This window comes from Cryptomeria japonica, chromosome 5 (genome assembly GCF_030272615.1).
Source record: "Cryptomeria japonica chromosome 5, Sugi_1.0, whole genome shotgun sequence".
Taxonomy (NCBI): Eukaryota; Viridiplantae; Streptophyta; class Pinopsida; order Cupressales; family Cupressaceae; genus Cryptomeria; species Cryptomeria japonica.
In genome coordinates this window covers 222,922,127-223,210,484 of record NC_081409.1, presented here as the reverse complement: position 1 = coordinate 223,210,484, position 288,358 = coordinate 222,922,127, and the positions used below count along the sequence as shown (strand labels likewise).

General features: G+C 35.6%; 2 protein-coding genes across 7 annotated transcripts; both read right to left on the bottom strand.

Moving 5' to 3' along the window:
• Window positions 1-16,270: 16,270 nt before the first annotated feature.
• Window positions 16,271-24,931, bottom strand: LOC131031062 (heparanase-like protein 3). Its single transcript, XM_057962077.2, has 10 exons — window positions 24,619-24,931; window positions 24,271-24,517; window positions 20,041-20,077; window positions 19,505-19,688; window positions 19,257-19,405; window positions 18,863-19,096; window positions 18,551-18,740; window positions 17,682-17,807; window positions 17,420-17,519; window positions 16,271-16,827 (listed from the first exon to the last, which is right to left on the bottom strand). Exons 2-10 carry the CDS (start codon window positions 24,499-24,501, stop codon window positions 16,456-16,458), a joined length of 1,623 nt encoding a protein of 540 aa, XP_057818060.2. The 5' UTR covers window positions 24,502-24,517; window positions 24,619-24,931; the 3' UTR covers window positions 16,271-16,455.
• Window positions 24,932-115,511: 90,580 nt separating this feature from the next.
• On the bottom strand, window positions 115,512-255,847 carry LOC131031066 (protein NUCLEAR FUSION DEFECTIVE 4). 6 transcript variants are annotated; one of them, XM_057962086.2, is made up of 15 exons: window positions 255,485-255,847; window positions 253,881-254,077; window positions 222,847-223,060; window positions 222,543-222,587; window positions 222,221-222,254; window positions 221,992-222,076; window positions 221,283-221,447; window positions 221,113-221,163; window positions 208,854-208,937; window positions 208,361-208,647; window positions 208,117-208,183; window positions 173,495-173,580; window positions 164,009-164,112; window positions 116,305-116,434; window positions 115,512-116,183 (listed from the first exon to the last, which is right to left on the bottom strand). In XM_057962086.2, exons 2-15 carry the CDS (start codon window positions 253,989-253,991, stop codon window positions 115,871-115,873), a joined length of 1,776 nt encoding a protein of 591 aa, XP_057818069.2. In that variant the 5' UTR covers window positions 253,992-254,077; window positions 255,485-255,847; the 3' UTR covers window positions 115,512-115,870. The 6 variants fall into 6 exon arrangements, with proteins under 6 accessions (XP_057818069.2, XP_057818065.2, XP_057818066.2 ...); XM_057962082.2 differs by having other exon boundaries at window positions 222,221-222,288; window positions 222,851-223,060; window positions 255,485-255,844; XM_057962083.2 differs by having other exon boundaries at window positions 222,221-222,288; window positions 222,851-223,060; window positions 255,406-255,488.
• Window positions 255,848-288,358: the final 32,511 nt, after the last annotated feature.

The following is a 288,358-nucleotide window of genomic DNA, read 5'->3' as shown; positions in this document are numbered from 1 at the left end:
AAAAAACTAGAAGGGTACCCATTGATAATCACCAAAAATTTAAGCGAGGAAATGAATTTCCAGATGATCTCAAGTACCTCAGAATCAAACCCAAAGGAGGAAGTGCTAGCTAACATGATCATAAAATTTCAAAAGGCTCAGTTTAACAAAGAAACTCTCTTTCATATTACAACCATGGGTGTAGATATTCTCATGAACTATAGAAATTGAATCAATAATTTGTTGATTGAGAACAAAACCATTTTTCTAAGGAGAGATAATTTGAGGCAAAAAAAGAATTTTGAGAGCCATGACCTTAGAAAAGGATTATACATAGAGTTGAATAAGCTAATCGATTTGAACTTATCAAAAGAGTTAGCTCCAGTCACTTTAGGAACAAACACTATAAAAATTGGATTGATTCTAGGGTTGTTGTTGTTGAAGTTGTTGAAATTGGTGATTTTTTGGAGTTTTGGAGCAATACAATATACTTGAAGTTTCCTGAAATTCTGTGTGTTTGATATTCATTTCTAACCTGTACGGATTGGTGGACATCTGAAACCATTTGGATGGGTTAGGGAAGTCTCTTAACTTTCATTTGAATCAATTTTGAGGTCTTTAAACAATCGAGTTGTAGAGATCCATCAAAACCTACCTAGACTAGTCACAAACCCTACCAGCACCTAGGGTTTCACTGAAAAGATGCCCTTAATGTGATATTTTCACTAGAGGACCAAACAACCTGTGGGAAAATGTTAGAGGGTCCATTTTACCATAATATTTTAGTGTTGGTTTGCAGGGAGGCTCCAAGCTCAAAGAAATTGAATTGACCCTAGGCGAGCATCTTTATGTGACCGTCTGAACTGTAGAAGTGAAAATCACTTGCAATAGACAAAGGAGATGGGATCAAGTCCTAAAACCTTGGATTTTGTGGGTTGACACCTTATGCCAGCTTGCAGAAGTGTTGGTTTAGTTTGGGGACTAATACAAGGGGTACTTACTTGGTAAATTAGGCCTAATTGGCTTAATTAGGTCTGGAAGGACAGTAAGGGTATAGACCTATAAAATTGGGGTTAGAGTCTAAACCTTTGGGGAATTGTGTAACTTGATAAAGGGTATCTGAATATTCCCTTATTTTTCTGGTCTTTTGAAAGTTAATTAAGTTGTGTGTGGAGAACTCAACCGATAGGGCTACTAGACAAATAGGTCAGTTGTGAGACAAGTACCCCCTAACACATTTGATAGTCAGATCTTGTGGATGTTTTGCGTTGGTTGGACCACCAATAGACAAAATCCAATAGGTTTCTATCCCACCGATATTGGATGATTTTCTACCATTCATAGAAGGGTTGAGTTTCCATCCCACTAGTACCGAAAGATACTAATCCTTTATGGACCTAGTCACAGAAATTGTTGTGTGAGTTGAGAAACTGGTAGGTGTGTTGTTTGACACCTTGAGAAAACAAAACAACTTGATTTGGACATAGTAGTTGTGGGTGAGAGAAGGTTATCACCTAGTTTGTTTCCTGGCTCTCCATCAAATCATCAGCCACCAATTTGCGAATATATCTGCTCAAAGCTTCAACCATAATAATAAAGAAGAGAGGAGATGTTGGATCCCCTTGCCTGATACCCCAAGAGCTCTTAAAAAAAATAGAAGAGTACCCATTGATAATCACCAAAAATTTAAGCAAGGAAATGAATTGCCAGATGATCTCAAGGACCTCAGAATCAAACCCAAAATATTTCAACACCCAAAGGAGGAAGTGCTAGCAAACATGATCATAAAAATTCAAAAGGCTCAGTTTAACAGAGAAACTCTCTTTCTTATTACAGCCATGGGTGTGGATATTCTCATGAACTATAGCAATAGAATATGTACTTTGTCGATCGAGAACAAAACCATTTTGCTAAGGAGAGATAATTTGAGGCAAAAAATAAATAAAATTTTTGAGAGCCAGGACCTTAGAAAAAATTTATGCACAGAGTTGAACAAGCTAATTGATTTGAACTTATCAAAATAGTTAGCTCCAGTCACTTTAGGCACAAACACTATAAAACTAGAATTGAACTCCTTAAGAAAATATCTACAACCAAAGAATTCCTTCAACATCAGAGATATCTTTCAGCATAATCTCCCAAAGAGTTTAGAAAAAGAACAATTGGAAACCATTCAAGATAGGAGATTTATTAACCTCAAAAGAGAAAAAATCATCTTTTTAATTTTCTCATGAAAAGGGATCACACAACATTTTATTACAATCTTCCCCAATAATTAGGGATGAATTTAAGGAAAATATCTTCACATCTAGCATTAAAATTACCTTCATTAGAGAGAATATTGGAGAACAAATACGCAGTCACACACCTAATCTCTAATGATATGATGAAAGAAATAAGTATCTGGTAGAATACTGAGTAGGGGGGGTGAATCAGTATACTCAAAACTGATACAAACTCCCAAACTAAAACTTATCAATCAAAATAGTTTTGTCAAGACAATATCTCAAAGATTAACAACATTAACCAATATCAATATCAACATCTACCTATTTGACTGTTATACCAAATTAACAGTAAAACAACTTCAAACTTGTAAACATCAACAATGCTTAATCAAATAAGATCGTAACCACAAAATGCATTCTCCACTTGACACAAATATTTATACGTGGAAAACCCAAATAGGTAAAAACCATGGTGAAATGAGACTCACAAAGATAGCTATCAGAACTCTTCTGAAGTTCGCCCTATTAGGAGCCAAACCTGTAAAAGCTTTACAATAAGTTCTGTTAGGAACTAATTCCATTAGGAATCACCCAGTTAAAGGATTTTACAAATATGCCTTGATTAAAAGTACAATACCCTGTTGGGAGTAACCTCGCTGGAGGATTTGAGAATCCAAACTAATGGATCACCTTGTGAAAGGGTTTAGAAAGTAACCATGCTTGTTAGAGCTTACCCAGTTAGGGGATTTCAATTTTGGTTGTGATTGTTAGAAAACAATAGGTTTTTTGATCTGTCTGAATAACACTACATCTGCTTGATCAGATCCTTCTTAAGCTTCAATATCTGCCTTCACTCAAATTGCAGATCCATCCTCCTGGTTAGGAAACCTTACACTCAGCTAATTTCTGTCAACTTTGTCAACTTTGCCATCTTTGCCAACTTTGTCAACACTTAAATCAAACAACATCATCGACCTTAAATACAAATCAAAAAGGTCGGTAACACAACAAAAACATAATTCTCATCATCGAGATTACAAACAAGTTGATACAATCTTGACCATTAGAAATCATAACAATCTCTTCACATTTAACAAGAAAATTCCAACCGCTCCAAATAACCGCTTCATTGGACTTGTAACTCATCACATGCTGTGCATTTGATGCAATCTACTTTGCTCTTTTCCAAGACAATCAAACATGCCAAAATAATGTGAACTCGTCTTCAAACAATTACCACACGTGTCACCATCATTACTGCTCAATCACCAGATCTTGAATCAACAAACTTGAATGGTAGGGTTTTAACAAAAATAATTGGTAGGGTTTACCAGTTACAAAACATAGAAAGGTTTAACCTTATATACCAGTTCAACATACAAACTACCATATACCGGTTTACAACATCTTCAAAGTTTATCACACCAGTTGCAATACAAAAAGCAATTACAACAATAACATCAGCAAAATCATGAATACCATTCACCGGTTCAATTGACATCAATGACAACATATCACTAATGCAATCTATATGCAAAATGCCAACAATCTAAAAATACCAACAATCTCCCCCTTTGGCATTGATGGCAATACATATATCAACACCTCTGATTTGATGTTGTTGTGATTAGTGAATAGGAATCCTGGTTTACATAACAAGTATTCACCATGCTCTGTCTGTCATCATCCTGTCACTAGTTCATCTAATCAAACACAAAATTCTTCTCACTAATTTCATAATTCTTCTCCCCCTTTGACAACAATGCCAAATTGAAAGTAAAAATATATAATATCAAAATCTCACTGTGCATCAACAAACTGAAACTTGATGCTCCCCATGTGGAATACATCCACTCCAAAAATATCAATCTGTGTAAGATTCTGCAAGTAATTCAGGGACTGATGCAATCAACATCATATTCAACTAACCTCATGAAGGGGTACAACCCCTAGTTGTCTTCTAAGACACTCAAATGTAGTCTTAGGCAGAGGTTTGGTAAAAATATTTGCAAGATGCTCCTTGGTAGAAACATGCTCCAAGATAACATCTTTACTTTAAACTTTCTCCCTCAAGAAATGATACTTTAGTTCAATGTGCTTAGTCCTTGCGTGCAAAACAAGATTCTTAGAAATATTAATTTCCCTAGTGTTATTACACAAAATATTTATAAGTTATGAGATTTTCATCTTAAAATCTTCCAAAATGTGCCTCATCCAAATAGCTTGTGTGCAATTCATATAAGTTGCTACAAACTCAGCTTCAATAGTAGATTGTGAAGTACAACTTTGCTTTTTACTACTCCATGAAACTAACCTTCCTCCTAGAAAGAATGCTCCACCGATAGTACTCTTCCGGTCATCAACATTCCCTGCCCAATCAACATCTGTGTACACCTTCATATCAAAATTTTCTCCATATGGATACCATAACCCATAATCAAGTGTACCTTTTAGATATCTAAAAATTCTCTTGGTTGCTATCAGATGTGCTTCCTTTGGATTTTTCTGGAATCTAACAACTATACCAACTACGTGGGCAATGTCCGGTCGACTGTGAACAACATAGTGTAGCTTGCCAATCATTGACCTATATTCTTTCTCATCTACAGACTTAGATGCATCTTCCTTGGACAATTTACCTGTAACCATTGGAGTTCCAATTGGTTTACAGTCACTCATGCCAAAAGTCTTCAAAACTTCTTTCACATACTTAGACTGAGTAATGAAAATACAATCCTTCATCTGTTGTATCTACAAGCCTGTGAAATTTTTTATTTCCCCTACTAATGACATCTCAAAATCATTCTTCATTTCATCTGCAAAGTTGTTGATCATGACATCATTACCACCAAATATAATGCCATCAACAAATACTTCACTAACCAGTTTTATCTCCTTCAAACTTGAGATAAATGTTGTTGTCATCACTGGTTCTTGCAAAGCCTATCTTCATCAGATGTGTATGAAGCCTTTCATACCATGCTTTGGGTGCCTGCTTTAATCCATACAAAGTTTTATGCAATCTACATACCATGTCTTCTTTATCTGTCAGTGCATAACCATCAGGTTGCTCTATATAAACCTCTTCTTCCAATATCCCATTCAAAAATGCAAACTTAACATCCATCTGGTATACCTTGAACTTCTTGAGAGTTGCAAATGCAAGTAATGTTCCGACTCCTTCCAGTCTTGCTACTGGTGCAAAAGTTTCTCCATAATCCTCTCCTTCTTCTTGCACATAACCTTTGCAAACTAATATTTCCTTATTGCGAACTACAACATCGTCTTCATTTAGCTTGTTTCTGAACACCCATTTAGTACTTATGACATTCTTGTTTACCGGTCGGGGTACCAGGGTCCAAGTGTTGTTTTTCTCAATCTAATCCAATTCTTCTTCCATTACCTTAACCCAATGATCATCACCAAAAGCTTCCTTAGCACTTCTTGGTTCAATGGTGAAGATCATGCAAGAGTTCTCTCTAACTCTTCCTCTAGTAAGTACTCTGACATCCTTATCCCTAATAATCTGCTCAGGACTGTGATTCGGTCTCACATGTCTAGGAATAACATGATCATTCTCCTCAGGTTCAGCTTCTTCATCATCTTCTTCTTGTGAAATCATTTGTTCTGGTTGAATAAGTACATCAGGATTTGCCTTACCAGTTTCAGACTGACTCAGGTTCCAAAAACAAAATGCAAGGATCTTCATCCTTTTTCTCAGAACTAGTTCCTTCTGAAATTTCAGGAGATTCATCTAGATGAACATCAACACTCTCAACAATTCTCTGAATCCGATTGTTGAAACATTTATAGGCCTTACTCTTGGTGGAATAGCCAAGAAATATGCCTTCATCACTCTTCACTTCAAACTTGCTTATGTAATCTCCTCTTTTAATAAAGCATTTACTACCAAAGATCTTAAAATAACTAACATCAGGAGATCTTCCATACCAATACTCATAAGGTGTCTTGTCCTTATCTCTTTTCACCAGAACTTGGTTCATTGTGTAGACCGTTGTACTTACAGCTTCTCTCCAAAATGTCTTCACCACACCTCCTTGTATCAACATAGTCCTAGTTGCTTCAACTACTGACCGGTTGTTTCTTTTAGTTGTATCATTCTATTGTGGTGTCCTGGGTGCAGAAAGTTGCTGCTTGACATCATTTTCATCACAATACTTAGTGAACTCCTTAGAAGTGAATTCACCACCTTGATCTGTTCTCAAACATTTAATCTTTTTGCCACTCTCTTCTCAGCTAAGGCTCAGAATGCCTTGAATTTCCCAAAAGCTGCATTCTTATCTTTCAAGAATGTGACCCACATCATCCTTGAATAGTCATCAGTGAAGATCATAAAATATCTATCACCTGAAATGATTCTGGTTCTTATTGGTCCACATAGATCAGTATGAACCAAATCTAACAAATGCTCCGCTGAGAAGGAATTTCTATTGAAGGTAGAAGAAGTCATCTTCCCTAACCGACATTCTTTACAAAGAGCATTAATCGGTTTGTCTATCTGAGGTAGACCTCTTACAATCTTAGACTTACTCACTTTAACAATATTGTCAAAATTGATATGACAAAATCTTCTATGCCAAATCCATCTATCATCTATCTTTGTAATCAAATAGTTGCTAGCTTTAGGATTCAGATGAAATAGATTACCTCAGGTTTGTTTACCGATTGCAATCAATTCGCCTTTGCTATAAAAAAATTTGCACATACCATTTCTAAATTCCAGTGGGTATCCTTTGTCATTCAATTGTGCCACACTCAGAAGATTATGCTTAAGACCTTCAACCCAATAAAAATTGTCAACACTGCTTTTCCCATTAAGAGAAATAACTCCCTTACCTTTGACCATACAGGGTGAATCATTGCCAAATCTGACAACACCGCCATCAAACTCTTTCAAGGAAAGAAATTTGCTTTGATCACCAGTCATGTGATGTGAACAACCACTATCAATGATCCAATCATCAGAGTTATCCATCCTAGACACTAAAGCCTTCTGATCTATTGTCTCTTCCTTAATAGCCACAAACACATTATCTTCACCAGCATCATCATCAATAATACCACTATCAATAGCTACAAGACAATCTCTCTTGCCTTTACCCTTATACTTCTTAAATTTGTCTCTCTTGTGTTCATTATCACTGTTAGGTAAATTAGCTACTATATGACCAATCTTATTGCAAGCAAAACATTTCAACGGTAGCTTACCTTTGTATTTACTAATGCCTCTAGGAAGTCATTTTGCAAACAATGCCTCAAGCTCCACTAGACTGTCTTCATCATCAGCATCTCTGTTGGATCTGGATTCATAGCTATGGTCAGTATCTCTACTTCTTCTCATAGATGGGTTAGAGACAGAAGCTCTAAATGTAGATTTTGATTTATGTACACTACCACCATAGCCATTTAACTCAAAAGCAGAAAGTTTGCCAATGATAGAGTCAAGATTTACCTTTGTCTTGTCAATGGATTTCAGCTTCTGAATAGTTGTAACAAGAATAGCATAGACTAGTAACAGGGTTCTCAGTACCTTACTGATCATTATGACATCTTCCACTTTCCCTCCTGCACTCTTTATTTTACCAACTATTTCTTTAATCCTTTGACTGTACTGCTAGATATTCTTGCCTTCAGACATTATCATGTCATCAAACTTTCCTCTTAAACTCTCCTCTTTAGCAATCTTAACATGTTCATCACCGCTATAAATCTCTTCAAGTTTTTTCCACACTTCATATGCAGTTTCAAGACCATGAACATCTACATATTCAACATCAGATGGGGGAACTTATGATAGCCTCTAATGCTTGATGATTCTCTTAATGTTCATTCTGTTGATCATCAGTCAGAGTACCAGTAGGTGCAACATATAAAGTTTCTACATGCTCCCAATATTGACTACCAAGACTTTTGATATATATCTTCATTCTGTCACTCCAGATTCTATAGTTCTCTTTGTTGAACTTAGGACCTTCTTTCTTCATCATGATCTACAGGTTCTTTTCCTCAAGCTGTTAAACTTAGAGATCAAAGAGGACATGAGATGCTTTGATACCAATTGATGATATGATGAAATAAATAAGTATCTGGTAGAATACTGAGAGGGGGGGGTGAATCAGTATACTCAAAAACTGATACAAACTCCCAAACTCAAACTTATCAATCAAAATAGTTATGTCAAGATAATATCTCAAAGATTATCAACATTGACCAATATCAATATCAAAATCTACCGGTTTGACTTTTATACCAACTTAACAATAAAACAACTTCAAACTTGTAAACATCAACAATGCTTAATCAAATAAGATCATAACCACATAATGCATTCTCCACTTCACACAACTATTTATACGTGGAAAACCCAAATAGGTAAAAACCACAATGAGATGAGACTCACAAAGATAACTATCAGAACTCTTTTGAAGTTCGCCCTATTAGGAGCCAAGCCTGTTAAAGCTTTACAATAAGTTCTGTTAGGAACTAATTCTGTTAGCAATCACCCAATTAAATGATTTTACAAATATGCCTTGATTAAAAGCACAATACCATGTTAGGAGTAACCTCGCTGGAGAATTTGAGAATCCAAACTAATGGATCACCTTGTGAGAGGGTTTAGAAAGTAACCAAGCTTATTAGAGCTTACCCAGTTAGGGGATTTCAATTTCTGTTGTGATTGTTAGAAAACAATAGGTTTTTCGATATGTCTGAATAGCACTACATCTTCTTGATCAAATCCTTCTTAAGCGTCAATATATGCCTTCACTCAAATTGCAGATCCATCCTCCTGGTTAGGCAACCTTACACTCAGCTAATTTCTGCCAACTTTGTCAACTTTGCCAACACTTAAATCAAACAACATCATCGACCTTAAATACAAATTAAAAAGGTCGGTAACACAACAAAAACCTAATTCTCATCATCGATATTACAAACAATTCGATACAATCTTGACTGTTAGAAATCATAACAATCTCTTCACATTTAACAAGAAAATTCCAACCGCTCCATAATAACCGCTTCATTGGACTTGTAACTCATCACACGCTATGCATTTGATGCAATCCACTTTGCACTTTTCTAAGACAATCAAATGCGCCAAAATAACATGAACTCATCTTCAAACAATTACCACACGTGTCACCATCATTACCGCTCGATCATCAAATCTTGAATCAACAAACTTGATCGGTAGGGTTTTAACAAAAATAACTGGAAGGGTTTACCGGTTACAAAACATAGAAAGGTTTAACCTTATATACCAGTTCAACATACAAACTACCATATACCGGTTTACAACATCTTCAAAGTTTATCACATTGGTTGTAATACAAAAAGCAATTACAACAATAACATCAACAAAATCATGAATACCATTCACCAGTTCAATTGACATCAATGACAACATATCATTAATGCAATCTATATACAAAATGCCAACAATCTAAAAATACCAACAATCTCATCATTTGAATCTACAGTACACCCATCTTTTATAATTTGAGAGATCCAGTTAGAGGCCCTATGCTTTAGAGTATATAAATGGAACATTGTATTTTTGTCCCCACATTGCAACCAAAATCACTCTAGACCTTTGCTTCCAAAATTCCTCCTCTTTAGAAATGAGGTTATGGAGCCGAGCAAGAAGAAAAATCCCCTAAGCTTGATTATAATCATTGTAACTAGTAGTTTGAATATTACTTTGGGTCAACTTTAATTCCCTTTGTATAGCTTCTTTCTCAATGAAAATTGACAAATTTGAGCTTTATAGCAATTCTATACATAGCAGTTTCATAAATATTAATATTCCACCAGTCTTTAATCCTCTCATAGATGTCAAAATGCTTTAGCCACATCTTCTCAAATTGTAAAGGAAAACATTTTTTCCTTCCCAAAAGATTCGTTGAAAGGGCTATAGGGAAATGACCAGAACCAATCCTATACAACACATAGAGAGAAAATGAATACAAGAACAACTAATCTAAGGATACCCAAGCATGATCCAATTTCACTTGGATCAAATTAGTCCCCACCCTTCTATTAGACCAAGTGAAAGAAGCACATTGGAAGTCTAAGTTGTTGTAGTTCTAAGATGGATTATTAAATAATCTATGTTTTCCATTTTAATGTAAATCTAGTTCTACTTATGCATGGCAAACTATATTTATTCCCTCTGTGTTGTTCATGACATTGTTGCCCAATATATGAATTAATCCACTTTGTTGAATGGCTAATAAATCTTCCATTTAAAGTGTCTCCATCCTATTAGTTTTAAGAGTAGATTAAGAGTAATTTGGGTATTAGATGCTTTTTATAATTCAAATATACAAACCAATGAACTATATTATGAAAGCCTTAAATTTAATGAAATTGTTAGAGATTTCGAACATACGATTTTACACCTTGCCTTTTTGTATGTAATAATAGCTAGAAATATTGTAAGGAAACATAGTGTACTATTACCTATAAGAGCATGTGGAAGGTGTTATTAGCTATATAGAGGCCTTTTGAAATCAATTAGACTTGATCTAGTGACCAAAATTGGGGTTGCATTGTAGTTTGATATGGTTGATGTTTGTTATATTCATTATTAGATTTTAATTTATGTGGAATGCCTGCTAAGGCATACCTCTAGGAACACCCTCCAAAGTTTAATTTTATCACTAATTGTAGGAGATACTTACTGCTCTTGTCATAAGCCTTCAATTATCCTCAATCTATTGAACTCCCATGTTATGTTCTTAAAGACAACCCTTTCCCCTAAAGGTAAAGAATTTTTTCAAAAAAAATTTTACATATGGTTTTGGAACTATTATCATTTGAAATTACACCCTTTGTTGAACTCAGTTCAACACTTCAGTGACACAATGAGAATGATCTCAAGGTGTGGGAACCTTGTAGTTGAGATCAAACCTCAAGAAAAGTTTGGCTCCTTTCTAAACCTAGATGCATGTGTTTATCCAACCAAACACAAATTAAACTTGAAAAATCATACTATTCTACTGATCTACCAAGGAAAATGGATAGAAGGAATGCATAAAAAGAAAAGAATGTGGTTCACCACGATTTAAATAAGTTTCGTCCTTACCCACAACAACATAGAGGACCAAAAACAAAATCTAAACTCACACAAAACTCCATTTAGCAACTTCTATAGACACATATAGAGGCAATGGATTCAACATTCACTAAGAGGGAAAAGGATATCCAAAATAGTTTCTACAAATCATTTTTACACAACATATTTTTGAAAAAATAGTAAATCTATTCAAATATGAAGTTAAGAAGAGATTACACAACATTCATAATGTGAGAAGAGATGAAAACAAGGTAAACTTTATTGATTCAAAGATGTGGAGCCTATTTCCAATAGCAGAGTTGTAGACCATGCAAATCTATGGTAAAGAAACTAAAGGAAGAACCCCCTTTAGAAATGAAAATGTATCTATATATATTATTATGTGAGTCAGTTGAAAGAATAAATGTGTAGAATTGTACGAGGAACATTGGGCACCATGATCTTCTACTACAAGTAGGGTGATCATGTCTTCTTGTCAGAGTTGTATTATATTTTAGTACTCAAATATATCCTAAACCATGAGTTTTATGTTCCCAAGGAGTATGGAAGCCCACTTCCATATACAATCATCACCTCATGTATTAATTCTACTCAGAAAAGAGAGGCACATTGGTGGGTGAGTAGATGTAGGAACATTGATGGCATTGCAAAGTGGTGGGTGGAATAAAATACATCTTTTAGAGCAACCCTATTGGTATCAATGGAGGATTGAGGCATCACATACCCGCTTGACCATCAAACTTGGGAAAGAGACATAAAATCCTTTAGTGCCCCAACAAGAACCTCTATCACTCACCTTATTGGATCATTGGACTATCAAAACTCCTTTGAATGCATACCTATCGAAGAAAGGATGTAAGCATGTCCATCTCCAATGTTCAATGGATTGGTGCTTCATCTGAATATTGAATATGGATGTGCCTACATACTTAGTCCAATAGGTATGCATTTAAAAGGAGGTCCAATGGCACAATGGTTTGACAGGTGAGAAAGAGATATTTTATTAGGGCACTAGAGGATTTCATGTCCCTTTCCTAGGTTCGATAGTCAAAAAGGCAAGAAATGTCTTGATCCATTGACAATAGCATCAAGGTCACTCCAGAAGATGCATTTTCTTCTACCTACCACTCTATAATGCCATTAATGTTCTTACATGTACTCACCCACCAACATGCCTCTCCTTTCTAAGAAAAATTAATACCTTAAACAAAGCTTGCATATGGAAGTGGCTTCCCATATTTCTTGGGAATGTAAAACACGTGATTCAAGATGGAATTGAGCATTGAAATCTCATAAAACCTTGATAAGAAGACATGGCCACCTCCACATTAGTAAAAGATTATAGTTCCCCATGGTTCTCGTGCAAGTCTAAACAATTTCTCTTATGAGCAACCTACAAAATGATATTATATATATATGAATTCATTTTCATTTGTAAAGGGGGTTCTTACTTTAGTTTCTCTACCAAAGATTTGCATGCTCAAAAACTCTACTATTCTAAACAAGTGTCATGCCTCTAAATTAATAAAGTTTACCTTGTTTTCACCTCCTCTTACTTTATGTATGTTTTGTAATCTCTTCTCATCTTCATATGTGAAATGTATTTATTATTTTTTCAAATATATGTTGTGTAAAAATAACTTGCAGTATCTATCTATGGATTTCATCTTCCCTCTTAATGATGATTGAATATCTTACCCCTATATTTGCATTAGGAGTTTCTAAAAGGAGATTTGGGTAAGTTTAGGTGATTTTGTTAGTCATTTGTGTTGTTGTGGGCAAGGAAAAACCCATTTAAATTTTGGTACATCACATGTTTATCCCTTTTATTATTTTTCCTTTGAAAATCAATAAAATCAAATTAGTTTTTAGGTTTAATCTATATTGGATTAGATCAACACATGCATCTAGGTTTTAAAATTATGCAACCTAATATGAAGTTGAGATTCAACTGGAAAGGTCCCACACCTTGAGATCATTCACAATGACACTGAAGTGTTGATTGTGAATTCAACAAAGGGTGCAACTTCAAGTGATAAATGAACTTAATAAGGTTCATGGTATGATATGGGATACATTGACATTCCTTTTCAAAATAAATTGTACTTACGAGCTTGTGTTAGTGACCCAAGAGAAGTAAAAGTTTTAAATTAAGGCAAAAATAGGTTTTGAAGGGGCCTTGAAACCCTTTAAAAAATGATTCTAAGAGGATTAGAATCAGAAAGCAACATCCAAACAAAATGGGCTGCAAGGATAGGCATAAAAAGTAGCAGCCAAAGAGACAACAAAAACCCAACCGGGCACAAAAAGACATCAGAAATACCAAACCTAGACACAGAAAGAACCAACAAGAGAAAACAACCCAATTACATTAGGCTTCTGAGGGTCTCAACGACCTCAGCCTCTAGGGCATTCATGGTATCAGCAGCAGCCTACATAGCGTTATGATCCAAGTTCTGAAAGGCTACCTTTTTCTTCATGTTCCCTCGAGTCCTTTTGAAGGGTCCTTCACCACTTTGAGCCGCCTCAGCTTCCTCACCAATAACAACAACAGCCTTGTCCAGTTGGTCCAGATTTTTCACCATGGTATTCATAACCATTGCAGAGTGTTTAACAATTTTATGACTGCTAACCATAATGGTCTTGAGGGTGTCCTAGATTTTTTTGTAGCCATCCTCAACCCGAGTGATGCGTTCCTCCAGTTTTTTCTTTAGTTGGTCAACCCCTTCCCCTGTTTTCTTGATACGGTTCATAGCCAAATTCTTCTCAACCTAAGTCCAATTCCCTTCATTGTGCGGACCAAGAGAAGAACCAATAGGAGAGAATCCATTTTACTTCCCAGAGCTCTTTGGTTAATCCAGATCTCTTTAAGTTCATGAAATAGCCACTTGAACAAACTGAAGGTGTCGATTGCATGATCACGAGCCATACCCAACACATTTTCATAATCCTCCCTCTTATCATTTATCTCGTCACTTTTAGGATGAAGGTCTGCAATACCATCCACACCCACATTATCAGTCTCCTTAGAGGAAAGAGGAGAGGCCGAGACATTAGGGTTATCAGGGTTCTTAACATCATCTGCCTTCTCATTAGAAGAGGGGGAGCTAATCTCAGCCGAAGTAGAGGAGGAGGACATAACAATGTTCTTATGACCTGTGGAAGCCTTCCTCATTTTGGGTTTAGAGCTCGAAGGAATTTCCACTTTAGCTTTTTTCAGGGGAGGGGAAGTCTCATCAAACCCATACCCAGAGGCATCATTCTCAGACTCTCCCGCACTAGTCTCATCATTCTCAGAAGAAATATGGATAAAATCCTCAGGGGGAGGAAGAGCATGAAAATGGGGATCAATAAGAACCAACGAGCCTTCATGCACAATGGGAAACTTAGCAGGGTTCTTACGATGGTCATTGAAATTAGCCCTAAGAGCAAACATGAGGTAGAAAGGGAAATACCAAGAGAAGGAAAAGTTAATTGTAGTAAGGTAAGTTAATTCACATTGTATACATGCATTGGGTGCTTAAGCTAGTTAACTATATGTTTTGTGTATTCATACACTAAACAAACATAGAACCAACACTTGTTTGGAATATGTTTGATATAATTCAATGTTATTAGATTAAATAAAAAACAAAAACTTACTAAATAGTTATTATTTAACAACAAAATCAAAGATCTCATACAAAGTAAATGATGGATTATTTATATTTTAAATGTGCAAACTACAAAGCTTGTGAATCCAAAAGAAATGTGTAAGAAGGGTCATGAATGAACTGATGGATTATCTATATTTTAAATGTGCAAACTACAAAGCATGTGAATTCAAAAGAAATGTGTAAGAAGGGTCATTAAATGAACTCTCAAGGCTTAAGATGTTGGTCTAAGAATGGCCTTAACATTGAGAACTTGTCGCCTTCTAGTCTACTATATAAGTGGTGGTGTAGAGACATTGCAACAACTATGTTTAGAGAAGCTAAGAAGTCACACACTTCTAAATTAGTCCTAATAAAATCTAATTCACTTTAATAAAGTGATTTTATTCGATTCTTTCAATAATCAAATTCTCATTCTCCTAAAATTTAGAATCAATGATTAAATGAAGATAACCAAGCTATAAAACCATTATTCTACAAATTGCTATCTTTTTAGTAATTTAAAGGGCGTTGAAAAAAAAGCTTAAGACTTATTAGCCCTCCTCACAAAACAATTGCCTTCTCTAAGCATTGTTGTACATTCTTGGAGGAAGGGCAAAATAACATTCAAGAATGAACACCCATTTATGTTCCTTTTCTTCAATTAATTGTGTTGTCTTTATTTTATGGTTTGGAAACATGTCAAAATTTGAATAAGATACAATAGTTAAACCAAAATAGCATGTCTATTTTGTTGTCTTTTTTAAACTTTAGTGTAACAATTGAAAAAGAGTCTTTTATCAAAGAAAATATGACATTGTTCACTCATTGTTCTAGTGAATCTTTCTTATATACATTTTGTTTCAAAAAGTCACAAAAAAACAACTATATTGCATGCGATGTGAGCCAACTGTGGTTATATTGTCATTCGTTATAACTAGCATACCTACCCTTAGATGAATATAAGGAAACTATGTCGAAGAGATCATATTTGTTCATTATTCCACTTAAAACTTAAAAAAATATTATATTATTATATTTCTATTAAACTATTGACCAAAGTAAAAAATCTATTAAGATTACATCATCATCATTATCATTATTATTAAATGAATTGATTGAGATTATTAGCGAGTGGAAGTTGAGAGGTGGAAAATAAAATAATTTAAAATTAAAAAATAATATTAAGTGTCGCATATTAAATGCTTCTAGATTTTATTGAGGCACATTTTTGCATCCATATATGAATATAATACGCCTTTGACATAAAGAGATAGTCTCCTGACTAAATTGTCAGTTCGAAAAAAATAAAAAATAAACACATTATCATGGGCAATAAAGAAACTGATCTCAACATTAAAGTCTATTTCTATAAAATACAATATATCATCTACATGCCAGCTTCTTTTCCATGACCTTTCATGGATAAAGATGGCATGCAATTCCCTAATATTTATTGAAAAAAATATTCAAATAATTGAACTCTAATAGTAATGAATAGTAATGAATGAATCAGCTAGTGCTGAAGCTTCCAATAATCAACTCCCCCACTGCTACAAGCAGGGAGTTGAACAAATGGAAGAGTCACAAATGCAATAGAGAGAGGGGCTAGAGAAATAGGTTTCCGGGCATTAATTTCTACTGGTTCTAAAGAGGGTATCTTTCCATCAGAAGTTAGTTCCAGAGCTTTTCCATTGAGAAGCATAGTCTGGCTGTGCAGATTATGATCTTTTGCTGTTAAGTGATACTCCATCCTAGATCTTCTGCCTTCCTTTTCCAAATCATCATCCCCAATGAGATTCAAACCAATATTCTTGTTTGTTCTGGATAACGGCACAAAGATGCGAGTGGATTTGCTTAGGTTGATTAAGAGTAAAGTGACTCCCCTCTGCCAAAATCACCACACTTCAGAAATTAGAACCAAAAACTGGATATCTTTATGTTCAGAGTCCAGACTATCATTACTAAATGCACAGCATACAATGCAGGCAATACAGAAAGAGTCAAATCTTTTTTCAATTTGTTTATAGTTATACAGTAGAATAAATGTAATGAAGTTCAGTTCCCAACCAAACACAGATCAATAATGTTAGTGACTATGGCCTTTAGCAAACAAGAGTGAATGTCTGGGAATGTGATACCTCTGCAAATCATCTAGGGTTCCATCTTCCATATTATTAAGCAATTTATATTTGCAATATTTTATTATATTTTCCTAAAACCATTGTGGGCTAAAGGTTGATAGATAAAAGAATAAATACTAATTTCCTGAGGATGTGAATCAAAAGACCAATTATTACAAATTTCTAATCGGGCATTGTTTCCTTTCTGTAAAGTGAAATCTAATAACAAAGAGATAAGGGTGTGTTATATGACTGCATGTATCATGCAAAACCTATAATCAAATAGATTAAGGATATCAGTTATGTTCAAATGCTTACAGCATGTAAAACTCTGAATTGAAATGTTTAATTACTTACAGCTTTCTTTGTACAATGTGCATAAGCACGGAGATATTGTGATCCCTTGGAACTTATTGAAAGAACACGTCTTCCCATTAATTTTTGCCAAAGAAGTGCACTGAATCAAAAGTTCACGAAATGTCAGAAATATGCTCAATTCTACCAGTTTAGCAGCACATTTAGTTTTATTTATCACCGTAGTCATGGATCCAAATCCTACTAAGTTCTCTAATTCGTTAATTACACAAAATATAACGAACAATCTGTCTTAGAGTTGTACCTGTAATAATCAGGATTTGGCACATAAGTTTTAGTGTTTAACAGGCCATAGTTACCCCCAATCAAACTTTGCCTGCAGTATGACTTGGTATTGAATTTGGATGCCATTCCTAGCTGATCTAAATACCTGTTCAAGATGAGATAAAGATGTCCTAAATATTTAGGAATTGATGCTTATAACAACATTGTGTCTAAAAAAAAGTGCTAGAAAGTAAGGCATGTCAAGAAAAGAATATTACCATAAGATGACAGAGATAACATTGATAATGCATTAACAAAGACATCTCAAAAATTTGGAGTTTACCTTTCATGCAATAGTGTGAACTAATTAAATCCTCAGCTTTTTACTATTTATGAAGCTCTTCAATGAAATAATCCCCTTTCCTTGCTGAATATTATAGCTATTTAATGATAAATATACCTTTTTCCCATCAGAATGTGTACATCAATGGTTGATTATTTACCAGGGTCCCAAATTCATATGAAAGACCCCATTGCAATTCACAACACATCAGCTAATAGTTATTAGAAACAACTACAGTGCAAAAGGTAAAAAGCAGAAAAAGAAACTGAGAATAATTGAAACTAAATCTTGTTTGACATAAACAAATGAAAAACTAGAAAACTTTTTAATATAGATTCTTGAAAGAGCCTAACATAGAAATGACAAAATATTAGTTTTCACTCCAGTCTCTTAATACATATGTCTTATGTTTTCACTTCACTCGAATCTCTCATAATGTCTATCTTATGTTATTCCTTCTTTAAGATGGGCATATCTCGAAAGATAAACATAAATCTTAATATTCTGAAAGTGTCAGAATTTCTAAAAGAAAATGAAGACTGAAGATCAAGAAAAGATGAGCTTACCAAAAACTATAGACAAAAGCATTGCTGACAAGATTGTGTCCGCTGTTATAAGCTCCACCTGCTTCACCAACCCAAGCACTTGACCAAGGTCCATAATTTTCCACAATGGTTTTGAGACTTTTAAAGGTAGACTCGAATCTGCTAAGATAAGATGGATCTAGAATCTTCTCCACAAGATTTGGATCCACACCTGATAAGGAAAAGGAAAGTTAATATCATCTAAAAACTTAGCATGAAGAAAGAACTTCAATGAAAATAGTTTCATGTACAAAGCATGTAGAACAAAATTCAATGCAAAACAATCTCCTATACCTGGCCCAAGATTGTAGATGTGGTGTGTAACAACATTCACAATATTAGGTCCAGATACTTGAAGAAATTCCTTGAACCAGTCAGCATCAAAAAAACCACCAGGTGCAACGAGGAGGGGTTTCTCTTTATGACCCTTATAAATCTCTTTCAGAACCCTTTTTAGCACAATTACATCAGCAGCATATTGCGTTGCATTGACACTTGTCCCAACACCACTTCCACAGAGCTCGTTTCCTAATCCCAAAATATTACATTTCTTTTAAATTCTTGGCAAAAGGTTGGTCATTCTTCTTCAATCACTCACAACAACATACAGATAAAGACTAATGACACCTCTCAAGAATTTCTTGCTAAGCATAGCAAAACATAAAATGTAAATTTTACAATAGCTCACCTAATTCCCATACACTTATCTTGTAGCCACGATCAACTGTATACTGAATAAAATCATGAGCATTCCTTGAATCCCATGGTCCTTCCGTAACAGATTGTGATGTGTTGTGTCTTCCAATTAAGGCATTCAATCCAAATGCTACTACAGCCCTATAGTCACCATTCATATCAGATAACATCTAACATGCTAAGTAAAAAGAAGGCTAAGCTTGCATGAACAAATGATTTGGAGACCATTAAAGAACTTGCCTTGTTTTCTTGAAAAATGAATTCAAGGCATCCCATCTTGACATGTTCAGGCATCCACCCATGAATCCAAACATAGAAGAATTATTCTTCACAAAAGGATGGCAAGGTTGCTTCAAGTCTCCAACATCATATATGACTTGGTCTTGCAATGATCCACCCAATCTTAATTTCAGTGGATCAAAAGCTGCATGTTGATATGCAAAACATTATTAGACAAATATAACTAACAAATTTTGTAATCTAAAATCTATTATTATGGAGTGTAAAATAGCTAACAGTGACTCCACATATATTTCAATTTGAACACAACCACCTACAACAATATTTAGACTAAATTGTGAAATAGCTTTATTGTTTTTCATTAGTTAACACTGAATAGGGCACCATATGCTTGCTCCCCCAATGCTAAAAAAGCCCATTTTCCTCAATTACAGGTACATGCATGATGCAACTATAGTTTGAGGATGTATCAAATGTGCAAGAGATAGTACCACACTCAAATACTACTTGAAATTTGAAAATGAAAATATATATACCCTTTATAGCATTTGCCAGCAGCGGGCTTTCAAGATCCTGCCAATAGACAAGAATCAAGTTAAAAAATGTCCATACTAAATACATTTATAATTCTGCAATGAGTTGAAAATATTGCCTTCTACAAGAGATTGTAACTAACAGTTTCCTCGCTCTTTATTGTTTGCAAAGTGCAATCCTACTTATGGCTACACACACACAACACAGACACATATATATAGATACACATAAATAGTATATATCTCCAAGCATATAATTTAGGTTCTATCTTCTTTTGCTTCTGCAGTATTTCAATTTATTTGCTTATTGCATGTTTGAACGGTACAAAGTTGTGAAATTTTTCTTATACTGTTAAGATGCAAGGATCAGTTTTTTCTGTATTTTTTGTGGCTGTAGAAGAAAATCTTGGTGTTTGAACTTCAAAGTTGTTTTTCTCTAGTTGATCAACATTCGTTACTTAAAATACAATTAAATTGATGACAGTTCAGCCGAGAAATTAAGCAATTTCTTTGTTTTTTATGATTTGGAGAGCTTCAACAATTCCCTTTCTAATCATAAAAGATAATAGAATAGTGCATTCATGTAGCAAGGATCCATAAGAACAAAATTAGTGATTCCATGCATTAAAGTCCAACACCCTCACAACTTAACTGAAAGCTATTTCACAGTAACAATCTAAAATTATGCATAACAAGAAATGTTTAAGGCAGAATTTTATTGCGGACCAAGAATGACTTTTTCGAACCTTGCTAGATAAACCTTTTGGCATATATTTCAACATTTTTAAGTCAGCAAGTACAGAAAGTAGTTCAAGCATCTAACTTTGATTCTTAAGCTCACTTATTTTGCCTTTCTACCTTTATTTATCCTCAGACTTTGGTACTCATTCTATCATTTTCCTGGAACCCACTAAAGTCATGTCTGTCTGCTTGGGGTCTTGTCAAACAAATGTAGACTATCAATAAAAACAAAAGGATGCCACTCTTCTCAGTTCATCAGAGCATTCTAGATAACATAAAAAGCCCCTCATGTGAGGAGTTAGTATTGCTGAAAATACCTGTTTGCTATTACAATATTTTTCTTGACAAGATGATCACAACCATCTAGGTCCACTTAAAACCATGTTGTATTTAGGTCTTTACCAAACCCTTAAAAGAGACCTATCTTATTCAGATTATTTTATCCAGCTCATCACAAAAGTACATATCTTTGATAAATATTTGACTTTGGAGCTATGGTTAAGATAACACAGCCAAAGAAAGAAATAGACAGACACCTGTGAAAGTCAAAAGTACTCCAAAAAGGAAACAGACAGTGGAAACGATCAACAACAGAAAAGAAATGAAGAGAGAACGTCACACAATGGATGATATGCACAACATCATCTAAGATGCCATCAGGTATAACCTGAGCAAATCCTAGAGGAGTTTCTAGTGCCAAGGATCTAGAAATGGTTTACAAAATCCATAAAATTCAACATATCTGACTTAAATGCATGCTAATACATTAAATAATGCTTGTCTCTTTAGGGATGAGCGATAGCAAACCATTCAATTGATTCATCAAGCATAGGCCTTTAGGTGTTCTCCCAACATGAACAACCCTTTGGTTGGCTCTAGGTAGGTGGACGCCTTCCCATCAATGTGAACCTCTAGATCTTTTAATCTTACTTCTCACCATCACGTTGTCTGTTTAGATGTGCTACAAAATGGCAAATTGTTCCAAGCGCCAATGCATTCTTCTCCTGTATTGCTGCCAGGAGTGTTACTCAAAATAGAACCAGTTAACTATTAGATTCTGGTTTTGTAATTTTTTGTCAACTTCTTTCTCTCCAAGAAGCATGGCTAACTGCACAATTGGTTCCAAATTTCCAAGTATTCAATAAATATCAAGTTCAAAATTTCAGAGCAATAATCAGTGTTTCTTAATGCAGACCAATATAATTACTAACTTCTATAATTAAATTCCTCCAAGTAATTCATGATATTTTCTGTGGGATTTCTATTAGAGATCAAATCAAAGTGCAACTGTAAATTTTGTAAGAATCTGATTAGCTGTAGGCAGAGGCCAGGATACAAATTGAGAATGCCAGGAGCTTCAGGACCGTCACAAAGAAACAAAATGACCTTACTGATATGAGATGATTTGTACTAACCATTGAAATATCCTAAAATTGGAATAGCAAAACAGTAGAACAGACAGGCCCCTTGCAGAAAATAAGTGATTCTAGTCAAATTTAACAACTGTTCTCTACAGAATTTTTGATAGAATTATCTATCCCATAGTTTACAAACTCAGAAGAATTCGCAAATTTCTCTGCTAGATGAGTAATTCGCCAGACTCTCAGAACAAGTCAGTGCAGGAAACTCACTAAGTTTATAGCACAGACTCAGCAAGTTTTTGCAGAGACTTGTCTGATGAAAGAAAATGTGACCAATTTTTCATTTTTTTTGGGGGTTTTTTTTGTCCTCAGCGTTTACACTCCCAGGAGTGTGAATTGATTATTTAGTGATTGAATCCTTGTGTTTTCATTCATTTAAATTTATTAAGTATTCTTTTAATTTTTTTCTTTGCCTAGTTTTTATCTGGTCCAGTTCAAGTCAAAATTTTAGGCTGACAAGTTTTTGCAAAGAGTTCAAGTTTTCTAACTATGCTTCACACAGATTGAATTGATAGGCTAACAACGTAGCGATAATAATTGAGAGATCACTCTTTGAAGATTATTAAGTTCTTCAGGTCTGATCAGCAAAATAAGGCTGTGTAAGGATGGCACCTTTTACTGCTGCATTATTTATGGGAGAGAAGAATCAAACAGTATGTTTCTGAAAATGATTAACTGTTTTATCCCACAGACAATCCAGCCAGAAATGTGGTTTATAAATTTATATAATGAAGATGAAAGTCTTCAGATCAGGGGTGGCTCATATTAGCCTTTCTTTCTTTCATAGAATAACGTTTTTACATTTTGAATAGCAAATGTAACTCTTGCACTTTTTTAAAAGCAATACAAGGCTATATTTGAGTCTAAACCTAAACAATAGCCAAATGGAATGAATGAATTTAAGCGGCAAAACCATTCCCATCTCTAATCTGAGGAAACTGACGCAATAGCCATCTTCTATCTGACATCTAAGCTCACGGTTACTCCATAGGCTCTCTTTACTGTAACAGAGATGAAACTGACCTCTAATCAAATTTCTGCATCCGATATTTCTAATATGAGAAAAAGATATCATTTCTACTTGAACATGACTAGAAAGGAGATAAGTGCATTGTGCGCATCCACACAATGATGTGGTTTATTATTTGTCTTGGACTAGACTTTCATACAGAGGGGGGTATTATAGCCACCGCCTTTGGAGAGGTGAGAATGAAGAAAACTGGGCAACTTCTGATCAAAATTAAGCCCCAATTTTCCACCTTTCAACAGTCTTTCACTTCTTTGATGCATCGTAATCTTCTAATAAATAGTTTTGATCTCGTGCACATTATTAAAATCTCTGTCTTCCATGACGAGTTATGAAGTTCACGTCGTAAATGTATCCTCAGCCTCAAACCTCAGGAAACATAAAATTGTTGAAATTGGATAAACTGACCAAATCTATATCTCTGTTGCAGCATCTAAGCTGAGGTTAAGCCATGGGAAGAAGTTACTACACAATAAAACAGAGTACAATACATACGTAAATTTCCCTGTAGAAAATAGTTAAAAGGGACTGAGTATAAATGCTGAAGCATCTCTAAAGACATACTAAAGTGCTGAAATTGGGCAAACAGGCCGAAGATATATATCTCAGTCATAGCATCTAAGCAGAAAACATAACCCATGGGCAGATTGTACTACACTAAAAAGCACAGTAAAATGTAGCCTTACACTAGAAATTCAACATCAAGAAAAGTGTATCGTTTTTATTTCCACAAATCATAAAGGGGGATAACAACATTTAATGGCCAGGCCTCTAATAGTTCTGGACTTCAAACTTAGATGACAAGCAAGCAGGGACCATACAAAACACCATCAAGTTAATCAAAACACTTCTGCAATAAAATATAACCCACACATAAGCTATTCCAAAGATCAGAATAGAAATGGATGAAAAAAACAAAGCATACAACTGGAAGCTGCAGACGAAGAGATTCTATTCACACTGATACCCATATGGGTGCAGGCCAAGTACAAGTCTTTGTTGATAAAAACAAAAAACAATATTAAAATGGTTTGAGCGCCATACCAAATTAAGCATAGAAGCCTCGCCCCAGCTGCAAGTCCCATAGTCACATTTCTCCGGAGGCCACCAGTCTAGTGTTGCACATATGAAATCATTGTCTGTCTCTGCTATAGCAGAATCGCCATGGATTACAACTTTGGCAATAACACTCTTGTCAAACGGCCTTTGGCATTGAACTCTGTTGTAGAAGGCAACCAATATGAAGACCCAAATCCACATGCAACGGGAAGCCATGGATACAGAGTAGCAACTGTTATGAGATAAAAAGTGGTGATCATAGTAGTAAAAGTCCCATGCTTAAATAGAGATGAAAAAAGGGCATTATGGATAAGAATTAATTAGGGAATTTACTTGCAGTCAGCATTTCAATTGAGTAAACAGTTGGTTCTTGAATAAGAACTCAATAAACAGACGAGGTTAGTGGAGACACAGTGGGAGTAAGTGAGCCATGATTAGATTGAACAAGTGGCCATTATTATTAGCTCAAAAAAATCCGGGAAGTTACAGCACTGCTACTCTTCATTTCATCGATTTATCAATCCAACATAACGTTTTTTACTTTCCATTTTCTAAATAGCTGCTCACCAGATCTAACCATTTTATTCCTTTCCTATGCAGATTAATTTGACTCTACTCCAAAATAGATGACACTGAAATTCAACGTTAGTTAGGAATAACAAAAACCATATGCCGACAAGCACAAGTGTAGGCTTTGCAGGCCCATCAAAAATGAAACTATTTTTGTTTGGTGCTTCTTTTTTTTTTTGTCTATTTATGATTTGATATGAAAGCTCCATCAATGAACATACTCAAATATATAGTTGTATTAAAATATGCTCACAATAAATTTTTGTTACCATCTCTATTTTTTTTTGTGTCTTTCTTTTATAATTATTTGTACCATGTCTATTGTTCTGTCTATTTCCTTTATAATTTTTATTGTTTTAGGGGAAGAGCATCAGTAGTTGAGCACCCTAACTTCGCACCTAACTTCCCACTTCTCAAAATCTTATGTGGAAATTTCAAATCACTCCCATTTTTTTACAGTACCTTACTTGGCAAGTCCCCTGCTTATAACTAAGCTTTCAACACCACATCATCAAGTATGGTGCCACATCAACATGCTTTTTGCCAAGGCATCCAAAACAACCCCCAAAAAAAGTGAGACCAATAGGCGTGCAAAAGAGGCCCTAATAGTTGTGCAACTAATATGACATCACCTGATTGGTTACTTTTTACAATATTAGTACATTTCCTAACAACTATTGGTACATTTCCTAACAAAAAATAATATTTTATGTTTATGTTTCAAACAATAGGTTTTATTTGTTCAATTTTTGGAACAAAAGGTATCAACAACCCTCAACAATTGGTACATGATTAACTACTGATGCTCTTCCCCTATCTATCTTTTTAATATCAATTTTTTGTCTTGTTTTGGCATTGTCCCTTGGACTAGGCACCTCCCATCATTTACATTAGGATTCCATGCCCCTTACTTCTCTTATGAAAAGATTAATGATGCTCATTTAGTTCAACAACTCTTCTACCATCACCCCGCCATTCTTTAATTCTTTGTACTATCTCTATTGTTTTATCTATCTTTTTGGCATCAAATTTTTGTCTCGATTTGGTATTGTCCCTTGGACCAAGCACCTCCCATCAAGATTCCATGCCCCTTACTTCCCTTCACAAAAAAATTAATAATGCTCATTTAGGTCAAGAACTCTTTTACTATCACTTAACCATTCATTATCACATGCTTTCCTTCATTTGATGTACATGAATCCTTCGTTTCTTGAACACTTGTAAACTTTCTCACTCACACCCTATGTTTGTCAACTTTCTTAGCACTCACCATCATATCTTAGACACCCTCATGTCTTTTACTTCCACTTTTCCTAAGACTATTTTTCCTATGACTCCATTCACTTCTATACTTTTGATCTCATTGATTTATTCAACCTCATAGGTTCACTATAACATCTTATAGGAGAATTTTTATATAATTTAATTCTTTTCATATTCATCCTTTTTTAAAATTTGCGCCCTTTTTAAAAAAAAAATAAAATGATTGTAGAATAATTATATTTTAAATTTATTTTAATTTATATAATAAATAAATTTCAACTTAAAATCTAAATTAAAAGTTTAGATCAAGAGAGAAAGAGATAAAATAAGTTTTGATTACTAGTTTCATGTGAATAATTCAAGTGTAGCACGTGTCCTGGATTTATGCTTAGGGTAGCATGTGTTGTTGTGTATTTATGCTTAGGGTAGCACAACATTTGATTAGGATATGATAATTACCTTTAAGACCTCTTCAATGTACCCATTTCACACTTAAGGAGGATATTAGATAGAGATGGAGAGAAAAGAGAGAAGAGGAGCTCAAAGGAAGAGAGGTAGAGATAGAGAAAAAAATACAAAGAAATGATGAGAAAGGAAGAGAAGGGGAGAAAATGAGACAAAGGATGAGAAAGAGAATCACATTGAAAAAGAGATGGAAATAGTTACAAAGAGAGAAATAAAGATAGAGAGAGAGAGGGGGGGGAAGAAAAATATATAGAGAAATAAGGGAGAGAGAAGAAGCGAGAGATTGAAAGATAATGAGAAACACGAATATCAAGATGAAGAGAAAGATATAAAGAGCTCTCTCTCTCTCTCTCTCTCTCTCTCTCTCTCTCTCTCTCTCTCTCTCTCTCTCTCTCACACACACACACACACACACACACACACACACACACACACTCACTCACTCACTCTCTCTCACTCATATATATCCTTACCCTCTCCTTGTATCTCTCTCTTCCCCCTTTATCCTTCATGGGCCACTATATATGTCTCTCTATCTCTCCCTCTTTGTATACCTCTCTCTCTCCCCTCCCTCCCTCTCTCCCTCCCTCTCCCTCTTTTTATCTCTCTACTTCTCCTCTACCCTCTCTCTATTTCTCTCCCACTCCACATATATATATATATATATTTCTTCCTCTCTATATCTATCTCCATATCTCTCTCCATATCTCTCTCTCACACATGCATTTTTGTTTCTCCCTTCCTATCTCTATCTCTATATCTCTGACACACACAAAAACTCCCTATTTGTCCCTCCATATCTCTATCTTTATCTCTATATCTCTCTCTTATGCACTCTTCTCCCTTCAGATCTCCTACTCTATCTACATATCCCTTGCTACCTCTCTCTATATATATCACTTCCTAGTCTTTATCTTTTTATCTCTCATTGTCTCCCTCTTTCTATCTCTATTTCTCCCTCTCCCTCTTTATCTCTCCTTCCATCCCTCCCTCTCTCCCTCTCTCCCCCCTTTATATTTTGTAATTTTTATCTATCTCTCCTTTCTATCCCTATCTCTACCTCTTTTTATATCTCTCTACTTTTCCTGTCTCCCTCTTTACTCATATAGACCATTCCCTATATCTCCCTCCATATCTTTATCTCTCTCTATCTTCCCCTCTTTATCCATCTCCCTCTCTCTAAACCTTTCTCTTTGTTACTTGTCTCCATCACCTTCTCTCTCTCTCTCTCTCTCTCTCTCTCTCTCTCTCTCTCTCTCTCTCTCTCTCTCTCTCTCTCTCTCTCTCTCTCTCTCTCTCTCTCTCTCTCTCTCTCTCTCTCTCTCTCTCTCTCTCTCTCTATATATATATATATATATATATATATATCTTTCCATCTATATCCCTCCCTCTACCCCTCTCTATCTCTTCGTCATTTTTTCCCCTTACTTTCTCGTTCTTTCTTCATCTCTCTCTCTCTCTCTAGACCTCTATATCTATCTCTCCATATTTGTTCTTTTGTTTATCCCTCCCCCCCCCCCCCCCCCCCCCCTTCTCTCTATCTTCCTATTGCAAACGTAACATGAGTGTGTTGGTAATGGAACTTGATTATATTCTTAATTCAGAGATTTTGTTTTAGTTTCATATACTACACAAACTTATGCAAAAAATAGACCAATTTTTTCCCTAATTGACCTTCCACGTGTCTTTGACATGTCCATTGCACACCTAGGTGTAATTGCTAGTTTTATTATATCACAATATTATTTATATTTGATAAAGTAAAGTTGGATATGTACATATTTTTTATGAAGTATGCAAACTTTATTTTATAGAAAACGATTTTGTTTTATTATGATATTTATTTTCTTTTTGTTATGTTTTGACTTATTTAATTGATCTCATAAATTTTAATTTTACTTTAAAAAAAACCATCATTCACTTATTTTTCATAATTGAATATACCTTAAAAACATCTATATAAAAATATGAATTTGAAGTTATTTATTTAAAAAGTTAATTTATTTTTAAAAGGATTTCATTTATTATATATGAATTTATGAAAAAGTTATATATTAACTCTTATATATTATTAGTAATTGTTAGCAATAGAGAAGTCCAATTAATCAATTGTTTTGCACCAATGTTTTTTTTTTTCAAAATAAACTTGATTTTATAAAGTTGAGATATTTAATATATTATAAAATACACTTTAAAATTTTGGTTTTATAAGAGCGAAATTCTAGGAATGATAGATTTTTTAGGTTTTTTTGGATTATTTTATATTTAAAAAATAAATATCTATATAACAGACATTAAGTTTCCACAATCCATGAGATATTAATCAACTATTTCCAGATTGGATTATGTGTGCATCAATGTTTAGGATCACACTTCCTAAAGGATGAAAATAGAGAGCACGCAAAAGTGAAATGTCCAAGAAGCAGACCATGGAAGCTAAAAAGAGGGAGGGTAGTGTGAAGGCACAAAGATCAAGGAAGGGTGACAAGCTAAAGAATATAACAAAATAGAAACTAAAATAAATAAAAAACTGAAAGCAAATAAATAAATGTATATGAATGTGTGTGTGTGTGTGTGTAACATCAACTAAATGAAAAACCAAGAGAAAATATAACAAAAACAAACAACAAGGCCTAGGATGCCCAAATCGCAAGCCTTAACAAATTTCATCTGCACAGCTCAACGCTCACCCTCTCTCTGTCGAGGGAACGAACTGCAGACACGGAGGAGGAGAAGTAGGATGATAAGGGCTTGTATAAGTTCCTGCTTAATGATTGGAACAGTGTCATTGATGCCACTAGGGTGTGAAAGACACCCCTGCAGTTTGTTTTTGTGCTTTTTGTTGGTTGCTTTTGATTTTCTAAGACTTGATCTCTTTTTGTTGTTAGTTTTGTTACTGTTAATTTGGTTGTAGTGTTGTTTTTACACTGTGGTCTCGTTAATAGTTATGCTATGTAAAGGGTCAGTGCCCTCGTTCTCACTGCTTTTTTAATAAAAAACAAAAATAAACAACAACAACAACAAGAAATAAACACACACACACACATATATATATATATATTCATTTTATTTTTATTTTTATTTTTTATTTTGTTATACTCTTTAGCTTCTCCTCTTTTATTTTGCCTTCCTTGGTCTTTGTGCATCCACCCTCCCTCTTTTTAGCTTCCATGGTTTGCTTCTTGGACATTTTTCACTTCTACATGCTCTCTATTTTCATCCTCATGATGGATCATGGAGTGTGATCAAAAACATTGATGCAAAAAAATCAAACACAATCTAATCCCTAAACGAAATAGTTGATTAATAGAAATATGTATTTTTAAATTTTTTTTTTTCATTTATAATATTTTACATAAAATAATTTTTGTATATAAATATATAAATTTTAATAGTTTTATCTGTCAATAAATTAAATTAAAAAAATCTAAATAAAAAATTAATCTATTTTATTACAACCATTACACAACAAGTATTTCTACTAAAAATTTAAAAACTTTTCATTTAGTCAATATTTTCATTGTTAATGTTGATATTATATAATTTTATAATTATTGTTATTTTGTTAACATCAATTATAATTATATAATTTTTTATATTTAATTAGAATTAAATTTATAATTATACTTTCACTGTAATATTTATTATATTATACTATAATTACTATTATTTTGTTTTTTATAATAAAGTAGCCAAAACTAGGGGGCTGACCCGGAATATACATCAAGTCTCAGAGAGAGAACAACCAACGCATACACAGCTACCCAATGACACACAACCAATCCCTATCTTAATCATCAAAAACATAAACCACTTGCAGCTACAGGATAACCCGAGATTGAAAACAATCTCGTCCATATAGCAACTTAAACATCAGGTAACCAAAAAGAAAATAACAATAAACCATTTGTCCTTAGAAGTAAGCATATTGTTCAAGCTGTAAAAACTAAAGAAAGTAAAAAGAGTCTGAACAAGCCTCATAGGGTTGATAATGAAATTAAACATAACAGGGATCCAACCGATCTTGCACCGATAATAAGAACAAAAAAGGAAAGCAACTTTCATTAATCATCTTTTCCAGCTCCCATGTGTTGGGAGAGCAGCAACCCGATCCAGTCTTCAACAAGGAATTCAAACAGTTCCTTTGTGGTGTCACCTTCCAACCCGCCTTGGTTCACTTTTTCCTAGTGCAAAAGGCACATGGTAGTGGTCGAGGAGTGCATAACTTTAAGGGCAAATTTCACAATTTCGCTGACATGGGAATCCAGATAGTCCAGTTTCTTTTTAACACCATTCAGGTCCTCATAGATAGCTTTACACCTCACGCATTGCACCACCTCCTCCTTCTCACCACCTTCAACAATAGTCTGGCCACCCTCAGACTTCCTCCCATCCTCCTCAGAGATGTGATTATGTGTGGGGGAACTGGCAGATGAAGGGGAGGTGTTCTTATTGTCTTCCTTCATGGTCTCAGAGTCAAGGGCATTGGTATCAAGCTTCGAAGACTTCGAGCCCTTTGTGGCCTCCAAGTCATCCTTTGCCTTATCACTTTCCTCCTCCTTGGAATCTTCCTCACCGTCTTTGACATATCTCTTCCCCACAACAATTTGTTTCATATGGGGTTTTCCAGCAAATCTATTGAACCTCCTAGGGGTCACACCATCTTCCGCGTCAAACTCCACTAACAGGACCTTGGGTTCCTTCCTGGGGTTTTTGGAGGAAGCTTTGGCAACAAAATGATTGCATTTATTTTTCTCCCCAATTTTAGGAGGGGAAGTGAGAGGGGCGTGGCCAGGGGATTGACAAGGCATATTAGGCTTTTTTGAGGTCTTTTTACTTCCTTTTTTAGTACCAACAGGGGGGCTCGGGTAGGAGGGGACATGCTGGACAGGGATGGGTTTAGGTGGACACAAGGCCCAGTGGAAATTATAGAGCCGAAACATCAAGCCCTGGTGAAGGATGGTGAAATTGCTATCCTGACTCATGCATTGACAAACCTCTTTAACAATAGATTCCAAAGCATGGAGTAAAAAGAACAGAAAAGAAATAGTATCATGGTTGCGAAAATGATTAAGCAACGGGAAATGGTAGTAATATAAAACCCCATATCTTCCCTCAAGGGTAAAATATTTCATGATAATTTTACACACCTGGTCCCACAGATAAGGTAGGCATTCTATGTTGAAGCCCCCATGCAAATTAATTGGCTCCTCGCCCTTTTTGTAGAATCTATTCATATTGGTCTCGTTTGTAACCTTGTTGGTCAACTCTCTTGTCTTTCCAGTTGTTGACAAACTACATGGAGAAGTTTTCATCGAACCCAGTCATGGCTTTCATAAACAAAACAATGCCCCCTTCCTTGACATACATCCATATGCAAGGGTCATTGCGGAAGCAGTCATCAACAATGTTCGGCTCAACCTAGACTAAATCCCCCCCCCCCCCCATAACAGCTTCCTCCAGAGTGATGTTGGTAAGCAGCGCGTAGCTGGTAATGGACTTGCAGAGGGAGAAACCTAAGTGATAGGAAAGAATGCTCAACAGAGTTTTAGCCGAAGTGTGGTAAAAAATGCAATTATTATCATTTATGGTGCTTCTCAAGGCATGCATCCGCCAGCGCCGATAAACATTACTATTATTTTATTGAAGTGAGAGTCATAGTTAATAATATAATTTTAAGATAGCAATAATTCAAAATTCTATTAGTTAAGCATTATAATTAAACAAAACTTTATCCATTAAAATTTTTTTTTTACATTAATTCATCCAATCATGAAAAAGAATTAATTTTTTAAACAAGAATCTTAATGTTTGTGTTTAATTTTTATTTTAAATAATATAAAAAAATTATTTTCCTATATTGCTATTGGTTAGAATAGGTAGAAAATTCCAATTTTCTAAAAAGAAAATTACAACTTTACGTGAAATGACAACTGGCGTGCAATGTACTCACTTGTACTACATCCCTAATGGCCTTCATCCATTCGGAGGGAGCTTTAGGCTTCTTGAAAAAAAATAAAAAAGCATTTCTCACTTTAAAAGAAAAATAATTATTTAACATTAATTAAAATAAATAAATCTTATATCTAAAATAAATGTAATTTACGAATTTCAAAGCAAGCCCCCAAAAAGGTTGCGATTCCTTCAAATGTTAATTTTAGCACCAAAGGAAATTATATATTGGATGAATCTTTCAAATGAATACCCACGTGGCCTAAGTTTGATGGCCTAACTTAAAAAAAAAAACTATTCAAAAATATTTAAAATATTGAGAAGGTTGTATAACGTAAATAGGGAGATCTAAAATAAATTCACAGATAATATAGATAGTATATATCTAATTTATATACATTTCTTAAATAAGTTAAATCTTAAATGTTGATTTTTTAATGAATAATAATCATTAAAAAAATATTTGACAAGTAAGATAAACTTTTATAAGTAAATTGATTTTTTTTATTTTTCTAGAATTAATTAATAAATAAAATGATATCTTTTATATATTTCAATATGTAATAAGGCACACACAAAATGCATTATTAGAAATTAATGTTATATTATGTATATTGTTTTTTAAAAAAATTGTGAATAAAGAAATAAAAATTACATTAAAAGTTGTGATAATTCTTGTTTTTTTTATCGGTAAAATATATATTTTTATTTAATTAAACTTAAAGTATTACAACTTCAAAGATAATGAACTATCAAAATTCTCCCAAAACAAGACATCCATGACTACCATCACCACCCTCCCAAAAATTGGAATTCAAACCCAGTAACCAACACCATACATCCCCTCCCCAAACTTAAGAGTACAAAAAAACTTATTGCATCCTGGCTGTCAAAAAAATAGGCGTTTCAAACTGAAAATCAAGTTCAACTGTGAAATTAACTGATAAAAAAAGCAGAGATAATTGGCACCTATGGGTATCGTGCTTGTAGTGAACTATTCATGGTTCCTCCTTGACACCTCTTATAGTCAAGGCACTCGATTCACTAGTCACCCAATTATAGCGAGAGTCTCCACTTTCAACATGTTGTCGCCTCCTTCTTCCTCCTGCCTTCTTGCTCGTTGCACCTCGTCGGCTTGGAGAAACCACCCCGCCATCCCTTCCATCATCTGCATAATCTACCACCTGTTTAGCTAGTTTTGCGGATAGTCTCCTTCTTATCCTCCTCTTAGGGCTCACGATCTCCACTGCTCTCCCGCCACCCTCTTGCCTGATCACATATTCTATGTCCATGATCTAGACGAAGATTAAAAGCCCTTCCCACCCTCTATGCGCATCATCCTTAAACCGCAATTTAACTTCCTCATGCCGTCGAAGAAACTGAATGCACGAGTGATGTGCCTTCATTTCCTCATTTGCCTCTAGGATACCTTCTACAAGATCAAATCCCCATCCTGGCACCGCCCACTCCAGCAAAGACTCCAGGTTTAAAATATATTCCCCTGGGATTAGTCTCTGCAACACCTTTCGCACCTCATCCACCGTGTGTCCCAGCTCTAGACCCCAACCCAAGAGAAACGAATAGATGTTCACTCTGCATCTGTAGTGATGACTAATGATAGCCACCTCTTCTCCTAAAACCAACCGAACTTCTTTTAAAAGCAACGTGTCTTTAGCGAGAAACATCCTCTCAAGTTTCTTTGGCGGAACAGGACCACGAAATGCCGACATCAGTTTGGAAGACTCTAGGGTGAAATTAGCTTCCATATCTGAGCTTTCTGAAAAATTGTAGAGGTTTATGATAAAACCAGATTCAAAACTGGTTTCACCAACTCACCAGGTCTATTCATAATCCATGCGGGCATTACGAAATTGGCATTGAATGCATATCTCTCCACCATCGCCGCCATTTCAGAGCATGTCGCAATAACTACTCATTAACTCACACTTGCACAGGAAAAAACTAGCTTCTAACAAGGGAATTGAATTTATTATCGTACCAACTTGGCAATGCGTCTTAACTCCATTCAACAGTTTCATTTCTGTCGTTCCGTGACCTCACCTCCCTTGGCTCGAGGTCACACGCTTCATTTGATAGCTCATCTGCAAGAGTGTTTCCCTCTCTTTTCACGTGTGAGATACAATAATTCTTAAACAACTTGAGTTTTTCACTCATTATCTTTATATACTTGTCTAATTTCCAGCACAGGTATGTCCTTTAACCAGAGCTTGGACAACAATTTGAGAATCACCTTGTAAATGTAATTTCAACACCTTCAGATTAGCTATTAAATCAACTGCAAGTAAAGCCGCCTAGATTTCCACCTCATTATTAGTGTCGTCTTGAAGTCTTCCAGTCCCTTTACACAAGACCTTTCCTTCTTCATCACAAGCCACACATCCCGCTCCTGAGATCCCTGGATTACCTTTTGAAGCTCCGTCAAAATTTATTTTCACCCACCCCTTCTCTGGTTTTGGCCATTTAATCATCTCTCTATCTAGACGGTTGTTAGCAGGATCAACCCTTGGGAACCCATGAACGGGTCGATAATTCTTGTTATTTAAAAGTTGAACAACAAACAATAATAAACAACAATAACTCACAAGACTTTCTAATGGTTCTCTACAAAATAATAACAGTTACAATTTCAAAACCACTAGATCGCAATGTATATTACTTAGTGTACAATCATTTATAGAACATAATTGAATTTAGAATGTTTTCTTATTATAACAATTAACTTGAGTGTTGCATACAATATAAATAATCAATATGTAAAGTTTGACCTAATATTCAAATATCAATGCAAATATATTTTAAAACAATATAAATAAATATTGCCTAGTAATCTCACATTATCTCACATAAGTTTGTACAAATATATATATATATATATATATATATATATATATATATATATATATATATATATATATATATATATATATATATATATATATATATATATATATATATATATATATATATATATATATAATATATTAAAATGGTTTATATATAATATATTTTATTAAGAACATTTTAAATGTGATAATTAGTTTTCAAGTGACACGTTCTCATATTAAGCTTATAACATCCCATATCCTAATCATGTTATTATTGATCTTTAGAATAATACATTTTCCATCACCTCATATTACATCTATATGTATAGGCTTTACCTAGTTCACTATTGTTAGAGTTATCTTGTATTAGCTAATAATTATTTATTTAATTATTAGTCTATTATACTCTACGCTTAAGTTGAACTTAGGCATTTAATAATATTGTAGGTATTTAATAATTATTCTAATTATTATATACTCTTTATCCCTTTAGGGTTTCTATTCTCCTGTCATAAGGATTGTATTGTAACTTTTCTTATTCATTCCCTCTTTGAATGATAATCTTTTCTCTTTAGAGCCTTTTTTGTGTTTTGTCTCCAATCTTCTCTTGTGACAAGTAATTTTCTTGTAGATGCTCTTGGGATCTCAAAAGTTGTAATTTCTCAACTTCTTCATGGTATCAAAGCTTACATCTACTACTGCTTGTTCCTGATTTCTTTTCAGAAGATTTTCTCTGGAGGCAAGGGTTTTAGTTTTTTTTTTAAGAGGTTTTAGTTTGGATCTGGGGTATCTTTTTTGTTTCTGGGCATTTTGAGCTCAAACAGACCTCACCATTGAGCTCAAAACACCCCAAAACTCCCATTTTCATATAAAATTTGTCCAGTTTGGACAACTTTAGCTCTGAGTTTTTTTTTTTGAGTTTGGCCTTACAGGCACGTTTTTCGAAGCAAAAATAAAAAAATTAATTTAAAAAAAACTCTATTTTTTTTTTTAAAAACATTTTTTCGGGCCTTTTAACGGAGTGCCCATGTCGCGACTGTTACTGCCAGCCATTGGCAATTTATTAAACCGCTACGACTAGCATAGCGATCGACGGTTATCGCCCCTCTGCCCCAGCCTACCTCAGCCTCGTCCTGCCTCTGCTCGACGGCCACTCTGCTACGTTGCCACTCCGCTAGCTGCACTGCACCCAACCGCCACTCCACCAGCTACACCACGCTCGACCGCCGCTCCACCAGCTGCACCGCGCCCGACCGCCACTCCACCAACTGCATCATGCCCGGCCGCCGCTCCGCCAGCTGCACCATGCCCGGTTGCTGCTCCGCCCGCTACACTGCGCCCGGCCACCGCTGCCTCGCACCCAACCGTCAGTGCCCTCTATTGTCGCCCACCCAAAGAGCCACCTCTCCTCCTCTTGCTTGCTCTTGCAAGCCCTTTTTGACAGGGGGGAGGTTTTTTTGTCCTAACTTGGGCAGACGGAATTGGATTTTCAATAACGAATAGGTGCCGAAAATCTCTTTTCGAGCCCTACTCAGATCTGGAGGGGACATTTGCTGATTTTTTCATTTAGTACCTCTTTTTTGCCATCAAATTCAAAGCTCTTTTCTGCACTCCGGGAGCCATAACTTGGGCAAATGGACTCCATTTTCGAAAAACGAATAGGCGTTGGAAAGGTCTTGGAGAGATCTTCTCAAATTTGGAGCTATTGTTTCCAGAAAAATCAGCAGGTACACAAGATAGTGTCTGACGCATTTTATTTACTCTTGTCCTCTTTTCTGGCTCTCAAAGTATACTAGTTTTTTGGTTTTACATATTGTAAGGGGTGTTATTTTTTTACTATTTTTTGTATTTTACATCAGAAAATCAGAACACCTAAACTTAAAAAAAAAAAAACCCCTTCTACATCTTCTGTCTAGTCTGAAAGATCACTTAATTAAAAAAATCAAGAGCAGGTCCAGGTTCAGATAGGTACACATGGCAAATCCTTCAGTTGAGCTTCTTACATCCCAAAACTGTCACCTCTAGAAAGCTCGTATGACGAGGCTTCTCAAATCAAGGGGGTTGTGGTCCTATTTGGATGTGGATCAACCGTTGTTGCAACGTCCTTTTGAGATTCTTCAACACTGGAATAAGATGGATGAGGCTATGGGTGTCATCTCCTTACATGTTTCAGACATCTTGCTTTTTCACCTTGATGGTTTGCTCACTCCTTAGGCTATGTGGTCCAAATTTGAAACTCTCTTTGGTACTGTCAATGAGTTCAGAGCATTACAGATTGAGGTCGAGCCCTCTTCCTTGTAACCTGAGTCTTTCCCTCACATTGAGGACTTTCTGAACAAGTTTAAAACCATCAGATCTATCCTACATAGTTGTGGTAAGAATTAGACAAACCCAGAGTGTATCTACTTGATTCTCTCTAAGCTTCGAAGTCCCTATCAGATATTTGCTTCCATGTTTTATTCTACTATGGATGCGTTAGGTACACGCTTCACCATGCCTACTTTTGATGTATTATGTGATCGCTTGAATCGTGAGTAGGCTCACCTATCTCAGTTGGACACTCTCACAGGATTAAAGTCGAAAGCATTGGTTGCTTAGACATCTAAAGAGAACAAGAAGCGGAAACCGAAGCCTAAGAAGGATTCATCTTGCAATGTGTGTTCCTCCAAGCTACCACCTAAGTCTGATTACAAACTAAAGTCCTATCCCAAACAAGAGCACCCTTCTAAGTTTGGTGAGTCTTCCTCCAAGACTAAGAAGAAGTCAGATGAACTTTGCAATTTCTGTGGCAAAGAAGGTCATCCAGTTTCTCGCTGTTGGAAACGATTAGAGACTTTGGAGGCAGTCATGCCGCAACATCATATTTCTACTCCTCAGCCTCCATCTTCCTCTTCTACTGGGAAAGGACATGCTCTTTCTGCACGGGCTATTCCTTCTGCATCCACTTGTATTATTGAGTATGGGGCTTCTCACCACATGACACACTCACCGTAGCTTGTTATCTCACTTGCTCATAGTAATACTTTACAAATTGCAGTTGGTGACTCAACACAACTTTCAATTTCAGGTTCAGGTTTTGTTCCATTGACAAGTGGTTGTTTTCAGGATGTTCTTTTGGTTCTTGACATTTTGACGAACCTCCTCTTTGTTTATCAGATTTGTCATTATGGCTCTAGTAAAATAGTTGAGTTCTCCCCACATGATGTGGTTATTAAAGAGCTCCATGATCCTGATTCGGTTGTGGCTACTAGCAATGTTAATCCTGATTCTCGGTTATATCAGTTTGATGGCTTTGAGAGTCCAAATTGATTAGGTGTTTCTCTTGTCACGCATGCAGATTCAGTGAGCAGACTTTGGCATAAGCGTTTTGCCCATGTCAAGTACGGATACTTAAACAGCATATGAGCACACAAGCACTTGTTATCGGGCTCCCATAGATCTCATCTACTGAAGGTGTATGTCGAGGTTGTGCACTTGGCAAGCATCACCGCGATCCTTTTCATACAGGCAGAGCCACCCGTGCTAAGGAACCCTTGGAGTTGATCCACAATGATCCTATGTCATTTCTGACTCCATCCTTTTCAGGGTCCAAGTATGTGCTCACTTTCATTGATGACTTCTCCAGACGTACATGGGTGTACTTTCTTAAGTACAAGTCTAATGTCTTTGATTCATTTCGAGTCTTGAAGACTTTTGTAGAGAAGTAGTCTGGTCTTTCTATAAATAGGATCCACACAGATAATGGGAGAGAATATGTGAATCAAGCTTTTACAAATTTCTGCATCGAGCATGGTTTGCAGCATCAATTATCAGTTCCTCACACCCCTCAGCAGAATGGTGTTGCTGAGAGAAAGAACAAAACACTAAGGGAGATGGAAAATTGTATGCTTTAGTCACATTCTATGCAACCTGCTTTTGGGCTAAGGCAGTTAATTGTGCCACTTATATTTAGAATCAAATGCCTCATAAGGCCTTGCGTCAGTTGACTCCTGAGGAGGCTTGGTCCCATGTCAAGCCTGATGTTTCTTCATTCTGAGTTTTTGGTAGTGAGGATTGGGCATTTATTCGAGATGCTCAGAGAAAAGCCATGGAGAGGAAGAGTCAACCACTCATTTTTGCTAGCTACTGTGAGGATGTTAAGGCGTATAGGTTATTTGATCCTGATTCCTGAGAGGTCCTGTTTAGGTGGGATGTCTAGTTTGATGAGCGCCTTCCTTAGATGGATTCTCCATCAACAACTTCTCCCTCATTGCCTCCTCCTCCCTCTTCATATTTTAAGGATTTCTTCTTCCTTGAGGATGATGCACTTGATGGTCCACCATCACCACCACCACCCGCCACTCAACCTTTTCCCAAGTAGGCCCGGTTTATAGTTGATGTTGTTGGTTCTATGGCAGGTGATCCTTCAGACACTTGTCGTACTCGTGCACAAACATCTGGTTCTAGTCTTCTGAGTCATGCCATTTCAGATGATCCTCATAAATTTTCAGACGCGACAGGTCACCTAGAGTGGTATAGGGCCATGGATGAGGAGTATTCTTCTTTGATGAAGAATAATACTTGGGATCTTTGTTCTCTTCCAAAGGGCAGGAAGTTGGTTTGGTGCAAGTGGGTGTATCGTACCAAGTATGTTGCAGATGGTTCTATTAATAAGTATAAGGCTCATCTTGTTGCAAAGGGGCTTTCTTAGGTGGAGGGTATTGATTACTTCGAGACCTTTGCTCCTGTTGCCAACATGAATTCTATTCGCTTTGTACTTTCTCTAGCAGCTTCACAGGGATGAACAGTTTTTTAGATGGATGTGAAGAGTGATTTCCTGCATGGAGACCTTCGTTAGGAGATCTATATGGAGCAGCCTCAGGGATTTGTTCAATATTCCTCTTTGGTTTGCAGACTTTGACATTCATTGTATGGTCTCAACAGGCTCCTCGGGCTTGGTATGAGAAGATGGACTCTTTCTTTCTTTCCACCCTCTTTACTCATTGTCATTTCGATCCTATAGTTTACATTCAACGTTAGGGGGTTGATATAGTTATTCTTGTGCTTTATGTTGATGATCTTATCATTACCGGTAGCTCGTCCTCCTTGATTCAGGATATTCAACGCGCCTTGATGGAGCAATTTGAGATGACAATTCTTGGTCTTCTGCACTATTTTTTGGGTCTCTAGTTTATTTAGTCTTCCGATGTGATTTCCATAATTCAGCAAAAGTATGCTCTTGATATGATTCACACATTTGACATGCTTACTTGCAAGCCTACACCCACACCATTTCACTCAGGTGTTGTTTTGTCTCCCATTTGTTCTACACCTTTCATGGATTCTACCTTCTATCAATAGTTGGTTGGCAATTTGTTGTACCTGACACATATGCGCCCAAATCTTTCTTTTGTGGTTGGTCTTGTTTCTCGGTTCTCTCATGATCCTCATGAGAGACATTGGCAATCAGCCAAACGTATTTTGAGGTACATTCGAGGCACTACACAGTTTGGCATTCACTATACTTCAGGATCCCCTCACATTTTTTGCTTCACTGACTTAGATTGGGCTGGTGATGCTCAAGATCAGAAGTCTACTTCTGTCTTTGTCTTCTACCTTGGTTATGGTCCTATCACATGGTCTTGCAAGAAGCAGTCCACTATTGCATTATCATCTACAAAGGCTGAGTACCGAGTAGTGGTGTTAGCCAGTCAAGAGGTTTTATGGCTTCAATAGTTGATGATAGAGTTGGGTTCCCTCCTGATAGTCCCACTATTCTTTGGTGTGACAATCAGAGTGACATTCACCTTTCCCGCAACCTAGTGGAGCAGGAAAGGTCTAAACACATTAAGCTTCACATGCACTTCATCAGACAGTTGATTCAGGATGGCTTTCTCATCTTGGAGTACATTCCTACATAGGAGCAGGTTGTTGACATCTTCACTAAACCTTTTGCATCTCCGCACTATCTTTAGTTGCGCTCTGTGCTTGGGATGAAGGAAGTTGTCCTTGGGGGGTCTCATCGAGGCCTTCCTTCATGTTCTTTTTTGCATGCTTTTCCCATCTCTTTTTGGATTAGAGTTTTTTCCCATGTGGTTTTATCTATTTTGTTTCATAGAGATTTGGTTGTGATTGGGTACCTCATCAGGCCTTGTTGTTGGGACCCAAATTTGCCTTCTTCTTGTAGTTGTTGTATACACATAAAATGGCTACGAGCAATTAAATAAATATTTTATATTTATTTAATATTTATTCTTCTATTAAATAGTTAATTTGAAAAGATTAATTTATTGAATTCATTTTTCGTGTCTTTCTATTAATTAATATTTATTAATTAATTCATCTATCCTATTCCTCTGATTAATTAAATATCTAATATTTAATTATTCCTCTAACCAAGTTAATTAAATATCTAATATTTAATTATCTCCTCCAAGCAATTAAATATCTAATATTTAATGGTTATTCTTCTATCCTATAGTCTCAAATATTAAATAATTTCTTAAATTATTTAATCTTTCTTTTCCAACTTATCCTTCCATCTCCACTTTATCTTCCCTTTGCCAACTCATCAAACATGTGGCTAAGGAAATTAATATTTCTTAAATATTAATTCATAATTTATCTTCAACGACCAAATTTAATGAATATTGTGTACGTAAACATATTTCATAAATATTTACTATATTCTCTCCAACACCCCCTACATCTTAGGAAGGACTTGAGTCCACTTGTCCTATCATACCTAAATCTTCTCCAACCATCCCTAGATTCCCTCAGTCAGCAACCCAGTCAAGGTGAGATGAGTGATGCTTGTCTTCTCCTTCCCCCTTTCTGTCAACCTTCACCTTTGCTCACAGCCATCCAAATCTGTAGATCTGATCATGACCGTTGATCTTAGCCACATCATCTCATCCTCTCAAGGTCTATAAAATCAAGAGCTTCAGTTGAGAGAGAGTTAGACTTCAAAAGACTTCAAGAGACTTCAAGTGAATTTCCAAGCTAATCATTTGTATCCGCGAGTTTTAATCTTGAAGCAAATAGCAATTATCATATAACATAATCATTTTAGTATAGTCATGTAGTATTTCATATCATAGCATCAGTTTTCTACCAGTTATCAGTCCATTCTTCATATGCCATCTTGGAAGCCATCAGTACATTGTCTGAGAGCACACCATCTGCAACCAGGAATAGTGGATTTAGGACACAATGAGACATAAACCATGAAGGTAATAATAGTATTTTTATTTCATATGTATTTCATGTAGTTTTATTGGTTGAGTTTGGATTTCTTGTAGCATTTCCATTGGTATTTTGTGAAACTAACTTGTTGCAGGTAGCATTCTGAGGATGAAATTCAAGTCGACACAGTTGTTTTTTTGCTTTCCTACATTTAGTTTTTTAGCTACTCCTTAAGTTCATCTTAAGGGGGGGTGTTAGAGTTATCTTGTATTAGCTAATAATTATTTATTTAATTATTAATCTATTATACTCTATGCTTAAGCTAAACTTAGGCCTTTAATAATATTGTAGGTATTTAATTATTAAATACTCTTTATCCCTTTAGGGTTTCTTTAGGGTTGCACATCTTTAGGGTTTCTATTCTCCTGTCATAAGGATTGTATTGTAACTTTTCTTATTCATTCCCTCTCTGAATGATAACCTTTTCTCTTCAAAGCCTTTTTGTGCAATGGGTCAATTAGAAAAAAATTAGAAAAAACTAACCCCCTCTCAAATAATCTTGGGTATTTTTTTAATTCGTTTATGTAATATAAGAGGTTAGTTGGTAACCAAGATTCAAGAACAACTAAAATAAAACTTCTAAATTAAGAAGATAATCAAGTTCCATTACCATCATGTTTGTATTGGGGAGAGAGAAGGGCGGGGGTGGCGGGGGCATTTGGGGGGAATATAAAGAGGGAGAGATATAGGGGGCAAGAGTGAAAGAGAGAGGGGTAAGGAGATAGAGATAGAGAGGAAGATAGGGACAAATATGTAGATGGAGATGGAAGATATATTTATATATAAATAGGGAGAGACAGGGAGAGAATGATAGAGGGATAGATAGAAAGATAAAGTTAGAGATAGGAAGTGATATTTAGAGAGAGGGTGTGATGTAGAGAGAGATGGAGAGATAATGAGATACAGATAGAGGGAGATATGGAGAGTCAAAGAGATATGATGTGGAGGCATACAGTGAGGGGAAGGGGGAGGGAGAGGGAGAGATATTGATGGATAAAGAAAGGGAGGCATGTTTAGAGATATAGATGGAGAGAGGAAAATATAGGTAGAGATGAAGAGAGAGAGAGATGTTAGAATCAATGATAGTCCCAAAGATACTAAGAGGGAGGAGGTGAATCAGTGTCTAACCGGTTAACAAAATATTTAAACTTATTAAGAACTTTATATCCCAAAACAGTATACCGGTAAATAAGAATTAATGCAACAAATAAGAATAACAGAAAGAGCATAGAGAACACACCATAACACAAGATATTTAACGAGGAAACCTGGTGTGGGAAAAACCTCGGTGGGATTTGTGACCCACAATATTCACTCACTTGCCAATGAATAAATATTACTTACAATGAGGGGCCTGCACATGCAGGAAGGCTAGTAGCCTAGAGCTCACTGCTCAATCACAAAATTGAAGTCTCACTGACTTACAAAATGGATTATCAAAATCCAATACAATGTACTACTTCAGATCAGCATCAACTATGCCAGGTTCAGTACCGGTTTAAGCTCAGTCTATTACCAAAAACCTTCACTATCAACTATATCATAATATCATCCACTCTCTCTTTCTTACCTTCATACTCAAAATGACCTATAAGATCTCATACATATATATGAGTCTTTTACAATATGCCATGTTGGATTTTACAAAAGATAATTACAATATAAAACAATAAACAAAGTTTATTCCATGTCAGCCTAAGTGTCGATATGCATTATTGCCGTTATCGGTGAGGTGTTTGCCAGTGTATGTAGAAGTCTATTGCCAGTGTATGTAGAAGTCTATTACCGATGTGGGTAACTATCGGTGGGTTGATAGATGTTTGCCAGTTGGTTGCCAGTTGGTTTCCATCAATGACAACATCAACTATTCTCATAAGAGTGTAGAATGCCAACAAGAGAGAGAGAAGGGTAGAGGGAATGAGGAAAATATGAGGGGAGAGAGATAGAGAGGGAGCTAGAGATGGAGGGGTTAAGAGTGAGGGAGAAAAGGTGATAGAGACAAGTAATAGAGAGAGGTATTATAAGAGAGGGAGAGAATTAGAGAAGGGTAATGATAGAGTGATATAGATAGAGATAAAGATAGGGAGGGAGAAACAAGGAATGTGAGAGAGAGAGAGAGGGAGAAGGATATGTATAAATAGATAGGCAAAGGGAGGAGAGAGAAATAGCGAGAGAAGAGAAGTATAGAGATAAAAAGAGGAAGTGAGAAAGAGAGATAGAGGGGTGCGAGAGATAAATATAAAGATATAGGAAGTGATATAATGAGGGAGAAAGAGTGAGAGATAAATGAGGTGATAGAGACAAGTAATAGAGAAAGAGGAAGAGAGAGATGTGATGACATAGATAGGGATATATATATATATATATATATATATATATATATATATATATATATATATATATATATATATATATATATATATATATATATATATATATATATATATATAGAGAGAGAGAGAGAGAGAGAGAGAGAGAGAGAGAGAGAGAGAGATCAAACATCATTTGATAAATGACATATTGATTGACCTAATGTACTAGACAAATTTATGTAAAAAATTGATTAGGATTTTCTCTAATTAATATATTATAGTTATTAATGTATGTAATATACTCATATAATATAATTATTGACAATATATAATTATGATATATAAATTCTATACATTATTTATAAAAAAATTATAATCACTAATGTATTAATTTCACAGTAAGTATATTACAAATAATATTAATTTAAAATATAACTGTTAACAATATAAAACTATAATTATATTTTTTTATCGGTAACTGTAATTCTATTATTGATTTAATATATATATTATACTTATAATAAATCATATTTATTACTCTATAATAAGATACTAGCATACCTATATTTAAAAAAAATCTAAATAAGATATGCCGAGAGATGTCATGACCCGTTTTTAGACAAATAAGTTTAAGATATTTAGTTAGGCACTATTTGATGATATGATGTTTTTTATTAAGGAAAAAGTAGGTTTTGAAGGGGCCCCAAAACCCTTTACAAGCAGAACTTAAACAACAAAGCTATGAGAAATAGAAAAGAACAAAAACCACAAAAAACCAGCGGAAAACTGAAGAAAGCCCAAAAAAGCCCCAAAAAGCCAGCAGGCCTTCCAACATTCAGATTTTTTCCAGGGCTTTAGCCAGGGTGTTGCTGATATCATACAACTCTTTGATGTTGTCTTTGAATTTAGGGGGATCCTTTGCTGAAGCAGCCACATCTTTCTTAATACTAGCCCTAGTTCTCTTCGCAGTACCGCCCACCAGATTAGCATCACCGCTTCCAGTCTGGATGGTCTCTTCCTCCAGGTCAAGATCTACGACCGGTTTAGGAGTGCAGGTATGATCAATGACCTTGGCGATGTCCTCTAGGTTTTTAATGACAACAAAGAGGATACTTGGGATAACTCCCATTGGATTTTTCATCACTTCTTTTCCCTCTTCCAGTGATTTTACCTTATTCTCCATTTCCTGCTTCCAATTAATCTACTCTCTATTTTCATCCTCCCTCTTTTCATCCGTTTTAATCCCTTTCTTATCTAGGTTTTTCAGGGTCTCGTAGGTCCATCTATCGAAATCCATTCTAGCCTTAGAGAGCTTCTTGAGGTTATCCAGGATAAGCCCTTTACTAGCACTTTCCTTGTCCTCGCTATCCCTATCCTCAGTCAGGTCCTTCTCAGAGTCTTTGTTCATTTTCTTCTTAGAATTCACTCTGGTTTCCTCATTATCCTTGGGTTCTACTTCTTCCTTTAGATGGCTGTTGTCCTTACCAGGGTATTCGCTGAGGGTAGGGATTTCTTGACCAGACTCATTATTGCCACTTTCTTCCTCGTTACCCAGCTCCTCATCTTTCCCGTTGTCTTCACTGTTGGAGTCGTCCATCTCCATTCTGCTGCTTTCCTTAACAATGTCCTCTGTTTCCAACCCAGGGTCACTTTTCCTTTTTTTGTTGGAGAACGCCTTCTCCTTGCTAGTTTCTCCTTCTTCCATCTTTCTCTTGCCCAGAGAGGTGGAAATCCTCTTATTTTCCAGCAGGGCGAGGGTTTTGCAATGCTCATAAATGAGCAGCAGCAGCCCGCAGTGGAGAATCGGGCTGGAAGGGTTAGTCCTGAGTTTGTTGAGGGACCTAGAGAGGGACCGAAAGAGGTAGTAGGGTAGGGACACCTTTTTGTCATGTCTAAAATGGTTTAAGAGCACAAAGTGGTAGGTGTGGGCCCTAGAAAAATGGCCTTCAACTGTGTTGTACTCCATAATTGCATTCAGAACCCAGCCCCACAACTTCTTGATGTTTGCAGCTTCGTAGTAGCCCCCAGTAGCCTTGCCAATTTTAGCTCTCTCTTTCTCTTTTCGTGGGAACAGGTTAACTGTGTTGTTGGAGACCTTAAGGTCTCGAAAGAAATTAAGCTTAGAGTGGGGCATTCCAGTCACAGTGGAAATGAGCCCAGCCTCCAGCTTAAACTTAACTCCATAAAATTTAAAAGAGCCATTAGACCAGTTTTTGGAAATCTTGGAAATGGCTAAGTTAACCCTACCTTTGTCATAGTCCTCAAGTTTCTCCATGAAGCTGGTAAGAGAGCCCTTCTCCAATTTCGCCCAGACTTTTGGCATCGCTTTCCAGGTTGACTTATTGTCTGGTTCTTCCCGCCTTAGGTCTCCTCCCATCTTCGGATACGGGTTGTCTGCTCTGTTTCTCTGCAAGTTATCACCTTCTTTTCTGATGTTGCTCAAGTTTTTGAACTGGGTAACCCACAAAGCGTGCGACACTTTATTAGAGATAATAGAAGATCTATCGTGGCGCCAAGTAATGACGGCCTTTCCAACAAGGCATAAATGATGCTTTTTACTTGTCATGATCAAATTGTCCTTCTCTCCATGTATAACAGTCCTTTCTAATGAACTCTTTGATATTTAAATTGAGATCCTCCTCATGCCAAATAATTTGGGAGTCAGAGTTAACTCCAGTATTCACTAAGCAATCTGCCATGTTGTTTTTCTCTCTGAAGGCATGTTGAATAATGATTTCTTTGAAATTGGCAATGATCTCCCTAGCTTTCATGATGATATTTTCAATAGACCAGGAAGACTCTGATTTCCCCTTTAAGCACTTTATAATATTGAGTGAATCTCCCTCAAGCCATATTTTATCATAACTTAGATTTTTGGCTATATTTAAGGTATTCAAGGCTGCAAAGGCTTCAACAAAATGGCTAGTTTGATTCCCCAGAGGACCAGCCACCGCCTTAAGACAACTTCCAATAAAATTCATGACAATGCCCCCATTTCCAGCTTTACCCAGATTCCCTTTAGAGGCCCCATCAAAGTTAGCCTTAATCCATCGCTTCGGGGGAAAACACCAGACTAGACCTTCTCTTCCAGTCTCCTTGCTAGTAGTAGTGGTGGAAAGGTTCCACCTGTCTTTAAATTCATCTTTAGCAGCAGGTCCCTGATCAATGCAGTAGAGGCTTTCAAAGATACTCCTAAAGATTTTATCTGCAACCACTTCAGGAAAAGCCCTTTTATCCCTAAAAATCCTATTGTTGCACTCTTTCCAGATATTCCAGATAACAATCAGCAGAGTAAGTTTCCAGGTATCCACAATTTTAGGATTAGAATTAGGGCAATGCCATTGAAGCCAGGTGTCACCAAGAGAGTTTGAGAAGACCCAACTCAGGTTCCACCTAGAAAGGATGATTTTCCAGATATCCTGGCTAAAAGTACATTGATTGAGAATATGGCAAGCTGTCTCTTCTTCCCTGCAGCAAAGAGAACACCTGTTAGGAAAAATAATACCTCTTTTGTGAAGATTGTCGAGGGTTAATACCTTATTTTGGATGAAAATCCAGAAGAAGATATTGACCTTAGGGACTAACTTCTTATTCTAGACTTTAGCTCAGATGGGAATTTCTTCCATCAGGACATTGTGAATAGCCACAACAGAGGAAATAGAGTATTTCCCATCCAAAGTTTCCCTCCATATCAATCTGTCATCTTTGTTGTCTCTAGGGATTTTTGCAGAGAGAGCTATTTGAAGGAACTTGAGTCCCGGACACTGCTGGCTAAAGTCAATCCATTTCCCATTTCTCCAGTAATCTCTTACCATTTCTCCATACCTTCTTTTGAATCGGTCTTTCCAATCTTTAAGGATTGGGATTTCCTCCAGAGGTTTATCCAGGATCCATCTATCTTCCCAAAATCTTATTCTCCTCCCATCTCCAAGGTTCCACGTTCTGCTAGCAGCAGCCCAGCTTTTAGCTGATTGCACAACATTCCATATGGTGGATCCTTCAACATTAAAAGAGTTGTCAAAGAATTCTTCCTCAAAAGGTTGCATATAGAGATATTTTTTTTTCCAGATAGAGTTCCATTCTCTTTCCTCCCCTTTGAATCTCCATATTTGTTTGGCTAATAAAGCTTTATTCATAGAACCAATGTTCCGTAAGCCCAGCCCACCAGAGGCCTTAGGGGAGCAAATTTTATTCCAGGCAATAAGGAGAATTTTGTTTTTAGCTTCCACTCTCGACCAAAGGAACTTTTTTTGGATTTTTTCAATGGCTTCTGCAAACTTTGAGGGGATTTTGAACAAGCTAAGAGCATACATAGAAAGATTTTGGAGAGTGGCTTTGAGCAGAGTGATTTTTCCTGCTTGACTTAGGACAGCCCCTTTCCAGCCAGCAAGTTTCAAGTTAATTCTGTCAATTAGCTTGTTCCAGAAGGAATCCTCAGGCTTGAGACACAGAGGAAGCCCCAAACAGGTAGAGGGAAACTCAAAGATGTTGCAGCCAAGAATCCTGCCAATCCTTATTTGCCTTTGAACTAGGGTGTTGATGAAAAACAGAGAGCTTTTATCCCAGTTGATTGATGATATGATGTTTGATGACACTATTTTTGACATTATAATGTTCGATGACATTAGTTATATTTGATGCTTGAAGACATGATATTATTGATGGCAATTTTTAATTTAATGTTAATTATGTGATGATGTTGGTATTTTTTTAATGTGGTGATCTGACTTTTTCGCTGAGTGTGAGTTGGACGCAGGAACGACCGTCGAAGGCAAACATATGACCGAGGAGGGGTCTCCTAGCTCATCAGCAGTAACCTAGGGAATGTGGCCTGTGCATTCACACACACACATGTAATAATTAAATAAATTAATTAAATAATAAAATCGATATAAGAAGTCAATAATAAATAAAATTATAATATAACTGAAACATAAGATTTTAAATTAAAACTAAAATGTTAAATATAATTATAAATAGACAAATTGAAATATTAATGCCTTATTTAAATTCATTCATATTTAACACTTGAGTTTCAAATTTTGATGGAGAGTTAAAACTCTTAGTAACTTTTTGTCAACTCTAAATCTGCTCTTCTTGGATGGCTAATCAATCCAGTCCAACACTTAATCAACTTTCTTAACTGACAAATCTATTTGAGTTTTCTCCACATCCACTTCCAATCAATCCTGAATTCTCCAGTCCAGATCCACAATCTGTGGATCAATTCTCTCATCAAAAAGGGTTTAAAGAGCTAGAGAGATCGAATTGTGATCATCTCTCTTCCTGCATCCATATCGACTTGCAAAAGTCGATTCATCTGGTATCGCCTCCACTAATTTTTCTTTCCTTCAAAATTTGTTGATCTGCAACGAGGTTCTGCAAGCAAGTTTGGGTGGGTAGACAACTGGTCATAAGGCGTTGAAGGTGTTTGGAGGGTCAAAATCCAGCCAGACCACACCTTCCATCACACTTCCTCTCCACGATGTTTTTGGCAGGTAAAGTTCAGGTTTGACTCCACATAGTCCTCCTCTATCAGAGTGTTTTACTGATTGGTTAAATCTGCAATAACATTTATATTTTGTTTTAAAGTTTTTGACTGGTGGCATAGTCGAATTCTCTTTACTAGTAAAAGTTTGGATCGGTTCCAACCTAGGTTGTAAGGGCTACTTGGGGATTGGTCTCTGTCAGCTGAAAATAACTCTCTCTCCTTCCTAAGAAAATTGAGATCCCTATGGCATGGTTGATATGCCAAATTGTTGTTTGCCATACGTACCTCCTTGTACATCATGCCCCCCCAATCTTATTTCTTCCTCTACGATTTCCTTCTTGGATCGATCTGATTTACATATGTTTTAGGAATCGGTTTGTTGCTGACATAGTTTTTGACATATGGTCAAGTGGTTGACTGGCATCGAACAGATTTGAAGAAAATCTTCCTTGCAAATCTCAGAAATTTACCATGATTAGCAGTTTTGAATTATTAGCATAGGTCGACTCATGCTTGAAGGGCGTTGATGATCTTATTATAGACTTTTACTTTTCCAAGAGAATGACCATCGATTTGATTCACGAGTTAGCCAATTCAAATATTCTTCTAACAGTTCATTCCTTTGGGTCGAATCATTTTTGGTGATAGAGTAACGTATTACAAACATTTTTCTCTCCATTGGTGTATTGATTATGATTAGTTGCCTTTTATATTGAAGATTGTTCCTATTTTACTTACTCGATTAGTAATGCATATATATTAAATGGTGTCCATTTAATTATTTATATAAATTCTAGAAGTTAGATGGAAAAAAAAGTATATAAATATAACAAATTACCTTAATTGAAACTATCCAGGAGGGGTAATTTCATCTTTGCTTATGATGGTTGCATTGGAAAGGTGCTTGATTATGGGATAAACCCAAGAAGGGTGTTTTCACCTACCCTAAAAGGGTTATATTGGCCAATAAATTTAATTAATATTCTCCCTGCCATATCACATGTAGCTAAGCTCAACAGTAGGGTTGTTAGATACTACATGCACGCACAGGTTCCATTCCCAAAAGTTGATGTCGATTTGCTAGGATACTTTGTCGTGAGAGACAGGAGCTTGTCATGAGCACCAGGAAGCATAAGCTTTGTTTGGTTGGGCAGATAAAATGTCTGGGTCATATGTCCATCTCCAGATTGCAGATGGAAGCGAGTCCGATGACAAGAAAGAAACTACATCCGAAGACAACGATTCATGTATTTAATTGTAAAATCTTGTGTATTAAAAGTATGTTGTACTATTTAATCATTGTAATAAGACCAAATGTGGTCTCATGATCAAGCTATGTAAGCTATGTAAAGGGCCTGTGATGCCTACTATCAAATATGTGACAGGAAGTTGCCAAGAGCATGTAACTAACCGAAAAGTAAGGAAAACTACTAACCACTAACCTAATAACATGTGTCCTTCTTGTGCATGATTTGTGGATTGTGTGCTTTCATGCTTAGTTTCCTTCATTTCATGAATGCTTGGTTAAATTGATGCTTACATTAACCATACGCATGAACCATTACATATGCGTTCTCTTTTGCTTGATGCTTAGGATGAATGGTTATATTGGTGCTAATTTAAGTTATTCTTAGTTTGTAAAAGTCATTAAATTGACATAAGTATTCATAGTTCTTCACACACACTAACTTATGGTTATATTTAATTAATCTCATTCATATATTTGCTAACTAATTGGTTAGAACATTTATCCATTTTGTCATTTCTTTTTCATAACTTATGGACCTTACTTATATCTTACTTTATATTGAATGTAGTATTTTGCACTCATATTAATGGAGATTTGTTTAAATGCATTATAGTTAACTTAAGACTTGCATTTATATAAATAGAAATCTACTTAGATTTAATCAGGAATCAATTATGTTAGTTTTTCTAAGGTTAGGACTAGCGGGTCCTTACAAGAGATCAAATTATGAAAATATTTAATATTCATAGTGAGTTTGAAGTAAAATGGTCAAATAGATCATTTAGAGTATTTGAAAGAAATTGTAGAATGTAATGCACAACATAGATGAACAAAAACAATATATCAAAGGTTGTACATATATATATATATATATGGGCCATCTCCGACTCGGCCCCGACCATCGGCTCGAACTCCAATTCGAGGAGGGCGGGGAGCATGCAACTTCTCGTAACTACATTCCATTCTAGTGGGTTCTAGTTCCATTGAGAGCGTTCCTCATTCTTTCTCACCCAGGCATTTGGGCAGTTCGGAAGATATATATATATATATATATATATATATATATATATATATTTAAAGCATGCATAGATAAATTATAAGGCGTTATGGAGAAAACTAATATTATACTTGTTATGTGTATGTGTTAAACAATTTAGACATTACAAAAATATAAAATTTTCAAACAAAATTTGAATTATGTATTAATAAATAGATACATAAAACTATAAATACTATTCAATTGCATTTTGTTTTTTCCACTCATGGTGTGATTTGTCAGTTCCGAGGCTTTTGGCCTTCCCTCCCTCAGTTGCACTCCTGGATGTCTGAATATTGGGAGCCTCTTATTTCTTATAAAGTCTACATTTACCCCATGGCTAAAGGGTAATTTATTGCTAAATTTGAGATTGCTCAGGACAGAAACAAGATTTTATGTGAGCATTTTTTTAGTTGGCAGGACAAATATTTGTTGATGATCAATCATTGGCATTCTGATTTTAATCCAGCCTCTAAGATGTTTAAGAATATCCCAATCTGAGTTCGGTTGCCTAATCTCCATGTAATGCCCCGCCAGGAAACCCTGAAGGGATAAAGCTAAAACACAAGGATAGAGTGCAAATATTTTTTTTTTAAAAGTTAAAACAACATAATGATACAATGAGTTAACATTAAGTTTATATTACACAATAGAAGACTTAACTAACACCTAAAGGGTTTCCCAACATGATTACTTGGTTCAACACTAACTCAACTCATGCTAATTAATCCAATTAAGTTGATTAACTTAATGACATGATTATACTTAAACAAAGGATAAATTTATTTGATTGGTTAAAAATATAGATAACATGATTAAGTTCATCCATAATAATTTAACCATACATTACATCCAATCTTACATTAAAACATATGTCATGCATCTAATTACCATACATACTTTAATTGCATTAAAATCTAATGAATACTTTGCACTTCACAAAACCTACAAAATTTATGATCCATAATACTGCATTTAATAACTTCATGCATGCATTTAAGATTAATATCATCTAATCTACATTATATATTTTAACCATAATGCCATCCATACATGCAAAATAAAAAAGGAAACAAATGAACACAAACACCACATAACACCATATTGATATTGGAGTTCACCCCTAGTGGGATACATCTCCGGGTCTTCTCAACTGCAAGACCCCTCTAATAAATAATAGGGTGAAGAATACATAAGGTTCACATCCATTACAACCTGCCAATAAGGCATACATAAACAAATAATACATACGACCACTCCGGTCAAAAGATACATGAATGATCCCAGAAGAAGGAAAAGGATCCATCTGAAACATGATAAGAAGCAAATACAAAAGAACAACTGGAGCACCCATGAAACTAATTCCTCACAACCCATCATAAGCAAACCATGGTCTAACATGAATATCAGGTACTCACAAGGACAAAAATGACCAGATGTGACTCCACAATAGTACTCCTAGCAAGGATAACACAAACTGCACACTAGTGAACATAAGGGACAAGTGTCATCACATAACTTGGTATGGTTACCCTGGTAGGCCTCCATAGGTCTCGACCCCATCTACTGGGTTACCCTAGCAACCTTTCCCGAACCTCCGACCCATCCAAGTATCATGTGGACCCAACACATCCTTTCGTGAAGACAAGGTTGTTGGTTTGCCATTTGAGGCCTTCTCACTACATTTCAAGTCTGTACTAGCACTCATCCCATGCGTGAGGCACAATTATCTTACTTAGTGTTTTTCATTTACTAAACTCTCTAATATGCTATTAGGTTATCACTTATTTAGACACAATTTTGATGGGTTACCCTGCAACCACTTTGGGCGTGACCCCCACTCGAAAACCACTCTCCCATATGACACTAGACCATAATCAAATGAAACTCCTAAAACCAAGGAATACGCCAAGACAAGCATACAAAGTTTAATATGGTAGGAATACCCACTTGGCCAAACGAGTCCTCATACAAGGTGCACTGATTGACAGTTCCCTGACTAGAGACATGACCAACTACAGTCAACCACATAACAACACCCAACACTCGCATATAAGGATATGACCAAATACAAAACCATCACATGGAAATAGTCAATACTTGAGATCAAGGACATAAGCGGATACCAAAATAACCATATGACAATATCCAACAATCATAATCAAGGACTTGCCATTTCTTAATCAAATGCGAATACAGAAAACTAAACACGCATTAACATAAATATGAAATGACAATCTTTTTCCATATTGTTTAAAAATACAGATCAATCAAGTTTTCTAATTGATCTAAATTTTCAAATACAATTTTAGACAAAATCACCATTACATAACAATTTCAATACCAAAATAGCAATCATATGATCATGCCTATAACCCAATACATAAAAACAAAAACAAAACATTATTAAATGTATTTTCTCATCTAATATCCATATTTCATTAGGATAAAATGTCATCAATTTTCTAACTCTATCTATCCATCTTCGAATTTCCAAATGACATATTATTTAATCTCAGAAATTTCCAACTAATATATTGTTTTAATTCCAAGAATTAGCAAATAATATAATATTTATTTAATTTCACTATCAAGAATTACCAAAAACATATCTTATTCGACTTCTAAAATTTATCCATAACATATATTAATTTACTTAACAAACTTATTTTTAAAGAAATACAAATTTAATATAAATTTGAATATATTTAAAATTAAAATTAAATATATTAAAAAAAAACTTTTCTTTATTTGTTTTAAGCCACAACTTATGGCCCCCACATTCGTGGTTACCACGGGTTGTGGTTACCACAGTCGTGGTTTCCATGGGTTGTGGCCTCCACAGTCGTGGAGCCACAGACTGTGGTATCCACAATTTGTGGTTTCCACAGGTGTGGAGCCACAAACTGTGGTATCCATGGTGGGTCGTGGGTAGAGCCATGGCTCCACACACCCAGAAAAATACACGCAATCTCTCCATTTTTAAAAAAAAATTAAAAATTAAAAATTAAAACACTCCCAATAGAGCATAGTCTTAGACTGAGACAAAATAGAGATAGATTACCAGAATAACCATGGTTTCCAATTATTGTTATTATTTCTTTTTGAATAACCAGTCCCAGAAAGCTAAAACTGGGAAAATTTCTCCAACAAAATTCCATATTTGGGCAAATGGGATCAATTTACACACTTTCATCCAACTAATTTTCCAAATACAAACTAATTCCACAATTTATGAACCAAAATAAGAGATTCAAAATGAAATTTCTTAGCCTACACACCCATTTTCAGTATAAAATCAATTTGAACAAACAAGAATTGATCTGGAGGTTGAAAATGAAAGCAGGGAGGATTCAAATTCAAGATTTAACTACAACTCTTCCTTATTCCACAAATTTATGAGATTTTCAAACAAGCACAACCAGATTTCTTCTAAATTAAATCAATCTCTTTTAAACAAAAACCAAGGAGATAAACAAGAATCCAACCTCTATCAGCAATCCTGGAAAATGATTTGATGAAGAGCCCAACCTACAAGCTCAAGAAATTTCTTCTCCCACAAATGCCCAAAATTTTCCATTCCAAAAATAACTCTCCCCAATATTTTTCAAAACCTAGGTTAAAAAGGAAATTTTGACCAAAAGTTCATTTTTGTGGTTGAAAATATTTTTCCCCCAAAAAAAATCATTTCCAAACAATTCAATATGCAAAATTTGCTTTTCTGCCAAAATTGATTTCCTCAATTGAATTAAAACTAATCATTTCTATTTCAGAATGCCAAAGAGGGTAAGATATTTCTATTTTCAAATACTCTTTAACCTTTCCTTTCAAAATGCATATACTTAATTAATTCATCATTTAAAAATAACCATTTAATCAAACTTGCTACAAACATGAATTTAGCAATCTGATTATTTATTACTCACACAAAGGGGTCCTATTTAATTTAGTCCCTTAATTTACGAATGCGTAAAAATACAATTAATCTAATTAAATACTTGGGATTTAATAATCAATTTTTACCACATGCACAACACGCAACCCAAGAAAACCAAACCAACACACAACCAACATACCCAATCAAAAGGAGAAACTGATGGACGACTGACCATGCTCACTTGAGCACGACTAGGGTACAACATAGGGTCTTAAGAATACCTAATCCAATTACTTTGGACCAATGAGGTACACTCAAACCTGCGAAGCCAGGTGGAGACGAACCTTGTACCTATGTGGTACTGTACCTGCAATCTCCTACAACAATGAACCACACATGCATACATATATTGAATGAAAGCATTAGACCGAGATTAATAACACGAATTATAAGAACAATTAATCTTACATAAGGATCGATTCAAAAACAACATTTATAGGTACACACAATAAGCATAATACTTGACTATAACATTACAACATGGTAAATCAACCGTCCAAGAAATCCACTTAAAAGTCAACAAGGTCAAACCAGTTTTAAAAATCTAATTAGGGCAGGGGTACTGCACTCCATCTTCATCTTTGGGCTGATCCTTTTTTAGAGGAAGTGGGAGATGCTCTTGGGGATTTTTTGATGGTGGATGAGGAATCATCTGACATTTTTCATTCCACCTATACTTGTATATTAGTTTATATAAATGTTTCAAAAGGGCTGCCTGCTGATATTTTGCTCAAATCTTCATTGGGCAGTTGGGTTCAAACTTTGGACTATGAAGGGATTTCCTTTAGATGTAGAAAATGCTTTAAAATGGGTCATATTTCAGCTCAATGTGGGTTAGATAAAAAGACAATGACGACCTCGTGGTGAAATGGTGCATCTAAACAACACTATACAGTTGTGAAGAAATCTGACTCTCAGATTGAAGGTTTTGTGGTGTCCTCTCCAGATGTTGAGGCTTCAAATGACGGGTTGGCTTCTTCCTTGGTTGCTTTGGCTCCAAATGGTGGGACCACTGGTGCTAGTTTTCCTGCTATGCCCAGTGTGTGAATTGTTCCTCAGGCGGCTTCTCCCTGTGATAATGTCTTGTTGGCCAACCCTGATGAAACTAGTGTCATTGCTTCACTTGATTTTGGGATTGGTGTTGATGATGTTGTTTTGGTGGATGGTCACTCTACTGGCTTCCATTCTCAGGCTAGTTGTAATCCTACGGTTTGGTAGCGTAAGGCTGTGTAGGTGGAAGAGGGATGGATTATGGTTAAGGGTAAGAAAGAAAAACATTTGAAGCCCTCTTTTGATATAAATCCATGTTCTCATAAGAGTAATGCAAAGTGTACATCTTGATGCTTTTTGATTCTAAGAGTTTTGGCTGGAGTTTTCTCTAGTTTCTTTTTGGTTTCAAGCCGTTGTTTGGGTTTTGGAAGCCCTTTATTTTATAAAACCCAATGTCTCAGGTTGTTTGATGTTTCCATGCTTCTATCTTTCAACAACTATTTTGGTGAAGTGCTTCTTGATTCTAAATCTTTTATAATTCTCTTGTAAAGGGTTCCGGGGTCCCTTCAAAACCTATTTTTGTCTTAATCCAAAAAAATAAAAGTAAAAATTAGGGAAAATAGAAGATATTAGATTTAAATTTCAATTATTTTTTATATTAATAAGCAACAAAACAAGGTTGTTGTTCCTATAAACAACAACCCAAAGGATGTAAAGTTAACAACAAAAATAGTAGCAGTGGAAAGATATATTACATCAATTATCTTCTAAAACTTTAATCTGTTTTCTTCAGCCTTTCGCTTTGCAAGTTGTCTACTGATTTTCATTTTTTCATAACTCTCATATGTGAATGTTGGCATTATTTTGAGGCTTTCTAGAGATTTTACTCGAGACACTGCCACAAATGTCAATCATTTTCATTCTGTTGGTCCTATATCAATTGTGGCTTTTGATAGACTCAACCCCTAAGATTTGGGTATAGTAAATGCCCATGCCAATCTCAATGGTAATTGAAATGTCCCACCCCTTTGTATTAGTGTTATTGGAATTATATTTGGATGGTGATCTTCAAATGGTATTCATGTATAATTGCCAAATTTAACCATGACATATGATGGTGGTTTAGGTGGAGAACTTTCCAGTTTATAGATAATATTTCGAACATATCTAGAGCTCAATTTACAAGTCCTGCTTGTATCCAAAGATTTGAAGTCAACATCACCCTTGAATTTTTGTTGATAAATATCTCTAAATCAAGTTCATCATTTGAAAAATCCTCTTCTTGATGTACACTTCCTACTTTTGTCGCCAGACTACGTGCAACAGGATGTTTCAATGGATATAACATTTTTTTGTTATGATTATGAGCATTTTCATTTGGGGAGAACAAATGGACAATATTGTCAAACTCAACATTAGTTGTAGCATCTATGTTAATAGGGTTTCTTGTCATAAGTAATCTCCAATCATCAATTTGTGGGTTTGCATCTCTTAGATTTGTCAAAAGTTGATGAAACCTTTGTTGTTGGTTGTTTTGTCTTTCTTATTTGAATATTTTATCTAATGTAAACACAGTGCTAAATTCTTGCCACAAAAATTTTGCTTGTCTATTGTTGTCATATGCTGGTCTATCATTGAATGGAGGCAATTGGCTCAAATCTCCAAACAAAATCATAGATATACTTGAAAGGAGACTGAGAAAAATTATTTTAAAATTATGTAATAAAATTATAAAAATTTCATAGATATGAATTATAATAAATATAATATAAAATAGTTGTCTTGAGTAGTCATAATGAAAGATCTACTTGCAAAGCTTATGTGTGCATTTTGTGGGAATGCTTGTCGGAGTCGAGAATCTATGTTTTCCAACATGTTTTGACCAATGAAGCTCATTTCATCAATCAAAATGTATTTGATATGTGTCATATCTTCTTGAAAGCTTGTAAGGCTTGTTCCTTCTAGTTGAGAAAAGTCTCATATTGGGATTTTCAATTTTGAATGAATTGTAGAGGCTCCTATATTGAATGTTGCAACTCCTATTAGTGTGAGTAGTAGAAGGGGAGAACGAAATGACATTGCCTCGTTTTCAAGGGATTGATTAATGACACCAATAAGATAAAAATTTCTTGTTCCCATTGTTCCCTATATTATCATGAAGAATGACTCTCCATTTTGATTTCTATGGTAATGGGCCATAATTATGTTGATTTTCTTTCTTTGTTTATTGTTGAGGGTTGTGTAGTTGATATGTTACAATATATCATCATGTATGAGACAATCATGATCTTTCCTACTACTTATGAAATTGATTGCTTAAGCCGTGTACTCTTCACCTTAATATTCATGAGACCAATCTGTATGTCTATCAATGTCTCTTCTTCCCAACATATCTATTTTCATAAACTTGTATATTTTGACCTTGATGCAATATAGATAAAAAATTGCATTCATGCTCTATGGTATTTCTTTGAACAAATTCATTGTCTTCAATTTCGAAATCATTGGTATTTTCAACATTTTCTTCAACCATTGTTTGTTCCACGTGTCAAGCATTATAGTTGAATGACTCCCACTTTGCTATTATGGAGTCATGATCATGATCAATATCTCTTTCTATGTCACAAAATGGTTTTTACAAAATAACTCTGAAAAACTAAAGTCAATCCATTTATTTGAGTCACGTAGGGGAATGGATATAAACCTAGGGATAACTCTAATGGTAGATGCACTTTGCCTTGGCTCCCATTTGTTGTCTCTTTTTCGTTTAGGAGTATAAAACCATGATCTTGCTACATCAATCAATGATACATGTTCCATAGAAGGAGGCCTTATTTTATATCCATTAATGAGATATATTGTTTATTCTTCATCATTCTCTTCAATATGTACAACTATAGATTTAAACACCTCACGTGAAACATTTATATTAATAAATCTTCTAGTGCTTTCTAATAATGGAAGTTCTAACAACATGTGACATGTTTCTTGAGCTCCAATGTCTCTTTCTATTACTGTCTCGGTTAGAAGCCTTCTATATGCTTGTGCAGCTAAATCATTAGGGTTTTCCATGTTTGAAAGATGCATCAAAATTTGGCTATATGTTTCTGATATTTTTTCTACTTTTGCTGCATATTTTGCAATATATTTGATTACAATATGCTTGGAAAGAACAAGTTGCCAATCTATATTTTCTCTCCATAATTGCAATATGTGATGATAAGGTGAATTCACTCTCTCATCATTTCTTGTTGGTTCAATTTTTTTTTGTCTCTTGTCTCTATGTCTTCATATAATTTGGATCCTTCTAGATTCAATGACCAAGGGGCTTTATTCCTATAATGAATATGAACTTGTATATTTCATTAATTGGCATAATTTTTATATATTTAAACATGTGAATTTTTTTTGACTAATTAAATAGTTACTTGCAAACCATCTTGCCTCATTTTTTTCCTTAGGCATGCACCCTCCTTACAGACCGTGCGTCATTCTACAGAGTTTAGTATCTCTTCATAGTCACACTCAATATCTATCTTTGCAAGTTGTGTTGTATTTTTTAAACATGGATGTTGATGATAATTTTGGAATGCCTACAATTGAAAATATAAACGAATGTATTAGTCATATCATCAAGTATAAGTAGTTTATGTGATATATTAAATGTATATGAAAATATTTATGTACACGCCTACATATTTTTCTGATATGGATCTTGTCTAGGATTCCATGCACATGCGGTGACCCCCTATGTTGCCATTCATATCTAGTCCAATAATATTTAACATTCATTCCTTTTTCTAAAATTTATTTTTTGAATATTGAATGTCTTAAGTGCATGTAGTGTGCAACAATATGAGGACAATATATATCATTTTTTCTTCACCAAATTTGAGCTTCTTGTGGAGTACTTGGCAGTGTTCCTGGCATTAATGCATGCAAATCAGGACAATGCATGTCTGCATCACTCAATGTAAAGAATATTGTAGGAGAGCCAATTTGATGAAGCATGTATGTCAATTTTGCATGACATTGAGCCCAATATGACCTTGTACCCCTAATTTTGTTTCCAAATTGCATTGGCCTATCAGTTAGATGAGAGTGTTGCATATTTTCCATATGCTAACACAACTCATTAATGGTGATTGGCGTGTCTAGAAAACTTATTTTCACAAATTATGCAGATGAATTCTATGCACAATGTCTCATTATTATATTCATCATAAACTATCTAAATCTTGTATGTTGACCAAAACAATTATCCTTATACCTCAATAGATGCTTCACAAATTCATGCAAATGCACTCGCCTCATTTGGGGTTCTAACCAGTCACATCATCCATTAGGAAACAATATTGGGAATGTCGTATCAAGTAATCCTGATGTGACATACTCATTGATTGGATATGCATTGATACATGGTCAATCAATCAATGGTATTGGATTTGCATCAGAATTATTAACCCATGCATGGATCAATTCCATCTCTTTGCGAATAGTAAGAGGTTTCAAAAGCCATTGATGTTGTGTGCTCAATTATATTACCTTCATATGTCTCCATCATTGGACCTACAAATATGATTTCATTTGCATTAGAAACAAATTCCATGTGCACTGTCTTCAATTTGTTGAAAATATTTTCATCATAATTTCTTGATAGATTGTTGAGAGCATTTTCATCAATTTTAACATTAGAGTAAAACTTGTCATGCTCTACTATGTACTTAAGTGTTTTATACACACGATCCTTATTGACTGTAAAGTTATAATTGGTGCCACGTTGATCCCTTCATTGAACAATAATGATTGGCAAATGATCTGTTGTATGTGGCAAAATTTGTGAAACATGTCCAACATTTTGTAGGAAACTTATTGTGTGTCCTTTGTATCTATATTGACCACCAATTGCATGTGTAGCTTGTAGTATTGGGTTGACATGTGCAATCAACATTTCTTCTACTTGAGTTAGATTTGCAAGCTCCTCTGGCTGCGGCCCAAGGTCTAGATATTATTTGGAGCTAGAAATCTATGAATACCTCTCTCTTGTCGACATCTAGTGCATAGAAGACCTTGAGTAGTGCAAGATACTTTGATTCTTATATAACATTCTTGACAAATATAACAAATGTCTGACAATGTAAATCTATCTAATTGATGTCAAAATTGTAATTGAAATCGTTTGAAATTAGCTTCAAGCATTCCATTTTGGTTTTGTATGTTTTTTACATTTCTTTGTATAGTTGAATTGATCCCAATTGGAGTTGCATTAGATGACAGATTGTATGTCCCACTTGATTGTAGATCAAGTTGATGGCTAATTTAATTTTACTTTAGTTATTTAATTTAATTTAATTTAAGCTGTTTAATTTTTTTTTATCTTTTTTTAAAGTTAAGTCATTTTATTTGATTATTTAACTCTTATACAATTCTTAAATTTTACTATGATTAAGTTATTTAATTTAATTAAAATTTAAACTAATTTAATTTATTTTTATTTTTTTAAGTTAAGTTGTTTTTTTAAAGTTAAGTTGTTTTTTTTAGGTTAAGTTGTTTTTAATTAGAAAAGCAACGTTAACTAGGACGCTGACCCTTTACATAGTCAAAGACTATCAAACAAAACCTGATTGATAGAGGCCACAAACCAACAAGCAGCCCCAAGGCCAACAAGACCAAAACCAACAAGAAGCAAAGGAATTCTAGCGAAGATCAGTAAGAAGACAACCCATGGAGTGGGGCAACCTTACAAGGGGGAAGGGAGGCTCCTCGAGTCAACTGGAAAAACCCAGAGGCCACCCTCAACAAGTAGGCAAACCTCCATCTGTAAAACCCTCTTCATCTCAATAGAAAATGTTCCCACCTCAATAGGAGTAGATAGGGAGAAAGCCAACAGGTAAGAGAACCAACTAGGGCAAGTGCAAGGTAATGAGTCACAAATTCGCGGAAGTCCATGCGTTGGAAAACGCGCTCTTATAAACGGGGGCCCGTTTTCAAAAAACGGGGGCCCATTTGTGCTTCGGGCTCCCGAGCCGAAAGGTAACGGGGGTTTGAAGCAAAACAAAACGGGCCCCCGTTTTGTTCTAAAATGGGGGCCCGCTTTTAAACAAAACGGGGGCCCGTTTCTAAAAACGGGCCCCCATTTTGTTTAAAAGTGGGCCCCCGTTTCTAAATGGCATTTTTCCTTTTTTTTTCCACAAGCCGCCCTTGTTTGAAAACGGGGGCCCGTTTTGTGGAAGTTGATTCCACAACCCGCCTCTCGGCTCGGGATTAGGCCCGAGATAGCCCTGGGATGGCCACACCTGAGACATGGACCTGCAAATTCAAATCTCCATGAATGAAAGCACAAATATGAACTTCAGAAATAGTTTACGCGCCTCTAATCAAAGAATTTTTATACGAAATTAAAACCCATTTCAGATTATACAGTCTAGATTCTAAATATGTAAATTTATTTAAAAATTGATTATTTTAACTGTTTTTCATTTAATTTATACTAAATCAGGTCCATAAATTTGAAATATTAACTAATTTTGTTAATTTAATAACTTTTTTATTTTAAAGAATTTTGGGAAAAAAATTATGTCATCAATCTACACAAAATCCTTTTGTATTTAAAAAACAAATAAATAAAAAAATGTTAAGTTTACATCAAATTATGTGGGTCGTACACGTCAAATTTTTAAAAAGATAATTACGGCCATTAAAAAATTAATTAAAAAAAAAATATTAGAAAAAAAAATACAGAAAAATATGCTCATCAATCTTTAGTGTGTTACAAACCATTTCCCAAATTGGTTTGAGAAAATAATTTTAATTGTGTCAAAAAGTGTGGGTCGTACACATGCATGGTATGGTCCTGAAACAGGCATTTTTAAAACATAGTTTTCAGAACTCCATTTAAAAAGTTATTTTTTATTATGTGGGTATTAAAATAAATTATATATTTGGAAAGTAAACTCAGAGGGCTATCTTTTATATTACTGACTTTTTCCAAGATTCAATCTCTAAGTGTTTCAAAATTTAAGCTCAAATGAGACAAAATCTGAAAATCAGGGAAAACACTTCCACTTTTTGGCCAAAAAGTGGACTCATCTTCTTGCACTAACCCACTATGAATCCATATAAAATTGCATCTATCATAGCGAAGAGAAGACCACCAAGAACAACCATCCACCTCTTTCACGCAGCAAGCCACCACCTCAATAGGGGATGCATCCACCTCTATAGGATTTGTGAAAGAAGAAAAAGGGAACCGACGAAGCCAAACTCCCAACATGGCAAAAGGAACACTCCCCACCTTGATAGGGGCAAAAATAAGCTCCAAATCAGCCTCAAGGGTGTGCATGACCCCGAAACAACTGCCAATCCATAACCAAAAAATAACACATGCAAGGGGAAGCCCTTGAAAACTAATAGAGAACCCCTAGCCATCTAAGGACACAGGACTGTTGTCCATACCCACCAAAATAGACAGTCTCAACGAGAACACAAAAAATAACCCAATGGTGCTGAGAATAACCACCACTATCCAATTCCAAAAAGAACCATTCCACCCACCTGAAACCAGAATAGGAACCATCCTCAGTAACACAACAAAACACCAAGAGCCACCCACCAGGCCCAACAAGATTCATGCACGAAATCCCCACCATTGTAGCTCATCATACCATAAAGGGAAATCACAACAAGGTAGTCCCAAAAGAGATAGAGAAGGTCTTGCCCCAAAAACCCCTCCCTGCTAAATCCAATAGGGGTCCAAACAAACCACCACAACTCCATCAAGCACCACAAAAAGCTATGCAGAGCCATGGAAATAAAACCCTTACACAGGATCAACAAACACAGACCCGTAAGGCAACAACCACAACCTCGAAGAAAGAGAAGAGGCCCCCCACAAACCTCAGACAACCCCAGCACCAATGTACTCCACCTCCAAAAGATTCTCTTTCCAGGAGACCATTGAAAGTGGATAATACACCAACTAAGGCATCTCAAGCCCATAAAATAGACCAAATCTCTCAACACTAGAGGAGGGACAAACACCTCACAACCATGCTTCCACCACATTGGTACCTTCATGCACTGGAGACCAAAATAGGGGAATCTGCAATGAAAGAGAGACCCAACATCCCACATCCCCATAGGAGGAACAAGGGCATAGGATAACATAGACACCAGTGAGGTAAACCCACAAAGACCAAACATAGCCTTCAAAGGGTTGCCCCCAACATTGGTGGCCACTACCTTAGAAAGCACAATAGGTAACTGAAAAAACATCTCTGGGAGGGCCAAACCCCCATACCCATAGATAGAAACATCCTTCACCCACCAAAGAACTGGGTGAACATCAGCAAGCAAAAGGCCCTACAAAACCCATCTCATAGAGGCCACACCACATACGCAACCACCACAATTACAAAAAAACAACCATAGCCAATCAAAGAGATCCCAGGCAAGCAAAGAGTCATAGAAAGAAGCCCCTCACACACTCCAACCAGGCAAGAAACACCAAAGCCAATTGCCAGGAATCCCAAGCCAAGAAGGAAAACATGGGACCCAAAAATCCCTTGACAACAATAACGTTGTTTGGGCAAAACATGCTCCAAACATAAACGACAATGCACCTCACACCAGGCTCCTCACCGAACGGAGACCAGCTAAAATGGAAGGCCCACTAGTAGCAGTTGGACCAAACCTTTCCCAAGGACATGCGAGTCATGAAATAGTGAGACCCACAACAGATTGGAGAAGGAAAGTGAGCCCAGGAAGGAAGAGTCTTCCCAGAGCCATTCACTCGCTCCTCCACAACATTGGTACCAAGCCACCTAAGTTTCTCTAGAACTTGAACAAGGTAGTAAAAAAACATAGAAGGGCTCTGCCAAAGGAAGCAATAACAAGGAGCTTTCGGGCCATCATCATCAGTATCGCCATCGTTGCCCATGACATCGCCTCCATCTGCAACCCCAACACCACAATGACCACTTCCAATCCCGCTCTCCTTCATTTCAAGTTATGAACAAATTATTATTCAAACTTTCATGTTTTGGGTACTTTTAAAGTTAAGTTGTTTTATTTGATTTTTTAATTCTTATATAATTTTTTAAATTTTAATTAGCTTAATTTTAACTATGTTTAAATTACGTAATTCCAATTAATTTCAATTATTTAATTTAATTTATTAATTTAAGTGATGTGTGTAAAGAAACTTAACTTTAGTTTCTTCTTTTTCTAAACAAAAAAACTATTTAATTTAATTTCATTATAGTTATTTAATTTAATTTAATTTATTTAAATTATTTAAATATATTGTAAAAATTATTTATTATTAATAAAATATATCAAGTGGAATTGCCACCTTGCAAAAAAATTAAAAAAATTTATTTAAATTATTTAATTTAATTTAATTTAATTTATTTAATTTAAGTTGTTTTATTTGATTTTTTATTTTTCTACAATTCTTAAATTCTAATTTACTATGTGTAAATTATTTAATTTAATTTAAGTTACTTTATTTTTATTAATTTAAGTTAATTAATTTGATTTAAGCCATTCTATTTAATTTTTTGTTTTTAAATAATTTTTAAATTTTATTATGTTATATTTTTTATTTTAATTTTTTAATTATTTAATTTAATTGTTTGCATTAATTTTAATTTATTTAATTTAATTTTAATTATTTAAATTACATGACATTCATATGCACGTCAAGTTAAATGATTTTAGTTTTTATTAACACATATTTGTGCATCCATTATGTGAGTGTAATACGCCTTCAACGTTATAATAAAATTTATATATTAATACTGTACAAAAGTTATATTATCATGTTACATATATAATAATGTTTTATAATATTATCAATTTTCATTATTGATTTAGATGTCTCATATTTATTATTAATTTTTCATTTGATATTTCCTATTATTATGTTGAAAACGTTTACTAATGTTAAAACTTATCTTGATTTATCTAAAAAAACCATTATAATGTATAATTGATTAACAAATAAAAGAATTAATAATATACTTTCGGTAACTTTAATACCAATAAATAATAAATGTGAGTGGCTATATTTAATTTTCTCACCAAATTAGATAGATAACATATGAGTATAGGCAATCAAATAGATAAAGAGAGAACTGATTTACCCACAATTTGAGTGGATAAAACTATATTTCTTTGGGAATAAAAAAGAATTAATAATATACTTTCGGTAACTTTAATACCAATAAATAATAAATGTGAGTGGCTATATTTAATTTTCTCACCAAATTAGATAGATAACATATGAGTATAGGCAATCAAATAGATAAAGAGAGAACTGATTTACCCACGATCTGAGTGGATAAAACTATATTTCTTTGGGAATCAAAGTTGTGGGAATTTGCGGGGAAGCAAAAATTAAAAAATAAACCATCTAGGATGTTAATAAATATCTTCAGTTAATGATCATGGGTACTCCTTCCAAAACAAATTGACTCTCTTGTCTGTAATTTTGAGCCATAAACGACGAACAAAAAGTAATAATAAATAACAACATCCCGTGATTTGAAAAAAGTCAAGTCACATTCATGGGGAGTAAATGTGTGACAATAAATTGAAGGAATAAACGACAATGACAATGCCAATAGAATCGAACAGTGGACAAGCTTTCAATCGTCTTGCATATCTGTTAGTCATTGTCAATCATTGATTGCTAGAAATAGCTTGGTTCATTTCAAATAAGGAAAGCCTTTGGCTTAATTATTTCTAGTTTTCTAATTTCAAGGCTTGTTGTCAAATAATAGATTGGTCAAATTACTTTATAAATTTAACCTGGATAAAATTATTTTACAAATTTAACTTTGATATTGTTATGGAGACTTAAAATCATTTTCTCTATCATTTATAATGGATTATAAAAGTAGTAAATTCTAAGAGAATTAAATGAGGCTTAATTTTGAGCATGCAAATATGTAGACATACTATTGGGTATCGAGGTTTGATAAAGTTATTATAAACACTAAAATAATTCTTCTCATATTATTTAATAATCACATTATTACATCAAGAGACATCTATCAATGACAAAATGGATATTGAAAGGTCATGTACATAAAAACAAGGTGTGATTTAAAATGATGTCTTTTAATTGTGCACTCTTGTTCTCATCAACAATTGGAAAAAGTTAAATTCTCCTAAGGTAAGGCAGGAGAAGATTGTAAATTATTGTTCTTTGGAGCTCACCCTAGACATCTCTGTGGCTTCAACCTCTTCATCTTCCTCTTTCAAAGACCCATTTGTATCTTCTATAGGCGTTACTCCTCTGTCACATGTGGAAATGGAAGATATCAGAAGAAAATACATGACCATTCTTGAGAAGTGGCACTTCTAGAAAACTTATCACAACTTGGAAAAACATGAATGCTTCTGACTGCAATATTTTGTTTTTTTTAGACTACAAGAATCAGGTAGCCCCCTATAAACTGCAGTGCACCTAGTAAACTTTTTAACGTGACTAGTGACACTAGCATAACACATCCTCTAGTACCATGTGGGTTAGGGGAGAGTAGACATCATGACCTCATGCTTTACCACAAGAATCTATCACCAATCAAGCCAAACTCCCAACCCCTTCAAATTCCAATATAAATATAAAACCAATAAAGGAAATGTAATGATTTTTTTTAGAAGTCCATGTTAAGTGTAACACAACTATTTGTATAATACAAAGAAATAGAGGAGGTTAGCATTTTGGCTTCTCTATGAATAGTATCACATCTATATTGTAGGAGAATGCAAGGACAAAGTTGGTGATTTTTTTATACAATAAGAGTGTGATAAACTCTTCTCCAAATATATCACAATTCTAGTAGAGTCATCCTTATTCTTTCTACAGTAGTGTTTTTTCAAATCTTAGAACAAAAGAAAAATATAGTACATGTAAAAGAAAAAATAGAAATATATGGAATTTCCAAAAAAAAAACCAAATTTAATTCTAATTTGAATTAAATCTACAATAACTCTTTTTTATATATTTTAAAATTAAACAAACAAGATCTAATAATGTGAAAATTTGCAATATAAAGACAGGATTTATGACCACATATATAATCCTCCCTATTAGACTCTAATTTTACTTACTAGCAATTGCACCTTGGTCTGCAATAGGTATGTTGAAGAGGTGTGGAAGATCAATTAGAAAAAAAATTAGTCTATTTTTGCATAATTTTGTGTAGTACATGAGGTCAATTGGTAGGCCATTAAGAAAATGATGTTTGTGCAACAAAGGTATCAATGGAGAAGTGATAGCTTCAAATAAACTATGCATCCACTTACAAGGATCCAATCATAAATGAAATAAAAGATTTGAATCAAAAAGATAATTAAGTTTCATTACCAATAGGCTCATGTTATGTTTGCAATAGGGAGAGAGAGAGAGAGAGAGAGAGAGAGAGAGAGAGAGAGAGAGAGAGAGAGAGAGAGAGAGAGAGAGAGAGAGAGAGAGAGAGAGAGAGAGAGAGAGAGAGAGAGAGAGAGAGAGAGAGAGAGAGAGAGAGAGATAAATGGGGGAAGAGAAAGAAAAAGGTGTAAATAGATAGAAATGGAGATGGAGATGGAGAAAGAGGAGGGGAAGATGGAGAGGAGCAAGATATGAATAGATAAAGAGAGAGAGGAGAGAGGAGAGAGGAATAGATGGATATGGAAGAGAAAAAAAATAGAGGTGGAGATAGAAAAATAAAGATAGGAAATGATATATGGAGAGAGGGAGAGATATCATGCTCTAGAGAGATAGAGAGATAACTAGATAGAGATAGAGGGATAGATGACATAAGAAATTTGGAGAGATAGATGGAGAGGAAAATAGATATAAATATAGAAGTCTAGAAAGAGAGAGAGGGAGAGAGACAACAATAGAGATATATGGATAGAGGGAGACATGTCTAGAGATAGAGGGGGAAAGAGGAAGATAGAGGTAGAGATGATGATGTAGGAGCAACTGGGTGCACGGGCAATCCTGCAAAACAAAACAAAAAATGATGTTTTCTTTAATTGTTCAAACTCCTTGCACATTAAAATGTGAAATGAAAGTTTGAGAAATTGAAGAGAATGTTTTAAATTTGAGATGTTGAAGTAACATTATTTAAAGTTATATTTTCAAAATCATTTACACCATATTGGGCTGGAAAAATCCAACACTTAGGCATGGAGTGGGGCATTTAATGCCTCTTGAAATCCATTTGAAATTAAAAAAAATGCTATCTTGATCCTTTGATAGCCCTAGGCACTTGGGAGTCAAGAAAGTGTAGTTGATTAAAAACTGGCAATTTCAAGATTGTGATCAGATGAATCTTTCCTATCACATTGAAGAATTTTTACCTGGGTAAGTCTAACACCTAGAATGGAGATGAGAGGAAATTAAGTTTGCTAGTCTAGAGGAAAAAATGCAATATCCAGGAAGAGGAGAAAGGAGGGAGAGTTGAAGGTGGGAATTTGAAGAGAAAATCAAACATGTAGAGAAAAAGTTGCAAATGCCCAGATGCAGTGAGGAGTTCATTTATATTTGTTTGTTCAAATATGAAATAATTTTTATGTAGTTATGGTTGCATAGTTGACAAAAATTTATTTGGAGGAGATAGTTTTAATTTCTTTTTACCTGAAGCTTAATGGGCAAAAGATGAAAATTTGGAAAAGTTGTTGGAAAGGGGTCAAAGCACCCAATTTTCAAATCTGAATTTTTGGGATTTTTGGTTTGATTTTTTGTATGCTATTACTAGTAGATAAATTATGATATACCTATATTTCTATAAATGAAGGTGGGAACTCCTAATATACAAATTTTTAGACCAATTGGAAGATATTTGCATATTTGAAAATAATTCTAAAAAGTGGGTTGTCAATAGTTTTTTGTGTGTTTCTATGTATGTTCAATGATTTGAATTTAAAAACTTTTTGGACTTATTTATTTTCCTATGAGTATTCTTTTTTTAGTAGGATAGATGAGATATTAGTGCGGTGGTTGCAAAGATCAACACTTCAATCGGGGTCTTGGTCCTTGCTTTGCATCAATTGGTATTCGAGATGAAGTTTTTAAATGTGTGGATAGAGAGCCATACAAAGGTGGACCACATTAGGCCTTATAGAGAAGATGATTGAGAAAGTAAGAATAGATCCATCCGCCATTGAATCATGGTGAAAGTATTGCAGATATAATAGATGAGGGTTTTAGAGCCATTCAATGGCAATTATGTGCACTCCAAGAGTAGGTGCAAAAATAATTTAGTTTCAAAAGAATAAAGGAAAGTGAAGATGAACCTGGTCAAAATAAAAATGAAGAGGATAACAATTAGCAAAGAGAAAGAATAACTCTTGGACTATGATTTGGGAGAGGAGGTTTTATGGGAATTTGTTTTCGATGTGGATAAAGAAGACTTTGAGCATATAAGTGTCCACATCACCAAAGAAGGATGAACAAAAAACCTTATCATTGGGAAAGCTTTGGTTATTGAGAAGAGGAGCTAGTTTAGAGAAAAAAAATTATTCCACACAAGGAGTAAAGTTGAAGGTAAATGTTGTAATGTTATTATTGATAGTGGTAGTACTGGTAACATTGTTGTAGAGGAAATGGTTACCAAATTACAAATTGAGAGGAGGATACATCTAAATCCATACCAAATTGTATGGTTGTAGAAGGATCATAAAACCTTTGTTGGTGAATAAAGTTTAGTCAAATTCAATCTTGGAAATAATTATGATGAAGTGTTATGTGACATCATACCCATGGATGCATGTTACATGTTACTAGGGAGATTGTGGAAATATGATAGGTGTACTATCCATGATGGGCATGACAACATCTATTCCTTTAAAAAATATGGAGTTTGATACCGATTAATCTCTTGAAGGAGGTAGAAGAGAGAATGTGTGACAATGACTAGATTTGTTTGGTGAGAAGCAAGATAGAAGAGGAGGAAAAAATGGGTAAATTTGAGAATTATCTTTCACCTAACATTGATTTTCTTGTAGATCATAGAAAAGAACAAGAAGAAAGTGAGAAGGAAGTCCTCATAGAGTAGGACAAAGAGAAAGATGAAGTAGTTGAGATGGTGGATATTGATGGTCTTATGTTAGAAGGGATAGTTGAGGATCTCTTATTGAGAAAGGAGATGAGCATTTCATAAGAGCCTAATAAAATGATGAAGGAGGTGTCAATGGACCTTTCTATTGCTACTCCATTTGTAGGAAAAGTGAAAGAGAAGGGAAGTATTCCAGAAGCTATATAAGAACAAGGAGAAGATCATGAAATGGAATCATAAGGCCTAAAGTGATTGGTGAAAGGTAGTGAAAGTGAACAAAAGGTAAAACGAAAGTTAAATGACTTTAATATTGTTTATAATGCTGATTTGGGTACATGTATGAAAGTGAATGAAGAATATTAGAGTGTGGAAGAAAAAGTGAATGTGAATTCCAATCCTATGGTAAAGATATTAAGTTGTATGCAAATTTTCTAAGGAATAAAATAGATGTATTTTAGTGGAGGTGGAGAAGTTTAGTATGAGATGAAAAAGAAAAATCAAATCCATAAGAAAGATAGGTGTGTCATAACCCTCCTTTACCATTTTGATTTTCTACTACTCATGTTATTTCTATTATATCATTTTGAGGTTATGAATTTATTGAATATGGTTGGAAAATTTATTATAATAATGAACACACACATACACACATAAAATAATAATATAAAAAGAAATTATTTAATTGCTAAATTTCATATAAGCACATGTCGTAGGAGAAATTGGAAGCTTCTAGAGGGAATCTTCATTCTCAATTTTCTTGCATGTAACTCCTCCATTTAGTGATCAATCAATTTTGCATGAAGATAATTTAGGAAAAAGAATCATTCCTTTCAATTAATTCTCTTGATAGTGGAATTGAGGGATCTTTTCTATATAATGTATGCAAGTTTTTGAAAAGAGAGAGTGGATTTATTTTTGGAAGAAAATTTTCTCAAGTTTCCTGTTGAAAGTAGTAGGATTTCTTTTGTAGTCACATTTCATTTGTAGAATTGTTAAGTAGTTGTTTTGAAGAATTTTCACCAAGTTGCAAGGAAGGATCAAGGAAGACTAGCTTGAAGATTTGGAGAGGTTTCAACATCAAACTTCGTCGATCCATGTTGTCTTCTATCGTTTTCCTTAATTTTTCATGTGAATAAAAAAAATTATTATGAAGAATATAACTTCTATCCTTCTTTTGGATCTTCATTTATATAAAAGTTTTTAAAATTTGTTTTAAAACAAAGTTAAACTCTTTTTTTATTAATTTGGAATAAATGTTGTAATACATATCTTTATTATATATTTAAATTTCATAGAAAAGAAAATAGATAAAAATCGAATTCTTGTTGTCTTTTTTCTTTCAAAAAAAAGAATTTATTTATTTATTAAGAGTGCAAATTCTTAAATTAATTATTTATTTGACATTTAAAATTTATTTGGAATAAATAAATTTATGAGTGGAAGCTTATCATTTAATTATAATAAAAAGTTATTAAATTAACATTAAAAGCGATTGACCCCTTCGTATATAGTAATTAAGTTTTAAATGAAGTGGTAATTAACCCTTTAGGGAAAATTATAAAGAACCTAGCTCATGTTAAGGGACCCTCATTGGAATTTTAAATAAGGGATTAAGTCGTAAATTCTTCAATCAATATCTTTATTTATTTATTCATTTGTTTTGAAATTATTATCTTCCTAACGTTGGGTAAAAGAGCCCTTTGGGTTTCAAAAGAGTAAATTTTGCAAGAGGCAGATGGTCCACTAATGCAGCCTTTTACTCTAATATAGTAGTAAAACTTCTATTGAATAAAATATTTTGAATTATGAAAACAAAAGCATTTGTGATGCACCTTGGGAAACTTTGCCCTAGTTAATGGAATTGATTTCTCTTCATTAAGAATCACTAGCTAACCTCGGATAAATTTTGGTAAATAGATTCCTTCAAGATAATCAATACATTTCAATTTAAGTCTCTTACTCATGAGTTATAAAGAAAAATGGCTTGTATATTTTAAATTGGTGGAAACATCAAAGGTTAAAGATTTACCTACCATGTAAATGTGTGTGGACTCATAATTACCCTTTTATTTGCGTAGTCTGAAAATAGGAAATAATGTTTAGTTAGTAGTTCTCCCTCAATTCGTGTAGTTGAATATTTGACTATCCTTTATTAGATTTTAAAATATAGTATACAAGGCTAAAACAAGACCTTCTAGCTACAAAGAACCTTAAGACTAGAAAAAGAGAGAAGGCACATTTATATTACAAGTAATTATAGATGAATTTAATTAAAGTTTAGAAATTAGATGTGAATTTATTCATACAACCTAGGAGGGGTAAAATCTATTTTAGATGAACTTTGTATTAATTAGGATATTAAAAAATAAAATAAAATAAAATTTAGCATTGAAAATAGAAAAATAAAAATAAAATTGTATATCTTTTCACAAGATGCTATCTTGAGTAATCTTAATCTTAGTACTCATCCTTTGTGAATGTTTAATGAAACTTAGCCTTGATGATGAAGTAAGTTATAAGTGGATTCCCACCTTAATATGAGTTTCAAGAAATCTATCCTATGACCACTTAGAGAATTAAATTGAAGTAACGAAATTGAAAATTATAAGGTTATTATCTAAGGGTAAAACGTTACTTCAAGTGGAAGAATTAGTGCTTGGGGTCTCTATTTTATGTTATTTGATTAGCAAGTATTAGACTCTCTTCTAATCTTATTTTCGAACAATTAGTGATTAAAATATTGTGGTTATTTAAGCTTATCATTAATATTTATTTTCTCTTTCCTTCAAGCAAGTGAATATTAAATTTTATTTTTAAAGTATTATTATTATATAGTTTAATTTTCTTTAAGTAAACTAGTTCCTTTCAAGCATTAAGATTCATATTTAAAGTAAGGTTATCATTTGTGGGAAATAATTAAAGATAGAATTTATGTTGCTTCAAGTGGAAAAATTAGATGGTTATCAATAATGTGGTTACTTTCAAGCTTATTAATATTAAGTTTTTCCTTCAATCAAGTAAGTGTTAAAATTCATTTTTAGGGCCCTTCTACCTAGGCATTGGATTCTCTTAAGCAATTTAGTACCTTCTAAGAAGTTTTTCAATCTTTTCCATAAGTTATAATTTTACAAGTTTTCAAGCAAAAATTCCTTGTATATTATAGTTTCATTTTCATGATTGTATTAGTATATTGTTTTACATAAGATTCGTGAATTCAAAATTAGATTCTTAGTTAGACAACTAAACAAGAGGAGATGAAACCAAAACCTAGCAGCGTTCAGTACATACGGTGCCTCTAGGTCATGCTTACAGGTAATGTCGTTGTGTTGAACTACTGCACCTAACGCCTAATAAAGTTGCATCAACGACATCTGTGGCATCGTCCTTATAAATCATTGGGGAGTAATAAGCGACACTTGGAAGTTAAAATCCAAGGGGCAGGTAATCCCCCTTGGATCGCCCACCTAATAAGATAATCTTTAAATGAATTTACATTCGCTAGATAAACTTTAGTAAACCCCATTAGGGTTTGGTTGCGTGTGATGTTTGGAATTTATTTATCTTGATGATTTCGACGGATGATAATGGGTCAAGGGAGATGCATATGATAGGAAATAAGACTTAGATGTTTTAGGCCACAAGCAGAGGGCCACCTTGAGCCTTTTTCTATAAAGCTACCATCGTGGGTAGCAACTGTAGAGAAACTGTCTGGGACATTGACCCTAGAAAGGGTTGTGTACCCACCAAAATAGTTTACATTAAGCCATAGATTAGAAAATAGAACTACATACTTTACGCCTTGATCCTGTGCCAAAACGGGTATGTAGGCAGTCTAGGGACATAGTTGTCCCTAGTACTCAGGGGATCAGGGATGGGGTCTAGGATTTAGTAAGTAGATGGATTGCAAAGTCTCTTAATTGAAAGATAAGGGAAATAAAGGAAAAATTAATTCAACGCATACCCTGAAGGAATCCTGTATGGATTCGCTTGACTTCCCGAGGCTTTAGGCCAAATTCCGAGGTGAAATTCAAGCTTGCAATGTGTTATTTTACTTGCTCCTAAGGACGATGACCTCAGTCCACTTCTATTAGAGGAGTGTAGTTCTTAGTGAGTGACTTAGGACCCGGATGGTCCCGATGAGTCTAAGTCTCTGGCCAGAGCACCTCCTATCCCAAGTTGGATAGATGCCTACCTCATTTGGGTAGATGCCTATCCCGTATTGGATAGATGAAATCTCTTGTCCCATTTGGACAGATGCCTAACCCATATGGTTAGATGCTCATCCTGGATGGAGGAATGCCTAATCCAATTGGATAGATGCCTAGAGTATGCGATTGAATCAAACACAAATGATTAAATAAATAAATAAAGGAAAAAAAAAAATGGATGGACGGAATTTCTCGGGTTTGTCACAAGGTGGATAAAAAACACACATAATATTTTCAAACATTGTAGTTTCCCCATTCTCTTTTCTAGTGATAGTCATCAATAGTAGACCTTCTCAAGGTAATGATTATTTATCCCTTATATCCAACACAAATACTTCTTTAAGTTTAGTATAAGAACAAGATGATGAAATCTGATATACTATGATACATGATGAACTTAATCCCACCTCTCTTTGCCCCCTCCCCTCTTCAAAATGAAACTTTATCTTTAAGTACAAAATAATCATGATTACAACATCCCATAAAATATCTTTAAGCACAAAATAATCATGACACTTTATATTGACATGATTACAAGTGTTGGAATAATAAAGAGAATGAATTGCAAATTACAAATTATAATTATAATTATAATCAAGCTAATAGAAAAGATAGTACAAAATTATGTGTTTTAAGATGACAATATAAATATACTGAAAAATATAATTAGAGTTTAAAAAACTAATTTAAAAAAAAAAAAAACAGATTTAAAAACCCTAAGTATTTTCCTTGAATATTTACCCAAACATATGCACCTTAAGCTCAAAAAGGTCGTTTAGACGCTTATGTGGAGGGGTCCACGATGTACCCTCACACGGTTAAAGCAAAACCACGCGTTCCAAAGCCGTTACGAGCTCAATTGTTACAAGCTACCAATAATAATAGCGCACGCAAAATCTTTTAGTGGAAATTTAATGGTCCACCGGTCCTTTTCAGTAATGCACGGACATAGTACTCTACTCAACATATTCCTCGTGGCATTCAATTGCTAGATTGCATTCTGTTGGAACCAAGAAAATAATGTAGGGTACACCCTCCGCGGGAAACCTGTGTCTATGCAGCACCTATATTGTACTATTGATCATGTTTTTTAATTAATTAATAATTAAATTTTAATCAGTATTTATATATCAATTAATTATTAAAAATAGTTAATGGTACAATATGGGTGCTGGATATAGACATTGTCCGTTGGAAAGCTTTCCAATGTAGCGGTGAAGCGAATCAGACAGGATATTTTTTTATAATTTTTTGTTTATTATGTTTCTAATTATATTAATAAAATAATAAACTAATAAATAAATATATATTAAATTTATAAATAAATAGTTATATATTTACATTTTTTAATTTTTATTATTAATCTTTAATGTTTTAATTTATATTGTTTTAAGTTTTACTGGTTTAACTTCTTTTAAAATTTTATTTTTATTGTTTATGTTTTTATGTTTTATTTATTTTTAATTTTTAATGTTTTATTTTAATAATAAGTTATATATTTAATTTTTTATTTTTATTTATTTTAATATAATTGTATTATAATATATAATTATGTGATTTTAACATATATGTAAATTTTAATAGTATTATTTTTTAACTTTTTAAAATACATTAGGTAAATAATAGTTTAATTTGTTAATTATATATTTATTTTTTTAATAATAAATTTAATTTCAAAATAAAAGTAAAAAACGTTGTAATTAAGTAAAAATATGTGAAACTAATCATTAATTTTAACTTACATATGTTAAAATCACTTAATTAGTTATATATTATGGAAGTTAAAATTTTACATATTTTAATTTTTTTTTAAGTTATATTAATTTTTTTTTTTTAATATATATGTTAAATTTGTATATTAGTTAGACATTTTTACTTAATTACACATATTTTTACTTTTATTCTTAAAATAAAAAAATATCAAAAAATATGTGTGAGTTAATATTTTTATCTTAAATATTTTTAGCTAAGTAACTTAGTTAGTTTTATTTTTACTTTTAGTTAATTTTTTTGATATTTTTTAACTTAAATATGTGTAACTTAATTACTTTACTATAATATTTTTAACTAAGAAACTTAGTTAATTACTTTTATTTTTAGTTTTAGTAAATTTGATAATATTTTTTAACTTAAATATATATAACTTAGTTAATTAAAAATATTTCAGTTAAAAATAAGCTATTATTTACCTATTTATATGTATGTAAAAAATAAAAAAATAATATTATTAAAATATTAAAAAATAATCTTATTTGCTATTTTTGTTATGCTAACACAATAATCTTCAATTTTTAATTAGTTTTTTTTTCATTTTTGAATTCTCAAATTTTATTTATAGAGTTTGAAGCTTTGTAGCTTGAGCATCCTTTTCTCATCTTCTTTCTTTTCTTATCTTATATTTTATTTATCTTATATTTTGTGTTTAATGATTCCAATCTTAAGATTCAACATACCCACTTGTTACTATATCCCTTGTTTCCAAATTAATTATTTTCAAATGATCTCTCCATTAATCAAAATTCTCAACTTTAAACTATGAAACTAGCACTATAATGCTAGTTATCATTATAGCAAACCAAAGAAAGCAACACTTGCACTAATAAACATTTATCTAGTACTATTATTGATAAATTTTGTGTTAAATAACGGTAGTACATTAAAATCTCAAGAAATCATAAACATAAAGCAATAAATTTTCTTTGTACAATATCTAAAATAATTTCAAACCTTTTAAAATAATCTTGTCTTTTTATATCAAATCAAAATAATATTTAATTTCTAAATAATTTCTAAATCTATTTCATCATCATATTGAGCTTACAAAAATATTGATTTTTCTTCTTCATTCTATCTCAAATGAAATATTTTCTCATTCTATCATACTAATGATCTAAAATAAATTTATATCTCACATGTTCTACTCACATTCATCGTTGTTTGTTCTTGAACCATCGCAATGAAAGTTAGGATTTCTACAACCTTTCCCACTCATTTTCTTCCTTTATTTTCTATTATATGTCATTGGTTCCTAGAATCATAAACCTTGAATATTTATGACTAAAGATAGTTCCATTATCCCCTGAAGTTCAAAATTTGCCTCCATGGCATCTTCAAACACATATGTCTCATCACTACACATTATGCCCATTATTGAGGTATCTCTTAGAAATGTTTGTCACTTCATAGATTCCATAATAGAACATGTTATAGTCCTATCATGAATATGTCCATTTTTCTATGGATTTCCCTCAAAACAAAGATGCTTGACCCACAAATAAGGTACATAAAGGGTATTGGTCTAACAAAAGAATAGAAACAAGCATTCTAAAAGTTGAAATTATGGACTTGTTAATTTTCTCCTTAAGACCTCTGATAAATTTGTTGCTCTAATTTTTTACCATGAAAAAGATTTACATTTTGATCCTAAGTTGGTTGAAGAGCCTCATGAACATGTATAATGAGATAGTAAAAAATGTTATGTAGTTGTAAAGATCTTGAGATCTCTTACACACAAGTGGATGCATAATGTTTTTGCTTTAGAAGTGTAAATATTTAAACATTTAAAAAAATGAAGAGTCAATTGAGTCACTACTCACCCATGAAGAAAAGACAAAGCCAACAAGTAGTCTAGATTAAAATGTTTATATCAAAAGATAAAGATTAGTAATAAAAGGACAAAGTAGTAGTTTTCCTCAAGATATTAAGGGGGAGAATTGAGATCAAGGGTTTGATTTTAAATTTAGAGGATTAGGATAAAGTAGAGTGTGTGATTTCTCAAGAGGCGGAGGTAGATTTAGTATAGTAAGGTTATTAGTGAAGTGTTATTATTATAAAGAATTTAGTCATATAGAGAGATGTGATAGGTTCAAGAATTCAAATAAAAGAAGAGAAAAAAACTGTGAATAAGAAAAGATAAAAAATTAAAATAAAGATCCTCAGAAAGGAAAAGATGAAGATCCATCACACTACTCTCTAAATATTCTCCGTCATATAGTAAAGTTGAAAACATCAATATGAAGCATAGTTTCTAAATTTAGGTTGTTTAATCACATGACAAGCTATAGGTGATCATTTTCAAGATTGATGAAAATTTTAAAAGTGAATTAATATTGAGTGATAGCAAAGTACATAAATTTTTGAAGAAAAGGAAATTTGGATATAGACAATAGATAAGGAAAAGAAAATTTTATTGATTTATACCATTCACCACAACTAAGGCATACTTTGGTGAGTGTTGGTCAACTATTTGAGAAAGGACTCAAGTACCATTCATGATTTAAGTACAATAAGAAAATTTGGTTCCTACTACATAGAAGATAAAGAACTAAATATTCCTATTTAGAATCAAAGAAAATGAATCAAATTTTTGTTATGTGACTTTTAAGGGTTTGAATTGGTTAAATACCATCAAAGGTACAAACATCTTAATTTCATGGATTTCATATGTTGTATCGAATAAATATATACATAGGTTATTAAAGATCTAAGTGACAAGAAATGGAGTGTGGAAGGCTTTTGCACTTGAAAGACGCCACATATATAAGTTTCTTGGATGTGCATGGAAATTAAATCAAGCCATTGGATCGTATTTATTCATATTTGTGTCGTCCTATGTCCAAGGCAAGTATCGGCTAAGAATTATCGCACAATTAAACTTATTGATGACTTTATTAGATGTATATGTATTTATTTGAAAAGAAATAAAAATATGCATTTGAAGCATTTAGAAGGTTTAAATTTATAGTAGAAAACTAGTGAAATATACATAAAATCTTTAAAAATAGATAGATGAAGTAAGTCTTATTAAAAAGAATATCATGTAAGGAGAGGAATTTATACACCAAATTAAGATGGGGGGATAGATAGAAAGAATAGAATAATTGATAATCATTAAGAAGCATGCTAGAAGCAATAAGTGAGTAAAATATTGGGTGAGGTGGAAATAATTAACACTATTGATTACATCTAAATAGGAGCCTGACTATTGCAATAAGAAATTGGATGCCATATGAAGCTTTGTATAGGAAAAAGCCTATTTTGGAACAATTGAAAATATTTAGTTATTTAGTTTATGTTCACATAAATAATCAAAATAGAAAGAAATTAGATGTACAATATGAACAATCTATATTTATAGGTTATATTATAAAAATAAAAACCTACAAGTTTTATACCCCTAATGGTAGGAAGATAATCATTTCAAGATATGTTATATTTTTTGAAGGAGGAGTCTATGCAAATAATTTGAATAAATAAAAATAAATAATAAGTAAAGGAATTTAGTTTAGGATCGAGAAGAAAAAGTTGAAAGTTCAAGATCTACACCAAATTCATGCATTCTTATACAAAGTAAGAAGCTAATTCAAATTAATCCTCCAAATCAAGTGCTAGATTAGAACTTTGAAAGAAGATAACAATAATTTAATTTAGAGGAGGACATAAAGATTATGAAATGGCTAATTATGAATTTCATTCAAACATTAAGATGGAACCTAGTAAGTTTGGAGAAGCGGTTGAAAAGAGAGAATTGAATAAAGCAGTGGAAGAAGAGATTGATGCTACTAAAATAATCAAAAAAATTTGAGAACCAAAAAATAAATAAATATATTTTCAAGATAAAATACAATAGTGATGATATTGTTGAAATATACAAATATAGATTGGTTGCAAAATAAAATGCTTAAAGATATTACATAGATTATAAAAACACGCATACACCTATTGCAAGGTATGTCACTATATTGATAACATTATTATTAGCAACACAAAAAGGATGTAAACTATACCAATTAGATGTGAAGAGTACATTTTTTAATAAATATATAAAAGAAGAATTCTATATGAATTAATCACAAGGATTTTACGAAGAAGGAAAATAAGGATATGTTTATAGGTTGAATAAAGTGCTCTATGGTTTGAAATAAGAACCAAAAGTATGATATTTAATAATTGCTACATGGATTTTAGAAAATGCTATGCAATAAAAAAGAATGGTTCCATATTATATTTTAAGAAGGAAGGTAATGAAACAATTTACGTCTCTACTAACTTTGAGAATTTCTCCATCATAGATTGACAATTTCTTGCTCATAGTTATCTTAAGGGACTTTGCTAGAACTATATAGCCCAAATGGATCAATACACAGGAAAAAAATGAGGCCTCCCCTAGAATCCATCCACCAACCCGACATGTTTCTATAGTTGATTCATCTCCATAATGCGAAGAATATAAAATATGGATCTTAAAAACACTAGCTAAGAACAAATGATATATTTTACAACAATGCATTCATTTTTGTCATTGATCAAATAGTTTTAAGTTGATGGAAACTAAGAGATGTTATCGTGTGGGGGAGCCTAGTTCTAGTTGTAGGTCTAGATGGATCATTCCCAAGCCCCATGAACTATGAGAATTTCCCCATCATAGTATGGTAGTTTTTTTTTATCTTAGATTTCTTAAGAGCACCCTTTAACCTAGGCAGATCATGACACCTAGGGTAAAAAATGAAGCCTCCTCTAGAATTAACCTACCCATCTTGATATTTGGGCACATTTTATTCAACCTTATGACATGAAGAACATAAAATATGACTCTTAGCAACAATAGGTTGAATTCAAATGACACATTTTGCAAGAATGCATTCATTGCTGGCACAATAAAACGATGTTGAGGTGATAAAAAATGATAGAAGTTATTGTGGAGGGTCCACACATATAGTTGTCTAGATGAAACACTTTTAGATCCAACTAACTCCAAAAATTAATTTGTCATAGTTTTTTTCTTTTAGGTCTTTTATGAGATTGTGCAAAAATTGTGGAGCTTAGATGGATTGATAGAACTGAGTAATAGAATGGGGCCTCTTCGATCATCCATTGACCAACCCCAACATGTTAGTACAATTGGTTGGGTACTAGAATGTGTAGAATGCAAAATATGGCTCTTGACAACATAGATTTATTTCTACTGACACATTTTACAAGAATGTATTTGTTCTTGGCATGGTTAGATATTATCAAGATGACAAAAATTGACATAGATTATTATGGAGGGACCCCAAATTTATCTATAGGTTTAGATGGAACATTTATAGGTCCCATGAACTCTAAAAACTACTTGGTCATAGTTTGACAGTTTCTTACTTTTAGGTCTCTTAAAAGATTTTTGAAACTATGTAGCTTAGATGGTCTAAACATGAGGGGAAAAAAATATTAAATCCCATAGAATTAAGCCACCCACACTAGTGTATTAGCATATTCATTTTCCCCCACAAATGAAGAATACAAAATATGACTCTTGGAAATATTAGGTTGAATTGATATGACACATTTTACAAGAATGTATTCATTGTTAGCATGATCAAATAGTGTCGAGGTGATAAAAAAATAAGAGATGTTATTGTGGAGGGATCCCACATCTAGTTTTATCGGTAGATGGAACATTTCTAGGCCCCATGAACTTTAAGAATTATTTTTTTATAAATTGAAATTTTCTTGTTCTTAGGTCTCTTAAGGTCTTTATTGGAACCATGTAGCTCAAATAGATTGGGACACCCAAGGAATATAATGTGACCTCCTCTAGAATTCACTCACCCACTTTGATGTGTTGGCATAGTGAGTTCAACCCCATGGATACGCAGAATGTAAAATACGTTTCTTGAAAACATTGGGTTGAACACTACTAACCTTTTTTAAATAATGCAAATTAATTATTGAAATGTTAAAATGGCATCAAGTTGACAAAAGTAAAGAGAGGTTTTTATGGGTGGGCCCTACATATAGTTACAAATCTACATGGAACATTCTTAAGGCCCACAAAATTTCATAATTTATTTGCAACAGATTGGTAGTTTCTTTCTCTTAGGTCTCTGAAGAGACTTTGTAAGAACCATGTAGCCTAAATGGATCGAGACATCTAGGGAACAAAACAAGACATCTCCTAGCATGCAATTACCCACCCTAATATGTTGGAATAGTCTATTTGGCCTCATGATACAAAGAATATAAAATGTGGCTCTTGGAAATACAAGGCTAAACGTTATTAACACATTTTATAGGAATACACCATTCTTGGAAAGATAAAATAGTACTTAGTTAACAAAATTGAGAGATGTTATTGTGGGGGTCCACACATTCAGTTGTAGGTCAAGATGAAGCATTGTTAGTCCCTATGAACTTCGAGAATCGTTTCATCAATGTTTGATAATTTCTTTCTCTTGTCTCTTAAGAGACTTTGTAAAAATCCCATGTAGATTAGTTTGATCATGACACAAGTAGGGAATGAAATAGGGCCTCTTGGAGAATTCACCAAGACACCCCTATGTTTTAGCATAATTGTTTCATTACCATAACATGAAGAACATAAAAAAAGGTTGTTTGAAACATTACGATAAACATTAATGATATATTTACAAGAAAGCATTCATTGTTGCCATGATCAAATGGGGTTGAGTTGACAAAAATTGAGAGAATTTATTATCAGGGGACTCCAACCAATTCTAAGTCTAGATAAAACATTTACTAGAGGAATCATAAATTTGAGAATTGTTGGTATCCTGCTTAGAAATTATTTCAATTGCTTAAGTTTCAGCTATTCTAATTCCAAAAAAAAAATCTCTTTGTTTTTACTAGCCTTCTCATTTCTCCTCTAGGTTTGTGCTTTTGTGTGGTATATTAGAGTTATCACTTTAGAGTATGTGGTAAATATTATTCCATCCAAGGATTTTTTTTATCTCAAGGATTAGTCTTGAGACAAATCATACTATACATTGTTTCTCCATTAATGAGTCTTATATCTTCTTTGATATTTCCTTAAATCACTAGTCATAGTATTTTATTGGATTTCTAGACTAAATCTCCCGTCTTACTAGATCACTCTTTGTGAGAACTTCTAGAGATTCAAAATTCAAAATTTGTAAAAAAATCCTTTTTAACTTCTTTCCACTCTTTATCATCTCATGGGTAATTTTTTATACCAATTTTAAGTGTATCACTCCTTAATGTTCCTATGAAGTCAAACAAATTAGCTTGGTATCTCACTATGTCCTTTCTTTACCAAATGGATTCTAGATTAGACGTATTATGTAGGTTTGGTTTCTTCTTCTTCTTCTTCTATGGATCTAATGCTTGATTCAATTCTTCAATTGCACTTTGTGATGAAATCCTTCTTGACTTATTGACATAGGTTTTTTCTTGTTCTAGGGGTGTAGCTCTTCAAAATGGCATTTTATTTTTGGAGATACTTTTTCATTTATAAATGATATTTGGTTAGTTATGGAGGATAATTCTTTTTGTAGGTTAAATATGCTCTTTTATTTTTTTCTTATCCCTTCTTACCTTAATTTTCTTAACATTTATCCACTAGAAAATCTAGGTAATCCACATTAAATGTCAAAGATTGTAATTTCTTTAGGTTTTTTAGTAATTTCTTGAATCTTCTATCAATTGAGATTTGAATATTAGTTAAATTTGGTACTAATTCTATTAATTTAGTCAAAGATGATAGTGTTGGGGTCTAAATACTCACACAAATTTCTTCCAGTTTATTCTATCTTGATACCCCATACCTCTCTATACTTCCTGCCAATCTATTAACATATCTTCTACTTTGTTAAGATTTAATTTTATTTGCTTTGGAGTTTGGTAGAGTTATATTTCCTTATTGACAACACCTAGATTAACACACTCCCTTTTTGGTAGCACCCACATTAGTACACTCAATAACACCCTTCTTGGTGTGCTCACATTCCATATTTTCTACTTTTCTTATTCTCCCATGATACCTTTCTTATCATTGTTGTGTTTGTTTCTGACATCATTCCTCTATATGTTTATCCTCCATGTTCAACTATTTGTTTTATTTCGATCTTCTCTCTAACTTTATTTAATTTCTTGTTATCTCGTTTGACCATACAAGTTAATATTTTTTTTTTATTAGATATCAAATAGCCATTACATGTCATCAGGAATGTCTGAGTTTCATGAGTACATCAAGGCATCGTAGAAGGATGCATACACAAAAATATAGAGTTTCACGAGCACCTCCACTTATGGGAAGATGTTTACACTAATTACATCATAATTATATGAGCAAAAGGACCAAAAAATAGAGTTCTAAAGGACTATGAAAAGGAGATTTCAGAATCTGGGTCAAGGTTGTCTCCAACTAGTGGGATCCAGGGCACCCAGCCCATGTTTCCATCCTGCCATACTTCCCTGCATCCATCAAGTATATCCTTCTTGTGGGGATGTGAGGTGTGCTCATGAAGCAAGTCATCTTCCTCCTGGGAAATCTCCATGTGTAGGTGTCTACGGTCCATCTGTCTCATGAAGGCCATGAGTGCTTGCTCAAATGCCACCTTTCCTGGTTCATCTCTCTCCCATGTGAAGCTATGGGATAGCTCCCTGATGTACACGATGGTGGCACCCTCCTTTATCCATCTATCAAACTTTTCTGAGTCTAACTTTATAACCACAGTGACCTGCATTGAAACAGTATAAAAAATGAGTCTCCTAAGAGACTTAGTGAGGTGCCTAGTGTTGTCATTAAAGACATCATCATTATGGTATTTCCAAATGAGCCAAAGAATTTCTAAAGATAAACAGGACCAAAAGGTATTTGCAGTTTTCCTACAACCCTTAATGTAGCCTAAAACAACATTTATGATTTCAATACCATTAGTTTCGAGATTAAGATCGAACAATTTCCAAATTTCCTTTGCAAAGTGACATTCAAAAAAGATGTGTTTTACAGATTCTAGTACTCTACAAATTTTGCAATTTAGGAAGTTACCCTCCTTGTCTTTAATGGGGAGTTTATTTAACAACAATCTCCAGCCAAAGAATTGTTTTTTTGGTTCATTTTGAGACCCCCAGAATTTACCTAACCTATCTTTCCACTCCTTTGGTTCCCATTTTAGTTCCCAACATTTGTTCAGGTGAAGAAAAATGGCATTTGCCTTAGTGAGAGACGCATATATGCATTTGGCTTTAAGGGAGGGGAGAGGTGTGCCATCAACCCAACAGAGTGCAGAGATGGAAGAGTGGGGGAGAGAAGGGTGAGGTGGGGGAAGAGAAGTGGCTAAGGCCGATTTCAGGATGCTATATATTCTGCTCTGGGACTGTGGGATAGAGAAGGTAATCTTCAGGTCCTCCCATGTTCTCAATTGGCCATTCTCCAGAATCTGGTCAAAATACTTAATTCCCATATTGTGCCACTTTAGTGCAGAGCAGCCTTGCAGAGCTGCTAATGGTTTCCCATTATGAATTAGATTCCACCATATAGATCTGTCACTGGTAATCTACCCCTATCTATTTCCATTTACATTGATTTTCACCAAGTGTTTCACCTGCTCCCAAGCTTTTCATAGGGACTTAAAGACCTCTGACCTAGCTAGGGCTACCTCTATCTGTCCAAGAAGAAGGTCTATCATGGGGAGATCCTTCCATTTCTTGGCTTTCTTAGGAATTGAGGATGAAATATTGTTCCTTATTAGGACTTTCCATGGCTCATCTCCATCCATGGCTTGGAGGATCCAATTGGATGCGAGGGCAATACCCTGTAATTTGAGATCTTTTAGACCCATCCCACCATAGAGCTTATGCATAGTACACCAATCCCATTTCATTGTATGTTGCTTCCTGGTACCTTTTCCATCAGACCAAAGGAAATCCCTTATCTGTTTTTGGATATTATTAAATTGATAGTTTTTGAAGAGCCAGACAGAAGAGAAGTATATGTTATATGATGCCAAGATCTTTTGACAGACTTGAAATCTTCCAACTAGAGACAGATAGTTCCTATTCCATTTAGAGAGCTTCTTTTTTATCTTATTCCTTACCCAGTCCCACATTTCTTTTAGATTTGGGAGGACAGAGAATGGGATGCCTAGATATTTAACAATATGAGAAGGGCCCAGCCATTTGAGAGAGAATTTTGAGAGCCAGTTCGGGGGGCTTTCATCCCAGCCAAGAAGGTTGGATTTGTGCATAGCTATCTTGCTTCTAGAGGCTAGGCATAATAGCTCTATATTTTTCAGCAGAGCAACAAGGTTTTCTTCATCAAGTTTAATTAATATTGCAGTATCATCAACAAATTGGACATTACAGATTTCCTTTTTATTAGGTAGTGAAATGTCCCTGACAGGAGGAGTGACAGAGGAGTCTTTAAGTAGGTAGAACATTGCATCAATAGCTAGGACAAAAAGGGCTAAGGCTAGGGGGCATCCTTGCCTGATAGATCTGGTTAGTGCAAATTTGGGGGATCTCATTCCATTAACTTCTACAATGGCATTAGCATCACACAATAGGGTTTTTACCAGTTTACAAAACCTAGGGGGGAATCCTAGCGACTGGAGCATCTGTATAATATATTCCTATTCTATTCTGTCATAAGCTTTCTCGAAGTCTATGAGTAACATAGCCCCATTCTGCCCTGACTCTTTTTCCCAATGAAGTGATTCCCAACATGTGATTAAGTTCTCTAGTATATACCATCCTTTGACAAATCCTGTTTGTGTAGAGCTGATGATCTTTGGTAAGATTTTTTCTAATCTGCTTGCTGTCAATTTCACTAAGATCTTGTATGACACATTTAACAGTGTAATGGGTCTCCAATTTTTAACCAGGGTTCTGTCACCCTCTTTAGGAATGAGCTTAATAAGGCCTTGGTTTATGTTTTCTCCCAGGGACCCATCATGAATAGCCTCAGAGTATAGAACATGTAGATCATCCACAATCCACTCAAAATTATCTTTGTAAAATTCTACTGGGAATCCATCAGGACTAGGAGATTTGTCATTATTGAGGGCCACTATAGCTTCTTTAATTTCTTCTTTAGAGATAGTTCTTTCAAGCATCCTGCTATCTTCTTCCTCAAGGAGTTTGGGGACTAAAGACATAACTATTTTCCTTGCATTTCCTTGCTCTTCCTTAGCTAGTTCTGCAGAGAATAACTTCTTGTAAAACTGAGCAAAGCACTCTAGAATCTCATTGGGCTCAGAGCGGTTCTTATTCTCTTCCCATATGGTGTCTATTTTCTCTCTTGCTTGTTTCATTTTTAGCATCTGGAAGAAAAACTTAGATCCCCGATCCCCAGGCCAGTTTAGTTTAGCCCTTGTTCTCCATCCTTTGATTCTCTAGTTTTGGAGCCGTCTAAGGTCATTTTTGGCCTTGATTAATTGATTGGTGAGTGATACATTTTTTGGATCCTCTTGAAGTTTAGATTCTGCCAGTTGTAATGCACTGTGCAATTGCACCGATGCTCTTGCATCTTTAGCTTTCTTTTTGCCTACCACCTGACAAAGTGAGGTCCAGGTTGTGATATTTTGATTCCGTCTATCAATGTTTGTCAATTGACTGTTTCCATATTTCTTAAACATTCTAACCAGGTACAGTGCACATTTTAGATCACCATCTTTTAGCAGGCTAGTGTTCATTCTAAAATTTGAACTAGGGTTAGGTAGGGCCGGTTTGGAATTAGTTACCTTTAAACCAATCATAATGGGGTGATGATCAAATAGTGTAAATAGTATGACAACATATTGAAGACCGTCCTCATTTTTAATAATTTCAAAAAAAATCCTTGTTGAAGTAGAACCTATCTAGTCTGCAATAGACCCTCTTATTGTACCGTTGGTGGTTGCACTAGGTGTACCAAATTGACTTGTGCTCCTCTTTTTTACCCGCTATTGGGTCTGTCAATCTCATTTTGGTAGCCATCCTCTCTCAGTGAATTCTCTCTGCACCTCTCCATTCCACCTTGTTCCTTCCTTGTTTATCTTGAGCATTGATTACCATGTTAAAATCATCTCCCAAGAGCCAGGGGATGTCATCTAATTTAGCAATCCATTCCCACATCTCCCCCCTTTCTTGATAGTCATTAGATGCATAGATTGAGCAGAGACCAAATGTAGTACCTTCATTCTGTATGATTACCCATACTACCCTATCACAAGGGGATTGTCCCCATTTGATAACTTTATTCGTCCGTTTAGGATTTAACAATATTGCAGCTCCACCCTTTCCTTTAGGGTGATTGGTGAAGAAGGGGGTGGCATCTCTCCAGATGGATTTTAACCCAATTTCTAGAGAGAATCCTACCGTTTTTAGTTCTTGGAGCATAAGGCAGTCAATTTCCTTGTGCATATTTAGAAATCTTTTGACCACATATTTCCTCTCAGGGGCCTCTAATCCCCTGATGTTCCATGAGATGGTTTTCATCATTAAGAGGTTGCTTCAGTATTGTCCCCTAGGGATTTAAGCCCTTCAAAGCATTTGGGCCATTCCTTGGGTTTAGACAGATGGCTGGCATCAAAGGCCACCGTTGATAGTGGTCTACCTCTCTTCTTCCTGAGTTCAGAGAGCTGTTTAGGTGCCAAGGACTCCTTCCTAGCTGTATTGTCTTTACTTACCTTAGGAGATCTTTTCCTCCTATTTTTCTTTGTTTTATTACCAGCTAGCTCTTCTCCCCCATCCTTGGCTCCAACCTCAAAGGTTCTAGGGTCACGGGAAAATGAAGTCTCCTTTTCATTATTGCTAGTCATAGTTTCTTCCGACTGCAACCCAGGTTCATTACCATGCCCTTTCTCTAGGGGTTGGTCAGAAGGAGAAGTGGTAGACCCCATCTCTCCATCAATGCTACCGAAGGTCATTTCAGGGGGTCCTGTATCCCCTCCATCTTTTGACTCCAATGGTGTATTTTCAATATGAGGAGTGTTCATATCTCCAGAGGGGTCATTTATATTATCTTTAGGTTCATGAGGGGAGTGGTTGACCATCTCGGTGGCCCTAGTGGTAATATGAGTACCACCATCTTCCCCTCCAATCAACTCTTGGAGGAAGGGTATGGTACATGAATCGATCTCCTTCTTTTGGTTAATTAATGTAACTTCCAATTGTTTCCTTTGTTCTGCAGCCATTTTCAATTTGTCAAGGACAATTTGCTGAGCATTTTGCTTCCTAGGTCCACCCAAATTATTGGAGAAATTGCTATTATCTAGTTCCATTGATTCAGGTTCGCTAGTAGCTACAATAGCTTCTTTTAATGTCGACTGGTACTTGAGTATAGATTCGGCAATTGAGGGAGGATTGCTGGAGGGGCAGGGGTGGGTTTGTGGTTGGGAAATTGGGGGAGTAGGATCAGATGCGGGTATTGATTCAGTAACCCTGGGTAGGGAAGATGGGTCTAGAGGAGGGGATGCAGAGGAATTAGGTTCATTTTTTTTTTCTCCCTTGAGTCCGGGTGAAGGTGGATTCTACTGGAGGTCTTCTTGAAGGAGGTACCATTTTTCTTCACCATCAGTGGGCAATTTTTAAGGTAGTGGCCACTTCTTCTACATCTATGGCATGCATTAATCCCTCCTAAATATTCTAGGGGGCATGAGAAGAGCTAGTTTTCAATACAAATATCAATTCCAGAGGGAAAAGTTACTCCAGGGTTGAAGGCAATGAGTACCCTCGCATCCATATGCGGTAGTAGAGTAGCTGAGGAGTCAATTTTAATGACTTTTCCAAGCGGTTCCGTGATTTTAGATATACAGTTCCACAAAAATGGGAGGACCTTTTTAATAACTACCCATTTAGGGTTGGAGAGTGCCATTATTTCCTCGTTACATGCAAGAGGGGTCCAAGGAATGACCCTAAAACAGGAGTTACCTACACTCCAAAATTGTTTATCTACAACCTTCCTTTGCATTTCTTTACCATGAAAGAAAATAAGAAATAAGCCTTTTTGTAACATTCTACAGAACAAAAACTGAATTCCCAATTTAATACACCAAGTATCTTGAAACCATTTATTAAGATATTGTCTAGATGGTATTTTATCTACATCTAGGGCTGCTAGAAAAATCACAGAATCCCAAAGTCTATCAATTTCTTTAGAAATACATTCAGTCATACAGGAATTAGGTTTAATGATGACTCTTGGGGCCGAGGCAACCTCACCTTCTTTGCGATTTTGGGTTATTGCTGCATCTTGGGTTGCCTCTGGTTCGAACCTCGCCTCGTCTGGAAAGGTCGTGCAGAGTCCTTGAACGGCTTGACTGAAGCTTTTTCTGCCATTAGTGGATGCCTTGTGGGTATTAATCCCATCGACGTCTGTTTCTTTCTCCATTAATGGAGCCACGAGTAGAGTTAATGCGGGGGCCTCCCACTAGGTCTGGGAGCTCCTGGGCAAAGAGCTGACCTGTAGCCAAGGACCGTTCGTGTGTGCCCTTGGTTGCAGAGCTCCGCCAAATGTTTTTCACTCTCTTAAGTTTGTTTTATCTATATGTTTTCATCATACATGTTAATAATTTTGGTATATCATTAGTCCTTTATGAATCTCATTGTGTTATAATAGGTTCACTTTGATTGGTCACATCTTTTTAGGTATCTCTTTTGAAGAACCCCCTTAATATTCTCTATCCCCTAGATGCCTAACCCCCTCTCACGAGGTTATGACCTAGGGGATTTTGTCATAGTTCTTAATTTTTTTTGTCTTGTATTGGTTCATTCCACAAATTTATTTAGTACCCTATTACCTTGCTAGGGGACCAACAACATAACTAATATTAGCAAGAAAATTGAGATATGGATCAAATTTTTGATCCTCAATAATTCTTAGGAGATGTCTTTATACCGCGATGATAGAAATAATAGAACAATTAGAGCTTGTTCAATACAAAATATTATAATGCAACACTTAAAAGATCAAATAGATATCATATAGTTCAATTAAACATTAATTCAAATAATCATAAATGTCATTTTTTCTAATTAAAATCATATAATATGATACAATATTTCTAGATCTATCACATCTATCTATCTATCTATATATCTTACATCTTACCTCTACATCCATCTCTCACAATATCTCACTATCTATACATATACATGTTGTTTAGGACATGTCTGTTACAATATACACTAATTTCTACTAGGCCTAGTTAACCTTGTGCTTTGCACTTCATCTATGATCATTTGCAATAGGTTTTGATGGCTTTTCCCCCTTAGTTTTGCCCTCTACTATAAATTTTTCCAACATTGACCATCCATAATAATATGCAAATTGTTGAACAAGCACCAAATATGTGGTGACAATAGGTGGACAATAAATATCATTAAAAAAGGATGAATAAGTTCATAAAGGTGTCATCAAGATCTAAAAGGTGAAAGTCTAAAAGTAGATATGAGATGTGTACCAAGAGACCTCCCAATGAAGTGGATCTCATAGACATGGATAATCCTACTATAGAGAAACATTGAAATCTCTTGAAGAAACAACCCTAAACTCTAATGAGGCAAGAACTAATAAAGGAATGCCCTATTTAAGGAAAATTGGGTATTCAATGGTGTTATCTAGATTTGAGATGCAAGACTCTACAAAAAACAAAAGATGTCTAGGAGGAATGATAGAAGAAAGGTAGGTATTCAATGGTTGTCATCTAAATTTGTAAAGGACTCTACAAACAAGCAAGCAATGTCTAGTAGAAATGTCTCTTCGTGATGCAACTCTAGAAGATGGATAGACTCTCGTTTTAAGAATCACTGGAAGCTCAAATTGAAGCAACACTAAAATCTATAGAATCCAAAGGTACAAGAAATGTATTACTAACTATAAATGGATCATTGGATGGATATTATAAGGTGAGCTTGTCTTAGATATATGCATATGTAAATGAGTTGAACCAATGAAGCATCACTCTCAAATAGAGATTTAGGATATTGATAAAATTATTGAATGACAGTCCAAGTAATGAAAGGGTACTATGTGTACTTGATTTGACAAATGATATCCTTAAAATTTCTTAGACATATTAGTCCATAGCCCATGTTGTTGTAGTTTCCCCATTCAAACTTCTAATAATAGTCACTTAGTCAAGAAATGAGTCGAAGAAAACAAGATAGTGAATCTTCTCAATGTATTGATTCTTTATCCTTTATATCTGATATGAATAGTTCTCTAAGTTTAGTATGACAACAAAATGGTGGAATTTAACACTAGGACAAATGGAATTCCACCCCACCTCTCTTGCCCCCTCCCAAATGAAACTTTATCATAATTCATGATTACAACGCCCCATAAAATACCCTTAAGCACATAATGATCAAGATACTTTAAATATCAATATGATTACAAGCTTTTGAGCAATAAAGAGATTCTATTACAAATTAGAACCAATCTAAGAGAAAAGATAGTACAAATTAGGTCAAATCAAAGAGCATAAAGAAAACTTTCTATTATCTATAAAAAAAACTAACACTATAAGCAAAATATATACTTATTTATATACTTTAAAGAAACAATATAGATATGTCAAAATGTGTAATTTGAAAAAATAATTTTCTCGGAAAAAAATGTTTGATACTAAGTTTCCTTTCTTTGAACCATATAGATAGACATACATATATATACATATATATACATATACATATACATATATATGTATATATATGTGCATATACACACATGCACACACACACACATATACCTTTAAGTAAACAAAGTTTTTAAAGACTATTTTCCTTTCTTTGAACCATATAAATATACATACATATATATACACATACATATACATATACATATATATATACATCTATATATATATATATATATATATATATATATATATATATATATATATATATATATATATATATATATATATATATAAGTAAACAAAGTTTTTAAAGACTATTTTCCTTTAATATTTACCCAAACGTATGCACCCTAAGTTCAAGCTGAAAAACGCCATCAAACACTTATGTGGAACCTGGCAGTCCAAATGTATTATGCATCCTGAAATTAAAGAGCTCCATTATGACACGCTACTAATGGCGCAGACAAAATCTTTTAGCAGAAATTTAATGGTCAACAGGTCCTTTCTAATAACTTACTGACAGAGAATTGTACTAAAGATATTTCTTGTGGTTGTCAATTGCAGGTACCTGTTAGATTGTATTCTATTGGAACCCAGAAAATAACGCAGGAGGTACTAAGGCTGTGTGCTCTTAGAAGAAGTTTACACAGTATGCAGGTAGGTACAAGAAGGTACAAGAGTGAATGAATGAATGAGTTTTAATGACGAGATCAAGAGTATTTTTGTTAATAATTTTCAAATTTTTTTCATTGTGACTCTTTTGATTGAAGTTAAAAATCTAAAATCATTATATTTGTCAATTTAATGGATATCTAAAAAATGGCAAACAGTTATCCAATCATTTAAAGAGAAACTCATATAAAGGAGAGTTCTCAAAAAAAAGTTAAGAGTTTTCAACTATATTGAGATGCTTAATATAAACACCTTGAACATTCTATTTGAAGAGGAAAAGAAAACAAGAGTTGTAGATTTCTTGACCAAGTTACACGATAGAAGATCCAAAATTCAGAAGGAAAATGAGATTTTGCATGCATAGTGTTTTGGGTTTTGCATGTTTTTTTAAAAGCATTCATTCATTCTCCTTTGTATGGGTTGCAGTTTAGTTGACTGGATAGCCATTATCCAAAATATGCAACCTTGTACATAGAAAAAAGACCTTCGATGATCCAACAAACAAAATCTTGATTGAGCAAAGTGTACATGGTATAGAGGTTTTCACCAAAATGAGTGAATGAATGAGTTTTAATGATGCCCACAAGACCATTAGTTTATGGGATCAAGAGTATCACCATTAACAATTTTCAAATATTTGGACAAAATATTCAATTGTATCTAAAATTATAGTCAATTTTTTTTTGTATGTTGAGTTCATGGGACTGTTGGATTTAAGCCAAAACTTCTTGAAAATCATACCATTTGTGAAATTCCTTTAGAGGAATACATGTAATTTTTTGATAAAATTTTGTTGTAATTGCTCTAGTTTTAGTAATTAGGATTTACAGGTTTTTTTATTGACACCTTCTAGACATTATTGTGCTATCTATTTTGTCTAGAGATGCCAAAAAGCTGAAGTTGTTTGTAGAATGCAAGAACAATTTTTTTTTTAGATTTTCCAAGTTCTAATTTGAGCAAAATAAAGGTTGGAAAGTTTAACTTTACAAGTTCTAATTTAAGCAAAATAATAGTTGGAACTAACTTTTAAAGCCTTTTGGATATAATGTTGCAATTGGAAATAATGCACCGATTAACAAAAAATAACTCACATCCAAAATGCCAAAGTCTAATAATGAAATTCGATAGATTTATTTTTCTTGTCAAACCATTGTAACTCTCCAGATTATTTGAAGATACAACATAAGAACATACTAGTTTAAGAAAAAATACCTGCAAGAAATAGATCTCATAAGACCATTGTTGCAATGATACAAAATCAAAATAACATAACAACACTAGTTCATATAAGAGAAAAGGCACATACTCAAGAAGAAAAATAGCATTAGATGAGCTCAAAAACATAAGGGTCTAAACAAAACTAATCAATAGTAAAAGTAACTCCAACTGCCCAAAAAATGGTGTTCATAGTTACACTCATGAAAGATGTAATATATCCTTAGTATCATCCATCTACTACAAGCAAGCTAAACTAAATGTGTACACAATATATATTATTTAAAAAAAAATTAAAACCTAGACTAACAAGAGTCAATGGTCACTATGGCAACTTCCAACTTTCAAAAAGCTAATGATTCAAGTCATTGAGGATATTTGGGCTAAATGATTGTTGGCATTATTGTCATTGATATCAAAAGGATGTCAAGAGAGGTTGTAGAGATACAGGTAGCAGTTGCGCATAACAAGTTGTGTTATGCTGCAGTGATTTCGGCCATATTCATCATCTCCACATGTCGGCCATGTCAATTACAGTAACCAAGTTTCGAGTTGCGGTTGAGAGCTGTGATTTCCACATGGCAACAATTGTTTGGTTCATGTGTGTTGCTGGGTCCCACGGTGTGTTTGAATGAAGGAAAGAGGTCATACGGGATAAAAATTTCATAAAGGTTGAAGACCCCCCGCTATCCCGTGACAAGTTTGTTGAGCCTTGGTTGGCAATGTGGGACAATAAAAGTCAAAGGGAAATGTGTTTCCCTCGCTATCCCACACCATGCAAAGTATGTGCATGATGTCCACACGAGATAACTCCAAGCTGGGCATAGCGACTCCTGCTATCCTGCGACTTGTTTGAGTTGAGATTGAAGGTCTCATGGGGTAACAAAAAATGAAGCCAAGAGATGCTTCCAACCATCTCGCGATAGGATGGACGTGTGAAAGGTGACAATATGAGGTTAAGAGATAAAAGGCAGGAATCGGGCTTCTTGCTATCCCACATCATCAAAACATGAGGAGTGATAGTCATGCAGGGCAACTCAAGGAGGAGTGAGATGTGTATCCCGCTATGCTACAATGCTAAGGAAGACAAGACGATGGTTGCACGGGGTAACATGAAGAGAGCGGTGAATGGTTCCCACTAGCCCGCACCCTGTAGAAGGATGGAAAGTGGATCCCGCGAGGTAAGTTAAGACAAAAAGATGGTGCAAAGTGCATCCCACCAGCCCGCATGGGTAAAATGGGCATATGGACGATGATGCAGAGCAAGTCAAAAGGCAATATGGCATGTATCTCGCTATCCCCCAACGACAGAGGTTAAGGTCATCAGAGATGTTTTTTTATCGACACTGTGGCAACCTGATAGGCTCGATAGTCCACATGGCAGTTGACCATGGTTGACTAGGTGACTTGGATGTCATTTTGATGACACCTATGTATGCCGATAGGCACAAGGGTTTTACGTCGAAGCCGATCGACCTTGACCATCTGATCTGGACGAAGAATATGAAGACATGAGGCTCCTTGATGAACAAAGAACGAATCAGATACACAAAAGTCGGTGATAAAGGATTTTAGTATGGTAGTTGTTGATCTTGTTTGGGTAGGTCGATAGAGGATGGAGAATGCATTAATGGTGACTGAGTTGCAGATGGTTGATGGGCTCGAAGAAATCAACAATGGCAAAATCAAATCTATTAGACAGATTGGGGTTGCTTAATATAGCAACTTAGTATAGAGAAATTTTAGGAAAAAACAAAGAAGAGATTTAACACAGGTGGTTGATCCAAGAAATAAATCCAATCTACTCCAGACCGAATCTAAGAAAGGCAAATGAATTAATTGCAATTTTAAAGGGAAAAGCATTCCTCAATGCAGAGTTGATGGTGCAGGACTGTAAATGTGATTCGACATTGGTAGGTGTGACCATTGAGAGTGTGACAGAGGTGGAAATAGAAATATCTCGTCTAGTCGACTGTGCATGGAGTGTCGTAGAAAAGTTGTGTTGCTGTCAAGAAAAATAGAGAAAGAACAAAGCAAAACAAAGTATTCTGCAAAGTGAAGTTGTAGTAGGAAAAATACGACATCCACATAAACATAGAAAGAATAGAGCATTCTGGAGAGTAATGTTGTAGTAGAGAGAAGAAGACAATCGGGCAGAGGAAGGAGGAGAAACAAAGGAAAAATCTCAGCAGGCAAAGAAAGTCATTCTCAAAATATGAGAATTTTGTAAGTGTTACAAAACTTATTTGTAACAAGGCTTTATCATTGCATTATAAACTTGATCAATCACTGCAAATCTTTGAGAGTAGGGGTAGGTGCTCCTTTGAGTAGGTGCTCATAAAATCAGGGGTTGGTGCTCCTTGGGTTGGTGCCCTAAACTTTGTAAATTGTTATTCATTGTGAGGCTAGATTGGAGCAGTAGACTCCATCAGTTATTCTCACTGAGGTTTTTCCCACATTGGGTTTTCCTCGTAAATTCGGTGTTGTGTTGTGTTGTGTTTTTTTTTTGTTGTGTTTGTGTATTCTTGATTAATTTGCAGTCTCAACACATATAGTTAAAATTTTAAAATACAACGATTCACCCCCCCAGCCCACCCCCTCTCAGTGTCCATTTGTGTTCTTCAATTGGTATTAGAGCTTAGGTTCCCCTGTAGTAAAAGTTTTCTCTAGCTTGGGTAGATTCTGGTTAGTGAACACAATGGCTAGGAATGAATCCTAATCTTCTAAAGAACCTATGTTTGATGGCACCAACTATGCCTTTTGGAGTAGAAGAATGGAGACATATTTGTCTTCCCTTGGGTTTGATGTGTGGATGTCAGTAAAAAATGGATATATTGTTCCTCAAGTTCCTCCTACCGACCTTGATGCTGAAAGAGAATATGAGAACAATGCCAAAGCTAAAAATGCAATCTTAAGTGGTCTGTCAGATACAAAGTTTCTCAAAGTCATGCATTACACATCAACAAAAGAAACTTGGGACAAGTTGCAGAGTGTATATATGAAGGAGATACCAAAGTGAAAGAAGCCAAACTGCAAAATCTAAGAGCTCAGTTTGAAAATCTAAAAATGAAAGAAGAGAAGATAGCTGATAATCTGCAAAGAGTGGATGAGACCGTGAGTGCTATAAGAGGACTTGGAGAGGATGTTAAAGATGAAGTTACTATCAAGAAAGTTTTGAGATCATTAACCTCAAAGTATGACACAAAGGTGTCTGCTATTGAGGAAGCTAAAGACTTAAAGACATTCTCTATGGATCAATTATTTGGCTCCTTACCAGCTTATGAAATGAGAACAATAGGAGGAGAAATGTCAAAGAGAGAGGTTGCCTTCAATACCACACAGAAAGGAAAAGAACAAGCTACAAATGAGGAAGAAAATGATTCTGATGCTTTTGTAGCAAACTTTGTAAGGAAGCTCAAAAGAGGCTCAGGAAAGTACAAAGGTAAGCTGCCTTTCAAATGTTTCAATTGTGGCAAGATTGGACACTTTGCATCTAAGTGCCCTTATAGAGAGAATGATGAAAATGAAAAGAAAAACATGAAGTTTTTTGGCAAAGAAAAGATGATGAATTATTATAAGCCAAAGAGAAGAAGTTTTAAGAGTAAGAGCAATCTTTACATTTTTGAAGATGACGCCTCTAATGAAGAAAGTGTCTCTAAAGATTGCTGCAATGAAGGTGAAAAAGAAGTCAATCTCTTTATGGCACAAGGAGAACTAAATGATGAGCAAGTGGCTAGTGATGAAGAAGAAGAAGTTGAAGCTGAGGAGGATCTTGAAGGTGAGCTTGTGATTGATCTAGAAGAACTTAGAAAAGTTAGAAAAGAATACAAGAAATATAGGTATGCTGCAGCTCAGGAGCAAAATCTGCTAAATGAATCTATTGAAGAATCAAAGAAAACTATTTCTGATTTGAGAATCCAGTTGGAAGAAGCAAAGAGGATGTATGAAGTAACAAAATCAGATTTAGAAAGAAAGGATAAGGAGTATCAAAAATTGGAAGAAGATCTTGTAAATCTAAGAAAGGAATTGGGAAAGAATAAGGATGAAATTAGTATGAGAATTAAATATGGTGACAACACTGAAGCATTAGACAAAATGTTAAGTAAGCAGAAGCACGCCAAGGACATTAATGGTGTTGGTTTTGAGAAGGGACAATGTTCTAACAATAAAGATTCCCTAGGCAAGGTGATACACTTCACCTCGTCAAGTGAAAGTGAAGTTAAATAAACATTCACAGTCAACAAGCCAAATGAGAAGAAGACATATGCTGTTGCAACAAAGAATCAGTCAATGAACCAACATACTGATCTTAAAGGAAAAGCCCAAATAAATGATGGAGGTTTCACTAGAGTCAAGGATACAAAAGGGAAGAGCTCAAGAAGACCAAACTATGCTGCTCCAAGGAGACAAATGAGACACAACTTCAACAAAGAGTGGTATGTACCTCAATTCCATGACTACTGCTATAAATGTAATACTTATGGTCATAGAATTGTTGATTGTAAGATTATGCATAGGTCTCCTCCTAGTTTTGAAAGTAGAAATCAATTTGCTGCTCTTAGGGATATAAATGTTATTTGTTATCATTGTAATGGGTATGGTCATAGAAGTTATGAGTGTAGGAGAAATGTATTTGAGTTCTACAATAGATTTTCAAATTCATCATTCAATGTAAATGTAAAATGTTATCATTGTCAAAACTTGGGCCACATTGCATAACATTGTAAGCTTAGGACAACTAAGAAAAAGAAGACACTGTCAACATCTGAACCTAATGCAAAATCAGAACAAAATGGGAAAACAGAAAAGAAGAAAGAAACCAAACAAGTTTGGGCAGAAAAGGATAAAGATAAGGCTGAGTCAAGTTTGATTGTTCAAACTGCCCAACATGCTGAAAGGAAAAACTTGTGGGTAGTTGATAGTGGCTACTCCAATCACATGACTGGAGACAAGAATAAATTTATTAAATTTGAAGATTGGAATGGTGGCTCAGTGAGGTTTGGAGACAACTCATCAATCAAAATCAAGAGTAAAGGTAGACTAAACATTGATGGAAAGCTAAAAGCACATGATGTTTATCATGTGGAAGATCTGAAACACATTCTGCTGAGTGTGAGTCAAATATGTGACAAAGGATATAAGTTTACATTTGATTCCCGAGGTTGTGAATTAGAAAAGAGAGTAATGACAAACTGGTTGTAGAAGGTAAAAGGACAAATGGCAATGTATACAATTTGAAGGAATGCTTTGAGTCTCAATGTATGATGGGACAAATTGATGAGAGCTGGTAATGGCATAGAAGACTAGGTCACATCAATTTTGATAATCTTGTTAAGGTAAGCAATAAAGGGTATGTAAGACACATACCTCAAATTATTAAGCCAACAAGCACCTTCTGTGATGAGTGCCAAAGAGGGAAGCAAACTAAAGTAAGCTTCAAGACTAAAGAATACACAACTACAAGCTTCACACTGACTTATGTGGGCCTACAAGGACAAGAGCCCTTAATGGAGAAAGATACTTCATGCTGCTTATAGATGATTTCTCTAGGATGACATGGGTCACTTTCTTGCAAGACAAGTCACAAGCCTTTGAAAGGTTCAAAATATTCATAAAAATGGTTGAAAAATAAAATGGATACAAGCTAAAGTGTGTGAGATCAGACTGTGGAGGTGAGTTCACATCAAATGAGTTTGAAGATTATTGCAAGAGACATGGAATTAGAAGACAATATTCAACCCTTAGGACACCACAACAAAATGGTGTTGTGGAAAGGAAGAACATAACAATCAAAGAAATGGCAAGGACAATGTTAAATGAAGCAAATTTGTCTGATGTTTATTGGAAAGAGGCAACCCATATTGCTGTATACACATTAAATAGAGTGCAACTGAGAGTGAACGACAAAATGACACCTTATGAGTTATTGTATGATAGAAAACCATCAGTCAAGTACTTCAAGGTGTTTGGTAGTAAGTGCTTCATCAAAAGAGATGAAGATGGATTAAGAAGTTTTGATTCAAGAAGTGATGAAGGTATCTTCCTAGGCTACTCTACTCACAACAAGGCCTATAAGTGTTTCAATAAAAGACTGAAGAAGGTAATTGAGAGTGTACATGTGAGAATTGATGAATATCTACATAAAGGTAAAAAGACCACAATAAATCAGAGTGAAGAATCACACAATGAAGATGAAGATCAATCTGAGAGTGAACATGAAGAAGAAGCACATAGCAAAGCCCCAAACATATATGTGCAAAAGAACAATCCTGAAGATCAGATAATTGGCAATAAGAACGATGGTGTGCAAACAAGAAGGAAAGCAAGGAACAACGCACAAGTAAATTTCTGCCTCATGACATAGATGGAACCTAGGACATATGATGAAGCCAACAAGAGTGAGAAGTGGTTAAAAGCTATGGAGGAAGAGTTGCAACAGATCGAGAAAAATAAAATGTGGGAATTGGTTCGTAGACTTGCAAACAAAAATGTCATTGGGACAAAATGGGTTTACAGGAACAAGATGAATGAAGAAGGCAAAGTAATAAGGAGCAACGCAAGATTTGTATGCAAGGGATATGCTCAAATAAAGGGCATAGATTTTGAGGAAACTTTTGCACCTATTGCAATGTCACAACCCTCCTTTATCTCCTTTGGATTTAAATACAAACTCTATTATATTTCTTTTGGATAAACTATTGAATGAATATTATAAAGGAATAAAAATAATAAATCACACACACACATGGAAAATATACTTTTTTTCCTTAATTGTTTATTTAAATTTCCTCACCTAAATAATGGCACATGTTGTAGGAAAAATAAGAAGGTTCTAGAGGCTTCTCCACCACCTTGCATGTAACTCCTCCCACTAAGTCTAATCAATTTGCATGAAGGCCAAATTGGGAGAGAATCTCTATTTTTTTTAATTAAAAATTAGGTAGTGGAATTTGGAGATTTTTCTTATAAAAGATGTACAAGTTTTCAAAAAAGGGAGTTGGTTATTCCATAAAGAAATTCTTCAAGTAAATTTCTCTTTTGTAGTCATATTTCATTTTTGAGAATAGCTAAGATTTTGCTTTGGAGGTCTTCTTTCAAGTTTGAAGGATCAAGGGAGATTCATAGGGGATTCTACACCATTTTCAAGCATCCAGGTTCTTTCGAATTTAGTTTTTATTTTATTTTTATGCATCTTATCCTTGCTGCAAATTAGATTAGATTAATTTGTTTAAGAAATTAGATCCATTAGTTTCAAATTTTTGATAAAAATTAGATTCATTTGTTTAAGAAATTAGATCAATCTTGGTTTAATATATTGCTGAAATTAGTTGAAATCTATTTTTGTAGTGGATTAGTTCGAAGAACTAAATATTGTCTTTCAATTCCTTGCTGTAGATTGGATATTTGTTAGTTTGAAGAATTAAAATATTGTCTTTCAATTTCTTGCTGTAGATTGGATATTTGTTAGTTGAAGAATTAAAATATTGTCTTTCAATTCCTTGCTGTGAATAAAATCTTGTTTTTTTTTTTCTCTCTTACCATGAATGAATCAAATCTTCCTGTAGGAATAAATTTATCTCTGTAAATTTTAGATTGAAAATCAGTTTACATCAAACCATATAATAGAAAATAGAACTACATACTTTACGCCTTGATCCCGTGCCGAAGCGGGTATGTAGGCAGTCTTGGGACGGAGTTGTCCCTTGTACTCAGGCGTTCGTGGGTGGGGTCTAGGCTTGGTTGAGTAAGAATCCTAATTGAAAGATAAGATAATTAAATTGAAAAAGAAATTCAGCGCATACTCGGAAGGAATCTCGTATGGATTCGCTTGACTTCCCGAGGCTTTAAGCCAAATTTCGAGGCGGAATTCAAGCTTGTATTATTTTAATTACTCCTAAGGACGGCGACCTCGGTGCACTCTTGTTAGAAGAGTGTAGTACTTAGTGAGTGGCTCAGGACCCGAATGGTCCCGATGAGTCTAAGTCTCTAGCCAGAGCATCTCCTATCCCGTTTGGATAGATGCCTACCTCGTATGGGTAAATGCCTATCCCGTAATGGATAGATGGACTCTTATGTCCCGTATGGACAATTGCCTAACCCGTATGGTTAGATGCTCATCCCGGATGGATGAATGCCTAATCCTAAATGGATGGATGCCTAGAGTATGCAATTGAATAAAATATAATGATTACATTAAACCAAAAAAAAAAGAATACTCAATTTTATTGATTCATTTATGGTGGGTTATTACATGCAAGGCTAGAAGCAATTAGGATGTTCTTGGCATTCTCAGCATATAAAGGATACAAAGTATATCAGATGGATGTCAAGTTTGCATTCTTGAATGACAATCTTGAAGAAGAGGTCTATATAGAGCAACATGAAGGTTTTCAGTTGCATGAAGATGAGAACTTTGTTTGTAGATTGAAGAAAGCATTATATGGTCTAAAGCAGGCACCTAGAGCATGGTATTCTAGGTTGGATAAGTACCTCCATCAACAAGGTTTCAGAAAAGGAAATGCTGAAAACAATTTATATATCAAAGTAGATGGAGACCACATGATCATAGTAGTGGTATATGTAGATGACATCATCTTTGGAGGCAACACAAATGTTTTATGCAAATAATTTCTTGATTAGATGCAGTCAGAATTTGAGATGTCCATGCTTGGAGAGTTGTCATATTTTCTTGGTTTGCAAATATCACAATAGAATAAGGGTATATTCATTTCTCAAACCAAGTATGGTAAAGACATATTGAATAAATTTCAGATGGAAGATAGCAGACCGGTTAGTACCCCCATGGTGACAGGATGCAAATTAAGCAAAAATGATGAGTCAGCTAGTGTGGATCAGACCTTGTATAGATCCATGATTGGAAGCCTGTTGTATCTTACAACATCAAGGCCTGATATAGTTCAAGCTATGTGCATGGTTGCAAGATTTCAAGCAACTCCTTAGCAATCACATGTCAATTCTATAAGGAGGATATTCAAGTATCTGCAGGGAACATTGACTTATGGCTTATGGTATCCAAAGAAAGGAGATTTCACTTTGCAAGCTTATACTGATGCAGATTGGGCAGGATGTGTAGATGACAAGAAGAGCACCAGTGGTGGAGCTTTCTTCCTAGGAGACAGATTGGTGTCATGACATAGCAAGAAGCAAGAGTCCATTTCACTATCAATTATTGAAACATAGTATATTGCAGTTGCTACATGTTGTTCTCAAGTTTTGTGGATGAAGCAAATTCTCAAGGATATCCAGGTAGAGTTTTCAGATCCTATTACTATCATGTGTGACAACTCAAGTGCAATCAATATATCAAAGAACCCTGTCATGCACTCTAGGACAAAGCACATTGCAATCAAATATCATTTTCTTAGGGAAAAAGTTGCAAAGAAAGAGGTAAAAGTTGAATATGTGTCCACTAGTGAACAAATTGTTGATATTTTCACTAAGCCCCTGCCTAAGGACAATTTTGAATATCTGAGACATAAATTGGGTGTTCTTCCCCCCGCCTGCAACACAAGTATTTTTGGAGTAGTCTGTGGTTCAGGGGGAGCATATTGTTTCTACTGTTTCCACCTTGAACCTCGTGTACAGTCTCAAGGGGAGTTTTCCTTTTTTGTGAGCAGTATTGGCACTACTTTTTATATTGTAATAATGGTTCATCTAGCTTACAAGCAATAGAGGGAGTTCATGCACAATTGACAGTTAGTTGCAACACTCGAGAAATGGTCGACCAGAAATAGTCTGAGAATGGTCTGCAAGTGTGTTGGCATCAATGCCAAAGGGGGAGATTGTTGGCATTATTGTCATTGATGTCAAAAGGATGTCAAGAGATGTTGCAAAGATAGCAATCGCGCATAACACGCGGGTTATGCTATGTTATTGCGCATAACATGTCGTGTTATGTTGCAGGGATTTCGGTCAGATTCATCATCTCCACATGTCGGCAATAGTAACCAAGTTTCAAGTTGGGATTGAGAGCCGTGATTTCCACATGGCAACAATTGTTTGGTTCACGTGTGTCGCTGGGTCTCGCGGTGTGTTTGAATGAAGGAAACAGGTCATGTGGGATAAAAATTTCATAAAGGTCAAAGACCCCCCCGCTATCTTGCGACATGTTTGTTGAGCCTTGATTGGCAATGCGGGACAATAAAAGTTAAAGGGAAATGTGTTTCCCCCGCTATCCCGCACCACACAAAGTATGTGCATGGTGTCCATGTGGGATAACTCCAAGCTAGGCATAGCGACTCCCGTTATTCTGCGGCTTGTTTCAGTTGAGATTGAAGGTCTCGCGGGGTAACAAAAGATGATGCAAGAGATGCTTCCCGCCATCCCACAACATGATGGACGTGTGAAAGGTGACAATGCGGGGTTAAGAGATAAAAGGTAGGAATTGGGCTTCCCACTATCCCACATCATTAAAACATGAGGAGCGATAGTCATGCGGGGCAACTCAAGGAGGAGTGAGATATGTATCCCGCTATCCCACAGTGCTAAGGAAAACAAGACGATGGTTGCACGGGGTAACATGAAGAGAGCGGCGAATGGTTCTTGCTATTTCGCACCCTGTAGAAGGATGGAAAGTGGATCCCACACGATAAGTTAAGACAGAAAGATGGTGCAAAGTGCATTCCGCCAGCCTGCATGGGTAAACTGTGCATATGGATGATGATGCGGGGCAAGTCAAAAGACAATATGGCGTGTATCCCGCTATCTCGCAATGACAGAGGTTAAGGTCATCAAAGATGTTTTTTGTCGACACTATGGCAACCCAATAAGCTCGATAGTCCACGTGGTGGTTGACCAAGCGACTTGGATGTCATTTTGATGACACCTATGTATGCCGATAGGCACAAGGGTTTTACGTGGAAGTCGTCTGGCCTTGACCATCTGATCTGGATGAAGAATATGAAGACATGAGGCTCCCTGATGAATAGAGAACAAATCGGATATGCAAAAGTTGGCGATGAAAGATTTCAGTATGGTAGTTGTTGATCTTGTCTGGGTAGGTTGACAGAGGATGGAAAGTGCATTAATGGCGACTGAGTTGCAAATGGTTGATGGGGTCAAAGAAATCGAGTGGTAAAATCAAATCTATTAGACAGATTGGGGTTGCTAAAAATAGCAACTTAGTACAAAGAACTTTTAAAAAATAGAGAAAAGTCATTTAATGCAGGTGGTCGATCCAAGAAAGAAATCCAATCTATTGTAGACTAAATCCTAGAAAGGCAAATGAATTACTTGCAATATCAAAGGGAAAAACATTCCTTGATGCAGAGCTGATGGTGCAGGAATGTAAATGTGATTCGACATTGGTAGGTGTGACCATTGAGACCGTGACAAAGGTGGAAATAAAAATATCTCGTCTAGTCGACTATGTATGGAGTGTTGTTGAAAATGCTGCCAAGAAAAACAGAGAAAGAACAAAGCAAAAACAAAGTATTCTGCAAAGTGAAGCTGTAGCAGGAAAAGTAAGACATCCACAGAAATAAAGAAAGAATAGAGCATTCTGGAGAGTAATGTTGTAGTAGAGAGAAGAAGACAACCAAACAGAGGAAGGAAGAGAAACAGAGGAAAAACCTCAGCAGGCAGAGAAAGTCATTCTCAAGATATGAGAATTTTGTAAGTGTTACAAAAGTCATTTATAACAAGTCTTTATCATTGCATTGTAAATTTGATCAATCACTATAAATCTCTGAGTGGGTTCTTAGAGCAAGGGTAGGTGCTCCTTTGAGTAGGTGCTCATAAAATCAAGGGTTTGTGCTCCTTGGGTTGGTGCCCTAAAGTTCAGGGGTTGGTGCTCCTTGGGTAAACTGTTATTCACTGTGAGGCTGGATTGGAATAGTAGACTCCAACAACTATTCTCACCAAGGTTTTTCCCACATTGGGTTTTCCTCGTAAATCTGGTGTTGTGCTTTTTTTGTTTTTTTTTGTGTGTGTGTATTCTTGATTAATTTGCAGTCTCAACACATATAGTTAAAATTTTAAAATACACTGATTCACCCCCCTCTTAGTGTCCATTTGTGTTCTTCAATGATAAACCAATGGAGCATTCGACTAGAGCATGTTCCATTAGGGCATGAATAAAGTGAAAAATATTTTCAGTAGGTACCTCAACAATGGTCATAACTTGTAGCTATGAGACAAATACATTTGAAGATGCCATTGAGACAAATTTTTAACTTGAGGGGACAATGGACTACCTTTTAAAGATAGTTTTAACCATAGATATTCGAGGTTTATCCTTCTAGGAAGTGATGACAAAATAAAAATGAAGATGGGTGAAGAAATGTAAAAACCTTAACTTCCATTGAAGATGGTTTGAGAATAAACAATAATGAATGTGAGTAGAGCATATGATCTATGAAAATAATTTAGATCATTATTACGATAGATAGAGAAAATATTTCATTAGACAGTAGGATGAAGAAGAAAGTTCACTTTTTCTATAAGCTCAGTATGGTTCTAAAGTAAAATAAGAGATAAAATATCATTTTGGTGTGATATTAAATGGATAAAATTATTTTGTAAGGTTAAAAATGCTCTTAGATATTGTGGATATTTAAATTTGTTGTTTAATGATTATGATTTCTTAAGGTTTAATACTACCCTTGTTCAACACAAAATTTTCCAATAGTGGTATTAGAGTAACATGTATCAATGCAAGTGTTACTAGTGCAGTTGAGAAGTACATTAAACATTGTTTAATAGTTGAGAATCGCTCAAAAGTCTTTTTTTAATTGTTTTTTGAAAAACTATGTTGCAAAATGACAGAGTAACTATCATTTTCATGAATTTATTTGAGCTCTCCCCTATGCAACAAGGTCAAACTAGTCTATAGAGTGACTTTGCAACAATTTTTTGCCACGCCAATGTTTTTTCCATGTGGGTTCATGTGAAGGTTCCACATCAGGGTTTTTTTTGACATGTATGCACCTCTTTCTCACTATTGAATACTAGTTTACATTGTGCAAACCTAATTAAATCCTAGGCATGCTTCTCAGGCTTAAACAAGAAATCAATCAACAACAATAGCAAACATAAATTTATACATTTTTCCATAAATTAGTGATCAAAGTATTCACGTGCATCTTCAATCCTAAAATATGTGGACTTTTCCTTCTAATGTAGCTTCAAAACCAAGGGCTTCAAAATATCTATGAATGAAAAATTTCCACCAATATCATCTATTAATCAATAAAAATTAATTAGATTTTTCTATAGTTTTCTCTCTAAAATACTCTCAATCATATTGTTAAATGATTCAATCAATATCTAGAAATATCCACCTTCTAAAATTGGCTATTTTAACACATCTAAGTCCATTGTAATGTGCTTGCTAATTTTATATATAGATTTAAATTTGAGGGATTTAGTAGCATCCATAGGATATTACCTAAGAGATTGATGATAATGTAAAATGGCTCTTAGCCCGGACAGGTAGCAGAGTTGGCTTGGACCGTGGGTTTGCTCCCCATTGGTCTCGGGTTCGATTCTGAGGCTTGGATTCAATCGATGGGCTTGGCTGACGGGCTGCTTAGCTCATCTCTAGGGACTAGTCTCGCCTCAGCTCGCCCCATAATGGGAAACCAATGTCATTGGGCTGAGTCACGGGGATACCTTGGGTGACTAAAAAAAATGTAAAATGGCTCTTAGTGCCTAGACAAAAATTATATGGTAATCATTGATAGGTAATCACGATTATTCTATAAGTGTGCAAGAACAAATAGATCAAACACAATCATAAAGGAAAATGAAAATCTAGTTGCCCAAATATGGGAAATACAATGATATATCTCTACAAGTATGGTAAGACTTGTAATTTAATTTGATGATCAAAATATGATAAGCATAAGATAAAGGTATGATAAGGCTCATAGGCATTAAGATAAAAAATCATAAGTATGTGACAAGGACAATATATATAGGATGGATGATGAGGCATAAAGAGTGTAATGTAGATAAATAAGCTTTTAAGAAATGTATGACCACCCAAATGATAATGTTAAATGTCCCTTAGTATCAAAACAAATAGTGTGATAAAATTTGGTAATGGGTAATCATGTTGATAGATAAGTGTGCAAGTGCAAATATATAAGATGATATCACAGAGGAACATGAAAAGCTAGTAACCCAAAATATGATTATTATGATCTCTAAGATATCTCTAGAAGCATGATAAGAACATGTGTTAGTCAATGTCATGATCAAAATAAGATAAAAGTAAAACAAATACATGATAAAGACCATAGGCATCAAGATAAGTAGCATAATTATACATGACAAAGATCATGAACACAGGATGTAAGAATGACCAAGATCATAATATAAAATTTAAGCATCATATATGATGATAATAATGAGTAGTAGATATGATGAGCATCATAATCATAAGATGTAAATATGGGAAACGTAGGGATCATAATAAAGATAATCATAAAGAAGAAACACCATAGTCATGTAGAGTATAAGGATCACAAAGATGTTAGTGTCATCATGAAATCATATAGCATCAACGTGCACAATAATGAACATGTAAAAGCACAAGGTTATTTAAATATAGAACAAAGGAGGACATGGAAGTCAAATAATTAATGTAGGAAAGCAAGGAGAACTAAAATAAAAATAATGAAAAAAAGACACCCCTAGGTGGGAAACAAAGCATAAAACATAATATAGAAGGTGGATTAAGACTAGGAGGTGCAAGAAGATGGCATAATCAATGGATCAAAAGTTCAAGAAAATATGTAAAGAAAATGATTAGAAAAGAGGAATCATAACATGTAGATGGCACAAAGGAAAAATTAAATGATTAATGATAAAACACAAGGATAAAATAAAATGAATAACACATTACATGTGTTCAAAGTCACCTATGTCAGCATACACCAATAAAGGTGTCTTTTCATCATCCATATTCTAACTAAGAGCATGGACACATACACATAAAACGAGGAAAGTAGAAACATAAAATATAACAAGTAATGAGAAGGACAGGCATCAATACCTAATAAAAAAAATAATTCCTAACCATGTGTATAAAGTGGTTTCTCTTTTATAACAATAGGAGAAGCACCAATTGGTGTTGGGCCACATCAAAGCCATACTTTATATTCTTAATATTTGTAGCTAAAATTTAAACAACTTTTGTTTAATAACTATGTACAAATTATCTAGACTTGATTGAAACTTGATATTGATATTTAATGTGGATGTGTGCATTGTTTCTCATATGCTAGGCTAAATTTTATGTCTTCATTCAAAAGAGATAAATCATATATTTTTTCAGTTAAATAATCTTCTATAAGTATTTCATCATGCTTACATCATAAATTTATTTCAATTAAACCTTTAAATCTCTTTCAAAAATTTGTCTACATTATTTATGAACTACCAATTCTCTTTAGATCTTGAACCTTGACTTTTAATTCCATAACCAATAGGACCTCTTAAATTGATCATCATGAATGTTTTTTTAATCCAATACATAATCTTCATATTTAAGTGTGTATAATCTTCATATTTAATTGTACATAAGCTCCTCCTCTAGATATGGCATCATTCAACTTTTTCCATGTGAGTGAACTATAAAGTCCATTTCCACCAATACAAACTACTTATCCATATCCAACCGAGCTTCTATAGTATATAACCATCCACCCAAGGTATCAAACTTAAACTTGTGTACACATCTTTTTAAGCTCTTAAAAAGTAGTATATATACTCTTCTGTCAATGGACTATTCCTCAAAAGATTATTTATATTCTCTTCAAGTAACCGATCGAAGTCATAGAGATGTATATAAATATGCACATGTACACATGACATGCATGTGTCTAAATTGTAATATAAAGGTCATTAGATTATATAATATTTTTTTATAATGTATTTAGATAATTATATTATATACCACACATTTAAAACATTTGGAACTCTTTATATATATGTTGCTCAAAGCATCAAACAATCCAATCTAGATTTAATCTAGTTTGTCTAAGTGATTTCCAATTTGATGTACAATTTCCACTTTCTAGTCACGAGAATCCTCATTCTCAACCTTGATACACACGCATGCACTCACACACATACGCACGCACGCGCACAAACACACACATATGCACATAAATTGAAGGTATTCACTATTTCATAAATTGAATAGAGGTAGTGCTCTTATGTTGGATTCTAAATTGCATGTGTTTAAATGTGTAAATTGATAAATTTATTTGAACATTGTGTTCATTTAATTTGATACAATAGTAAAGTTAATATTTATTTAAATTTGATTTTCTAAATGATATTAGGAACTTGTACATATTGTTTAAGTTTACAAATTGTCTATAGGAGCCCACCATCTGTTAGGAAAATAGTATCTCAACCTTGTAATAATGAAAGGGTACTATTGATAAAAGGTTATTGTCGATACATGAGTGATAGGGGTTTGAGGGCAGTGCCCCTTACTATAGGGGGTAGCAAGGGGGTCGCCCCTCGTCGGCCTTGGTCTTGTGACCAACTAGGGGTCCAGGGGGTTGCGCACCCTAGTGGAGGTTTTTGGGGTAATGCCCCCGAAACAAAATTTCACTTATAATTTATCATTGTGAATCCTAACAGTTTATCATTAAGTCATAGATCTAACAATAGATATTTTGTGCACTTTCTTTTCCTTTAAGGCAACCTTATTTTATGAGAGTATTATATTACGACTATGTATTGTGTTGTATTCAAAGAGTTTGATAGCTGTTGAGTTGCATCCCGATCTATGTTGAAGATACTCCTGTAAGAAGCTTGTGTTGCAAGTATATTGCAATTTGCCCTTGTTGATTTTTAAATAATATATTGGTCGGCTTTTAGAGTGTGGGTCTTTTCTCCCAAAAGGGTTTTCCCCACATAAGTCACCGTGTTGTGTTATGCATGCTATTTATGTTTATTTTTATTAAATTTATGTAATTGTTGTAAAGATCTGTGAAAATTTTGAATTACCCTCCTCTCAATGTTAGTGTAGGAAGTTGTTTTATTACTTAACTTCCTTACACCACCTAGATTGGAGTTATATCATGCACTATAGTTCTTCTCATCAAATATATATGTACCTTTAAAAGAATTTGAATTTCTAGATTTACAATTCAACACTTCTTGATTAAATCTACATATGTACAATTTACATGGACTTGATTGAAACTTGATATTAAAATTCAATGTGGATGTGTGCATTGTTTCACATGTGCTAAGCTAAATTTTGTATCTAAACATTGAACTAGATATAAATTATATATTTTTCCAATTAAATCCTTTTGCATTTACAATTTCATATTTAACTCTCTCCACAAATGATATATTTTTTGAAACCATAGTCTCATCTCACATTCCTACAGAGATATTTCCCATTGCAAGAGAATCTAAAACGTTTCTTAAATTATATAATATAGTATTTTGGAGGTATAATCTCTCCTTCAATATTTTAGGAAAAAAAGGTATATTTTTGGCATTCTCAATAGATTGAGCACCTAAAGAACTTACCTATCTATTTATTTTTGCTTCCCTTCAACATTGAGTTAAACATTAGCCAAATGCCCAAATTTAGAGTATTTTTTATAGAGAATAAGGAGGCATTCTCATATATTTTAAAACAGGCTTGATTATATACCACTTTTGCATTTGAATGATGTGATGGATGAATTGGTAAGTAGTTTCTCCTATAAACAGTAGGTTCAAGTACCAAACTATTTACCACAGTTTTTTTCAAGTACTGCAAACTAGGTGCATGTTAAGCAAAGGACTCTCCTAGTGTGCATGACATTTTTCATCTTGTCATGGTCCATATCAGTTCAAAACAACCCACTTCTTCTTCTGTTTTTTTGGTTGCTTTTAAGAGTTTCTGTCCATATCAGTTCAAAACAACCCACTTCTTCTGTTTTTTTGGTTGCTTTTAAGAGTTTCTTATTCTTATGGGCTTCTGGTGGGGGGCATAAGAAATTTTCTTCGCAGGTGCTTCTGAGAGAATTTAGAAATAAATTTCTTACGAAAAACCCCGTGGAAGCTAGTATTATTTGGGCTATTTCTGATACTTGGGCCACTGCATCATATAACTACCACTAGATTTTTTTTGGAGTTACTTCAAAAAAGTAAATCTGATGCTATAAAGTTATAAAACCCTTTAAAAGTAAACAACTCCATTATTTAGGATTTCTAAAAAATGTGGTGAAAACAAATAGTTCATTTTATATCTAGGGCTTTTTTCTCATGTATTTTACCTCTATAGTTTTACTTTTATTTTACAAAAGAATGGAGTTCTCTTTTTTTTTCTTTCCTTCTATCTCCGTCAGGGAAGCATTATATCCATGGGGCTAAATATATTGACATCACTGCATACACTGCCAGAAAATATACTTTTGATATTATTAATTTCCAAGATTGCAAAATTCCTTTTGAAAATCAACCAATTTTCAAATTGTCCAGTTTCCCCCCCCCAAAAGCTAGCTGCTATATTCACAAACCATAAATATAAATTATCGATTAATACTCATGATTGGAAAGCAAACTTGTGCTCTGCTATATGGGTGATTAAAATAAGGAAAAGTTAATTTATAGTAGTTCTCTTTTGGTCGTGTCTCTAAAATTTAGACATACTAAAGCTTGGAACTCTAATTACATTGTATTATATTTGTATGCTAGATACTCATCCTCATTTTCAGGGAAAGCATCTGCAATAACATGGATGACTAATTTATTTTCTATGTTGTGTTGCTTAGAACTTTATTGAATTCCTGGTGCTTTGAGTTTGTTGAGTAACATAAAACCTGATATTTTCTATTGTACAGTCTACGTGTACGTTTTATTAACCATAAGCAGGCTAAACAACCAATGAAGCAAATTATAGAAAGGTAAAGCAAAGCAAAACCAAAGCATTGCCAACCATAGCATGTATTTTCCTCCCCATGTGCACTCATGTTTGCAGAATTGCTATGGTATAGAGCAGCTTGTTTGTCATAAAGAACTCCCAGAACTTTTGCTGAAAGTATATATGATCCAATGGTTGGAGTTATCCTGCAAAAATTGGATTGTTTCTAAATTTAGACGGTTCAATGCTATGTGTTACAAGCAAATGAAGCAATTAAATTTCATTGCGAAGACAAAGGATAAAATATGAACAATGTATGAATCTTACCCAATTATCTTGTACAGCATTGCAAATGGCTTTATGCCAAACAATTCTGAGAGAATAGCTGGAGACAGAGTCCAATATGCACCATATGCCATGCCAATAAGTGCTGAACCAATGTAAAGATAAAAGACACCTACACATACAAACAACTATCTTAGAGACAGCCAAAGAAAATCTCCTTAAAGTCCACAGATACCTGTTATATCGTACATTCTCAAGTCTTTATGTACCCAAGTTTTAATCAAACTAAGATTACTAATATTTCGTTCCTCACTCAAACTTCTGCAAATTTGAGCAAAGTGAGATGAGCTTTTTATAGAAAGAAATTTAACATATCTGGAAATGGACTACTTATTCATTGCATCCAAAGTAGATATCCAACATGTAATTATTCAGCTAAGCACGTTTACAAATAAGATATCTGATTATCAAATAATGCAAAAGTATCACTGGTAGAAAATTTGAAACATCCAAAAAATGTTTAAAGTCTATATTATGAATTATGAAATATGAAAATTAATCAAGTTCCATTATGGATCTCTTGCACGGCCCCCTACTTTTAACTCACCATGGGAAAGGCTTCAAAGGGAAACCAGGGCAGACTACCTTTTGTAGTTCGTTTCTGATTCTAACAAGCAGATGAGGGATTCAAGTCGACTGGTAAAGCTTTAAATCATTTAGCTAATTCCTTGGTAATTGAGAAAGGAACATAGAGAGCATGCAATCCATTAAATCTCTAATTGTTGTGGCAGATTTCAAACTTATTATAGATAAGCTCAACAAATATACTACCTCAAGCTCTATGTGTTAAGCATTAAATGGTTTTCTATAGGACATTAATAAGTCAGTACCAATGTTTAATAGGACAACCTAATAATGTTCCGACATGTCCATAGGTTCAACCAATAAGTTTTTAAGTGCTCAACAGATTGCCAAATCTCACTCTTTTGATCGATAAATGGACCTTACTAAAATATGTTTCCTATTAACTGGCCAAATTATCAATTGCATGCAATGACAGAAACTAATGGTGCATATCAGATTAGAGTGTTGGCATTTTTGATGATGTCGTTGTGATTGTCATTGATGGACACACACTTGCTTTGAGATCACTTTTTGTATGTATGAGTTATGCTCAACCAGTGTTTGTTCCAAACCGGTATTATGTATTATAGTCTTTAGACTATCGGTGCTTTGCAGAAAGTGTTTGCCGATCCCAAGTGGTATGAAGACCTCAAGCGGTTCAAGGATCTCAAGCGGTACGAAGGAATTGAAGTGGCAGTTATCATTTTCCCAGTCTTCATTTTTGATAACCGGTAATCGACAAAGTTGTATGAACCGGTAATACTCTGTGATGAGTTACCAACAGGTATTTTTGTGATGAGTTACCATCCACCGACACTTTGACAGTGATTCTGTTCCGTGTTACCAAATGTGTCCAGATGCACTGAACCTAGGAACTTGTAATGTAATCCTATTGGACCGACATGAAATCAGATTCCTTTATAAGGACATCATGTCTAGGGTTTTAGGTGTGGTAGCTGTTAGGGTTTTTTAGTGGTTGATGAGTTTTTGTATGTGCGATCTTAGAAGAGAAGATCGAGTCTGTGTGCTATAACAGAGTGTGGATTTACTGAAGACTGAAGTAATGCTGAAATGCATTAGCAATGAGCTATCATGGATCTAATCAAGTTGACTGTTCTATTTGCTAGATCATTCACTTGTTGATTACTCACATCTTCGATGAGTCTGTAACCCTTAACCAAGTAGGCCTGGCAAAGCCTTTGTAAATCCAATAACAAGGTGGTTCACAATTGTGGATCTAAAATCCTCTCACAAGGTAGTCTTTAATCGGACTTATCTCCTTACAGAGATTGAGATTCCTAACAGGATCTGTTCTGGTAAAGAACATTGTATGACCTTAACTGGTCTGGTTACTATTCTGCAGATAGTTACTTGTGAGTTTCATCTCACCGTGGTTTTTCCCATTTGGGTTTCCACATCAAAATCTCTTGTGTTATGGTGATTGTGCTTCTATGGGTGAATGTCTTATTTGCTATTTGGTTTGCATTTGTGTTAACCGGTTTGTTAGTTAAACTGTTATACCGGTTTACTGCTAAACTGTTTAAGTGTTTAAGTTCAGTATTTTTTGGTATATTGATTCACCCCCCCCTCTTAGTAATCATCAATTGGTATCAGAGCCAACCTTTCTATAAGTTTAACCACTTGGAAAGAGATATGGGGGAATACACTGTGAGGGAACTTACTCATCGGCTCACTCAGACTGAGAAAGCCTATGATGAACTCAAAGTCAAATATAAGGCCTCTCTGGCAAAAAGAAGAGAGCATGCTGAAAAACTGATGGAACTAACTGAAAATAGTTCCTTTGATGAAGCAGACATGGAAGCCCTAGTTGAAGAAGTTGAAAAGATGAATGAGTCTAATGCCAACCTGAGAAGGGAACTTGAAGGACTGACTATCAGGATGTGTCAAGAGCTTGAGAACTGGAGAAACGCTGAAAATCTAGTAAAAGACAAAGATCATGAGATCTCCAAGCTGAAGCAAGAAATCAGTGCACTTACCGCTCATCTCCAAGAGAGCAAAGTGGAAAAAGAGGAAATGCAAGGTGAACTAAACATGGCTATTTCTGAGAATGCAACCTTGAAGGAGTCCAATGCTGCTATTTCCAAAGAACTCACTGAGTCAAAGGAAATACTTGCCAAATTCAATAAGAGCACTGTTAAGCTAGAACAAAAGCTTGAATCAGCAAAACCGGTAAAGAATACCACTGGACTTGGTTTTTCTGGTTATGAAGAAGGTGAGACCTCTAGAACAAAAGATGTAGCATCAAAGAAGCAACCGACATCAAAGGATAAAAGTAAGAAAAAGTTCAAACCTGTTTGCTTTAATTGTCTCAAGGAAGGACATACTGCTAATGTATGTAGAAATAAGGCTTACAATAACTTTCCTTACGTTCTAAACAATAAGCCTAGATCCAATAGATTCAATGGAAATTGTTATGCATGCAACAAGTTTGGGCATAGAGCATTTGAATGTAGGTTTGTCATGCACAACACCGGAAGGTATCCTCAAAGGAGTCAAGGAGTTTTTCCTGAACCCTCTAGGAACCGGAATCCAAACCGGTTTAATACCTATAATCATCAGTCAGGTAGCAGTGGCTATCAAGCGGCAACCGGATGGAGAGCAACCCGTTTGATCTGTCATGGAAATGGTCACACAGCTGCAACATGTAGAAAGAAGAATGGAAACATGAATAATGGACCTTGGAGAGCACCTGGAATAGTTTGCTATCATTGCAACAAACCGGGTCATACAACAAGATTCTACAAAATGAGAAAGAACATATCAGATGACATACTGGTCACTCCAGAAGGAAAGATTGATGTAGAAACTGTTAAAACAGATATGAAGACAACATGGAAGAAGAAACCTGAAGAAGTGTCACAAGAAGAACCGGTTTCTGCACCTAGTGTGGAAGTCGCTGAACCTGCAAACTAAGCTACAGAAAAGATTAGGGGGAAACAAATCAGTGAAATGTTTCGAAACCCCGGTTTACATCGATAAAAGACCTTAACCGGTATGTGATACCTGTCAATTGGCAGAAGACCGGAAATGGTAAAAGGAAAATTAGGGTTTACGCCCTAATGGTGGAGCATTTATTATGGTACGTGAAGAATTCGTTTAAAAGGGATTTTCAAGTCATTTTCACTTATCAATTTGCAAGCGAAGAAGTTTTCAAGTGCAGAGCAACAAAAGGCGATTCGGAGAGATTTCAAAACTTTGAAGAAGAATCAGAAGATAATATCAATCGGTCAAGTATAGAACTCAAAGCGGTAATCCAGCAACCCAAGTAGTGTGTGGCGAAGTGGAATTTGCAAGCCCTAAATCTCGACGTGCGAAGGTATTTTTCGAGTTTCTCTGTTTATCATGGCTTCTGCATCGCACTCTAGTTCTAGTGCACCCATTGATTCAGTTGATTTCATCCAACGGAAGGCAAAATATAATGCCCTATCCCAAATACCTGTTGGCGTTATAGTTGAGGAAGGGATTTCGGATTATATTGACTGTAATATTGAAGACCTAGGATCTCTAGTGATCCATTCTCAGTTAAGCCTATTCTATGGGAAGGACAAGAAGATCAAACCGGAATACAGCATCTTGGAAAAGAAGAAGCTTCACAATGCGGTCTATTTTCTTGAAGAATTTACAGATGATCACATCCGCATCATTTTAAGCAGAGTGCATGGTGACAAAATGTATTTGGAGCGGACACATGACATCACACCGGAAGCGATTCATGCTGTCACCGGTTTCTGTAATGTTGGAGATGTGCCTGTCCTAAGGAAAGTCATTAAGACGGAAATGACCAAGCTCACCGATTCTGTGAGCGACCAATGGGGAATGACCGTCAATACCATCAAGGACGATCTGGTCAAATATGCCTACATGGTGATAGGTTACTGGACATTCCATGCTAGCAGAATTAACTCTGTCTCTGCTGCAGCGGTAAATGCCGCCTATAGGATGATCATGGAAGATGCCTCGTTTGATTTATGCACCTGTATGCAAAGCCAACTTCTAGTGAATCTGAAGTCAATCAAACAGGACAATGCCTTGAAATTTAAATTTGGACAACTATTGGTCGAATTGTTCTTCTAATTCCAAGGCTACTTCCCAGGAGTCGGTGATATTCAGTGGTCTGCTAACCAACTGGTTACCAAGCAAATTAGAGAAAGTCTTCAAGCGATTGGAACCGGTTGTCCTGAAGTCCCGAACAAATACTTTGATGATTTCAAACGCAAGATGAGCCAAAGGGTGAGAATATCTGGTGATATTGTCAAGAAGTATGAAGAGGACATCTGCTTCACCATCAGAGTAGATGAGTGTATAATGGAGGCGGTTGAGCCTAGAAAAGAAAAGGTGGAACCTATGGGATATGAGGTAATGTATGATATGATAGACGGGTATGCTTCTACCCTACTTGCCTCACCGCTTGATCCTAAGAAGAAGAGAACTGACACCTATCTGGAAAGAGTTACACCGGTTGAAGAGCCTTTAGTAAAGAAGGGAAAGGCAGTGCCATCTGTATCGGCACCGGTTACTCTAGCAAGTCCTAAAGTGACCAAGCGGTCACCGGCAAAAAAGAAACCAGAAGTTGCACCCGCCAAGGTATTTGAGAGAAAACGGAAGACAAAAGGCAACACATCAGACTCAGAGGACACAAAATCTGAAGAACAGGCTAAGAAGACTAGGAAAACAAGGAAGAAGACAAAGACAACTAGCAATGAACCGGCATCATCAGCACCGGTAAATATTGATATTTCCTCCTACAAACCTTTGACACATTGTCAAAGAACTATCAAGAATATTAGAAGAAAAGTGCTGAGTGATTTAGTAGATTATTTTGATGATTTCAATGACAATGAGAAAGAGGAAGTAGAACAGGAAGTCATTCAATATTTATGTATTAATGACTGGTCGCCATCAGAAATTAAATCTGTGACACCGGATTCCTTATACAATTCTTTAGATAACAAATGGCGCATTGCCATAGAAAAGAAATAGGAGATAAGAGAGGAAATATTTGCTCAATATTTTCCTGATGTGTCTAATTCTGAACTTTATGAAGTTATGGAAAAATATAAAGGCCTCTTCTTCATGAGAAGAAAAAGACTCTTGTTGCTAGAAGGGAAAGTCCTTGAAGTGGTAAAAGATACCCACTCTCATGCCCAAGCCGCTCTGAGATTGCACCAAGTGTCCGAAGCCAACAAAAGGCTGAACAAGAACCAGAAATTGAAAAACCAGATGAGGTGTATAATAGTGAAGGAGAACAGGTCACTGATCAAATGGACCCTATTGATGTTGATGCTTTGGATGGTGAAAATGTCACCCCAGATACAGCAAAGGACAAAACTGACAAAGAGAAAATGGACAAGGAGAAACAGGACAAAGAAAAGGCTGACAGAGAGCAAGCGGAGAATGAGAAAAAGAAACAACAGGAGGAAAAGAGAAAATAGGAAGATAAGAGGAAACAAACAGAAGAGGAGAAAAAGAGCAAAGAGAAGGAAAAGAGAAAACAAGAAGAGGAGAAGAAGAAACAAGAAGAGGAGAAGAAGAAGGAAGAAGAAAAGAAACAGGAAGAGGAGAAGAAGAAGTAGGAAGAGGAGAAGAAGAAGAAGGAAGAAGAAAAGAAACAGGAAGAGTAGAAGAAGAAGAAGGAAGAAGAAAAGAAACACAAAGAGGAGAAGAGGAAGAAGGAAGAGGAGAAGAAGAAGCAGGAAGAGAAGAAAGGAAGAAGGAAGAAGAGAAAAGAAAGAAAGAAGCAGAGGAGCAAAAGAAGGCAGAAGAAGAAAAGCAAAAAGCCAAGGACAAGGAGGAAGCGGCAAAGAGCGTACAAGCGGAGACCCCAAAGGCAACCGGTAGTAAAGCCAAACCGGCTGATATTACCAGTCCCATTGACCTCCAATCTGCCAAAGAAATGGAGCTGCTGAAAAGCATTAAGCTTGCCCAAGAGCGACTGGAAGCGCTAAGGAGGAAAAAGGAGGAAGGTGTTATTCAAACTGTGGTGGAAACTCTTACCAGTTTGATTCCCAGTACCAATCTCCCAAGTATTGATTCCTCTCTAACTCAACTGAAACTACTATGCACAGTTGTAGAGGACCAGGTGCAATGCCTGGAAGATGTTGCTGAAGCCAGTGCACAAAAGAAGCATCAAAAGGCTCTGAACACTGCCTTAGTGAAGAAGTCAAATGAGCTCCGGTCAGAACTTCAGAAGGCACAGAAGGACATAAGAGATGCTATGGATGACGGGAATCTACTGCTCAGTAAGATTAGTCAACCCGATCTATTTTGTGATGATGTGCTTGCACAGAAGGAGAAGCTGCAATCTGACCTGCAAGCATATATAAGCACCTTCAAAATGCCCTATGATTCCTTCACCACATTTGGGCAAACCGTTCACCGGTTTTAACTCCAGACTGCAAGAATAGAGTTAGAGATCAGCAACCGGACACGAGATCTGTAGGAACTTCAACTGGTTCTACTACCACGACTGCAAATACTTCAAAAGTGTTATCTCAATCTGGATGCCTTAACGGTAACTCAAGAAATGAGTACCTTGGATGCCATGGAGGAACAGGTTTTCCAGATGCAAACGGAAAGTAAGGTTGCTACCTCATTGCTTGAGTCATGGTCTTTATCCATGAAGACATTTATGCAAGACTTTAAATCAGTTTTTGACAAGTTTCACTCTTTATTGTCATAAACACTTATTATTTTAATGATAATGGAAACGGGGGTTATTCAGTTGAACTTTGTCATTGTTGGCAAAGGGGGAGTAGTATTCTGTATTTAAAATTTTGATGCATGTTATGTATACTTTCATGTTTATCTCTGTAAGAGAGTAGTATACATTGTATTTTTTTGCAAAAGGGGTAGTGTATATGCTTAGGGGGAGTAATTTTGATTATGGCATTTTTTTTTGTTGTAAAACACTTAGATGTCAAATTTTTTCCTAAGTGTTGCCATCAATGCCAAAGGGGGAGATTGTTGGCATTTTTGATGATATCGTTGTGATTTTCATTGATGGACACACACTTGCTTTGAGATCACTTTTTGTATGTATGAGTTATGCTCAACCGGTATTTGTTCCAAACCGGTATTATGTATTATAGTCTTTAGACTATCGGTGTTTTGTAGAAAGTGTTTACCGATCCCAAGCGGTATGAAGACCTCAAGCGGTTCGAGGATCTCAAGCGGTACGAAGAAACTGAAGTGGCAGTTATCATTTTCCCAGTCTTCATTTTTGATAACCGGTAATTGGTAAAGTTGTATGAACCGGTAATACTTTGTGATGAGTTACCAACTGGTATTTTTGTGATGAGTTACCATCCACCGACACTTTGACGGTGATTCTGTGCCGTGTTACCAAATGTGTCCAGATGCATTGAACCTAGGAACTTGCAATGTAATCCTATTGGATCGACATGAAATCAAATTCCTTTATAAGGACATCATGTCTAGGGTTTTAGGTGTGGTCGCTGTTAGGGTTTTTGAGTGGTTGATGAGTTTTTGTATGTGTGATCTTAGAAGAGAAGATCGAGTCTGTGTGCTGTAACAGAGTGTGGATTTATTGAAGACTAAAGTAATGCTGAAATGCATTAGCAATGAGCTATCATGGATCTAATCAAGCTGACTGTGCTATTTGCTAGATCATTCACTTGTTGATTACTCACATCTTCGACGAGTCTGTAACCCTTAACCGGGTAGGATTGGCAAAGCCTTTGTAAATCCTCTAACAAGGTGGTTCACAACTGTGGATCTGAAATCCTCTCACAAGGTAGTCTTTAATCGGACTTATCTCCTTACAGAGATTGAGATTCCTAACAGGATCTGTTCTAGTAAAGAACATTGTATGACCTTAACCAGTCTGACCTTAACCGGTCTGGTTACTATTCTGCAGATAGTTACTTGTGAGTTACATCTCACCGTGGTTTTTCCCAATTGGGTTTCCACATCAAAATCTCGTGTTATGGTGATTGTGCTTCTATGGGTGAATGCCTTATTTGCTGTTTGGTTTGCATTTGTGTTAACCGGTTTGTTAGTTAAACTATTATACCGGTTTACTGCTAAACTGTTTAAGTGTTTAAGTTTAGTATTTTTTGGTATACTAATTCACCCCCCCCTCTTAGTAGTCATCATAGAGTACCAGATATAACACAATAGAAGCTTTATAAAAATATAATTTGCTTAAATGCAGGTAGATCAAGAAAGAACATGACAAGACCAGATGCTTTCCCTAATCTATCATTATTCAATATGAAGGGAGAAAACAGCTTTGATAATAACCGACAATAGTTGGCCCTCTTATATTAAATAAAGGCAGATAGAGAAAGTGCCTAATCTTGGCTGGGTCTGCCTTAATCTACTTGGATGTAACCAAACTCTATTTGAATAAAGTTTCTATTGTGTTATATTTTGTTAGTCTATCTGGTATGCACTATTAGTTTCTATCATTGTACACAATTGATACTTCAGCCATATTAATAGTAAACATTAGCACTGTTACCTACACAAAGACGGTAACACAAAGACAGGTTGAATTCTCCAAGAAATCAGCTTCGATCAATATACTTATTTGCCAACACAGGAAAGATGGAACCATAAATGGGTAAGCCTACCAATGATGAGGATTCATAGGCCATACTATAGACCTTAGCATAGGACTTATTTTATTATTCTATTAGTTTATCATATTTTATTTCATCCTATGTAAAAGGTAAAACCGTAAAAGTTAAGAAGTTAGTTTCCTAGTTGTTAGGAGGTTAGCTTTAGTTAGTTAATCTAACGATGGGTTAATAGAGAAAGAGGAGTTCAGGGGAGTGATTGAAAGATTAGTAGCTATGGAAGAAGGAATGGTGATTGGAGAAGAAACGAAAAAATGGAATGGTATAGCAAAGAATAGAGTGAAAGAAAGTGGGTTATCTTTTACTAAATATACCCTATTCATCGATGCAATGATGAAATATGTGAATCGTTAAATTAGTGCATTAATAGTGTAGACCGGAAAATAGACTATAGACACTGGTCTGGAAACATAAGAAAGTCACTAGGTAACTAGGACTAAGGGCTAAGACTAAGGCAATAGATAGAAGATATACATGAAAAGGAGATATAAGGAATGTATATTTCATGTTAAGCTATTAATATAAAGGAATCTATCTTGCTGCTCTAATATTCTGTATGATATTTCTTTTCGATTAAGTAGTTAGATGATTCATCTAGTTGCAGCCTCAATAGGACCATCTCTAAGGTTAAAGACTACAACTAGCAAAAATCTTTTTGGAACAAAACTCCAGTATGTCTCCTTCAAATTTCCTGCTAACATTGGTTTTGTTGCTGGGACCCTGGTTAAGTTCTATTGGGGTATTGTCAGGAACAAATTTTTTAAAAACATAATCAATATTGGATCACAAGAAGAACAGGGAAGAAGATAAACTGGTAAAAACTGTGTCTTTTTGACATTTGCCCTGTGAGAGGGGGTCAACCGCCAAGAGGATGGGGAATGGAAAAGGGGAGAAAGTATCCAGAAAAGAAAGAAGAGATGTGACTATTGAGTGAACCAATCAGATAAACAACATGGGAGGCAATATAGAAGTACTGGAAGACCAGATCAAAAACACCTATTACAAAAGGAGATAACAAGAAGTTAAGAGAGATCAAGGAGCAAACAAAACCAAGAAGAATAGACATGATGGCCAGCCTCAATGGAGAAGAGAGGAGATTAAGACAAACCTTGGAAAGAGAGAAAAGAAAAAATTGATGATATAGCACGCCAATAAGGGTGTTGTTGAGTATGCTGATGTGGGTGCAACTGGAATAAAGAGAAAGAAAGAGAAGAGACAGGAACTGGAAGAAGGTACTTCAAAAGATCTGGACTTAAAATTTTATCAGATGCAAGAAATGGTAACTGATATGCAAACAACAATTGAAAGATTTGATAAAAAAAAGTCGTTGACAAGGTCTAGTAGTAGCAATATGGCTCCTACCTTGCCACACACCTCAAAGGATTTTAGTAATGTCACAGTCCAGTTAGATGACAGGTTCAAGGTACAGCAGACACTGGAGAGAAAGCCATTCTGGACTGATGAGCACTTAGAGGAACTAGTTAATTTAATTGTGAAAAGATTAAGAGAAGATAAGAAAGAGGAAGAAGGAATTAATCATAAGATTAACGAAGAGTTGTGGCCAAGAGAAATGTCTTTTACAAATCGAAGAATGAAGAGAGGTCTTGAAGAGACATTACCAAAACCCATCCCTAGCCAACTATAAGAGCATGAGAATTGAAATAGAAGAGACACCAAAAGAGAAGGTAGAAGAAAGAAGAGGAGAAGAGTAGGAGCAAGCACAAGTGAATAGTAAGCAGGAGATACCTTGAAGTGAGATCCTAGGAGAGGATTACTTTGACATAAGGTTAAAGAGAGATAAGGGTAGGGAAAATAAGCCCCAAAACAACAATCCCAGACAAGAGAAACAACCACCAAAGAAGATACCGGTAAATAATCCAGTAGTTCATTTACAGTTATCAAGCAATCCCAGAAAAAACCCTAGTAATATGAATACTACAATCAAGATCCCCATACTTGGAATAGATACCACTGATGCCGAGCAGCATTGCTTCATCTTAGAATCTATTTGGGAAAATACTGGGAAATTCCTGGATAAAGATAGATTACTAGATCTTGTCAAATCAGTAAGTGATGAAGAATTATAATGGTATGTAAAGAACTACCCAAAAAACTTAAGAAAAGTCAGAATTCCTATTGAATATTGGGACACCAAAAGTCCCCACATCACAAAGATGCGGAACTTAACACAAGGATCATCCTCTGTTAAGGAGTATGATAGGAGGTTCAAAAAAGTATGCAGAAAATTAGAAGAGCCTTTGTCAAAAAAAGAGAAGATTGAATGGTTCAATTCCGGGTTCGACCAAGCCATAAGAACCTGTTTGGATGAAAGGGACTTCCAAAAATATACAAACCTGATCCAAAAGGCCTACTGAATAGAGGCCCAGACCTAGAGGAAACCAATAAAGGATTACCACACAAAATTATTGGAAAATCTGCAAGAACAAGTAAAGAAACTAACCATACAGCAAAAAATAAGGGCAGCAAGGCCTCAACGAATTTGATGCATCACTGTAACAGAGGACACATCTGGAAGGACTATCCTAAGGACTGAGCAGAGCAGACACTTGTTGCCACTAAAATAGTCAAGCAAAACACATTGTATTGTGTCTGCTGTCAGGATTGGGACCTACACCTTACCGAGGACTATCCTAGACATCGACCTCTAACCCGGAATGGAGGGAATGGGTGCTGTTCAAATCGAGGTTGCAGTCAGGAGAATAGAGATGATGCCAGCTACCAGATCCCTGCATGGCAGGATAACCGGGATGCTTGTGCAGCACAAGGCAATCAAAGATATCAAGATGATACTTACCGGGGAGGTTGAGAAAATAGAAGGAGAAACGATGCCACATGTTTCAACTGTGGGAAAATAGGACGTTATGTCTCAAAATGTTGGGCTGAAAAGGGGCTTAAATGTACATTTTGTGGAGGAGAAGATCATACGATGTTCAACTATGAAAAATCTAAAGAATTATACAAATACATTGACAAACCTTCCCGGAGTGATAAGTTATAGAGGGGAGCTAGAATAATCCAGAGAGCACCACCTTAAGGGATCAAAAATTGCCATAGGATGGATGTATGGACCTCTGACACTTCATAAGAAGACAATTTAGGAGAAGAACTAATCAAGAGGAGGAAGAAGAAAAGCACAAATAAGAAGAAAGCACATCTTGTCACTAGGCAAAGGATAGATACCGAAAAAGGAAGGAAGAAGTCATGGATGGAAGAGGGCTCAAAAACTTACTATGGCCTAGAGAAAGAAAGAGAAGTAGAAGAAGAATCTGCCTTGTTTCAACCAAATAAAAGACAACATGATAAGGTGGTGGAGGAAGCAAAGAAAACAATCAAACAACAACTACAAGAGGAAGTATCTTGTTTCATGGAATAGGATGTCCGAACCCTAAAAAAGTTGACCACAGTAATAAGGAATAATAACTTAGTCGACAAGTTGAAGCAACTAGGAAAGTACTGGAGTAAGAAGCCTCAAGTCAACCATCTGTCACAAGATCGGAATTGGAAAAATGGTCCATTATTCTTTGATGTTCAGCTAAATGACCACAAAGTGAAATACTTGATGGTGGATTTAGGAGCAGACTTGAACATTATACAATCCACAACACGGGAGAAACTGGGCAGTCCAAAACTAGTGAAAACCCCTATGAACATAAGCCTAGTAGACGGATCTGGAATTAATACATTAGGCACATGGAAGAGCGTAGAGGTGAATGTGAAAGGTATCAAACAATGTGCCTACTTTGAGGTCGTCTAGATGAAAGAACCCTTTAATACATTCCGGGCATTACTAGGACTGAGATGGTTCCAATGGCATAATTGATTCAAGAGTTGAAAAAATTTCTTTTGCCGATACCTAACAAATACTGCACATCCCACTAATGATTGAAGATAGATCATACATAGAACCACGTCACTCTAACCAATCAGTCTATCAAGTATCTAACCCCACCCACACACTATATGGATTCAATAGGGTATGTGTGATCAAAAGTCACACTCCCACCACCTCTGACCAGATTGAGGACATCCTAAAGAAAAAGAACATCAAACAGGGCATCTCTGATATCAAGCTTCCAAGATTCTCTGGAGTAGGCAATGTTATAGAATATATTACAACTATGGAGAAGACATTCTCGTTAGAGTCATTAGGAATGGCGACACTCCAATATGCACACCTATGCAACGCTACTTGTTGGTGGAAACACATAAGCATAACATTTTGTATTGGCATGCTTTTAACATTGTTATCAAAGCCCAACATAGACAGTAGGGGAATACCTAGCATTCCCAAACATGAAGATATCATCCCCTTGGAGGATCACCTCTACAATTGTGTGGTAACCTGGCCTAAAGACAGTGAGTATGATCACTGCCTATACATACAACTCTTTTATTGGACCCTAACACCAATAGCCTAGACTTGGTACATTAATCAAGAAAGGAGACCAAAAACTAAGGATTGAGATATAGTATGCACAGATATTGATCACGTATTCTCCTTCCGGGACAATAATGAAAGAATCCAGCAAGCTGTATTTAGGATCAAGGATATCATATTTGAATCAGTTCCAAAAAATATATCTCTTGATCCCAACCCTCCACCTCGAAGTGAGGGTGTGTAGAAATTAGTTGAATAGATAGACAAACAGACACAACCAATCCATAACCGATGCAATACAATTCATGCAGATGAAGTGGATCCCAAGATAAACATTGAAGTAGGAGAAGGAGAACGAACAATAGAACTATAATAAGATTCAGGAATCCATTACCACAGCCAACCTATCAAACTTTGGGAGGAAAAAATTGCTACAACAGGGAGCCCAAAAATGGCAAAGATGGGAGACTATTAGGATGAAGCTACTGTGGGAGTTGTTACGAAACTCTTGATAGAATATGAAGAATTTTTTCCCCATACATTCACTGAGACAAAGGGCATTAAAGATGAAGTTCGAACTATGAAGATACAGCTTAAAGAAGGCGCCAAACCAATCCGGAACAGACCATATTGCCTAAACCCTAACATGTAGCAAAAAGTCAAAATTGAATTGGATAAAATATGGGTAGCAGGAATAATCAATCTAGTGGAGGATTCCAAATGGATAAGCCCACTGGTGATCCAAAATAAAAAGATAGGAGACATCCGGGTGTGCGTAGACTTTTGTGAACTCAATAAGGCTTACTTACACAATCCCTTCCCCATGCCCTTTTTTGAGGAAATCCTTGAAATAGTTGCTAGAAGAGAAATCTACTCATTCATTGATGGATTCTCTAGATATCATCAGGTTTGGATAATAGAACAAGGCCAACTTGAAACCACTTTTTCTATATAATGGGGCTCATTCATGTATACAATAGTGCCCTTTGGGCTCAAGAACGCACTAACAATATTCAATCGAATAATGGTAAATGTTATGACCATTTCACACATCACCCCATCAAAATGGGGACCCCCCTCTTTTGCTTCCAGCAGTAGCAGTCAGTTGGTCAAGTGGTTAGGTCTCGAGGTTAGACTCCAAAGTGAAGTTTCCTTTGTCTAAGGCTTTATCGACCTTAATAAGCTAAGGATGATTTTCATAGATTAAGAAATGTGTAGAAGGATTGAGATCATTAATGTCACCTCGCACTAGGTTGATTAGGGTTTGAGATTGGGGTTTGCATCAATTGTGTTGAAACATTAGGATCTAGTGTGAAGAAACCTTAAGTGGCTAATACATGGAGTATTGAATCAAGATTTGAAAATTTGCCAAATTTAGTCTCAAAATCTTGATAAAGCTTTGGGTTGGAAATGATTTGCAAAAGTCACCTAATTGGTCGACTAAAGAAGTGAATTGCAAAGCTCATTAAGTTGGTTGATCAAGTGTTGACTTGCAAAGGTCTTGCAATGATACCTCAAATTGCCGCCAAGTTTAGAGATGGCAAAGGTCATCAAAATTTCCGCCTTGATCTTGTACTCGCAATGGTCTTTCAAAATACCACCAAGGTGAGGAATTGCAATGGTGCCTTGAAATTCCGCCATCTTGATTAACTTGCACTGGGTTCCTCAAATGCTGCCTAGGTGTTGTGTTGCAGTGCCTCTTCAAAATCCGACTTGATGCTAATCCTGCAATACAACCTCAATTTTCCACCTAGGAGATGGAAAGCAAAGGTAAGTTAGAAATCCGACCAAGTATTGAAGTTGCAAAGGTGATAATGAACATCGCCAAGATCAACAATTGCAAAGGTTGTGTAAAAAGCCTATCCAAGGTTTGATTGCAATGGTATCCCCAAATGCCACCTCCATCATGTCTTTCAAAGGTGTCAAAGAAAAGTCGCCTTAAACATGAAATTGCAAAGTCAAGAGAATTCAACTTGGAGATTGAGATACAAAGCTACATCAAATCTTCCCCTTCAAGCAAAACTTGCAATGGTGCCTTGAAATGCCGCCTAGGTGTTGTGTTGCAATGCCTCTTCAAAAATCCGACTTGATCTTAAGTTGCAATGCTCCTTCAAAAAGCTGATCCAAGTATTACTTGCAAAGGGGGGTTAAAATTTCGACTTAGTGATTGACTTGCAAAGGTCATTGAAATAGCCAACTTGATCTCAACTTGCAATGACCCCTTAAATTTCCGCCCAAGGCATTAGTATGCAATGGTCATCAAAATATCCGCCTTGATCTCAACTTGCAATGACCCCCCAAAATGCCGCCTTGGTATGAAATTGCAATGATGCCTTGAGGAGTCCGATTTGATGATAAATTGCAATGATCAATTAAAAAACCACCAAAGTTTGAAGGATCAAAAAAAATTAAGAATTATGAGTAAAATGTAAGTCGGCCTTAAGAACAATGAAAAGTTCTTTTTAATACATGCAAGTTGGCCTAGGGAGATTTAAAATGAGGAGACACACCCCTAAACACCAAAGCCTATATAAGATGGTGGTGATCTTCATTCTAAGGCATCAATCAAAGCAATCAATTACAAGTAGCTCTGCAATCCAAGGAGACAGCGAACTTCACAAGGCAACATAAAGATTTATAATCAAGAAGGGCGAATTTGTCTTCATTAGCAAGGCGAATTTGATCATTGGACATTTGTAAGAAGGGCGAAATCAATTCAACATTCAGATACTCATCTCTGAATTCAGGATTTTAAAGCAGCGATTGTGATAAGGAAGGAGACATCAACTTGAAGATCAATGTTCAGATTTTTTATCCCTGAAAGGCGAATTTCTCTACATCAACAAGGCGAATTTGATCTTTTCATAACTGCAAGAAGGGCGATTTGTCTCTACAAGCAGCAATTTTAATAAAAGGTTTGATCATTTCATTGATCAAACACTCATCTACAAGAGGGTGGATTTATTTACAAGCAGCGATTTTGGATAAAAGGTTTGATCAATTCATTGATCAAACATACATTGACAAGGAGAGTGGAATTGATTTGAAGACCACTATTCTGATTTTAAGAGCATTTTCAGATCAAAATCTGTGTGTAAACAATCCTACATCTGCATATAAAAGGTGGAATAAGGTCGAATCAGACCTTAACATTTGGTAGACTGTCATTTGTAAGAACGAATTCCTATGCAAAACACCTTTACAAACCCTAGGATCTGATAAATTGCTATAAAGGATTGAAGGATTAAGCTCATTTTATTATTTTCAGGTCTGATTTTGTCCTAGAGCTGTAGCTTTCAGGTTTTAGTGAAGGTTTTGTTTGCCTTAGCAAAGGTAAGATAAGGTGTTGATCAAATTGGATATAAAAAATACTCTTATCTATCCCTTAAAACTACAAGGGTCACATCCATTTGGTAACAAACTTATATTGTTTGCAGGTCAATGACTGAAGCGAAAGCACGAGGAAACAAGAGGCAAGTCCAGATGAAGAACGAATTCAAAGATGCACTCTTTGAAACCAAGCTTAACTCCAAATGGCGGAAGGTTGGAGACACCAACTTCGGACACACTGACATGGAGGATTTTCAAGACCGAGTGTTTGGTAGAGGCAAGTGCACCACTTCAAAGATGGTGAAGAAGCTCACAAGGAATGGCATTGCTCACATTGCAAGTTTCCCACAAGTAGTGCAATGTAGTGAATTGGTCCTAGAATGCACAAGACACTATGACTCAGAGAGGAGAATTATAATAGCACCAGATGGGAGCAAGATAGCATACCTCACCAAGCTATCTATAGCCAAATTATTCAATGTGCCCACATATGACAAGCTAATTTACAAGAGCAAGGATGATGCACTAGCACTATATCAAAGCAAACCAGACATATGCGATGATATCCTCAACAAGAATTGGGTCATAGAACCATGGAGTAGTATTAAGAGAGTACCCAAGAAGATGCTCCTCAAATCGGATTTCAAGGAAGGAATAGCTGAGCTCATAATGATGCTGAACCGGGTCATGGGAACCCCACAATCGGCATCCTACGACTCTTGGATGTGGTACTACATAGAAGAAGTAACTAAAGGTGCCAACATAATCAATTGGGCTAAGATAGTTAGTGATAATCTACATGAGCAGTTGAGGAATGTTGAGCAAACTAAGACATTTTATATGAGCTCATACTTGATATACATTTTGGCAAGATATGGGAAACACAAAGGTTTGAATAATAAAGCACTTGTTGGACCAGTAGAAGGACAAATGCTCTCATATGATGCATATCCACAATTGCAATTAAGGAATAGTGTTGCTCATTTCAGAATGGTGAATGATGCATTCACCATGCACATTGTGAGGAGATTGCAAGGAGCCACTCATATGAGACCATCCAAGGGAGTCAATGAACCTGATAAAGAAGTATGGATGTTGGTATACTCAATTTCCAAAATTCACATATTTGAGGATACAAGGGTGTTCTTCACATGCTTATCGACTACCAAGATATCCTACTAACAAGATGGTGTTGTTAGAAGTGTCCAGACAATTGCTAGAATATGATGCAATCAAGAAGAAAAGGAAGAAAGCAAAGACTACTTTCCTAGTCATGGTGGGAAAATCACTTGAAACATGTCCTACCTTATTAGCAGCACAAGTAGCGGAGGAAGAAGTACAATACTATAATCTTAGGATTCACACCTCAAGGAGCAATTTTGATCCCTATCATAACATCCCTATCTTAGGTTTCCCCACATCATACATGTAGAAGATCATTGGGCTAATGCAGCTGACGATTTGGAGATAAGAGAAAGAACATACTCAAGATTCTCTCTCAAATTGATCAGACAAACAAGAGTATTGTGGGTGTTGGTGGCAATATTGTACACGGAAATAAAACGAGTTAATTAAGTTGTAATTGTGTTGGTTAGTTGGCAACTGAGGGGTGGTAGTTGCAGTGCGACGGTTGGTGCTCGCACCCCCTCGGCATCTTTATATACTTCCGAATGTAACTTGGGAGGACAATTATGAATGGAATAATATCTCATATACTTGTCTGATATCTATGGCATTATTATTCTGCATTCCGTGTTTTATCTGTGTGCTTTGAGTTATTCACTCGAGAGGGCAAACAACGGGTACCGGATCAGATTGAAGGGGATGAAGATGTAATATTACCACACTACAAAAAAGAAAAGGACAAGCCCCTTCCTTCAATAGATTGGTATGCTCCTGAGGTGACTCAATTAGAAGTCATAAATCAAATAGTGCAAGACAACACCAAGAAATGGATATTGTATCAATCAGATAAGTTGAGAGCAAAAGGCATCACTTTGACATATAGCCGAATGGATAATGAAGAATCATCATCCTATCAATATGAAGAATCAGAGGAGTCTGAAGATGAGAATATAGGAAATGAAGCAAACAAACAAGGAGAGAGCAATCAATAGGATATTCCTGAAAGTTCACAAGCTCAAGCAAATAAGAGGAAAAGGATGGATGACAATGCAGCTCAGCAAAAGAAGCAAAAATCAACAAGGACTCCATCTACCACTAGTACTCCTTCTGAAATAGAAGCGAATATCTTTGTAGATATGAATGCAGCATTGAAAGGGAAGAACATCTCGCAGGAAGATGGAGTTGTTCATAATACACAATATAGGAGGAGTGTCAATGAATCAAATGACACCAATCAGCAAGATGAACAAGAGGTTAATTCACCACTTCATGATGAAGAACATATCTATGATCAGAAAATCAATACCAATGAAGAAGTACAAGACATGGATGTTGAGGATCAGAATCAAGGACATTATAAAGACACATTCATGGCCCCCAATAGCAATCAACAACAATCTGATTTAGAAGAGTTGGATGATCAGACACTTAAATGGTTGAAAGAAAGAATGAATAAGAAACCGGTGACAATAATAGACGAGGTTAGAGATTTGGATACTTTGCTTGCAAGAGTAGAGCAGAATGAAGAAAGAAGCCTAAGAAGTATTTCCAGAATTGTGAAAGATGCATCCGGCTCACGAAAGGTGCAAGTAGCTGTTCCTAAATATGATAAGCCCAGGGATCAAATCACTGCATAAGATTATGACATAAGGGAGATAGACATTGGTCCTATCACTCACACTCAAGTTGCTGAAGAGTTTCGAGGATCAACCTGTAACATGGAAGAGCAATTGGAGATTGAGGTCAGAAAGAAGAGGCAATTGAAAGAGGAAAACAAGCAATTAATAAATTAAAACATCGTATGTCTTCCAGACAAAAGGAAGATGCACCTCCTCCACTTCAAATACTTTCAAAAGAAACAGTTGAAGGGGCAGAAGAAACAAGGATAATAGCTCAAAACACTAAGACATGGATCGAGAATGTTTTTCAGCAAGATAGTGCCTTCACTCATGAGTATCTACAAACTTATGATAGAGTCACCACATTCTTGTGCAGAATCAAGAACATTATGGAGATATGGGATGAATTTCAGTTCATCCGAGACAAGACCATTCCATGTTTACAAGCATTGAAGGAAATTCCCAAACAAATGTTGATTGATGGTGGAGTGATGGATGCAAAAGCAATTTATGACTTCAACAGATGGTATTGCATTTTGGTGACTAAGAAGGAAACTATTGATAAGACAAAGGATGATTGCATCAAGATGGAGGAATCGCTCAAAGCAATTCAAGAACAATTCATCATTTCAACTAGAGAAATGTTCCTGCAAGATATGCTGGATGAAGATGGTTTTAGTGCTGAGAAATTGCATAATCAAATAAGGTCTATCTTCTTGCCAACCACAGGATTCTCAGATGTTGTTTTGACGGGAGCATGTTCATTCATGGCCTTCATGGGAATGTTTCGAAAACAGGAAATGGAATGGCAAAAGGTCTTTGCTACTTGTGTTGATGCATTGGAGGTGATCGAGTTCAAACTCAATAATTTGCCTAATTTGTCCATGGAGGAGCTCAACGCAGTGATGTCCAGATTCTTTGCATTTGCCATCAGAGAGAACGATCAAGGAAATGAGCTTCTAGAAGAAAGTTTGTTATGAGTTGCATGTGGTGTTTATTTTCTCATTGGGGGAGATTTTCTTGAAGTTTGTGTCAAAACATGCCTTATTTTTATTGGTTGATTGTGTAATTGGTTAGTTGGCCACAACTAACCTTAATTAGGATTTTGATCTCAACCGTCCATTTCAGGGCAATCTTGGTCCTCTATTTCATTTTGGGGCTCTATATAAGCTGCCATTTCTTTTATTTGAATGTATGAGAGGAACTTGAACAATTGTTGCTATTTTGCTGCTGGATTAATAAAGACATTGAAGTGTGGTGTTCTCTACTTAATCTTTGGAGCAAATGCATGGTTATTCATCTTCTCAATCCAAGTTTTAGAATTTTGTTTAAGTATTAGAATTGAATGATAGAATGTTGCGTATGATTTATGGTGGAACTCTTAATCCATACCACTAGCTGTTTGTTGATTGCAAATATGCCTTGTGTGGTCAACTGGAATATTTAAATGAGCTTAAGTTCAATTGTTATTTAATCACTGATATGCATCTAATTGATGGCGTCTTTGCTTGATAATAATTGGAAATTCATTTGATCCCCTTAGAAGATTGCATTAGCCTTAGTGAAGTTGTTCTTGTTTGGCAAAACTAAGACTAGTTGAGTTTCACTAAAATCATCCTTCATCCTTGCATTCCTAGATATAGTTTTAGCATTTCTCAACCTTATTCTTTTGCTATTTTTTAAAAACGTCTAGTAGTAGTAGTAAGAGAGCATCATTGCATATCACTTAAAACACCATTCCTTGAGCATTCATGTCTTAAGAATACGTAAGGCCCCTTGTGATTCCAGCATAATCACATTACATTAACAAGCTTATCCACACATCGTAACCCGACATTTAAGAACCTTGGAGTTATCTTAAGTGATCCTTAGGCGAATCTTTAGCATTTGAGAGACTTTGATCAAGAGAGGATAAGATACTTTTGGGTATTTTGTTATGTGTTTGCATGTGCATAAAAAACACATCAACAGTAAACACATTCAAAGACTTCATTCATGACTTCTTGGAAGTGTACCTAGATGATTGGCCTATGTCTAAATAAGTCAAAGATCATGTGCAAGCACTCCAAACCATGCTAGAAAAGTGCAAACGAATGCAAATTTCACTAAATCAAAAGAAATGTATTTTTGCAGCATCGTTTGGAACACTACTAGGACACATCATATGCAAAGAAGGCCCGATGGTGGACTCAATGAAGATAGTCCTTATCATGAATCTCCCACCACCTATGACAACATCATAAGTCAAAACATTCTTGGGATACACCAAATAACATAGGAAATTCATCAAAGGTTATGCCACAATAACTGCCTCATGGAGGAACTACTTAAAAATAGGAAAACTAACAAGCCCATAGAATGGAACCTAGAATGCCAATAGTCCTTTGATACACTAAAATAGAAGATAGAAAAAGCTCCTATCCTAATTTTCCTAGATTGGACTGTACCATTTCAAGTACACGTAGATGCTTCTAGAATAGCAATAAGTATCGTGTTAGCTCAACTGAGGGGAAACAAAGACCACTTGATAGCCTTTGTTAGTAGAAAATTGTCTAAAGCAGAACGAAACTATACCACCATGGAGAAAGAGGCCTTAACTATGGTTTATGCATTGCATAAATTCAAACATTACCTACTATCTATTAGAAATACGGTTGCCGTTGCACCATAAGATCGACCTGTTAATGCTCGATACAACCACTAGACTTATAGAATCCACAGGAGGCGGTTAAGCCAAGCCACAAACCTGAGCACTGTGCTGCACAACAAGGAGACCAAGGGCGCCCACCTTGCAACAATCCCCCCTGCAAGCGAGGGGGTTTGAACCCGTGACCTAGGCTCTGATACCCCTTGTAAGAAGTACAGTTTTCGTTGCACCAAAAGATTGACCTGTTAATGCCCGATATGACAACTAGACTTATAGAATCCACAAGAGGTGGTTAAGCCATGTCACAAACTCGCGTGTTGCGCTGCTCAACACAAGGAGACCAAGGGCACACACCTTGCAACACTATCTACCTCGTTCACCTTTTATGTCGTTCATGAACCTCTGAAATTCCTCCCAAACAAATTGGTAATACAAGGACGAATATACAGGTGGCTCCTATTATTTCAAGAGTTCAATTTCAACATAATGGTCAAGCCCAGAAGAAACAATCAAGGACCGGACTACCTATCTAGAATAGACACCAGCGAACATCCAAATGAGATTGATTAAGAGGACCTACCCAAAACATACTTATTCCAGATCACAGTAGTCTTGGAAGACTTCCATGACATACCAGAAGTCCTGTCAACCAGGTGCTATCCCCTAGATAAGTCTACCAAAGATTAAAAAAAGTGCTACTAAGAAATTTTTACCTTTTATGCTTATTGGGGGAGCCTCATATAAACGAGGACAGGACAATATCCTATGGAGAGTGGTCTACATAGATGAATGATAACACATCCTACGGGAGGCACATGAAGAGATAACAAGAGGATGTTACAATGGGGATGCAACATCTTGGAAAATTCTACTCTTTGGAATATGGTGGCCAACCATACACAAGGACTACAAGTAGTACACCAAACAATGTGATATTTGTCAAAGAATAGGGCAACCTACAGCCCAAGATGAAATGCCTCTGTAGCCAATTCTTGCATAGACCCCCTTTGAAAAACGGTCCATTGATTTCATTGGATCAATCAACCCTCCAGCTAAAGCATCCAAAGAAAGATTTATCATTACCGGAGTAGATTACCTAACTAAATGGCCAGAGGCTAAACCTACCAAGGACTGTACAACATATACTGCAGCGAATTTGTCTACCAAAATATAATTGCGTGGTTTGAGTGCCCTCTAAGCATCACAAGTGACCAAGGGAAGCATTTTGTCAACAAGACTATCAAGGAAGTCTTAGCTAATTTCATGATCACACACAACCGGAGTAGCCCCTACCACCCACAAGCCAGTGGGGCCAGCGAAGCCTTGAACAAAATCTTAAGAACTACATTAACCAAAATGTGCAATGCCAACTAGACAGACTAGGATATCAAAATACCCGTAGTACTTTGGGCATGCCAGACCACTTGAGAAACTACACCTCCCCCCTTTGAGCTAGTCTATGGCCTTGAAGCTACACTACCCATGAACTTCATTGTCAATAACCTCTGGATTGCACTTACACTCCGACTTACAGAAGATGAGTCTATTAAGGAATGGATTGAGAAACTAAAGTTGGAAGATCGACAAATTGCAGAAAGGTGCCTTCTAATAGAGAGGAGAAGACAAAAAGCTTGGCATGACCAAAATCTCAAAACTAAACTGTTCAAGCTCAGAGACACTATAATCATAACAACAAACTTATGAAGCAAGGCAAACTGAAAGTCTGTTGGCTTGGCCCTTACTGAATTAATGACATTTTGGAATCAGGAGCAATCCGGCTAGAGACATTAGACAGAAAAATCTTACAATGCTATGTTAATGGAGCCAAACTAAAACACTATCATCAAGATATTGGATAGACTAGTTGACTTGAGGACAAGTCAAGGTTTTCTCAAGGGGCTGATGTTGACCTAAAAATAGGCTATAGACATTGGTTCAAAAACATAAGAATGCAAACTAGTAAACATAGTTCCGAAATAGACAAACTAAGAAAGGGATTAGTTAGAAAGCTCCTATCAAAGGGTTGTGACCCTAAAGGGAGATATAAGTATAAGATAGAATAGAAAGTCACTAGGTGACTAGGACCAAGGGCTAAGATTAAGGCAATAGATAGAAGATATACATGAAAAGGAGATATAAGGAATGTATATTGCACATATAGCTATTAATAAAAAGGAATCTATCTTGCTGCTCTAATACTCTGTATAATATTTCCTTTGATTAAGTAGTTAGATTGGATCCAGGATTCATCTAGTTGCCACCTCTATAGGACTGCCTTTGGGGTTAAAGACTACAACTAGGAGATATCCTTTGGGAACAGAACTCCGGTTCGTCTCCTTCAGATTAACTGCTAACAAATAGACTCTATACAAAGAAAGGCAGGTGACCCAAAAAGTAATGATGTGACGATTTTTAGTGGTAATTCAAAGATCCCATTTTCTATACATTCATTTCATTGAAGGAGAACTCTTGATCTTAGTTCACTTGTAAAAGTGTTAGTATTATTATTAGTATTACTATATTTGTTTGGTGTATTATGTTCAATTTGTTATTGTTTTTCAATTTATGTTGAGATTTGAAAGATATTCTCAAATCCTATAATTTGCACATAATCATGCTTATATATTTGTGTATGCTTTCTTATCAGATTAATCAAAGTTTTAAATTTAAGTTTGCAGCCTATTATTTTGCAAAGATTTTCTTGATTCTGTATCCATTGGTATCAGAGCATCTTCTGATTTATGGGTTTGGGTTTATTTTTTGATACATTTGATTTGGATTTTGAATCTCTCATCATAAAACTTTATTATAAGCATTGTGGCAAAAATCCAGCATCGACATTCAGTCTGAAGCTGCCAAGAAAATAAAAATCGCCTTGTTTCATTCAAATCTGACATTCTAAGACAGTATCAGAATTTGAAGTTTCAACATGTCTACGAGTTTCAGGTCTAAGTTCTATTCACGAAGTTTGAAAATGATTTAAAAAATTTATTATGGGTCACCAAATTGTACCAATGTGTCTGTGCTGCATTTGACAATGTGTGGGACACATACAAAAGGCTGACTAGAGGTCATACGGTGCTTTTTTTAATTCCCTGCAGATTTGCATAAATTTTGAAATGTGAATGGTACAAATTTATTTCATCAACCTTGGCATGGCTTCCATAGAGCTTGGCATGCATTGCTGTACACAGTCCATACATTTTTTATTTTTTAAGAATGTCAATTCTTTATAAATTGCAAAGTCCTTTAACAATTTTAAGCTATTTTTAAACAAACCTTAAATTTTTGTATTTTTTTTTTCCATTTTATACTGCAAATCCTAATTGTTTTTACTTTTTTTCAATCATAATTTAGTTAGAAACTATGAATGTTAATTTATTTTCTATTTATTTATTATTGAAGCATATCATATATGTATAAATTGATTTAATGTCGACTCCAATTAGAAAGGGCCACTGTTGGAAATATGTCATCCTTAGGTCAAAATAAGCTGAGATAACTTGTCTACATTGTAAGACAAAAATGTTTGTGGAAGACATTAACTGATTGAAATATCACATTGGACAAATATCATGCTAAAATGTGCCCAAAAGAGCCTTGTGAAGTTATACATGAGGTGCAAAGCCAATTAGATACCTTTGAACAATAGAAGAAACTAAAGAAAAGCCATTCATGGAGACTCTTTTTTTCAAATTCCTCCATTTTCTGGAACTTTAAGTAGTGGCCATGGTAGTGTTACTGTTAAGTCTAGAGTTTGTAGATCTAAAGTAGGATACATATATTATACCATGCACTAATACAAATTACCAACCATCACTTGAGAGCATGTGTTGGGATAAAAACAAACGTAATACAAGGAGTGCCATCAAATATTGTACCACTTCATTTCACATAGATAGGTTATTAATTATTATTCTATTTTAAAATTTATTACTTAAATTTCTTTGTCTATTGAAGTTTTAAATTGAGGGATTTGTAGAATTTAAACTCTAAATTTGATAATACTTATTTTGATTATTTTATTTGTTTTAGGTCTCCTTATTGGAAAAACATGGTAATTGCCATTATTGTTTTTGGGGAGTTCAATGCACCTAATGATAAGGACATCAAGGGTTTTATTTTGACTTAATAGGTAGCTTCTACAAATGTCATGAATAGTTTGAGATATGGAAGAGGAAGGGATGCACCATCATGACTGATGATTTGACAAATAGGAGAAATAGAACATTGTTGAATTACCTTGTTTCTTTCTTAGGTGATTATACTTCTTGAAACACATTGAATTAGTGATTAAGAATTTTAAATTCAAATTTACTTATTAACATTAGCATTTGTATTGTTTCTTTCTTAGGTGGCACAATTTTCCTATAATCCATTGATGCTCCTAGAAACACAAAAAGGTTGAATTCCTTTTAAGGTTTTGGAGGGAATCTTGGTCAAGGTGGGTGAGGAAAATGTTTTATTTTATATTGCTAAGTGTTTACAAATATTATGCTCATGGGAGCACCAATATGTGATCAATGCAATCACAACAGTAAGACTAATATCGACTCCTTCTGAGCAACCACACTAGAAACCACCTATAGAAGACCAAGGGTCCAAGAGTCGCAACTTAAAAATTCATTTATTTAAAAACCAGCTCCACACTAAAAGCCAAACATGGAAGACCAAGAGTAACAACTTAGAATTCCATATTAAATGTCCCTTTGGGATTTGAACTTGGGTCTCCATAATGAGAACTCAATGCTTTAAAAAATAAGCTCAACCCTTTGGATGTGTGGGGAAAACATTGTGCAAATAATTATAAAAATGCAACTAATTATGTTGTTGCAAGTAAAATTTTCATGGATATGCACCCATTCTTATCTTGGATTTCTTGTGCTACTCATTGCTTTGGTCTCATATTAGAGAATCTTGACAAAATAACATGAATCAAAGCATGTGTGGAGCATGAAAAAATATTTGTAAATACACACACACACACACACACAAACATATATATATATATGTATACGTTCTTGGGTCCTCAACCTAATGAGAAAATATACAAACAAGAAAGAGTAAGATCATCTTAGAATATCTTGCTTCGCAATAAATTTTATCGTATTGCAATATTTGCTTCAATCAAAGGCTTTTTGAGGTGCATGTTTGTTAGCAAGGAACGGTCTACATCATCATATGCTAAGACCAATGCAAGGGTTGACGTAGTTGATTGAGTATTCAATGAGCATAGCTTTTGACTTCTAACAAAGGAGATTGTAGAGCTTGGTTCATATTTGTTCATATTTCCATTTTATTTGTTTATTTTTTATTCACACCATTAATTTTGTCAATAATAATTGCAATTTATTGAGCCTTTAAATGTTCCCCTTCAAGTTGTTGATAGGGAGAAGCCCATAATAAACTATATATTTGAGGGCATGGATAGTGCCAAAGAGGCCATTGGATCCATTTATGTTGGGGTTGAAAGTAAGTATCATCCCATATGGAACATCATTAATCAACAATGGCACATTCAACTTCACAAGCCCTTACATGTAGCTACTTATTTCTTAAATCCAACATTCCAATTCAACTTGAATTTCAAGGTTGATGAAGAGGTTTAGTGGGCACTGCATGGTCACAATATGGATGGCATCTGTAAGGTAGTGAAATAGGGATTCACCAGTTTAGCTATTATAAACAAGGAATGAACCTATTTCACACAACAATCACATTAAAAGCAGATTAAATCAATAGATGCACTGCCAAGGGATGTATGCTGATTGATTTCAGGTGGTCCCTTTATTTAAGTTGAACTCGATACTATAAAGATGAAAATTGAAAGCTAGATCTAGGGATAAAGATGGAAAATTGATGTAAATTGACACAAACGGTAGTTGCAGATTTGATATGAAGCTGCAAACACAGATCTAGAGTGAGGAAGATGAATAGAACCTGTGACTAGAATGTTGGATGCGGATGAAATCAACCTTGTTGGAACCAAAATGCTGCTTAGAATCTACCCTCAAAGTTATGCCAGAAATTTGTCAAACATAAGTGTTCGGGGCGACTTTGTCCTCAACTTTTCATGCTTTTAAAAGTTGGATCTGATTGTATCTATCAACTCTGCCTAATTCTAGATTTATAGCTCCTAAGCCTATAACCTACATCTACAAAAGAGAGAAAGATGTTGGGACTAGGGGTTTGCCTAGGTCAAACCTCGAGTTTGAAATTAACCCTTGAAATGAATTGAAATATTGAAGTAAATGCTAAATATTATACCTTAGATCTGCTGTAGATGATTGTTAGTTGATGATGCAATGCTCTTTGAATGTGATCACAAGTGTTGATGTAATAACATGACATGACATGACAAGACATGAATGACCTAATCATAAACATATTGCTTGCATGAAGATTGGTGTAATTTGATGCTCCATGATGTCTAGATGGTGGGATAAAATGTTGCCTTGATGTTCAATGAATGCTCGATGATGATAGTGCTCGATAATGGATGCTTGTGATGCATTGTTTATGTAAAAATGAATAGGAGGAATGTCCTTATATAGGGTTCTCAAGGTATTTCCCAGATTAGGCTGACCTCCAATGGTCAAATTGCGACATTGTGATCCGAAACCAACTAGCAAGAAAAATGCACTAGGATATTCACATTTTAGCCCAGTTTGGGGGGACAAGGGTACCCTAGGCACCACTGTCTAGGACAAGGGCACCCCAAGCTCCACTATCCACCCAAAACAAGGTGAACAAGCTGGAGATAACGTGCACACATCACGAGACAAATGTTCAGACCATCATGTGAACAAATGACACCAATTTTAAGGGAAAAGGGCCAAAAATATGCTTGAATGAGGGCTAAAATGGGTCACACTAAAGCAGCGGCACACAAAGTGGTGTAAATTGTATAGGGTTACAATTTTCGAAGCTACATTTAGCCCCCACTTTAGCGAGAGTATGAGCCTACACACATAATCATGGTAGAGTAGAAAAGAGAAAGATATGAGAAACTCAGAGCAAGATTACAAGGAGATAAGATATCACTAAATTTGAGGGAACAAGTCCCCAAGATTAGGATCTTACTCACACAATCATATACAAGGACACACAAAACAAGAAAAAGACAAACAAAAGGCAAAAAAGAGAAACATAGACAAAAGACACACAACAGGGGTTAGTACTAAAAGTGTTGGTTGAAAATTTTGTACACTTGGGGAAATATACAAAATTGTGGTTTCAACCACAGCATGTGAGTAAAACTCTCCTAATTAAGGGAAGGCTCCCCCTGTCTAACTACAACTTTGAAAATAAAATGGGATGGGACAACAATCTTTCTTCTTCTTTCAAGAAAGACAATATCCTTTTCTCTTCACAGAAAAGGATAGCGATTTGATATAAACAACAGTAACCACTTTCAAAATGAAATGAGAGAAAGGAAATGAAGTTTCCTGAAAGCTCAAAGACTTCTGTCACTTCCTTCGGGACGGGACAGAAATATCAAGCTCAAAGACTTGATTATGTGAAGTCCTATCTACCCTTTTCTATACTAATGCTATCTAGAACAAATTATAACAGCTCAAAGATTGGAATATCTTATTCTTTTCTACTTAAAACAATGGGAAGTAGTATAAGCTCAAAGACTCACAGCTATTTCTCACAAAATCTACTCCTAAATTCTCCTAAGAACAAGTGAAAGCACAAAGACTTGCAACTTCTCTCAACAAAATATTTATCTTAATCTATATTAACCTCAACTACTTGCAGCACAAAGACTGCAAATCAGATGTGATTAAGCTCTTTAAGAAACACTTGCAAGAAAGATAATATAGAACATAAACTCAAGTATGTAGCACAACGACTCAAAGCTTGAGCAATTTTCTTCTATTCCTTTCAATTCTTGAATTTACACATGAAAGCTCAAAGACTTCTTTGCTATAAATTTGGCAGAGTTTTTGCTTGTTTTCCAAAAGATAAAAATTACAATAGACCCCTCAAATATTTATAGAAGAGGAGCCTTGAGAAAAAGGTGGGAGGATCCTATTTAACTTGAGAGATTCTCTCAACCACCAAGACTTATTCAATAACTAACTAAAACTTTAATAACTAACAAAAGACTTATTCCAACTACAGTCCTAATTGAACACAACCTGTAGTTGCCTTACATGTAATTACAGAAGTGCAAGTAATGAGTTAACTTGCATTTACAAAAATATTTTTACATGTAACTTGTCGAAAGGAAAACTACAACTAAGGATTACAAAAGTGGAAAAAATACAACTAAGTGTTGAAAAACACTGAAGTTGCAGCACGTGAAGACACGAATCCTTCAAACTTCTGGATGATCATTTGTAGTTCATCGGGATCCGGTTCATGGGTGTTCTTGGCAACAACCATGGTCTTCACAATGGTATCATGGCATCGGAGGAGCGCAGAGCTGTTTTTCTCCAGGATGGACTGGATTTCATGCAAAAAGATTTGGTGTTTCATCAACATTTGAATTGAAGCGGCTGAGAATTGTTCGCTCCTCCATTCATTATGTATCCTCATCTATAAATCAACAAGAACTTCTTCTTTTAGAATTAGCTCTCCATCCCGACTTAGTATGTTGCAAGAGGCCTTTTCACAATGAGAGACAATATCTCAGAAAACTTCACCCCGTAATCTCATTGTATCACCAATCTCCTCAATGAAGGATTTAAGAACAAGGGCCTTATTTTCCAGAAGCTCTTCAAATTCCAAGTACATGACCCTGGAAGAGATGATGGCATGCTCCTGCAGAACACTCAACTGTTGTTGGGGCATGGTACACCAGATTGTCAAACGATCTTCAACACTTTCTAGATTCTTTTTGAAAGTATCAGAGGTCTGATCCAGTTTCTCTTCAACGGTTTCCAACTTAGACATCATCTGAAAAATGTCTTTCATCACTTGTGCACATAGATCGTGAAACTGATCAACCCAGGAATCCAATGCTTGTACCTTCTGAGCAGCCCTTTCCACTCCACGAATTGATTCTTGGGAATCGGAAGAACCTATGGAGTTACTCCCTTTAGCAGCAGGTTTTGTGATTTTATGAACAGCTGCCATAAGTTGTCCATTTTCCTCTTCTAGCTTATCTTTCTTTGCTAGAAGTTCATCACATCGTTGTACCAGTGAAGCTACAGAGAACTGAGCATCATGTTTAATCACCTCATGCGTTTGCTTACCCAATTCTATCCTTGTAACTTTGTAATCAGCAGCTGACATTTCATCAAGTGGCTTATCTGCAATGGGTTCAACAATTTCAGCTACCTTCATCTTGTTACTGTCAATAGTTACTTTGGAGATAGTCTTGGCCTTTTTAGCAACCTTGGATCCGGACTGTTTTAGTTGCTGATAATCAAAGGCATCAGGTGAGATTTCTTGCTTCTTTCTCTTTGGAGTAAAAGAACTAAGCCATGGAGGTAAAGCCATCAACTCTCCTTCTGTAGCAGCTGTAGGCAAAGGAGAAGCAGATTTTGTTTGAATAACCATGGTCATCCTAGGAGGAATATTTGTTTGGATGGCGACCACGGTTTTCTTAGTAACCAATGGGCATGAAGATTGCCTCATGAATTCTTCAAAACCAGAAGTGGAGGTATCAATTTCTGACAGTTGGACACAAGCAGGAGTAACTTTAGGAACTTCCTGCACATTCTCTTGTTGATGATCAGGAGGTGGCTCGTATGCCGAAATAGGAATGGGATTTTAAGGAGATTCATCAACTAGCAAGTCAGGAGGAGAAAGGGGCATCTCAATTGAAACTGGAGGAACAATCTCATGAGGCGAGTCGGATGCTGGAGACTTGGGAGCATCATCAGATTGCTGCCCTTCTTCTGGATTATCCAGATCGATCACCTGAACATGAAATTGTCAATTTTCCTTTCCACAAACTATCGCCTCCTCAGGAGGAAGCACTACTGCCCGACTAACTCGCAATTTGATCCTTGTGCCCGAAGATGATGCGCCTTCCTTGTTGTCAACCTGAATCTCAGACTTACGTCCAAGAGGTCCTGTAGAATCATCTTCTTTTGCAATCTTGATTTTTATGAGTCTAACAACATTACTTTTCAACCAAGCGTTGGTGTTAGCCAAGATAGGCTAAAATCTCTCAAGAATGGATATGTAATCCTTGTGTGACCATTGGATTAAAGGAAGTGGAGCTTCCTCAACCCTTCGTGAAATATATTCAGGATCAAGTACGTGCCCATCATCAATCATTCCTTGTGGAATGTCCACCAAGTTCAAATCAACAACCTGCTCAACAGTGAGCCTGCAGTAATCCATATTGCGATGCATGTGCACAAAGGATTTTTTGATCTTCTCCTTCATACCCCGGTAATCAAAATCATCTCTGGACTTAAACCTTTTGAGCTTAATTTCCTGCATTTCACTCTCCATGGCCTTTGCTTTAACGGATGTGACAAGAGAATACCGACCAATTCTTAGTGGGTTTGTTGTAGAGATCCCCATTCCAACCTTGTGTCTGGCAGACTGATGAGTGTGGACAGCCATGATTTGTCTTCCCAACTCCATAAGAATGATCTTATCAGTTGGGTTTCTAGGAAGCATGTCTAGCTGCCCACTATAGCATCCGATTCTCATATAGGTGAAGGTCAGGAACTGTAGAAACAAGCATCCATACTCACTCACCCTTTTGTTCTTCAAAGTTCTGTCAAACTGACACATGAAGTAACCGAAGAATGCATCCTAGACTCTTCTGAAATACAATTTGTTGGGTTTCAAAGGCAACTGATCATAATATTCCCAAACTAGTATAAGCGAGCGATCACCCTTGGTAGAAAGACCTGGAAAATGTCTAAGTGATGCTGCCAAGTACACCAAGTATGAATTCATATAGAAAGTCATGGTGGAAGGGACTGCTGCAAGTTGTTCACACAAGGCATCGCTAATGACTTCTCCCAATGATATATGATGAGACTGCCTTATGAACATGATGAACTGGTACATCCAAGGCTCAAAAACATTAGAATGCTCAAGGCCCATCATCTTGCTGAGAAGGGTTATGGTGTCTCCTATCTCCCATTTGAAATCACAGCGGTACAACTTGGCCCACCTTGAGAAGGAGGCTCGTGGCTCTTGGATCCACCTGTTGATATGTCGTTTACAATCTTTTTCCCTTTTTACATAATACTTAGCTGCACTTTCTTTGGAGATTTCCATGTAAACATGTGCAGGAGGTATTCTGAAGACCTTCTCAATTGTGTCTGCGTCAAGTCGGATTATTTCTTCGCCATCATTATTTTTGATGATTCTTATCTCTTTGTCAAAGTGATGGGCGCAAGCAAGAACAAATTCAGGTTCTAGGGCAGCCACTGGGAAAGAAGATGCATGATGGATATGGCTGTCCAACAGCCGCTGCATATTGTTATCTTGTGGATCTTCCACCCTCTTGACAAACTCTGACATATCCACATGCCCTATTTCTGTATCTCTGATACGATCCAAAGGGGAAGAAACTTGGGAAGGTGCAACTTCGTTCTGATACTTGTCATATTTGTACTTCATCTTTTTTGGAATTGGAGATGACGACAAATCTGACATTGATTGAAAACCTGGAATACTTGTTTCAAACTGAAAAATGCCTCTCCAAAAGATGCAATCAATCTTGGAATGAAGAAGAATAGCTCTTAAATAAACACAAATCGCAATCCCAAACCCTAGCCACGATTTTGAAAAACGTCATAAACTGAAAAACGTGGCAGCCAAGGCAAATAAAATGGCCCAAGGAAGGATCGAATCTTCATCCACCTTCAACGCCTAGGCAAGAGAGGCACAAACGCCTTAGGAGTTTGCTGCTTTGTGAAGAAAAAATCGCCTAAAATGTGGATCCAAAGAACCACGTGTTTGCTGATTTAGACCAAAAAACAGTAAATGCAAACCCCAAATGGCGTGAAAAGTGTTTGCAAATGCATGAGAATAGGATGGAATCCCAAACACCTCTCCTTCCTAGAAAATCTCCATAAAATTTGCTTTGAAATCTTCAACAAAAACGTTTCTCCTTGCTAGTCGGGTTTTTTGGAACAAATAGCAAGTTCGAATTTGCATGAATTGGAGAAAATCGGGTTTTTGGGATGCAATAACAAGTTTAAAATGCACTTTTTCAACTATAAGGCAAAAATCGGGTTTTTTAAACCAAATAGCAAGTTTAAAATCTTCCAAAATGCACTTTATAGGCAAAATCGGGTTTTTTTGGACCAAATAGCAAAGTTTAAAATGCACTTTATAGGCAAAATCGGGTTTTTTGGACCAAATAGCAAGTTTAAAATGCACTTTATTGGCAAAATTGGGTTTTGGAGAGAGATGTGCAAGTTTAAAATCACTTGTAAAGGGAAAATAAAATCCCTACAACAAGTTATAATTCACTTGCACACATGTAATAGGGATTAAAATCCCTATTACATGTAAAAACCATTAAAGTAGGGGTTTTAGAAAAGAACTACAAGTTTACTTGTAACTTAAACAAAAAATCCCTATTTTAACTGAAAAAGCCAAACACCAACAAAAACAACGAAGGGGAAATAAAAAGCAAATTACAAGTTTTTATTTTCCAATAAAGTGCACATGTAATAAGCTAAAATTTTCCCTAAAAAGACCAAAACAATGGAAATCATTAAAACTTGCAGTTCAAGGAAAATTCTCCACCTGCAGTCAGAGAGAAAAAACCTGAAATTGAAGGAAAGACATAGCAAACGAATCCAGAATGCGACGAAATTCGAAACGTAGTTTGAGGATGGACTAAGGATTAAGTCAGTCCAAGGATTAGTCAAAATTTTGCCTCGGGAAGCGTGACAGAGTAAAATTTTCATTTTTTCACAAAATTTTTATGTAATGGTCCTTCATTTTTGAAAACAAAAAATGAGGACAACAAAAAGCAAAGTCTCAAAATCAACTAGTTGAACAGACCTTGATAATAAAAAAATGTCTCAACCACTATTATCATTCTTAGAATGTGTTGACGTGTCTAAAATCATTGAACTTGCGACTTCATCCTGCCAACGCAGAATAGAATGTACTCGTTTAGTATCCTATCCTCTCTTGAGATGAGGAAATCCCTAATGCTGGTTTTGTTGATCAAAGGGGATGACCTCAAGGTTTTGATTGTCAGGTCTTGACTGTGGTCGATGTGATTTGCTGGGAGCACAAGGGGACTTACGATTTGCAACAAGTTGGTCTACTGCGATTCTCGAATTACATAATAAAGAGCAAAAGGAAAGGGTTTAGGAGACCTAAAACTAACAAGATTGGCATGTGGGTAGACGGATTAAACATAACCAATCCCTGCTTGGCCAGAATAGCTCACAACCTTGCAGGAATGGTGCAATCTTCAAAGGGACTTGGAAGATTTTCAGACTGGAGACGCATGGCTAAGCACCCAATTCTGGCACAGCTCAGATAGACAACTGCAATTGAACTAAGCACAATTAAAGGCTCAAGTTAACCATACAAAAGGATACATAATCAGTATATCCTCAATGGTATGAGTCTGAGTCTATCAAATACATGCACACCCAAAACAAAAAGATCTATCTAAAATGCTGAAAGAAACCATGCAAACAGGATGAAAACAAGACAATAAACACCAAATCAATGTTTATATATTGATTTCAGCTGCCTATTACAACAATTTCTGTAGCATCTCTATGCTACTACTTAAAATCTAACCTATTCTAACTCTAAAATCCAACTACAAAATTCTCTCTAACTGTCCAACTATCTAACCATCTAACTCTTTACAAAAGAAAGGCCTCTACCTTTTATAGTTTTTACAATATTGAATCAGAGGCTAGGATTGACTACATCCAAGGGCTGCTGCCTTCCATCCAAAAGTTGGCAGCCTTAACCCATGCCCAATCAATTCTCAGTTATCCAACCAACCACAATTCCAACTACCTGCCACTATTTGGCTTTAATTCGGTCAATTTGGCAGTTGGACATAACTATCCACAAAAATATCTTGTGCGGGACCCACAGACAGTTTTATAATAAAACAGTTTCAGATTTTAAAAAACTGAACTTTTGGAGTTAAATCCAGCTGTGTACTTTTCCTGAGAATGCATGATTGTTGCATTGGGAGTGTTCTTCGGTCTTTGGTGGTGAACTTTAACTTGTTGCCTAGGTGGCACACTTCCCAATGCTTCATCGCTTTGATCTTGCACCGCATCTTTTCTCCTCCATCTTCCAGCGCTTGGCCTTGGTTGCGATCCCTCTTCGATTTGCATTTTCAGGCCTTCGCCTGGTTCTCTGCGATGGTGTCCTGCGACCTACAAACTATTAATCTCATTTTAATAAATTAATTTAACAAACATTAAATTTAACGCCTGGAGGGTCATTTGAAAATTTCCCAAGTTTTAACGCTTTTACTTTTTCTGCAAATTTAGTTGTTCCTGGCAATTTCGGGCAAGAGGGGCGTTCGAAAAGTTTTTTAAAAAGTTCATACTTAGACGTTTTCGAAATTCAGCCTAAATGGCACTTCTGCAAACTTTAAGTTAACGCCTTAATATTTTATTTTCACATTTTCGAGGGGGTTTGAGAGCAATTGCAAGGTTTTTAAAACTTTAACATTTTCGCCCCTTTATGGCGAATTTCAGGATTTTGGGCACTTTTGAAAGTTTTAAAAACTGACATTTTCACCCCTTTATGGTGAATTTCGAGATTTTGGGCACACTTGAAAGTTTTAAAAACTTTGACATTTTCACCCCTTTATGGTGAATTTCGGGATTTTGGGCACTTTTGAAAGTTTTAAAAACTGACATTTTTACCCCTTTATGGTGAATTTCGGGATTTTGGGCACTTTTGAAAGTTTTAAAAACTTTGACATTTTCACCCCTTTATGGTGAATTTCGAGATTTTGGGCACTTTTAAAAGTTTTAAAAACTTTGACATTTTTACCCCTTTATGGTGAATTTCGGGATTTTGGGCACTTTTGCAAACTTCTTTCCCTTTCGCACTTTTACCCTCGAAATGTGAATTTTGGCGTTTGGGTTGCCTTTGAAAACTTTAAACTTCCGCATTATTCCCTTATTGTGCGAACTTCGAGCATTTTCGGGGGTTTTGCCAATTTCGACACTTTAGTGCACTTTTCAAACTTCGCACTTTTACCTTATAATGCTATTTTCGGGGTTTTGACCCATTTCGGCACTTTAGTGCACTTTTCAAACTTTGCACTTTACCTTATAATGCTATTTTCGAGGTTTTGACCCATTTTGCCAATTTTTCACTTTCACGCACTTTACCTCCTTATGCGATTTTCGGGCTTTTGAAGGAGTTTGCAAACTTAAAAAACTTTCAACTTACCCCAATAATGCGAATTTCAGGTTTTCCATGCACTTTTCAAACTTTAAACTTTTCGCATTATTCCCCTATCGTGCGAATTTCGGGGTTTTGGGGTCATTTGCAAACTTCGGCACTTGGAGAGCTTTTTGCTAGTTTTCACTTGTATTTTGCCCAATACTGGCGAATTTTGGGATTTTCACCCATTTTGCCAATTTTTAGAAACTCATGTAATTTCCCCCCTTAGTGCGAATTTCAGGATTTGAAGGAGTTTTGTCAGTTTTTTGACACTTTGCATTCTTTATCTCCTTTGTGGATGCGAAAATCGGCATTTCAACGTCATTGCAGGCTTTAACTCTTTCTTCACATTTAGGTGACTTTGCGAGAATTGGGGAGTTTTAAGTTCGCAATATGGCCCTAGAGGCCGAATTTGGTTTTAGCGGCACTTGACCCTTCATATCCCCTTCCTCTTCCGCAAGGACAGAAAGGCACAAACTAGGGGGTCCCTATCCAAGACAGGGATGGGTGTGCAATTTGCACAACAGAATGCTATTGCAAAAGCACAAATGGTCACACGGAAAGAGCAAGAGCATGCATTGAATGATGAACCATGATCCAATGACTAGCAAGGTATGTTATGCTATGGGTTCATAGGGAGGAGAAAGGAAACATGGATCCACTAGCAAGTTGTGTTATCCTAGGTGATCCATTTTAGAGAGGGAAGGAACATTGATTATGTGGGCTAGCAAGCTATGTTATCCTAGGTGATCCATGGAAAGAGAAAAAAAAAGTTGAAATAGTCTGCCAAGTTGTGTTATGCTAGTTCCACTCATCCTATAGAAGGGGTGCCAAGCAAAGTTTTCTTATTGCAAGGCAATTGACCTGTGTAAATTGAAAGGAAATATTTTGCCAACTGAAACTTTCTTATAACAAGGCAAGCAACTGTAAAGGTGTTACTGGGACACCGTAACTAGGATAATGAAAGAAAACATTGTATGTAAGGAAATCTTGCAAAATAAATTGAAAAAGGATAACCAAGCAAAGCATTGTCTGCAAGGAAATCCGCCACAATTGAACAAGGATAACCAAGCAAGCATTGTATGCAAGGAAATCCACAACATGATTTGAAAAAGGATAACCAAGCAAAGCATTCTATGCAAGGAAATCTGCTACATAAATTGAAAAGGGATAACCAAGCAAATCATTGTATGCAAGGAAATCCACAACATAGACTGAAAAAGGATAACCAAGCAAAGCATTGTATGCAATAAAATCCACAAGATAGACTGAAAATAAGCAACGAGACCACATATATGCCCCCCTTAAGGTCTCGACATAGCCGTATGTTGATGTGTTACGGTACAAAGAAAAAGGTAAACACCTTCAACAAGAAGGAGATATCCTTTAAGCAATAATGTACATCACTCCAAGCTAAAGAGGCATAACTCTTTTGAAGTAGGGAGGAGATAGTTGTAAAGAAGTATCGTGCAACAAGTGTAAAGGTATCCTTTTGAGGGACGCATAGCGAAAGGAAGAAGAGATCTTTGCCTAAAGATATCTACCCCCCAAAATAGAGAAGACCTTAATAAACATGGCATCTTTGAAAGGGAAGGAAACTAAGAATACACACCTTCCCCATTGCTAGGAAAAGTTAGTGAAGGATTACATGCAATCACTAAGGAAGGATTATTCATAAAACGCATACCATTTCAAGCAAGGAATAATTCCAAACCAAGGGACACACATGTACTCACATGGAAAATAATTCTATGCAAGAAAGGACATCAAGTTATGAAAGATGCAACTCAGCAAAGGAAAAGGAAATCCCTAAAATGATAGAAGATTGAAACATTAATCTTGCCCCCCAAGCATGGAGACAAGAATAAGAGAGACTATTATGTTGCTAACCAAGTATGATTGCACATTAAATTGTACAGCCATGAATGACAAAAAGTCCCCAAAAGGTAAGCTAGCAATGTCACAGGATGAGGAGCAACATAATAGACAAATGAAGTGTTATTTATCTATTCTCAAATTTGGATTGAGAAAAAGCACGAGATCTGGTGTGATATGTATACAAGCTTTGTCACATAAATCTTGAACAAATGCTTTAAAAGTTTTACAATTACCAATAGAATGGGAATAGCTACGATAAAAGAGGCAATACATACTACCATCTTTGGTCTTATAATTATTGATATATCTTACAAAAGGAAAGGTAATGTTTTTATCATACTTAAGTCTCCAAAAGATTTTATTGGCTAGTTTACCTTGATTGTCAATATGGATAGGTCTTGTCCCTTGAGGGATAGAAGGACAAGGTTTTGGTAAAAGAATTGATATAGGAGGGGGAGGGTTTTTGTAATGATATTTATTAAAATTTGATGTTAGAAGGCCAAGGGGATGAATAGATGAAGAAGGAATATCCTTTGTTGGAAGATTCCCATTTCTATCATTACTATTTATATCCACTTTATTACATCCACTTTATTAGGAGTATTCTCATCATCTAAAGCTTCATCTTTGCTTAATGTTATGTTAGGGGATAAATCATGAATAAAATGCATAACATCATCTTGCCCCAAAATATGTTGATGATTAAGATAAGCTCTAGGGGAATAACGAGGATCTAGAGGGATAGATGTACTAAGATTAACATGTTTACCTTGTCCCTCTTGCACTAAAGTATCTTTGTGAGAAGAGGATGGTTTAATGTTGCATATCTATTGGAGTGATCATTGATAGGAGTATTGATTCTTTCCTCATGAATAAAAGATACTCCAGAAGAGGCATAGTTATGATTCATATCATCACTAAGATTAGCTAGGGTTTCATTTGAAACATCTACTAAAGATTTTATCAAATCTAGATATTACATTAATTTCTTTAAAAATATCACCAAATAGCAACATGAAATGTGTATGAAAGCTTTGAGAAATGACTTAGAATGTAAGAAAAATGTTTGAAACTCTCATGCAATACATTAAAGTTGTATGAATAAATGCAAGCAACATGAAGTGAAAGAAGCTATTATCCAATAGATGATTTTGATAAAAGTAACTAATGAGCAATGTAATCGCATCTGAAAGAGCAAACCAATCAGATTTTGTAAATTTCATTATGAAAAATCAGATTTGAAAACACCTAATTAGAAATATGCAAATGTTAAAAGCGTCAGGTTAACAAAAATGTAAGGTGGTGAAATAGGGATTCACTAGTTTAGCTATTGTAAACAAGGAATGAACTTATTTTCACACAAAAATTAAATTAAAAGGAGATGAAATCAATATATTCACTACCAAGGGATGAATGCTAATTGATTTCAGGTGGTCCCTTTATTTGAGTTGAATTTATAAAATAATGTAATGATTCTTAAATGTTCATCTTAGTTAGTTTGGGTAATTTCTAATTCTGGCTTCTATTTATGTTTGTTTCATTTAGAAACATCGTAATGTAATTGCCTATATATGTAAACTCCGTTTTTATTATTGCATATCCAATTACCATTACATGGTATTAGAGGGGGCTGATGGGATTCTTTAAGTTTTGGCAAATAGAAAAATTTAGAAATCGCGGTCTAATCCTAAGTAAGTTTTAAAAAAATCAAAGGTTGTTTATTTGCTGCAAATTGCGAACCTGTTTTTCCAATTCCAGGGTTTTGTAAACCCATGTTTTTTTTCAGTCTAGAAATTGTAGAGGAGATTGAAGAATTGTGCGAAGGGATTTTTGTGGGCATTTGAGGCATTGTTTTTCACTGTAACAACCCACGTTCTATGTTTTTCATGACTTGCAGATAGAAGGGCTAAGTGTTTTGGCACCATTTTTTGGCATGCATGTCGTTTTTCGTCTTCCAAGGCCTGCATTTGCGCCATTTTGTTCCTCCACGGACCTCTTTGTTTTCTGAATTTTTTTGAGCTTGTATTTCTCTGGCATGACCTCTATTTTTTTCGTGTTTTGTGGAGCCGTGATTTTCTTGGCATTCAAGCCCATGTTCGTGCTTAGGGTTTTGCATGATTTTTCCTCAAAAATTGTAGGTTTTTGCTCTTCTACAACAGCTAGGGTTTTTGGACCAATGGGTTTTTCTAATTTTTTGTCCTAAAAAAATTATTTGTAAGGGTTTATAATTTTTTCCTCAAAAATCATGACGGGTGTTCGGGTTTTAGTGTTTTTACTATTTTCGTTGAAAAAAAATGATTTGTAAAATCCAGTTTTCAGGGTTTGATGTTTTTTTCCACAAAAATCATGGTTTGTTGTCTGTTTTGGGTCGCACCTGGAGTTGTTGGGGTGAACACTTGCAACAATGGTTTCTTGCAGTCTGTTTTGGAGTTGCTAGGGCGAACAATGCTCAGTGCTCATCTGCAAAAGTTTTTGCGGTTTTGCTAAAATCATTTATGCTTCTCTTTGGAGGGTTTTCCGTTTTTTCCTCAAAACTGTGTTTCAGTTGAGAAGCTCAACTTGGTATCTCTGGCTATAGGGAGGGATAGTATTGTTTCCCAACATCAGGTTGGAAGGATTTTGGTCATCTTGGTCATTCCAAAAATTTTGCAACATCAGGGAGGGTCTCAACAATAGACTTATGTCGCAAAGCATTTTGAAGAGAAGGGGGAAGTCTTCTATGCATTAGTGACCAAAAGGGGGCATCCTTCTAAGCATTGGCGACCAAAAGACCTGTAGATTGTCTTATGTAGGGTTGTTAGGTCGATGACCATTAAGGGAGGGTATTAAATAATGTAATGTTTCTTTAATGGCCATCTTAGTTAGTTTAGGTAGTTTCTCATTCTGAATTTTGTTTACATTTGTTTCATTTAGAAACATCGTAATGTAATTGCCTATATAAGTAAACTTTGTTTTCATTATTGAATATCCAATTACCATTACAGAATTGGATACTATAAAGATGAAAATTGAATGCTATATCTAGGGCTAAAGATGGAAAGTTGATGTAAATTGGCATAAACAGGTAGTTGCATATTTGATATGAAGCTGTAAACATGAATCTAGAGTGAGGAAGATGAAGAGAACCTGCGATCGAAATTTGAGCCCCATAAAGTGGGAAATGTGCTTTGGGGTCCCTATCCTCTAAATGTCGGATGCAGATGAAATTAACCTTGTCTGAACTAGAATGCTGCTCAGAATCTACCCCAAAAGTTATGCCAAAAATTTGTCAAACATAGGTGTGCGGGGTCACTCTGTCCTCCATTTTTTGTGCTTGCAAAAGCTGGATTTGATTGTATCTATGTAAGGGATAGGGAGGGGTTTGCCTAGGTCAAACCCCAAGTCTGGAATTAACCTTTGAAATGAATTGAAATATTGAAGTAAAAGTGGAATATTATAATTCAGAACGGTTGTAGATGATTATAGGTTGATGATGCAGTTCTTAGTTCTCTTTGAATGTGATCACAAGTGTTGATGCAATAACGTGACATGAAATGACAAGACATGAATGACCTAATCATAAAAACATTTCTTGCATGAAGATTGGTGTAATTCGCTGCTCCATGATGTCTAGATGGTGGGATGAAATGTTGCCTTGATGTTCAATAAATGGTTGATGATGATAGTGCTTGATAGTGGATGCTTGTGATTAATTGTGTATGTGAAAATGAATAGGAAGAATGCTCTTATATAGGGTTCTTAAGGTATTTCCTTGATTAGGCCAACCTTGAACGGTCAAATTGAGACATCATGATCTAAAACCATTTGGTGGGAACAATGCATTGGGATATTCAAATTTGAGTCTGGTTTGGGGGGACAAGGGCGACTTGAGTGCCACTATCTAGGACAAGGGAACCCTAGGTTCCATTGTCTACCCAAAACAAGGTGAACAGGCTGAAGGTAGGGTGCACACAGCTCGAGACAAAGTTTCAAACCACCATATGAATAGATGACACTGGTTTTGAGGTAAAAGGCTAAAAATAGGCTTGGATGAGAGCTAAAATGGGTGACACTAAGGCAAGGGCACAAAAAGTGGTGTAAATTGTACAAGGTTACAATTTACGACACTACATACTTAATCCTTGGCTTTAAACAAAAATTATCTCTAAGATTTAGGTCTACAAACTTACAGAAGGAAACCTCTTTGCACAAGACATTACAAGGCAACTTGGAGAGCACTATAGCCAAGTAAGTCAATTAAGGGCATAATTTAAGTTTAATATTTTTTTTAAAAAAGCTCTTTTTTATGTTAAAGTTGAAACTCAGACTTGGACAATGAGATTGAGTTTTGTTTCTCATTTTAGACCCATAGTGGGAAAGGATTGGAGCTAGGTGCCAGATCGTCAAAGGATTGCAATTCGTGTCTTGAGCCGACCATGCAACATTTTAAGGTGTAAGTGCAATTAAAATATGTTTGAGCACATACTCTCCAAGAAAAGAAACGAGTGCAAAGATCGAATGATCTTTCTTTTGTTCATTATGATATCACAAAAAAATCTTGGGCATAGACTAGTCTCTCATCACTCTAGAGGAGGGTGATCCACAATAACATTGGATCAGCAAGCTTGAGGATCTCATCTTTTGCAAGGAGAACATTGCAGGAGCTGATAAAGAAAATCTAGAGGTAGAGGTAATAGCCATGGAAAAAGATGATAGAGCATGAGCGAACCCCTTGGACGTTGGTGTCACTAATACACAGACAAATATCACAGCCACATCATCATTGAGGACCTATGTAGGATTTGTCATATGAAAATGGATGTTGGGATGAGTGATGTAAGCCTCTAAGCCATAGAATTGTTTTTATATTTGTTTTGATGTCATGGATTTCATAATCCATGAATTTTTTATACATTTGACAATCTATATCTAAGTTGCCAATTCAAGTATGGGTATGGGTATGGGTATAGGAACCAAAACTCGATACGACAATAGGGCAAACAAAATTCCTTGGGTACAAGTATAGGAACATACATACATACATCCATGCATACATGCATGCATTGATACATCCATGGATACATACATTCATTGATACATGCCTATATCCATGCACGCATACATGCATACCTGCATACATACATACATGCATACATACATGCGTCCATACGTACATGCATACATACATGCATCCATACGTACATGCATACATATGCATTTATGCATCCATACATGCATGCACGAATGCATTCATACATACATGGATACATATATACATACATTACATGCATACATACATGCATAAATACATGCACACATACATACATACATGCATTCATGTGTACATACAAAGAAGTGTCTATAAAATTCACCCAAAACTAGAAGGTGTTTGTTTGATTGTAGGCCAACAAGTAGAAGGTGTTTGTCCTCGTGTATGGTAGGTGCATGATGACGATCCTTACTACCTGATTCACAATAGCAAAGAAAACACTTATAGACTACTAGCCAGGACACTTCGGATATCATAGAGAAGTCTTTAAAAATGAGAGAAAATATCATGCATGCACATGGTACAATAATAATGACCACTTTATTGCCAAGCCTAGACACAGTTACAAATAGCCTATAGGTCACATGAAATTCCATGAGATGATTTTGATAATGCTTCTTGTTTTGTTGATTCTTCCTGTAAATATACTTTTTGGGTTCGCTTGGTTATTATGACCACTTGTGATACTACTTTAATGTAGAACAATGGTCACACTAGTTAACAATTCTTAATATAAATAGTGCACTTCAGGTATAATGGTTCTATGTTTTAGTGTACAGTCCATTGTCTAAAGTCAATAGAAAGACAAAAACCTAGAAAGCATTAAGAAATGACAATTTAAATTGGATCCTAGAAGATTAATTTACAAAGATATAAAGAAAGGTTTTATGCTTGGGTATGCCCCCAAGTTTTTCCAAGGTGATGCTCGGGCAATACCCTGGGCGAACCCAGGGGCATACCAATACCAAACTAGCACCTATAAAGGACCAAAACCAGCATTGGAGGCTGAGGCAAGGATATATATAGTCTCTTTCAACTGAAATCCACTTGTATATTCATGTGATAGATATATACTTATGTATATGACCAAAATAGCCTCTCTTTGATTGGTTTAGTGTGTCTTTAAGTTTATTTTTTGAAAGGTGCATGATACAATTTTCAAATCCTTAAAAATATCTATATTTCATGTTTTTTTTTTCAAAATACCAAGTCTTGGCCAAATCTAAGTGTTGAGTCCAAATATAAGTCAAATACCAACTTGTCGAGTTTGAGCTAAGTCAAAGTCTTGTGAGTATGGTTTAAGTAAAGTGCACCTAAATAAAAATTAAAGGTTAGTGAGTGCTGTGTGTTTTATACGGAAAAGCCATCTAAAAGTTCTTCCTAGTGCATTTTTATGATGGCATAGACAGAGGAAAAGTGCACCTTGCTTCTTCCTAAACCAATCGCACCTTTTGGTTTGTTCATACTAATCACTGTTAACATAAACTCCTTGGTAATAGTTCTCCTTAATGATAATTGCTGCATTTAATAGTTTGCTTGCTTTATTTCACTTGCTGCTCCTTATACATTATGATAGCTACTTTAACAAACTTGTCTATGTTTAATGAAGTTGCTTTATCAATTTCTGTCTTGGTAAAGTCACTGCCATAAAGGAAGTCGCTAATACTGTAAGTATTCGGCTATAGAAAATTGCTGCTCGTGTAACTTGCTGTTGTATTGATTGCTCATTTTATTTATCAATAAACAGAAGTAAACTCTAATCGCTGCTTGTCTTTTTTATCATATAAATCATTGACTTTTACCATAGATTTCTGCCTTGTTAAGATCGATGTATGTTATGGATCAGGCCATGTTATATCATCATAAAGTGGTCCGCCACGCATATATGGAATAAATATACTTTATGGATTGCTGTATTATGGATTTCTGTATATTGGAGACTATACTATATCACTGCCTTCAATCACTCAATTCCTTCTTAATAGAGTTCATGTCTTAATTATGTGAGTCATTATTTTACTCTCAATAAAGTCCACTATTAACACAAATCATCTCTTTGATAACTATCTTCATCGTTGTCTTGTTCTTTTATTTAATCGCTTCCTTATGAGATATAATCCTTGTTGCTTATTCATATATTAATTTCTGCTCATAAAATATATTCAAGCATTAATCTGTTTCTTGAGATTCATTGCTGCTCATTATATTTACCAGAATATACAATCACTTCCTCATGCATGTTTATAATTCCACCACTAATGATCACATAAACATTTTGCAAGGACATGTCACTGATCTAGATTCATAATTCTTTCTTGTCATTAATTGTGACTCAAAACCAAGGTGTGGTCACTATTAGCCTTCCATCCATTCTTATGCAACTCTTCATCCTTTCTTCTTTACATACTCAACATTCCTTTTCTTGCCTTGCGATAACATCATTTTCTTGGCATCAATTATGCTTTGATATCAAAGACAACTTCAAACAATCTTGACTAAGCACTTTTAACATTGTCTTCTCACCATTGACATCAATGACAACATACAACAATCTCCTCATTCTTCCTTTGACGTCAATGACAATATTTCCAACAATGCATGCTTCTGCTTTTCCTCCAAACTCATCAGCACTCCATATCTGAATAGAAAATACTCTTGTGATTGAATACTACTATGGCATAAACTGATAGCATGCTCAAGTAGGTCACCATATAATTGAGTTTTTTTCTCCAAGGAAACGCAAAATAGAAAACAAATAAAATATTAAAAAGGAGATACATAAATACTAGCACTTAAGAATTTGACCAAGGCAATCTTCACTGAGCAAACACTTTTTACCACCTCCACACAATGAATTCTTGAAATAACAGTTTTTCCTTCATGATACTGAGTAGCTGCCTTGGATTGAAAAGAGACAAGTTCAATCAAGGTTTAAGGTACAATATAAATTTATATACAAATGGAGTATCTTAAAAGAATATTTTCAGTTCCTTCATAATCATTTTATCTAGAAAGTGCAACAAGGTAGTTAAAAGGGAAAAAGCAAATAAGGAGAAATTGATCAGAACTTCCATAAAAAAAGTAATCATTAATTGTTGTATCTAGCAGGTGCTCACAAATATGCCAATAAAGAGGAGAGATTACCGCCAAATGCCAGAAGTATACAAGATATCGTCATTGTTAGTTGAGTGATGAACAAACATAATGGTCGAGGATACCCACTTGTCATAAGCAAATCAGACAAATACCTGCAAAATGGTCACAGCAGAGACACAAGTGCATATTATGTTATTTAAACAATGAGATGATTTAATTGAATAACCCAAATCTGCCACACAAAAATTTGGTTGTTCAAACAATTTCCCTAGATTATCATCATGTTTCAATCATATTAAGTTTGATAGTTCCTTTCAATTAATGTCCATAGAAGATTATTCAATATTGTAATTATCACTCGATTGTGCATTCTTAAAGAAACAAAGTAAAAAGTTAGAAACCTAGGAATTGATAAGACGTGTCCTTAAACAAAGTCCCAATGCCCTAGTATGATTTTAATTTATGGAAATTTTGTGTCTAGAAAGTGGTCAATAGAGAAAAAGAAATAATCATTAAGTACATTAGCATACCAGAAATATCTATCAAGGGATAAAAAAATTTCAATGTATAAGAAGTCAGACATAGGATTGACCTGAAAAGAAAAAATATCTACTACATGCCCACATTTATAACATGAATTCTTTTCCAAATATGGTGCTCGATGCTGTTCATATCATGTAAAAATAAGAGCTGTTCAAGCAATTCCTTCAAATTATACGTATTTCTTGCTGACATGGGGTTTGAGTAGAGAAGTAGTAATGTATGCAAGCTGCTACACATAAAAGTGTCCATATGGTGTACAAAAAAATCATTGCTTGGGAATATCTCGGCAACTTATATTACTGTCCCACCTAACAGACCTACACTAAATGAAGAAAAAACAATGTGCATGATAAAACTCATTAAGAAATAAATTATATTAATGTTCACATATGACCAAAAGTAGGTCAATGGGACTAGATAATACAGCAGATAACAATAGAAAAGTCTAGAAAGAGAGAACCATTGAAGCAAAATAATAAAAGTAAATAAGACAAAATAAAGCACTATGCGACTAACAAATAGCAATGAAGGGTAAAGAAGAGCCCTGAAAGCATGTGCCAATGAAGACTAGATGTAAACCTGATCAAGTATCTTTAATTTTGTTTCAAGTGGAGGAGTCATCTAAGCCATCATCGTGTTGGTAAAAACTGAAGAGTGAAATTGTGAGAAAATGGTGTGCTTTCTAAGTTAAGAGCATCACATCATATTACTGAGCATTGGCTAAAAATAGAAAGTAAATAGTTTAAAATAGATGGTAGTTACAACTACTTTCAATATTGTCTAAAATAGATGGTAGTTACAACAAACTAAATACAACTACTTATTATAAATGACTATACACATACACTTTATAATAATATTAAACTTGTATTCTAATGCAACCCCTTAATGACTAAACCAAAAGATCTAGAGGTTTAGTTATTAAATTACAATATGGCCTTGAGATGTGCAAAAACAGGAAGAAATACTTGCACAAGCAATCTTATTGACATCAACATATGATATAGATATGCAAAAAGAATATGAAGAACATTCATTGCTGCAGGGTTATCAGTTGGTTTGCCTGTCCTCTAAGCTGATGCAATTAATTTGGTGAATAAGTTCAGCTTCATAATACCACTCGAGCCTCTAAGGCATAACAAGTGAATGATGCAAAGGTAAAGTCTCAACTGGAGATGAACTTTGTATGGACTAAATCTCAGCCAAAATGGGACACCTTCAGTTCTACATTGTTAATACATGAAGGTTGAGACATTGGAGCACCCCATGCACTGAAAGGTACATCTATCAATCATGCCACAATATCAACTTCTTTCTTGACCTCCTTGAAATTTACCAAAGTGTCTACAATGTAGCATGTGAAACAGAATCAACAAGTTTGTACACACCACCTGGCCTAGTGCCTTGAGCAATCACTTTATCCTAGTTTGCATCACAAACAAGACACTCTTCCCATGACATTAAAATAAAATGTTAGTATTTTATATAATCTAGATAATAGAGAGTAATTTTTTGTTCAAACCTGGAACATACCTAAAATTCCATACTAAAAGTCTAAGTTGTCGGTCCCGGTTCGGATTTGGATTTGGGTTCGCAAGTTCGTTCAAATTTTTTGGGGGGTGGGTTCGGGTTCACTTTGGGTTTGTCCATACAAAAATATATATACATGTATGTATTAGAATAATATCTTTCTCTTTGTGTTATTAATGGTCATTTAAGTTGTTTCTAATTTCGCCTCTAGTTAATGATTGTTTCTTTTAGAAACATCATCTTTGTAACTCTATTTAAAGGAGCTTTGTCTCCTTGATTAATTGAACAACATCGATTCTTTGAAATCCATATGCTTTTGCATTTGTATTATGGTATCAGAGCCTTGGTTATTTTCGAAATAATTTTTCAATTAAAAATTCGTCACGAATTTTTAACAGTTTTTTTTGAAAAATTTCTTTGTTTATTCGAAATTGCTACTTTGGCGGTTCATTTTGGCTGCAGCTGCTAGGGTTTTCAGCTATTTAATTGCTATTTTCTGCCCTCTCCTGCATTTCGCGCAACCATGCGATGCGTTTTTTCTCCTGCCTGCAATTTTTTTCTGCCATTTTTGGACGGAAATCTGCATTTTCGATTGGGGTTTTTACCCTTCAGATCAAGTCAAAAAAAATTTCCAATTGTAGATTCTTGGTGAGTTTTTTGAGATCTCAACTAGGTCGTCGTTAGAATTTTTTGGGTGCCTCAATTTTTGAGCCAGCGGATCCAGATTCGGACAGCAGATTTGTTTTGGGTTTTTCGCAAGGATTTCTGGGTTGTCTTCATATTTTTCTAAGTCAGCCGAAATTTTTTTCTTGAAATTCGTGCCCACCGTACTTCATTTTTTGAAGTATGTACCTGCATTTGCCTTTGTTCTACATTGGGATTCAAATATTTTGAATTCCGTGCCAGCGCCTCTTCTCAGTTTTTTCGTTTTTTGTGCATTGGGAAACATGCAAGATGGCGTCATTGACCAACTTGATGTTGGAAGGTAGTCAGGTTTTGTGCACTTAGCATCTTCTCAGTACCTCATTTTTTGTGCCTCGAAAAGCGTGAAGATGGCTTATGGGCATCGATGTTTGTTTCGGTTTTTAATTTTTTTTACCTAAAAAAAAAATTCAGATGGGTTTTAATATTTTTTCCCTTAAAACAATCTGTGGGTTTTAATAATTTTGTCCTAAAAAATTATCTGTGGGTTTTTAAATATTTTTTGTCCCTGTAAAAAAAAATATCATGAGGGTTTATGATTTTTTCCTCAAAAATTGTACTTTGTTGCAATCTGTTTTAGTCGCACTTGGAGTTGTTGTGCGAACATCTGCACTAGTCTCTTGTTTGCAGTCTATTTTCGGGCATCTTGCTCATTTGTAGGGTTTGCCGATTTTTTCCTCAAAATCGTGACAATTGTTCTTGGTGTGTCTCTAGTTACAGGGAGGAACAGTTCTCCAACATTAGGTTGGACGGTTGGTGGCAGACTCATCTCAAGTGGCAAAGTTAGTGGCAGGCTCTTGTCTTTTGTTGCAGCGTGTTTTGAGAAGGGGGCAACCTTCTCTGTTATTTCTCTTAGTAGTTAGAACGATGACCATTAAGGGAGGGTATTAGAATAATATCTTTCTCTTTGTGTTATTAATGGTCATTTAAGTCTTTTCTAATTTCGCCTCTAGTTAATGATTGTTTCTTTTAGAAACATCATCTTTGTAGCTCTATTTAAAGGAGCTTTGTCTACTTGATTAATTGAACAACATCGATTCTTTGAAATCCATATGCTTTTGCATCTGTATTAATATGCAGTAGCAAATAAGTTCATAATGCACCACTATCAACTATGCTAATAGTAAAGTAACATAGCAAAATACACCACCATATATTTTTCATTCACAAATGCACAAATGAGATATGTTTCACCTTTTTGGCCTTTTTAGTGGTCTATTTTAGGGTTGGAGGGTCGAGTTGACCAAAATAGACAAAAAAGAACTTTTAAAAAATAAAAAATGTGAATCAAACGATCAAATACTTCCCGGGTTTTGCCTCTGAAGCAAAATTCTTGGCAAATTCGCCTTGGGTTCTTCACAGCGAACCCACAGGCCAAACGCGAGACCCTGGGCATATTTACATAGGACCACATCCGATCCAGAATTTGTGCAAAACTAGACCACAACCCTGAGAATTTCTAGAAGAATCTGGAAACTTAGCTAAAAGTTTAATGTCACCATTGAATGCAATTAAATTTTAATTGTAAGTGATTTTCTATCCCCAAGTGAAATAGAATCTATGTGATTATCATCAGCAATAAACCTAACATACTAGTCCTTTTGAAATGTGAAGTTTCTAGATGCACCTGAATCAAAGAACCACCAATTGCTTTTAATACTATCTAAAAAAATCATCAATGCATAGTTATACTACTCCTCATGGTATTTTTCAATAGAAAATGCCACATTAAATTCATTCCAATGCTTGTGGGATAGACCAGTCACCATACTATCTTTTCCTACAATCATTTTTTACATGCCCAAATTTCTATCAATTAAAGCACTATATCTTTCTCCATGGTCGTGAAGTGGGAAAACTAAGGTGTGTAACCTTCAAGTGTGCAACAAGTGTACTTTCTAAACTCTCAGAATAAACTTCACTAATCTACTCTTGTTGACATGATTTATGCAACAAGTATGAGCTAACCTTGTCAATGGTCAAAATTTGGCTTTACCAACAAGTTTAGAGATTGCACAAAAGTCTCAAAGGAGAGTGGCAGCTTGTTAATGCTCAAAGCAACCATATTCTTGTCACCTACTAGTTTGCGGACCATGGTGAGTTGATCCCTAAGATCTTTGATTTTTAGATGCTCTATTGTGTGATCTTCTAACCCACAAAATTCAAAGTTGGAAAGAAAGTATTTTTCTTTTGTATGATTCAATGTTGTTTTTACGGTTTCAAAATGATAAAGAGTGTGTTATCATTGCTTGCCATGAGTATACTATCTTTTATGTGTTTTCTAAGCTTTTGTTGAAAAACATGAGAAACTCCAATAATATAGGTTTGGTGTGTTTTATGAACTTCCATCAAAAATAAAAAATGATAATGTTTCAATTTGAAATTAACTGGAAGGGAATTATTTTGTGGGTACATCCTAATTAGTTGGTGAATGGAAAGGCTTGTGCATAGGTGATTGCTAGATGTGTTGTAATGTCCCCTTTTTATTTGACCTTAGAGAATAATTAAATGATTAGTATTAAACTGTCAAAATTAAATAAACTAAAAGATGACTAATTTAAATTATTTAAAAAGGTCATAAAAATGCTAAATTAGTTGCTCTTATTTTCATGATATATTATAAATTTAGCTTTCTAATCAAATCTGATTATCTATACTGCCGCAAGTGTGAATGTGCAAACAAAACCCCTTTTGCATCTTCTGTCTATTTTTATAAACACAAAAAATAAAAGAGAAAACAGGGTGTATGTTACACAATATTCTATTTCATTAGCACCCAGCTCCAAGATTTTTTCCATGCCAAGAAACAACCTTTTAATGTGACCCACGACCTACCCAAAATGTCTCATGCCTAGCAAGACCTTCACACATTTACTAAGTGATCGAAAGCCAATCGCCCAAAAGAGACATAGCAAAAAAATATTAAAATACCTTCATACAACCGTAGTGTCCATTCTTCCTGCAACTTATTCCTCATCTCCTGAAATTTGTCTTTAATTAAGACTTCACAAATTTCCAAATCCAATTGTTGAGACCAAGCAATAAACCTGAATGATTTCTCCTACAACTAGCTAGGGAGAAATCTTTCACCACTGAAACACTAATCTTCTCCAAGAGGGTTTCCATCCTCAAGAAGACTTAGATGAACCAAGTTCAATCTCAAAGAACCACAAGGGTTTCACCAAAGAGAAATAAATAATCTGCATAATGCAAATGAGCTCTCCAAACCCCCCTATATACTTTTTCCCACCAAACTTTTCGGAAGAATCTTTTTAAAATCACTTTTTAATTTTAAAAACTCTTGATTTGCTCCAAAAGGCCCTGTTATTGAAATAATGATAATTTTTGTATGCAAAGTCCCTGTTTTATGCATCCATGAATTAAAACTTTTCATCCTCTTTCCAACGAGATATAACACTAAGATTCTTTTTCAAAATTATTTTGATTAAATTAAGAAGTCTTAGTTAAATAATTAAATTATATCCAATAATAGACCTGAGTTGCGAAAACACTCAAAAATCATCAAAATCAAAATCTGACTGCAATGGAGTGATACCAATGATGAATAATGAAAATCGGGCCCAACTAGGTGACTCACTATAAATAGACGTCCTCTCCAAGAATATTGGAAAACCCACCAAAAGCCAAAACTCACTTTCAAAAGTGGCATCAAAGTCCTCTAGACCATTTGAGCTCATTACCAACATCAAACATCCCCTCTAACAAGGCTGACAGTCACTGAGAAAGCCAGAGCTAACTACAAAGTTGAAGTGACTGAAAATGGGGACATTACAAAGAAGGTTTCTCCGTCCAATAATAACCTACGCTTGCTTTGAATATTCCTCATTAAACAATTATTTTTTTCTTAAAAAATTTTCCTCTTTGGATTTATTTGGTTTAATTTGTTTCTCAATTTTGCCTTGAACAGTTTAATGCTTTAATCTCACCCTACTTATAGGAATAGATTTATGCTCTACTCTCATTCTATTGCCTCAAGTAAATTTATTCCTATCTTATTTCTTCATGTGATGTCCAGCCTCTTTAATTGATTCTCCCCCAACGAAATTAGATTGATTCTCTATCTCCATCTGGTGGATATTTGTGAGGTAATTCCCAAAACACACCTACAACCAAAGCACATCTAAAAATCATATGATACTTTTGTCTTCTCAGTGGTTGTACTTCAGCCTTGACATTCAATATATTCTTAAAAATACAATAACACATATAAGCCACCATTTAATGCTACTTATTCATCTTGTTTACTCAGATCTGCTTGCTTCCACCTAACCGTAGATTTCTATTTTTTATCTTTTTTTGGTATTGGTCTTCTTCACTCACGATGTGCTTCTCAATTACAATCAATCTCTCTTGATAGCTACCAATTACATCAATTTATTCAACAACAACAATCAAAACTGCTTTGCTACCACTAAAATAATACAAATTCTAGAAGAAAACGTTTTAGAACAAAATTATTGAGATCTAGAAGAAAATCTTATTTGACTTGCCATGTTACACTGAGTTTCTGGAGCGGGGACGTCAGGGGATGGGGGGACATATTTTGGAGTCCCCAATTTGTTTGGAACATTTTTTGGGACAGCAATGGTGAATAACACATCACCTCCACAGAGCCTATTAAGATGAATTGCATACTACTAATTTGAAAAGGATATCTTGTTCCCACATGTGTATATAGATATAGAGATAATGTATGGTAATAGCCCTAAAGGACCAACATTAAGTTAGTACCTTGGTGATGCATCGATGACTGTAGTAGTTAGGTTTCCGTTTAACTATTCATAGGTGGAGAATGACCCATTAAATCAACATACATATTTCCCTTAAAAAGTGCTAACGGCTTTGTAACCCACCTATGGGTGCTGACAATGTCTTATATTGTTGTTCATTCCCTATAATAATAGAGTAAAAAGAACTTAAGGTAAAAATAGAGTATTAAGAACTTAAGTCTTATAGCTATACAGTCATAAACTATGTTATTTTAAGTCAGATATGAAATTCTAATTAAAGTTTCAATCAGGTTTCTTACATGCAAATACTTGTGAAGTACAAGGTGTAAATGAGGCACAAATAATGGGGTTAAATCTAGTGGGGTGAAAAACAATCTCTATATCTGGTCAGAACACCATTGTTCTCGATATCCTTGTTTTAAGGTTTGGAGCTTAGAAGTGCTAAAGACCTTAACCATGCACCAGTCAATCTGTCATAGAATAAATATCCAAAAATTGATCCATTCCAAGGATTAAAGGGTTGTGATATTGATTAATTGTGTTGGTTGTACGTATGGAATCTCTTAATGAAAGTTTGAAATGGTCATAACATTTTCATTACTTCTGGGGGTGTCAAAGAGGCTCGAGGCATTATTTGTTTGCCAGGTGTTGTGTATCTTGAGTAAGATTGCATGATTGCTAACTCTTTTCTTTTATAAGAAATTTTACTCAAATTTTGATTTGCAGTCCAAGTATGGAAGTCCAATGTAATACACATAGGGATTTAAGATTTTGTACATTGATTCAATCCTTATATTAGGGTTCAACACATATAAGAAATTTTTATACAGATCTTCAATCTAATCCTCTTGATGATGACTTTTATTTTATTTTTTATATTAATAATAGATAATAAAACTTACAAAATATCACAAAATCTGAAAGCACTATATCAGCATATAGCTGTCACATGCCATCAAATCTGAGTTTTAGATCATACTGACTAGAGACATATATGGCATCTTAATTGCTATCTAAAGTCTATTGCAGGTATGTCTGATTAGATACAAATAATACAAAAATAGTGGCACTTGATTGCCACGATTCACATGTCATCACTGAAAACAGATAAGAAACTAATCTTGCTGTGCACTTATATAGAACTATATCTTTATACATTATATCCATATCTGCTGACATGACTCTATAACCAGAAGCAAAGATAAGAGAAATGCTTCATGTTCTCAAGAGTTACGGCTTTCACTGTGGTCATCCATGTCTCTCCACCCAATGGATGGATTAGTAACTGATATTATCTCATTGGAATTCATTGATGATGACTTTTAATCAACTATTTTCTTTCAATACCTACTTTATCGACTCATTTTCTTAAATTTCCTCCACAAAACGAGTCCTCTGTCAATATTAATGATTTCACTCGCAACAATTCATCCTATGATAAGCTTCCATGCAACTACTTGTTTCCGATAAATTCCTTGTCTTCCATTTTTGTTCAATTTTTGCATCTGTGCAAGTTTTGATTCTAACTGATTCTATATATTGATAATTACAACACGATTTTTACTCCAATAAAATTGGATTCCCAAGTTTCACAATCATTTTCATTTCCTACATTTCTAACATAAACCCATCTTGTGTGACTCCTACTTCCTTCACATATCACTTGCTGCATGCCACAAGGACGGGCAAATTGTCATGTTCTCCATATGCAGCTAGAGAAGAGATGCAGACTATGAAAGGAATCTAGCTCATGCAAAAGGAAATGGATAAGATGTCATTTTACCATGTATAGTGAAACCAAGAAATGTAAACAAAAGCTTTAATCATGCATAAGAAGACTGATGAAAGAAGGATTTGTCCCAATTATGTTTTGGAATTACATTATTAAAGGAAAAACAAGGTTTTCATCAATGATCAACAATGCATAAAAGCAACCATCAAGCAAAAGAAAACATGTTTTCATTTCCATTTTGGACATTTTTAAAAGGTCGCCAAAGATAGTAAGTACCCAGATGTTATTCGACCAAAGCAGCTCCCCAAACTAATGATTTGCACAAAAACTCCTACCTCTTTGCTCCTTGCAGCATTTCCAATCTACAATCACCAAGCACAAACTAGCTTAAATAACAACGTTGAACTGATTGCATTAGAACTAATCATTAGGAAAGAAAATGAAACTACATAAACCTAAGGGATTTTTAGGTCACAATAAATAGAAAATATTTACCAATCTAAAATTTTCTTTCCAAATTCTTCATGAAACAGTCAGTAGCAATATAGACAAGAGATTACTAGAATTTTTGATACATTGGAAAATAATTTAGTTCTACAAACATTTTTTTTGGACAAGAAATCTAGATAAAGAATAACTACACAAAATATAAGAGATTCAACCTTTTGATTATAGGATTCATATACAGATATCTTGTCTTCCAATTAATTTTTTATGCTTCCAATGAAGACAAGCCAACTTTTGCAGATCCAAAATATATCTTCACTAGTATCAATTTTAAAATTAATTATTTAACTTTCTTTTCTTTTCTTTGATGAAATCTATCCATCCTAGTAATGGATCACTTGATAGGCCCAAAGCATTCATGATAAAACATTCTTACACAATTTCACCCTAGAAACATATTTGACTCAATGATATACTATGATCATTCCTATTGAATAAGTTATGTTACCACTATTTGTCAAGTAAAACTCTTTCATTGTGATTATAAAAGTTGGCACGATACAACAGTTTACTACTTAACCACATGATTTAAAATTTTAAAGTATTGAAGACAAAGTTGGCACATTATAAGCTAACTCTATTCTCCTAAAAATGCTGAACATCTACCCAACTTTAGGTGAACTATCTAATACAAATAACAATGAACCTGTAGCCCTACAGGATTTTCCTACTTTTACCATGCATCAATTTTTTTCACCATTATGGACAGAAAAGAACAATAGCATAAGTCAAATTCAGTAATTAGGATGATTAAATGAGTACATCATAATATGTTAAAGCTCTCTGATGCTAGAAACATAATATGTTAAAGCTCTAAGATGTAAGAAATTTTCATAATTTCTATCTCAAATATTTTCCAAGTAATAGTAGAAAAATCAATTTATAACCTTGGCGCTGAAATAACCTTACATATCATTTCATAATCTCCAAAAATACTTTTGTTAGTCCTTGTGTGTATCTACCAACCTATGGAGCCTAGTTGCTAAGGGTGCCATATGTTGAGACATGGACCAGCTAGGACTCGAACCTAGGACCCTCCATACGCTGCTGGAGTGCTCTACCAATGAGCTACTGGCCCCTCTTGGACCAGTCCATTGTCGGTCTGGGTGTGCCTTATTTCCAACACCAACACCCCCCCTTAAGCCACACCTCTCGTGTGTTTGGGGCTCCTAGCCTGGACCTGGCTCTGATACCATGTTGAGAAATGGACCAGCTAGGAATCGAACCTAGGACCTTCCATACGCTGCTGGAGTGCTCTACCACTGAGCTACTGGCCCCTCTTGGACCAGTCCATCGTCGGTCTGGGTGTGGCTTATTTCCAACACCAACACCATATTATCCCAGTCAACATATATTTTAAGGTGTAAGCAGAAAAGAGCCTACTTGGGAAGCTCTATCCCTCATTCCCCAAGCCAGCTACCCCTATCTACACTACTATATATAGGGGCAGGGAGGGTGTAACCCATGTATAAGAGTAGGGTAATCCCAACAATTAATAGCTGCTAAGGAGGTTCTCCCCTACTTTTTATGGTAGGTTCTATACTAAAGTTGACAATAAGCTAAGCTACAACTATGGGGGGAACAAATAAAATTCTATATGTAGAATGCCCCTAGTAACTTAAAGGCTATTTGAATGTTTTATTCCCTCTTTTCCATGGATAAAGATTAGGGTTGTTTTAAAGTAGCTTTGAAGGCATTATTTTATTATTATTTTTTCTTTAAGGCTATCTCTATGAGCTTATAGAAAAAGGCTTAGAACATGTAGAATGTAATGAGTGTTGATGCCTGACTTATGCTGCAGAAATTATCATTCCAGAATTGAAGTTATTGTGTTCATGTAGAGTGAAGGATAGGGAATGCAAAGCTTATGCTGTGGAAAACATCCAATTATTATTGTTAAACTTATGTTTGTGATTATGTGAGTTGAGTAACCTTGTTAAGCTATGCATTGATACTTGTTATAAATTAAAGTAATAAATTTGCATATTGCTTTAACAATTTATCTGCAAGTGAAGAACCATGTGATGTTTGTTCATTTAATCATTCATGTTGATGTAGAAAATTGGTCTCTAATTTAGATCTATTGGTGCTTAGGTTTAAATATTTCTTTACAACCAAATATTGGTCTCTACTTTTTAACCACTTGTGCTCATTTGTGCTTGAAGTGTTTATCCTCCTTAATCTCAAAATCTCGCTATAGGGATTGATTTTTGATAGCCTGGTGCTACATTTGGGTTAAAAACATAGTCAATCAAATACTTGCAATTAAATGTCAGGCCCCTAGTATACTCTTGATAGTGTGCATACCTGTAAATTCTGTTAGTAATAGATTTGATTAGATCTCAAGGAGCTTCTCTTTACAATTTCATGAACAGTTTAACCATATTTATTGTTCCATTTTGTGTTGTATGTGTTGTACACATATGAAGAAAAAATTCTATTGTGTCAGATTTCAAGTTGTTTTAAATTCTTAATTGAAAGGGTTGCGGGCTCATCTTGTTTGTTGTGTCTTGTTGTCTTTTTGTCATTTTTTGAATGTTTGCAAAATCATGGAAAGAGGGCTCTTGAAGACTTTCAGATTGATGGAAGGAAGGAGACTTTCAAATCTCCTTCCTAAAGACACACCTCAAAAAAGGTCCATTAGATGAAGTTGATGAACTCAAAAGGCTTTGAATTGTCATTCAGGCACACACCAGGAGCCAAAAAGCACACCTTAGCCAAGACATCAAGATTTCAGATTATTCCTAATCACCACGCTCAGGAGCTACCTCTGAATAAGTGCATCCAACAAATGATCAAACATGCCAATAAAGGGAGAATTCAAAGTCTAAAATAAAAAAATGAACGCCAAGATCAAAAGCACATGCCAAGGTACGAAAGGTGCACCAGAGTGAAGGAATTATATGATAACAATGTAATAGCATTAATGACAGTGACAAAAGCTTGCCTCAACAGATGTGTGCACCTCATTAAAAGGCAAGTATGTGTATGGTAACCATTTTCAAACAAAACATGGATCAAGTTTTGCACAGACACCAATGAGGAGGGTTGCATTTCAGAAGAAGGATTTAAAATGTTTTCATAGTGTTCAAGAACACACCTATCCACACAAAAAATGTTTAGTTCTCACATTGTAATGTCCCCTTTTTGTTATTTTTGTTATTTTCTGAGTTCATAAATTTTCTGAATTTTGACCACCAAACCAAACTGCAACAACAAATAAAATTAAAAACAAACTGCTGGAAACACTTAATCAAACCCTCAAGGCTGATTAAAAACTCATGTCAAATCTGAACCAATTTGTGGCAAACATAATTGTTGGTACAACCCTAGATCACTCAAAATACTCAGATCTGAATCCAATATGAATGTAGAAACCCTCAGAAGACTGAATTATTAATTTGCAACCACTGAAAATGTTTACAAGGCTAGGAACATGTTTGGAAACATACTGTAGATTTGAAAATGATACTCCTACTCACAAAATCTGCCTTGAAATGGTACGGCTGGTTGATCCAGCTGAAATAATGAGATTTGCAGACCTGTACAAATTGGTACTGCTGCAATACGAGAGTTGTACAGCTGCTACAGGATTATGTATGTACTATGACATTTCCCACTGCTGACCTGTTAAAAAATGAGTCTAAAGATGCAAATCGCCCTTCCAAATTGATGATACAGCTCCTCTATTGACTACTGCAGACATGTCCAGTGCCCTAGAATGGCATATATAGCTGCTACAGCTAGTAATTGGTGCTGCACAGTAGATCAATCTGTATGACGGCTGTTAACAGGTCAAAATGATATTTCGATGTATCCAAAAAACCTTCTTTGGCTAGGACTAACTGGAAATTCCAAAATCGCTATCAAGAAAAGATGTATGGATCCCCAAATGCTGCAATATATGGTACAAATTGGCTATATGGTCTCCACAATGGCTGTCACACCTCCAATTACATAAAAATGAAGTGATCAGCAACAATAAATGATTGATAACTCTACAAATCAGAAAAATCACCCTCCAATAATCATGAACAATAATTTCCTTGCAAATTCAAGTCAATAAGACCCTCCAGAAAACAAGAGTGAAAAGGGTTTTCCTCCTTTCGGGTTAGTCCTTGGATGCCAAAATTCCAATGCCAAAGCTCACAATGAAAAATACCAAAATGAAATCCTCATCTAAAATGAAGCCAAGTGCACCCTGTTGACGTGGCTAAAGTTGTATCGCTGCAACTCTATCCGGCCAACGCAGAATAGAATGATCTCGCCGAGTATCCTATCATCTCTTGTATAAGGAAGCCCTAATGCTGTTTGGTTTGATCAAATGGAGACAAAATTAAGGTTCCAAATGTCAGTTCTTGACTGCGGGATAGCTCAACGGTCGGTGTGTTTTGTTGGGAGCACAAGGGACTTACGTTTTGCAACAAGCTGATCTGTTGCGATTCTCGGACTGGGAAATAAAAGCAAAAGAGAAGGGTTCAGGAAACCTAAAACTAACAAGATTGGTATGCGGGTAGACGGATTCAACATAACCAATCCCTTCTTGGCCAGAATAACTCACAACCTTGCAAGAACGGTGCAATCTTCTAGGGGACTTGGAAGATTTTCAAACTGCAAATGCATGGCTAAGCACCCAATTCTGGTGCAGCTCAGATGGACATTTGCAAATGAACTAAACGCAATTAAAGGCTCAAACTAACTGTAATGTTCCCTCCTTGATCATTTTTTTATCCTAAATGAAACAATTACTATTATTAATTAATATATTTATCAATGAATGATTAATTGAAATTATTAACAATTTATTTATTTATTTTTATTTAAATAATTATAATCATATTCTTGAAATATTCAAATAAAAATAAATTAATATTATATTATAAACATAATTTGTATGTAAGTGTTGTTTGTAACTACGTAAAAATGGGTTCAGATTGCCTTAAGGCAACATCCGAACCCATATAGGATTGGGTCCTATCCTAAAGGGGTAACGTGCTCCCAAGTTGAGCCCAGCCCTATACCTCCACGCCACAATAAATAAATTGGCGCCAAAAGAGGGAGGCCGACTTGGATTTAATAAAGGCTAAGGACTCATATAAATAAAGGTTAAATTGCAAATGCAAATACAATTCAGTTATCCATGAAATCAGCGAATTAGCTCTGCAAACAAGAGGTGCGAAATCACCAAAGAAGGTTGTGCGAATTTGTCCAAGGATTGGGCGAACTTATTCAAGAGGATATAGGGCATTTTGGTGCAGTCTTGAAGCATGCAAAAATGGCAGATCTGATATATAAAGATCAAATTCAGAAAAGCAAGCTAAGTATTGTATTTGTGCAATAAGAGTGAATACATAATCTGACTTGTGGGTCTTTAATGCTGGGTTTTTCCTCCTTGGAGGTTTTCCCAGGGTATTTGTGTTTGTCTCTTGGTTCCTTGTTTCATTCTTGAATTTACTTGATTATAGTTTACTAAATTACAAATCTAATTAATAAACTAGGGCATGATTAAATGTTACAAATCTGATTACTGATCTAGGGCACGAATTTAACATGGTATCAGAGATAAGGTTATACTAACCCTCAAATTTCAGTAAGCTCTTACCTTCAGGTTGTTCGTCTTTTATTAAGATAATGACAAGGGTGAAGTTAGAGGGCATCATCGGGTCCTCATCAAGGAGTCATTCTTTAATTCATTAAAGATTGTGGAGATTCGAGTGAAGAATCAAAGAAGGAAGTAACTGATATTTCTCTTTTCAGATTTTCAGATCTCTGGAATGCAAAGTATATACTGTGGAGTTATTACCTTATTCAAACCTTCAGAATTATGTAAAGACCCACTTGTGTATTACACTTTCTATGCTTGTGTGCTCGGTGGAAGATGTAATTCTATGTTTGTGCTAGACGGAACTCTAAAGGTTCAGATTATGTATTCTCTTCTTCCCTAGTTAAGAGGGAGTGTTGTTTGTAACTAGGTAAAAATGGGTTCGGATTGCCTTAAGGCAACATCCGAACCCATATAAGACTGGGTCCTATCCTAAAGGGGTAACATGCCCCCAAGTTGAGCCCAGCCCTATACCTCCACGCCACAATAAATAAATTGGCGCCAAAAGAGGGAGGCCGACTTGGATTTAATAAAGGCTAAGGACTCATATAAATAAAGGTTAAATTGCAATTGCAAATGCAATTTAGTTATCCATGAAATCAACGAATTAGCTCTGCAAACAAGAGGTGTGAAATCACCAAAGAAGGTTGTGCGAATTTGTCCAAGGATTGGGCGAACTTATTCAAGAGGATATAGGGCATTTTGGTGGAGTCTTGAAGCATGCAAAAATGGCAGATCTGATATATAAAGATCAAATTCAGAAAAGCAAGCTAAGTATTGTATTTGTACAATAAGAGTGAATACATAATCTGACCTGTGGGTCTTTAATGCTGGGTTTTTCCTCCTTGGAGGTTTTCCCAGGGTATTTGTGTTTGTCTCTTGGTTCCTTGTTTCATTTTTGAATTTACTTGATTATAGTTTACTAAATTACAAATCTGATTAATAAACTAGGGCATGATTAAATGTTACAAATCTGATTACTGATCTAGGGCACGAATTTAACAATAAGTGCTTAACAAAATGAATAATAAAATATGACTGAACTGCACCAATTCCTAAATTGATTTAATAACCCGATTCATAACAAATTGTTACTACCATCAAAGAGGCAAGGGACACGATGGAAAAGGATGAATATTTCTCTTATTAAGAGACATCTTGCTTGGTGGGGATTAAAAGGGATGGGACCCTCCCTTGCAAGATGCACACAAAAGAAAGACAAAAAAAGAGAATACGCCAGAGAAGGATGGAGTGGGGAATAAAAAGAAATAAGAAAGAAAGGGAAAAGAAGGAAAAGAGGATACGGAAATAGTAAGAAAGAGAATAGGAAGGGGAATAGAGAATGGGATAGGAGACCACACTCATACGGGGAATAGAGAGAATACAGCAGGCAAACGCAGCAGTCATATTGACTGTTAAAACATCACGGTATGAATATAGGGACAGTCAATGAATAAGTAGGATGCTATACTATTAAGTCAACACAGTAATAATAATACAGTTAATACTAATAATAAAATCTGATCTTATTAATATTGACAATGCTAGTATAATTAAATATAGTTAATAAGATAAATAATGTTAATACAATTAGTGCCAATACAGTTAACATTATTAATACACTCAATTCTAATGACATTTAATGATACTATTATTATAATGGATCCACATAATAAAGTAATCTAATGTCAACATTGTTAATAAAAAAGGTTATGGTATTAAATATGGTATAATTTTATTAATTATAAATTTGATATTGTTAATGTAAGACAAGTTGGTAAACATTAAATTACTACCAATATGGATGACACACATTGATTAAATGATAATACAAATTAAGGTTTGGTCAGACAAATAACAATATTAGAATATAAATCAGAAAGGACTCCTAAGTTAACAAGATTAAGAAGAATATGTTTGCATATAATGTTTATTGCTATTGTCAGCATTTAAGAAAGTTGGGGGATGGAGTTGTTTCCAAAGAGGGACAGTCTAAATCCAATTAATAGGACGATTCCCAAGATAGGGTAAGAGCTTGGATCCGTAAGCTTTGAGGAGCCTATAGTATTTTGGTCTCAAGCGCTTTGGTAACATGGACATCCTCTTCTTCCTTAGAATTGAATAAGTAACAAGGTTGACACTTGCATTAAGAATTATGGACGATATAATTAATTATCTAGTATGATAGAGTTAATTATCTATTGGGGTAGATGAACAATTTACTTAGTAGTGAATTGATCGATTGAACTATGGAACATCACCGATTCGATCCACGTTAAGATAGACTGGTCTTCTAATCAACTTAGTTTAAGTCATAAGTCTATTGAAATAGCTTAATCATGGTTAAATCAAGCCTAAACCAAGTAGGGGACATTACACAAATCATACACAAGAACATACAATCAGTATATCCTCAATGGTATGAGCCTGAATCCATCAAATACCTGCACACCTAAAAGAAAGATCTATCTAAATTGCTGAAAGAAACCATGCAAACAGAAGAAAACAAAGAAAATAAACACCATATTTCAATGTTCATATATTTGCTTTAGCTGCCGTTACAACAATTTCTGCAGCACCTCTATGCTACTACTAAAATTTAACCTCTACAAAACTCTAACCTATTCTAACCGAAATCTAATAGCCTAACTGCCTAAAAAATCTAACCCTTTACAAGAGAAAGGCCTTTGCCTTTTATACATTTTACAATTCGAACTGGTGGCCAGGATCAACTGCATCCAAGGGTACTGATTTATCCCACAAAATAAGGCTGCCCATACCCACTTAATTCTTAATTATCCCTTCAACCACTATCTCAACTACCTATCACTGTTAGGCATTAATTCGGGTCTATCCGGTGGTTGAACATAACTGACCTGTGTCCCCTTGTTTTAAAATATCTTCAATGGGGCCCTGTTGACGTGTATTTTTTCCCCATCATACACAGAATAAAATACCTAAAGGCATCTTATCCTCTCTTGAATAAAGTCTCTAACTGCTGAAGATTCGCATGAAGGATCAGTTAGGATGACTCCAATGTTCTGGTTAGTAGGGTCTCTACGTGTGGATAAGCACCAACGGTATGATGTGATTTGCTGTGTCCTCAAGGGGCCTTACACTCCGAAATTCCGAAATTTTACTAAACTAAAGAAGCTTTTCAAAAAATAACAAAAGGATAGGGTTTTGCAAGAAGTCTAATCTAATCTAACCCTAAGAATGACTTCATGTGGACAAGACTTGGCAAGATTCTACCAACTTCAATTTCGCCATAAAATAACAACTCAATTGAAATTGATGCGATCTTCTAAGGTAACAAAATGATTTTCAACACATCAAAGATCAAAGACACTACCACGAAGGTACATATCCAAGATACAATAATGATTGAAGTTTAAGTGATTCAAATATCTCCAGTCGACCACGCAAGGCGTTCCTACAATCAGCAAGAAGCTAGTGGTTTGGATTACGAATCCTACCAAAGATCAAGTCTCACACTATGTCCTTCAAATTAACACACTACTTTGATTGAGCATGATTCAAATGAATTGAACAACCATGAAGATAACCAAGAAAGTTTGCAACAAAACACCATAACTTCAATATTTCATTGATTTCAAAGTCATCATGTACAACAATTGTTTGAACTCCTTTCCTCAAACTCAATCTTGCTACAAAAGTAAAATTGCTTCTAACTCTAATCAAAAACTCTCTCTAATCTCTCAACTATCTCTATTCTCTATTACATCTATTACAAATGAAATGAAAAATGAGGGTATAAATAGCATCCTCAATTACAATGAAAGGTCCAGATTGAAAGTAGATCAATGGTCAAGATCATGACACCTAAACCCTAATTAGGGCTTGTTACAAATGGCCTCCTTTTTACTGAACAATATTAAATGCATAGCCAAATATTAAATTTGGCACAAAAACCTAGGAGACATAAACCAATGACAAATAAGATGCCATGTCATCTATAACAACCTCTCATCTAGAATCTTATTCCCTTTCCAATGTTCCTTTTTAGCATATGCAATGAATCTTGATACGATTCCTTCGATCTCAGCAATTGGAATCTCGGGAAGATTCTTCATACTTTCTTCCAAGTGAATGACCTGATCGAATGCATCTAGAAGAGCTGCGTCCCATGAAGATTCAAGTTCCTTTGTTCTTTCAATCAGGAGCATGGTAGCAAACATCTGATCATATTGCTCGTCTGTGACATTAGCGTCCTTACAAAAGATGACCTTGATTCTATCCTCTAATTCCTGCATATCCACATCTGTCTTGACCTCGATCCTCCTGCCAAGAATGGTACGTAGTACCTCAAATACTCTGTCCTGGATTGGATTGATCACCTCCTCAACTCGGCTACATCTAGTACTGATGTCCTCAAAGAAAACACTCTTCATATGGAGTAAGGTTGACCACTAAAGCAAACTATGAGGTCCTCCATCCATGATCTTCTCTTGTGCTAAGACCTTCCTTGATGTGTGTCTAATTACTTTCAAGACAGGAATGATAACATCTTTGGTATGAGCAAATGCGGCTACTGTTATCATCAAATTGTGGATTATCTCAAGAACCTGGATAGCTTGATGAATAATCTTCATCATCCTTGTTACAAATTCTACGGCAACTGTATGAGATTTATCCATCCAAGTACTCGTACGCTGTACCATATTCCTGAATCTTTCTGCCTCATTAATTGATTGAAGGGGAAGTGCCTGTACTGGTGATCTAGCTGGATCCTGACGTCCCAAAGGTTCATTGAGATGACTGAAATATGTCCTCCATGCACCGACCTCTCTCTCAAGCTTTCTATTCTTCTCCATTTCTTCTCTAAGCTTGTCTTTCAATGCCTCAAACGAATCGGTGGCATCATCCAATGTCTGCTCAGCTGTGGATGGACCTAGCTCAAATGTCTGTATATCATATTCCTCTGCTAAGATCTCACCTTCATATTTGTCTACTGCCGGTGTAGCTATCTGCAGTTTTCTGGATCCAGTCTCATCTCGAATCATCTTGGACATCTTGGTAGCCTTCCTCTTCTCTGTTACTTCGTGAGAACGTCCAACAAGGCTCTCTAAATCAATTGCATTATCTTCGTCCTCTATTACGATCACCTTGGTTAATCTTTCCTTCAACCAATCTGGGATGGCCGATCTTGTCTCTTGAACCTGAATTTCCTTATGCACTACTTCTTCTTCTCTGGGAGGAGATGTTATTTCGTTGTCTTCTTTATCTTCATCTAACTCATAATCCTGGAGAGATCCATCTGGTGACCCTTGCGGTGCCTGTCCTTCTTCCTGCCTATCGTTCTGTACCATCGACTCCATGGATTCTTCCACTTGAAGTGTCCTCTTCTCAGGTCTAGAAGATGTACCGGATGAACGATCTCGATTGGCCCCTTGCTTTCTCTTAGAAGATTCCTTCTTTTCTGATCTTTCTTTCCTCTTCGAACCTCTTGGATGGATATTGCCTTCACTGGCACATCGAAGGTTACCTTCACCTGAATTTCTAGGATTAGGATTGCCTTCACTCACACTGGCTCCACCTTCGGCTGGTTTCTCTTCCAAAGTGAAAGTCATAGCAATGCCTTGCTCTCTCAACTTCTGATGCTATACGTCAACCCATCTGCGAGTACAAGACAAGACTGGAGCCACCAAAGCATCTAAATCCACGACCTCGGGCTCATTCCAATCTAACCTTACTGATTTACTCTCTCGATCATAGGATGACTGGATATGCCTGCCACTGTCCTGTGCTTGGTCGGCCACTCTATAAATCCTGCATTTCCTGATGAAATCCAAAGGCAATCTAGAATGCATTTTTCGTTTCACTTCAAGATCATCTAAGAGATTCATCATAAAATCTTCAATTTGGTACTCATGCCTAAACTTCCTACCGACTGTCTCCTCTAAATATCCATGTGGATCAAAGCTTTCTCTCAAAGCAAAAGATGAAAAAGAATACAAGGCTAACTCCTTCTCTGCGTCATCCATAGCTAAAGCATTAGGACATACCTCAATTGAATTGCCCAAAATGATAGGTACTGGAACTCCATTCCCATGTCTGTGTCTGAATGCCTTCGCATATGCTGCCAACTGTCTTGTTACTTCAAGTAACACAATTCTGTCTGTCGGATATCTCGGCAACATGTATGGAGGTAAAGGACATCCATGCACTCTAATATAAGCGAACTTCGGAAATTGAATAAACCAAGCACCGTACCTCTTTATTAATTCTTGTGCATCCTGACATAATCTGTTGTGAATCCCACCTTGCAACGTCCTTGTGATGTTCATGGTGAAGGTATCATTAACTAGCTTGTAGTTGCTCCCTGGCGGATGATGCAAGTAGGCATAGGAATCACAAGCTCTGACCTCGCCGGGTCCTCTTCCAATCACTCCTCTGTGAGGTAGTCCTGCGTACTCAAAACTCCTAATCAAGGCATAGATGACGTATGAACTCATGTGGAAGGACTTGGTAGCCTTGAGTCTCCTCAACTGTACGTCCAAGCAATGGCTAATCATTCTAGCCCAATGTATCGTACCTTTCCCTTGAACTATCACCTGGATGAAGTAGAACATCCACTTCTCAAAATAGAAGGCGTGAGGGGCTCCTGTAACTCGGTTGAGCATTGTAATCAAATCTCTGTACTCCTCCTGGAAATCAATCCTCTGCGGTGTGTTCGGGATCTTGCTCAGGCGAGGACAACTCTTGAGTAACCAGTTCTTGTTGATAATGCTTAAACAAGCATCTGGATCATCTTCGTACATTGACCTGGCTCCTTCTATGCTCTTGTATATCATGTCTCGGTGCTTTGGAAGATGGAAAGCTTCACTTATAACTTCCTCTGAAAGGTACGCCAAAGTGTTTCCTTCATTGGACACGATCGTTCTGGACTGAGGATCATAATGACGAGCACACTCGATCATCAACTCATGGCACTGTACTGCTGGAGGGAAGCCGGCCGCCTTAATGATGCCACTCTCGATTATTCTCCGGGCGACAGGTGATGGCTTGCCAATGTAAGGGACCTCTCGAAACTTCTTCGTGCTGAAGTTGCCCAAGTTAGTATCTCCAATGTTGCTCCACTTCGACACGATCTTGGTCTCCACTTCTTCGGTCTTTTGATCTTCCTTCATGAGAGCTGGACGACTGGTGGATGCTCCCGCCTTCGGGGTCGCCATACCTACACAACATTTCATAATGAGAAACTAGATTTTGCAATGAATAACATAGATTAGAGAATAAATTTTAGGAAACATCATGATAAGTCTTAGAGTTATCATTTCCTAAAAAACGATCGAGCTAGGGGAAATCAAAATTTCAAAATTCAAGACTTAAGCTATGACGATCAACATTTAAAATCAAAACAATAAAACCAATATCGCCATACCTCACTTGAGAGCTAACACTAGAATGCAAAATGAATAAAATCGCCTAGGCAAAATTGATATTAGATGGCTTCAACGTGATCTCCTCTTCAAGTTAGCAATTTCGCCACCTTTCAAGTCTTTAATGTGATCTTCCAATATCCTTGGCAAGTTCGCACAAATGAAACTTTAGGTTCGCACCTCCTTTGATAATACTTCGCGCCTTCCTTTGTCTTCCTCAAATCGCATGAATGTGGATGATAAAATGATAATGTGAAAATGAAAATCTTCACCACCCTTTATAAGCGCTCATACCACAATTACCACTAGGTCGACCTTGGTAAAATTGGGCAATTTAAAATGATTTTTAAATAAATAATAAGGGCCGACCTTCATAAACCAAGCGCTCCATTTAATTTTTTTTAATTAATTTGATAATTAATTATTAAATGCCATCGTTTTTTATTAATAAATTCGATTTTTTTACAAGGCAAAAAATAATTAATTAATATCAAGCGCAAATTTTAAATGCCATTTAATTGAATTTTCAAAACCTATCGAATTTAGCATTTAAAATAAATTCAAAAGTGTTTGTTTAGCGCCAAAATTTGAAGGTGAAAAAATACAAACCTCATCGCCCTGGTCCCTGACTGAGGGACAGGAGCGATCCATCAACTTGGTCTTGATTCTTGCACTTTTGACGTTCAAAGTCTTCATCCTTACGTTGAAATTGGCATTTTTGCTAGGATTTTCAAACTTGAGTGACTTGCTTGTGTGAACAAGTGCCTCTTATGACCATTATCGCCCTGGTCCCTTGGAGAGGGACAGGAGCGAACTTCATAGTTTCTCCTTGATCTTGCTTTTTAGATCTCAAATCTCCATCATAAGGCGAATAATAATGTTATTTCTTCATTCCACGCTTGTCTCACTTGACTTCTACAAGACGTTTAGATGTTTGGAGGATTATCGCCCTGGTCCCTTGGTGAGGGACAGGAGCGATCCCTATTCTTTTTCTTGAAATTCTCCGTTCTTGATATCAACTCCTCATTCATTACCTTTCAAGCAACGTTTTAAACCCTTTGTATCTTTGTTTTGACATGATCTTCGAAGGATAACAAGTGACTTAGCAAATATCGCCCTGGTCCCTTGGAGAGGGACAGGAGCGATCTCCATGTTCTAGTTAAAATTCGCCATCTTTCAACCTTTGTTCTTCGTTCATTACTTTCCAAATGATGTCCTTGATCTTGTGCGACCCTGCCTTGTCTTGATTTTGAGGAAAAATGAATGATCTTGTGAAAATCGCCCTGGTCCTTGTCCAAAGGACAGGAGCGATGTAGCTTCCTTGGCTCAATTGATAGTTATTTGACGTTTGAAGCCTTCGCATATCACCTTCTAAAGACACCTTAGACCTTTTATCATCTCGCATAACCTTGACTTAACGTGATTTTTGAAGGATTTGGCAACTATAGTCAATATCACTCTGGTCCCTGCCTGAGGGACAGGAGCGAACTTCAAGGTTTTGAGCTCGTGTTTGCTTTCATCAACTTGTCATATCTTTCATCGTGTAAAATGAAGTCCCTTGATCTCCTTTGGACACTTGAAATATGTTAAACTTTTGAAATCTAGGCCTTTATAGGAATTTCGCTCTGGTCCCTGCCTAAGGGACAGGAGCGAATTAGGTGTCTTGGTGTAAATCCTTTATCCTTGGCGATCTTTATAACTTCGTTCTTGATTGAGACGCTTTAAAACATCCTCGCCACCTTGTACTTCGTCTTGGAGTGCCTTGAACTTAGGTAGAAAGCAAAATAATCATCATCTCGCCCTGGTCCCTTGGAGAGGGACAGGAGCGAACTTGCTCTTGTAGGCTTCATCTCACTTTGCTAACCTCAAAAATTATCTTCAATCGTCTTGTAGTGCTCCATTTCACTCATCCACGCCTTGGAATTCATTGTAACTTGGCAAGAAATTTGTCTAAGGTAAAAATCGCTCTGGTCCCTGACTGAGGGACAAGAGCGAACTTGGGCATATGGGTCCCTTGTTGATGTTTTATAATCTTCAATTTGTCTTCAATGGGTTCAATTCACCTCCTTTCCTGCCTTCAAACTTTAAAATTGCTTAATCTTTGCCCAGAACGTACCTTATGAAGAATTTCGCTCTGGTCCCTGGGAGGGGGACGGGAGCTACAATGGATTTCGCCTTGGTCCCTGACTGAGGGACAGGAGCGATTTTTCCCTTTTGGTTCATTCTCCTTCACGACGGCACTTCAAGTTATATTCATTTGATAAAACACATCTCCTTTGATCTCTTCAAATCGTCAAGTCGTTAAAATCCTGCAAGGACAAAGCAATATCTGATTTTGAGCTCCGGTCCTTCACTGAGGGACAGGAGCGATTTTGACTCCTAGGGCATTTCCGTGTTCGTGAAATTCTTCAATTTATACTCAACAGAAAGATCACGCCTTTCTTTATTACTTCCAATTCGAAATTCATCTTGATCCTGCAGAGACAGTGAGATTTTTGAAAACAAGCTCCGGTCCTTCACTGAGGGACAGGAGCGATTTTGCTCCTACAGGCCAAAATATCAAGATTTCATAAGTTTAATCACTTCACAAGGCAAAAACAAATCATTCCCCATGCCCAGGATCAAATATCAAAATTTTCAAAAATTTGGTCAAAATTACTCAACTGGACAAAATTCACATTTTCATCACCAACCCTAAGACAAATTAAGACTCTGCACTCAAAATTCCAATTGAAAATAGACCATTTTGGCGAATTCATTTCATTCAAAATTGCATCCTACAAAAGGAAGCTCAAAAGCTCTCAAAAACCGACTGGATTCTGGCCTGAAAAGATCGAAAAAGGAACCCTAAGGCTTGACCCTAATCCAGACAACTGACAAACTAAAAAAAAACCCTAAAAAGCAAAGCGAAAAGCGAGCGAAAAACAAGCAAAAAGAGGGGGTCCCCATTTCAAATGGGGCGATGTGTGAAATGGTCACAACAGGCCCACAGGCAGCCTTGTACTAAACAATTTCAGTTTTTAAAACTGAATTTATGGAATTAAACCCAGTTGTGCATTTCTCGAGAATGCATACTTTGGTAGCATTCAGAGTGTTCTTCGGTCTTTAATCGCGCTAGTGGATTTCAACTCTGTGGTTCAGGTGGTGGCCTTTAACTTTGTCGTTCAAGTGATGATGCGCTTCCCAATGCTTGGTTCCAATCCCGCGCTCTTGCATCTTCTTCTCCAGCTTCTAGCACCTAGCCTTGATCGCGATCCTTCTTCGATTTGCGTTTCAGGCTTTCTCCTGGTTCTTTCTAATGACGTTCTCCTGCAAACAATCAATTTCACCTTTAATCAATTTGAAAAATTAATTTAATTAATTTAACAAACATATTAAATTTTACACGATGTCGGGCTTTGTCTCAGTAGAGTTTGGGCTTGAGAAGCTCTTTGTGAGATGTATCTTTTAAATGTCTCTCCTCAAATGTGAACTCCGATCCTTCGTCTTGATGATGTTTGGATGATTTGAATCCACTGAAGCTTCTTGGCTTACTAACTTGCTTTCAAGATGACCAAACTCGGTTGCTTAGGATAAAATGTAAACTTGCTTAAGGGAGGAAACTCGGCTCTTGGAGCCAAAATGCAAGACCCCCTTTGTGGAAGAAAGAGTTCGACCCTTGGGCAAAATGCAAGCCCTTTTGTTTAACCATGTCTTTAGACAAACTCGGCCATTTGGAGCACATTGCAAAACTTGGCCGTTTAGAACACTTTGCAAATTCGACATTTAAGGATATTTTGTTATTTTCAGATTTTTACCTTCTCCTTTGAAAGTTTCACGATTTTCTTATTTTTCTATTTTCGGCTTAGAGGCCGATTTTGGAGAGCTTCATCAAACTTGCATTTCAGAGTTAGAGGCCGATTTGTGAGTCTTGTCTTATAGTTCAGCTTCATAGGCCGATTATGGGCCTTTAAATGTGCATTTCGGTTTGGATGACTTATCGCGGGAATTTGTTTTAAGCGACAGATAGGGCTTCGGGTTCACAGAGTAGAATGCACGATTTTGTGTTCGAACGCCTTTCTCTTCGTATGGAAGCTCGGGCCTCTGAGAAACAAAATGAGATTTATGTTTCAAACACCCTCCATTCTTGTTTTGTGTTTGCTTTACCTTACGAACTTGGGATTCTACAAGGAATGGTCGAGCTTGCTTTGATTGCTTGACTTTAACTCAGGCTCTTAAAACGCCTAACTCTCACGGATAGGCAGCTAGACAAAGGCAATGGGGGTCCCTGTCAACGACGGGGTGAGATGTGCAATACGCACAACACACCCCTATTTAAACATTTCCAATTTGTGTCCTTGATTAAATTTCCGTCCAATTAGTACTTAAAAATAATAATTTTTATTTTATTTTGTTTTAGTATTAAAAGTAATTTTTAATTTAATATTAGTGTTTAAACACACTTTTTATTTCAATAATAATATTGTGTAAGTTGCCCCTTGAATTAAAAATTACCACGCCCAACTCAAAATAATATTGAATTTTTATTTGCTTTGCTTTGCTCTATAGCCTACAAGAAATGGGAATAGGCAAGACGTCTTCTCCATGACACTATTTCCAAAAACAAGACATGACACACATGCACATCCAAGGTGTTAGTGTTGTAGCGGCAGGGGATATTTTCTCCTAAATATATCTTGTTCAAGGCAGGTCGGCCTTTCTTTTTAATTAATATTTATATTTTTCTAGAGCCGACCTAGAAAGGAGGTCGCTTAGTTTTGTATTTAAAGAGGATAGAGTCCTCTCATTGAATAATCAATTTATTCAATTCAATTCGCATCTTCTTCAGCAGCAGCAGTTCGCCTCCTAGCAACAGATCCGATTCTAAAATAAGTGTCATCATTTGTGTTTCGCTTTAAGGAGAAGTGTCTCCATTCATTGTATTAGACTCGACCTTGTCTAGGGCCTGATTTGTATGTAGGTGTATGCAGGTTCTGCACTTATTCATCTGATATATAAGAGATCATTTTTGCTGGGTTTTTCTCCCTCAAGTAGGAGGGTTTTCCTAGGGTAATTTGCTGTGTTCATTGATCTATGTGTTGTATTTCTGCTTATTTTTCATTTCTGATCTAAAAACTAACATGGTATCAGAGCAGGCTTTAGTAAAGATCCGATCAGATTTGTTTAAGTAGTCAAGGCAACTCTTTATCTAGGGTAGTCTCTCAAAAGAAATGAAGATGGTGAACAGCGTCAAGGTAGAAGATAGACTTGATGGAGCATCAAATTTCAACTCCTGGAAATTCAAAGTTCTCATTGTCTTAGAAGAGAATGATCTTCTAGATTTTGTAATGTCCCCAATCGTTATAAGGAGAAATTAATTAAATTAATTTCTTATAAAGTCATTAAAATAAATTATTTATTAAAAAGTGACTTTATATTTAATTAATTTAATTAAAAGTGACTAAAGTATAAAAATAAAATAATAATTAATAGTCACTTAATAAAAATAAATAAAGTGTACCTACCCCCTTCTAGAAGATGTCTCATGACGGGTTATGGAAAAGGTTAAATAGAAGAGGGTAAGAGAAGGAAAGCAGACTTGAATTGTGTATTGTTGAGTTAAGTTAGTTTTGTAGAACCAAGTTGGTGTTTGCAGAGTAAGGGTCTTTGGGAACGGAAACTCCCATTGATCGCATAACTGAGACGGTGAAAGATCTCTCGAGGGGTTGCATTGAGGAGATGATACTTCAGTCATCTCATATAAGCTGATTGGAGTTTTTCGTATCAGATCTTATTGTGTTTCAGATTATCAGATTTTCAGAAGATTGCCGTGTTGAATCCATATCCTAGAGCTAGCAAGACAGCGATATCCTCTTGGCAATAAGGCGACTTAATTCTGGAAATTGGAGGCAGATCGAAGACTTTTCACCTTGCTGTGAACAGTGGTCGTGAACAGTGCCATCGCTACAGTGTTGTGAACAGTAGCAGACCCACATTATGATTCATATCTCTTCATTGATGCATCGATGTTGGCCCCCCATTGCAGATTGAAGGGGACATCTAGGCGATTCCATTAAGGCATTTATTGGGTGTTTAGGGTGCCAATATTAATTTATTGGAGAGGCCGAACCTAGACTGGTTTGCCACCTCCTTGTGCCATCGATCTCACCTTTAGACACTTGTTGTTGCCCAAAAATCATCAAAGAAGTCAAGCACTGCCATTAGCAAGGAATCCGATCAGGTTGGAAGCAATTTGGGAGTCATCTAAGTGCAGTCACAGCGACATCTCTGAGGCATTTACTTACAGCAGTCAAGGCGGCAGTTCTTGTGGCATGATTTGATTAGAAGACAGCAGTTATTGCTCCCTTCATCATTGCAGATATCTCAGGTTCCTCATTGCCCATCTTACATTGCATTTTCAGTGGTTAAAATAATAATATCAGTCTTATGTTTTCAGACAGATCTGAAAATGCAGGTGTCTCAGTAATAAATGCATAGATGTAAATCGGCTTATGTAATAAAGCCTTTTGTCTCATAAATAAACAATTAGAAGGCTGCCTCACTTGGTGTCATTGTCTGGAGATGTTTGCCAACTGTTTGTAATTATGTCAGACTGCTGTTCCAATAATTCATGAACACTTTTATCATCATATGATCATATATTTGTGAAGTAGTGTTGTTCGGTCATCCCATAGCATTCATATTATGTTTAAATAGCCCTCCTATTGTTGAAAACAAGAATCATTTGGTAATCATTGAAGTTTGAAGTGGTTTGTGGCTGCATTTTGTCTGATCAAGTTTTCTGAGGTTGAATGACATCTATTTGACAAAATGTCAGTTCATCGATATCATGTTATGAGCTTCACTTGTGATAGATTGCTGTCTATACTCTACATTTGGTCATCACACTTCATTTTCAGGTTATTAATGGATGATCTTCATTAAGTTTTGAGTGATCTATGTCCCTTCTAACAAACTGAATTGAGAACAAAAAGCTAATCACTTGTAAGACAAGTGTTTGACGAAATTCCAAAGGGGTCAAAAATTGAAATTTCATATCAGACTAGGTGAGGGACATTACAGATTTCGTGGAAAATGATGTGCCCGAGCCATCTAATGATGCAAAGAAAATTCAATAGAAGAAAAATGGCATGAAGGCTAGAAAGATCATGATAGACTCCGTGAAGGATCATCTAGTTCCGTTTATCTCCAAGATGAAGACAGCCAAAGAAATGTTCGAGGCTCTACAAGGATTGTATGAGATCAACAATACCAACAGAGCCCTTGCCTTGAGACAACAGCTCCATCATATAAAAATGGCTAAAGGAGATTCAGTCATTTCTTTCTTCATCAAGATTTCTGAATTGCGAGATCAGCTATGCACTATTGGAGACATAGTTGAAGATAGAGATCTGGTTATGTTGGCATTGAATGGTCTTCCTCAATCTTGGGAGCCTTTTATTCAAAGCATCAGTGGGAGATCTAAGTTGCCCAAGTTTGATCATCTTCGAGCTGATTGCATTCAAGAAGAATCCAGATTGGCAGCAAGAGGAAATGGGCGAAACTCTCATAATGAAGAAAGTCATGTCCTTGCTGCACATGCTTCTAGAAGAAAAGAAAGAGAAGGAAAAAGAGGCACTTTCAAGAGGAATAGATACAAAAAATCAGATTATGTTCCAAAACCAAAGAAAAAGAAGGATCTCTCTCACATCCAATGTTATAGGTGTGACAAGTATGGTCACTATGCTCGACATTGCATATCAAAATCAAAGCAGCATGATTCCATTGCAGATATTGATGATGTGTCACCACAAAAGGAATCTAGAGACAACTAAGAGGGATTTCTATTCATCTCTGCTCTTTCAAGCAATGTTCCAACTGACAGTGACACTTGGTCGATAGATAGTGGTGCTTCACATCACATCACAAGCTACAAAGAGCATCTTACAGACCTGGTAGAGAAAAAGTCAAACTTGCAAGTGATAATTGGAGATGATGCTTGTTACTCCATAAAGGGAGCCGAAGCCACTTCTTTTCAGCTAGATTCAAGTATCCCTCTTCATTTGAGTGATGTCTTGTTTGTACCAGGGATCAAAAGAAATCTTGTCTCCATTTCAGCCTTGGAGGACAAATGGTACAAGGTTGCTTTTTCTTGAAGGGAAATTTCTTGCATGGCCCAAGAACTCTAGCATAAAATCAGCTCGGGTGATTGGCATTCATCAGGAGAGCCTATACAGATTATCAATTCGACTAGTTCAGGCATTATTGCACAATTCTATTAGTTTGAGTGAGTTATGGCATAGGAGACTTGCTCACTTACGTTTCAGAGCTCTTCCATCTATGGAGAAGGTGGTTACTGGCCTCCAAAGCTTGGTCTAGAGCATGATGGCATTTGCAGAGGATGTGCACTTGGTAGGAATATCAAGAGTCCCTTCCATAGTAGTGACATTAAATCAAAGGAAATTTTAGATCTTGTTCATTCTGATTTATGTGGACCAATGTTTGTGGCTTCTTTGAGTGGTTTTTGGTATTATGTAACTTTCATTGATGATTATTCTCAGAAGACTTGGATCTACTTCCTAAACATCTAAAGAGTCCGAGGAAGTCCTTGATAGATTCAAAGAATTCAAGGTTCAAGTTGAAAATATGTCCAGAAAAAGAATTAAAGTTCTGAGATTGGATAATGGAGGGGAGTACACTTCTGGAGGATTTCGTAATTTCTATATAAGGGCAAGGATCAAGAGGGAGTTCTGTGTTCTGTACAATCCTCAGCAAAATGGAGTTGCTGAAAGAAAGAACAAATCCATAGTAGAGGCAGTCAAGGCTATGATCCATGATCAAGATTTACAGAGTTTCCTATGGGCAGAAGCTTCCAGAACTACCATATATGTTCAGAACAGAAGCCCTCATCGAATATTGGGAAACATGACTCCTAAGGAGGTCTTCACAGGTGTGAAACCTAAGGTTAGTCACTTAAGGATATTTGGTTGTCCTGTTTACGTTCATGTGCACAAGGATAAAAGATCAAAGCTAGAACCGTCAGGCAAGAAGGGTATATTCGTGGGATACAATGAGTCTTCAAAGGCCTACGAAGTTTATATTCCAGGGCAGAAACAAACTGAGATCAGCAGGGATGTCTCCTTTGAAGAGGAAGTAGCCTTCAAAAGATCTAAAGGAACTTACATGGAGATAAACAGTGAGGAGCAGGAGACTTCTCAAGATATGGACATATCTCCCGATCATACTCCTGACATTTAGAGGGAGTCTCATGAACCGACCGAGACTATTGATCAAGTTGATCCTATAGACCCAACTGATGGGCCTAGAGATATTGCCGTAGGTCGGAAAAGGCCTCTATGGGCTCGACAGACTATGCAAGAGGCAGAAAAATATGCAGCTCCTCGAGGCACTTTTAGGAAAAGCAAGAGACCTCAAAAGTTCCCAGGTTATGTGGCATTGATGAGTCACATCATTGAATCTGAGCCTTCCAGTTTTGAGGAGGCATCCAACCAGTAGGTATGGAGAGATGCAATGATAGAAGAGTATCAGTCCATCATTAAAAATGATGCATGGGATGTTCTTCCGAGACCTGAAGGGAAATTAGTAGTGTCTTCCAAATGGCTCTACAAAATCAAGCATGCAGCTGATGGTAGCATTGAGAAACACAAGGCAAGATTTGTGGCAAGAGATTTCTCTCAGGAGGGAATAGATTATGAGGAGACATTTGAACCTGTTGCTCGATACACTTCTATCAGAACAATTATTGCTATTGCATCCACTAAAGGATGGAAGTTACATCAAATGGACGTAAAGACAACATTTCTTAATGGTGTGATTGAAGAAGTGTACATCGAACAACCAAATGGTTTTGTGATTCATGGGAAGGAGTCTCATGTATGCAAATTGAAGAAGGCCTTGTATGGTCTTAAACAAGCACCTCGTGCATGGTATGAAAGGATTGATAGATATTTGATGAGCTTGGGATTCTCCAAGAATGATGCAAATTCCAACCTTTACTTCAAGATAGTTGATGGTGAGGCTTTGATATTGGTTCTTTATGTTGATGATTTATTTCTCATTGGAGTAGAGAAGCTCATTGTCAAATGCAAGAAAAAGTTAGCCTTGGAGTTTGAGATGAAGGATCTTGGTCTTATGCATTACTTCCTGGGACTGGAAGTGTGGCAAAGACCTGATGAGATTATTCTAAGTCAAGGAAAATACACTATAGACATCTTGAGGAGATTTGGGATGATGGATTACAAGTCCATGTCTACACCTATGGAGAAATATACATTATGAAAAATCTTAATGATGTTGAGTCTCCCTTTCAGCAAGGCTGACATTCTCCACTACCCCAAGCTTGTCTCGGAAATGTGCAAACTTCACTCTGGAAAGAGTCTTGGTGAGAATATCAGTCGTCGAATCATCAGTGCAAATGTACTTGAGTTGAATTGCTTTCCTCAACACCATGTCTCTGATGTAATGATACTTGATCTCCACATGCTTTGTCCTATCATGAAATACAAGATTTACCGAGAGCTTCACATAGCTTTGATCGTCACAATGAATTACAACAGGATTGACGGAGAAATATACATTATGAAAAATCTTAATGATGCTGAGTCTCCCTTTCAGCAAGGGTGACATTCTCCACTACCCCAAGCTTGTCTCGGAAATGTGCAAACTTCACTTTGGAAAGAGTCTTGGTGAGAATATCAGTCGTCGAATCATCAGTGCAAATGTACTCCTTCAAGAACCTGTACAAATTTTGACACTAAAGCTCTTCTTTATTTGCTCTATAAAAGATTTTATAGTTTGTTTGCTTCACTTTGACTCACTACTAGAAACAAACTAGGAAAAACCAATAAATTCAACCAAAATTAACTTAACCAAAACTTAATGCTTAATTCCAAATCATCAAATTGAGATTTCACCAAATGTGAATTTCAGTTAATTTCATGTGCATTTCAGTATTCGAAAACCCAAATTCAAATGAAATCAAAATGAAATTGAATTTCAAGTTAATCACCTATAGCACATGTTGAAAATCTTAACTGAGCAATCAAATTAGCTGACTAATCAATTAACTCAATTAACTAATCAATATCCCTTTTTAATTCTCAATCAACTTTTTCTCACTAATCAATCAATGCAATCTTCTAATCCATCTAATCAATCATCTCTCAATCAATTTAGTCAATTGATTAATCTATTCAGTTCACTATCCATTCAATCTAGTTGTCTCCCCAATCAAATGAGTTAACAAATCAATCAATTCTGTTAACAAATGAATCTATTGAGTTCACTGATAAATCAGAATCAGTTATCTATCAATCAACACTTGATTTCAAATCCTCACCCCTTTTGTGTTGAAAATCTATAAATTTAATCTCATTTCTCATTTTCAAGCTAGAATCACAGTCTTCGAAATAGTTGCTAATCTATGCAGGAAATCAGTGCAATATTGAGAGCCAATTCGGCAACAACTAAAGAGAAGAGCAATGGAAGCCTTGTTACATCAATTGAGGGAGTTTAAATTAGTTTCTTTCATTATTCAATTGATTTAGCATTATTTCATTGTCATTTAGGAGTAATTTAGTTAGATTAGAGTTGGTGATTCGCTTTGATAATCTAATTATGTTATTTACACTTAATTTACCCCTGAATATAGTTCCTTCTATTTCTCCTACTATTCTTATAAAAAAAGGAAGAAAATGAATCAATGTCAAGTGATCCCCAACCTAGTTCTACAAAAAAATTATAGTACAAGAGAATATCAATTAAGATGTCTAGGCTTATGAGCTTTCTTCCAAAAGTGAATCTTCTCCTAACCAGTGGAATGATGATTTGATACCACCTTGTTAGCCTTCCTTGTCATCTTCAACACCTAGAGAGAAGCCTTATCTTAATCAACCTTGTTTAAAGTTTAAGTTGTCTATTCAAAATGGTTCTTCTTCTTCTCCTCCTATAAAATTTCCTATTGTGATCAATTTAGATGATAATTCCAATGATATTCATATAATTATAAGTGTTAAAAATATTAATAATGGTCTATCTTTGATATTTTCAAAAACATTAACTCTATCTCTTAGTGACATACATAATGATCCATCATAGAGAATAGTCCATGTTTGGCACTAGAGAGAGATCTATTTATTGTACTAGTTATATGTCCTTTGGAGTTTTTTTCTTCATCCCTAATTTGTAATGAGAAAGATTGGGAGGCAGATGATTTGCTAGACTAGCTCATTCATGTAGTAGGTTCTTTATTTTTTGTGTTTTCATGTGTGTAATGTGTTCTCCTATAATGTGATACTTGGCATGTCTTTGTGTTTGTTAAGATCTCTTTGGATGACCCTTGGGACTGACTCTATTATAACACTCCTCTATTTGTATCATAATTATTCTACATGTCAAATACATGTGTTGTCTATTTGGGAATGATGCAAATCATTGTGATATTTTTTTTATCTCTTCCATGTTGACCCAAAAGACCTTTTGTTCATATTATGTGCTCTTCTTCCATTGCTCTTGTAGTTCAAGTTGTTCAACTACATTGGGATGAGGTCAATTCATAATAATCATACTTGATATGCATAGTTTATTTGAAGAGCATGTTGATCCTAGATTAAGGTCTAAGGATCCCATTCTTGTTTTGAGGGGTCAGTGTCATACATTTTGAAGTGTTTGGCAGGTTACAAGGAGGGCAATGCATCAAGTGGTATCAGAGCTAGTAACGGCTTTGGTAAGGAGATAGAGAATTGAGAGATGTCAGAAGGACAAGAAGAAGAAGTCCTTAGAGGACCAATCACCAACATGGAATTGGAAAATATTGTGAGAGAGCAGGCCATTGCTTGCAAGACAATGCAAAGGGATCTTGAGAGGCTGAGAGGCTGAGTAGATGGGGAGGATGGAGGGACTGGTAGTGGTGAAGAAGGGGATGGGGATGAGATCCCTATGGCAGAGGAAGAGGCGATTCATCCTGACCAGAGGAACTTCCTTAATGTCCTCAAACCCATGGAGAGGAGAACCATGGAGCAGAAATGCAGATTTTAGTATATTTTAAGATTCATTTATATTTATATTAAATTTTAGTATAATATATTAAAATTAAAATAATTTACAGTTCCCTTATGTGCTCTTTCATGTCTTGTGACCATTGCACATAATTTCAAAGTTTACCAGTGCTAGAAGTCACTTGTGAAATACACATCCCCTACCCTTCACCTACACTCACCTATACCTCCCTACCTCGAATATTTACCAGTGCTAGAAGTCACTTGTGAAATACAGGATTGTTCGGTCATACATTGGAGCCGATTGTAATTCATTGTGACGATCAAAGCTGTGTGAAGCTCTCGGTAAATCCTGTATTTCATGATAGGACAAAGCATGTGGAGATCAAGTATCATTACATCAGAGACATGGTGCTGAGGAAAGCAATTCAACTCAAGTACATTTGCACTGATGATTTGACGACTGATATTCTCACCAAGACTCTTTCCAGAGTGAAGTTTGCACATTTCCGAGACAAGCTTGGGGTAGTGGAGAATGTCACCCTTGCTGAAAGGGAGACTCAGCATCATTAAGATTTTTCATAATGTATATTTCTCCAAGACAGAGAAATATGAGGTGAAAGCCCTTGTACATCTCTAAGACTGAGATGTGTTTCTTTCCACACATGGGAGTAGCCATTGTGGACATCATGTTGAGAGACTCCATGACGATGTGTTTCTTTCCACAAATGGGAGTAGCCATTGTGGAAATCACGTTGAGAGACTCCGTGATGAGCCCTTGTACATCTCTGAGATTGAGATGTGTTTTCCACAAATGGGTGTAGCCATTGTGGACATCATGTTGAGAGACTCCACGATGAACTCTTGTACATCTCTGAGACTGAGATGTGGTTTTCCACAAATGGGTGTAGCCATTGTGGGCGTCATATTGAGAGACTCCATGACGAGGATATCTGGAAAAAATACCTCCCTAGCTAAGAGGGAGTGTTAGTGTTGTAGTGGTAGGAGATATTTTCTCCTAAATATATTTTGTTCAAGGCAGGTCGGCCTTTATTTTTAATTGATATTTATATTTTTCTAGAGCCGACCTAGAAAGGAGTTCGCTTAGTTTTGTATTTAAAGAGGATAGAGTCCTCTCATTTAATAATCAATTTATTCACTTCGATTCGCATCTTCTTCAGCAGAAGCAGTTCGCCTCCTAGCAGCAGACCCGATTCTAAAAGAAGTGTAATCATTTGTGTTTCACTTTAAGGAGAAGTGTCTCCATTCATTGTATTAGACTCAACCTTGTCTAGGGCCTGATTTGTATGCAGGTGTATGCAGGTTCTGCACTTATTCATCTGATATATAAGAGATCATTTTTGTCGGGTCTTTCTCCCTCAAGTAGGAGGGTTTTCCCAAGGAAATTTGCTGTGTTCATTGATCTATGTGTTGTATTTCTGCTTATTTTTCATTTCTGATCTGAAAACTAACACAGGGATATAGGTGCACCAATATGTAACAATCAAACGAGAAAGCACACCTAGGAGATCAAGCAAGCACCATTACAAAGGAGTTATTTTTTAATCTAAGTTGATTTTAGGTATGTGCCTATGAAAGAAGACATGCCTCAAATAAGAAAAATCAAGCATTCAATAACTTCCATTACAAGTGCACTCTTAAGGCTAAGACTAAGAGTGCACTTCGTAAAGAGCAAAAAGGGATTGGTTTGTAAAACCTATTGTCAAGTGTACACTTGGAGACAAGCACAAGCTTACATAAAGAGAATATAGTGTCAAAATTTGTCATCAATTGTTAGGTGCATATTTGATTTTGGGGATGCACTTCATAGAAGAGGCAATTTTATTTTGAAAATTCAATGTTCCATTGTAAGGTGCACGCTTGAGATAGGAAGCACATCTATACAAAAAAAAATAGTTATTAAGAAAAAAATAGTGTAAAGGTACGCTCTAGGATTCAAGCAGGTACCTCATCAAAAAGATTTTTCAAATTTAAAAAATTATGTTATCAAATGTGCAGCTAGAGATGAAATACACCTATATAAAATAAATCAAATGTGGAAGTTCAAAGTCCAATTCATAGTGTATTGGTACATCTAAATCAAAAGTACACACCTATGAAAGGAAAAGTTGCAGAAATATTAGTCATCCCAGAGCTGCCTATATAAAAATCTATTTTTAGCCATAACCATTTTCAAAGAGAAGAGCATATTCTTTGGTTTGCTATTTTTAGTCAAGTGTGTTTATAGATTGTTCTATTTTTAGCACATGGGACCTGTGCTATTTTTAGCATTTTCTATTCATTACTAGAGTCAACTATTTTTAAATCTCTTGTCATGCAAGAAATGTGATTATTAAGTCAGTTTGTAATAAATTCAATCTACAGCTTAACAGGAAATTGCATGATTTTAGTTCTAGTATTAGAGGATAATATTTGTAATAAAAATTGCATTTCATGCAATCAATTATTCTTAGAGTAGAAGTGGGAGTTAGCTTTTTATTTGTTTTTATACAATACCTCTTACAAACAATGTAAATGTCTTTTTCCACTTAATTTAATCAATGGTAATTATGATGCGCACATATGGTTGGATTTTCTATTTATCAAGTACTCAACATTACTGTTTTCTAGAATTCGTTGTTCACTCAATGACATTAATTATGACTATGTTGCTTATCAATCTTTATCGAGGTGTCTCACTGTATGTGCCAAGGGTTAAATTGCTTAGGCAAATTTTGCAAGTTTTGAATTGCAAATTAGCTTGAAGATGCAAATCATGGCTTTGTACTAAATTCTATTAATCAATTTACCTTAGCATTCATGTTTGTGTCTTAGCCTATTCAACTCCATATGTGCAGTTGCATTGTTCAATCTTTGCATTTAGCTAAACAATGCAAGCATGTAGCATTGAGATTTCTTTTAGTCATAAGAGCATAAATTTTTTTGCCTTGTGTTCAAAGAGCATCCTAGCCTTTTACCCTTGGGAAAACTAAAAAGACACATATTTACATTTTAATCAGCTTGAAGGTGTACCACCCAAAAAAAACATTGTAAAAAATCTATATTGCAAGTATGTATTGTCTTATTTAGATAAGTTTTTATTTTATAGGAAGCTTCCCCTTCTAAAATCATTGAGGGATCGCCAACACCACCTAGAACTGCAGAGAATCCTCATGAGACTTTTTCAAAGAAAAGAAATAACTCTCTGGCTAAGCAGAAATCATCTTCTCTTATACAAAAGTTGGCATTAGCATCAAAGTATTTTGTTAAAACTAAGATGTCCCAAATTTCCTCAAAAACTTCTAAAGGATATGTTCCAATAATAAAACCTATTGTGCTGGCTAATGGGTGTAATGTCCCCTTTTCAGTCCATTCCAACTTTCTTGGAGAGTTCCAAGAATATTGGAGAGCACCAATTTTATTAGAAAGGAATTCTCACTATGCTAGTGAGTTCAAGAGATCAAGATGAGTCCAACAATACTTTTTAGATGCAATTTCAACATTCGAGAATGTGTCCACACTTCTTGGAGAAGTTTGTTATTTTTGAAAAGCACCAATTTTCATAATGCTCAATATCCTAAGAGGTTAAAAATATCTGGTGTGGTTAGAACTCATATTTGGTTCATTTTATTATTTTTCGTAACTTTGGGGTTGGCACAGAAAATAATTAAATGATTAAGTATTTAAGTTGTCATAAAGTGTAAAATTAGAAAACAACTTACATTTAATTATTAAAAAAGGGAATTGTTACAGAAAAATAAAAGTGACTTATAGTTATTGTGTAATGTCCCCTTTTCTAGGTGACATGAGATGAGCAAGGGTTGACCTACCATTCGAGTTCCTGTAGGTCAACGACATGGTTAGGGGACTCATTCTGAGGGTCATGGAGCTTTGCAGGGGCTCTGTGAGCCGTTTCGGACCTTCGGATGAGGTATCCTATTTTTTAGGGAGAACTAGCAATTGACTGAATGACCACCTGGGGGACCAAGGTGCAGAGTAGGATACTTTTGAGCAGTTACAAGTGTTTGAAGAGAGGTTCCTACTTTTTAGGGAGATTCCCTACCTTTTAGGAGGTTGTGGCAGTTTCCATATTTGAGGTTCCACGGGACCATACTATGGTTTCAGTTTCAGGAAGATTGGGTGTGATTCCTAGTTTCTAGGAGCATCCCTAGATTTTAGGGATGGGACTGCCAGTTAGCTTAGCTTTTCCAGCATTGGTCACAGATAGGTGACAAAGTTATATTCATGATTGTTTGGTTATTTTGGGCTGCTATTGGATATCTAGAGATATTTTAATATATTTAAATATTTCCTAAGTTAGCGATTAAATAAATTAAAATAAGGCTATGTATTTAGTCATTTTGGAGTAATAAGGGGTTTTTGGCTTCATCTGGGTTGATATGCCTATGTGTTATAGCTCGTTGGAAAGGTCTTGAACTTTGCTACATGATTCTCACCTTCCGGAGTCTTTTTGGATGCCTGACGCTATTTATTTGCAATTTAGTGTTATTTTCATATAGTTGACACCATAATTAGAAAATAACACTCTTTTCATAATGCGCCAACTTTACTCCCTTTTAGGGTTTGGCTTGGAAAGGAAAGGAGATATAAGGAGATGAAGACCTAATTGTTCATTATCTTTTTACACAATCAAACTTATTTTGTGAATTTGCTCTGAGTGAGTGATTCTTCATCTGGGACGCAAACCCCAAGATCTGGACTGGCTAGGACGTAGCCCTCAGCAATTATTGGCATTGGATTCTTCACGCAGAGTGCATAGTTGACAGAGATTGAGTACACCATTCTTCATTGTGGATTCAGGTTGCAGAGTAAGGGTTTTAGCATGGCAGATTGATTCTTCAGCTTGGGCGTGATCCTTGCAGCCTTAGGGCTGCCATTTGCAGTAGGTACATCCCACGTGGAATGTAAGGAATGCATGTATTCAGCCTTAGAGGTATTCTTGATTTATGATATATTATTTTGTGAAGAACTTGGAAGTTGCAGGTCTGCAATTTACAACAGCAAGCAGGTTTGAGACGGAAACCTCAGATTTGGTCTTCAGGAGGACGGAATCCCTTCTACAGGAGGCACGTGGAACACATCAGAAGCTTGTTTCAAGCATATTGAGGGTCATTTCAACAAGCAAACTCAGTAATCATTAGCAGCAAGGTCATTACATCAGATCTGAGCAAGAATACATTCAATTTCAGTGCATTACTTTTTCTTTTGGCAGTTGTACTGTTTCCCAAGGGGGTCGTACCATTACAAATGGCTGTGGAGTGATAATAAATAAAATGGAGGGTTTTAACTCCATTTCTTGTTCTTAACTTCATTGTTAGGATCAACAAGGACTGTGTAGAAGAAATCACAGTCATTAGGCTTGAATTGAGATCAAGGTGAGCAAAACAGTGAGGATTTAAGGCTAAAATTGTATAATTTTGCCTGGTAGAATTTGGATTTTCAGCTAGTAATTGGGTTCTTGGCCCAATTTGTTATTGGTAATTCATTTGGAGGTAGTATAAGTGTATTGGTACATCTGGACTGCCCTTGTACCTTCAACTCATGCCTGTATCCATTTCTGGATAGCAAATCAGCAACAAACCCCAACACTGGATCCGTGGTATGTTTCTAATTGTTTTGGTGAATGGATCTTCACTCCTAGTTGAATGTAATCTGCTGTCATAAATAAAATCAGAAGCTGATTCTTATTTTGAGTTGAATTCTATGTTATTATTGGTTAATGGTTGCAATCCCCATCACCAAAAAAATAAACAACACTTTCTACATCTTTTGTCTAGTCTCTAAGAACACCAAAAGGCTCTGAAAGATAGTTTATTAATTAAAACTTATCCAGGGCAGCAAAGAACCCATTTAGGGATCTTTCATATTGTTGGGCCCAAAAATAAAGTTCAATTTAAAAGTCATTTTAGGCAGGAAATTAAAAGACAACTTATGTTTATTTATTTATTTTAAAGGGTGGTCAAATAAAGTGTTTTTAAAAGAGGGCCAAAAGTGATAATACTAGCCATGGGCTACAAAGTGGTGATTTAAAAGGTTGCTTTCAAAAAAAATTAAAAGTGAGTTCGAAAAGTCACTTTATTTTTATTATTGAGGGGAAAAGTGAAATAAACAAGAAATTATTTTAGTTACCGTAAAAGTGCCTACAAGAGTTTTTCTAGAAGAGCATTCATTCTTTGTATTTGTATATTCTCAAAATCCCAGTGTGGAGGTTGAGTAGGTTTGCTGAACAACCACCCTAAGATGAAAACCCTATGTTGAAAATTGGTTCCAAAAGTAAAGATCTTCCCTAGCCAATACCATGTGATTCAATTAGGATCATGGTTTGTGTTGAATGCAATAAACATATAGTGGTGGATCCATTAGGGGTTCACAGGTGAGCTAATAGAAGGAGATTGTGCAAGGCTGCAAGCATTGCTATATCTTTCCAGTTACATCTTTGTTTGCACGTTCCTGAAAGGGAGAAATCTTTAATATTTGCAACCAAATAAAGACTATCGATATTTTATTGAAGATTTGGCATTAGTGGATAAGGGTGCTCCATCTTAGGGTTTTACAAACCCTAGCCATAGCATTTTATGGTTTCAAATCCCTAGGCATCCAAGTTTAGGGCAGCTAAACCCTAGCCGTACATCATGAAGTGCAAATTTTGGTATTTTATTGCTGGCCACCCCTTTTGGAGAGTTTACAACAGCTCTAAGTTTGGTTCCAGCGATCTAAACACTGTTCCTTTATATATTTTGCAGTAGTCTATTTTGGGCTCTGGGCAGCATTATTTACCACATTTGCAGGCGCCTTGATGCTCAGTCCAAAATTGTTTGCTACAGTTGCAGATCATGGGCCAGTATAGTATGTATTATGTATGTTTGATATGGAAATAAAGATCACAGTTTTGTGCAGGATTTGTTTGTAATGTGAATGCCTAACATTGCTATTTGGAAAATATAAGGAATTAGTAACAGCAGTTTGGAGCTTCTCTAGGTATGCACAGCAGATTTGGGTGTGTTAGCAGATTTATTCCTTGTAGAAATTCATTGTATCTGAGTTCATTGGAAAGACAAGCTATTATATTCCAATAAGAAGTGAGGAATTGTGCAAACCAGAAGTTAACTAGCACAAATGACCATGTATATCAATTAAGCAATCTTCATGCATTAAACCTATATATATTGCAGCAATATACAACTCTGTTGGGTCACATTGGAGCTGTACAAGTCTGTATCCCAACCAGCCAACATTCCTTACAAACTGTACCAGCTGCAACTAGCATTTATCTAAGGTAAAGATCTGTTCTAGGTTGTAAGAGCATCAAATTTCAGTATTTATCGGCATGTAGAACAATCTTTAACATATTTGATATCAGAATTATATGTTCCATGATTGTTATATCAATATTGCCAATTGTTTGTTAAAATGCCAATATATGTTTAAGTTGCAGTTGTTCCTAATTAAGAAATTCAAAAATATTGATTGATTACCATTTGTTTGCCAAAATGTTTGTGTGCTAAAGTTGGAAAAATTGGCAGGTTAGATCAAAAATTTGGATAGGTTAATTACAGTTGCATGATTATTGATGATATTTGCATGAATTTAAGAAAATTCCAGTCAGGATATTACAATGGTCTTCAGTCACCCTCAACTAATGAAAATTCCATAGAACCATGGACAATTGTCCAAAAGAAAAGGAATAGCACAACCACAAAGGATTCAAATCCACACAATATACATCTTCGATTCCATATCAGGTTGGGTAAGAATACTTCAAAATTGGTTCAAGGAGATTCTCCATAAGAGTCCACCTTTGACTTTTTGGAATCTTTTTTTATTGTAATGCACTCCTATTTATGGGCTTGATGGATCATTTTATTTTTATTCCTCTTTTTTATTAAGGGCAAAGTCCCCATGACCAATATTTACCTACAAAAAAAAAGTTTTACAGCATGAACATATACATGCAACATATACAAAACATAAAATTGCCACTGTAAGAGTTATTATGTCAGAACATCTCAATCACTGAAAATCCACTGGATAGCTGGTATTTCAAACATTTTCCTTCCAAAATGTCCGAGTATGGAAGACTGGCTTTATATAGTACAAGTAATAAGGATTTGAAACAATATCTACAACTGAAACGCTTAGATGATTATTAGCTAGAAAGAAAGATTATGATGAAACATGAGTTCAACTACTAGATTCTCTTAAGTTTACACAGCCTCCAAAAGTTGCTGAACACTATGCATGAAATCCTAGTGAAAGCTTAATCAATCAGAGAGATCTCAAGCATTTTGTTTCATAGAATTTTTGCATAACAAAGCATTTGAGTCAACATAATCAATTATACACTTCTATGAAACTTAACCTTTTACTTACTTGTGCAAAATTATTTATAATAGCAAGCCCACTACCCCCACCGCTAACAACCACAAAAGTGACAAGCCTGCAAGAAACAATTCTAGTTATCATAGCCATCATACCTAAATAATAGAGGAAAATTGGTCTTCAAGGTGCCAAAAAATGTGCAACTTTATTACTTTTGAAAGGGAGAAGGTCCAAATAATTGTTTAGAACAACATCTTGGCATGCTATGCTTGCAAACAAAAGGCAGATAAATTACCAAAAGTCAATTGCCACAAGACTTTCCCAAACATTCAGATCAACAACCTTCTGGACCTCGATGTGTTCCTTTGTATTACCCAGGACAGATGTTTCTACTGATTCTACTTCAATAAATGCAGGAACACCTTTAAGAGGGATTCGTTCCATTTCAATGTCTCCAGCAAATGATTCAGATTTCTCATCCAAGTGTTTTTTGTGATTAACATGAACTAGAGGAATGGGAAGGAGATCAATCTCATCTACTTGAGACATCCTTGGAGTAGGTACGTATTGTTTTCTAGCTACCTGCAGTAATTGCAAAGTAATCCAAACACATTTATTTTAGTAAGATTTTTGTGACCAATAATTCAAGAGTGCCTTTTCTTTATTTATGCTAAAGTTCCCATTTTGTTAGCTGCATACTAGCTTCCATTTACAAGTACAAAATTATCAATGTATCAAAGTGATAAGTTTTCATATAGCATTTCAAATGAATGTCAATATGAGCTTACCGGAACTGCATACATTCCAGATGCAATGACAAACATGACAATTGCAAACAAATGGCTGCCAGGATTTCCAAGTTGAAATCTAACCTGAAAATAATTGTACATGTCATTGTAAGGTTTCTTTAATGTTATTAGTAAATTCACAGCCACGATTTAATCACATAAAAAATATATTCCAATAAAACTACCATGTTTCCAGCTAGCAAGTATCTTGTACAGTAGAAAGTATCATCTAATTATAACTAAGTGATTCTAGTTGTAATTTATGTTCTTGCTCTTCAAGAAACAGGAATTTTATGAGCCTAAACACGTATGAAATAAAAATGATGACAGTTGTTAATAGTTAGAAAAGTTATCTCCTCGGTTGTACACCTCTTACAGCTACTGATATTGTGATCACCAGTCAAGAAATGTCATATAAATGCAAATTAATACCACACGTGTTATTTCTTCAAACTGGACCAACAATCTCAATTGAGAATGCTGGGGTTTTTATGTATCCTTTTCACTTATGTCTACTAAAATTCTGAAAGTAATGTAAATGATATCATTCAAGCCCTAGAAAATAGTGCACCAATGAAATCCCAATGGTCTGTCAGTGTGAGGAATACTTACATCATATAAGAAACAAGAAGAGGTGCATAAAGGTGCTTCTTCCATGATTTGGCATAGCACTGAAGGTATGCTGCAAGGGTAACAACTGTTCAACTCTCAAATCTGGAGAAATAATATATGTAATTCAAAGGTCTTGGCACATGGGTGACACATGCGATCCTTATAAGTGAAACTTATTCCATCTGCTAATGCCACCTCAATCTAGAATGCCTGTACATTAGATCTATTTCAAGTATGGAAGGTTGATTCATTTCTATGATTTCCAGATTTGTATAATATAGGATATCTTCAATTTACCTTAACCTCTGCTAATGCAGGTACAAATTTATGCACTAATCCCATTACCACAAACAATATGAATAAGCGTATGTATTTTACGCATGTTACAACTGTGTCAATAATAAATACATAGTTTTTAATGTGTGGATAGCCATACAAAAAGAAAAAGAAGTTTGCAGCAACTTCTTAAGCCATTCACAGTTGTTAAAGCAATCCAACAGTAATGTGGGTTCTCGGCTCAAATAAGATGTCAGCTACTACTGACAACAAAGATGCTAATAGTATGTGAAGAATATTGCATAAAATGTTGATAGGTATCTAATTGCGATTAGAAATGTCTGGTATCCTGTGCACTTTGCTACAGCTTATTAAAATGTGGCAGATTTAGCCATTCAATGATCCAAAAAAGGATCAGCACAGTCATTAACAAGACTCAGATGTCATCCCACTCAAGTTGGGGTGAAGGATGATAAGAACAGTGGTGAATAGCCATGAACCCCTAGTATCTATGATATTATTCATTGGGAGTTCAACACACTCAAATGGCAACATGAGGACTAGAAAATCAACACACTTGTATGCCTCAGAGAACCACTACTTACAGTTTGAGGAGAAAGTAAGAAGTTTTGATGTTATTTTGATGCATGAATGGTGAGCATAAACAATGAATAGCACCAAAATCTACTAATAAGCAAGCAGTCTTGGTGTGGATGTATTTTGTAATAACAGTCTCATATGACAGAGGATTGGTGCAAGATTCAAGATATGTAAACTCACCCATAAACCAAAAACCATGTCAATCTCCATTCTTTTTACACACCAAATCCCCCAAAACAGCCTGTCTTGTATTGGCTGGGTAATTGAGTAATATGATGCCAAAAGATCTGAATTGATATGCAAAAAATAGACGTCAAGATTTAAATGACCACCAATTTTCCACCAGTAATTAAACCGTGCAATAACCCTAACAATGTCTGCCAATCACCATGTTCTGCCATGTGACCAGTGGTTTTGTTTGAGATTAGTGGCTTTGTTTGAGATTGATGGTTTTGTTTCAGCAGCCCCCAATTGTGAATCATTGCACCTCGGTATTGTTTCAAACACATAAAAGGGAGAATGGAAGTGATGTTAAGTGGAAGGGTCAATCACAAAGTCACAAAGCCAGTGGACCTTGCGAAATATATAATAAACTTGGGTATTGTTGATGGGTGTTTTATGACCACACCAACACAAAATAAAATACCAAGGTAGGTATCTTATCCTCTCTTGAGCAAAATCCCGTGTATGCTAAGATTGTGAAAGATCATACAAGTGACTCCAAGGTTCTTCTTTGTCAGGTCTTGATGTGTGGATAAGCTCAATGGTCATTGTGCTGGTAACACAAAGGGACTTACATTTAAATCGTTCTTCACTTCTTCTACAATGCTGGCTGGAACTTGATCATTAGTTATTGCAATTTCGTGATGCCTCTTTCTTCGAACAAACTGGAAATATACCGAAAGTAAAAGGGGGAAAGGGTTAGAGAGTCTATTCTACTCCTAAGGACAATGATATCAATGGATAGTGCTCTAATGGATGAATTCCAAATAAACCAAGTTCTGCTTTGCCAAGATCAACTACAACTTCACAAGAACTGTTGCAATCTTCCAAGGATGCTGAAGGATTTTCACATCGAGAAAGTGCATTTGAATACCCAAAATGGCGCAATCCAAACGACCATCCACAATCAAACTTAGCACAAATTTAGTGGCTCAGACTAACTTAACACTGCAACTTATAATCAACAAGATGCAAAAAGTATGAACCATGGAAATTCATCAAACACCATTACATTTTCCATTGAAATCAAAGTACTTTATCTAACAATTGAGAAATTGGAAGAACACCATGCAAGAAGTTGAAATAAACATGAATCCACCATATCTTCAATGAAATCAAATTTTATTTCTCCAAGTCTTACAACAATGTCTTCTCCTTCTCCTACTCTAAGGAGCAAGAGCTCTCTGCTTCTAATGAGCTAACTATCTAATGAATTACAAATGAGAAGGCAGGGCCTTTTATAGAGACCCTCCCACAAATGAACGACCAAGATTGATTTCAAATTAAGGGCCAAGATTAAAGCATGCAAACCCTAATTAGGTTTTTGACCAAAATGAACCCTTTGTGGTGCCAAGTAGCGGGTCTTAGTCATTAATGAGACAACAATGCCCACTAAGAAATTAGTAGTCCATCACTTAGAATAGCACACCCACTATCCCTCTCCTTGGCAGCAAATGCAATGAATCTAGTCATGATGGTTTGGAAACATGTGATTGGCCAAAGAAGGTGATGGGGCGCCACCTCAACATGTTGGACGCCATACTGACCCAGTAACTCATAACGAAGAATATTCCATTTTGACTGATTGTGATGGAGTATATTCCCAAATTGCATCATCTAGACCAAGGTTCTAACTTTGATCAACTCTTCTGAAATTATCCTTGATAATTTTTGTTGTCCTCATTTTTGAACTTTCAAAAATGTGACAACCCCTACAAATTTTTGCTTAAAATGTGTCATTTTTGTCTCTAAGGCACATTTTATGAGGCACAAAACTCATATTTGATAGGGTCAAATCATCAGGGGTTGTCTTTGCCATTGTTGTCCAAGTTTTGGTGAGTTTTGGCCTTCATTTTCCTAGCTTTCTATGCAATTTCAGGTTTCAGAGCAGTCACTGCAAGTAGGAACTTTTTGCTTGAAATTTGTGATTTTAAGGCTCTAAGGAACACTTTTCAAGGTAGAAAGTCTACATTTCTTGATGGTAAATCAATCATGAGTTTATCTTGCATCTTTGTGAAAGTTTTGGTTACTTTTGGACTTCATTTGTCCATTCTCTATGCAATTTCGGGTTTCAGAGCAGTCACTGCAAGTGGGGGTCTTTTAGATGTCATTGCAAGTAAAGTCAATGTAGGTAGGAAATTTTTGATGCAATTACAAGTTTTAAATTTCACTTTATGTTTCTTTTTTCACTTTAAGTGTAACAGGGGGTCTTTTTGAGGTGATTGCAAGTAATTGAAATTACAAGTTATTTTAACTTGTAACATGTCCTTTAAAACTAGAAATTGGCCTTTAAGTCATTTTTTTCAAACTTGTAAAGTGACTTTTAAGACATCCACAAGACCATCAATCTATGGGACCAAGAGCATCTTTGTTAACAATTTTCAAGTTCTTTTCATTGTCGACTCTTCTATTGTGGATCTTGATCAAGAAGGTCGTTGTTTTGTGGATTCTTTCCTCCTCAAATAACTCGTTTAGACTGCAACCCTTCAAATTGTCCTCATATTTTTTACGGATATCCTCGTAAGCAGCACTCAAAGATGAAGTGTTATTCAGTTTCCACTAGCCCTTTATTGCTTAAAAGACAAGTTCTTTCATCCCACTCTTCCTTAATTGCACAACTAGAAGTCTAGCCTTTCCCTTAATTGTCGCCCTTAGGTAATCCTTTCCATCATGTTCCCACAAGGGATTGAATTCTTTGACATAATGTGCTTTTTTTCAACCAACCTACTTTGTCCACATGGCAGTTATAAATTTTTCAGACACAAACTTCTTTATCTCATCATTATTGTTGGGACAACCTTGCAAATCAATGTCCCACTTGCTGATCCATTTGTTCTTCTACTTCATCCAAGTCTTCTTCCTTTGTTATAATTCCTCTTCAACAACCATTTTAGGCCAGTGTTGCTTATCCATGTTTTTAACATTTTTTAAGTAACTTGACAAATGAACTATTATTGAAGCTTCCATTGGAATCATTCCTTCTTCTACTAAAAGAATCTCATAGGGGACTGTTGACTTGACTTTGAGACTACTAATGATTAATTGCTTTTGAATTCTTTCGAATTGCCTCCATCTGTTGTTTGACACTACTCCCCCAAATCTCACACTCATAAAGGACAATTCGCGTAACCAACAAACCCAAGAGGGTTTTCTTGGTTTTCCAATCTCATAACTCTGCTTTCCTACATCTGTTTTGCAAGACATAAGAAGCCTTCCATTCTCCTTGATTCCTTTTTGACCTACAAGTTTCCTAGCTGAACATACGGTGGAAATCAATTCCCAAGTACTTCTATTCTTCTACTATCTTGAACAAACAACCATCAAACATGAAGTTTATTTGTTGTCTCTTTCTTTTCAAAGAGAAGAGCATGACTTTAATCTTGTCGGTATTTACTTGAATTCCATCCTCTTGACACCTTTGTTTGACCCCAATGTCACTGCCATAGAAATCAGACATTCCATCCTTTGTTCTTATTTTAGCTCTAACTTTATAATAAAGTTTATGGACTGCAGCTCTGAGTTCCTCAGGGATCCCAAGTTCCTCCATTCTACTCCAAAGTTTGTCTCTGGGAACTATGTCAAAGGCCTTCTTTAAACTAACAAAGCAACAAAAGACTTCTTTCTCTTGTGAGTCCCAAACCTTCTCAACAAAGTGTCTATGAGCGATGCAAAGGTCAATGGTGGAGTGCTTTAATCTAAACCTGCCTGTCCTTTCACTCTTTTACCTTCTCTTTTTGCCCAACTGCTGATTCTACGCCCTATCATACTCCCAAAAAGATTTGCAAGAAGTGGATTGATCATAATAGTACGCTAGCTAGAAAGATTGTTAACATCTTGAAAGATCCCTGATGGATCTCTTTTACCAATCTGCTGTAATTTTTATTTATTTAAATTGATTTTTCCTGCTTATTAATATTTTCTTTCAGAAATAGACAGAAGTTGCAGAAGGGTTGAATTCTTTTTGTATTTTGATGATTTTTCAACAAGTAAATAATGAAGTACAAGTACATGAACAAAGTACTGAAAATGAAGTTCATATACAGCCAAAACAAATTCGATTCAAGGCAGATTTCTGAATATAAAATCAAATATTTGACCAGATGAAGATTTCCAATAATTTCAGGAAGATTACAATCAGGAATAATTCCAACCTGGATGCTGAAAGAGTAACATAACTAGGAATGAAGTTGTGGCAAGATTCCAGCCCTCCAAGTGTTGCACGTGGGAAGGAAAGTGGCTGCCAGGTACAGCCGTACGGCTGCCAAGTACACCCAACTGGTTAGAAACCCCAAACCCCACGCTGAACTCTGTCAGAATTGCTGAACCTTCAGAAAGAATGCCGTACAATCTCCAAGATGCTAATAGCTGCAAACAAATCCAAACCACTGTATTGGGGGCTACGTCCCAAACAGGCAAGGCATTGGGGTTGGCGTCCCAGATGCTGAAAAGCTCTTCCAGAGCCAAATCTCAAATCCAAGATGTAAAATTTGTAAAAGATAATCATAGAATGAAGCTCCTATCCCCTTATAACCCCTCTCAATTGCAAATCGAACCCTAATTGTCTCCAAGTGGCGTGGTCTAGTGGAAATGTTATAATTTCTTATTTTAAAGTGGTCATGTTACTAGAAAATGACCTTTTTCCCCATAGACAGAAATCCGCTCACTGAATTGCCCTGAGACCAAAGAGAAAGATTTAAAGAATTTCAAGATCTTTCCAACGAGCTATCACACAATAGGATGCGCATCAAGATGAGACCAAAAATCCCCTTATTACTCCAAAATGGCTAACAACTTAGCCTTATTTAATTATTAAACGCTAACTTAGGAAATATTAAAAATATAACCCAAATAGCCACAAAATGCCCAACTGACATTACAAACCCTAAAATCATCCTGTCACCTGTCTGTGACTGAAGTCGGAAATCAAGGATTCACTGGTAGTCTCATCCCTAAAATCTAGGGATGTTCCTAAAATTTAGGAAACAAGCCCAATCTCTTTGAAACTGAAACCATCTAAAAGGTCATGAATAACCTCACGACTGGCAACTGTTACGACCTCCTAAAATTTAGGGATACCCCCTAAAATCTAGGAACTGCTCCAAACTGGCTCCAAACTGCCTGTAAAGCCAAAATCCAATCACTATATGCACTGAATGAGTCCCAATCAACCTCTGCTAGCCTACGAGACTCCAATGATAGGCCAACTCCTCCGTCTCCGATGTCCACTCTAGAAAGGGGACATGACACATCTCCACTTTTGTGCAAAGGAATCACAACAATTGTTGTCCATTCAGCCAGAAAGCTGCTTTGAGTAACTTTGATAAAAAAATTCTTGATGTGAGGAGCAAGGAGCTCTATTCCCCATTTTAAAAAATCAGCTTGCAACCTATCAATGTCCTAAGTTTTACCACTTGCCAAGTTTCTTATACCTTGTTTGAGATCTTGAACAAGAATCTTTTAAATCATTTATTGTAGGGGGGTTGTCTTTATTATGTGCCCGCTCATTAAGGAGCTTTGCGCAATCTAACCAGTGTGCATCCGTGATGTTGTTCTTTGTTTGTTTTCTTTCTTGTTGAAGCTCCCTCCAAAAACCTTTGGGGTTGTACTTACCCAAAGAGATTAACTCTTTGCTTCTAGCTATCACATAGTTTTCTTTTTTCCATTTTATCAAAACCTCATAATTTATTTTGCTTTCCATGTTTGATTTATTATCTTTGAAACATCTTCTTGCTGCCTTGCATTCTTCATCAAACCAAGGGTTAGCTGGAAAAGAGTTTACAGCCCCTTTCTTAGGTTGAGATCTTTTGCACACCTTTAGTGCCTTGTGAATTATTGGGATCAACATACTGTTGCTGATGCAGTCCTTTTCTTCATTGTTTTCCTTGCATGATATGTTTTTTTTTTCTTTTTAAAGGTGTTGTTTAAGAGCTGAGGTAAAGATCTTCTGATTTTTACAATTCACAAGGATTTTACTCACTTTTCTATGCTTGTGCAGTCTGCCCTGTCTTCTGTTTGTTTGTATGGATGAGGAACTTAACAAGGAGGGGCAAATGATCTGGTTTCATCGCAACAGGACAGTCCTCATTAGTGAACTCCAGCAACGTAGGAGTGGACCGGTGAGAGAAAATTACATAATCCACCACACTTTGCCCATTGTAAGTTTTGCAAGTAATACCTCCAAATCTTGGCCAATTTTCCATACCATTGCAGATAACCATATCATATAAGCTACATAAACCCAACAACTCCACCCCAAAATGAGAGACACCTCCATTTCCATCTTGTGAAGTCCTGAAAGAGTGGTACTCATTTTCCTCTAGCCAAAGAGGGTTGTTTTCATCCTCTTCTTTTCTACTCAACTGAATTGATTGATTATTGGTTGTCCTTGCATCAAAGTCCCCTAATAAAGTTATTTCTCCTGAAGTACTGAAATCAAAAATGTCTTTTTTCAGTGCTGCATAGGGGTCCCACGTTATCTATGTAGCACCAACTGCACTACAAGAGAACCTCAAAATGGGGACATTACATATAATCTTGCTAGAGATGGAAAAGGAACTCCAAATACCCTAACTCGTCCACCTTTATGCCTCACTTGTTGGACTTAAAGTGGGCGCTAGCCCTAGAGTGGTGATTTCTCTTAAAAATTTAGTTCTTCACCAAAGAAAACAAATAGCATGTGAAAACTCATTGCCCAACTACCACAAATCATTTAAATCTATACCAATAAGCAAAAAAGGTTCCGTCAAGAGATGTAAGGAAAAACTTGATTTCCTGTGTTGAAAGAAAGGTATGGCCAGAATGAGAAATTTCATTCAAACTTGCCAAAACACTCAAAATATAATCAGCACTCCAAATATCATCAAACATGTTGCAAACCCTGAAGGCAACTCAAGAAACTACATAAAATTTCATCTTCTCCAAAACCCACATCACCAAACTCAACCAAATCAATGCACTCTTTGATTGAAAACTAATAACCAGCCAGGGTGAATCTTTCACCACTGAAATCAGGCAAATTGTAGAGGGTTTTCATCCTCAACAATCCCAAGAAGAACTCTCAAAGTTCATTTCGACAACATTTCGATAAATGTGCAAATTCAGAATGATAGAATAACAGTCCAAACCCCAATTTATAGAACTTGGATGGAAAGATTAGGGCAAATTCAAATATTTGAATATTATATTATCTCAAAAAAGGCCCCTATATAACCGTTTAAAAACAATTTTTGTCTCCCTTAGTCTAGACATCCCACTTGGAGACACTTTTCCAAATATTAATCACTTAAGCTAAATATTGAAAAGTCACTTTTAAACGGTTAAGTGAAAATATTAAAATTATTTCCATCACCTTATGGAAACTTGCTAATGCACCAAAAACGAAACATTCAACATGCCATAACCAATTGAAGTTGATAGATGATAACTGATGCCAACACGAGCACATACTATTAATAGCAGTGTTCTTCGAGAACCAAAGAGAGAAAACCCAAAAAGACCGATGCCATGCAACCACTTACTATAAATAGAAATGTTCTCTAAGGACCAAAGAGAAAACCCCAGAAAAATTGGTGCCATGCAAGCACTTACTATAAATAGTAGTGTTCTTTGAGGACCAAAGAGAACAAACCTTAAAAAACCCAAAACGATCGATGCCATGCAAGCACTTACTATTGAAACCCACTGAAATTGAGAATTGAGCTCACCAAGAACACTAGAGCCCTCCCAACGTTTCAAGGAACCTGGAGAAAACCTTGGAAACTGGCTAATGCTTGCAAAACAGGATGGCATAAAAATGGGGGCATTGCAAAATTGCTCTTCAAATTAAAAAGTGAAGCTCCCTATAAAATAAAAACTAACCTAAAATTGGACAATATATACTTTCAATTTACAATGTTTCCAATGATATTTTGGGTGGTTCACATTCATGTTGAATAAAATGTAAATGTTAAGGTTTCTCTAGCATAAAAGGCCAATTAAAAATAGAGACTGAGCAAAGTAAATAAACATGGAGTTGAATATGGTGTCACAATAACATGAAACACATGGAGTTGAAAAGGGTAACACATAAACATGAACACCATTTGTAAATTAAATGTAAGATTTGGTACAAAGACACAAGCTACTCTTTTGAGCTCATCCGCGATACAAATCTTGCAAATTCACCAAAGCAATTTAATCCTTAGCACATATAACAAGACATCTTATTTAACATTAATAATCAAGATAGACATAATTAGTGTCATTGAGTGAATAACAATGACACTAAATACTCGATGAATAGCAACTCTAGCAATATACAAGTGTGAGAATTACCATTGATAAAACTAAGCGCAAAAAGACACATTTATATTGATTACAAACAATTGCATGAAAATAAATGAATTAAACTAACTACACTTCTAACCTAACTATGATCACTTGCATAACATGCAAGTTTTATTACAAATTATCTTGTCCACTAATTTTAATTTTACATGTGACTACCAGTTGAACTAACAATTAAAATGATTACAATTTCTCCCTTAACATTCACATTTTTCATATGATGAGATAGACGGTCTAACAATAGCTGACTTTGAGTTATAAATAGAAAACACTAAAAAAATAGCTGAAAACTATAAATAAAATTTTTTGGTTAAAAATAGCTTGTCCTAAAATATGCCTTCTCTTAAAAAATGGTGACAAGTTATTTGTAGCTTAAAAATAGACTTCTTGAAAAAGCACTTTTGACAATTGATTCAAACAATGCTTTCCCTTGTTTTGACAAAGTCTATTTAACTTGACAAATCCTCTATAACTCTAGCAATCCACCAATTATCTTAATGAATCGAATTTGAAAGACTCTCTCTAATGATTTGTCAAAGCTCAAATCTTGATAATCTATTGTATCTTGGTCTTACTTATAGCTGATTATTCTGAAAAAGTCACCTCTTTTAAATTGGAGCTATTTATAGTGGATCCGATTGCTTGAAACAACATGACTAGTCAAAGAAAAAGGCCCACTTTTGGAACTTCAAACTTGTCTCCTTGTATGATGGCACAATTTCTTTGAATCCACCGCAATTTTTGTTATTGACAAAACCTAAAATAAAATGCGCCTATGCTGAATTTGCAGATGCTGATGACTTGATCACTACCCCCTCGTACACGTGCATCCCTATTTAGGTTTGCACACACCTTTACACTAAATCAAGATTTTTTATTTTTTCATCTATTTAACCACCTACAACCCCACATCTACATCTCTTACTTGGTCCTCAAGTCTCTATGTGCAAGAGCTGCTAAATACCAAGGTAAGATTAGTGACTTTGGAATTCAAGGAGCAGGAAAGAGACCAAAAAACACGCAAAGCCATAGCAACAAATTAGTCTATGGTGGAAGACAACAAAGTTTTAAAATAGCAGGTGGGAATACTACAAGAGACTCTTTTGGCGGAGAAGCTCAAGTGACAAAAAATGAAATCAGATTGGAAAATTATGAAAGCTTCAACAGTAGCAAGCAACAGTGTGGAAAACTCTAAAACAGCTCAAGGTAAGGTGCAAGCAGCCAAACAGACATTAGAGAGGAACTTTAGAAAGAAATGATAAAGAAGGTTTGCAAAATCAGTAGGAGTCTCTCTAACATCGAAGAGGAAGCAAACACGCAGGTTGAAAAAATGCTAGCAAGAGAATTCAAAGAAAGGCAAATCAAAGAAACAAATGTAATTATTACAGGGGTAAGAGATTATAAAAATGAAATTACTTTAAATTTGGTAAGTGACTTGGTTGACCATATGGGACCAAGGATGTATTATTTTTGTTGACCTGATTAAACCTTTTTCATTCTTGGAAGCCCACTCTACCTGTCTAATTTAGTTTCATGTCTTGCTTTCAGTTGGAATTAACATTGTTTTCATGAGTTTATTATCTAATATTCTGTTGCACTGTGTTTATTTTGGGCCATAACAGTTTTCATATCAGCAAAGACTGTGGTAATCCCAGTGGCCATAACTTCAGTAATGTACTTCTCTTGTAATTTAAAGCCCGTTTTTGACATGAAACCTATGTGAACTCCTATGTTTTGTGATTGTTGTATGATGACTAGAAGTTATTGCCATGTTCACCATAATCCTTTGACAAAACTTCAAAGCATTGACCCAACTAACATAATACCCATAATCTCGCAGGATCCTGATGCCAAAATAGCATTTTCCCTGTTGAAAAAGTCACATCCAAATAACATTGAGATAGGCATCAATTATATCAAATTAAGGACCTATAACTTCCTATAAGAAATTGAACATAATTACAGAAATCATGAAGGCAAAAAAATGGAGAATGTTATCAAACTCCAAAGCCATAAAGAAAATCAAAGGAAAGGAGCATGTATAGACCAGAATGTTTCTATTATTGAACATTATGCTATACGTAACTTGCTTTGCTGAATTGTTAGTATTTTTGTTACTGATAAATTATAATCAACATTGTTAAATTCGTTTAAAAGTCCAAATTCTGATTTTTACAAATAGTTTCCTTCCATAAGAAAATTGATAACAGATTATAAGTAATACCTGAATAAGCATTGACAATGCAAGGTAAATACCCAGGAGCACAATCATGCCCTGTTGAACAGTAAATAAAACAGGTGAGAATCTCCTAACTAACGGCAGCTTGAAATTGCTCTTCAAGTGCATTGCATATTTCCATTCTTCAATCACTGGCAATAAAAATTTCAACTTACATAAATAATTTTGAAACGCAGCATGGTCTCTCCTATATCTTTGTCCCTCTCAGTTGGTGCTACAGGGCTGATGAAAAATCCCAAAAGCAGAAAAAGGATAGTTGGTACGAGAGTTAACATAAAAATGAAATTGTTCACATCTGGTCGCAAAAAAGCTTCATAAACCTGCAGAAAAGAAGGTCAAGATCTATTTCAGGTCCTGCAAGTAAATCTAAGAAACGTTCATAGAACAAAACATGAACCAAACCTCAATATGCTTTCTATAAGTAAATGTGAATGAAGCCCAACCATTTTGTGGAAGAGATAAGCAAAGCCATGTGTTCAACCAAGAATGATGAGAAATGAAGAAAAACTCTAGTTTGAATCTTTACAGATACGAAAAAGGATAAGAATCACTAAATCACAAATCAGATCAAAGTGTTGGCCAAAGTTATATTGTTGAATATATCAACAGGAAGAATGAACTGTGGACATGAGGGAAAGAATTTTTGCCTACAATCGGTGCAAAGCAGAATTGGAAATGACACAGTAAAACAGCAAAGAAAAATCAATCAAAAACCGTTTTTCATGAAGTTATACATTTGAATCTTTAAATAGCGTTAAAAATTATTTGAAGCTTTAGCATTTTTGAGAATAACGATTTCACAATACTTTGCCACTTCTCTAAAAGTCCATCGAAAAAACTTGTTCAGAGCAACATAATTCTTACAGTCACAAACATGGCACCACTCAACCCAAGTTGAGACTTTAGTATACCCATTGCTGTACCCCGGTGGTCCTCAAAGTTCTGCAAGCTGGAAAAAAAAACAATTTGATACAGGTATTTATTTAAAGCAACAACAAAGCATACATCACAATTTAAGTTTCATCAGTCTAAAATGAGCTTAATACAAACATTATCCAAGTTTGTTAAATCAAGTTGATGTTGGATGCTAAACCTGCTCATCATGCAGGCTGTATCTACCCAAGCATCTCCACCATTTCCCAAAGCCATATACAGGAAAAGCTAACACAAATTATTACAGAATACACAACATAAGCTCAAAATCAATATTAAGACCTGTTGAAACTTCATTGTTTAAGAACAAGGGATAGAATATTGATCAAGAGCTATAGCCTATTCCTTATGAAAACATGAAAGAAAGATAAGAAGACTGGGAAGATGACACTAGTGTAGAAATTCTCCTAAAATACTACAAAGGAATGAATACATCCTCACGTCATGCTCCTACATAATAGACAATAAAATTAGGTACTTACCATCCATATTGATGTTGGAGTATCCCCAGACATTGTCATCCACGTCTACATAAAACAAATGTAATCTCACAATCAATTTAACAGGACTAACAACTCAAAAACAGATCAAAACTCAAGAAACAAAATCCTACAGACAATGGTGTCACTAGAAAGTCGTTGTCGTCAATATCTGTCAGAAATATTTTTTTAATAAAAGACAAATTTCAAACAGTGAAATCTTCTACAATAAGACATGCATTAAACCATATGGCACATAAATAGAAACTCAGTTATATACCAGAATGAAAGAAAAAATTTAACTTACTAACCAGACCATAGCCAAAAAAGTGCAAAAGTGCCCCAACATACACAGTAACCCATGGTGGGTATATATTGTAAAAAAATCCAGAAACAATGCCAATAAAGGCTCCAAAGTCCTTAGCAGCTCCAATATTGTCAATCTGCTCCTGACTGTAGTGAAACTTCTCCTTGATATGCTCACTATAAACAGCATATGTGTATGTTAACCCACTGCATCCCTGGAAAATGAAAAAATAAGTCACACAATATACTTATAAAATATTGTAAATAAGCATGAACATTGGATTTCACTAGTAACAAATCAATATTGAGTCAAGGAGGATATAGTCCTCTCTTCCAAAGCCACAATGCTAAAAGATAATTTAGGTTTGCATGAAAATGAAAAAACGTGACATACCAAACAAATCTATGGTATGTTAAATCTGCATTAATGTAATGAAACAGGATTGCTCTTACTAGCATCATCATCCTGATACCTTTTATACATAGAATTTAGAAACAAATTAAAAAATAATAATTATAACATAAGACATACCCATTGCTTCAAGAACATAATCAATGCATAAAGCATATGTAGAGACATCCACATACAACTGGCTCACTTAAGACAGTATTCATCTTATTATATGACAAAGGGTGAACTCAGTGACATACTAAGATTGTCTAATACTATCATTAACACATTTTTGAAATGCCCCGATTTCTCAAAATTCGAGTTACCACAAGAAATTGTCTACAAAAAGGATGCATTGAAAGAAACCGATCTTAAATTTCCCAGTGACTACTACAGCGTTTGACTCTTTAGAAATGATTTGGATTTTAAATAGGAAAAACTAAGCAGAAAAATACAGATAGGCCTAATAAAAACCATGTAGGATATGAGATCAGATGTTAAAGTAGCTTTGGCCGAACAAGGATATAGTTTGCATGTAAAAAACATTGGCCAAAACGATAAATGAGTCAAAGAAGAGCTATCAATACTCATCAAAGATGCTCATCAGATCATCATCAGAAAATGCTTAAACATCATTTACCCTTTCACATGCTGTCTTATTTTCCTGAAAAAAATTTAAATATTGAAGGAGCAGCAATTAATCTAGAAGAGAACCCACATCGATTAGGGAAGACCACATACAGTACTAGTGACTTGCATCTATGATTCTATTGTAATAAACAACCCCAACTGCTCATTTGCAAACTCTGATTTTTGGAAAAAAGTTTTTCGTTTTCTGCTTTTTCTGATTTTTTTTTGGTTTTCTGATGTTTTGCAAAGAAGTGAATGCAATAAAGAGGTTTTTGGGATTTTTCTGATGCTTGCAGTAGAATATGAAAATTCAAGAAATTTTACAACTACGTAGAATTCAGAATTTAAGGAAAGTACTATTAAAATTAATTGACTGATTTTTTACCTTCAATCTTCTAAAACATACCCGTGCACAGCTGCTTAAATTCTGAAAATCTGATGCATTCCAAGAGTGCCAATTAGCTTGTCTTTAGGGTACAACTACCAACACGCAGTCTGATTTTTACATCAGCACTTAAATTCACTGCTTTTTGAATTGAAATGTATCCTCAAAACCCCAACTCCAGCTGAATGGCTTCAATAATAGTCATAAATGATATGGCTGGGTTGATTTGTTGTTGTAGACTGCTGTAGGCTACTGTGAGGCTTCCAAATTACTCAGATCTGCAATTAACTACCCCAAAACTGCCCTCCTATCAGTCTAATCCACTATTTCTTTCCCTCACAAATGCTGGAAATGATGAATTTCTTTGCTAAAATACCCTTGGATGATCTTACACGCCTGTAGGCATCAACTCTTCTGAGAGATTTCGTTCAAAAAAGGCCTGATCTGCTGCACAAACTCCTGTTCAGAGCTCAAAACCGAAATGCTTCTGTAAAAATGAGTTAAAGAATGGCAAATTTCCCTCCCAAAAGTCACTTTATTCTCCTCTTGGATCAAATTCCCTCCAAAAGGCATCTTTTGGCATATTCTTAGGTTGATTCTATGGCATATTCCCTCTCATGAAGGAAATCCAACCTCTTAGGAAAACCTTTGTGATTAATGATTAAGTTGTTTTTAAGAGACAAAGTTATGTCTCTAAGCATCATTACTTGCAAGGGGGTCCACTTCACTTTTATTATTAATAATATAATAAGCTTATTTAATAACTTATTTAAATAAATTGACTTATTTAAGTCCTTATTCAAATATCCAATTTATTCCTTGAAAACACATCCAATCACCTCCAAACTGAAACTGAGGGTGCCATTGGTCCCCACAATGATGACTGGGAGTAGAACTCCAACTGCCATTTTCCCCTAAAATCTAGGAATCATCCCTGAACACTGAAATTCATACCACTGGCCTCTTGTCAATCCTCCCGACATCCTGGTGGGTCCACTGGTGATTGCCAGTTTGCTCCTAAAAAATAGGAACCTCCCTAAAATTTAGGAGGCACCTCCAAAACAACTGAGGATGCTCCTAGTGACTCCTACTATGCTTCCCCACACTCCGGGTGAGCTGACAATCCTTCCCTAAAAAATAGGGGCCCTTCCTAAAAAATAGGAAATTGGTCTAAAGCTCCCAAAATGCCTCAAACGCTTTCCGAAAGGCACCTGTCTCACTGTATAAGTCCCTTGTCAACTGTATTAGCCTACGGGGACTCCTATCAATAAGCTAATCTTGCAAGAACTCAACTGTCCTAAAAAGGGGACATTACAGCCTGCCCCCCCCCCAAAAAATTGCTTGTCCTCAAGCAATATCAACTCTGCAACAATACAGATACTCCAACCAATACCCAGATCCCAAATTAGTCTCTAAAGTATGGGTTGATTCCGCTCTATCACACTAACCATGAAGCCAATCTCATGCAAGAAGTCAAACCACATTGAACAATGCATATATCGCTGCCCCATGAATGACGCACACTGCTGGCCTGTTTTCTGCTTAACCAACTTGGATTACCCAAGTTGTCATGCTCCTCGCTGAGCATAATACCCAAAGTTATATCCAACTCAAACATGCTATCACCAATAACACTGCGAATAGGAGACTCATGATCCAAATCATCTTGAAAAAAACTCCTCTTAACACTCCCTATTGCTGATCCTAGAAACTCGGCAATCCTAACCCCATGTTGTGAATCACATGTCCACTCAAAAAGAGGATTATCACTAACCAAGTCAGCCCCAATTTCAAATAAGGGGTTATCATGGAGTGCCACGAATCGTTCCTCCAACTCATGATCACGCATAGAGGGTAAATTGCTTCTATGATGTTCATTCGGTTCAAAACTTACATGCTCCATGCTCCTGAGGGAAGCTCCATACATTTTTCCATCAGCTATTCCCCTAAAAACATGTTTTCTACAATCCGCCTCAAACTTCATTTCCAGTGTCCGCAAGTTGAGGTAAAACTCAATAGACTGAAGCCATGTCATGCCAAGAACCACATCTATTCTCCCCAATCCAACTACATGGTAGTCAGCCCGAAACACATAATAATTCAACTGAAGAGTAAGATCTATTCTCCACAAAGAGGTAAATGAGTCTTTCTTGAGAAATTTTCGGCACCATGACAGCTTATTTTTGGAATTTGGAGGCAAACTCTTCTATTGACCTTTGTTGCCTTAGTTGAGTTAGTTCTTTGAAGTACCATTGTGGGTGCTTTTGATCAGATCTCTTGATGATCTTTTGTGTAAACTCGTCATAAGTGATTATGTGTTGATGGCCTTGGGTGATAAGACCATGGTGTCACCACTCATGGGTTGTTCCTGTTAAGTGTAGCACTGTAAATTTGATTGCATTCTCCTTTGTCATGGGACTTAGTGATAGATAATAACTTTTGGACCCATGAACATGCTGTAAATTTTCCAGATCTGTCAAAGCAAGGAAGGGTTATTTTGCTTATTCTATCTTTAAGATCCTTGTTAGATTGTCTTTTTCTTTTCATATTAGGGATGGCCTTCATTTTGTAATCACAATAATCTCTAAAAGACACATTCCCCTTTAATTCGGGGTCAAGTCTAGAATATGCTTCTAGGATTGCATCAACATTATCCACACGTCGGGTATTTGCTTCTTCTCTTTCTTCCCCCTGTCCTCTATAGGTAGGAAAGAGGGTCTTGTTGGCCTAGGGTTGGACCTTCTTGGGGAGATGTTATCACTATGATTCTCAGAATGGTTGGAAAGTATGTCCCTCCCATTGGCTTGGTTGGATCTAGAATGGTTATTACTTATGTTTTGCAGGGTTTGGAGGAGGGGTTGGTTGTTTTTTTTCATTTTGTTCTATGAGGGTTTGGGTGGTTTTGGCAGTTTGCTCTACAAAGGCAATGAAATCATTGCTCAGTTGTTCACTCATCTTGTTTCCCCTTCTCTGCATTAATTTATATTCCACAGGATGGCAAGAAAGTTGCTCTGATACCACTTGTAATGTCCCCAATTTAATCTCTTGAAATTTTGGGATGATTTACTTATAACTTTAAGTGCAAGAGACTTCTTTCTATTAAACCTTTGCAAATACAAAATTAATCACCTTAATTGATAAGAGTAAGAGATTATATTGATAGCAAAATATCAATCCAATAGAGACTTACTATATATATGAAAGATATCTTTGAAAAATACTGATCCTTATCTGAATTTTGAGGTTGGGTAATGCTGTTCCTCATAACACTGTATAAATATGCAAATGGTTCTCCTTTGCTCAACAGGATCGCTTATCTGATATTCTTCTTGTAAAAGGGTGATATACTACTAATTGGTCAATCACTATAGACTGATGTGTCTGTTATGGCTTTATTAATATGCAAGGATAAATTTGTCTAGTTCTGATAAGACCTCATGATCTGCAAGAATGCTTGCCTGTTCTGCCTGATTATAAAAGCAATTCTATAAGCTTCCAATCTGAATGCTTGCCTGATAAATTTGAAGGTATTAGCAATTCTATATGGCGCTATTTCTGATATATTGCGCATGTGATTATGCGTCCAGGTCAATGAGGCTGCTGCTCCTTGAGCGATCCACAAATGGATTTTAAACCAATGATCTTTTTTTATCCCCCTTTGGAATGATCATCAATGCCTCTTAATATGCATCAAGAGGATACGAGGGTGAAGGGTTGCATCTCTTTGTTATTCTTTAAAAAATCGTAGTACTTAACTCTCGATGGAATCACACCCTTTAGTGGATACTAATAAGCGATTAGTTATCAGGATGGGTTATACTTCATTTGGCGGTGATAATGATACCATTAATGTTTCCCTTTCTTTAAGCCAGAAGCGCTACTTAGTAGAATCGAGGTTCATTAATTAATTTAACGATGTCATTGAAGAAGTTGCGATCCTTATCTGAAGTTGACCATTGCTTGTTTCGGTAACCATTACAAGATCGCTGCACTAGTTTTGAAATATCCACTGTCCTAATGAAGATTGAAAACAAGGAATATGTACTTCTAAATTATCCCCTCTCCTAATGAAGATTGAAAACAAGGAATGTGTACTTCTAAATTATCCCCTCTCCTAATGAAGATTGAAAACAAGGAATATTTGCTGTTCAAGTTTATGTGTTATGCTGATAACGTTTTCAGATTGTAATGATGACCAACACACATGAATATCTCAAGAATAAACAGCTCCTAATTGATACTTTTGACTGATAATTAACAAAAGATGCATATTGTCAAACACTTGTTATACGTCCTCAGATAATCATGAAAGATGGCGTAATTAAGATGCAACTCCAAACTCTTTCCTCCTTTATTTCATTTGGCCATCTAAAGAACATTACATAGGCAGCTAAAGAACAAATAAATGGAATGTCATTAATGATCAATTTTCAGACATTCTGAGGACACTTGGACTGCTACCAAACTCATGCATTCATGCTGAAAATTACAATGAAGATTATTTGTAAATGAACCTGGCAAAGATGCCTTGAAGAAGCAAGCTATATCCGGTGAAAGAGGGTCTCCAAACAATAATTTCGACCTCCTTAGGAAATCGCCCCTGCTGCTGCAAATCAGATTTTGAGATATCAATGGTTGACAGCTAAGAGCACTCCAAACCTTCACCAAAATAATTGCCCTTGTTGCTTGAATGTAGCGCTACCCTCAATGTAGAGTTTGGACGCCAAATCAAAAGGCTAGGAGCAAAATCGATGGTCTATGGCAGACTGGTTCGATTCTGATTTCAAGCTCATATGGGATCAATACTTTCACAAAACTCCTCCAATTTATCACAAGATGAATCGCCTTAGCCTTCTAATAAAATCTCTAACCTCCAAATTGGTATTTGAAGCTTCAATGAGGAGAGGTGAGCAAAATCACGGTTAGGACCAGGCAGTTCGATTTTGCTTCAGACTTTGAATATGATCAGCAGGCTCACAATACTCCTTCAATACTTCCTCCAAGAGGATCGGCTGCCCTCACTAAACAAAATCGATATGCAAAAGACTCTAAATCTACCCATCTGAAAATTCAATGAATTCATCCACCATGGCACACAGCAATAACTCACAAGTTCCTTCTAAAATATTCTTCAATAGAATTGCCTCCTTTTCTCCAATCAAATCGATGCATTATGGGATTCAATATCAGTCGGAAAATACCATAAACCCCATCCACTATGAAAATGTAACAACTCAATATGCTCAATATGGAAGACTGAGTATCTTCCACTCTCAGCTGCAACCCCTCGGAAGGTCTTCCACTCCCTCAGTTATGCAATCTATGGGAATTTTCATTCCCAAAGACTCTAGTCTGCAGACACCTCTCGGTTCTACAAAACCCAATCAATTATCAAATCCAATTCCAATCTGCCTTGAAGCTTCATCTTGATCTCCTTTAATACTTTTTCACCCCAACATCCAGAAGCTTCTAGAAGTGACTTTATGAAATAATATTTAATTAGTCACTTTATTAAATTAATTAAATATAAAGTCATCTTTTAATTTTAATTTATTTGATAACTTTATAAATAATTAACTTAATATTATTAATTAAAATAATTAATCAAGCTATCCATAAAAATATATCAATAATTTGGACAACTTAATTGATTAAATTAATTAATTAATTCTCCTTCAAAATGGGGGCATCACAATCCACCCCTCCTAAAATTGCTTGACCCCAAGCAATCAATCCTCCACTTGGATCCCATAGGGTGTAGTGTCCTTGTGATCACCACACAACTCCTGCACTATCAACTGAATCCTCTGAATCAACACAATTTCCTCATCACATGCTACAGGAGTATAAGTCTCATGAGGAAGCAAATCAAGGGGCTGATCCTTCTTGCTCCCAATCTCTGCTGAAAGTAATCCATCGAATAAATCATCCAACATAAGTGCCTCCAAATTATGTATCTGAAATCAGCCATGCACATGAGGATCAAATGTGAAGACATATAAACTCCTCACTATGTACTTCTCTAAATTTCCCCCATGAGTCCTGTTAGGAATTCCCATGCACTAGAGAAATTCCAAACACCACTATCAATGCTCTTTTCAGGAAGAAAGTCAAGATTGTGAGCATTGTCTAATAAGGCTCTTCTAATGCTATCCATCCTTTTTTGCCTTGCTTTGTTGATGAGATTGACCCGCCTTTTGACTTCCTAAAGATGTTGTCTTGCATTGGCAACCACTAATTTAGCCCTTTTGGCTTTCTGCAACCATTCTTCATTCATTTTCTCGGACCTCTTCATTTCTTCAATGCCAAAGTATACCAAACCAGCTCTCATATGCTTGATATCCTTATGTTTATCAATAGGTGTAGGGCTTCCATCAAACAAATCGATGATGATATCATGCCATTGTAAAGTGTTATCTCCATCATGAGTAATCAAATTACTAGTGGCTGATCCACTTAGTAGAGGATCAACTTTCACATCCTCCTCAAGTTGCCCAATCAATTGATGATGACTACTCCCAAACGAGCTCTCTGACTCAAATTTAGCACAGTGAAATGAGTCTGAATCAACATCATGAGAGCCATCATATGTGCTGTCATCCATGCATACATCAACATCCAAGGGACCGCTGCTATGTATCTCAACTGATGGCTCAACTGGCAAAGTAAAAGTTGTTGGTCTGATAGTCTCTTCACCTACTTCTCCCTCTAGTGTATGTGCATGCCCGTCTAACTCGTGATCCTGGGACTCCATGCCAATAAGTAAATCTCCAAACTTATTTTCTGAGGTCTGATTTGAAAAATCAGACTCGTCGTGACATGAATCCTCATCATACCATGTGCCATTGGTACCCAATTCTTGAGTGCTATCATGTGACAACTCAAGAATAGCATCCCGCATATGTGTAGATGTTGCTAACCCATGCGGATGCAAGGTATCATAACTGCTGCCATAAAAATCAGAAGTGTGAGGGAACATATTCACCATGCAATCATCTCCCAAGGCTGTCCTAATGACTTCTTGATTCGAATCAGCATGTCTATCAAATTCATCATATAAATTTTTGCATACCCTTCTTCCATCAAAGCGGGCCAATGTAGTCTTTCCAAGAGCTTGCTGATAATTCGTTCTTGCTGGAGCATGTTGATCATACCTTCCACCATTCCTCCTACTCCGGTGATTCATGAACTGGTCAAAAGTCCATTGTTCTCTAAGATCCGAAGGAAGAGTATTATACTCTATGTAAGCTTGCCTCGCATCCTCATCAAAAGAAATAGTTGCATCAGCATGTGGTTGTTCTTCTCTTGGTCTGAAAGTGGGAAAGAGTGGTCTAGAGGCTGATCCTCTAGTTGTACTAACCTTTCCCCATCAACATTCCTATTCATTTCATTGTTTCCACTTTGCTCAACTGAGTGATGTTGTTGGTGGTTATTATTTGCTTGCTGCTCCATCTTTGCCAATAAGCGAGACATCATATCAAGCATGGTATCAAACTTCTTTTCAATCCGTGCATCCTTGTCTTATTCTGCCATAGTCTGAACTATATACTGTCTTCGCTGTTCCCTGTTATAATACTTGATTTCTCTTCATAAATCTGATCACAGGATGCCAGGATCTTGGCTTTGATACCACTGAAATATCCCTTGTCCTAATAAAGATTGAAAACAAAGAATATTTGCTTCTGAATTATCCCGTCCTAATGAAGATTGAAAACAAGGAATATTTGCTGTCCAAGTTGTGTGTTATGCAGTTCTGAAGTTTATGTGTTATGCTGATAACGTTTTCAGATTGTAATGATGACCAACACACATGAATATCTCAAGAATAAACAGCTCCTAATTGATCCTTTTGACTGATAATTAACAAAAGATGCATATACAACTGTCTCATATGAAAATAAGTCAAACTAGACCCAAAATCAAGAGATAACAGCAAACTGACATATTGTCAAACACTTGTTATATGTCCTCAGATAATCATGAAAGATAGCATAATTAAGATGCAACTCCAAACTCTTTCCTCCTTTACTTCATTTGGCCATCTAAAGAACATTACATAGGCAGCTAAAGAACAAATACATGGAATGTCATTAATGATCAATTTTCAGACATTCTGAGGACACTTGGACTGCTACCAAACTCATGCATTCATGCTGAAAATTACAATGAAGATTATTTGTAAATGAACCTGGCAAAGATGCCTTGAAGAAGCAAGCTATATCCGGTGAAAGAGGGTCTCCAAACAATAATTTCGACCTCCTTAGGAAATCGCCCCTGCTGCTACAAATCAGATTCTGAGATATCAATGGTTGACAGCTAAGAGCACTCCAAACCTTCACCAAAATAATCGCCCTTGTTGCTTGAATGTAGCGCTACCCTCAATGTAGAGTTTGGACGCCAAATCAAAAGGCTAGGCGCAAAATCGATGGTCTATGGCAGACTGGTTCGATTCTGATTTCAAGCTCATATGGGATCAATACTTTCACAAAACTCCTCCAATTTATCACAAGATGAATCGCCTTAGCCTTCTAATAAAATCCTTAACCTCCAAATTGGTATTTGAAGCTTCAATGAGGAGAGGTGAGCAAAATCACGGTTAGGACCAGGCAGTTCGATTTTGCTTCAGACTTTGAATATGATCAGCAGGCTCACAATACTCCTTCAATACTTCCTCCAAGAGGATCGGCTGCCCTCACTAAACAAAATCGATATGCAAAAGACTCTAAATCTACCCATCTGAAAATTCAATGAATTCATCCACCATGGCACACAGCAATAACTCACAAGTTCCTTCCAAAATATTCTTCAATAGAATTGCCTCCTTTTCTCCAATCAAATCGATGCATTATGGGATTCAATCTGATAAGTCTGAAAATATCATAAACCCCATCCACTATGAAAATGTAACAACTCAATATGCTCAATATGGAAGACTAAGTATCTTCCACTCTCAGCTGCAACACCTCAAAAGGTCTTCCACTCCCTCAGTTATGCAATCTATGGGAGTTTTCCTTCCCAAAGACTCTAGTCTGCAGACACCTCTCAGTTCTACAAAACCCAATCAATTATCAAATCCAATTCCAATCTGCCTTGAAGCTTCATCTTGATCTCCTTTAATACTTTTTCACCCCAACATCCAGAAGCTTCGAGAAGTGACTTTATGAAATAATATTTAATTAGTCACTTTATTAAATTAATTAAATATAAAGTCATCTTTTAATTTTAATTTATTTGATAACTTTATAAATAATTAACTTAATATTATTAATTAAAATAATTAATCAAGCTATCCATTAAAATTTATCAATAATTTGGACAACTTAATTAATTAAATTAATTAATTAATTCTCCTTCAAAATGGGGACATTACGAGTTTCTTAATCTAAACAAATTTATTTATATTGTCTTTGATATCATCTGATCGGTGTATTTTGTTGGTAACTAATAATCATTTTCTTTCAATAATTTTCTGTTCATGATGATCATGTTTATCACTTGCTCTGTCTACTATAACCATATGGGTGTTAATTAGATAAGATATTTTAAACTTTCCCTTTCACCTATTATGTAACTTATCACTTGAAAACGCTTACAAGGCTACCAGTCTTTCTCCCACAATTGTTCTTTGTTTGTTATCTTTTTGGGTCAAAGATGGGCACATGACAGTTTTTTATGAAGATCCATAACATATTTCAACTTCCGATGTTCTACTCACAAGTTGCAAAATTTGTACCTAGATATGTTTCTTCATTTAATTCAAAAAGAGAGTTATCCCAATAAACAATTCTCTCCATATCCATGTCAAAAAGTGGGTATCTACAACCAAGAGGGAAATTTGGAAAAATTTCCTATTATAAAATTGAAATCAGTTTCCTGTTTAGACTATTCATATTGGCCTAATTCTAAACAATTGTCTTTTGAGACCTTCATTTTTTATAACCAGTTAGTGTTAGCATTCCTATATTGCTTATTATTCATTATTGATCTAACAATTCCTGCATACTCAAAACTAATGATAGTAACTACCGAAACATTTTCTTTAGCTTGTGGCTCTAATTTGTTTGCTTCCTCATTTGCTGAAAAAGAGTTTGTTGAGATGTCCTCAACACCTTCCTTTTTGTGACCCGAAACTTCCAGATTTGGGCTGATTTGAAATGTCCTCAAATGCATATTCAACTTCAATGCTCTTCTGAAAATCAATCAATGACTCACCATGTGGAAGTTTGAAAGATGGTGCATGATTTAGCGCACCTACTTTCAACTTGAAGTCTTCCCATCCAACAAGTAGAACCCTTTTTGTCTTACCTTCATTGATATTTTGATGACACATGCTATCATTAGAAACTATTAAAAACATCTTTCAAAGACTCTTTATCGTCAACTTGCTTTTTACGTTCCTCATGTCCTTGGTATTTGATCTGTTCAATTTTTTGTAGTTCTAGTTTTGGCCCTTCTTCCTTGGGTTTAGCAACTTCTTGTGATTCTGATTCTAATTCGGACTTTGTTTCTTCTATCAAAATCAATTCTTGATTTCCTCCTAGCCATTTTCCTTGTGTATTCATATAGGCCTCTTTTGTTGGGATAATGATTCCCAAGTGTTAGTTTTAGCAATCAGATTAGCAGTATAGAACAGAAAATCAGAATGCAAAGTAAATCATACGCATAACACACATGTACCCTGGGAAAACCTCCCTCTTGGTGGGTAAACCCAGCAACCAAAGATCTCAGATCTGATTAGAATAAACATGGTAGCAGATTACAAACGTTAACCCCTTTAGGGCACACAGCAACAAGAGCGAACTTATCTGAAGATGAAGGATTGAATGTGTATGCAGATCACAGTTACTGTCAGCCGAATTGAGACTGAATTCGGCAGACCTAAGGTGCTTCGCCCAGTCTGAATCAAGTTCGGCAGCCCAGCAATGTCTTCGCTGATGATGAATTGGTGTTCGCTTGGCCTTGAGTGGGTTCACTCAGCATGAACAGAAATTCGGCAGAGTTTAGGTAGGTTTGGATGTGCAGAATTAGATTCACTAAGCCTTAGAACAGGTTTGCTCCTCCTTGCACAGATTCGCTGTCATAGATAAATGCCCTAGTGTAGATATATGTTGCTAAAGATGCCCGCTGCTGATCAGAGATGGTTCGCATGAGATAAATTCGCTTGTGTCAATGATTTCTTTGAGATCCTCAAGTCTCCTTTCATATATAGGAGATCATACACACAATATCCCTTGGTTGGCCTTGAGCATTTTGGCACCAAGATACAATATAATTTAAATGCATTTACGAGTTAACATGAATAGGTCTTGACCTATCATGTCATCACAAGTTACATATATCATAAAAGTTACACCCATCGCCCAAATAGGGCCTGACCCAAATAGGGTTTACATAATAAAGTAAAATATCAAAATGCTAAGGCCGACAGGCCACTTAGCATTTTGTGTACTAGGTCTGCCCTAGAAGGGATCCGACCTAGCTACACATCAACACCAAGTGCCTCCGAGTACTCATCAAAGGGAACAGTAGCTCTAAATCATTTGGCAACCTTTGATATTGGTCAAAGATTTCGGGGGCCTCAAGTTTGTACCTTCCTTTGTCCTTCTGTATTTTCATCAATAACTCTAGAACAAAATCTATGCCCTCTTCTTTTTGTAAGAACCTTGATTGAAAAATATTGTATTGTGCCTCCTTAGAACCTTTCATCTCAATCTTCCTTTGAGACTTTCAAGTCTCTGTGATACCATTTGTAATGTCTAGTTTTAAAAATCTTTATTTTTCCTAAAATAAATAACCCTCTGTTGTAATTCTTCTTTCAAATTTGCAGCTGACTCCCTTTGTATAAAGTCTTTGAGATGTTTCTAATTTTAATCATGATGCATATAGAGTCTCTTTCTAAAATTTCATTCCAGTACAGTGTATTACCTTTCAAAGTTGCTGTGAAGACAATTGCAGGTTTGAGAGTTCAATACCATTATATTTTGCTGTTCCCATTTTCAGTGGTATATGTTTGTAGATTAGCATAATGAAGGATTACTATTTTGATAAAAGTTTTTGTATTTTAAGCTACCTAGTGGTAAGACAAAATTTTCCAAGTGTGGAATCTGCTTACCATGATCTGAAAATTAACATAGTATCAAAGCAGCAAGTCTGAAATCTTCCAAGGTTCCATAGGTTAGAAAGAGCTGCTGCCTGTGAAAAAAGAGTTGTTGGAGCATTTAATTTGATGTCTGAGCTTCAAAGACTGAATCTGATTCATGCCTATGATAGGCACAGTCACACAAGGACCTATGATAGGTTGTTGAGCATGATGCCTAGCATCTTCCAATGATTGGAAGGTTAATTTAAACCTAAGATGGGTGGCTAATTTTTATCAGTGGGTGTGATGCCCATGAGCTTCAAATGATTGAAGAGATCCAAACTTATGGGAAGTCATGGGGTAAAATGCGTTAAGTCCTCTATCGATTGGAGTATTGATCCATTCCTATGATAGGCTTCTGATCTGAGTTATGTCCATCTAAATTGTTTTCTTTTAGCATGTCCTAGGAGCTGCAGGTATGACAAATCTCAGTCCTAGAGATTGTGAAAATATATAAGGTGCTTCCAACATTATACCTTGTAGTGTAGACTGAGATTTTCGTGGAGACAAAAGCTGCAGCTCCTACCAATCCAATTTTTGTGGAGATTTTTGAAGGTTGGCTTATTGATGAACATCCATTATCCCTTGTCATGGGAGGTACTCATTGTTTCACTTGGAGTGAGGTTCTCAGTCAGACAGATGCTGTCTTGGTTTATAACAGCAGCATATGGTGTATTGACATAACTAAGTTGGCACTTACGATGATCATTGATCACATCCTTGGGAACTCATACAGATGTCAGTGGTCATTGAGCGTTGATGGCATGATAAGAGGCATCTACCCCTCCACTTTTCATTGGTGTGACAATATCATGATTTGGGATCCAATGAGCAGCTTGATAGTGGGAATGCTTCAGGATAATAGAGTTGTGAATTTCAGCACAGCTAGGTGCATCAAAGTGGAGCAGTGCAATGGTACATTGTTTTTTATATGGTTAGTTTGGGATCCAGGTAGAGCTGTAGAGAACTACTTGAGGACAAGCAATGTTTGAGCCGGGAAGACTATAATGTCCCCAATTTGAAAGGTGACAATTAATTAAATTGATTTTTATTAAGTTGTCAAAAAAAAGAAAAAAAAATTAATGATGACTTAATATTAATTAAGTTAATTAAATAAACAATAAAATAATATCGTAATGTCACTTTATTAAGTAAAGTTCTCCAAATGTGGTTGGCCCAATATTCTAGAAGCTTCTTGGAGCTCTTTATAAGGGGATTGGAGGGAGGAGGTAAGGCATACTTGGAATTGGATAAACATTTTATGTTTTTGGGAGATGAAAACCTTCAGGAATTAGCAAAAGGGTTGGGCGAAAACCTAGCTCTTCCTGGGAGTGGATTCGTGACGGAATCTACATTGTGCCAAATTTGTGAAGTCTTCCTCCGAAGACAAATTTGTGAAAATAAGGGTATTTGCTAGCTTGAGGTATTTTATATCTAATGTTGGAAAATAAAGATTATTTATAGAGTTCGATATAATTGAAGGATTGAATAGATAATATTTGCTGTAAGGAGTCTCTCCCGTGGATTTGATATTAATAATAATCACAGCTTTCAAGTATTGGCAGACAATATTATAGACCTTGGATCTGAATAATATTTGTGTCAACCAATTCATATTTGGGGCGACTTTGTAATGCTAGCGATAAATGATATTAAATCATGGCAATGAGAATTGATGGAAAGGAGAATTCATTACCGAGGAGATCTAAGCTTTTTGTTTGTGTAAGATTTTATTCACATAATTTATCGCAACTCTATAAGTTGTCATTTCATTCTGCCTGGGCCGAGATATTGAAGGTTTATATTTCTTCTAGCATCAGAAGAGAGATATACATTATTAGCTGAAGGCTGATTTTGTGGAGAAGAATACAAAGGTTGCAGTTTATATTTTAACTGGCATGGCTATATAATAATATTCCTGAAAGAGAACCATATCAAGTCCAAATCACATATTCTTATGCCTACCGGTGGGACCATTGGATAAGACCATAGTCAAGAAGAGTAATTGGATTGTTGGAGTCATGAGTCCCCTGCTCGAGTGCGATCTCTGCTAAGGGCACAAGCTTCCTCTCTAGCCGTTGGTGATTCGAGCTAAAGAGGTATCCAATTGAGCTTGGACTTGAAATGAGAATATTTTCTAATATTGCTGTCTCTGTAAAATTAATGTCTTCCAAGCTTGGCGACTTCCAATGCCAAGGATATATTATTGTAAACCTACAGCAATGAACTAATGCACTCCAATCACTAGTGACAACTGTAAGGTTAGAAGATACTGTTATTGTATTTTCGTTGAGCTCATCTAAATGGTTCTGAAAATGATTCTACATTTTGGTCAAGTAGATATGTCTATTAATGGGTTTTCTATCTTACTCTGTTGAGACTAAAAACCTTAACTGAGAACCAAAACAACAATATTTATTTTATCAGAACAACCTGATAAAACCTGTTTTTCATATTAATCAGAACAATATTTATTTTATCAAAAATTAGTGCATTTGAAGGGAAAGTGGTAATTTTCAGGTTGGAAATCTTTCAGTGGTGTCAGAGCCAAAATTTTGCCAGCCTGTGGGATGTTAAGGATGATTATAGAAATAGGAGAGGGAGAATGAATTTGCGGCCTCTAAAATTATCGGATGGTATAACAACTATCAAAGGATGAATAATCTTCTAACATTTCAGGTTTATCAAAGTCTGTCAAGGTCGACTATACTTGTGAATGAGGAGGTTATCAGAATTTTCAATGAGTACTTAAGTGAACCTAAGGTGGTACAGGCTATCGAACCTTTTGATAGGTACTACATAAGAAAAAGGAAGGAGAAATTGTATCTTGAATCAAGAACTCAACCAAAGTCAAAAGAAGATCAAATTGTGCTTAGTCAAGTGGGAGTTGATGCTTGTGAAGAAACTAAAATGAATGAGAAAAGTAAAGAGCTGAAGCCAGAAGAAAGCTTAGAAGTTACTATTGAACAAAGGATAGAAAAGAAAGAGGAATCAATTGCTTGTGATCTGCATCTTACAAATGATAATGGGAAAAGCAACAATCAGTCATATAAGGATATGATCAAGCAAGAATCAACTATTGTACCTATAAGTGGAGAATATATAAGTCTTCATGGTGACCACAAGGTTCAAGAAAATGCTTTTTTGGAAGTGGCCAAACCAGCATTGACCGATCAACTATGTGGAGGTATGAATCCTACTAATGTTCCATTGCGTGAACTAACTTTACATCTTATTGGTAAGGAATCAATTTGTGATTGTGAGGATGTTCATACATATGAAAGCAAAACAAAAATTTGGTCATGTAGTGAGATTGTTTTTCCTTGCTTCGTACCATGGTTACATTGGAGAAAGATTAACTATAACTTAGCAAAAACTGCTGCAATCTTCCAAGGATGTTGAAGGATTTTCACATCGAGAAAGTGCATTTGAATACCCAAAACGGTGCAATCCAAACGACTATCCACAATCAAACTTAGCATTAATTTAGTGGCTCAAGCTAACTTTACACTGCAACTTATAATCAACAAGATGCAAAAAGTATGAACCATGGGAATTCATCAAACACCATTACATTCTCCATTGAAATCAAAGCAGTACTCTACTTCTACTCTAAGTGAGGAAGGTGAAACCATGCAAGTTTTGAAAAATAACTTAAGTGGACACCATCAGAGAACAATGTTTCACTCTTATTATCTCAAAAACTTATCACAGCAATTTCATACAAATCTCTCTGCTTTACAAATGAAGGGGTCACCCCCTTATATAGGCCTCCAGCTTTGATTACATGCAAACCCTAATTAGGGTTTGACCCAAACGATTCCACACACATGATGCAACAAGGTGGGAATAAACATTAAATACCCATCATACCTTCTTACAATTAATTACATTCCTGCCAAAAATGGCGTCTATTGTACATTAAATGCATCACTTCTTTCAAATTCGCCCAATGTGTACTAAATATTCTTCCATGCAAAAATCAGCCATAATGCCATAAATGTTCCATCATCTCCTAAATGCGCTAGCTACATGCAAAAAGATGCTCCACTACCTCAGCATGCATTGACCTAATCGCCACTTGGTCAATTATTCCAGCAATGAATGCGCCACCTTGCTGCCATGCATTCAATAGATTCTCGCAATGTAAGTGGACCTAGTCGTCATTTAAAATTTTCTCGGTTGTGCTTCATTAATACGAAATATTCTCTTTGCATGTCGCCAACTCATCCTTTACAAGAATCTTTCCATTCTGAGCTCACAAAAGACATTTTGGAAGATTTTCCTACCTTAGAAGAGTTTTAACGAATTTATCCACTCCTACAGGAATCCTATTTGTTTGGAATTTCAAGAGAGAGAAAATTCTTGTAGAGAGAATTTTTTCATCTATAAGGAATTTTTCTGTGTTCTAGTTCACATCTTGTTTTGAAGGAGATTTCCATGAACTGGCCATTTCTTCCATGTCTGGGAAATTTTATCCTATCCGGAGTTCTTGGAGAGAGAAAATCCTCTCTTAGCCAATTTTCCTTGTGCCTTGAAATTCTTCACCTTTGGGCACATTTCTTCCCTAAGGAAGGAATTTTTGAAATTTTGAAATTTTCCTCCCAAATCATGTTTTTGTATTTTCTACTTGTCTTGGAGTGCATTTGCTAGGAAGTGGAAGAATTTTGAAAATTAAAATTTTCTTCCTTGATGTCCTTTTGGCACCCATTCCATTCCTAGAGCACATTTTCTCCATGGTGAAGGAATTTTGATGTGAAGGAAAAATTTCTCCTTAACCTCATTTTGGTGCCCAATCTTGTTCTCGATTCTACTTTACCCTTGAGAAAGGAATTTCTTCAATCCTTAGCCAAATTTCACATTTTCTAGGAATTATGTCCTGAAGGAAGGAATTTCCAACACTTCGTCAATTTTTCACTTTCCTGGAATTTCTTTATCTTGGGTGTAATTTTCTCCTTGGGAAGAAATTTTTAATCAATTCATCACCTTTCCTATTTTTTTGGAATTTTTTCCATTTTGAGCTCCAAAATTTAGGAGAGAGAAAACTTCTCACTTGGCTAATTTTTCTTCGCATCTTGAAATTTCTTCATTCTTTGGCAAATTTCCATGCCTGGGAAAGGAGTTTTGAATTCTTCCTTGACTGGGGTTTCCATGCCCTTCTTCCAATGCCAATTTCATCATGTGGAGGAATTCATCACTTGGAAGGAAGTTCCTTCCTTACCCCTGTCCAACGCTCCTCTCCTAAATTGGGCACTAAATCCATGGTATGCAAGAATTTGTGCCTTGGAGGAGAAATCCTCCACAACCTCCATTTGGCGCCATGCATCCTTACTTGGGCGTTGAATTGACCCTGTGGAGGAATTTGTTCCTTGGAGGAAAAATCCTCCAAGACCACAGTTTAGCACTCATCCTCCACGCTTGGGCGTGGAAATGACATGGTGAAGGAATTTTGGGTTGGGAGGAAAATACCTCTAGACACGAGCGCCAAAACCATGGTATGCAGGAATCCCTGTCTTGGAGGAAAATTCCTCCAAGACCCCCATTTGGTGTCCATCCATCTTGGAACCCATTTTGCCAACGCAAGGATTTTCATTGATCCTTCACCAAACAGCCAATTTTTGCTCATTTTCTAGACTTGGAATGCCATTTTTGGATTTTGAAGTGATTTTTCTTGCCTTAGAAGATTTTTCGTGCTTTTTCCACTTCAGGCAAGAAATCCACACTTAGTCCTTTTTTCAATCAACTGCTTGCTTTTTCAAATTTCCGGATTTAGAAAAATATTCAGGACTTCGTCTTCAGTGTCGGGACCCCTGCCTGTGGAGGACATGCCAAAAATAGACTTACTAAAAATAGTAAGTACTTCAAAACATCAAAATTAGGGCAACCCGAGGTAGGATGACACTAAAAATAGAAACTTACTAAAAATAGGAAGTTTGATTTTTGGCAAAATAAATACAATCCGGGAGGCAATGAATTCCCTAAAAATAGGAACTTTCTAAAAATAGAAATTCGCTCAAATTTCACTGGTAGCTTCCTTGATTGAAGGGTCCTAATTCCAATGCAATGTTCAGTTTTTTCAAAATCCTAAGGAAAAGACCTCAAATCTAAGTTTGAAGGGCAAACCCCTAAAATGGACCAAACGAGTTCTAGACTTAGCCAAATTTGCTCAAACGACTCACAAACATGATCAAATTTCACCAAAACATTTGCAGACCGGGGAGATCGAAGGGATTGCTGCGAAAAGACCAAAAAAAACACAACCAAAAGACCAAGAGGACCTAAAAAGTAGGGGGTCCCCATTTGCAATGGGGCGAAGTGTGAAAACCTCACAACAGAGAGTTGATTGTGGAGACTAGGAGATCGCTTAATAAGGAGGTCTTACAATTTGACAATGTTTGGTTTGTCATGGACACTTCACCCTGGAGTTGGTTGGAGGCAAAAAAACATAACAGCTAAGGAGAGATGAAGGTTTGGATCAATTTAGTGACAACTAAGGCAGCTAGGAGAATATGTGACTTTCGGCTGGACACACCTCATAGACCAGCACTTATGAAGAAGAAACTTACCATTGAAGAAGATGCAATAAAGGACAACAAAGACACCTTGAAGAGGCAGGAACATAATTTTGAGTTTCTGAGTTTGACCATTTGTCCTTTGTTATCACATGAACCTAGCATGGTGGACACTCAAGAGTGGATTGATAAGTACGAGGTAAAAGATAGAAAATCAGATTGCTCACAGTTTAATTCCATAACAGCAATTGAAGAAGAGCATGAGGTAAATGATTCTACTCACAGTTATGTTGGTGATCATTTGATTGAGCATGATGATGGCTTAACTTCAAAGCATGAGTTTTGTGGAAGAGATGTTGTGAAGGGAGCTGTGTTGGAATGGTACGATTATGAAGACAAATCAGAATGTTTGTTTGAAGATATTAGAGCTCAAGAGTCACATCACTTGGAAGGTCAATTGAGATTAAATGAAGACATGATTATTGCATCTCTAACTCACATTGATGATACTTATAAGATAATGGCCAAATATTTGAGGAAAGCTCAAGGGGGGCACAAAGGCCTTGAAGGAGAACTATTTCTTGCAGACTTACAGGTACTCAAAGAAGCTATGTTTGTGAGGAAATCAAACTACCTACACCTGCTTTTGGATAGAGATCATCTATTCCAGCTTAATGAGATATATTTTGATGCATTGAGACAATGAGAAGTAAAGAAGATGAAGTTGATAAGCTTACCTTTGAGCTTAAGGCTAGTATGGACTCCTTGAAAAGGAATCAAATTGCCCTTCAAGAATCAGAAAACCAAATTGATAAGCTTCGTATGGAGTTGAGCTTGACGCATTATTCATCATCCAATTCATCAATAGCAGCCACATCCAAAGAGCAACAACTTAATATGAAGATTGTGAAGAGTAGACACATGGATAGAGAAGTTGTGGGACCCCAATGTGAAGTTTTTAGAGGGGAAGATGAAGATACAACTTGCAACCATGGAACAAAAGTTGTGATAGCAGATACATTTGGTTTACCATTAGAGACAGCTCTTGAACCAGCACTTGTTGATTACCATCCACTCATGAAAGGAGAAGTGATTAAGATTTATGAAGACATCACACAAAGGCATGAGGAAAGGGCTGATTTCTTGATTTGGAACAGCAATCCCTCACCTATGCCTAATCATGAGTTGGCAGCCCTTACACATGAAGATGTTAATGTTATGGAGTCTTCTAATGTTGGCACTCGAGATTTGAGAGTCAAACATGAGGCATTTGTTAGGAATCCAGGCCACAAGAGGTCTGAGTTTGCATAGTTCAGCATGAAGATGTAAATAAGACACAAAGTATGTGTGAAGGAAGGCTACAAAGAGCAAGGGATGCAAAGTTGCTGGCTGCCCAAACAAGACAGCACTTACAAGACGTCAAGGAACGCTGGAATCATATATATCAAGCAAGACAACAAAGAGAAGTCTATCTTTGCTCACTATTCCTTCTAAGTAAAGAAAACATGTAGATGGAACATACAAATGATGAACCCCTCAGGATGAAGAAGCAAGAAGAACATGTAGTTGTGGGTGAACAAGCAAAGAGGTATGATCAAGGAAATTTTATTGGGATATCTACTTTGCATCATGAGATTCGTAAGTTTCCTCTTTTAGAGAATCCGTTGAAAGCTCAAATCATAGAGGAAGATGGGATAGTTGAGCACACATTCACAGGATCAGCCACTAGTGTTAGACCTACACATGTAGAGGGAGACATAAGTGAATTGGACTTTGGCTAGCCCTTTGATCACTCGTGGTGAGTTCAAGGAGTTATTTCTTTTGTAGGAACACATGGTTGAGCATATATCTTTTGGGCCAACCTATGTAGTAGTATACATGGATGGTGGAATTGTCGATTAAAATTTGCTTAAGCATGTGGATTCTATGGGGAAGACCATTGATACAATTCTGGAGTATGGAGCTGCTCAATTTTCAGAGTATGAGGAATGCACAATCAACGTTCTTCATATTAAGTGGCTTTTACTTTGGGTAGATAAGTCTCGGTTCAGCTTCAGTACGAGGTATAGTGATGTACACATACAAAGAAGCACTTCAATCCTAATTTGCTGGGTTATAGTCCACACATTGGCATTAGGCAGCTGTTATCTATTGTTAACCACAATGACGTCAAGTTGTCTTTTGAGGACAACAGCTAATTGGAGGAGTTGAAGAGGTTTGTATCATCTTTCTCTTTTAGGAGGTTGGCTTATTGATGAACATCCATCATCCCTTGTCATGGAAGGTACTCATTGTTTCACTTGGAGTGAGGTTCTCAGTCAGATAGATGATGTCTTGGTTTATAACAGCAGCATATGGTGTATTGACATAACTAAGTTGGCACTTAGGATGATCATTGATCACATCCTTGGGAACTCATACAGATGTCGATGGTCATTGAGCGTTGATGGCATGATAAGAGGCATCTACCCCTCCACTTTTCGTTGGTGTGAGAATGTGATGATTGGGGATCTAGTGAGCAGCTTGATAGTGGATATGCTTTAGGACACAGAGTTGCAAATTTCAGCATGGTTGGGTGCATCAGAGTGGAGCAGCCGAATGGTACATTGTTTTTTATATGGTTAGTTTGGGATCCAGGTGGAGCAGCAGAGAATTGCTTGAGGACAAGCAATGTTTGAGCCAGGAGGACTGCGATGTCCCCAATTTGAAAGGTGACAATTAATTAAACTGACTTTTATTAAGTTGTCAAAAATAAATAAAATATCCAACGATGACTTAATATTAATTAATTTAATTAGATAAACAATAAAATAATATCATAATATCACTTTATTAAATAAAGTTCTCCAAATGTGGTCGGCCTAATATTCTAGAAGCTTCTTGGAGTTCTTTATAAGGAGACTAGAGGGAGGAAGTAAGGCATGCTTGGAATTGGATAAACATTTTATGCTTTTTGGAGACCAAAACCTTCAAGAGTTAACAGAAGAATCGGAAGAAAACCTGGCTCTTCCTAGAAGTGGAATCGCAACAGAATCTACATTGTGCCAAATTTGTGAAGTCTTCCTCTAAAGACAAATTTGCAGTAATAAGGGTATTTGCTGGTCTGAGGTATTTTATATCTAATGCTGGAAAATAAAGATTATTTATAGAGTTCAATTTAATTGAAGGATTGAATAGATAATATTTGCTGTAAGGAGTTTCTGTTGTGGATTTGATAAAAATAATAATTGCAGCTTTCAAATATTGGTAGACAATATTATAGACCTTGGTTCTGAATACTATTTGTGTGGGCCGATTCATTTTTGCTGCAACTTTGTAATGCTGGTAATAAACAATATTAAATTGTGGCTTTGAGAATTGACGGAAAGGAGAATTCATTATAGAGGAGATCTAAGGTTTTTGTTTGTGTAAGATTTCATTCAAATAATTCATTGCAACTCTACTAATTGTCGTTTCATTCTGCCTGGGCCCAGATATTGAAGGTTTATATTTCTTCTAGCATTAGAAGAAAGATATATGATATTACCTTAAGGCCAATTCTGTGGAGGAGAATACAAAGGCTGTGGTTTATATTTTGATTGGCGTGGCTATATAATGATATTCCTGAAAGAGAACCATATCAAGTCCTACAAATCGCATGTTCTTATGCCTGCCTGTGGGACCATTGCAGAAGACCATAGTCAGGAATGTTAATTTTAACACTTTCAGATTGATATAACTTAGAATTTATAACTCAGTTTCTAATTAGTTAGCTTAACTGAAAGAAAATGGAAACATAGAAATGAACAAGTTGAGAGCAAGACACAATTACCCTAGGAAAACCTCCTAGGAGGAAAAACCCAACCAGAAAAGATCCTTAGATCTAATTATGGATTATAGTTATGTAATCATTACAACACTTATCTCTGGTATTTGCAGATTCAGATGTTGCTGTCCAGAAGGTGCCTTCAACATTCACTTGCTGTCATATGCAGAATAGATACTGCTGCTCCCTTCTTCAGATTGTAGGCTTCTAAGAATTATGCTGTGTATGACCCTTGAATTGACAGTCCTTCAATTAGTGCTTTGCTGGATATTGATGGCTGGTAGACTTCCAATTAGTTTATTGTGCAACCTCCAATCAGCTTGCTGTACATACCCTTGAATGTTGCCAAATACCCTAAGGTGAATTTCGCATCTTCAAATGGTGAATGAGGTTGATGCTTGAAGTAGACTGATTCACACTATATATGAATTTCGCATCAGATGGGAGAGCTTGTGGTTTTGCTTGAGTTAATAACAAATGGATCTTGATCTTTTATTTATATGGAGCGAACTCCTTAACTAGGTCGGCTTTTCCAATAATTAAACTTTTAATTATTTTCCTTTTTAACTACCTTGTTAATAGGGTCGGCCCTATTGGATAGCATGCTGAGTGTTTATTTGATGTAGCGTGGGGGATAGGGCCCCGTTGGAGGGAAGAGGGGCCAACCCCTTTTGGGCGGATTCCAATGTTGCCCAAGGCAATATGAATCCGCCCTTCCCTAATTAATATCAACACTCCCTCTTAATTAGGGAGGAGAACATAACTATAATCTTCCATCTTGCATACACAAGAAAGGAATGGAATTACATAATACAATCTTCCAGCTTGCACACAAGCATAGACTGGATCCACCTTACATTGCCCGCAGCGGGTGGAGAGGATCTTTTCAACCATCTTACATTGCCCGCAGAGGATGGTCAATCAATTACACCAATACCATCTTACATTGCCCGCAGAGGATGGTTTAACAATTACGCTTCTCCCTGAAAAGTTTTTACAATATCATCTTACATTGGCCACAGAGGATGGTTTAACATTTTACAATACCATCTTACATTGCCCGCAGAGGATGGTTACTAATTACACTTCTCCCTAAGAAGTTTACAATACCACCTTACATTGCTCGCAGAGGGTGGTTTAACATTTACAATACCATCTTACATTGCCCACGGAGGATGGTTAATAATTATACTTCTCCTTGAGAAGTTTTATAATACCACCTTACATTGCCCGCAGAGGGTGGTTAGATACAACACAACGTATCACTGAGATTGAGACTCCCTTTCAATTAGGGTTTCATTTTTCATAATACCAAGTCTGTCCCTGAAGTACGCAAACTTCACTTTCGATAGAGGCTTGGTAAGAATATCTGCAATCTGCTCATTAGTGCTGACATACTTCAGCTGAATAGCACCTCTTTGCACCATGTCTCGAATGAAATGATAGTGAGTTTCCACATGTTTTGACCTGTCATGAAACACTAGGTTGATGGACATCTTAATACAACTCTGGTTATCACAGTGAATAACTGTAGGATTTCAAGCCTGACCAAACAGCCCTGCAAGAAGCTTGCGAAGCCACACTGCTTCTCTAGAAGCTACACTTGCTGCAATATACTCAGCTTTAGCAGTACTCAATGCCACTGAGGATTGTTTCCTGCAAGCCTAAGAGATTACTGCGGATCCCAAGCTAAAACAAATACCGGAGGTGCTTTTCCTGTCTTTGACGCTTCCAGCCCAGTCTGCATCTGAATAACCTTCCAAGGTTATTGGAGTGTTAAGTGGATACTTCAGCCCAAAACCAACTGTGCCTCACAAGTATCTTAGGATATGTTTGGCTGCAACAAGATGAACATGTTTGGGCATGCTCATGAACTGGCTAAGAGCATTCACAGCAAAACATATGTCTGGTCTAGTGTTAACTAGATACATCAGTGATCCAATCAACTACCGGTACTCAGATGGATCTGCAAATTCGGAGTTAGCTGTAGAAACACTTAACTTTTTAAAGTTAGATTCCATAGGAGTAGACATGGGTTTACAATCCATCATTCTAAATCTTTTCAAAATGTCAATAGTATATTTTCCTTGACTTAGAAAAATTTCGTTAGATCTTTGCCATACTTCTAGACCTAGAAAATAATGCATTAGACCTAAGTCTTCCATTTCAAATTCTGAAGCTAGTTCTTTCTTGCATCTAATAATAAGTTCATCTTTACCAGTAAGGAATAAGTCATCCACATAAAGAACTAGAATTAGCATTTCATCATTGGCTACCTTAAAGTATATGTTAGAGTCAGCATCATTTTTACAAAAGCCTAGACTTAGCAAGTATTTATCAATTATTTCATACCAAGCACGAGGAGCTTGTTTAAGGCCATACAGAGCTTTCTTTAACCTGCACACATGGGTTAATCTATCCTGAATCTCATAACCCTCAGGTTGCTCAATATAGACTTCTTCCTCAATGACACCATTGAGGAAGGCAGTCTTAACATCCATCTGATGTAGTTTCCAACCCCTAGCAGCAGCAATGGCTATTATAGTTCTAATAGAAGTATATCTAGCAACAGGAGCAAATGTTTCTTCATAGTCTATGACTTCCTTTTGAGAAAAACCACGAGCTACAAATCTAGCCTTATATTTTTCAATACTACCATCAGCATTATGTTTAATTTTAAATAACCATTTAGAGGAAACAACAGATTTACCTTTGGGTCTAGGCACAATGTCCCACACATCATTCTTGATGATTGACTGATATTCTTCATCCATAGCAAGCTTCCAGGCATGATGAATCAAGGCTTCTTCAACATTGCAAGGTTCAGTTTCAATGAGATTGCACATCAAAGCAACGTAGTTGGAGAATACCTGAGGTCTCTTAGTTTCACGGAAGGTGACACTGGGAGCAGCAAATCTTTCAGCTTCTTGAATGGTGTTCCTTACCCAAAGAGGCCTCTTTTTGGTAATGACAATGTCACTAGGAATATCAATGGGATTCATGGGCTCTGGTGGATCATCATGATTATCTTGAGGTGGAGGTTCCACTTGCTCCCTCTGAATCTCAAGGTTAGTATCAACATTTATATCTTGATTGTCATTAGCTTCATCAATAACACAAGAACCTTTCGATTTCTTAAAAGCAATATCTTCTTCAAATGTAATATCCCTACTTACTTCAACATACCTTTGACCCGGGATGTATATTTTGAATGCCTTGGAGGATTCACTGTAACCGACTAGAATCCCTTTCTTTCCGGAGGGTTCCAGCTTGGTTCGCTTTTCTTTGGGCACATGAACATATACAGGACTTCCAAAGATTCTGAGGTGACTGATGTCTGGTTTGGATCCTGTGAAGGCTTCTTCAGGGGTCATGTTCTTTAGAACACGGTGAGGGCATCTATTCTGGATATATACTGCTGTTCTGGAGGCCTCTGCCCATAGGGAGGTCTGCAAGTCTTGATCGTGAATCATAGCCTTTGCAGCCTCCACAATAGTCCTATTCTTTCTTTCGGCAACACCATTTTGTTGAGGATTGTATGGAACACAAAACTCCCTCTTAATTCTTGATTCAACACAAAAATCATAAAAGCTATCGGAGGTGTACTCACCTCCATTGTCAGATCTTAAGCATTTAATTCTTTTACCAGAGCAGTTTTCAGTTAATGCTTTGAACTCTTTGAATTTACTTAAGACTTCATTGGATTCTTTAGATTTCAAGAAGAAGATCCAAGTTTTCCTAGAGAAATCATCTATGAAGATTACATAATAAAGAAATCCACTAGGAGATCTTATAGACATAGGACCACATAAATCAGAGTGAACAAGTTCTAGTCTGTCTTTAGCTCTATTTTCACTTTTATGAAATGGACTTTTAACATTTTTAACTATAGCACAACCTTTACAAGTGTTATCATGGATTTGATTGAGTTTAGGCATACCTTTGACTAACTTTTCAAGGGATGGAAGAGCTTGATAATGCAAGTGTCCAAGCTTTCTATGCCATAACTCACAGGATTCAGGAACCTCATTAATGAGTGCTTGGATAGGGTTAGTAGAGAGCTTATAAAGACTATCATATCTATGACCAATTATACGAGCAGATTTAAAACTAGATTTCTTAGACCATGCAAGAACTTTTCCATCGGAAACTGCAATTTGATAACCTTTATCTTCTAGAGCAGAAATGGAGATTAGGTTTCTTTTAATTCCAGGAACAAACAAGATATCATTGAGGTGCAAGGAAATACCAAAAACTAAGTTTAGAGAAGTAGAGCCAGAACCTCTTACCGAATAACGAGCGTCATCACCAATTACTACATGAAGGCTGGTATCCTTTTCTACTAAGTCTGAAAGTTGATCATAGTAGCCTGTGATGTGTCTGGAGGCACCACTATCAATCAACCAAGTATTGCTATATGAAGGAACACTGCTAGACAGAGCGGAGATGAATAAAAAGTCATCATTTTGTTCTAATACTTCATTTAGGTTGGCTTCACTTTGGTTAGGGTTATACTAACATTCTTTAGCATAGTGACCAAATTTGTCACATCTAAAGCAATGGACATGCAAGGTATCTCTTGGTTTCTTCCAAGGGTGTTGGGAACTAAATGGTTTGAATTCCCTATTTCTTTTTGGATAAGATTTCTTCCAATTTCCCCCTTTCTTGCATTGAGCTGCAAGCATGTGATGATCATCTATATGGGAACCTTTGGTTTGCCCTCTTGTGATGATGCGAGACTCTTCTTGGATACAATCATTTTTAAGGCGATCAAGGGTGGGTAACTCAGTCCTACCACTTATGGTTTGGATAAATGACTCCCATGAGTGAGGTAGACCATTTAGGGCAATCATGACAAGGTCTTTATCTTCCATGTTATGGCCAATTAAACCTAGCTGATTCTTTAGTTCTGAAATTCTCATAAAGTAGGAAATAACAGAATCTTCTTTTGCCATTTTGATATTAAGTAGTTGTTGTCTTAAAGTAATTGCCCTACTGAGATTGTTAACTTCATATGTACCTTGTAAATGGCTGAACATTTCCCTTGCAGTGGTAAATGAGACAATAGAGGTGACTAGGTGGTCTTTGACTGAATCAATGAGAATCTTCCTGGCCTTGACAACATCCTTTTTGAATTGTTTTAGCTCGGCTGCATCCGTAGGTTCAGTTAGCTATTTTTCTTCTATGAATTGGAGAAGATCTTCCTCTAGAGCCAACTTGATTCGAACTTTCCAGGCAGTAAAATTTAGATTCCCATCAAGCCTATCTTCAACTTTCAGCCCCATTGGCCTAACCTGAAAATGAGACACCAATCTGGAAATAAAGGAGCACTGAATTTTGAAATCTGAAAGTTGATCTAGCCCATAGCTCTGATACCATTTTAATTTTAACACTTTCAGATTGATATAACTTAGAATTTATTACTCAGTTTCTAATTAGTTAGTTTAAATGAAAGAAAATGGCAACATAGAAATGAACAAGTTGAGAGAAAGACACAATTACCCTGGGAAAACCTCCTAGGAGGAAAAACCCAGCTAGAAAAGATCCTTAGATCTGATTATGGATTATAGTTATGTAATCATTACAACACTTATCTCTAGTATTTGCAGATTCAGATGTTGCTGTCCAGAAGGTGCCTTCAACATTCACTTGCTGTCATATGCAGAATAGATACTGCTGCTCCCTTCTTCAGATTGTAAGCTTCTAAGAATTATGCTGTGTATGACCCTTGAATTGACAGTCCTTCAATTAGTGCTTTGCTGGATATTGATGGCTGGTAGACCTCCAATTAGTTTGCTGTGCAACCTCCAATCAGCTTGTTGCACATACCCATGAATGTTGCCAAATACCCTAAGGTGAATTTCGCATCTTCAAATGGTGAATGAGGTTGCTGCTTGAAGTAGACTGAAGTTCGCACTATATATGAATTTCGCATCAGATGGGAGAGCTTGTGTTTTTGCTTGAGTTAATAACAAATGGATCTTGATCTTTTATTTATATGGAGCGAACTCCTTAACTAGGTCGGCTTTTCCAATAATTAAACTTCTAATTATTTTCCTTTTTAACTGCCTTGTTAATAGGGTCGGCCCTATTGGATAGCACGCTGAGTGTTTATTTGATGTAGCGTGGGGGATAGGGCCACGTTGGAGGGAAGAGGGGCCAGCCCCTTTTGGGCGGATTCCAATGTTGCCCAAGGCAATATGAATCCGCCCTTCCCTAATTAATATCAACAAGGAAGAGTAATCGGATTGTTGGAGTCATGAGTCCCCTGCTTGAGTGCGATCTCTGCTAAGGGCACAAGCTTCCTCTCTAGCCGTTGGTGATTCGAGCTAAAGAGGTATCCAATTGGGCTTGGACTTCAAACAAGAGTATTTTCTGATATTGCTGTCTGTGTAAAATTAATGTCTTCCTAGCTTGGCTACTTCCAACGCCAAGGCTATATCATTGTGAACCTACAGCAGTGAACTAATGCACTCCAATCACTGGTGACAACTGTAAGGTTAGAAAATACCGTTATTGTATTCTTGTTGAGCTCGTCTAAATGGTTCTGAAAATGATTCTACATTTTGGTCAAGTAAATATGTCTATTAATAGATTTTCTATCTTACTCTGTAGAAACTGAAAACCTTAACTGAGAACCAAAACAACTATATTTATTTTATCAGAATTAGTGCATTTGAAGGGAAAGTGATAATTTTCAGGTTGGGAATCTTTCAAAGACATCATGGGAAAAAAGACAAAGATAGAAAGAAAGGACCTTTGACATATCACTTGACAAGACATCTCATGATAGCTCAACCCAGTCCAAAATGAGAGGCTGATGCACCAAGAAGTCCTTGACACAACAAAACATTAATACCATCTACTAAACCATATTTTCAGCATTGTCTCATGAAAATCTAGGCTGTTGACTGACAAAGAATTCTACATTTGAGAAATCAGTGACAGTTAGCTGCAATATTGTTGCATGCTCTATTTACATAAATTGTATGCATACATGTCAAGCAGAACTGAGAGCCTTCCATGAGTAAAGAGAGTGATAAGTTCCTTGATTGATACTGCAGATTTTCAAATTTATTTATGTCACAACTTTATCAAGCCATGTAACATAGAAACTAAAAGCAAACAATTTCTACCAAACATAATTTAAAGTAGAGTCCAGACTTCAATTACCATGAGAATCATTGCAGCTGACAGAGAAAACCACCTATCATACCACAGAAAATTCCTTTTACTTCTTGTATGATTTGGAAAGTTCCCATGTTTCTCTTGCTGTGTTCTCATTCTGTGGTGTAATTGAGATGATCCACGAGGAAGAAAAGGTAAAAGTTGTGTTCGATTTAAATGAAATTCCAATCACCAAGAACTTGCTGCACTCAAGGGAAAAAGAAGAAGTTATGGAAGTTGGACTTTTGCACTTCATAGCACTGATTCAAATAAGCTAAAGAAAGGAACCAATCAGAAAAACAATATGCTGAACAAAATGGTTCAGAAGATTGAGTCAGTAAATTCATAAAAAGAAGTACAAAATGTTCTTATTTTGGGTTTACATGGTTGATGACTTAGGGGATAAGTCTCATTAGATTGCTTTCCTAGAGTAGATTAACAGAGGCAAAATGCTTCATTATGACTGATATCATTGTTTATAATTGTGCAATATATAACTTATATTTTTTAATTTTTTTCATAGAATTAAAACTAGAAAATGTTCTTCTCGGACAAAGATGTGCCGAATAACAGGGGTTAGTATGTAGACTAGCAAAGTGCATTAAGTCTTTTACTTTGAGTAGGTCAGGCTCAGAGGAAAATCATTAACCCAAGTTTATTAGGGCGATCAAGTTCAAAGCCACAGTAAGGATACAGTGTATAAAACTTAAAAAAACTACATCTGCAACCCTTACACTTTTCTGTTGAACTGGCCTATCAGATTTATATTTATATGTGTTAATCATAGTTGAGGTTAAAGCACCCACAATAGAGAATGTGTAAGCATTATTTCTACAATGCAAGAATGAAGTTCAGACTTGCAACAATATTATGCATAATGTTCAATGTATGATGCAGGCTCTAGAACTCAAGGAGAATCCTATGGTCCATACCAGGAAAAATTCAATATATAAGCATTAGCTGATAAGCCAAACGCAATCAACAACGGCTGTTCACTTGGGAACCCAGGTTCCACGTTACCAAGATCAACGGCTGTTTACAGCCAGCAGATAGGCAAATCTACATTGGAGGGAGTCGTGAGACTTACATTTACTACGCTCTTTTTTTTTCAAATTGAAAGAATGGCTGAAGCTGATTGACTATTTTCAGATCTGAATATATCTGGATCTTTGGTAGTTTAGTATAATTATTAAATATTCGCAGAAGATTGAAATACCAAAAAAGCATAACTAAATGTTGCCTATGGTGAATATAATATAACTCTGCCTCTTAAAAATTACCCAACATTCTATAGAAAATTGCTGTTAGCGAAAATTAATTTTAAAATGAATTGTTCAAGCAACAAGGATAAATAGCCTCTCAAATTATAATCAACCAGATAGCTATGAGCCTCCAACGCACGCAAGATGTCATAGAAGGATTCCAAAAACAATAAAAAGCATTGAAAAGTGTTTTCTCAGAAAATTTGATTTGAATTAAATTCCTATTTTCCGCTAGTTACAGAAAAGGAAGCATAAAACCATTAATCTACCCAGTAAAATATTTCCAGCGACATTACAGTTGAATTGGTTCATAAATTGAAATACAAAGAAGCAATCTCTTAATTGCACCTTTTCTTGGGGCCTTCCCAATTGGATGAAAGTTCGCAGAGTAATCCCTCACATACCACCATATCTGGATCTGATACCTTAATATTTTTTATGATTTACCACCACACTGCATATTGTGTTTGACTTTGACATCAAGTAAACCTTGGATGGTTGCTACCTATGTCACGACTGGACATATCGTAGGGTGAAGATTCGGTCCACAGAGCGCGGAGTACATGCACACCGTCCTGTACCACATTTTTTTCCACGGACAATTTAGCAACTGTTGTCTATTTTGGAAGTCTCCTCAATTTCCAAAGCTATGGTGGTAGACCTAAAGTCGGTATCACTTCTTTTCAGATCACAGGTCTCAATCATTTTGTTGGCATGTCTTTCTGCGATTTGTATGTTGTTTCCATTTAGCTGGATTATTATTATTGGACTCTTCCCAACTGAAGTTCTTTTTTATTATTACTTCACTTTTAGTTAAAAAAGAATGTTCTGAGTAAAGAGTTAAAATAAATGTAGAAATGAAATAAGGAAATAATAATATTTAACTATAAATTTGTTATTCTATGTTGCGATAAATGATAAAAATGATTCATTAAATGTAGTAAATTTAGTGATGTTAAAATAAATCTAAAATTATTGTTTATCATTATGAATCAGTTTCACAAGATTGGGATTATCTACATTTAGAGGTATGGTTTATGCGGATCTAATCTCTATTAGTTCTTAATAATTCATTTTTTTATATTGAATGTTTATGTATATTCTTAAATTGAAAGTTGGCTATATGATCAAGAGTTTGTTATTAGCTGGAAATATGACCCCCTTTGATCAATACCTTAAGGATATTGACTAACAACTTTTTAAAATGATCAAAATTGACTAGAAAGAATGCCAGAGATGCCCCAAATATTGATGCAAGCAAATAATGCAATAATAAATATTTTAATATTATAAAAATGTATTATCTTATATGCTCTCTAAATGAACTAGGGCTAGTCTTTAAATATGATTCTAAAAACAAAATAAATAAATAAATGGCAGTCTATCTATCATAATAAGATATAACGATATCCTAATATAAATCAAAATGTGAATAAGAACTCTAAATCCATGTTGCTTTAAATAGTTCCAAATAATTGTCATATATCCTACCTCTAAAATTGTAATTGAAGCAACCAAAACCTAACCATCATTCATCCATCCAATGCACAACAAAATAAGTAAACTCATACCTATTGATAGACCTCCTACTATCTACATTGCTAACCCAACCTACATCCACAAGTTCCTATATCCAATATCCTACATAAAGTGTGTCTTCTTTGATAACAAACATAATGAAATATAAAAAATATTTGAAGATCCTCTATAATACAATCCAATATTGTTTAGATCTTTGATATCGATACGCATACTTCCTTGGGACTCTCACTATTTGGGCACTATTTGGTCTATTGTAAATTATAGCAAACGACAAATTACATTTACATAAAAGATATAGCTCAAGTCTTGTGTCTCATATAGTGTTGAAGAAAAATCATTAATCTACAATCTTGCAAATTGACCAACTACAAATTGCATTAGGATACTTCCTCTAGTTGAACCAAAGTTTTATTCATACTCTCTTTGTTGATATGCATGTCAAAAGAAATCTAGCTATTCCAAATTCTTTTTATCACTTAAAAATTTAAGATTTGCATGACATCAACCTTAATCACAAAAGATCATCTATCTCAAACAAATAAATCTATAGACACAATCATGTCAAGTCAAAATTTCAACTATACATTTAAAAACTTCTCATAACATTATGGTCATCTTCTTTGAGACCCCAAAAAAAAACTATATATATTACTTACTATGATTCTACACAAAACTTCACTAAACCATATCCTCAAACTCAAAAGGCATCTAAATATAAGTTTATCTTAACATTTCTAATTACACCAAAGCTCATTAAAAACAAGAATGAATGAACAAACAAATGTTTTGAATGAGATCCACGAGACCAAACAACATACCAGACAAAAAAAAAAAAAAACAAATCATCCTATTACCACATGAGAACTTAAAATATCCTTTTGTCCCCCACATGACCAAGCCCAAAAACACATGCAACTTGTACAAATATTATCCTACCATATCTACCATGTGATCATGCTTGAAGAAGGGCCCAGTTTAAATATGATTAAAGTTATAATTTTATTAAATCATGTCACTGACTTTAACGTGGGAATTAAAAAGGCCAACTTGAAGGGACCACTTTAATGAAGAGGTACCTTTAATATTTTTTAATAAAGAATTAATCAAAAACCCACGTGGAAAAAACATTCAATATGATCGGAGGCTAAAATCTTTAGCTTATACTCGTCCATGCTAAAAGAGGACTTGATTAAAACCCCACATGGAAAAGACATTCAATAAAATAAAATAAATAATAAAAAACATAAAACTTTATCAGGGCATGTTTTCTTATTTCTACGTAGTTTTATTGTGAAGGAAATGTATTATGGAAAATGTAGTGTTATGCCCTTCACGGAGCCCACACTAAGACCACATCAAAATTCTTTTCACTGCTTAAAAAATTAATGTTCAAAACAAAGTTTTAGGTAAAGTCTCATGTATTTAATTTAAATATTATTGAAATTTCTATATTTTAAAACAAAAGATGTATTGTATCATATTTATTTATAGTTGTTGTAAATAGAGTAGAATTGTCATGATTGTAGTTAGATTACTTACATACATTTTAACACAATCAATTTTTGCAAAGTATGTTTTGATATTTTCGAGTATAGATTCATAGAGTCAACTAACTCTAACATTCAAAATTCATAAATTTCAAAACAGAATTTTAGAAAAAATATTACAAAATCCTATCAAAACAGATTAAATGTTTCAACTCCCTCGAAGTGTTAGGAAATATAATTATTATCTAAGATAATATTAATTTTCTATTTGTCCATATCTAGTGTTTAGATTTCATTGATGTAAGAAATGCCATTCAAGGAGACAAAGTTATTTTAAAGTCAACAATGCAATTTATTATGATGTATAGAATATGCTTGTCACTCAATTCATTAATAGAGATGAAATTTATTTAAAGAAATCAAATGTTGTAAAAACATTGCTAGATAGACAATACATAAAATAGGTAGGTATTTTTTTATTATATAGTGTCTAAAGATTTTTTTAAAGATTATATATTTAACTTTATAGATTTGAATGACATAAAAAATATCATTCAAGGAGACAACAATATTAGCCAAAAATGGAATTTTCTTATGATGAACATAATAGTGTTTATGTCATTCATGTCATTAATTGAGTTGATACATGATCTAAAAATTTAATGCATTGGATATAATTTAAATAAAAGATATATAATAATTTCATTTTTGCACTGACTATTCCTTGCATGCACCAATAGAGAAAAAGATAAATATATTGTTTTAAATTGCTAAATAAAAAAGTAATTGTAAATAATAGAATTGATGCTCAAAAAATTTATTGAGTTGATAGATGATCTAAAAATTTAATGCATTGGATATAATTTAAATAAAAGATATATAATAATTTCATTTTTGCACTGACTATTCCCAGTTTGCACCAATAGAGAAAAAGATAAATATATTGTTTTAAATTACTAAATAAAAAAGTAATTGTAAATAATAGAATTGATGCTCAAAAAATTTAATTCTATACAATGATTGGCTTAAATAGTAAAAGAAATTGAATGCAATGGATGCATTAATATACCCGTCGAAGGCAAGAATAAATAAAGTAATTTTCTAATTCAGTCGTTTCAATTTTGAAAAAAAAGATATATATTCTTTTCTATATTTTTCTTTTGGTTTCTTTCATTTATTTGTTTCACACAAAAAATAGTGTGAGTTAATCTTCAATAAGATTATAAGAATCCTTGTTCTTCAAATGGTATTTGCAATTATACAAGCATTTTAGTCATTCTCTGTATGAGGTTAAATTCATCAAAATGATATTTTATCTATGCAACATCTTTTCCTACATAGACTTATGAAAATTATTCATTATAACTGTTTTTATCACTTTGTTATTAATAGTCCATGCATTCAAGTACAATTACTCCATTTGATATTTTATTTCATCTAATTCTTCTTTCTCTTGTTCAAAATTGATTTACTTATGACCTCAGATCATTTGTTTTCCTACACTTGATCTTTTTTTTTCAAATATTCTAAGAGATAACCATAGATATTGCCTCAATAGAGAAGACATTTTTTTGGTAGAAGTTCCTCAAAAAGAATCAAACCTTTGTTTAAATCTACTTCTGATCAAGCACTTTTGAATTCTTTATATCTTTTTTCATTTTATGAAGTGTCACTAGCCCAAAATTCAAAACCATAAATCACCCTAAAATTACCTGATAATCCAAAGAGAATCTAGATAATATTTTTATCCCATAACTCATCTTCTCTACTTCTATTTTGTAATAGAAAAGGTGTTCTCCAACTTCCCAAAGTTATCTTCCTTCAACAAGAATAACAACTAAGCTTGTTTTTGAGGTCTTCCCAAGATACTTTTACTCAATGACTCCTTCCAAGATGGTACCTTCTAAATATAAGTTAAGCTAATTTTTTCCTTGTGAGAGTATTATAAGGTAGTAGAGTGTTCTTGTGGCCCTTGAGCAAATATTACAACTAAAATGATATCATCAACATACAAAAGAAGCCTCAAAACATACTTTTTGAAAAGAAAAGTATCCCATCCTTATAGATTCAATCATAAAATTTTATTTTATTAATATATAAGCCAAAGACGATAGGGGATAGTGGAAATCCTTGATTAATTATAATATTACTCCTAATATTTATATAAGACCTCCCTAAGTTTTGATTTTATTGGAGAAATGGTGAGTCTATGGGCACAACAATAGCCAAAACCCTTCCATAATTGAAATTTGCAATGAAAAATTACCGTATTGCCTTTAGAAAAGTAATTACATAATGATGCAATGACATAAAATAAGTTTTAGATTTTACCAATGCAAAAACCCTAAATATCGCAAAATTATTCCTAATCTTATCAATTAAGACAAAAAAAAAACTCTAAGTTTTAAGATAGGTGTGAATAGGTCTTAAAGTCTAAGTGGTTAGATAAACTATCACATTCAAACCAACACCTCCTGAACTACAACTTAGGGAGGAACTAAACTAATGTAAAAAGAAGTAAGAAATAGGTCTTGGCAACTAGGATTAATGAGGTTCTTATGTACAAATTGTTGAGAAACAAGGTGAAGAAAGCTTGCAATATTAACTTTTTATGTGATTACAAATCTAAAAAGTTTACCAAATCTGAAACTAAATCTTAAATGAAAATGTGATTGCACCATTCAACATAAATATAAAAATAACCATACCAAGAGAGACACCAAATTTACATGGAGAAACCCTTTCAGGAATTTCACTAGAGAATGAGGGCAAGTATATTATTATTCTTCAAACCACAATAATACACTTCACTACACTTCTCTAAATAATCTTAGAACTAATTGGAAACAATGACCAACTGATGAATAAACAACTATGCCTTGGCTCCAATTTATAGCTAAAAGGGAGAGGTAAAACCATTACTTTTTTTTTAAAACAAGGGGCCAAAACCACTTGCAAAAACCCACACCTTGGAGAATGAATATCTAATAGACATAATAAAATAATAAATGAATTTTTAAACTTGACTCCTCATGGGTGCCTAACCCTAAGTCACTTAGTCTTTACACAATTTGAGTGCTCCAAAGCTTGCAGTGACTATTTAAAACCCCAAATGGACACATTTTCTCCTCCCAAACTTGATCTCTCTATGCATGACCCTTCATGACTCATTATGGACATGGGAAGGAGTGTATGCTATCTATTTTGATTTATATTTATCACCTCTTTATGTTTGCCTCTTGAAAATGCAATTACAAATAACCATAAAGTACAAATATTTAATATTTTCCTCACATGTACTAGGTGTAGACACCTAAAATTAAAATTTAATTAATCTAAGCTTGTCAACATAATTAATTGATTTAATTATCCTTATTCTTCTCAGTGTTGATTAAATCTCATTTAATTAATCATGTCAATATTTTCCAATAATTAATTTATCAAATAAATAAATAATTTCCCTATTCTTCTAAGTCACCTCAGTAACTATTTCCTCTAAACCCACTCAATTAATTAATTTTAATTAATTAACCTAGTCGTGTGATTCCTACAAATCACTTTTCCTAATCCCCACTTAGCCTAATTAATTCTTCTAGAATCTCTCATAATCCCACTTATCATTATTCTCCAATTTTAAATTCCCCCACTCATGTCACATCAATCTTGAACCTCTCAAAACAAATCCAAATTTCTTTGAATCCCCCTATGCATCCTCACTTTGGAATTCAAAATTTCTTTTCCCCCTCTTCCCATGGAATTTTATATTCCTTTTTATTTCTCCAATGCATCCTTGATCCATGTCCACTATCATGAATCAATCCTAGCCCTTCATAAGAAAATCAATCTTGGCCCTCCATTGACCTCCTCGAAATCTATAAATTGGAGCATTTTTCCTTCTTAAAAGGGGGGTCTTCCATTCTTCTACCATTATGCTGCTAATTTCTCCTCTCATCTCCCTCTATCACATCCTTATCATTCCCTCATAATCCTTTATCAAATCTTTGTTATCCATATCCATCTATCCTTCATCCAAATCTAAATCCTTAATCCATCTATCTTGTTGAGCATTTGAGAGCAATCCACATCCACAACAAGCAAAGAGTGAATCAAGTGGAGCATCAAAGGGGCGCCTTCACTTCATCAAGTTCAATTCGAGGAACAAGTGGAGACTCATCAAGGTATAATGGTGTTTGTTGTATTTTTTTTATTTTTTAAGCATATTTCCATTCAAACTAACCATTTATCTTTCTACTATCTTTCCCTTGTTTCACTAGGAAACACTTTCCAAAGAACATGGAGACATATGGATGCCTTAGGATTGCAAGGTTAATCTCAACTTATCCTAACATTATCCCACTTGACATTATAAATTGCAATTACATCCAAGAGATACATAAAATAAAATCAAGTACAATGATCAAGGCCCATGGCCTTCCTACACCAAGAGAACTTTCGTGTGGTCACTAGCTTCATAAGAGAATTTGCAACTATCCAAAGTGTCAACTTTTTCTATCAAGACCTTATCATTATCAACCATTTCTCTAACAAAGTGATATTAAACATCAACATTCTTAGTAAAAGAATGATACATAGGATTCTTGGCCAAACATTTAACACTCTGACTATCACATACGATCCTTGTAGTCCTACAATCAAAACCAATATTAATATTAAGTCTCTATAACCTTACCACCTCCTTAGAGACATGAGTAGTTGCCATATACTCTGCTTTAGTGGTAGAAAAAGAAATTGTGGATTTTCTCTTACTAATCCAACTCATAGCTCCTCCAAACAAAGTAAATACATTGCCACTAGTGGACCTTCGATTGTCCAAGTCACCTACCCAATCTACATCAACAAATACCTGTATGTTCAATGACTTGGGCACATCATTAGTACCATGATAAACCAAATAGTAATTAGAAGTACCTCGCAAATATCTAAACACTTTCTTAACAAAATTTTAATTCTCTTTACTAGGATTATACATAAACGTGCTCAAAACTCCCATTGCTTGGGCTATATCTGGTCTAGTGCAAACCATTGCATACATCAAACTCCCAATGACACTAGCATAAGGAACCTTAGACATAACCTTATAATCATCATCTTAATTCAAACACATTTCTAAACTCAACTCAGTACCAACTAGAAAAGGAATACTAACTTTCTTACAATCATGCATATTAAACCTCTGCAAAATGGTATCAACATACTTACTCTAGCTTAACCAAAGCTTTATGTGAAACTGATCTCTACTAATCTCCAATCCAAGAATATATTTTACAACCCACAAATCATTCATATCAATTGTTCTAGAAAGGTTAGCCTTGAGTTCTCTAATCGTCACCTTGTTGTTACCCATAAACAACATGTCATCAACATACAACACAATGATTGGTATTTGGTCATCAATAACCTTAATATAAACACAATGATCTTCCTCACTCCTCTTATAACCCAATTTTAATACAAAAGTATCAAACTTTTGGTATCACATCCTAAGTGATTGTTTCAAACCATACAAAGATCTCTTTAACATGCAAACCAATTGTCTATTCCCTTTCACAACAAAACTGTTAGGTTGCCACATATAAATCTCCTCCTCAAGATCCCCATGCAAGAAAGCAATTTTAATTTCCATTTGATCTATTTCAAAATCACAACCAATAGCAATAGACAATAGGAATCTAATAGAATTCAATTTTGCAATAAGAGAGAAAATTTCACTAAAATTAACTCCCTCTCTCTAGGAGTAGCCCTTGGTCGTGCTAATCTAGCCTTATACCACTCTAACTGCTCATTTGGTCCAAAATTATTTTTAAATAACCACTTGCATCCAATGGGATTGCTTCCTTTACACAAACTTATAAGATCTCAGGTGTCACAATTGTCTAAGGCCATCATCTCCTCATGCATGATCTACATCCAATGCTCACTTTTCTCCAGAGAGAGAGCCTTCCTGAAGGATCTAAGTTCATTCTCAGTACTTAACAAAGCAAATATACAATGGAAATCTAGTGGGATATACCTATCAACTAAATTTTGTTCCATGTGTACCTCCTCAAGGTAGGAGTGATGGGCTCAACATGTTCATCTTCCTTTGCATGTTCATCTTGTACATCATCTAAACTCTTTGAACCCTCTTCTTCTTCTTCTCCATATTTAGATCTATCTATTCCCCCACATGTACATCTTCCTACTTCTCACTCTATGTTTCAAAGTACATTGTCTTTGTCTTTTCCTTTGGTTGTTCTTCACCTGAGAAAGCTCTAAACTCCTTGAAAATAACATCTCTAGAACGTTTTTTCGGGGGTTAAAGGATTCCAAACCTCATAATCTTTTAAATTCTCACTATAACCAACAAAGATGCATGTCTAAGCTTTTGGATCCAGTTTAGATCACTTCTCCTGAGGCATGTGAACAAAATCCTCATAACCAAAGACCCTTAAGTGTGCAACCAATGACTTTCTACATGTCCACACTTCATAAGGAGTTTTGTTAGTAAGAGCTAAACAAGGAGATCTATTAATCAAGTAACAAGTAGTTTTAACAACTTCTGCCTAAAAGCATCTATCAAGCTTAGCACCACTCAACATGCTCCTAGCTCTTTCTATTATGGTTTGGTTCATTCTTTTTGCTACCCCATTTTATTGGGAGTGTAAGGAGTAGTCGTATGTCGAACAATACCTACATGTTTACATAACTCATCAAATTCCCAATGGGGGTAAATATTGTTCAGGAGAATTTGACTATTAACAATCTACCTTCTTATATCTTGAATGTTTATGTATATTCTTACATTAAAATTTGGCTACATGGTCAAGAGTTTGTATATAGTTAGAAATATGTCCCCCTTTGGTCAATGTCTTCAAGGATTAACAAATTTTAAAATGATCAAAATTGAGAAGAAGAATTTTTTAGACAGTTCAAATAACCGGAAGACAACTGAGAGGGGGGTGAATCAGTTGTCACAGATTACCAGAAAATCTAGCAATTAAAACTTTAATACTAGAACCTAAAACATTAATACCAAAATGCTTAAACCAAGTACCAGAATAGTAGTTAAACCAATTAAGCATAAACAATAATCATCCACATGACACCAAGATTTGTACATGGAAAACCCGATAAAGGGGAAAACCATGGTGGGAAGCCTACCCACAGTCAGATAATACTTTTGTAGTATGTATGTAAATTACAATTGAGGGGCCTACACTTGTAGGAAGGCCAACAACCTAGAGAGAACTGCTCATCACAAAAGGAGTCTCACTAACTACATAGAAATCCATACTATAATCTGGAAGAATGAATAAACTACAAAGATAGCATCTCCTATTCCTGAGTACAGTTCCAATTAAGCTCAATACCAGAGGACTAAACCCTCTTACATAAACCCAACTTGATCTTCAATGATCGACCAAATACTCTGCCTAAATGATATTACATTATTTGCACATTACATATCTAATTCTCATTCCCTTATATACCTGATAATCTACAATGAGATCTTACATCATATATATACAAATCCTCGACCATAAACAATCAGGTCGGTCACTAGATAATAAACCAATTACATAATTACAGAAAATGTTAGCCTTAGACCAAACAAATAATATCTAAGACATAAGACATCCTAGAAACACATCGAGAGGTCCAATCCACACATTACATTAAGCCAGTCCATAACCTAGATCAATCGGGACCGAATATAGGTCCACATGCTAAAGCAATGATCTCCATCCGCCAAGTCTCGAACATGATCACCAACAACATCTTGAATCCATACCATAAGTTGCATCGACACCACTTATGCATATCATCAAAGATCTTCATCAAAGCTCTGCCAGTGAAACCCTCGCCAGAACCATAAGCAAAGATTCCAAGAAAACAGGATAGCATCTGACCACTAGACCAAAACCAACTTACTGAATATGAACATGAGTATCATGAATAAGACAATTCCATAACCAAACCATATCGAAGCATACCAGATCATGCCGGATCCAATCCAATCAAAAACCATATATATCCTACTGGGACTAGAAGGGTGTCGGTAAAGAATCTAAAACAGCTAGTGTTGACATCAATGACAAAACATCAATGCAACACATAATCAATTCCTCCAAATGGCCAACAATATCCCCCTTTGGCATTGATGGAAACACTAGATGTGAAAAACATCTAAGTACCAAGAAATGCCAAATAAGTCTCCCCCAATGGAAGACAACCAACAATATTCCACATAAATATATAGCAAGGAGATTCTGAAACAAATACCAAACTCCCCCGGTCATCAATATCTCTAGCCCAATCAACATCTGTATATGCACATAAACTAAGGTCATCATCCTTAGGGTACCACAAACCATATTCTGGTGTACCTTGCAGGTATCTAAAAATCCTTTTCACCACACTCTCATGATTTTTGTGAGATTCTGCGAGAAGCAAGAATCGAGCCAAGATCTGATGTCGGTCGTAGATCACATGCAACTCCTCACACAATGGATGATCGAAGATCAAAATAGCTGAATGAAGATAATTTCAATATGAGAGAGAAATAGAGATAAAGAGAAGAATTTGGAGAAGACTCTCACTGAGCTATCACTCCACTAACTTAACTAGTGAGGGTGAGAGTATAGTGCTTATTATATAGAAAAATATAAGCATATACATCCAAGGGGTGCATTAACTCCTATTCCCCATAAAAAGTGGGAGGTTTTACCTTCTTGGTAAATGCCAAAACATGTGGCATAACCTCCTTACATGAAGACAAAAAAGGAGCTGAGAAAGTTGGCACATAAGGCCAAAAGAGGGTGTGAAACCCAACTACCCCATAACCCACTTAGGAAATGACAAAATAGTGGTTATGAGAGGTGGCACAACAAGCCAAAAGAGGGTGTGTAACTCAACTACCCATGTGAGGTGGAGAGTTACACATGTAGCTAAAGTATTTCACCATGTGTCCTCATATAAACCACTCCTATTAACCTAAGCAAGCTTAAATAATATATGTGTAGGAAAAAATAAATACCCCCTAACATAAGGAAAATAAAAAACCTACACTAACACCCCCCCTTAAGTGTAGCTTAAGTGGGTGAAAATATGGGTCCCAAAAAATGCAACCATGTTAGGTACCCATGTACATAGATAACCCCCCCAAAAGAAGAAGCCCCTCGTAAGAGGAATAGCCCCCCGCTAAATAAGGAGAGAAAGAAAGAAAGAAAGAAGGACTAAGAAGTCCCTCCTGAAGTAGACACCTGTCGTATCCCAAGCAGAGATTGCAAATGAAGGAACTTGCTTTCGGTGAAGGGTTTGGTGAAGATGTCCGCAGTTTGCTTCGTTGTAGAACAATACTTATGATCAATGATGCCTTCCTGAATGAGCTCCCGAATATAGTGCATATGTATCTCAATGTGTTTCGTCCTTTGGTGATGAACTGGATTTCTTGAGATCTGTATAACACTTTGATTATCACAAAAGATGATAGTAGGCTTCCTAACTGGAATACCAAACTCAGTGAGAATATTCTGAAGCCAAATAGCCTCAGTGGTGGCATTAACTGCCCCTCAATACTCAGCCTTTGTTGATGAAAGAGCAATTGCAGACTGCTTCTTACTCGACCAACAAATTGGACCAGAACCAAGTGAGAAGCAATACCCTAAAGTGGATTTGCGATCCTGAGAATCACCTGCCCAATTTGAATCCGTATATCCCACCAAGTCAATATCCATGCCTGCTGCATACTAAATTCCATAATTGTGAGTACCCTGAATGTAGTGGAGAATCCACTTAGCTGCTTTCCAATGCAACTCATGTGGCTCCTGCATGAATCTAGAGACCATGCCCACCACATATGAAATGTTAGGTCTCATATGAGTCAAGTAGATGAGGCTCCCAACAATTTGTTGATATAAAGTGCTATCAACCAAGGGTGAAGAGCACTTAGCCTCAAGTTTGACCCCAGACAAAAAAGGAGTAGGTGCAGGTTTACAATCAACCATGTGAAATCTAGAGAGCATATCGAGTGCATACTTGGGTTGTCCAAGGAAGGTGCCTGAAGAAGATTGAGTAATCTCAATTCCCAAGAAGTAATGTAGAAGACCCAAGTCTGATATCAGAAATCTATCATGTAGAGTAGTTTTCACTACCTTGATGGTGGATAAGTGACTCCCTGTGATCAACAAGTCATCAACATAGAGAACTAGAAATGTGAGAGTATCATCCTGGTGCAGAATGTAGACGTTCGGATCAAAATGGCATCAAGTAAAACCAACTGTCAGAAAGAAGGAGTCCATCTTGGCATACCAAGCTTGAGGAGCTTGTTTGAGGCCATAGAGAGACTTTCAAAGTCAACACACAAGTGAAGGATCTTGAACAAACCCTTGTGGCTACTCCATGTAGATTTCCTCCTGAAGGTCACCATGAAGAAATGCACTCTTGATATCCATCTGATGAACTTCCCAACGATGGGTTGCAGCAATAGGAAGGACAAGCCGGATGGAATTCATCTTAGCAACTGGAGCAAAAGTCTCAGAGTAATCAACCCCTGGAACTTGGGAAAAGCCTTTTGCTACCAAGCGAGCCTTATACTTATCAACCGACCCATCTGCTGCAAATTTTGTTCGATAGATCCACTTGCATCGAACAAGTTTCCTTCCCTTAAGAAGAGGAACTAAATCCCATGTGTGATTCCTTTCCAAGGAATTAAACTCTTCTTGCATTGCAGCATCCCATTTGGGAACACCTGTAGCTTCTCGAAAAGATGGTGGATCAGAAGCTGAAGCAATGAAGAGATGTGGAGCTTGCTGAAATTGTGACCTAGTTCTTCTAGAATCTGATGGATCACCAAGCCAATCTCCTGTTGACTCAAAAGTTTGTCAAGCCCAAAGAGGCACTGAAGCTGGAGAGTCTAGGGGAGAATCATCAACCTCTAAAGGATGACTATGAGAAGAATGTGAATCCTCACCATCACTGTCACCATATGAAGTGGAGGAAGAAGACTCCTCATCAGGATTAGGAGGATTAAGATCCTCAGAAGAACTGTCATCATCATGCAATGTCTCCAATGTGATAGTGGATGGAGAAGTGGTATGAGAAGAAATAGAAGAACTCTCCTCAAAATGAACACTCCTCTCAATGAACAACTCATGTGTAGAGGGATGGAGAAGTCTATACCCTTTGACATCATCTGGATACCCAACAAATATGCAAGGCTTCCTCTGCGGATCCATAGCCTTGTGTTTCTCTGCTGGAATGTGGGCCCATGCAAGAGAACCAAACACTCTGAAATGCTTAACTGTAGGTTTCTGACCAGTCCAAGCTTGAAAAGGAGTTACCCCCTTCACAACTTTATGAGGAACTCGGTTCTGGATGTAACATGTAGAATTGATGGCCTCTGCCCAATACTGAGGTGCCAAAGACTTGGAGTGAATCATACAATTTGCCATCTCCTTCAAGGACCTAATCTTCCGTTCTGCGACACCATTCTGCTAAGGACTGTATGGAACTGTGTGTTGCATGTTGATACCTTTTGAAGCACAAAATTGTTCAAACTGATTATTAACATATTCACCCCCATTATCTGTACGCAGAATCTTGATGAACTTCCCAGATTGTTTCTCTGCAAAAACTTTGAAATCTAGAAAATTCTCAAATACCTCAGACTTTTGTTTGAGAAAGTAAACCCATGTAAATCTAGAAAAGTCATCAATAAATGTTAAGACATATCTAGCCCTACTGAAAGATGGTAATGGAAATGGTCTTGCCAAGTCACTATGTACCAACTCCAATAGTTGTGGAGCTCTCCATGCTTTGCCTTTATCATACTTCTCCTCAGGATGCTTACCAAGAATACATCCCTGGCAAACTCCATTAGAAAATCAAATAGAAGACAACCCTGAAACCATGTCTTGTTTATTGAGTTGTTGCAAGTAACAATAGTTCAAGTGGCCAAATCGTTGATGCCACAAACAACTAATCTCATCTACATGAGTGAGTAAAACTGTTGAAGGAGAGTCAGGAACAAAGTGAGAAAACTGATATAATCTGGATTGATGATATGCTTTTCCCACAACAATAGTAGACCCATTATGCATTTCACTGATTACCATTGTATCTGGTGTGAACTCAACTCGCTTGCTAGAACCAATGTGAGTGATCTGATAAACAGATAGGAGATTAGTTGATAAAGATGGAACACAAAGGACATCCTTAAATGTTCCTTCGCCTACATCAACAGACCCTCTCCCATGCACTTCAATAGGAGTGTCATCACCCATTAGTATGGATGGCATAGAACATGGCTCTAAAGAGGTGAAATCATCTTTTGAAGAAGCCATGTGGTGCGAAGCACCCGAGTCAATTATCCAAGAATTGGGTTGTGAAACAACAGCAACTAGGGCCTTACCCTTTCCTTTCCCTTTACTTGTATCTGTATCCTTAGAAGATCCTTCTGATGAACTCTATTTGACTGAATCAGGTACCTTGATATTATTCTTTTCAAGAAGATTTGAAAGGTGATCAATTTGTTTTTTCAAACACTTATGTTCATCATGACCAGGCCTCTTACAATAAGAACACTTGACCTTCTCCTTCTTAGGTTGTTCACCTCTTGATGAAGAGGTCTGATTATCTGCTTTTGAAGTAGCAGATTTCTGATCTTTTTCTTCTCTCCTTGGTTCTTTTGTTTCTTATCTTGCTTACTAGACCCTTTTTGTTCTTTTGTGCCTTGATTTACAACTAAGGCATGTGACTTAGAGGGTTTTATTGTACCCATTTGAACCAATTTGTCTTGCTCCCTAGTGAGTTCTGCAGCAAATTCATCCAGAGAAGGCATTTTGAATGTGGTACCTAGGGCACATTTTGTAGCATAGAATGTAGAAACAAACACTGAATAGTTAGGACCAAGCTTAGAAAGAATACTCAAGATCATTTTCTTATCATCTTTCTTAGTTCCACACCGTTCTAACTGCAATCTTACAGACTTAAGTTTAGTGAATAAGTCTTGTATAGTATCAGAATTGGTTGGATTCAACCCTATGAGTTCATTCTCTAACTGATGACCTCTTAGCTCATCTTGCTTACCAAAGAGGTTTTCCAAAGTGGTCCACACTGCATTTGGTGTAGTGGCAGATTCAATGTGAAAAAGAAGGTATGGAGAGACTGACATACATAGAGTACCAAAAGCTTCATCACATTTATTAAACCATTTAATCTTTTCTGCAGCATCTTGAGGTTCAATTTCAAGTCTCGTAGTAACACAATGATATCCATGTCTTTTCAGATATATTATCATCTTAGATTTCCATTCAAAATAATTATATGGTGTTAAAAGTGGAACTATAGATGTATCCATGATAGTAGAAAAGAAGATTGCAAAGAATCGGGAAAAGTGCAAGAAAGAAGGCACAAGAGACACCCCCCCTTTTCACTAGTCTCAGAAATCACCCCCCCTAAATATTACAAGGTTGGCACTTTATAATTAGTGCATTTACAAGGCTTTTTATCAGATTACAATTCTTTTAAGAAACCAATAGAGATTTTAAATACAAATAATTTGAGACAAGATCTGAAATAAATTAGCCTTATAACTGCTTAATTTATCTCAATACCTTTCCAACAACTATTAGTTTTTGAAAAACAGAGTTGTGAGGAGAAAGATATGACCAGTTGAAGCGAAAATGAAACAGATGATACAACCTTTAATATCTGATGATGCAAAAAAAATCAATTAGACCTGCAATAATGGAGAGTTCTCATTTCCAGCTTTTCGTCAAGTATTTGTTTCCAAAAATCTGACACCTGAGGCAAAAGTTGTGCAACTTTTAAGAAAGGTTGTTGAATTTTCCTAATAGAAAAACAACTTAGGCCCTATTCAAGCTCAATTTTTGCAAAATTAATTAATTTTTTGGAAATACCATTCGAAACCCAAAAGTTTTTTGATGCTAGGAAGAAAACCCAGAAATAGTTTTTTGTGAAAGTGAACAAAAGTTGGAACACTAAAGCCAAAATGAAAACAACTCCAGTAAAAAAAATTTACTCTGATTTTTTACTGTGTCCTCCAAACTCTGATTTTGGTGAAGTAAAAGTCACTTTTGACTTTGTCAAGCCTTATGGACACTCTGTAAATTCTTATTAAGCTTCCAATATTACCACAAAGCTGAAATCACCCAAATCTTACAAGAACACACACATGTAAACCATATTTAACTAGAAGTTATTTTCCTTTAAACTGTTCTGATTCTCTAGATCACACGAGAATGCAGGAGAAGAGCATACTTAGTTTTTAAGAAAAATATTAGCTATTTAAAAGTCTCAAATCTCTCAAATAAATCAAAAAAAGCAATGAGTTATACCAGACAATAAGCTTTGATACCATGTGAGATTCTATGAGAAGTGAGAATCGAGCCAAGATCTGATGTCGGTCGTAGATCACATGCAACTCCTCACACAATGGATGATCGAATATCAAAATAGCTGAATGAAGATAATTTCAATATGAGAGAGAAATAAAGACAAAGAGGAGAATTTGGAGAAGACTCTCACCGAGCTATCACTCCACTAACTTAACTAGTGAAGGTGAGAGTATAGTGCTTATTATATAGAAAAATATAAGCATATACGTCCAAGGGGTGCATTAACTCCTATTCCCCATAAAAAGTGGGAGGTTTTACCTTCTTGGTAAATGTCAAAACATGTGGCATAACCTCCTTACATGAAGACAAAAAAGGAGTTGAGAAAGTTGGCACATAAGGCCAAAAGAGGGTGTGAAACCCAACTACCCCATAACCCACTTAGGAAATGACAAAATAGTGGTTATGAGAGGTGGAACAACAAGCCAAAAGAGGGTGTGTAACTCAACTACCCATGTGAGGTGGAGAGTTACACATGTAGCTGAAGTATTTCACCACGTGTCCTCATATAAACCACTCCTATTAACCTAAGCAAACTTAAATAATATATGTGTAGGAAAAAATAAATACCCCCTAACATAAGGAAAATAAAAAACCTACACTAACAATTTTCTCTAGGATCACTCTGAAATCTAGATGCAATACAAACAACATTCATTATGTCAGGCCTAGTTTGAGTCAAATAAAGCAGACCTCCAATCATAGATTTGTATGTTGTAGGATTTCTTAGTGCAGAAACATCTTTCCTTGTCAATTTATCACTTGTAACCATAGGAGTACTTACCGGATTAGAATCTCCCATACCAAATTTCTTGGAAAATTCCCTAGCATACTTAGTTTGATAGATGAAAATACTTTTGTCAGTCTGAGTAATTTGTAAACCTAATAAAAATTTCATTTCCCCAATCATAGACATTTCAAATTATTCTCCATATTCTTATAAAATTCCATGCACAACTTATCGTCACCTCCAAAAATAATGTCATCAAGAAATACTTCAATAATCATTATATTATCATCAATGATCTTATAATATAAATTACTGTCAACATTACCCTTTTGTAAAACCAAGCTTCAAAAGATGTTTATCCAACCTTACATACCAAGCTCTGGGTGCTTGTTTCAATCCATATAAAGCTTTCCTTAACCTGCAAACTGAAAAACCATCAGGTTGCTCAATATAAACTTCCTCATCAAAATCCCCATTAAAAAATGCACACTTAACATCCATATGATAAACCTTGTAGTTCTTATGGGCAACATAGGCAACTTACAACTTCAATCCTAACTACAAGTGCAAAAGTCTCTCCACAATCAATTCCTTCCTTCTGAGAATATCTTTTATAGACCAATCTAGCCTTATTTCTTACAACTTGATGATCGTCATTCAATTTATTCCTTAAAACCCATTTAGTTCCAATAATATTCTTATTTTTAGGTCGGGGAACTAAAGTCCATGTGTTATTCTTTTCAATCTGATCTAATTCTTCTTCTAGAGCTTTCAACCAATATTCATATTTACATGCTTCAATTACTGGTACTGGTTCAACTTGAGAAAGTAAACATAGCTCATTAGTTGCTAGTCTTCTTCTTGTCATCACTCCATTGTTCTTATCTCCAATGATCTGATCTTCTGAATGATTCAATCTCACATGCTTAGGACTCTTCTGACTCTCTATTCCTCTTCCCGATTCTTCCGTAACTGTAGAATTTTCTGACACTGTCGGAGTAACTGGTTCAACACTCTGTTCTAGTAAAGGTGCTACCGGTTCAGATATAATCATTTCCATCGTCAGTTCCTTCTCATAAACTCTGATTTGACCTCTATTCAACTCATCCACCTTGACATTAACACTCTCCACAATTCTTTGCAATCTCTTGTTATAACATCTATATGCTTTGCTTTCATTAGAATAACCAAGAAATATTCCTTCATCACATCTAGGAGCAAATTTGATAATGATATCATCTCTCCTGATATAAGATTTACTACCAAAGATTCTGAAATACTTAACTGTAGGTGTATTGCCAAACCATAATTCATAAGGTGTCTTACCAATTTCTCGTTTGATATGTACTTTGTTGAATGTATAAACCGTTGTGCCCACTGCTTCTCTCTAGTAGATATGAGGTAGACTAGATTCCATCATCATTGTTCTAGCAACATCCAAGATAGTTATGTTCTTCCTTTCCACAACTCCATTTTGCTGAGGTGTCCGAGGAGTAGAAAATTGTCTCCTTATACCATACTTCTCACAAAAGTTATTAAACTTACCAGAAGTGAATTCTCCATCATGATTTGACCTCAAACATTTAATCTGTAATCTTGACTTAGTTTCCACTTTAGCCTTAAAGATTTTAAACTTTTCAAAAGCCTCATATTTCTCCCTTAGAAAAGTAACCCACATCATTCTAGAATAATCATCAATGATTAGCATGAAATATCTATCACCTTGAAAACTTTTAACTCTAGCAGGGCCACACAAATCAGTATGAATAAGATCAAGAACATCACTAGATTTATCTTGTATACTCCTAAAAGAGGTTTTGACCTGTTTACCCATTTGACATTCTTTACATATCAGATTATAGGGCTTCATAATATTAGGTATAGCTCTAACTACCTTAGTTGAACTGATCTTTACAATGCAATCAAAATTCACATAACTCAACCTCTTATGCCATAGCCAACTCTCATCAATTTGTGCAATCAAACATGTCTTCTCATCATAATTCAAATGAAATATTTTACCTTTTGCCTGTGTACAAGTTGCAATCTCCAAACCAGATCTGTTAATGATTTTGCATTTTCCATCCTTGAACTGTAATTGAAATCCCTTATCCACCAATTGTCCTACACTCAAAATATTATGCTTCAAACTTTGAACAAAATAAACATTATCAGTATTGTTCTTACCATCCAATGATACAGTTCCTTTTCCTTTGATCATACATGCTTTGTCATCTCCAAATCTAACCAGACCGCCATTAAATTCTTGCAAAGATAGAAACATCCTTTTATCTCCAGTCATATGGTGTGAACATCCACCATCTATTACCCATTCATCCTTGTCTTCAACTTTAGTAGCAAGTGACTTCTCTTTAGGTACATTATCTTCCAATGCCAAAACATCTTCCTTGATAGCCAAGAACACCCATTCCTTTCCATTGTCGAAACCACTAGCAAAGTCTTCTGTCGGTTCATCATCAGAGTCAGTAATACCTTCCTCATCTGCTATGTAGCATGATTTGTCTTTGTTTTTCTTGTACTTATACTTGTTCTGATATCCAGGGTTAGGCTTAAAAGATCTTCTAACTCTTTATTCAAATCTTGTATTCCTTTTAGGACATCTAGATGCAAAATGACCAATCTTAATACATGCAAAACATTTAAAAGGTGCTTTTCCTTCATACTTACTTCCTATCGGTCCTTTAGGTACTCTTCTAGCAAATAGTGCCTGAAGTTTCTCAAACTCATCATCTTCTCTCTTCATATCATCCAATTCCTTTGCATATAAAGCTTTCCAATCTTGCTTACCAATTGATGATGCAGATGCATGAAAAGTTGGTTCAGACTTCACAGCTCCAGAAGGTCCAAATTCTTCAAGCTCAAAAGCAGATAATTTCCCAACCAAGGTATCTTAGTTGACAAATGTATTAGCCATCATTCTCAACTCATTAATAGTAGTAGCCTTCATCTTTTAAGCCGATGGTAGGGTTCTCGGGACTTTAGAAACAATTTCATCTTCACTCAGAGTTCCACCACAACATTGAATTCCCATAACAGTCTCATTTAGCCATTCCATGAATGCAGTAATCCTTTCATCTTCATCCATCTTTAGATTTTCATATCTCACCCAGTAACCATCAAGTTTAGCAATCTTCACAGTAGGGTGACCTTCATTGAGAGTCTCCAACTTATCCCATATATCCTTTCCAGATGATTTGTCAGTTAATCCCATTATTTGTTGATCATAAAGTGCACACAAGAGGGCTTCTTTCGCTCTACAATCATTCTCAATCTCCTTGTCCAAGTTTGTCGGAGGAGGATTGCCAGATGTCGGATTATGAGGTGTAAGACCATTCTATGTGATCTCCCAAATCTCCTTGCCAAGACATCTCAGATGAGTCTCCATTTGAATCTTCCATACCATGTAATTTGTTCCATCAAGCCTAGGAATATCTCTCCAAAAGATAGCTCCAAATGAACTAGATGAACTTGAACTGTTAGTCGCCATAGGATCTTCCTCAAGCGGTTAATCTTTCTGAAGAGAGGACTAAATATTTGATACCAATTGTTAGACGATTCAAATAACCGGAAGACAACTGAGAGGGGGGGGGAGGAATTAGTTGTCACAGATTACTAGAATATTTAACAATTAAAACTCTAATATCAAAACCCAAAACATTGATACCAAAATGCTTAAACCAAATACTAGAATAGCAGTTAAACCAATTAAGAATAAACAATAATCATCCACATGACACCAATATTTGTACTTGGAAAACCCGTTAAAGGGAAAAACCACGATGGGAAGCCTACCCACAATCAGATAATACTTTTGCAGTAAGTATGTGAATCACAATTAAGGGGTCTGCACTTGTAGGAAGGCCAACAACCTAGAGTGCACTACTCATCACAAAAGGAGTCTCACTGGCTACATAGAAATCCAGACTACAATCCAGAAGAATGAATGAACTACAAAGATAACATCTCCTATGCCTGAGTATAGTTTCGGTTAAGCTCAATACCAGAGGACTAAAGCAATGATCTCCATCCGCCAAGTCTTGAACATGATCACCAACAACATCTTGAATCCATACTGGAAGTTACACCAACACCACTTATGCATATCATCAAAGATCTTCATCAAAGCTCTACCGGTGAAACCCTCATCGGAACCACAAGCCAAGCTTCCAAGCAAACATGATAACATCCGATCACCAGACCAAAACCAACTTACTGAATGTGAACATGAGTACCATGAATAAGACAATTCCATAACCAAACCATACTGGAGCATGCCAGTTCATGCTAGATCCAATCCAACCATAAACCATATATCCTACTAGGACCAGAAGGGTGCTGGTAAAACATCCAAAATAGCTAGTGTTGACATCAATGACAAAACATAAATGCAACACATAATCAATTCCTCCAAATGGCCAACAAAATGCAAGAGATGTCATAAATATTGATGCAAACAAATAATTTAATAATAAATGCTTTAAAATTATAGAAATAAATTATCTTAAATGTTCTTGTTGGATAATCTCTAGTTGTGTAGAAATGAACTAAGGCTAGTCTTAAAATATAATTTTACAACGCATAATTTTATGTTTTTCATTGACACTCCATCTGTCATAATAGGACATAACCATATCCTAATAGGACATAACCATATCCTAATATAAATCAAAATTTGAATAAAAGGTCTAAATCCATATTTCTTTAAAATAGATCCAAATAATCTTCATGTATCCTATCTCTAAAATTGTAATTGAAGCAACCAAAACCTAACTGACCATTATCCATCACTCCAATGTACAAAAAAATAAGTAAACTCATACCTATTGGTAGACCTCCTACTATCTACATCTTTAACCCAACCTACATCCACAAATCCATGTATCCAATATACTACATAAAGTATGTCACTTTGGTAACAAACTTTATGAAATCCAGGATAACTCTTGTTGGATGGGACAAAGTTTGAACTCCTGAAAGGTAGAGTGGTCTTGGGATAAAGAAGTTAAAATCCTTTAACAAAGCTCTTTTATGTAAGATCAGTTGGCAAATCATGCAAGGCTCTAAATATTGGATTGATATCATGAAAGAAAAATATCTTCATAATGAATTCACAAATAAGTTTTCATGGGAATCAAATCTTCCCCAAGGATCAATGGTATGGGACAATTTGGTAATATTAGATCAATCTCAAGAAAGGGGGGATAAAGCTAGTGGGCAATGGTAAGAACACCTTATTTCAGGATGATGTTTGGGCCAAATATGGTCCCTTATCTTCAATGTCTTGTCTAATATCTATTAGAAACAACCTCATCAATAAAAATGGTAGAAATTTATGAATAACTATGCCGAGTGGCAAGGAGATAAACTAAGACAGAGGAATTTTAGAGAATAGCTGGCGGATGAGGATATTTAGGGAAACATGAACCCAGATAGATGAGAACAAGACATTTATTTCCTAATGGAGTAGTTAGAAGGGAGCTCCTTCCTTGATAGAAATTCGAAGGATGAATGGATTTGGAAGTTGACCTCATCAGGAAAATTCTTAGTTAAGTCAACCTACTCTTTACTGCAGAACCACTACGATATGTCAATGGATTGGAGGCAGGTTTGGATCCCCAATCTAAATCCTAAAATTAATTGTTTTTGGTGGTTGGTAGCCCACAACAAAATATTAACTATTGATAATCTCATCAAAAGAGGTTCCTATTTAGTTAATAGATGTTCCTTGTATTGTAAAGACTCTGAGGATATTCAACATTTATTTCTCCATTTTCCATATGTCTCGTAGGTTTGAAAATATATCCTTTCTCAACTCAATGTTGAGTGGGTGATGTTTGGTTGCATTGGACACCTTATCTTGCAATGGTCTTCATCTCCATTTTCACATTTGTTTATTAAGGACTTATGGAGATAGGTTCCCCCCTTTGTGGTGTGAGGAATTTGGAAAGAAAGAAACGATATAGGATATTCAAAGATCAAAAAAGAGATGCTAGTGTCCTATTCTAAGTCATAAAACAACAAATTAAGGAAAATATTAAGTTGTTTCCTATGGATTTTCAAAATATAAACCAAATTACATTGAGTTGAGGAGTAAACAACTATTCAAATCGAGATCTCCTAAAAATTAAGTGGAAAAATGTTGAGGAAAGAAAGAATAGCAAATGAGAACCCCCTGAGGAAGGATGGATCAAGTACAACTTTGATTGCTACTCAAAAGGGAATTTTGGGATCTCTGTGACTGGAGGTGTTATTAGAGATCATAGAGGAAACTTGATTGAGGCCTATAGATTTAATGTAGGTATCTCTTCTAATAATAAAGTTGAAGCGTATGTGGCTTGGAAAAGACTTAAAAGACTCAAGGATATGAATTTGGAAAGAATTATTCTAGAGGGAGATTCAAAATTAATCATCCCTATCCTAAATGACCAAAGTGTAAGCCTGTGGGAAATTAGAAAATTGATGGAGGAGCGCAAACACATGGTTAGGGGTTTTCCTTTTTTTAAAGTTGTTCATGTCTATATGGAGAACAATTCAGCTGCGGATTTAATGACCATTATTGCTTTAAACTACAAAGATTAGAAAATATAAAAATTTTCGCGATTGCCCTAAAAGTTGGAAGGAAGTTGTGTTTGAAGAAAAGCAAAAATACAGGCCTTTTAGAAACACGATTAATAATGATTATGGTCACCCCTCTCAATTACTTAAAATTAATCCCTTCTCGTCACCTCTGCACAAGGGAGAGATATAGACATCGAAAAAATCATATGGCACAATGGCCCAATTCAAATGTTAAAGCCACACAAAGGATAGGAAATTATGATTCTGATAGGAATAATTGTGCTACGTAAGAATGGAAGGACACTTGTATGATGGAGAGACAAGGCGAAATTTGAGAAATTTATAATAAGAAACCTAGAGAAAGCTTCAGTATCATTCGCTCAAACTATATTTTATTTGGAGAAAAAAGAAAAAAGGAGAATTCTCAAGAGTAGAGATGAAACGTTGTCAAAGTGGGGGGAGCAATGAAGAGGGTAGAGCCAAGGGACTATGTGTCGCTGCAAGAAAATAAAAAACTCTAGGACCTACTAGACAAAGTCGGGTTAGTTCCCTATATCCTCTCCATGAAAGGTCATAATAAAACCCTGTCTGCTAAGTTTTTCAATTCTTGGTCAAAAGGAACATTTAAAGTTGGTAGTGTTAGGTTCACTGTTACTCCGTAGTTAATCTCAAAAGACATAGGCCTAAGCTATAGTGGATTCAAGGTGGTTAAGAATAATTCGAGTGATTAATAAACCTTTATAAAAAAGTTTTTAGAGAAGGGAGATAAAATCATGGTGGTTCAAAATGGTTATGAAAGAGAAGATCTCCTTGCTTCATATGGCATGCTGAGTCTGTACATGATGAAGTATTTCACCTTAGAGGGTCGTTACACAACTATGCATGGGTACCATTTTCCGCTCCTAAACCATATCCACCATAAAGAATTTATAAATGTGTCCTAATTTCTTTTCACTTCAATGATCAATAATATCAACAAAGGTGCATCTCCTCCCCTTCACCAGGGATTGATATATGCCCTTTATATGGATAAGCTCTAGAAAATCCCACATGGTAACTGCTTACTTTAATCATATCCTAGCAATGTTGCTAGCCAGGTGAAAATTGAGTTGATAGAGATTAGAGACCACACGTCGGAGAAAACCTCAGGTTCCAAAAAAACTAAAACGCAATCCAAAAATGGCTACCTGCAGCTGAAAGACAAGGATGACTCACCTGTTAGCTCAGCTAAAAATTTAGGTAGGGTCTCACCCATCCCCAACCTCCCTGATGAGGATACTAAATTAATCAAACTAACCCCTAAAAAGAGAATTTTTTTTGAAGCTAAAATAGAAAATCCTAAGAACTGGAAAGCTAAAGCCCAAATTCTTAAGCCTAGCAATAGGATCATTGTTATTGAAGAGACCAACCAAGATCCTGATTCATACATGGAAAATGAGGGAAGTGCCTCAAGTGAAAGAAGGTTAGAAAGGCTGAAACAAAAAGATAAAGGTAAGAAACAAGCCAAACAAGTGAAGATTACTAAGCTAGAATCGTATGAGGAAAACATGCTAGAGGAGGAGGACTGAAAAAATAGAGGAAGATGATGTAGGGGACATTGAAAAAGGAGAAGAAGTTGAAGGAGGGGTAAATGCTATTGAAGAAGAAGATATGGGAGAAGAAGACTATTAGAAAGATCGACACATAAGCATGGGGGACGAGGAAAATATTGAGGTGGGGTATAATTTGGAGATGGACAATAGACATGTGGAAAGAGATAAAAAACTGGAGAACTAGTTTAGAGAAATGCAACGTCGCATTATGGATTTGGAAGATCAAGAAGAGAAGTCTAAAGACAAAAACAATGAAATTGAGAATGCCATCAAATCCATGATCTACATAACAAATGGTATAATGCAAAATTCAATTATGGGAGTGGTTTAAGGCAAGTCCAGTTTGTTGAAGAAGATCAAGGAAAAGAAACAAAAGGACAACAAGAATGAAGAATACTATGATCTGTAGGGAGATGACTGGAAAGTAGACCCGAAGAAGCTGATCAATGCTTGGGACGGGATCTCAGGAAAGAAGGATTAATGTTGTTTCCTTTTTTGCCTATATTTATTGGTTTTTTAGATTTAGTTGTTATTATTTATAAGATTGATGGTCTTCATGGCTTATGTAATGTTTATTTGATTAGCTACTCTCGATGCCTAGACAGTTTGATGTGTTTTTTGATGTGGACTATAGATAAGTTTTGATTGAGCATGGTGTAGGGAGTTTCTATTTTTTGAGGGTTGGCGATTTGCTATCTTTTTTATCTATGTTTTGTTGATGCAAGGGATTGAGACCCTCTCCCTGTTTAATAAAAAACATTATGAAATACAAAAATATTTTAAGACCCTCTATACTACAATCCAATACTCTCTAGATCCTTGATATGGATACACATAGTTCCTTAGGACTCTCACTACTTGGACACTATTTGGTCTATTGTAAATTATAGCAAACAACCAATTGCAATCATATTTAAAAGATGTACGTCAAGTCTTTTATCTCATATAGTGTTGAAGAAAAATCATTAATCTCAATCTTGCAAATTGACCCACTACAAATTATATTAGGATACTTCATCTAATTGAACCAAAATTTTATACCTACTCTCTTTGTCAATATGCATACAAAAACAAATTTAACTATCCCAAATTCTTCATATCACATAGAAATTTAAGATTTTCATGACATCAACCTTAATCACAAAATATCATCTATCTCAAACAAATAGATCTACTGACACAATCATGTCATGTCAAAACTTTAAATATACATTAAAAAAACTTCTCATAACATTATGATCACCTTCTTTAATACAAAAAACTATCTATCATTACTTATTATGATTCTACACAAAACTTCACTATATCACAATTCAAAATTTCTCATCTCTGTAATCTGTATCATTAAACTCAACTACATCTAAAATACATATTTTATCATTTCTAATTACACCACTACATACAACTCATTAAGAATATGATGTTTCCTCCCAACAAATCAACCTCTAACAAAGGGTTTTGTACAAATCTCTAATCATCAAACCTCACCATTTTTACAACTAAAAAAATCTTCTTTTGTCCCCACATGACCAAGCCAAAAAACATGCAACTTGTAAAAATATTCTCCTACCATATCTACCATGTGAATTGTTAAGGAGGGCCCAATTTTAAATATAGTTTTAATTTTATCGAGTCATATCACTTATGACTTTAAACGTGGGAAGTTAAAAAAAGGGATCACTTAAATGAAGAAGTATCTTTAGTATTATAAAAAAGAAATTAACTAAAAAACCACACGTTTATAGGTTAAAATCTTTATTTTATATTCGTCCATGCTATTAAAAGAGGGTTGTGTCTATTTTGACCTTTCATACAGTGTGTTAGCTACAAGTTAGTCAATTGCAACCGTTAATTATAAAATCGACGGTGTAAAATGCGCGACTAACACACGTCTTAGTCAATTTGTATTGTCGTTTTGAAACCAGAATAGATGCGTCCTTAAAACATAAAACTTTATGGGGACCCACACTAAAATCACATCAAATTTCTTCTTAATTGCTTTAAAATTAATGTTTAAATCAATTTTCCCTTCACCAAATTTTGTTAGCGAATTTTTAGGTAAAGTGTCATGTATTTAATTTAAATACTATTGAAAATTATGTATTTTAAAACAAGAGATGTATTATATCATGTTTCTATTTATAATTGGTGTAAATAGGGTAGACTTGTTGATGATATTTATGAGCATAGATTCCTCAACTCATCAATTCTAACCTCCACGATTCATAAATTCAGTAAAGAGTTTGTAGGAAAAATATTACTCAATCTTATCAAAACAGATTTAATGTTTCAACTTCTTCAAAGTATTAGGAAATATATTTATTATCTAAGATATTATTAAATTTTATTTATTCATATCTAATGTTTTGATTTTATTGGTGTAAGAAAAGTCATTCAATAAGACAAACTTATTTCAAAGTCAACAATGCAATTTATTATAATACATATAATATGCTTATGTCACTCAATTCATTTATAGAGATGAAATTTAATTCAAAAAAATTGGATATGATGAAAAGATTGCTAGATAAACAATACATAAAATAGGTAGGTATTTTTTTTATTAAATAGTGTCTACAGATTTTAAGATTTTAACAGCATAAAAATGTCATTCAATTTTATTATGACAAACATAATAGTGTTTATGTCATTCAAGTCATTAATTGAATTGACAAATGATCTAAAAATTTAATGCAATGGACATGATATATATAAAAGATAGATAATAATTTCATTTTTGCATTCACTATTGCACCAATAGAGAGAGATAAATACATATTTTTAAATTACTAAATAAAAAAGTAATTCTAAACAATATAATTGCTGCTCAAAAATGTTAATTCTATACAATGATTGGCTAAAATAATAAAAGAAATTGGATGCAATTGATGCATTAGTATACCTCTCGAAGGCAAGAACTAATAAAGTAATTTTCTAATTCAGTCATTTTAATTTTGATAAAGATATATATCCTATTTTATATTTTTCTTTTGGTTTCTTTTATTTATTTGTTTCACGCCAAAAATAGTGAGTTAATATTCAGTAAAATAAACAATATAATTGCTGCTCAAAAATGTTAATTATATACAATGATTGGCTAAAACAATAAAAGAAATTGGATGCAATTGATGCATTAGTATACCTCTGGAAGGCAAGAACTAATAAAGTAATTTTCTAATTCATTCATTTTAATTTTGATAAAGATATATATTCTAATTTATATTTTTCTTTTGGTTTCTTTTATTTATTTGTTTCACGCCAAAAATAGTGAGTTAATATTCAATAAAATTATGAGCATCCTTGTTCTTCAAATGATATTTGCCTTTATACAAGCTTTTTGGTCATTATCACGTATGAGGTTAAATTCATCAAAATGATATTTTATCTATGTAACATCTTTTTCTACATAGACTTGTGGAATTTATCCATTATAATTGTTTTTATTACTTTGGTATTATTAGTACATGCATTCAAGTACAATTACTCCATTTGATGTTTTATTTCATCTAGTTCTTCTTTCTCTTATTCAAAATGGGTTTACTTAAGACCTTAGGTCATTTGTTTTCCTCGATTTGTTCATTTTTTTCCCAAATATTCTAAGAGATAAACCATAGATATTGCCTCAATAGAGAAGACACGAGTTTTTGGTAGAAGTCCTTATAAAGAATCAAACCTTTGTTTAAATTTACTTATGATCAAGCACTTTTGAATCTTCTACATATTTTTCCATTTTATGAAGTGTCACTAGCCCAAAATTCACAACCATAAATCACCCCTAAAAATACCAATAGTACAAAGAGAATCTAGATAGTATTTTGATCTGATAACTCATTTTCTCTACTTATATTTTGTAATAGAAAAAGGTGTTCTCCAACCTCCCAAAGTTCTTCCTTCTACAAGAATAGCAACTAAGCTTGTTTTTTAGGTCTTCCTAAGATACTTTTACTACATGACTTTCCAAGATGGTACCTTCAAAATATAAGTTAAGCTATTTTTTTCTTTTGAATTGGAAATACCATTATCTTGGTCTTGTTAGTGCTAACTTGAATACCCACATCCTTGTGAAAGTACTATGAGGTATTTAAGTGTTCTTGCAGCCCTTGAGAAAATATTTCATTTAAAATGAGATCACCAACATACAAAAGAATCCTCACAACATATTTTTTGAGAAGAAAACTATCCCATCCTTATAGATTCAATCATAAATTTCTATTTTATTAATATATAAGCCAAAGATGATAGGGGATAGTGGACATCCTTTATTAATTGTAATGTTACTCCTAAGATTTGCAAAAGACCTCCCTAAGTTTTGATTTTATTGGAGAAATGGTGATCCTATGGGTACAACAATCTATCAACAATAGCAAAAAACTTTCCACAATTGAAAGTTGCAATGAAAAATTATAGTATTGTCTTAATAAAGTAATTACACAACAATGAAAGAAAATAAATTTTCTATGTTCACAAACTTGTTCCCAATCTTATGAATTAAGACCAAAAAAAAACCTAAGTTTTAAGATAGGTGTGAATAAACCTTAAAGTCTAAGTGGTTAGCTAAAGTATCACATTCAAACCAACACCTCCTTAACTACAACTTAGGGAGGAACTAAACTAATGCAAAAAGAATTAAGAAATAGGTCTTGGCAACCAGGATTAATAAGGTTCCTATGTACAAATTGTTGAGAAAAGGCGAAGAAAGCTTACAATATTAACTTTCTTATGCGATTACAAATCTAAAAAGATTACCAAATCTGAAACTAAATTTGAATTGAACGTGTGATTTCACCATTCAACATAAATATAAAAGCAATCATAGCAAAAGAGACACCAAATTTACATGGAGAAACCCTTTCAAGAAGAAATTCCACCAAAGAACGAAGGCAAGTATATTGTTATTCTTCATACCACTATAATACACTTCACTAAACTTATCCAAATGATCTTGGAACTACTTAGAAACAATGACCAACTAATGAATAAACAACTATGCCTTGGTTGCATTTTATAGCCAAATGGGAGAGGAAAAACCACCGTTGTTTTCCCAAAATAAGGGGCCAAAACCACTTGCAAAAACCCACACCTTGGAGAATGAATGGAAAATAGAAATAATAAAATAATAAATGACTTTTTAAGTGACTCCTCATGGATGCTGAAACCAAAGCCACTTTGTCTTCACACATTCTGAGTGCTCCAAAGCTTGTGGTGACTATTCAATACCCCAAATGGACACCTTTTCTCCTCTCAAAGTTGATCTCCTTATGCATGACCCTTAATATCTCATTATGGATAAGGAGTGTATTTTATCCATTTTGATTTATCTTTGTCACCTCTTCATGTTCACCTCTTGAAAATGCAATTAATAGTCATAAAGTACAAATACTTAATATTTTCCTCACATGTCCTAGGAAACACTTTCCAAAGAACATGGAGACATATGAATGCATGAGGATTTCAAGGTTAATGTCACATTGAAATTACATCCAAGAGATACTTAAAATAAAATAAAGTGCAGTGATCAAGACCAATGACTTTCCTGCATCGAGAGAACTCTTTTGTGGTCATTGGCTTCATAAGAGCACCTGCAACATTATCCAAAGTGTCAAATTTTTCTATCAAGACCTTACCATTATCAACTATTTATCACACAAAATGATACTAAAAATAAAAATTCTTAGTACGAGAATGATACATAGGATTCCTGGCCAAACATATAGCACTCTAGCAATTGCATTTGATCTTCACTGTCAGATTGCAATAAAAACCAATGTCAATAACAATTCTTCATAACCATACACCTCCTTAGAGTCATGAGTAGGAACCATATACTTTGCTTCAATGGTAGAGAAAGAAACTATGGTCAACCTCTTACTCATCCAACTCATAGCTCCCCCAAACAAACTAAATACATAGCCACTGGTGGACCTTCGACTATCCAAGTTACCTACCCAATTTGCGTCAACAAATCCATTTATGTCCAGTGAATTAGGCACATCATTAGTACCATGATAAACCAGATATTAATAAAAAGTACCTCACAATTATCTAAACACCCACTTAATAAAAGTCCAACGATATTTACCAGGATCAAACATAAACTTGCTCAGAACTCCCACTAATTGGGATATATTTGGTCTAGTGCAAACTATTGCATACATCAAACTCCCAACAAAACTAGAATAAGGAACCTTCGATATATTGTTATAATCATGATCAGAACTCAAACACATGTCAAAACTCAACTTAGTGCCAACTACAAAAAGAATACTAACTAGCTTACAATCATGCATATTAAACCTCTACAAAATAGTATCAACATACTTACTCTACCTTAACCAAAGCTTTTTGTGAAACTGACCTCTACTAATCTCCATCCCAAGAATATATTTTGTAGCCCCTAAGTCTTTCATATCAAATGTTTTAGAAAGTTAAGCCTCGAGTTCTCTAATTACCACCTTGTTATTACCCATAAACAACATGTCATCAACATATAATACAATGATTAGTATTTGATCACCAATAACCTTAATATAAATATAATGATCTTCCTCACTACTCTTATAAACCAAATTTAATACAGAAGAATCAAACTTTTGGTACCACATTCTGGATGACTGTTTCAAACCATACAAATATCTCTTTAACCTACAAACCAATTGTTCTTTCCCTTTTACAACAAAGCCATTAGGCTATCGCATAAATCTCTTCCTCAAGGTTCCCATGAAAGAAATTAGTTTTAACATCCATTTTCTCTATTTCAAAATCACAAGCAGTAGCAATAAACAATAAGAGTCTAATAAAAGTCAATTTTACAACAGGAGGGAAAATTTCACTACAATCAACTCTCTCTTTGGGAGTAGCCCTTAGCCACTAGTCTA

What these genes read in the sequence shown, in the direction of transcription:
- LOC131031062 (XM_057962077.2), bottom strand. Translation starts at nt 24,501, where the DNA reads ATGGCTTCCCGTTGCATGTGGATTTGGGTCTTCATATTGGTTGCCTTC. An exon ending in AGGCTTCTATGCTTAATTTG is followed by an intron (nt 20,078 to 24,270) that starts GTATGGCGCTCA and finishes GTCTATTGGCAG; the next exon opens with GATCTTGAAAGCCCGCTGCT. An exon ending in CACATTGTACAAAGAAAGCT is followed by an intron (nt 16,828 to 17,419) that starts GTAAGTAATTAA and finishes TGATTTTGGCAG; the next exon opens with AGGGGAGTCACTTTACTCTT.
- LOC131031066 (XM_057962082.2), bottom strand. Translation starts at nt 253,991, where the DNA reads ATGAGAACACAGCAAGAGAAACATGGGAACTTTCCAAATCATACAAGA. An exon ending in GTGGTGCCATGTTTGTGACT is followed by an intron (nt 221,448 to 221,991) that starts GTAAGAATTATG and finishes TCTTTTCTGCAG; the next exon opens with GTTTATGAAGCTTTTTTGCG. An exon ending in CTTGTGGCAATTGACTTTTG is followed by an intron (nt 208,184 to 208,360) that starts GTAATTTATCTG and finishes TGTTTCTTGCAG; the next exon opens with GCTTGTCACTTTTGTGGTTG.